At 37.2% G+C, this 288,358-nt stretch overlaps 1 long non-coding RNA gene and 1 pseudogene across 3 annotated transcripts; both read left to right on the plus strand.

Annotated features, from left to right (window-relative positions):
* Positions 1 to 218: 218 nt before the first annotated feature.
* Positions 219 to 130,533, plus strand: LOC141416880 (uncharacterized). Of its 3 annotated transcripts, none has more exons than XR_012441456.1 (3): positions 219 to 347; positions 8,978 to 9,149; positions 126,382 to 130,533. It is a non-coding gene; the product is annotated as an uncharacterized lncRNA (long non-coding RNA). The 3 variants fall into 3 exon arrangements; XR_012441455.1 differs by lacking the exon at positions 126,382 to 130,533 and adding an exon at positions 56,834 to 57,540; XR_012441457.1 differs by lacking the exon at positions 126,382 to 130,533 and adding an exon at positions 48,083 to 50,561.
* Positions 130,534 to 208,890: 78,357 nt separating this feature from the next.
* On the plus strand, positions 208,891 to 209,877 carry LOC109697234 (centromere protein N pseudogene; annotated as a pseudogene).
* The last annotated feature ends 78,481 nt before the right edge of the window (positions 209,878 to 288,358 follow it).

Below are 288,358 nucleotides of genomic sequence, written 5' to 3' on the forward strand. Positions count from 1 at the left end.
ATGTGTTCTCTCCCCTTGTCATGTGATCCAAGTCCAACCACATCGCTGCATTTGCCCTAGATCTAATGTCCACATATGAAGGAGAACATACAATTTTTTGTTCTTCTGAGCCTGGCTGACCTCACTCAGAATGATGTTCTCCAGTTCCATCCATTTACCTGCAAATGATAGGATTTCATTCTTCTTCATGGCTGAGTAAAATTCCATTGTGATATGATGTTTTATTGCTGTTTTTCCAGATTTGATGACCATATACAGAGAGATGAGGAAATGTCCAATTTCACACTGCTGGTCATCAGTGGAGCTTAGATTGGAATCAAGGCATCTCAAAGTGCATGCTCTTAATGGTGATGTACCTGCCTCTCTCACTGGGGGTTCTGTAAGAAATCCTTAATATTTGACTTCTATTAAGAAATAGTTTTTTTTTAATCAATTGGGTTTCTAATAAATGTGTTGACCAGGGGACAAATTATAGTAATTTACTTGAAAAAATAGTATAAAGTATTATGCACTAAAACTATAGGCATTTTGAAAAAAAGTCACTTAAATAGAATTATAGTGGCAATCCTAGAGGAATCTTTACTAAGGAAAAAATAATGAATAACTATGTTTTCTCTTGGGAAAAGGAGAGAATTCTTCCATACAAAAAGAAAAGATGCTTAACTAGTTAAGACTTTTTGATACCAAAACTTAGTTTAGGGTAGCTCAAAGAAATAGATAGCTGGAGCATTCATTACAAAATAAATAATTTAAGTAACATTACTAAAAATGGGGTTGAGTTATTTAAATTTAAGAAGAAAATGAAAATTTTTTTTAATCTTCTTACTTTGATTTTCCATGAGCAAATTTAACAATGACAACAGAAACACCCCAAGGTGACTACAGGGAAACAATGACTGCCTAGAAAATCTGGAAAATACTACAAGTTGTCCTGTCTCATGCTGCTATGGATATCCTCCACATCCCTATTCAATGAGTTCTTCTCTTTGTGCCTTAGTTTCTCAGCCTTGCTATCAACAAGATTGTTTCTAAAACCTACAAAATTCTTATTATGACTTTGAAACACTTTGCAAGAAAGCCTCTTGCTATATGTAAGGAATTCTACCCATTTGCACACGTAACCCCCACATATGAAAAAAAAAAAAGCAGATGTAAATTAAGAAGCCACCCAGCAGTTTTGATCTCTCATAGAGCATTAATGATAAGCCAAGAACTTATTAATATAAAGTTATTAGTTCAGGTCATTCTCATTCTCTCTCTAGAGATGACCCACTTTCGGTCTACTGAAGGTGTATTCCTTTCCTAATACACCTTACTATCACTTTCACTACAAAAAAAAAAGTTAATCACTTCAGAGATACTAAGGCTAACTACAAATATTTTGGTGAGTCATGTAATAACAACCTGGAATAGTGAAACAAGAAAGCCAAATCAGAATGGAAGCCATTTAAGCCAAATATCCCCTAGTCTCCAAGCCTTCTGCCTAGAATCTCTAAATTCCTTTAAATTCTCATCTCCATTCCATACTCTGAGATTTCTAGTGTCCTAATCTTGCTGTGAATTCTCAAAAAAGAGCAGAAGAGAAATTTGGAAGGGAAAGAAAATCTCCTCCACCCCTCCCTTTAACTTTCTTCTCCTGCTCCATTCTTACATTTTTTTAAAGAAATTTTTAGTAGTATCTAATAGTTGTGCAGGGGGGGTTGTTGTGACATTTCCATATATGCATGTAGTGTACCTCTGTTTGATTTATCCCCTCCATTTTTTCTTCCTCTTCTCCCTCCTTCTTCTTAAAATGACCTGGATAGGTTTCAATATTCCCTATTTGTATATATATAGAAAGCACCTCAACCATATTCACCTTCCTTTACTCTCTTCATTTACCCTCCCCCTCCCATGATTACCCTTCCCTTAATAAGACCTGTTTTATATTCCTGTCCTTCATTGTTTCAGTGTCTGTTCCTTATTCAGTGGAATTCTGCCTTGGTATTTTACCTGTAAATATAATGTACTTTAATCAGTCTAACCCCCTCTATTACTCTTCCTTGCCTTTTCCCCTCCTATGTAAGCTTCAACAGTTTTCAGTGCATTTTGTTGTGCCGTGTTCCTACACAGATGTGATGTATTTCAATATTATTCAATCTTCATCATTTTCCTGCTTCATTCTTGATGACTGCTCACTGTTAGCCTTCTGTGGCCACTGTCACCTGTCCTTATTGTTTTACCTCCCCACCCGTGGCCATAATTCCCTTCCCCATTATTCAAATTAAAAGCAACACAAGGATATTCAATGTAATCAACTAAACTGAAGATGTAATGACAAAAAAGTAATGATTATTACATAGAACAAGAAACAACTTCAAATTGATGTCAGACATCACTGTCCTAAAAAGTACCACCATTCATGACCAAGAGAAATTTTGTATTAATTAAGCCTTTCTTAGGCTTTTCATCCATCATGCTAGCATCCTCCTCTCACAATAACTTTGCCCTTTTGTTTCTAGTTCCACTGTCAACCAAGAAAGAGAACACATTTTTAAACTGAGGTTTTCTTTAAACTGTCAAAGATCAAATTCTTGGTCAGGACTCTACCTACCCCATTCAACCCCCATCAATTTTCACAAATAGAGTAGTTGGAGAATACAAGGTAATTAATGTGCTCACACATTAAAATTTATTTTCTTTCATGTCCAAAACAAATGCAGACTAAGTGGATTTTTTAAACATTAGATTATAAAAGTGCTTGAGAATCCCTGAGAAACTCTTCATATACATATGTTTGCATGCACACATACACAAAAGTATCCTATTGTGGAAAAAATTTTCCTCTGAAAGAAAAAGCACAGTGCATAGGAAAAATAAAAAAGTCAAATACTGACTTTGTAACTTGCTAACTACATTACCTTGTTCAAATCTCATTGAATCTCAACTCTTTCTATTGTTTTGAGGATTATAAAAGACCATGTAGTCTCAGTGACTTTCCTAAGTGTTTTGCACAGTAAATAGCTGTCTCTTCTATTCTCCTAGAGGAAAATAGTCCATAGATGCCTATAATTACTGTCACTAAAATTTTCTCAAAGGCTTTAGTAATAATATCTTAATTTTATAATATCTTAGAAATACTTGAGCTTTTAGGAGAAAAAGTATGACATGTGTGAACACATTAGTAGTATTTTTAGGATATTCCTTTCATCTTCATTTGTTTCAAAATTCCCTTCCATTAAACCCATTAGAAAATAATATCAGAAATTTTTCGATAAACTTAAACCTTGCTTTTGAAAATGTTATGCCTGAATTCACAGAATGAATGTCAATTTAAAATGAGAAGTTCAGAAATATGCATAAAGATGAATCAAAACATTTTTGAAATGTATGGTTACCCAACTAGAACCTACTTGTTGTGTTCACTTATGCCAAAGCACTAAATTCCAACAGTCAAGTATAAATTGAAGCTTTCTTCTGAAACATCTGCAAAAAGGATGATCACACTTCATGGCCCCAAAGACAATGCAGTAAAGCTGGAGAGGCCCATTGGCTTGGCTGTGGGCTGTGCTTTGCCAACACAGGCTGCTGCAAAGACTGCTTTTGAAGACTTTTCAAATCATTCACACATTATTTTAGCCAGAAACTATCATCTAACTGTGACAATTGGAATGGCCCAAAAATTCCAGGAAGTTCAGTAAATAAAATACAAACACTAATGATGTATAATATAAAAAAGTAAACTAGATGTAGCTAATATTGATATTTTAGTTACACACAGAATTCTACTAATAGGTTCAATAGAGAGTTGCTTATATACATTATAGTCCATGCACATAAAGAATATTTTGAAACAATAAAGAGAATAAAATTGAATACAGAAAAATATTCAAAATATGATAATAAAAAGCAAAATATTGGGTGTAATACTCTTACACTCATGTTCCAAAAGTTAGATGTATAAAGTGAAGAGAAAATTTTTATAATATTTGAAGTTTCACCTTGTCAACATTTTAAAATAAGAATAAAATTTGTCAGAACTGGATGTCATAGTTACAATATTATTATATTACAAATCAATTGGGTTTTCTCTTCCTGGAAATGAACAATGAAGAAGAGTTTTATATCAACACAGCAGTACTCAAAAAGAATTCATACAATTAACATAAGTCACTGTCCTTTCTGGAACTGACAACAAAAAGAAAGAAATCTCAAGAGGTTAGATTTAAATGTACATGATTCTCATAAATTTCACCAAACTATCAAAAAGCAAACTAAAATTTGTATCACAATTTACACAGTCAATATTTTTCAGAGTGAAAAAGTTTGGTATTTTCAATGACTTAATAGTGCAAACTTTGTTAACACTCCAAAAAAGTGTTAAAATGTTCTATGCACTTTTGTACAATCTAAGGAGAAAGGACTCCTCCCTTTCAAATAGAAATGGTGGACAATAAAAAACTGCAAGCTCTTTAGAAAAGAGATACTGATGATTAAAGTAAATTAAAAAACTTAAAAGAGTCATAGAAAAAGAGACCAGATTTATCATCTAATGTGAAATAAAAAAAGCAAAACAGAGAAAATATATGGTTTTCAAGGTACTGGCTATCAAGCATTGAGGAACTGTCACCCAAGAGTTAAAAAAGAAGCAAACAAGGGAAGCCACAGAACTGTTCTAGATATATTGCCTTGAGATAATTTCCAGGCCACAGGACAGAGAGAGAGAGAGAGAGAGAGAGAGAGAGAGAACTCATGCAAAACTTGGTGGACTCACTGAATAGAGTCAGAGCCAAGAATCATAGATATTAAGATGGCTAGAGTTTGCAAGAAAGAGTACAGGAGAAGAAACTGTTGAACAGTAAATCCTAAGGTCCACAGAGGGTCTTTTCTGAGTACTGACTGACACCTGAATGTGAGGAAAATGAATCCAGAGAAAGAGCCATTTAAAAGCATTAAAGGGAATCTGGCACAAAAGGTTTGGAAATTCTTGTTATCCATAGCCACATTTGAAAACTTTATAATCCATAGGGACATTGGTTAGAGTTCACAGAATTGTTTTGCCTCATTGACAAGAAACAAATAGCCCTAGACTAAATTCTAGGCTGGTCCTATTTTACACATCTTAATGACAAGATGCAAAATGACCAGACTGCTTCCAAGTAACTTAATTGCATTTAACAACAATGCTCAGGAATAGTGATAGGTGGTGGTGTTCATCTGTAATTCCAGCATTTGGGAAGTGAAGGCAGGAGGATCATGAGCTCCAGGCCAGCCTAGGCTACAAAGAAAGATCCTGCCTTAAAAAAAAGTGATAGGAATATAAAACACCAAGCACCCAACAATATAAAATCACAATGTCTATCATCCAATCAAACATTACTAGTCATGCAAGGAAATAGGCAAACATAAACCAGGGTAATAAGAAAAATCATTCAAAGTCAACCCTGATCAGACCAGATGTTAGAATTAGCAGACAAGAACATTGAAGCATGTATTATACCTGTATTTCACATGTACAAAAAGTTAAGTAGAAACATGAAAGATATAAAATAACCCCAATGAAACTTCTTGATGAAAATAGAATGTCTAAGATAAGATAAATAATGAATGGGATTCACAAAATTGACATGGCACAGGAAAAGATTAGTGAAATTAAACACATCACAGTAGCAACCATCTGAAATGAGAAACAAGAAAAACATAATTTAATAAATTAAAACAGTACTAATAAACTGTGGGAAAACATCAAATGGCCCAATATACATGTAATTGAGTTCTTCAAAAGCATAAAAAGAGACCACAAAAAATAGTGACTAATATTTTTATGATATTAATGGCAACTATAATTCCACAGATTCATGAAATTCGGTGAACAAGAAACATGGAGAAAAACTTCAGAAAGACACATAATCAAATTCCTCAAAGCCAGCAATAAAATCTTAAGGCAACAAGAGGAAAATAGTGCACTATTAATAGGAACAAAGATGATGATGACAGCAGATTTCTTGCAGCAAATAATGTAAGTGAGAGGGCAGTGGAGTAGCTGGCAATGCATTGGAAGAAAAAAAATCAAACAGTCAGAATTTGGTACACAGAATAAATAAATTTCAAAACTGAAGATGAAATGAAGATATTTTCAAAAAACAGAAAGAATTTATTGCAACAGACCCACAGTATAGAATATGCTAAAGGGAGTCCTTCAGGCAGAAGAGAAATAATCTCAGATGGAAATATGGGCCTATACCAAAGAATACTGGAAATGCTCCTGTATGGCTGATTGTATAAGATAGGTTTTCTTTAATTTAAGTTTCTTAAAAGGTAATTTACAATTTAAATAACAATAATAGCAACATATCAGGGTATCTATAATATACATATAACAAAAGGCATGAGATCAATATTACAATGTATGGGATGAAAGTAATACTATCATAAGAGTCTTGTACTATATATTAAATGGGATTACACTCCTGAAGGTAGACTTTGATTACTTAAAGATGTTAGAATTGATTACTTAAAAATGTATAAAATAAACCCTAAACTAATCCTAAAATAATAAACCCTAGGATAATAAAACAACCTCCCAAGTAATTAATCAAGTAAAATAACAAAGAATACAAAATCATAAGAAATATAAAACTAATCCAAAAGAAGGCAGAAAATGTGTAAAAGGGACATCAGAAAACAAATGGCAAGAGAGACTTAAATCTTACCATATCCATAATCATATTAAGTATAAATGGTCTAAAAAACCCCAATCAAAAGACAAAGATCATCAAATTGGATTAAAAGTATGACACAACTATATACTAACACAAATTGAAAATAAAAGATGGAAAAAGATATACTAATCAAAGAAAAGTTGAAGTGTTTTTACTAAAGAGTACATTTCAGAAAAAAGAATATTACTAATGATAGAGGAGATCATTAGATAATGTTAGTGTTCAGCATATTGTGGTGGCACAATAATAGTAAATGTTTTTACATATAATGCTTTTCAAAATACATATGGAAAAAGCTGACAGAAGTGTAAGAAGAAATAAATCTATAATTATATTTGGATATTTCACTACCCTCTTTTCAAAAATTGATAGAAAATGTAGCCAAAACACCAATAAAGATACAAAAGTCTTCAACATTATCAACCATATTGACCCAATTTAAATGTATAAGACATCCTGAGCAACAACAGAAGAATACACATTCTTCCAAAGACACATGGAATATTGCCATAACTGTCATTACCAAAATAAACTAGAACCCAATAAACTTTAAAGAATATAAATTTTATACAAGTAATGTTCTCTGACCATAAAAGAAATTAAATTTGAAATAAATAATAAAGAGAGCTTTGGAAAATCCTAAAATATTTGGTGACTGATATATTTTTAAATAACCCACAGATTAAAGAAGAAATTTTAAAAATGAAAACACTTTAATGGAATAAAAATGCAGACACATCATATAAAAGATATGGGTTAGAACTAAATAATAACTAGTTAGAACATTATAACACTACACACCTTTATTAGAAAATAGGAAAAGGCTCAAATAAACTTCAGTTTCTACTACAACAAACTAGGAAAAGAATAGAAAATTAAATAAAAAACAAATAGGAAAAAATGAAAAAAAAGCACAAATCAATGAATAAAAATTATAAAATAATAAAGAAAATCAGTGAAATCAAAGATGATTCCATGAGAAAATTAACAAAATTCTGGTCAGGTTTACCAGAAAAAGAAGAGAAAATATAAATAGCCAATATCAGGAATGGAGATGTTATTACTAGAAATTCTATGTATAGAGGGAGGATAGTATGGGAATATTATGAACAACATATGTCAGTGAATTTGATAACACTTATGAATCAAATTCCTTAAAAAGCGCCAGCTACAAAATTCAGTAAAGAAAAATAATCTAGATAGTGTGAAATTGGTCTGAAGACATACTAGCATGAGGATAACTATCCTCCTCAAATTATATCTGTGAATTCACTATAATCCTAATAAAAATTCTAGCATTTAAAAAAAGAAATCAACAAACTGTTTCTAAAATTCATATGGAAATATTAAGAAGACTGAATATCTAAAATATAATATCAAAAAAAAAGAATAAGGCTGAAATACTAACCTAACCTGATTTTCATTTAAAGGCATATTTATAATGCTATATTCAGGAAGGGCTCATGAGTCTGCAACTTGTGTAGCTGCACAAGGCCCCACTCTCAAGTGCCATCACCTGGGTTTAATGTTCTTTGTCACTACATTAAAATTCTTAAAAGTTTATAAATAAAGAGGCCCCTATTTTCATTTTACACTGTGTCTCACAAAGTATGTAACCAGTCTTAGCAACAAGAATCAGAAGAGGGTGGTGTTGATGATATAAAGATTTTTTTTTTAAGGGTGGATGAAGATGGCAGATAGCTGACAGACCCTGGATCTCTGAGCTCTCACAAGTCTGAAATAAAACTTTGGACTCATGGCTGCAAGTGTCAGTTAATGTGGCTTTTTCACCAAGTAAGATACTGCCAATATTTAGGGGCATATCATGTACAATGACTAACCTTTAAATTAGCTTTGTAAAGCACATAACAGCCTTGGAAGACCAGGTGCTGTGGAACAGCACATAGCTATTTCACCACTCTGCCCGGACAGTTTCTTTGTTTTTGTTTTTTCTTATTTATTTATTTTTTAGAAATTATTTATTTATTCACATGTGCATACATTGTTTGGGTCATTTCTCCCCCTACCTCCCTCCCCTATCCCCACCCCCCTCCCCTGTTCTGCTTTTATCACTAATTTTGTTGAAGAAAAGACACAAGCCTAATAAGGAAGACAAAGCATTTTTGCTAGTTGAGTTGAGGATAGCTGTACAGAAAGATTCCTAGCATTGCTTTCATGTACACGTGTGTTATGACCCAGGTTAATTCATCTCTAACTGATCTTTGCACTGGTTACTGATCCCCTTCTTTTTTTTTTTCCTTTTGTCCTCTCTCCAGAGAGCAAAAACTCAATGCAAAGAACTGCAAAACAAGTTCTGAAAGTGCCTGGATTGTCCCAATCCCACCAAGATTCATGGACATGGAACCTCTGACCGTGTATGCATGCTTGTCTGCATGTGACCAGGCTGCTGACTCCTGACACCACTGAGAGAAAGTGCAACCATTCCAGGTGAGCATGCTGTATCATCTGCTCTGGAGAAAACTATAGTCTAGCACAGCTTGTGGGCAGATTGCACTCCACCTGGACAAAGCTGGTGGCCTAATAAATGGAGGGAAAATTTCACCTCCACCTGGTGGGGGTGGAGGCAGGTGGGACAGCCCAGCCACAGCCTGGCGAAAATAACAATACATTTGACCACCTTGGAGAAATTAAAAGTGTGCTAAAACAGTGTTCCCAAAGAAAAGCACTCAATTTCAGCTCCCAGGTTTGCCCTGTGGGTCGAAAGGGCTGACTACTGCTCACACATCAGGTCCTCCATGGGACCTGCCTGTTCAAATCAGCAGACCCTGATAGCCCACCCTCCAATGAAGACCCTGGGCTTAAACATCCTGAGTGGACCCCCTCAAAACCTGTTGAGTAGAGAGGGGCACCTTTAATTACCACACAGCACAACATATTAAACCTTAGAAGGAACAGCACCAGGTTAAGAAAATGGGAGGGAAGTGCCAAGAGCATTTATTGAATTCGGAGGAAACCCACTCCTCTCCACCACAAGCAGAAATTTGGATAATAAAAATGTATATATTTTTTAGCTTTAGCTTTCTTTTGCTTTGTTTTTGTTTTTACTTTTTTTTTTAACCTATCTTCTTTTTCCACTCTGTTGTAATTTCAGTTTGTTTAACCTCCCCTTTCTCCATATTTTTCTCTCCCCTGATTTTTTCTTTCTCTTCTCTTTCTTCCTTACCCCTCCTTATCTTTCACTCCTCCCTCTCCTTGCCACCCCCACTCCACTGTCCCTATCTCCTCCATAATAATTACTCACTGAGTAGTCTAGTATACCAACTTTACATATTACTCCCATCCTTCCTATCCCTCTGCAATTCCTGACAACAACACCCTTTCCCACAATGACTAAACTGCACCTATGCACATAGAAGGGACCTATTTCTCCATAGTCCCCATACCTCATACCTCTTCTCCCTCTCATCCCATCCCCTTCTCCTCATCTCCTCTTCCATCCCCATCATTTTAGTACCTAAATATCAATATCTATGTGAATAACTGTTATCTTCCCAATACACACTGTTTATAGATAATATTAACAAGGGCTTTATATGCTATGTGAATAACAGGTTCAGCATTGAATCTGTGAATTCATTACTGCTAAGTTATACATCCAGGTCAGTGTACAGAAACATTACAATAACCTAGCAAACAATCATGCTAGCCCAAGCATAAAAATTAAGTCATGGGAAAGATAACAGGTGATTAAAACCTCCAACTAACTAATCATCGACACACAAGCAAACCTCAAAAGAGAAACATGGGAAGAAAAAGATGGCAGGGAATATGACTCCTCAAAAGGCTCATAATCACACAATAGAGGATTTGGTGGACAGTGAAGGGGAAGAATCCCCAGTTACTGAGGTCAGAAGAATGATGATAAGAATGTTTAATGAGCTTAAAGTTGAGCTTAAAGAGGACATACAAAAACAATTCAATGAATCCCAAGAGAACACAGGTTTAAAAAAAAAAAAACCTCAAGAAGACACAGAAACAACTAAATGAAATCAAAGAGGATGCCAACAAGCCTCCAAATGAAACCAAGGAAATTATTTTAAAAAGGAGATAAGTGAAATAAAGAAGTACAGATGTGAAAGAGGAGTTTAACAAAGATATGGAAAGTCTAAAAAAAAAAGGAATTGAACAGAAATTCTGGCAATAAAAAGTTCCTTATGTCAAATAAAAAATACAGTTGAAAGTTAGTCCAGCAGACTGGAACAAGTGGAAGACAGAATTTCAGGGCTTGAAGACAAAATAGATATCAAATTAAAAAACAGAAGAAAGCATAGAAAAAAGACTAAAGAGCTGCAAAAGGAATATGCAAGAACTCTGTAACTCTATGAAAAGACAAAACTTGAGAATCATGGGCATTGAAAAAGAACTGGTGCAAGCCAAAGGCATAAGAAATATATTCCAGAAAATAATAGCAGAAAACTTTCTAAATCTTGAGAAAAAGATGCCCATCTAGGTACAGGGAGCCTCCAGGACACCAAACAGACATGACCAAAATAGAAACCTATCCACAGCATATTATATTTAAAACAATTAGCACAGATAACAAGAAAAGAATATTGAAGACCGTAAGAGAGAAAAAAATCAAATAATATATAAAGGTAAAACCATCAAAATGACAGCAGATTTCTCAACAGAAACCTTAAAAATAAGAAGGGCATGGAGTGAAGTATTTCATGCACTAAAAGAAAATAATTTCAGTTCTTGGCTACTCTACCCAACAAAGCTTTCATTCAAAATTGAAGGAGAAATAAAAATCGTCCATTATAAACAGAAACTAAAACAATATATGACAGCTAGACCAGCAATCTAGAAAATCCTCAAAAGAATAAACACACAGATAAAAATAAAAATAGCAATGAAAGGATGGGAACTATTAAACCTCAAGAGAGGAGCAGACGAGTAATTAGAGAGTAGCATAGAATTAATTGCATACACACAAATCCTCCCAAAACAAAAACAACTTAATGACAGGAATCATCACATACCTCTCAATATTAATACCAAATGTTAATTGCCTCAACTCCCCCATCAAAGGACATCAATTGGCAAAATGGAGCAAAAAATAAATCTGACAATTTGTTGTTTACAAGAACCCCACCTTATAGACAGAAACAAACACTGTCTTAGGGTAAAATGGTGGAAAATGATTTACCGAGCTAATGGTCCCCCCAAACAGCCAGGAGTAGCTATACTTATATCAGATAAAAAAGACTTCAAACCTAAATTAGTCAGAAGAGACAAGGAAGGGCACATCATCCTAATAAAAGGAGCAATACATGAAGAGGACATAGCAATTGTTAATGTATATGCTCCCAATATCAATGCACACAATCAACCCTATGCTACTGGACTTAAAAACACAGATAGGCCCCAACACAGTGATAGTAGTAGACTTGAATATTCCTCTGTCACCAATAGATAAGTCCAGACAAAAAATCAACAAAGGAACTTTAGAATTGAATGGCATCATAGATCAAATGGACCTGACAGATGTTGTATTCCATCCTACAACAGCAAAACATACACTCTTTTTAGCAGCCCATGTGACTTGTTCCAAAATAGACTATATTTTAGGTCACAAAGCAAGCCTTAACAAATATAAGAAAATTTAAATAAACCCTTGCATACTGTCTGACAACAATGGAATAAAACTAGAACTCAACAACAAAAGAAACAGCAGAATATACTCAAATACATGGAGCCCAAACAACACGTTGCTTCATGATCAGTGGGTCATCAAAGTAATAAGGCAGGAAATCAAAATTCCTGGAATTTAATGAAAATGAAAGCACAAGCTATCAGAACCTATGGGACACAGCAAAGGCAGTGCTAAGGGAAAAGTTCATAGCCATTAGTGCATATATTAAGAACACAGAAATATCACAAACAAATGCCTAATGCTGCATCTCAAACTCCTAAAACAACAAGAATAAGCTAAATCCAAAACTAGCAGAAGGAGAGAAATAATAAAAAAAATAAGGACTAAAATCAATGCAATAAAGACCAAAAAAATCATACAAAGAATCAACAAAACAAAAAGCTATTTATTTGAAAATATAAATAAGATTGATAAACTCCTAGCAATCTGACTGACTAAAATGAGGAGAGAAAAGATCAAAGTTAATAAAATTAGAAGTGGAAAAGGAGAGATCACAACAAACATCAAGGAAATCCAGGGAATTATTGGGGATTACTTTGAACACCTATATTCAAATAAATTGGAAAATCTAGAAGAAATGGACAAATTTCTAGATACATGTGACCATCCAAAATTGAAACAAGAGGCTATAAATCCCTAAATAGATCTATAACAAACAATGGAATTGAAGCAGCTCCCAAAAAATTAAAGCCCAGGACTTGATGAGTTCCTGATCAATTCCACCAGAAAACTAATACAAACAGTCCTCAAACTTTTCTATGAAATAGAAAGGGAAAGAACACTGCCAAACTCATTCTATGAAGCCAGAATTATACTCATCCCAAAACCAGACAAGAATACAACAAAATCAATAGAGAATATTTAAAGTCTTTAATGAACATAGATGCAAAAATACTGAATAAAATATTGACAAACAGAATTCAACAGCATATCAAAAAGATGCATATATCATGATTAAGTCAGCCTCATCCCAGGGAGGCAGGGATGGTTCAGCATATGCAAATAATTAAGCGTATTACAGCATATTAACAGGAGCAAAGACAAAAACCACATCTATCACTAGATGCAGAAAAGGCCTTCAATAAAATTCAACATACTTTTATGATAAAAGCTCTGATGAAATGAGGAATAGAAGGAATGTACCTCAACATAATGAAGGTTATATATGTCAAGCCTATAGCCAACATCATACTAAATGGGGAAAAACTGAAACCATTTCCTCTAAAGTCAAGAATGAGACAAGAGTTTCCACTCTCTCCACTCTTATTTAACATTGTCTTGAAATTCCTAGCCAGAAGACAGGAAGAAGAAATAAAAGGAATACAAATAGATAAAGGAAGAGTTCAAACTATCCCAGTTTTCAGATGACATAATTTTATATCTAAAAGATCCAAAAACCTCCACCAAAAAACTCTTAGACACCATAAACAGCTTTAGCAAAGTAGCAGGATACAAAATCAATTTACAAAAACCAGTAGCCTTCCTATGCACTAGCAAGGAACAGACTGAGAAATAATATATGAAAATAATTCCATTTACAATAGCCTCAAAAAATGCTATTCTTATAAATTCTTATTTTAAGAATAAACTCAGCAAAGGATGTGACTGACCTCTACAAGAAAAACTATAAACCACTGAAGAAGGAAATCGAAGAAGACTACAGAAGATGCAAAGATCTCCTATGCTCATGGATTGTTAGAATCAACATAGTGAAAATGGCTATATTACCAAAAGCAATCTACATGTTCAATGCAATTCCCATCAAAATCCCAATGACATTCATAACAGAGATAAACTCTAAAGCTCATTTTGAAGCAAAAAAGACTGTGAATAGCCAAGACGACAATATTGAGCAAAAACAGCAATGCTGGAGGTATAACAATACCCAACTTCAAACTATATTACAGAGCCATAGCAATAAAAACAGCATGGTACTGGCACAAAAACAGATATGAAGACCAGTGGAACATAACAAAAGACTAAATATGAATCCATGCAGCTACACCCACCTGATTTTCAACAAAGTTGCCAAAAATATATGATGGAGAAAAGACAGCCTCTTCAACAAATGCTCCTCAGAAAACTGAGTATCTGCCTGCAGAAAACTGAAACTAAATCCATGTCTTTCACCCTGTACAAGTATTAACTCAAATTGGATTAAGGACCTTAATATAAGACATGAAACTTTGAAGATAACGCAGGAAAAAGCAGGAAAGACACTTGAATTAACAGGCAATGACTTTTTCAACAGAACTCAAATGACTCAGCAACTAAGAGAAAAGATGGACAAATGGGACTATATGAAGTTATAAAGCTTCTGCACTGCACAACAAAAGAAATGGTCTCTAAATTGAAGAGACCACCCACAGAATGGGAGAAAATCTTCTTCGTCAGGTATACTTCTGACAAGGGATTGATAGCCAGAATATATAGGGAGCTCAAAAACTAAACTCCTCAAAAATCAATAACCCAATGAAGAAACGGGCAAATGAACTGAACAGAGCTTTTTCAAAAGAAGAAATCCAAATGACTAAAAAACACATAAAGAAATGCTCACCATCCCTGGCCATAAATAAAATGCATATGAAAACCATGTTAAGATTCTACCTCACTCCTATTAGAATGGCTACCATCCAGAACGCAAACAACAACAAATGTTGGTGAGGATGTGAGGAAAAAAGAACCCTCATACACTGTTGGTGGGAATGTAAATTAGTACAACCACTATGGAAAACAGTATGGAGGCTCCCCAAAATACCAAAAGTAGAACTACAATAGAATCCAGCAATACCTCTCCTAGGGATATACCCAAAGGAATGTAAGTCAAATAAGTCAAGATCCTTGCATCTATGTTTATTGCGGCACTGTTTGCAAAAACCAACCTATGGAAATAACCCAGATGCCCTACAACTGATGAATGGGTTAAGAAAACGTGATGTGTATGTGTGTGTGTGTGTGTGTGTGTGTGTGTGTGTGTGTGTGTGTGTGTGTGTTGTTTTACTCAGTTATGTGGAAGAATGAAACCACGTGATTTGAACTGAATAGATGCGATTGGAGGACACCATGTTAAGTGAAGTAAGCCGGCTCAGAAAGTCAAAAGCCACATGTTTTCTCTCATATATAAGAGGTAGACACAATATAAATATAAGCAATATTATGAAAAATAGGTTACACTAAGCAGAGGTCACTAGCAAGAGAGGAAGGGTAAAAAGAAGGAAGTTAAAGTGAATATGGTTGATGTACTTTTTATACAATAATGAAAAAAGAACTTTTAAAGCTGTTGAAATCACCATAAGACGGGCACTAAGGCAGAAAGGAGAAAAATAGAGGGCATGAACCAATTCAAGTTATAATACATATATACATGGAAAAATCACAAGGAAACTCCCTGTAGAGCTATCTTAAAACAAAAATGCCTTTTTATTTTTCAAAAAGAAGAGCAGGAGGTAAAATTGGTTTTGTCTAGGGATTGGTACCAGTGGGAAGGGGTAAGAGGTAAGGAAAGTGTGAAGGAGACTGAATGTAGTGGAAATATATGTATTCTTATATTAAAGTGGAAAAATGAGACATGTTGAAACTATACCAGGAATGGGGGAAGGGGGAGTAAAAGAGAATCATAGAGGGGGTCAATCCAACTATGATATATTATAGAACTTTTGTAAATATGTACAACAATAAAAAAAATATAAAAAATAAAAATTAAAAAAAAAAACAGGTCACTAGTCTGTGGCCAAATCATCTTGAATTCACCTGATTTCAGAAGCTAAGCAGGATTAGGCCCAGTTAGTAGTGGAGTAGAGTTAAAAGGTCATTGGATCAATATGGAGTACAGAAATAAATCCACACACATGTGGACAATGTTTTTTGACAATGTGCAAAAGCAGTAGAGAAACTGTAGTCTTTTAAACAAAGGATTCTGGAAAAAATAGGATATTCAAGTACAAAATAAATGAGCTTTAATCTAATTTTATACCGTATACAAAATTAACACAAATAACCACAGGCCTAGAATAAAACCTAAAATTATAAAACTAATAGACAAAAACTTCAGTGATAATCTTTGCGATACTGCAGCAGGCAAAGATTACTTAGCAACAACACGAATGATATGAATCATAAATGAAAAACATGATGATAACATCAGAACTAAAAGCTCCTGCTCTTTGAAAAAAAATGAAAAGCAATGAATAAAAAGACATGACACAGAATGGGAAAAGTATTTTCAAGCCATATATATGATAAAGGATTTTTATCTTTATGTATAAAGAAGTCCCAAAACTCAATAAGAAAATACAACCCAGTTAAAAAAAACTTCAAAATATTTGAATGAAAACATCTCCAAAGATTTATGGAAGACAAATTTTTAGGGAAGTGCAAATTAAAACCAGTATGCGAAGAAGCAAAATGGCGAATAGCTGATGGCCCCTGGAACCTTGACCTGCACGATTTAAAAAAAAATTACTCCAGATTTTCCTGGCAGCACAGATGGGGTAATACTGCTTCTTCTGCCAACGAAGATACCACCAACCATAGAGGGGGCACATATGTTTTTGACTGACTCCTAAAGCAACTTTTTAAAGTATATAACAGCCTGGCACAGGGACAGACAGCTGCTGCTTCCCCCCTGTCTGTTCACCAGATGGGAACAGCTGGCAGCAGGGTCAAATAGCCCTGGTTGATAGCCAATTTTTCTCGGGTTTCTTTTCTTTTCTTTTTTTCTCTCTCTTAATTCCCTCCCACCTGGGTTGGTAAAGAGAAACCAAAACACAGAAAGCAGAGACCTGCAAGCATCTGGGCGTACCTGGACCCACTATAATGCATGCAGATGCAGAACCTCTGACTGTCACATGCCTGTGCAGACCTCTCTCCACCTTAGTGTGTCTCCACCCTTGCCAACAATAACGCAATGCAGAGAACCACAGAAAGGAAGCATCTGGGAAGATCGGGACCGCCAAACACAAGCAGACACAAAACCTCTGTCTGCTGCCTGCATGCACTGCCCTGTACCTGATCCATTTTCAAACAAGTAAATCTGCTAACCCACCAGATGAGCGCAACACACTGCTTGGAAAGGAATCTCAAATTCTAGCACAACTGGAGAGTTGATTGCATTCCCTCTGGACAAAACTGGTGGCCAAATACACGGAGGGAATATGTCCATATGTCCCCTCTGCTTGGGGGTGGGGGGAAGGGCAGAACGCAGAGTTGAAAAAGCGAGTGTGAGAGTGGAGTGACTCAGAAATCCCCTATGAGGAAAGCCAGGCACTTCACTGCCATGAAGAAATGGGAAACAAGCTTAAACTGACAGTTAAGCTTAGAGAAAAGCTCATCTCTAACTTACAGGCTTGCCCTGAGCAGAAGGGGCTGGTGACTGCTCATTTACCAACCCCTCACAGGACCACTTCTGAGAACCTGCCTGCTCCAGAGGCCCCACCCCACTAGGGAAGCCCAGGCTCAAATACCCAGAACTGAACACCCCCAAAACTGTCCCATAGGAAAGAGCAACACTCATTGCCATGGCCACACCATCCAACAAACCAACATTAAGAAGGGACAGTCTTAGCCAAATCCCCTATTAAAAAAAAAAAAGTATCATCACTTCAACCTGAATTCAGAGGAAAGAGTCCTGAACATTCATTGAACTGATATAGATATAATCTTTTTTAGTTTTATTTTACTTTCCTTTTATTCTAATTTTTGTATTTTTTTAATTTTTAGTTTCAACTTTTATTTTCTTCATTTTTCCCCCTTTTACTATTATCTAACTTTTTCTCCATTTCGTCCTAACACCACTCACTCAGCCCTCTACTGCTCCACTTTCCTTTCTCTACCCCAATGTTTTTCTTTTTCCTCTCTTTCCATCTTCTCCCCTTTCTTTTCCCCTCCTCTTTCTTTACACCTTCCTCTTCTCTCCCTCACTCTCCCCCCACTACCTTGACCTCCTCAAAACATAACACCAACTTTACACATTACCCCATGCTTCCTATCCCTCAGCAATCTTGACAATAGCACCCTCTTCCACAGTGACTGAACTACACCTCAACACACACTAGGGACTTAGTACCCTAGAACCCCCATGCCTCACACTGCTCCCTGTCTCACCCCATCCTTCCTGCCCTTTCCTCCAGTACCAGCTCTTTCAATATCTAAGTATCCACCTTTACCCAAACAACTGTTACCCCCCAATCTCCACAGCTTATAGGTAATATCACCAAGGGGCTCACTACATATTGTGTAAATAACGGGTCTGGCATTGAATCAGTGAATTTATTATTGCTAATTTATGCTGCCTAGGCAGGGAACAGAAATAGAACATCAACCTAGCTACTGACAAAGCCAATCATAACACAGTAATTGAGTTAAGGGGAAGATAACAGATGATTAAAATTCCCAATTAGTCACTCAACAGCATAGAAGCACAGCACATCATAGAAGCATGGGGAGAAGAAGGAGGACAGGAAATCCTACTCCCCAAAGAACCAAAAATTCAAAAGAGGATTTAGTGGGAAAGGAATAAAATGAATACCCAGTTTCTGACCCCAACAGAATAATGATAAATATCACCAATGAGCTCAGTGACACCCAGAAAAAAATACCTCAAAGAGGAAATTATGGAAGAGATCACCAAGAAACTCATGGAGAAGCTCCAAGACACAGTTAACCAGAAAGTACAAGATGCACTCAAGAACTATCAAGATGCCACAAATAAAAAACTTGAGAAGACACAGAAACAACTAAGTGAACTCAGAGAGGACTTAAACAAACTCCAAAGTGAAACAAAGGAGACTATAAAAAAGAGAGGTATGAAATAAAGAAGACAAGAGGAAATTAACAAAGATATGGAAAATCTCAGAAAAAAATCAAACAGAAACCCTGGAAATAAAAAGTTCCTTAAATCAAATAAAAAATATAGGCAAAAGCCACTCCAGCAGACTAGAACAAGCAGAAGACAGAATCTCAGCACTTGAAGACAAAACAGATATTGAAGAAAAAAAAAGAACTCTTAGACAGAACATTCAAATGCTGCAAAAAAGAATATGCAAGAACTCAGTGACTCCATCCAAAGACCAAACCTGCAAATCATGGGCATCAAAGAAAGAGAAGAGGTGCAAGCCAAAGGGATACATAATATATTCAACAAAATAATAGCAGAAAATTTCCTAAATCTCAAGAAAGATTTGTCCATTTAGGTACAGAAAGCTTCCAGGGCACCAAACAGGCTTGACCAAAATAGAACCTCTCCACAGCATATTATTGTTAAAACAACTAGCACAGAGAACAGAGAAATAATATTGAAGGCTGTAAGAAAGAAACAACAAATAACATATAAAGGTAAACCCATGAAAATAACAGCAGACTTCTCAACTGAAACTTTAAAAGCAGGAAGGGCTTTTGAACACTGAATGAAAACAATTTCAGTCCTAGGATAGTCTGCCCACCAAAACTATCATTCAAAATTGGTGGAGGAATAAAATTCTTACACAATAAACAGATTCTAAAACAATATATGACCACCAAGTCACTACAGAAGATTCTGAAAGGAATCCTATGTACAGAAGATGAAAACAAACATAACCACAAAAGGACAGGAAGTATTAAACTTCATGAGAACAGACAAGCACTCAGAAAGTAGCACTGAATCAGATGCACACACTCAAATCCTTAAACAACAAAAACAACTAAATGACAGAAATCACCACATACCTCTCAGTACTAACATTGAATGTTAATGGACTCAACTCTTCCATCAAAAGATACCACTTGGCAAACTGGATTAAAAAGGAATACTCGACAATCTGTTGTTTATAAGAGACCCACTTTATTGGCAGAAGCAAACACTGGCTTAGAGTAAAAGACTGGAAGATGATTTACCAAGCCAATAGCCCACCAAAACAGGCAAGAATAGCAATACTTATATCAGATAAAGTGGACTTCAAACTTAAATTACTCAAAAGAGATAAAGACAGTCACTTCATACTAATAAAAGGAGCAACACATCAAGAGGAAATAGCAATTATCAACTTTTATGCACCCAAGTCAGTATATCCACTTCATTAAACATACACTGAAGAACTTAAAGCCACATACACAGCCCAACACAGTAGTAGTGGGAGACTTTAATACCCTACTATCAACAATAGATAGGTCATCCAGACAAAAAGTCAACAAAGAAATCCTAGAACTAAATGTCACCATAGATCTAAAAGAACTGATGGATATTTACAGAGTATTCCATCCTGCAACAGCATAGCATACATTCTTCTCAGCAGCCCATGAAACTTTCTCTAAAATAGATATCTTAGACATAGGGTACATTGCAAGTCTCAATAAATATAAGAAAACTGAAACAACCCCCTGAATACTATCTGATCACAATGCAATAAAACTAGAACTCAGCAAAAAAAGCAGCAGAAAATACTCAAAAACAATTGGAGGCTGAACAATACATTGCTCAATGATCAGTGGGTCATAGAAGAAATAAGGGAGGAAATCAAAAATTTCCTGGAACTTAATGAAAATGAAAACACATCCTATCAGAACCTATGGCATACAGCAAAGTCAGTCCTAAGAGTAAAGTTTATAGCCATGAGTGCATACATTAAAAACACACAAAGTTCTCAAATAAACAACCTCATGTTACATCTCAAACTCCTAGAACAACAAAAACAAGCTAAACCCAAAACAAGTAGGAGAGAAATAATAAAAATAAGGACTGAAATTAATGAAATAGAGACCAAAAACCTTACAAAGAATCAATGAAGCAAAAAGCTGGTTCTTTGAAAAAATAAACAAGATTGTCAAATATCCGGCAAATCTGACTAAAATGAGGAGGGAAAAAACCCAAATTAATAAAATTAGAAATGAAAAAGGGGGGATAACAACAAACACCAAGGAAATCCAGGGAATCATTAGGGACTTCTTTAAGGATCTATATTCAAATCAATTGGAAATTCTAGAAGAAATGACTGAATTTCTAGATACATACAACCATCCAAACTTAACCAAGAGGATTTTAATAAGCAAAACAGATCTGTAACACCCAATGAAACTGAAGCAGCAATAGTCTTCCAAAAAGAAAAGTCCAGGACCTGATGGAATCTTCACTTATTTCTATCAGACCATTACAGAAGAACTAATACCAACACTCTTTAAGCTTTTCCATGAAATAGAAAGGGATGGAACACTGCCTAACTCATATTATGAAGCCAGTATTACATTCATCCCAAAACCAGACAAGGACACATCCAAAACAGAGAACTACAGGCCAATCTCCTTAATGAATATTGATGCAAAAATCCTCAATAAAATAATGGCAAACTGAATCCAACAACATATCAGAAAGATCATTCATTCACCAAGACCAAGTTGGCTTCATCCCAGGGATACAGGGATGGTTCAACATAGGCAAATAATTAAATGTAATACAGCATATTAACAGAAGCAAAGACAAAACCTCCTGATCATCTCAATAGATGCAGAGAAAGCCTTCAATAAAATTCAACATCATTTCATGACAAAAGCTCTAATGAAACTAGGAATAGAAGGAATGTACCTCAACATAATAAAGGCTATAAATGAAAAACCTATAGCCAACATCATATTTAATGGGGAAAAACTGAAACCATTTCCCCTAAAGTCAAGAATGAGACAAGGGTGCCCACTCTCTCCACTCCTATTCATCATAGACTTGTAATTTCTAGCCAGAGAAATAAGACAGGAAGAAGAAATAAAAGGAATACGAAAAGGTAAGGAAGAAGTCAGACTATCTCTATTCGCAAATGACATGATCTTATACCTAAAAGATTCCCCCACACACAAAAAAATCTCCTAGACACCATAAACACCTTTAGCAAATTAGTAGAATACAAAATCAACTTACAAAAATCAGTAGCATTTCTATATAACAATAATGAACAGAAAGAATATAGGAAAACAATTCCACTTACAATAACCTCAAAAAAAAAATCAAAGCCTAGAAAGGATGTGAATGACCTCTACATGAAAAACTATAAACCACTGAAGAAAGAACTCAAAGAAGATTACAGAAGATGGAAAGAACTCCCATGTTCATGGATCAACATAGTAAAAATGGCTATACTACCAAAAGCAATCTACATGTTCAATGCAATTCCCATCAAAATCCCAATGACATTCATAATAGAGATTGAAAAATCAACCCTAAAGTTCATTTGGAAACACAAAAGACCACAAATAGCCAAGGCAATACAGAGCAAAATGAGCAATGCTGGAGGTATCACAATACCTGACTTCAAACTATACTACAGAGCCATAGCAATAAAAACAGCATAGTACTGGTACAAAAACACATATGAAGACCAGTGGAACAGAATAGAGGCCCCAGATATGAAAATTCACACAGCTATGCCCACCTAATAGTTTACAAAGTTGCCAAAATATATGATGGAGAAAAGACAGCCTCTTTAACAAATGTTGCTGGGGAAACTGGATATCTGCCTGCAGAAAACTGAAACTAGATCTCTACCTGTCACCCTGTACTAGTATCAACTCAAAGTGGATTAAAGACCTTAATATCAGACCTGAAACCTTGAAACTGCTACAGAAAAAAGCAGGGAATACACTGGAAGCAATAGGCATAGGCTAAGACTTCCTCAGTAGAACATAAGTGGCTCAGCAGCTAATAAAAAGGATCGACAAATGGAATTAAATTAAATTAAAAGGCTTCTGCACAACAAAACAAATGGTCTCTATATTGAAGAGGCCACCCACAGAATGGAAGAAAATCATTGCTAGCTATACATCAGACAAGGGACTGAAAACCAGAATATTCAGGGAGCTCAAAAGCCTAAACTCTCCCGAAACCAATGACCTAATAAAGAAACAGGCAACTGAACTGAACAGGACTTTTTCAAAGGAAGAAATCCAAATGACTAAAAGACACATGAAAAAATGCTCACTATCCTTGGCCATAAAAGAAATGCAAATCAAAACTACATTAATATTTCATCTCAATCCTGTTAGAATAGCAACCATTAAGAACACCACCAACAACAAATGTTGACAAAGATTCGGGGAAAAAGGAACCCTCATATACTGCTGGTGGGAATGTAAGCTAGTACAACGACTATAGAAAACAATATGGAGGCTCCTTAAAAAACTAAAAGTAGATTTGCCATATGATCCAGCAATACCATTCCTAGGGATATACCTGAAGGAATGTGAATCAGAGGACTACAAAGGCACCTGCACACTCATGTTTATTGCAGCACTGTTCACAATACCTAAGCTATGGAAACAGCCAAGATGCCCCATTACTGATGAAAGGATTAAGAAAACATGATATTTATACACAATGGAATTTTACTCAGACACAAAGAAGAATGAAATTTTGTCATTCTCAGGTAAATGGATGGAATGGGAAATTATCATCTTAAGTGAAGTTAGCCAGGCTCAGAAGGTCAAAAATCACATGTTCTCCCTCAAATGTGGATTATAAACCTAAAATAAATGCAGCAATCTTGTGGGACACAGATCACACTTAGGGGAGGCTGTGCAAGGGAGGGATAGGGCAAGGGTAGCTAACCAAACACATGAATGAGGTTGATGTGCTCACTGTACAGGAATGAACATAGAAAGTTTAAAGTGGCCAGGGCCACCATGGGAAGTGGACTAGGGAGGACTGAAGAGGACTGGGAGAGGTGAATCAACTGGAGCTGTAATATACATTTGCATGGGACCCACACAAGGAAACTCCTTGTGTAGCTATCTTTATCTGAAAGTGGCAAAATGTCATGTTTCTCATTTTATCTTTATCTTTTATGTTTTTTCTTCTACAAAATTGGAGAACAGGAGGGCGGAACAGGTTTGGGGTGGGGCCTTTCGGTTGGCACCGGTGGGAGGGAGGAGGTTGCAGTAAAGGATAGAAGGATGAACAAGGTGCAAACAGTGTATACACACGTATGTAAATGCAAAAATGAGACCTGTTGAAACTGTTCTAGGAATGGGAGGGATGGGGTAAAGAAGAGAAGTGGGGGGAATTCAAGTATGATATATTTGATACATTGTAAGAATCTGTAAATGCTACAATGTACCTACACCCAGAACAACTAAAAAAATACAACATACAAAATAAAATAAAATATGAATGGCCCAAATTAAAAAGACTTACCATAGCAAGCATTGGTGAGATGTGGAAGATTTGGAATTTTGATATCCTGTTGGTATTAATGTAAGATTGCCCAACCATTTTGAAAAAAATTCAATACTATCTTTAAAAGTTAAAAAAATATGCCTCCTATTTGTAGCCATTCCACTCCAGGTATTTACTGAGCAAGAAAAGAAAATCATATGTCCATATAAAGATTTGTGCATGAATCTGCATGTCAGCTTAATTCGTATCACCCCAAAATGGAAAGAATTCAAATGTTCATCAAGCTGTGAATGTATAACCAAACTAAGATATATCCAAATAGTGGAATACCACTCTGTAATAAAAAAGAGTACATTACTAATACATCAACCTGGAAGGATCTCAAAACCATTATAAACAAATGAAGTTGGCCAGTAAAAGACTACTGTAAAATTCTAGAAAAGGTGAAATTAGAGTCACAGAAAAACAGATCAATTATATATATATATATATACTTATATATATAATAGTTTATGTAAATTATACCTAAATGGAGGTGATAATTTTTAAGAAATTACTTATTAGAATGCTTCTCCCAGGAGCTGACACTATTGGTTCATCAGAAAGATACAAATGAATGTCCCTTTAGCTGAAAAGTTTGTCTTCCCACAAACTTTAAAGCTGATGTCAGTTTTGAAAGAGCAAAATCTCACTTAGGCACAAAGTAATGCCCAGCTCCAGAATTTCATTTTTCTTTCTCACCTAGCTTTCTCATTACATATAAGCTGTGTGACACAAAACAAAAATGATATCAGCATTCTTTAACTACTGTCTTTCTTCAAGTAGTTCTGGCTTATAGGCTTGTAGAAAATGTCTTTCTGCAAAACTTTACAATGTCCCTGGAATCTTGACAAAGCCTCTGTCCTACCTTGAGAGAATTCTTCAGATCCAGAAGATGGTCTGCCACACTGCAGAGCTTAAAATTTAAACATTTAGGACCTCTCAGAGCGGTTTTGTTAATGAACTTTATGTAGCTAGAATCTGTGCATCTAGGGCAAAGTGCTTCTTAATACTATCTTATAGCACCTCCTAGTGTTTAGATACTGAAGATTTAAATCTTGGATGCCCAAGACTATTTTACCCTAAAGGAAGAGAAATTAGAATGATTCTGTATCATGAAAAGAATTTAGAATGAATAAATTCATAAATGCATGAACTGTTTACAAAGGAAAAAAATGAGGGAATCTTGGTTTGTATCTGCCACTTGTTTTTCAAAACTAATAATAATAATAATAATAATAATAATACCCACTTATAGGGTAGTCCTAATTTTAAAAAGCAATGAATAAAATGTTTTCTAACAGGAGTTACATCAGAATTTTTTCAACAGTTTATTTTTAGCCATCCAACTTCCCTTACCGCACATTGCATGTTTTCATCGAAAGAACTGACCATTATATAGAAACCAGCAAATACAGTCCTGTCATGATTACAGCCCCAAAGGGACATAAGGGATTGTCTCATTAAAATAGTCATGTGGCTAGATGACAAATTTTCAGTTCTTCATTGTCTTCAACCTGCAAGGTGACCCAAAGCACAGCCTCCTCTTGTGTCAGCTCTACCACAGATGGGTCCAAAAACAGGTTAGGACCAAGGGCAAGACACCTATCCCCATGCTTGGGTAATCAAACACCAACACATGCTGACCTATTTACACCATGCAAACTGATAGCTGGACACTTTTATCTCACAGGTATGAGCAATTATTAGGCACCAACTGAGAAGAGCTCTTCTTACCAGAAAGCAGATTATAACTAGTTGGGGCTGGAAAAAAATGGTTTGCAAGGAAAAAATGGCCAGTACAGCCATGTTTTCTTAAAGTTGGAGGATTAAAGTCAATGCCTTTTCCCTTGTGCGTACACTGACCATTCCATTATCCCTAGACTTCTGTTAAGGTCATCAACCAAAGAAAGGAATGGAAAAAAAAACCACTACATTTCCCTGTATCTCAGTGTCTCTGAGATAATTTGGAGACAGGGGAGATTGGGAAGATGAAAGCTAAAATGTCTCAAGCTTATCTGTGATTTCCATTTATCCATGCTAGCTAGCCCTTATCCCAATTCCACAGGTAATCCAGAGTCAACTGGAGTTCATGTATCCCGTATGGGTATTGAACAGACAGAGCAAGGGGGAATAGGGGAGCAGTCATCACTAAGTTACATTAAAAAACATAACAGTAGAATTGTTTTCTTGCTAATGTCATCCATCTGTAACTAATTGGTAGCATGGCTTGGTACAAACCAAATGATAAGCTGGAAATGTGAAAATTCATAAATTGGTTACTTAAAATAATCCTTCTGCTTAATCGTCTTCTTTTTCAGTTTCTGCTAATCGTGTATTATTAAAGTACTTTTTTACAATACCGGAGAAAATCAGCAGGTGCTTTTTAATTTTTCAAGCTCCTCTGGAAACCAAATTACTTAATGTAATTACATCTGATATTAAAAAGTCAGTAATAAAAACCTTTTATAGTTCTTAGGGAATTTGGCAGTTGTTTTTGCCATTTTGTAAAAAGAAAGAATTGATTTTTCATTTTGACTTCATTTTTCGTAAGAATTATAGAACAATAATCAGAAAAAACATGATGATGTTTATCTTTGAAATAAAATGCCTTGTTTTCAGCTATATAAGTTCTCTCCAGGAAAATCCATTTACTTTTGCTTATAGTTTCATCTGACTGCATTTATAATGAGAGTTTCCCATGTCATCTCTGCACATACACAAAAAAAATTCATTCTTAACAGAGTAAAAGAACATCTTATAAGTGAAACAAAGCAGATGTAGACATCAAACATAAACAGTTAAAGCAGGGCATGAAAGAATATATAACTGCCATTATGAAAGAAAGAATGGTCTGCAATTGCATGTTTAGAAACAATTTTATTTTCTTTTAAAAAGCCAGAATCTTATGAAGCTGCTTTTCCAATTATCCCCTGATTTTGAATAAAATTAGGAGGTGTTTTGGATGGAAAATTTAAGTGCAGCTGTTCTGATATGAAAGCCTCCACAATGTCATTCTCAAGCCAACCAATAAAGAACCTGTCAACCTTTTACAACTTCAGAAAAAGCCTCGAGCTAGCATTTATGCCCGCCTCAATATGTAAAGGCTGCACTTGGCTGGGATTTGGCTCTGGGGAAATTATTCTGAAAGGAGTAAGTTAGGAAGGTATAAGCATACAAACTTGTAACACAGCAAAAAATATTTGCTTTCCTGGTGCAATGAAAGAACACCTGCACATTTCTCATGGCCCTCAGTTATGATCTATGTGTACCAAAGAAGAACACAAATTCTGCTTTTTATATTAGTCTGCCTGCAACTGACAACAAAATTGTGTTTCAAGAAGCTAAAACAAGGCATAAGGTAGGACTCTCATGATTCAAACAGCCCAGAGAGATAAATATAAAGATAAACACAGGCTTCCAAACACACGCCTTAAAATCATTCAGTTACTATAAAGCTTCTACAGCTTATCATAAATTGAACCATTTGTTTTATGAAAATACTTATCCCCTTTTTTTCTAATTGAGAATTGTTACTTGTAGTTAAAAATGGACTGATTTGCTATCCTTTCTGTGACTCATTTAGGTTGAATATTTATTCTTCTCCATCACTGCTTTCACAAACACTATACTTTGGGTTTTAGCCAGCTGCTTTTCATAAATATATTTATTCCTCCAGCTGTTCCAATGCTGGCCAATTAAAGAGGCTCTTTTGGCTGCTTCCAGGTTATCTCAAAGCAATGATATACATGACTCTCCTCAGACTTCACTGAAGGCACATTTAGAAAGTCCTGGTTCTCTCACTTACAAATCTCACTTAGAGACATCAGCCCAGATGTCTCAAGTCAATGCAAGCCCATGACAAACCTCACATTGTTCTTTGCAAGATATAAATAAACAAAAAGAAAAAAATACACATTTTCATAATGCAAAATTGCGTTTAATTTGGGGAACTATTCTTGGTTCTGAGAGTATGTCTTTTAATTTTTAAGATTTGTCTTTTGCTTTTTGAAATGAAGGCAATGTATCTGGTAATTGTGTGTTAAGCACCCTACTTGGCACAGTAAAAAATGCTATATGGAGTTCCATGTTCTCTGAACTTTGAATATGAAATTCAAAACTCTGGGCTCATCTAAAAAGCAGTCCTATGACCTCCAGGATGTTCAATAACAAAGCAACAACTAATAAGTGATGTTGAGTATCTGCTATGAGCAAGTAATGAAGCTTCTCTATTGGCCTTAGGTAACAAAAATTGAAAGCACTCAGTATTTGTATGCAATTTAGTTTTCCTGTCTTAATTGTTTATCACTTTAAGTAATGTACCCATTATGTTTGTCTCCAAAATCTGTTTACTATTGGTTTACTCATCAAACTTTCATATAAAAATAACAGATATTGCAAAGGTAAATTTCATCTTGGGAACTTGTGGATCAATATCCATGAGTAGAGTTAAAAGAAATGTGTTGGGGAGAGCTGTCAGGCCACAATTCCTCAGCCTCAATTTCCTCAGAGACTCACTGGTCCTCAGGGAAGTCCTTCCATTTACTGCTGGATGATACTGGGGACTTCATGACCTTCCCTGTACCATGGATCCCCTTCCTCAAAAGGGAAACTACACAAATAATCCTAACCCTCCTAAGAGGATGTGAACAGAGATTTACTTACAAAATTACAATGATTGTTTTGATAGTGTTTTAATTCCAAGTCTTAGGTCAGCAAGTACAATTTAAATGCTAAAAAGAAAAGTAACTATAGTCAGGAATGAATTTCCACAGGTGGAAGACAGTTCAGTGTGTTGATGATTAGAGGTAGCAGAATCAGAAGGGAATATGGGAACTATTGAACAGTGATAATTAACATACTTTTCTCCATAATCTCTACATTTTTACACTGATATAATTGATAGACTTATATGTAAACCTACATGTTACCACAAAGCCAAAAACACAACAGGAAAAACTTACATCACCAGTATTTTATTACATCTGTGGACATTTCTCTTTGTTAGCTTTTTCCTCATGAGATAGCATTTTAGCTTTTGGATCCAAGTGTTACACATTCACTAGCTGAATTTCCTATGTTCTGCAATTCTCTAAGTGACCTCCATTAATCTAGAATCTCAAGGGTCTCCCAGGCTATTAGATCCTTTAAATTGAAGACTTGTTCTTTTATGTACTTCACAGAGAGTACACATTGAATTTCTATCTCATCCACAAATTGGAGAAGGATGTTGATTTAAAACACGTGTATATGTAAGTTGCTCGGGTTTTTTTTTTTTTAATACTTTAGTAGTATTATCAGCTTGTCCCTAAAGAGTAGCATCCAGAAATTTTTCTTTCCCAAAACTACCTACTTAAGAATCATAGTCTCTTTCTATACTACTAGAAAAGAGTATATATGACTGTGTTGGGGGAATATATAGCTATAGATATAGTAAGGTAAATATACCTAACATTTTCTCTGATGAAATATTCCTTTGTAAAAAGTACTTGGTGCAAGCTGACTAAAAATAAGATTTTCCTTTAATGTTTGGCATCCTTACATGTAGTCTGTGCAATCATTCTAAATTTATGTAATAATGAAATATGTTCTAAAACAGGTTGCAAAAGTAACTAAAGTCTTAATTAGCTGGGGGGTGCAAATTTTAGTTTCTCCCTCCATTCCTGAAGAATCTCAATAAAAATCATATCTTGATATGCCAATAGAACATCAAAGCAAGTACATAAGCCATCTCCCTTGCCCTACTCTCCAGTCCTCTTGCCTCTCCTAACAGAAATTCTGAAGACATCACTATTTTTAGTAGTACTCCATTTTATTTGAAAATATAAAAAATGAATTAATCATTCTTCAAAGTAAATGACAGCTAGCCTGGAAATGAAAAGAAGACTGGTCTACCATAAGAAAACTTCTTTCCAGATCTGACTGGACTCTAATAAGCTTGTGTTAAGTCCTTCTCATTCTTTGGATACCAGTTGTTTCCTTCATTTTAAGGCAGGGCAACTGCAACTGTGCATGGTAGTATGTGCCTATTGTCTCAGATACTTGGGAGGCTGAGGCCGGAGGGTCGCTTAAGCCCAGGAATCCAAGACCAGCCTGGTTGACATGACAACAACAAAAAACACAAAAAAGATATGGCAATGGAACAGGTAGAAAGACTCTAAGAATCCATTTCTGTCTATGTCTGCCAGTGGTAATTTGTGAAAATATCAGAAGAACTTTCTGAATTAGTACATGAAGGAATCCCCAAGAAGACTAACATCTTTAGTGGATGCTACTGCTTGTTTATCATTTGACCCACACTTTACTAAAGTATAAAAATATATAGAAAGAGAATGGAGGATGAGGGACAATTTAAATAAAAAGTTTGATTCTACCAAAGAAGAATATTAAAGACTGTAGAAACAAGTGGCTTTGAATTTTATGCAGCATCTTCTGATATTTGTCAAAAAAAGATATTGGAAGATGTTCACTAAGCAGACTCAAGAGCACCGCTCCAGAGTATACAACTTGCATTGGACAAATACAACCCATGGGTTTTGGCAGAATATACCATAATAGTTTTTCTAACATGAACCAAGTGTTTGTAAAATGAAAGAGGAGTTTCTGAATCTACCATCTGATGCTAAGCGAGATGGTTGGTGGTGGTGCCATATCCTGGAGGCCTGGGTAGAGAGGATGGAAAACATCTTTGAGTCAAAGCTCATGTTTATCAATAAAGAGTCTTCATAAGTGTAGAGCTTCCCACTTGGTGAGTGTAGGAAGTGTATAGGTAAAGAAAAACTTATAGAATTGTGATGGTTAAAAAGTATTTCCTAATAGAAACCATTACTTCTCAATGGGGATTTTTTTTTTTTATTTCTCAAGTTCGTTCAAATTCCACAAATCTTGCATAGCAGGAAAATGCCTTCCTGTGTTTATTCACAAGTGTCTATATTCAAGACAAAAGACTAACTTGGTTTACATTCTCATCCACTGTGGATTTAGTTAAAACCTAGAATATCTTCAGTGACCAATAGCACCTCCTGACACAGCAACCCTGTTCTTGTTGCCCTGGCAGTTCTGCACATTACTCCTTCATAGCATGCCAGTCTGTGTGAGTCCATATTCCACCACAAAGGCTCATTCTTATGCCTCCTCTCCCTGGAGGCTTCCTGACTATTCCGAGAGGAAGCAGTCTACACCCTCAGATCCTGTCATTCTTGCTCTGAACCTTCCCTTTGAAAATCCCTTGTTATTTTTCATGGAAACAGAAAAGGCAACCTTAAAATTTATACAGAGCCACAAACGAACCTGAACAAGCAAAGTAATTATGATCAAAAAAATTGTAGGCAACATACTATACTACAATGAATAGTATACTCCAACTATACTACAAAGAATAACTAAAACATCATGGTACTAGCAAATATATAGAGAGATATTGACTAATGGTATAAAATAGAAAATGGTAAAAGGACAATCTCTTCAATTAATGATTTGGGGAAAACTAAATATTCATATACAGAAGATTGAAATTGGACATTTATCACAAACCATCTACAAAACTAACTAAACATGAATTAAAGAATTAAGCGTAATGCCTGAAACCATAAAGCTACTTAGAGAAAACAGAGTAAAAACACACATAAATTGGTCATGGCAATGATTTGACTCCAATTATAGGTAACAAAAGCAAAAATAGAAAAATGGAATTATATCAAAACAAAAGTTTCTGCACAGCAAAGGAAATAATTGCCAGAGTAAAAAAGACAACCTGTGGATTGGAAGAAAATATTTGCAACCCCTTATATTTGATTAGGGGTTAATTTCCAAAATATATTAGAAATTCAAACAACTCTATGGAAAGAAAACAAATAACTGAATTAAAAATGGGCCAGGAGCCACTGGTTCATACTGATAATCTTAGCTACTTGGGAGGCTGAGGTTGGGATGATTGTGGTTTGAAGGTCAGGCTGGGCAAATAGTTTGAGAGACCTCATCTACAAAAATAACCAGAGCAAAAAGACTGGAGGTGTGAGTCAAGCAGTAGAGTACCTTCTTTGCAAGTGCAAAGCTTAGAGTTCAAACCCCAGTCTCACAAAAAAAAAAAAAAAAAAAGGGCAAGGAATCCAAGTAGACATGTCTCAAAAAAAGAAAGAAAAAAGAAATACAGTAAGTACATAAAAAACACACATCATCACTAATCATTAGGAAAATGTAAATTGAAACTGCATAGGAAGTCCCTCTTACATGTTATAATGGCTATTATTGAAAACACGAAAGGTGAGTGTTGGAAAGTATGTGAAGAAAAAGAAACTCTTGTGCACTGGGGTTGGGGATATGTAAATTAGCACAGCTATAATTGGTAAACTGTATGGAGATTCCTCAAAAAACTAAAAATAGAATTATCTTATGATTCATCAATCCCTTTTCTGGGTACTTACCAAAAGATCTGAAATCAGTATGTTGAAGCGATATCTGATCTTTCATGCTCATTGCAGCATAATTCATAATAGCCAAGTTGTGGAATCAATCAGAGTGTCCATGAACTGGTGAATGGATAAAGAATATGTAACACATTTCAGACTTTAAAAAGAAAGAAATTCTTGTCACTTGCAGCAACATGGGTGGAATCAAACATTATGCTAAGTGAAATAAGCCAGGGACAGAAAGACAAATACCATATGTTCTTATTCATATGTGATATCTAAAACTATCAAATTCATAGAAAAGAGTAGAGTGATGGTTACCAGAGGCTGGAGCATAAAGAGAATGAGGAGTTGATGGTCAAAGGATATGAAAGGCTAGAGTTAGGGGTAGGAGTAGTGCTAGACAGGTGGAATAATTTTGTTTTGTTTGAGATCTATTACACAACATGGTAAATATAGTAGATCATAGTGTATTGTACATTTCAAAAATTGATAATAGTAACAATGTAGTGAGTAATTATGGAAAATAAGTGCAATGATTGACACCATTGTCATAAGAGATGAAGGGAAGAATGGAGAATAGTTTGTTATAAGGCTATTACATTACACATGAAGTAGCATAGTATCAGATGAATGTGGATTTGTATTAATTAAAAATGTATGTTGCAAACTCCACAGCAGTTACCACATCTTTTGTAGTTTTAGCTAAGCCTTTATTCACTTGGTGCATTAAAAATATACTTCTTTTAAAGATCCTATAAATAAAGATCACTTCTCAGCATGGTATTTGTTTATTAAAAAGCAGTATTATAGGACTATTATTGATCACATGGTAATGATAAGAACCTCATATGTAATGATGTATATAATCTAAAAAAGACAGGTTGATTGAGAATTTACATAATGCAAAAATACGCATGCTAAAAGTTAGCCATGTGGACATTGATGAGGGTAGGATGGGAAGTCCCTGTTACAAGAGGCCTTATTGTTTTCCCTGCACTACAGTAGGCAACTGTCACTGAGTTACTCCACAGACACCTAAACACATAGGCTACTGTGACCTGCTGCATGTACTGTCTGAAGTGGTGTAGCTGTAATCTTTCTGTGATCCTGCCAAGGAGAGTCGGTAGTGGACCTCATGCTGGAAGCAGAAAGCACTGGTGGTTTATTCTAGGTGGATCTGGAGGGTACTTAACTATGGTCCTGAGTGTCTGTCAAGAGCAGTCTCCTTTTTCTGTTTTCTTCACAGTTGACAGGCTGTACAGTGGGAGAATCTTGACAGTATCTGATTGAACTACCCTTATAAATGTGAGCTTTTAATAACATATTTTAGAAATACACAAAACATTTAAAACAGAATGTATCATCTCTGGCTTTAAGCCCAACAGCAGAGGGTGTGCCCCTGAGCATCAATGCTCAGGTTTTACTGTTGTCTTCCCTACCTCGTCCTAAAAGACAGCATTGAGCACCTGCTGGTACCCTCACCAATGCAGACACCAGACCAGAGAAAATCTTAGCCAGAAGCACTACTTTTCTCTGGTCCCTTTTAAGGACTCAGACCCAAGATACACTTCACTCAAGATACACTTCTTTCATATTAAGCAGCACTGTTTTCCTATGGACAGAGGTCCAGAGAACAATCCAAGTGAGAGCTTTGCACTGCTTCTGTAGCCTGGACTCTCATGTGCTGCCACAAGCAAGGGCTTAAGAACTTGAAGCAAAGTGTTCACAGCAGTCTCCTACACCCCCACCCCGACCCTGTTTTAGAGGCATTGGGGGTGGGGGGGTGACTCTACTTGACAACTTGGGCTTAGAGACATCTTTAAGGAGATTACTCTAGCTCAGTAGGAGACCTTCTGTGAAAAGACAGCAGGTTCTGTGAATCTAGAAGAGACTTGGTGTCTGAACGCCTTGACCTTGCTGCTGGAATTCTAAGTGCCTACAAAGACAGAAAAAAATCATTAAAATAATTTGAAGGACTATTTTCTCTGATACTTAGGATATAAAATATTTTATTTTTAAACGTCTAAAATTTGAAAACAAAAGGATAGTTTAGATTAAATAATAAATGTTATTTAATCTAAAGTTTAATTAGATTAAATCTAATCTAATCTAATTTGTGGGGAAGAGGGAGGGGGTGGGGAGCAGGGGAGAGAAATGGCCCAAACAATGTATGCACATATGAATAAATAATTAAATTTAAAAAATAATTTCAAAGCTGAATGTGCTCATTTGGAGCTCAGTTTTTCTGCTGAAATACAAAAACAAAATTTCTAAAACTGATACAATTAAAAGCACAAATACAAAGATACACCATCATAGTGAGAGACTTTAACACCCCTCTTTCAGTAATTAGTAGGTCAAGTAGGCAGAAAATCAGTAAGGATATAGAACACCTGAATTATCAATCACTATCAATCAACTTTATCTAACTGATATGTACAGAATTTTCCTTCCTACAGGAGCAGAATACAGTTTCTTCTAAAACTTGGAACATTCACCAAGATAAACTACATTATGGACCATAAATCACAGATTAACAAATGTGAAAGACTAGACATCTTACACAGTATGTTTTCAAACCACAGTGGAATTAAATTAAAAATAAATAACAGGAAGATGCTGGAAAATCCTGCCATATAAAAAATTGAAGGGCATACTTTTGAATAACCCATGTCATCAAAGATATTTCAAGAGAAATTTAAGTATATTTTTAATAACTTATTCTAGGATACAAAGTCAATATTTAAAAGTAAGTTGCTTTCCTGTATATCATCAATGAATAGCTGAAATTCGAAATTTTGAAATAATACCATTTACCCCAACACTGAAAAAAAAAAGAAATATTGAGGCAGAAATCTAAAAAATTGGTGCAAGTGAAAAAGTACTAAACTCTGATATAGGAAATAAAATCTAAATATGTGGAGAAATATTTAATGTTCATGGATTAGAATGCAATATCATCAAAAGTCATTTCTTCCCAACTTTATCTATGGAGTCAAGATAACCCCAATCTAAATCCCAACAAACCATTCTGTAGATATTGCAAACTGATTCCAAAGTTTATGTAGGAAGGCAAAAGGCTTAAAATAGCAACAAAATAATGAAAAAGACTAACAAATTGGAAGACTAATACCACCCAATCGCAAGATTTATTATAAAACTATAGTAATCAAGGTAACATAGAATTGGCAAAAGAATAGACATACAGATCAATAGAAAAGATCAGAAAGTACAGAAATAGACCCAAGAAAATATAGTTAATGGACTTTTGTCACAAACACAAGACAATTCAATGGAGGAAGGAAAATCATTTCCAAAAATATTGGTAAAAAATTAGATGCCCATATGTGAAAAAATGAATGCACACCTTATACCTTTTATAAAAATTAACCAAAATGGATGATGGATCTAAATATAAATCCAAAATTATAAAACTTCTAGAAAGAAGAAAAATCTACACAAAATTGGGTTTAGTGATGAATTTTTAAATAACATACCAAAAATGTGATCCATAAAAGACAACATTGATAGGCTTAATTTATCAAAATTTAAAACCTAGACAGTTCAGAAGATGAGAAGCCAAGCCACAGTTAACACAATTTTTAAAAATATGGAAACATGTGAACACACATCTTACTAAAGAAGATATGGAGATAGAAAATAAGCCTATGAAAAGATGTTCAACAGCACATGTCATTGAGGAAATGCAAATTAAACAATAGTGAGTTTCATGATGCAATTATTAGTATGATTAACATCAAAAATATTAATAATTCCAGTTGCTGTCAAGCACATGGAATAGTAGAACCTCTTCGTTGCTATCAGTGGAAATGCAAAGTGGCACAGATACTTTGGAAGACACTTTGAAACATTCTTACAAAGCTGACCATAGTCTTATCATGCATTTCAGCAATTGTACAGTTAGGTATTTCCCAAAAGATTTGAAAGTTCACATCCAGGAAAAATCTGCTTGATAATGTTTATGTAAGTTACATTTATATCCCCAAACTGGAAGCAATCAAGATGTCTTCCATTAGGTGAGTGAATAAACTGTGGTATATCCATCCAATGAAATACTATTCAGAGATAAAAGAAAAAAGTTATCAGGCCACACAAAGATATGGATAAAACTTAAATAATATTGCTAAGTGAAAGAAGACAGTCTGAAAAAGCTACATATGTATGATCGATCCCATGTATCTAACATTTCAGAAAAATCAAAAATATATAGATAATGAATGTATTGGTCATTGACAGGGGCTCCAGGGAGGGAGTGTTAAGTAGGTGAAGCACAGACCAATTTTTAGGGCAGTGACACTATTCTATATGATACTATAAAGGTGGATACACAACACCATAAATTTGTTGAAAACCTTAGAACTTTACAACACAAAAAGTAAATTTAATATATGCAAATTTAAAAAAGCATTTAGTATTTCAGGGGATCCCAGAGTAGAGTGTACATTACAAGAAAAGAATCAAATTATATTACAAATGTCTGAAACAACTTTAGTGAAAGGGGAGGGAGATATGCTGACCTAAGGAACTTTGGAAATGAATGGAGTCCATAAGAGTAAATATTAGCATATATTCTAGCTTAAAGAGTTGTTTCTCATAGGGATACTCTCTGAGGATTCTGCGGATATTTATTATATGTGTATAATAGAACTGAGTGAGCAGCTAAGTAAATGTATGGCAAATGATAAAAGCTAAATTTCTTATTACTAGATTAGGAGCTTACAGGCAAACAAGAGAAAACCATCCATTTGGTGATGGATGAGAGTTGAAGACATAAGTAACTTAAATACATATGCTTCCATCTAGAAATATTTATAATTATATCTGTGTGGAAAGCCAGCAAAGATATATTTCATTGCCCTGTCAACTGAGTAAGCTTTGAAGTAAAGACATCCCACAGTAGCAATGGTCATCCTTAAAGGTCCAAGTTCTTGATTTTGAATACATTCTACAATAAATGGAGTCAGGGCTTCTTAAAGAATTATCTAGCTTTAGGGCTGGCATAGGAAATACGTGAAATGAGCCTGGAGTATTCTGTAATGGCAGAAAGTAAAGAAGTACTAAAACAAAAACTCCACATACAATGATGGAGGCACGTTAACAGACATAAGAGCCAACTGAATGAGCTCCAATAGCTAGATCTGGAACAATTTGAGCAAAAATGTAAAGCAGTGTTGAATGTTAGTCTAAAGTATATCTATGAGCCCATAAGAATTTAGTCAGTGATTGATTAAATAAAAGGGAAAGAAGGGACAAATCTCCCATCCAAAAGAGTCCCAAACAATTTATGCAAATATTCCACATTCAAGCAAGGGGAACATAACTTCCCACTCCTTTAGTGTTAGCTTTGCCTAGCAATTTATGTATGATAGGCAGGCAGGGGGAACTTATCAGTGGAGAAACCTGACCAACACTACTTCAGCAACATGATCAAGATCACTGGTGATAAGTCATGTTGATAGTTTGAGATACATCTCAAATCTGATCATGAATAAAGCATGAACAAAACTGGGGGAAGGGGGAGGAATATATCCCTTTCTGCTCACTAACATCTTTAGTAATCCTGACTTTGAACTTCAGGCTAAAATATTGTGTAGAATTCTAGAGCTCTTTCACTTGCACAGCTCATCGTACTTTGAAAAACATTTTTTTCTTATTTTGTAGAAATAACCGCATAATAAGAAGGCAGAGTAGATATTGTTAATGTCAGAAACTATATTGAATTTGGACAAGGGAGCTACAGATGGGAGAAGAAGACAGAAAATGGTCATGGAAATTATACACAGGTACACCATAAAATAAACATGCTTGTATATGACAGGAGACTATGAGGAAGATATTCTCAAAGAATAGTAACCACTGATAGTAGTAGTAACCACTATCAGTTTGAAAAAGGATTTGTTTAAGGCTTGAAAGAAGTCACATAGCGAGGCCAATAAAAATATATGGAAGCCTATTCACACAAAAAAACAACCATCAAAAATTCTCTTATGAAAATAAAATGGAGAAATGAGAAAGGAAAATAAGCTAGATTTGTTTTCCAAAGTTAAACTTTTACATTTTTTCCCAATACTCATCTGCACTGGCAGGGATAAAAAAAGCACAAGCTTCTAGGGAAGAAAGACTTGGCTTTAAGTCCCAATTCTGCCATATACTTGAGTGACCTTGGGTGATTCTAAACTTCTATGACTTAATTGCCTCATTTAAATAATGTATATTTCTGAGGCTGATGAAAGAGGTGAAATGACATAGAGTACTGTGGAACAAATGTTACTTCTAACAGAAGGTCAGCACCCAGAGCACTATGTGGGTCACCAGGATCTAATGATTAAGATCCTTGGACATATTTTCCCTCAGCATTTCAGAAACTGTTGCCAAGGAGAGAAAAAACCTTAGATTTATGCATTCTTATTAACTTCCTCAGCTAAGATAAATGCCATCCTGAAAGAGAAATCAGGAGTTTGTTGGCTTCCTTCCCATGTCATACCAAGGAGACAATGGGACAAAGGTGAATAAAATGCCACAAAATTCCCTACCATCTTGACTATGGCTTTCCCTTGCTTGGGTTTCATTAGGTCACTGTAGATCCTCTGTAGATCTAGAGTAGCCACAAGCACTGTGACTGGCAATTTGTTACTTACCCAGTGTCTCTTTCTCTGAGACAGAAAGAGAGCCTTGGCTAGCTTGCTATCTTCCACATTTCATTTCCTGAAATAAACACATAAGTTGGACACTATCCCTTTTGTAAATTGGATTAAATTATTTAATGCCTGACTATTAAAATAAAACCCAAGACAGGCACCAGTGGCTCACGCCTATAATCCTAGCTACTCAGGAGGCAAAGATCAGGTGGATCGCAGTTCGAAGCCAGCCTAGGGCAATTAGTCCATGAGACCCTATCTCGAAAAAACCCATCTCACACACACACACACACACACACACACACACACACACACACACACACACACACAATGTCTGGTGGAGTGGATCAAGGTGTAGGCACTGGGTTCAAGCCCCAGTACCATAAAAAAAATAAATTAATTAAATAAAACTGAAACTCCTTTGCCTTCAGGCATTGCATAACTTGTCCATGCCTTGGTCTCTTCTCCAGCTTTAATTGGTTCCATTCTTCTGCTTTCTCTCCGAGCTCTAAGCATAACCATTTTCTTTCTGACCCAGGAACACTCAAGCTGGTCCTGCCGGGGTGATTTCCCAAGCTCCTACTTCCATCTAAAGCACTTCCCTTCCCTCCCTGCATTGCGAATGTCTGTTCTTTTTATCCTCAAGTGTTACCTTCTGAGATTCCCCTGACATTTCAGACTAGCTTGGTCCTGTTGACATACACATCACACCACAAAGCATTTTTCCTTCCTATCACTTTTCCAACTGTAAATACATGTTTGTTTGGTTTTTTAGATAAGATTATTTACTCTCGATGGGTCACCTCTACAAGCTGGTAAACTTTAGCATAGTGAAACATTCACTGTGTATTGCTATATCCACAGTTCCTAGGACAGAGTAGGCACCCCAAAATATTGTGTACTGAGTCTTTCATTTGAAACCTTTCATTTGTTCCTGTGCCTTGTTTTACTTTCTTTCCTTTTAGTCCTATACAGATGCTGTCACCTATGGATTTGCTCTCTGCATTTAGTACTTACACACTAACCTAGGTGTCTCGTTGTCTCTGCATAGTACCTGAGGTTGATCCAGGGCAACGGTATAGAGAGAAATCTTTCCTCTTTTGGTGCACTTTGCCTGACTTAATCATCTCCTTTCCCTCTCAGGTAGCCAGTGCTCTCACCCTGTGAAGACATAACTGCATTTCTAAAAATTACCTTTAGTTCTTACTAAATTACAGACTTACTCCTTCCAAAGGCCCTTTCCGCTGCAGACAGTGCATAAGCAAACAGTGGGATTGCCTGCATCGATGACCAGCATAGAAGGGAAGCAATGATGCAGTCTTCTCTACATGGTCTCATTCCTTTTATCATCCCTCCATGTATTGCAAAGTATAGAGTACTTACTACACCAATAATCTGTACAGGACTAGTAGTAGTACCAAGATTAGTAAGATTTGATCTTCTTCTTTAAATTCGGTCTAGCAAAAGAGATAGATTCTTGTTTAAACAATTACATTATAGCACAAATTACTAATTTATCAACAAATATTTATTGAGAGATTACTGTGTGTCAGGAACTGTGCCAGATGTTAGGGAAGCAATGATGAAAAGAAATGTCCTTGCTCTCAAACAGAATACAGAATAAAGGCAAACACACTTGCAAGCAATTATTGTTACAATACATGGCCATGGCAGATATCTCAGAGAAGTGAGAAATAATTGCTTCATGTAATTCTTTCAGTGACTCAGATAATAAAGGTAATCTCCATCCTCAAGATTATTTTTCTGTTGGTCCCTTTAATAAATGGCAAGGAGACAGATCATTTTTTTCCCGAGAAGGAAACAGAGTACAATATAAAGTAAAAATTATGATGAAGGAAGACAAAGGAACCTATAAAATAAATACAAAGAAAGAAATGTCAAAAGGCTAAAAGGTTAGAGGAAAAGCACACTTAAACTTTTAATAAGGTCAAATGGGAACCAATTAAAAACAATAATGCTTTCTCAACTCAGTCTACAGCTAAAGAGCTGACTGGGACCTAGCCCTGCATTGATTCAGTTCCCTGTCTCCAGGTAGTACTTAATTTCAACTCTCTTGGAAAGTCACTGTAATGTCCCCACCTGTAACCTCTGGTTATCTGTGCAATCCACTTATTGTTGCCAATTTCACAAATTCACTTTTAAAAAAATCTTGGCAGAGGAAGTAAATGGAACCAGCACCTGTCTCTACTCCATTGCCTCTTAAGGGGGTGTCTCAGAGTATCGTATAGAATTCAGCAACAAATAGCAAGTCATTTTGGACTCTCCAGAATGCAAGAAGATTATCCCTTAATCTATGTTATGGTATGTTGGAAAAAACAGAGTGTGAGGACCTGAAACATAGGGAAGTATCTTAATCATTTTTTTAGTACTATGGTGAAATGACAATTGGTGAATATTTGAATTTCTTTGTGCTAAGTTTCTTATAAATAATAAATAATAGAATATATGACATTTAAGGTCTTTCTCATGGCTGATAGACTGATTGATAGCCTATGGATCAATATATCTTAACATTTTCTTTGACCTTACAAGAGGAAACCAAAATAGCAATTATAGTGAATGTCACGATGCTCAGGCTCAATTCTCCCTCAGAGTACATCTAGCCCTTCCTCAACTTTTTACTATCAAGGGGCTTTTGGGCATGGAGAACATGCCCAAAATAATATTCTCTATTATTCTTCTTTACTGTTTAATTTACTAAGTCATAGCCAATAAAAATTTAAGATTAATTTTTCTTAAACATTTCAAAATTATTATAAACTTATTTCTGTATTCCTAAGCAATTTAGAATATATTTTATTGATTTAGAAGACTTACTGATTCCTTTGAACACCTCAAACACCTTAATTGACAAAACATACAGAAATATAATCTTAAAATGTCTTAACTATACCTAACCTTAAGCTTATTCTAGAACCTGAACATGTGCTTCATTTATTTTCTTTATTATTTATATACCTCCTTACTTGCTAATATATGAGAATACTAACTTTAATTCCATCCCATAATTACAGTGTTGTTATCAAATCAAAAGGTCAAAATACAAAATCTCAGAAACCTAAGGTTATAGAATCTGGGTTGCCAACCAACCGATCATGATATTCAATTATCTATCTCAAGATGATTTTAAAAGGTTATACAGTCTTTTATAGTTATAATTAAAAAAATTTTAAACCATGATTCTAATTAGGTTTTTGTCCTTTATATAACTAATGTCTACTCACAAAAGGTTGTAACTTAAAGATTCACTTGGTTGGTATTTAATGACATATGTCCCATTGCAGAAACATTAAAATGTATGCATGTACACCTGGCAGAGTGGCTCAAATGGTAGTGCCTGCCTGGCAAGTGTGAGTTCAAATCCCAGCACTGTCAAAAAATACATGTATATACAATGATAACTCAATACCAATGAGCACATCCAGCACCAAATCTTGGTTACACAATACCATTTTGCAATAAAAGAATTAGGGCTTGGAGAAAAGGCAGACTGTAGAGGAGAGAAAGTACAAGATGAGCATAGAATATCTCCCTATAAGTGAGAATTTGCTCAAAATGAGGAAAGGAAATGCCAACTAAGAAATATAAAAGAAATGAAAGAAGAATTGAAATTTTTTCAATCATATTGCAGTAATTGTTTCAGACAAGAATCACTAATGGGTGCTGAAATTGTACTTGAAAATTTGTTAGGCTAGTCACACATTTTGACAGTATCTTCTCACAGTTTATTTGATTTTGAAGAGAAAATGGTATGTTTATAGTGGAGAATCCAGACAGATAACACCTTCACCTAGTGATCACATTAATGTCATCAACATTGTAACATCAATATGTTTATGTTACAAATTGATGTCTTGCACAGACACAGAGGAGACAAGGTCACACATATGAAGCACCTGCCAAGAACCTACAACCTGAGCCTGCATAAGGAAACAGGCATACCCAAACTGAGACTCTTTCTACAAGAGAAATGACTGGTACACTTCAAAATGTTAATTAGTGTTAGAGTAAAAGTGGCTGAGAACATTTTCTAAAATAAAGAATACTAGAGCAGAATGAATTAAATGTAATGTGTGATATTGGCTTCTTATAATGGAAAAATTGTTATAAAGGACATTATTGGGAGAGTGGGTGAATTTGAATATGTATTTTAGGTTAGATGATAATATTGTATCAATACAATGCTTTATGGATTTGATAATAATGCTACGGTTTAGCAAAAATATCCTAGTTTTTAGAAAATGCAGGCTGAAATATTTTTGGAAAAATGTCATTAAATCTGTACTTTCTCTCAAATGATTTAGTAATTTAACTATACTTGTGCCTGTTTTCTTGTTATTACTTCCTAAACAATATAATGTAATAACTATTTATTTAGCACCTGCTTTGTGTTAAGCATTATATTTAGTCTAGAGATAATTTTAAGTATATAAGAGGATATGCATAGGTTACATGCAATATTATGCCACTTTATACAAGGGACTTGAGCATCCACAGATTTTGGAATCACCCTCTATGGATACTGAGGGACATTTATAAACACACATAAGTATATATGTGTGTGTGTATGTATGTACATATGTGTATAAATATGTATGAAAGCAATAAAGCAAACGTGGAAAATGTAAACAATTGGTGTTTGTTTTGGTAGTGCTAGATATTGAACTCAGGGCTTATTTCTTGTGAGGCAAGCACACTCTACCACTAGAGTCACACCCCCAGCTCTAAAGGTTATTTTGTCCATATCCAATTTAATGACATTTTATCGGGCAATTTGTCCTTTTTTCTTGTCTTTTTTGCTGGTACAGGGATTTGAACTCACCAGACTCATGCTGTGCTTGCTAGGCAGGGACTCTAACCCTGAGCCACATCCCCAGCCCCTACAAAGTTTTGACATACAATATTGATACTATACTCTCTCATAATGCTGGGCAGCAGCAGTTATCTGCAGCACCCACTTAGTCCCACGATCACAAGGGGAAGCAACTAGTACTTTGCAGTGTGCTATGTGGCCATAATTTTTTTGGATTTTATGTTTTATGCTTTTGCATTCCATTATGTCTGAAAAATGCCTATCTGTCTCTTGCTTCTGACGAGAAGAGGAAGGCAATTACTCTTGAGATGAAGGAGGTAATTACTCCAGCATGAAGGAGGCAAGCCATGAATGGCCATGGCACATAAGTTAGGACTTTCACAACTGACACTCTTGACCATCAAAAGGATAAGAAGTAATTCAGTGATTTCACTGCATCAGTTCAACCCACTGTCATCATGAAGAAAAGAACTAGACTGATCGATAACACAAAAAAAATTACTTATCACATAGATGGAAGACAAGATACAGGAGTGCATATAATTTAGTAGGCTAAATTAGCTAAGTGATATGCTGAAAGAGTTTGCCAGTGACCCTATGTCTGTGCAAATGTTGGTAGCAAATCATGGGTGGTTTCAATGCTTGTAAAACATCATAATTTTCATAATGTGAAGGTCTGCAGTAAGGTGAAGAAGCCAATGCTTTTAAGGAAGAGCTGCATAGGATAATTATGATGGGAAGTATTTGTCAAAACAAGTATTTAGTGTTGATGAAACCAGCTTATTCCAGAAGCACATGCCAGCATACATATATTCATCAAAAGACCAAGACAATGCCAGGATTCAAGGCATTAAAGATCATGTAACACTGCTTTGGAATGGAAATGGTGCATCGTTCAAATTAAAGCTTTTTCTAATTTACCACTCAGAGAGGCCTAAACCATTCAAGCATTTGCTCCCTGTTTAGTATCAGAACAAGAAAGCCTGGATGACATCAGCATTGATTGAAGACTAAATTTTAAACTATTTTATTCCATAGGCAAAAATACATTGTAGGTAAAACAACATCCTGTTCAAAATTCTTCTGATCTTAGATAATACTCCAGGGTATCCACAGCAGAACTGCAGCATATACCCTTATGTAAAATTTGTGTATTTCCTGCTGAACATAACTACACTCCTTCAGTCAATAGATGAAGGTGCAATAGCTGCTCTCAAAGCCACTATTTATTATTACATGCTCTTTACCCTAAACGTTTGTGCAGACTGTCGATTCAACTGAATCTTGGCCAAAGCTCTGAGAGTTTAATATTCTAAAAGCAATACAGAACATTACTACAGCATGGGAAGTGATGCAACAATGCATGAACAGCATTTGGAAGAATTTCAAAGACATGTGAGTACATTCAAAGGCTTTAACAAAGACACTGCTAATGATGAAATAATTAAGTAGCAATATATTTGTGCTTATTAATAACGAGGATGTTCATGAGCTTTTTGGAATTGAGGCTGAACAACTTTCCAATGAGGCACTGGATCAAACTGAAGGAAAAAATAAATTAAGAAGTTGGGGCCAAGAAAGGAGTTAGACCCAAGACACCAAGAAAGTTCACAATGAAAAAACTGGTGGAGGCATTTGCTACTATCACTAATAGTATATGGATGTTAGAAGAAATGGATGCCAATTATGACAGATTCACAAGAGCTGACAGCAGATACAGGATGCTCTTGCTTGCTGTTGAAAACTGTATGATGAAAAGAACAAACTGTAGAGTCAAAACTTGACATCTTCCTGAAGAGTTTAGGCCTGCTAAACTATCAACCAGGGTTGCTGTCCCAGTGCCTTTTACCAACTACTCTTAAGTCTCATCAGAGAAGAGAGAAAATCATAAGCCTGTCACTGTAGCATCTTCATTATCCAACAGTTCATTTTAGCTTAATGCTGCAGACTTTCTTCAGACCTGGTATTCTTTCAGCTGTGTATGTTAGTGCTGAGTCCCCAATATGACATTCAGTTTTACACTTTCAATATAATATTTGATAAATTACACGAGCTATTCAACATTTTATTATAAAATGGGCTCTGTGTTAGGTGATATCATCCATCTGTAGGCTAATGTAAGTGTTCTGAGCATGTTTAAAGTAGGTGGGCTAAGCTCTGATTTTTAGTAGGTGGGGTGTCTTAAATGCATTTCAACTTTTGTTTTTTTCAACTTACAATGAGTTTGTTGGGACATAGCCCATAATAAGCTGAGGATCGTGTTTATGTACATATAGTACATATGGAATATATTGCAGCCTCTTACTTAGAGAGCAAAGTTAGGCTGACCATGATGCATTTTTAATACATTGCTTAGTTACCTTACTTACACCTTACTTCTGACAATATGCAACATTGTTGTCACTTCCTTGTGGTAAGTCTTTCTCCACTTCTAACACACAGCTAAAATAGAACCTCCTCCATAATCTTAACTTGTGTTATGGTTTAGATATGAAATGTTCCCTCACAGACTTTTAAATGCTTAGTACCTATCTGGTGGCACTAATTTGGTCAGTGGTAGAAAGTTTAAGAAGTAGGCTCTATCTGGAGGAAGTAGGTCAGTCATGGCATGCCTTTGAAAATTGCATCTAGTCCTTATTCCCTTCCTGTCTGCTTCTTGCTTACCACAATGTAAGCTGCCTCACCACACCCTCCCCGCCATGATGGTCTAAAACTGTTCAGTAAATTAAATAATTCTTCCCTTTGAGTTGATGTTCTCAGGTATTTGTCATAGTGATGCAAAAATAGCTGACACTGAAAATTGGTATCAGAGAAGTGGAGTTATTGCTGTAACTAAACCTAACCGTGTGGTTCAGAGCCTTTGAAACTGGTTTGTGGGAAGAATTTGGAAGTTTGGAGAAGTGATCTAAAGAAAATCTAGAAATCCATCCTCAGGACTTAATGTGTGATTCTAGTGGAAGCTCAGGAGACCAGAACGCTAACAAGAATTTGGACAATGAAGTTCTGGTTCCTGCAGTTTCAGATGGGAATGAGGACTCTTGGGGATTGAACTCACAACCATTCATATTACACTCTTGCAAAGAACTTGTCTATATTTTGTCTATTTCTGGGGACTTTGAGAGAGGCAAAATTTAAAAGTAATGGACTAATTAATTCAGTTCAGGAAATGTCAAGTCTGCATAGTATTCAGACTGTGGCATAGTTGTTTCTGGCTGTTTTTGGCAGGTTTACAGAGAAATTAGTAGCAAAAAAATGGAGCAGAAAGATTTGAACAATTTGTACCCTGAACAGAAAAGAAGAACACGTAAAACTGGGGCCAAGGAAAGCATGATTTCTGAAGAGACTATCACCATTAAAAATATGCCAAACACTTTGCATCAGAATAATAGGATATCAGGAATTGGCAAAATCCCACCCATCACAGACTCAAGGGTATAAAGGTTTTAACTCATTTGAAAGGCTCCTTTGAGAAAAGAGATCCTGGGCACCCTACTTTCAGTGTGGTCTAGGGAAGTGTTTTTCCATGTTCAGCCGTCCAGGCACTCACAGGCTACTGCAGCTGTGATCCAAGGGGTGCTAGCTACTGCTCAAGCTGGCCATTGTCATTATCTGTGTGATACTGGCTTTGCAGGTATGCAGAATGCAAGAGTTGTGGGAACATGAATGCCACCACCCAGATTCCAAAGGAAGTTTTGAGGGGCCTGGCAATTGTGGCAGGGTCGGGATCCCTGCAGGCAGCTCCTGGAAGGGCAACATGTGAAGCTGTGAAAGAGGAGTCAAAGATGCAATGGAGATTCTAGGATGTTGGAAATGCCTGGAATGTGGACTGTCTGCCAAGAAAAGCCACAGGCAGCAAGTGTAACCAGCTCGAGAGAGGCCATGTGGGCTGCAAGTGGTGTCATAGAAGTGGGCTGTCCAAGCCTGTTGGATATCATATCATGATGCAATGTACCCTGGATTCCAGACATAGACATATAAGATGTGATGTTTGCTCTGCTGGATTTAGGTCTTTCTTTGGATCAATTTGCCTTACTGTTCTTCTACTCCTCCCTTTTTTAATGGGAATGTTTACTCTGTGCCATTGTATATTGGATGTATGAAACTCTTTTTGATTTCACAAGGAATCATTGCTAAGAGTTTGCCTTGAGTTGTAGAAGACCTTGAATTTAGATTTTTGAACAATGTTGGAACTGTTAAGACTTTGGGGACTCTCAGAGATGGATTAAATGCATTTTTGCATTGTAAGATGACCATGAGCCTTTGGGGGCCAGGGACAGAATGTTATGGTTTGAACATGAAATGCCTCTTATAAGGCTCATATGTTGACTGCTTAGTCCCCAATTGGTGGCGTTATTTTGGGAGATGGTGGAAACTTTAGGAAGTGGTGTCTAGCTGGAGGAAGCAGGTCACTGGAGGTTTTTTTTTTTTTTTGAAGGTTATACATGACCCCCATTCTCTTCCTTCCTTTCTGCTTTCTGTTTGCCATAATATGATCTGCTCTCTGCATACTGTCCTTGCTATGATAGTCTGAACCCTCTGAAACTGTGAGCTAAAATAAATAATTCCACCCTTTAAGTTGTTTTTCTCAGGTATTGTCACAGATATACAAAAGTAACTAATACACCTTGTCCCCTCAAAAGACCAGGTCTCCTTCCTCTGCTCCCATGAACTTCCAAATTGTGCTCTGACATTGCCATTTTTCTTTCTGCCTCGTAGCTGTTACCTATTTGAACATGGTGATTATGGATTGTTCTGAAACCCCTTTCTTACTCCCCAACCACAGTTTTGAAAAAGCGTATTTTCAATTTTGAAAGAGGGATTTATTTTCCTTCAAATTATATCTCTTTCTTCTCCCTTCTTCCTTCTTGCCTCTGCCTTAGAATGTCATAGTAAAGATACAAGCTTTGGTTTAAGTCTCACCCCAGTTCAAATGCTGATTCTACAACCAGCTAGTTATGTGGCTTTTGATATGTACTTCTCTGCATCTCAGTTTTTTAGCAGACAAATGGTAAGCTGGACTTCATAAAGCCATAATGAGCCCCAAATATGTTAATGAATGCAAAACAGCACCGTGACTAGCAAAAAAAAAAATACTTGGTGAATATTACCTGCTAGCACACCATCTTTATCCTCAATGCTACACTAACATCAGCAGCAGCCATCAGAAAACACAGCAACAGAATAACTGATGAAATGTGATGTCTCTTATTACTGAAATTTAAAAATTCTTAATGATGTATTAACCATAATTAACTCTTATGACCAAAATGTTAGACTCTTATGGAGGAAAAGTTACAGTAATTTTAGTCCTGAGTTCACTAAAAGCAACCATTGACTCATCCTAATTTATGACCTTCAATTTAACAATAGTATGTTCTCCAAAAACAGATATACTTACCAAATAAAATATGACTCATCTATCCATTGGTCCAACCTTTTAACCAACAATTTATTGAGCACATACTTTGTGCCAGGCATCCTTTAAGTATTTAGCTACATTGTAATAAGCCAAGTTAAAAAAAACTCCCTGCTGTCATGAAACACATTCCAAATGGAGAAGATATAGACATTCTCAAAAAGTTGTTTGTTATATATCATATAGTGATAAATGCAAACACAAAAGAGGTAAGGAGACAGAAATGAGAAAGTGCTACTTAAATGAGAAAGGCAGAGATGGTTTCTCTAAGTTATCATTTTTGAAATTTCTGATTAAATTCATCTTTTCACATTTTTCATCATGTTGGGCATTAAGTTTAACAATACATATCAAATTCATGTCCTTAATTTCATGAATTGTCCAAGATCAAATGTTTAAGAAGAAAAACATCATTACTGATTATGAATGAATTCAATCCACAGTATACCTAGAGCTCTTGAACATGTACTGGAATGTGCTCCAACTCAATGAGTTCCATAATGTGAAGTGGCACTTGTTATCCAGTGAAACAGAGAAGCCAGCCTGGGGCAACTAGTTTATGCTCGCCTAAGCTACATGTAGGCAATTTATGAGAAGTCATTTATTCCAGACTCATTTATCAGTCTACAAATACCATCCTCTTCTGAGTTCAGTGTCTGTTCAGTATGCAAATAGTTAGTGTACTCTTCTGTAATTAAAGTATGGCAGGCCAGTTCTTTTTCTCTGATCCTGCTTTTTCTTATCCTTCACTTCAAAAACACTATATGCTCTTAAGAGTGTCTACGTTTTAACAAACATATATATATATATATATGCTTTTATATATATATGATATATTATGTAATATATTATTCTCCTTTTGAGGGGTTATATTATATTATATAAGGTAGTGGAATCTATGAAGCTTTGTCCAAATTCACCTTTAAGAATAGAAGACCTATTCTTCCAGTTGCTTTAATTGTTTGCAGCAGACAGTTCTCAGCTGTCAGCCCTCATGTGGAAGTGCCTTGGATAAAGAGAACTGCCCTGCCCACAGTTATGCACCTTCCCTGGTCATCCTGCATCCAATCGTGGTCATAAGAAGACCATAAGGTTCTTAGTCTCCTCACCTCAATTCAAGACAACTCTTAAGGGCCAACTACACCAATAGCTTCTCAGGGGATCAGCGGTGGCATCCATTGAGATAACAATCCAGTCCAACTTTTCCTTCTGAACAATCTTGCTTCTTTCTCTTCCCTTCAACAGGTACTTATTTCTAGAATATTATCTAATAAGTGAACATATTTCAAGGATAATGACAGGAAAACCTACTGGATACAGCAGTACCAATTCCCATTGTGTCTCCATTTTATTTACCACTTGTCCTTAAAAAAGATGGATCATGGAGGACAACAATGGTTATCACAAACTCAATAAGCAGTAGTAACCCAAATGTGAAATTTTTGCTAGTACAGATTTCTGTGATCTCAGGCACATGGCATGTGACCATTAATCTGTCAAACACATTCTTTTATAACCACACCAAAAAAGAAGATCAGAAAGAGCTCACATGCAGTGGAAAAAGACAATAGTATATATTCACAATCTTGCCTGTGGGGTATGTTCACTGTTCATCCTTGTCCTAATATAGTCTGAGAGCTCTAGACTATCCAGGCATACCACAGAAAATCTCATTGATTCACTAAACCTAAGGTACCATGCCAACTGGACCAGACAAAGAAGAAATGGCAAGGACATTGTAGGCCTAGGTAAAACACCTGATAGCAGAGGGTGGGAGGTAAACCTTATGCTAACTTAGGTCGTATTACATCAGTAAAAAATCACATAGTCTCAAACATTTTGACATCCAAAAGAAAGGATGCATGTTGTAATTCGCTCTTCTTACCATGAGAAAGGAATTACCTTACCTGGTAGGTATTTCCATGTTCTGGAGACAGCATAATCCATTGCCAGGAATACAGCATCAAATCATATGCCAGGTGGGTCATCCATGCCAGGTGGCATGAAAAGCTGTCAGCTTTAAGAAATACCAAAATAGAAAAAGAATGTGTAGCAATTTAGACTGTGGTATGAGTCGACCTGCCACTTGAGTAATACAGTCTACCCTATGGCATAGCATCAGAGTAGCTGTGGTGGGAAAAGATGCCATTTATTTCAAGCCCGATGCCGAGAGTGCTGTAGTTAGCCCATGCAATCTACAGCAGATATTTATACATCTTTTGAAAAATAGGTCCTAGTATGCTACTATGGTTAGGCATGCCTAACTATAAACAACCAAATAAGCATGAAGCCTGTACTGTATATTATGATCTGGCAGCTATTTGACCACAGAGATATGAGATGCAATGAGTTCATGAGCTTGAAATGATATATCAAATACCAGAAGACATAAGGAAGCGGTAGGAACAGGTAGCTTAATCCTAAAGTCATTTACTATTCATGTTCTTGATCATCAACTCCTACCTATCATCATTTAGGGGTAATCCCTTACAGCTGATTAACAAAAGAGGCGAAAAAAATCCATGTTTGGTTTATAGATGGGTTGGCTTGGTATGTAGGTGCAAGCTGGAAATGGATGCAGTCTGTATTACAGCCTGGCTTAGAGGTGACCCTCAACAATGGTTACAAAGAGAAATCCTCTCAATAGGCAGAGCTTGAGGTAGTGTATGTGGCCGTGTTCTTTGTGTGGAAAAAGAAGTGTCCTGGGGTTAGAATATGCTCGGCCAGTGGCTTCACCGGAAGGTCAAGGAGTAAGAAGAATACAAATTGGAAGGGCAGGAAAATGTTCAGGTAGAGGGATTGGATGGGTCTATGGAAATGAGAACAGAATGCAATGATCAAATATTAATGCCTAATGCCAGGGACGTAGCTCAGTGGCAGAGTGCTTGCACAGTGCATGTGAAGACATGGTTTAGATGCCCAGCACCACACACACACGCACACGCACACACATGCACACACACAATCAGAGAGCACCTACACGAAAGCACATACTAGGGAAGAGGTACTAAATAACCAGCTAATAACAATATCACTAGGCCAGCTGACATCATTCAGTTTCTGTAATCAGTCTCCCTGATGTTAGCACAATGGACACTTGAATGAAATAGCTATGTATGTACTCAGTAGTATTGCCTTTACTTACCAAAGCTGATTGAATTATTGGTCTTGTCAAATGTGCAATCTTCTAGAAAAAGAAACTGACACATTCCCAAGTATAGCACTGTGTCTACAGGAGACCAGTCACTTGTTGGCTAGTTGAATGTATCGGACCTTTCAACTTGAAAGAGGCAGTAATTCACTTTGGCAGGAATAAACACATGTTATGGGCATGGAATCAGCTTTTCTGCCCTCAGCACTGTGGCCAGCTCCAGTATTTGAGAACTTACAGTGTTAGATTTGTTGGTGTTAGATCCTACATCAAGAGATCCACTTCTAAAAAGGAGGTGGAGGAACAGATGACTGTTACCTGACCATCTGGTCACTGCTCATATCACATACCAATCTGACCAAAGACTGCTGTCCTGATGGAGCAATGGAATGGCCTATTGAAGAGGCATAGGTGAAATGCCAGCTTGGAGGCAATACTGTCATTGGGAATTCCTTCTTCCAAGGTGCACTGTGTGCTCTAAATCAGTGATATGCATCGTATCCCAGTTGGTTGAATATATAGACTCAGGAACCGAGATTTGAAAGTAAATGTGGTTGCACTTATCACAACTCCAGTGACTTGAATGATTTTTGCTTTCCATTCCAGCAACTCTGGAGCTATATGGCTAGAAATTCTGTTTCCCAAAGGGAAAATGTTTCCATTAGGGAATATAGAAAGGTTCTAGTTGTACTAAAGCTTTGGCACTTACCTAGGCATCTCATATCAAGTGACCAGCTTACAGTAAAAGGAGGTACTGTCTTGACAGTGTTATAGGCCTGACGTTGGAAGAAAAGCAGGGATGCTTACATACAATTGGAGGAAGGAAGAAATATATTTGCCACTCACATGATTTACTTGTCCAAGTTTCATGGTAAATGGATAGATGAAACTATGCCTAAAGAAGGCATGGTGACCTTAGGATGGTCATGGGCACACCACAAGGAAAGCCACCAACACCAACAGAGGGTAAGAGAAATCTAGAGTAGTTAGTGGAGGAGGGAGATAGTGAGTGTTGTTTGAGACCTTGAAACTCACTATGTCATCGGGGCAATAGTTTTATCCCACTAGCCTTATTCTTACAAGATCCCTCACTCTGCCACCCCACCCCCCAGAAAAGAAACTACTGGAATTCCTAGGAGACTTATTCCTACTATTTATGTGAAGAAGTGAATCTGAACGGTATAAGCATGTACTAGAGTATACTGCCAAGATGGCCTTTTGGTAATGAATGTCTCATTCTACCAATCTTTGGAAGAGCTGCTAGCTATCAGACCTTAGCTGGCAGCCCTCTTTGTGAAGTTCCTTGAAGGTCATCCTTCTCAAGGTTATGACTCCTCCCAAAGTGAAGCAAATGAAGAACAATCATGGAAATCATAAAGCTGGGCCCTTTCCTCTAAATCACGACAATCCCTGAGGGCCATCCGGGTCTCAGACTACCATCTGTATCACCTATGCCCTTCATTAATCTGCATCACAGCTCAATTTTCCCTTCTGTCCAATTCTTCTTCCTGTAGGCATTGTGCCCAAGAGAATTTTCTTTGAATTCTCTTGCTATCTAATATCCATGTCATCCCAGGGAACCTAACCTATGAAACCACTGATGATTTCATGTCAGGTAAACTCATGCCCCAACCAGAAATCAGGACTGTTTCTAGTCACATGTTTTCTTCTAATGTGTTGATTAACCTCAAGCAAGTCAATAAAACACATGACCTTTATATTTCTCTTCACTTTTACAGAATAGGGTGAGAAACTGCTATGATCCTAGACTAGAATCAGAATAACTTTATTTATTTAAGTTGCTGCTTGTCTCAATTGTTTTGTAACTTTGGGAATAATAGTCTAAGTCTCTGATCCCATCTCTAAAATAAAAAGTACACTAAATTATCTTTAGTGCTCTTCCTGGCTCTAGTAGCTTGTGTATCTCAATATATAAATCCCATAATCATTATTTCAGTAACTTAGCATTCAAGATGGCATTTTCTGTTTTATCAATAATCTCGTCAAGAAAAAAAACCCTAAATCCTTATGCTCGCTTCTTACTTCATTCTCTCTTACTCTTTCTCCATTTATTATTCCTATTAACACTAAAACATCCTTTTAAGATATTTACAACTTTTTCCTGTCCCTAGGAGACTAAGCAAATAATAGGTAAGCAAACTGTGTGTTAACAAACTACTCTTAAACAGCTTGGTCTCAAATACTTCATGTTTTCTTTTTCTACAACCTATGCTGTATCATATGAACTTTCTACTCTTGTCTTTTTCTTTTTATTGTGCTAGGGATTGAATCCAGGGTCCAGTGCTTGCTAGGCAAGTGCTCTCCCTCTGAGATACATCCCTAGTCCATACTTGGTCTTCTTATTTGTAAAGCACTGACAACTAAAACTTCTTTCAAGTATTTTCAAGTTTCACTAGATTCTTCCCTTTCATTGATAGCCTTTCACCACTACCTTCCTGCTCTGTCAAAATCAATTTGTACCTTTTTTGGTAACTATCAGAGAGGTTGTCTCCAACTATTCCTTTTCCTTTCCTGTCCCAGATCTCATCTACATGGCCCCACACAGGCTCATGAAGGAGACAAGAGATGTCAATACACTGAAACCAGAGCAACTAGAAATGGGATTGGAGGCTGGCTTGTGGCACTCTGGACCTCTGAGGAGGAGCCAAAAATAGAAAAGAGCTGAGTCTGGTCAGGGCTTCCAACTGCCAAAGGTGTTTCCTCAGTTAGTTCTCCAAGGCTGTATTTTCTGAGTCATCTTTCACAGCTCACAGGCCAAAACTCATAACTCATATGCAGTGTGCTCCATCAAGACACAGTTAATGTCAAAAAGTGGTTATTCTCTACAGAAAGATCTTTACTCATGTGCTGACTGACAAGTCCCCAGAATCCATGAAACAAAGGGCACATTGCTTACCTGTACCAGTGCTGTAGTGAAAATCTTCAAAATCATGTAGCTCCTCATAATAAAATTATCTCCTATTCTTATTCTCATTCAATAATGTACTCTAAATGAACCATGTTAAAAAAGAAAAACATTATTGGCCTGTTTTCAGATTCTAAGCCATGTGAGTCAGAGACTTCATGGTACAGTGAGAAAAGTGAGAAGCTGGGGTTCCTATGCCAATGTCTCCCAGGTGCTGGCTGGGAAGCAGGCTTGTGGCCTGTTACCTTCTGGAAGTTTGTTTATGCTTTATTCTTCAACAAATGTCAAAGGCAGATTTTGGATTTTGTTTGCAAATGCTGCTGTTATGTTGAAGTGAATCAGTGAGAGGTTAAAACCAAATTCCTTTAAACAAAAGTAAGTTTTTAGCATTCTTCTTTCTATGAACCTCTACAAATACCAAAGCTGCCAGACTGCCTAATTTTCTCATTCCCTATCCTCAATGCCTAGGTCTTGGTTAGCTTTCAGATAAAAGCATTTGCCTCTCCATATCTCTTAAGGTCAATATATTAATACAAAATCATTTTCTTTCTTTCTCTCTTCCTTTCTTCAGCTCTTTCTTTCTGTTTCAAAGAATAACTTAGAATTACAAAGGCTGCAATAGTGATGTTGCCAATGGAGGCCATTAGCCAATGGGTCAGAGGCTTTGGGTTAAGCCAAGGTAGGGCTGGGATCTTCTGATACAGGTCAAATCAAAATTTATTCCATCTACTCTATTGTTTAGCTGAATCAGAACACTGACATGAAGTTGGGAGTCACCATTAATGACACAGGAGGTGTTAGCAAAGAAATAAGGGTGCTGGCTATGAAATTTCTTAGAGAAAAGGAAATGTTTAATGTCTGCAAAATAAGGTCTTTTGTGCTTTAAAAGCTACTTTCCAGCCTGAACTACCTTGCAAAGAAGAAAGAGAAGATTGAAGAAGGATTGTTTTATGTTCAGGACTCTCAGAACAGCTCAAAATGGAGACAGCAGCGCCACCAAGAGACACTGGTGAGAAATAAGAAGAATTGGTATAAAATGCCTTGCACATGGCATTTTATACATTTATACATTTTGGTTAATGACTATCAACCAAAAGTTAAAATATACTGGCTGCAATGTTGATTTAAGTGACAAGGGAGGTGTTGCATTACAGCCATCTTTTTGAAATTCACACTCAACTTCTTTAATGTACCATGGCCATGGTATGCAATATTAGGTGTGAGAAAAGTTTACATTTGTTACTTATTGAAAAATTTGATCTGTGGGTCATACTGAAAATGTAATGTCTACAAGAACAAAGATGATAGATGGACCAGAATGTTCCTTAACTCTACCAGTGAACTGTGTTCTCAGCTCTGTAAGGGGAAATGGTAGCAATTCTTTCAACTACTGAAAAGAAACTATGTCTGTGGGAGCATCTCCATGGCACACCAAATGATACTGACACCAAACCCCTCACTCCCACTCCTATCCTAACTCTGTGGAAATGCCCTATACTATTAACGACTTGTGAGCTGTGTTTGAGAGGAAAGTGGCAGAAGTACATCATAGCCTGGAAAACTGAAAGCTGTAACATTTCTAAGCCCCACGTTCCCATGAGAGGAAAGTGGCAGAAGTACATCATAGCCTAGAAAACTGAAAGCTGTAACATTTCTAAGCCCCACGTTCCCATTAGAATGGTGCCCCCTCCTGCCACTGTTCAGGCTTTATGCCTTACCCAACAATGACATAGCACTTTTTAGTTGATAGACAAGAGTCTTCTTTTAAAACACTGGCATGCATGACACATCATCCATAATAGTAATTTAGAGCATTTGCCTTAGAATTTTTAAATACTCTGTAAATATGTAGTCATTATGTTAAATACATTCTATATTTCTTAAGCTCTTACAATTAGCTAGGAACATAATCCTCACACAAAAACACACAAGAACAACAAACTAGACATTATTAACATTCCACCCAGCAAAGGAGGAAAAGATGGGAGATGTAGAGTAACATTCTAAGGTCATAAAATGAGAAAAGAATAGTAAGCAACAACAGAAAGAAAGATTTGTCAAGACATCATATGTGTTGACATTATACATAAAGGAAAAATTTGAAGTCTGATAATTCAGAAACCTTGATGTTGTTAATAGCTTCAGCTTCTCTACCTTACCATATGATAATATCCCTAATTTAAGTTCTTTCCAGCTTTTCTCTCTTCTTCTTCAGTTGGAAATACAAATTAATACAGAAATTGCTAAATCTGATAACCACAGTCAGTGATTCTCTATTTTTTTGTGTGTGTCCTGAGTACTTTGGCCAATGGGTGGTGTTAGTTTTCTCAGATATCCAAAATTTTTTTATTTAGTGATATATGTGCTTATATATTGACACATTAAAACATAGGACAGGAAGGACAGGAAGGTAAAACAGGTCCTATCTGGGGGTTGGCACCAGTGGGAGGAGAAAGGATGTAGGGAGAGGGGGTAGGAAGGTTAATAGGGTGGAAATATTGTGTTCATGTATGAAAATTGAAAAATGAGTGGGGGAAGGTAATAAAGGAGAATGTTGGTGGTGAATTTAACTAAGATATATCATAAGCACTTTTGTCACAATGTACTCCCAAAACAACAATAATATGGTAATAGAAAATAAATGTATAAAACATTTTGGAGAAATAAAAACAAGTTTGAAGTAAGAGACATTTTGAAACTATTTTCGTGACTTCAAATCTTAGGAGTGGGGCTAATTTCAAAGTTAAAATAAAAATAAAATGAGGAAAAAAACTTTAAAAAGGTAACAAACTATAAGTGCAAGTCTAATTGTTTATGATTTTAAAATAGGATAAAGCATAAATGGTGTTTCAGATGTCTACAACAACTGTAATATAATAAGAGACTATCTGTGATTTCTATAGGTGACAAGGTCACAGACACTCAATACTGCTGTGGTTTGTGCCTACATACATAATTGAAGTAATTTTTGAATTTCTGTTCATGGTTAATTATTAAAAAGATGGAATTTTTACAGATCACTTACATTCTATCCAAGGACCTCTTGTGACTCCCTGTTAAAAGTTCTTTCATAGGAACATCTGACTGGGTATGTAGTATACATTAGAGCCTGAATAAGGACTAAGTTTCATCAACTCAGACAAGAACACTGCCCTATGTTTCTCTTACAGCTCCCAGCATCCTCTAGAACAAGGTTCAATAAACAGTGAGGTGATTAGGAGGACTTGTTAACTGACTTGTGGCTGATTACAGCTTTTGCTGAGTCCCACTGCAGGGTATCCCTTCCTGAGCTGACTTCCATGTCTCCAGCTAGAGATACAGAAGTTCTCCCAACAAAATGAACACATGGCCTTGGCGGGCCAAAGAATAAAAGTGAAATGGCCCCTTATCATTCTGGCAGGTGGGAAAATTAAAACAGCAAAATGAGAATCAAACAAATTAAAAACATATCAGAGAATGTTTCACTTAATATAGACTCTACTTGACAAATTGTTTCTCCTCCTAGTGGAACACTTTATTTTATATGACACTAAATGGTAATAATAAATCAGAAGGATTATTTAATTGGGTAAGGAGAGAAATAAACTTGAATGAATTTAAAATGTAAGTTGAAATGGTACACATGCCTCTGATGAATGACAGCGATTTACTCTCAATGGTTTCATTATGCAAATTATGTTATTTGTTTTCTAGTTTATTCAAAACAAACAATGATGGTAGAATAAAAGCAAATTGTATGTTTATCAAGTGTCCATCAATATGACTTAAAATATTACAAAATTTACCATGTGTTGACCATTTTCATGTTACCCATTGATCATTTAATTTCAAACATTGATGTGAAACTGTAATATCACCACCAAAGTTTTTTTCTTAATAAATATTCTGCATATAGGGAAGTATCATGGAAAATTAGAGCTTATAATAAAAAGAACAAAATGAAAGTGATTTTTCTCATTTTCCTGCAATTTAAGTAGGACATTTTTGTACCAGTATGTTTATATTTCTTATTATGCCTCCATAGCAACAATGAAAAGCCAAATATTTCTGAGTCAATGGAACAGCAAAATAAAGCACATAAAAATAAATTGTTCTCTGAGCCAGATTTCCTTCCATGGTAACTTGTCTTTTCCAGCTCACAAGTCCCCATTCCCCAATCCACCTCTTTTTCCTTGGGTTGTTCTCTAATTCTTAACATTGCTTCCCACATTTCTGTGAGACTCTTCTCAATTTAGGTACCTGAAGAATTTTCCTCCCATGCCTTCTTGCTTCTTTTCATGCCTTATTCCTAGAAAACAACATGAAATGTCCATCAACAAATTGATAAAGAAAATGTGGTACATACACACAATGTGGATAAAATATTGTCATTTGCAACAACATGAATGTACCTGGAGATGGTTTTGTTAGTTGAAATAAGACTGATGCAGAAAGACAAGGACTGCATGGCTGCACTCATATGTGGAATCTAGAAAGGTGTAGCTCAGAGAAGTTGAAACTAGAACAGTAATTACCAGAGATTGGAAAGGACAGTGGTTGGTCAACAGATACAATATTATAGTTAGATAGAAGAAATAAGATATGATGTTCTGCTGCACAATGGGAGGAACTATGGTTAAAAATAATGTATTGTGTATTTCAAAATAGCTGAAAGGATTTTGAGTGCTATCATAGCAAAGATCTGATAAATGTTTAGGGTAATACATCTGTTAATAATTCTGATTTGACAATAAAATGAGTGCATGCATAGAAATAGCACATTGTACCACATAAATATGTATAATATATATATTTTCAAAAAAAATTCAAAAATATTAAAATAATAAAAAATAGAATTTTGCAACAAAGAATCATCATTTTCTTGAATCCTAATGTTAACAAGTAAGCATCAAAAGGATAAATATATGAGAAGTAAATTCATTTGAAAAATGAAAGATAGACATATGAAAATTATATGTACAATATTTAAAATTCAACAAATCTAGTCATTAACTTTTTTCTCTAAGGATTGGGGAGTATTCTACTTGTTTTAGCAGAAAAATAGCTTAGGCCAGGCATAGTGGCTCATTCTTCTAATACCAGCTACTCAGGAAACCGAGGTCAGTAGGATGGAGGTTTGAGGTCAACCCAGGCAAAAAGTTAGTGAGACCACCATCTCAATCAATAAGCTGGGCATCATGCCACAGCTATTGGAAAGCATAAATAGGAGAATCACAGTCAAGGCCAGCCTGGGCAAAAACACAAGATCCTATTAGAAAAATAACTAAATAAAAAAGGATTGGGATATGGCTCAAGTGGTAGAGCTTCTGCCTAGCAAGCACAAGACTTTGAGGTCAAACCCCAGTAACACCAAAAAAGAAAAGAGAAAGAAAATGGCTCAGATTTCAATTATTTAAGAACCATTTTACAAGTAAACCATTTTACAAGTAAAAATCTTCCCTCTCGCTCAAATTCATACCTTGACCCACCAATAAAGTGTCTAAGAAAATAAAATTCTCTAGATATCTAAGCAATATACTTGTCAGCATAGAAGACAAAATTAGACCAGGAAGATATAGTTTTAGGACCAGCAACACTATGGGTCTGTTTACTATCCCATTCAAATAATTAATCTTTATCAAGCAATGTCAACATAAAACTATTGACATTGGCTTGAATGTAGGGCATGGGTAGAAGATTAGGAGGAAAGAAGTGAGAGTCTGCGTATTATTGGCCTTGGTAAGATTTTTGAACTGCTTAACTTTAGGAAAACTGTAATAAAGAAAGAATTTGAATAAAATGAATATGAAAGAATGGGATGCAACCTAAGAGGGTTATTTATTTTTGTTTAACATTATTGTTGCCTTTTCAGTTTTCCAGATCCTTATGACCAAGAATTAGGTCATTCAGAACACCTCAACAGACATCTACATCGTCTATTTCTATATATTTACGACTATCAAAGAATCACTTCATTGTGAGTACCAGTCCAATTAGTGCAAGTTTTAAAGTTCAAGAACAAAAAACAATGTTTATTTTGTTCATAGTCATAGCCCATGGTGTAATTGGAATTAAATTCCAGATTTGTTGACTTCATATCAAATGATCTGTCCCATATTTCATGGTCCATGGAGTTGAGCATATTGCTAGGCTAAGAGCAGATGCTTATAAATTTTTACTGTTTGTCTAATTCTAGTAACATTTGCTTAGACAAATATGCTTTGATTATTTTCTTCAATGTTTCTTAAGTCATGTTTTAAAATTTAGAACACTGAAACAAAATCTAATGAACCAATTCAAATATAATAGCCCTATTGAAGTCTTACTATATTGCCTTGACATCTAAACAAAAGGCTTATGAAATATTACAGACACATATCTACTGCGTTAGTTAGTTTTTAATTACTATAACAAATACCTGAGGTAACTTATAAAGAGAAAAGGTTTATTTTGGTTCAGTTGGACTTCTGGTGAGGAAGCATATCATGGCCAGAGGGTGTGCTGATGCAAAGTCTCTCACCTTATGACCAGGAAGCAAACAGCAAGTAAGAGAAAAAGAATGGGTTCCACAATTCCTTTTGAGTGCACACCTCCAATAATCCAAAGAGTTGCCACTCAGCCCCACCTCTTAAAATTTCCACTGCTTCCCAAGTGTGCCACCTCAGAGACTGGGTTTCTAACAAATAAGCATTTCAGGAATACTCAACTTCCAAATTACAGCATTTACTTTCTTTTTTTTAAATTAATTAATTAATTATTCATATGTGCATACAATGCTTGGGTCATTTCTCCCCCCTACCCCGCCCCCTCCCTTACCACCCACTCCTCCCCTCCTTCTCTCCCCCACCCCCTTGATACCCAGCAGAAACTATTTTGCCCTTATCTCTAATTTTATTGAAGAGAGAGTGCAAACAATAATAGGAAGGAACAAGGGTTTTTGCTGGTTGAGAAAAGGATAGCTATACAGGGAGTTTACTCACATTCATTTCCTGTGCATGTATGTGACCTTCTAGGTTAATTCTTTTTGATCTAACCTTTTCTTTAGTTCCTGGTCCCCTTTTCCTATTGACCTCAGTTGCTTTTATGGTATCTGCTTTAGTTTCTCTGCATTGAGGGCAACAAATACTAGCTAATTTTTTAGGTGTCTTACCTATCCTCACCCCTTCCTTGTATGCTCTCGCTTTTATCATGTGCTCAAAGTTCAATCCCCTTGTTGTGTTTACCCTTGATCTAATGTCTGCATATGAAGGAGAACATATGATTTTTGGTCTTTTGGGCTAGGCTAACCTCACTCAGAATGATGTTATCCAATTCCATCCATTTACCAGCAAATGATAACACTTCATTCTTCTTCATGGCTGCATAAAATTCCATTGTATATAGATACCACATTTTCTTGATCCATTTGTCAGTGTTGGGGCATCTTGGCTGTTTCCATAACTTGGCTATTGTGACTACTGCTGCAATAAACATGGGTGTGCAGGTGCCTCTGGAGTAACCTGTGTCACAGTCTTTTGGGTATATCCCCAAGAGTGGTATTGCTGGATCATATGGTAGATCGATGTTTAGCATTTTAAGTAGCCTCCAAATTTTTTTCCAGAGTGGTTGTACTAGTTTACATTCCCACCAACAGTGTAAGAGGGTTCCTTTTTCCCCGTATCCTCACCAACACCTGTTGTTCGTGGTGTTGCTAATGATGGCTATTCTAACAGGGATGAGGTGGAAACTTAGTGTGGTTTTAATTTGCATTTCCTTTATTGCTAGAGATGGTGAGCATTTTTCATGTGCTTTTTGGCCATTTGAATTTCTTCTTTTGAGAAAGTTCTGTTTAGTTCACATGCCCATTTCTTTATTGGCTCATTAGTTTTGGGAGAATTTAGTTTTTTAAGTTCCCTAAATATTCTGGTTATCAGTACTTTGTCTGATGTGTAGCTGGCAAATATTTTCTCCCACTCTGTGGGTGGTCTCTTCAGTTTAGAGACCATTTCTTTTGATGAACAGAAGCTTTTTAGTTTTATGAGGTCCCATTTATCTATGCTATCTTTTAGTGGCTGTGCTACTGGGGTTTTGTTGAGAAAGTTCTTACCTATACCTACTAACTCCAGAGTATTTCCTACTCTTTCCTGTATCAACTTTAGAGTTTGTGGTCTGATATTAAGATCCTTGATCCATTTTGAGTTAATATTGGTGTAGGGTGATATACATGGATCTAGTTTCAGTTTTTTGCAGACTGCTAACCAGTTTTCCCAGCAGTTTTTGTTGAAGAGGCTGCTGTTTCTCCATGGTGTATTTTTAGCGCCTTTGTCAAAGAGAAGTTGGTTATAGTTGTGTGGCTTCATATTTGGGTCCTGTATTAGGTTCCACTGGTCTTCATGTCTGTTTTTGTGCCAGTACCATGCTGTTTTTATTGTTATTGCTTTGTAATATAGTTTGAAGTCAGGTATTGTGATACCTCCTGCATTGTTCTTTTGACTGAGTATTGCCTTGGCTATTCGTGGCCTCTTGTGTTTCCATATAAATTTAACGGTAGATTTTTCCATCTCTTTAATGAATGTCATTGGAATTTTGATGGGAATTGCATTAAACATGTAGATTACTTTTGGGAGTATCAACATTTTTACTATGTTGATTCTACCAATCTATGAGCATGGGAGGTCTCTCCACTTTCTATAGTCTTCCTCAATCTCTTTCTTCAGAAGTGTATAGTTTTCCTTGTAGAGGTCATTCACATCTTTTGTTAGGTTTACACCTAGGTATTTAATTTTTTTTGAGGCTATTGTAAATGGTATTGTTTTCATATATTCTTTTTCAGTTTGTTCATTATTAGTGTATAGAAATGCTAATGAGTTTTCTATGTTGATTTTATATCCTGCTATCTTGCTATAGCTATTGATGGTGTCTAAGAGCTTCTGAGTAGAGTTTTTTGGATCTTTAAGGTATAGGATCATGTCATCTGCAAATAGGGATATTTTGACAGTTTCTTTACCTATTTGTATTCCTTTTATTCCTTCTTCTTGCCTAATTGCTCGGGCTAGGAATTCCAGTACTATGTTGAATAGGAGTGGAGATAGTGGGCATCCTTGTCTAGCTCCTGATTTTAGAGGGAATGGTTTCAGTTTTTCTCCATTAAGTATAATGCTGGCTGTAGGTTTTCATATACAGCTTTTATAATGTTGAGGTATTTTCCTTCTATTCCTAGTGGCCTTATGAGGCCATATGATCCAGCAATACCACTCTTGGGGAGGTCCCATTTATCTATGCTATCTCTTAGTTGCTGTGCTGCTGGGGTTTCATTGAAAAAGTTCTTACCTATACCTACTAACTCCAGAGTATTTCCTACTCTTTCCTGTATCAACTTTAGAGTTTGTGGTCTGATATTAAGATCCTTGATCCATTTTGAATTAATATTGGTATAGGGTGATATACATGGATCTAGTTTCAGTTTTTTGCAGACTGCTAACCAGTTTTCCCAGCAGTTTTTGTTGAAGAGGCTGCTTTTTCTCCATGGTGTATTTTTAGCGCCTTTGTTTGTTCCCAGTTCTTAGAGCTTTTATCATGAAATGGTGTTGGATCTTATCAAAGGATTTTTCTGCATCTATTGAGATGTTCAAGTGGTTTTTGTCTTTGCTTCTGTTTATGTGGTTTATTACATTTATTGGTTTTCGTATGTTGAAGCAGCCCTGCATTCCTGGGATTCAGCCTACTTGGTCGTGGTGAATAATCTTTTTGATGTGTTGTTGAATTTGGTTTGCCATTATTTTATTGAGGAATTTTGCATCAATGTTCATTAAGGAGATTGACCTATAGTTCTCCTTTTTGGAGGTGTCTTTGCCTGGTTTTGGGATAAGTATAATACTGGCTTCATAAAATGTATTAGGAAGTTTTCCTTCCCTTTCTATTTTGTGGAACAGTTTAAGGAGGGTTGGTATCAGTTCTTCTTTAAAGGTCTGATAGAATATAGCAGAGAATCCATCAGGTCTTGGAATTTTCTTTTTGGGGAGACTTGATCGCTGGTTCAATTTCATTTTGTGTTATAGATCTATTCAGGTGATTAATGTCCTCTTGGTTCAGTTTTGGATGATCATAAGTATCTAGAAAGCTGTCCATTTCTTTAAGATTTGCAAATATTTTTGAATATAGTTTCTCAAAGTAGTTTCTGATGATTTCCTAGACTTCCATGGTGTTTGTTGTTATCTCCCCTTTTGCATTCCTGATTCTACTAATTTGGGTTTTTTCTCTCCTCATTTTAGTCAGGTTTGTCAGGGGTCTATTGATCTTGTTTATTTTTTCAAAGAACCAACTTTTTGTTTCACTAATTCTTTATATTTTTTTTTGGTTTCTATATCATTGATTTCAGCTCTTATTTTTATTATTTCTCTCCTTCTGTTTGTTTTGGGATTTGCTTGTTCTTGTTTTTCTAGGAGTTTGAGATGTATCATTAGGTCATTGATTTGGGATCTTTCAGTCTTTTTAATATATGCACTCATGGCTATAAACTTTCCTCTCAGGAATGTCTTTGCTGTGTCCCATAGGTTCCGGTAGGTTGTGTTTTCATTTTCATTGACTTCCAGGAACTTTTTAATATCCTCTTTTGTTTCATCAATGACCCATTGTTCATTAAGTAAAGAGTTATTCAGTTTTCAGCAGTTTGCATGTTTTTTGTCTTTATTTTTGTTGTTGAGTTCTAGTTTTACTGCATTGTGATCAGATAGTATGCATGGTATAATTTCTATTTTCTTATATTTGCTGAGGCTTGCTTTGTGCCCTAGGATATGATCTATTTTGGAGAAGGTTCCATGGACTGCTGAGAAGAATGTATATTGTGTAGAATTTGGATGAAATGTTCTGTAGACATCAACTAGGTCCATTTGATCTATGGTATATTTTAGATCTTGAATTTTTTATTGATTTTTTGTTTGGATGACTTATCTATTGATGATAATGGGGTGTTAAAGTCTCCCACTGACTCCAACCACTGTGTTGGAGTAAATATATGCTTTTAGATCTTTCAGGGTATGTTTGATGAAATTGGGTGCATTGACATTGGGTGCATATAGGTTAATAATTATTATTTCCTTTGGTCTATTTCCCCTTTTATTAGTATGGAATGTCCTTCTTTATCTCATTTGATCAATGTAGGTTTGAAGTCTACTTTGTCAGAGATAAGTATTGCTACTCCTGCCTCTTTTCAGGGGTCATTGGCTTGTTAAATCTTCTTCCAGCCTTTCATCCTAAGCCTATGCTTATTTCTGTCATTGAGATGGATCTCCTGTAAGCAACAAATTGTTGGATCTTCCTTTTTAATCCATTTTGTCAAATGGTGCCTTTTGATGGATGAATTAAGTCCATTAAGTGTTAGTACTGATAGGTATGTGGTGATTCCTGTCATTTAGTTGTCTTAGTTGTTTGAAGGTTTGATTGTGTGTACTGAAGTTGAGGTTACTCTCTACTTTCTTGCTTTTTCTTTTCCTGTAGTTTGGTGCTGCCTGTCCTTTCATGGTTATGTTGGGTTTCACTTTCTGTGTGCAGAATCTCTTGAAGAATCTTTTGTTGGGGTGTCTTTGTGGTCACATATTGTTTTAGTTTCTGCTTATCATGGAAGACTTTTATTGCTCTATCTATTTTGAATGACAGTTTTGCTGGGTAGAGTATCCTGGGGTTGAAGTTATTTTCATTCAGTGCCTGGAAGATCTCACCCCAAGCTCTTCTTGCTTTTAATGTTTCTGTTGAGAAGTTTGCTGTGATTTTGGTGGGTTTACTTTTATATGTTACTTGTTTTTTCTCTCTTACAGCCTTCAGTATTCTTTCCCTAATTTCTGAACTTGTTTTAATGATGATATGTCATGGGGTAGTTTTATTTTGATCTGGTTTGTTTGGTGTTCTGGAGGCCTCTTGCATCTGTATGGGAATATCTTTCTCTAGATTTGGGAAATTTTCTGTTATTATTTTGTTGAATATATTACACATTCCCTGTGCTTGCACCTCTTCTCCTTCTTCGATGCCCATGATTCTAAAGTTTGGTCTTTTGATGGAGTAGGTGAGTTCTTGCATTTTCTTTTCACAGGTATTGAGTTGTTTAATTAATAGTTCTTCAGTTTTTTCCTTTAATTACCATTTAATCTTTGAATTCTGAGATTCTGTCTTCTGTTTGTTCTATTCTGCTGGATTTGCCTTCCATTTTGTTTTGCAATTCTGTTTCATTCTTTTTTCTGAGGTTTTCCATATCCTGGGTCGTTTCCTCTTTAATGTTGCCTATTTTTGTCCTGAGTTCATTTATCTCTTTATTAATCATGTTCTCTGTTTCACGTTGATGTTTATACAGTGCTTCTATGGTTTTCTTTATTTCTTCTTTTGCCTTTTCAAATTCTCTATTTTTGTTGTCTTGGAATTTCTTGAGTGTCTCCTGTACATTTTGGTTGACCATATCCAGTATCATCTCTATAAAATTTTCATTGAGTACCTGTAGTATTTCTTCTTTTAGATTATTCTTGTGGACTTCATTGGGTTCTTTGGCATAGTTTATCTTCATTTTGTTGGAGTCTAGATCTGAGTATCTGTTTTCTTCATTTCCCTCTATTTCCTGTACTAATTTTTTGCTGTGGGGAAACTGATTTCCCTGTTTTTTCTGTCTTCTCCTCATTGCCCTTGGTGTTGTTATTGTCCCTGTACTGTGTGCGGTTAAGTATTTTCTGGCTTGTAATAATAACACTAGTGATAATTAGAATGGAAGGTTGGGAGAAGATGGAAAGCAAAGAAGTTAAAGGAAAAGGGAAAACCAAATAAAGAAGTAGAAAAAAACATAAAACGAAGAAATAAACAAAAAAAGTTTCAAAGATAAAAACAGGGAGAGACAGTGTACTAATCAACCATAAGCTGAAAAGGCATTAGAGTGACTGAGAGATGATTGAAAATAAAAATAAGAATAAAAATAAAAAATAAGTGAAAAAAATATATATATATAAAATTAAAGTTAAAAAAAATCTCCAAGTTCAAATGCAATAAAGTTTCAGTCTTAATAATTTTGATGTTAGTCCCTCAGCCTCCAAAACCACACAAAGCAAAAGAAAAGAAAAGAAAACCCACCAAGTGTCCCAAGTTCAAATGCAATACAGTTTCAGTAAGTTTTTCAGCTTGCAGGTGTAATTTGGTTGTTTTCTCATCAAAGGTAGGGAGAGAGGAAAAAAAAAAAAAGAGTCTGGAGACAGGTCTGTGAATGGTATCTGCGGCTGTGGCTCACCTGCCTGCTGCTGTCAGCCTGCTGTTGCTGGAGGCATTATTTATACAGATGTCAAGGATGAGTTTAGCACTCACTTCACCCCGCAGGCTTTGTTTACTCAGAGTTCTCCTGTGTGCGAGCCTCTGCTACAAGCTTTCCCCTTTCCAAGCACACTGGGGGAGGTGACACTGCACCCACTTTCTCAGGCCTGTGTGTTTATTTACAGTTCACATGGGAGGTGGGTCTTCCCCCCTCCTGTGGAGTTTTCCTCCCACCGCTGCTTTTACAAGCTTTCCCACTCATGATTCCTGGGCGTGTGCTGCTGCTTCATCTGGCCAGCATGTTTGTTTACAGCTCACGTGGGAGGTGGGTCTTTCGCCATCTCCTGTGGAGTTTTCCTCCCTCCGCCACTCTCACAAGCTTTCCCGCTCCTGGTTGCTGGGTGGCATCGCCACTCCCGCCCTCTCCGGCCAGGCCTGGCTTGTTTATTTACAGTTCTGGGAGGGATTCCCCTCCCCACTCTTTGGAGCTCAGGGTGCCCCACCCTCTTTGCAATGTGTCTTTATTGTTCTTATTGCTTATTACTCAGTTTCTCTTTTTTTCCTGAGTGGGGGGGTCAGTCTGTCCAGGGGGCTATGCTGATCTGTCCCAGGGTTGTCTGTGTGAGTACCGCATACCGCTTAGCTCACCTTGTCCATGTCTTCCCAAGCTGTCTGGGCGCGGGCGACTGCCGGCCCGGGGGCCCTCCTGGTTTCTCCATTTAACATGAAGTGCAGATGCTCTGCACAGGCTGGAGGTGTGGAGGAGTCAAAGTTTTGCCTCTTCTCAGTGGCCTTGCCTACAAGGTGTGTCTCCAGCGTCTCTCCAAGATTTCACTATAGAAGGCATGCTTTCTGCTTCTTCCCTCTAGCCGCCATCTTGGACTCTTGCATCTACTTTTTTAATCATAAATTATGAGGAAAATTTATAGAGAATAAAATGTTATTCTCTTTCCATATGAGAAAATTTTACTTAATATATTAAAAAAAGATTTATAAGTAATTTGAATTAATAATTTATTATAACTTCTAGTTAAAGATACTTATAGGGTAGACTTATCTCTTCTTCCTTCCGAACTCCACTAAAGTAAAAGTAAAGAAATAAGCATAGACCCATAAAATAAAAGATATTAGCTGATGAAAGGCATTGATACAATTCTGTAAGAAGAAGTGTATGGATGAGTGGAAATTAACTTGTCAGAGAAGAGAAAAGATGAAGTCCTACTATCAGCTTCAGGAGATGTGGTAGTTGTCAAAAGGAGACAAAGTCCCCCATGATTTAGAACCCAGAGCTAGCCAGTAACTGTAAGTCTCCTGATAGGGATGGGTTGTAGTGACAATAAGAGGACTAATTTTTAAAAATCAACATAAGAATACAAAACAACTGGCTACACACCTGAATCTTCTTCCCCAGCCAATAATGCCAAAAGTTTCTCCTTCCCTAGACCAGATAAAAACAAGGCATCCAATCTCAGGAGAGACCTGAAGAGGCTCTAGACTCAGGGATTGTAGGTACAGTTGAAGGGGGAAGAAGAGTCCCCCCAGAAACAGGGAAACTGCATGTGACTTGGCACCAGTGTCCTGGCAATCAGGAACACATGCTTGAGACAGTGGAAGAAATTTCTTGGACAAAGCAGCTGGTCCAACTGAAAGGGTCCAAAGGAATAATTAAATGCCTACTTAACCCACAGCGAAGCCCAACAGTACAGAAAATAATCCCCCTACAGACATCTACCATGCTTCTGATTAGTTTTTTTTCTTACCACATCTATAAATTTACAAATATTATGGGCAAACATCACCAAACATTCTCAATGAGGCCCACCTTGTCTCTCCTCTAAAAAAGTATTGCCACCTACCTCTGGATACTTGCAATCCCCTGTCTGCCTTCACTCAGTAGAAAATGCACCTTCAGGGACAGGAATGTTACCTATCCCCAGTACCTATAAAAGTCCCTTGATTACCACAGGTGTTCAATAAAATTGTTGAATGAATGAATAAGAAAAAGCTCTTTGAAACAAAAAAAACCATAATAACAAATACAAAAAAAAAATTTTAAAAAACAGTTTGAAAGAGATTGAGAAAATTGCCCAGAAAATACAACTGAAACCCAAAAGATAAAACATTACGGAAGAAATAATATAAAAATGTTTTCCATAATGAAAGATGTGAGTTCCAGAATTATGGGGCCTAAGTAGGGTCCAAAAACAATAATTTTTAAGCCACATCATGGTGAAGCTTCAGAATATCAAAGAGAAATATTCCAAAAGCTTTGCGGAGAAAAGAAATCCTACACAAAATTAGAAGTCCAAGAGTCATTAGACTTCTCAGTAGCAATACTAGGACCAGAAAGAAATGGAAAAGTGCCTTAGAATTTCAGACAGAAAAAGATGTTTTCACCTAAATTGAATGTACAGCAAAATTGCTAATTATATATGTAATGTATTACATGGTTTCAGACATTTAAGTTTCCTCAAAATAGTATTTCCCTTGACCTCCTTCTTAGGAAGTAATTGGAGAATATACACCACTAAATGAGGTGTAATCTAAGAAATAATTCCCAAGAACTCCAGAAGTCCTGCTGGGAATCAAGGAGAAAGCTATAGGGGATTCCCAGGAAGAGCAAAAGCAACAGCAGAGGAGCAAGTTCAGAATGAAACCAGTTAATATTCCAGTTGAAAGACAAAGGTTTCCAGGAGGAATTCCCATAAAACAACAAAACTTTGCCATACTGAGATTTTTATAGCACTTGTGCAAAAATGGTTGATTTAATAATAGGTACAGAGAAATGTAAGAAAGCACATGAAAATAAGGATATTTTAATTCCAGAAAAAAAAATAAGGAAAATGCAATATCATATACTACAGGGCTGAGCTATAACCATAGTAATAATAATAATTGCAAACATTAATTTAAATATTAATTGTGATATGAATATATTAGAAGGACAAGGGAGGGCAGTAAAGTGGGGTGGGGGACAGGAATAGCATAAGAAAACAAAACCCTTAAAATAGGAAGTCAGTAATACCTAAAGTTGAAAAGCAAGAAGTCACAGTAAAAGCACTTTATTTAGAAATGTGGAAGCAAAACTGGAAGGGTGAAAGGATAACTAACAGAGCTGAAAGTTGTTGGCTCTGGGAAGCAAAAAATCAGGCACGGTACAAATTACAGAATGTTGCTTTCATTATAAGCTTCGTAGCACTATTTGACTTTCTAAATTTGTAGACTTACCATATTAACCGTCATACAATTTATTGTGAGCATTATTTGAAGTAGTAGTACTGCAAAGGTACTGGTATAAGGTCCATTGGAACTCAGATTATAATCAACCTGTAACTGATTTACAAATAACAAGAGCAGGGTTTTAAAGAACAGGAAAATTACGGTTTACTAATTTGCCAGGCAAATGAGGAGAGCAGAGCCTCATCTCACAAGCTGCTCTCCTGCCCCTGAGAGGAAATGTCTGGCTTTTAAGCGAATGCTCAGGAAGTCCGCTCTGGGGTACGTGCTGGGGAAGTTATGCTTCCAGGCCCCATGGTGGTCTTGGTTTTTCTTATCTTCTGGTTTATCGATGCCACATCTCTAAAACTGTATGTCTTATTTGACAGCTCTTTTCCTTCCTGGGGTCAGAGAGAGAGATAAGGAATGAGACTGCCAGGTTAGGCTGAGAGTGTTCATTTTGAGTTTCCCAGCCTGGGGAGGAGGAGAGAAGTCAGAGAGAGGAAAAATCATTTGAATTTCTATGTAAGTGGCACCACAGCCAGGCCGGCAATGCAAGAGGACTACAGCTGAAAGTTTTTCAGTAGCGCCCATTACGAGCACACACATACATTTCTGTAAGTAAATGTCCAGCTTATTTTATATAAACATTCTTAGCAAATGGCATTTGGACTACTGTAGGAAAAAAATCAGAATCTGTGATTCTACAGCTTCAAAACACTGAGGGGTTTTTGTGGGTACATTTTGTAAGTCAGTACATAAAAGGATATGGCAACACTCATTGAGCTATGTGGAACCAGGTGGATGGGAAGAAAAAGAAGAAAGCAGTTTTAAGTAAGCATGCTAGTCCATATGTTACAGAAGGGACACAAAAAAGACAGATCTACCCAAAAGAAGAAGTAGGTTCAGGATGTTAGAGCGAGAATTTTGGTGATGAATTTGGTTAGAAAGTGAGGTGTCAAGGAGAATGTACTTCTGTTTTACTTGAACATCACCAGCAGAAGATGGTGTTGTCCTGGAGAGAGGGAACATTGGAGAAAGAACAAATTTGGAGACTGCAGGGAGGTGCAGGACTGTGTTTTAATAATGTTTGCGAAGTCCACTAGATTGGTGGACCAATAGGTCAGAGCTCAGGACAAACATCCAGACTGTGAAAGTAGTTACTGAACTGGTGAGCATTACTTGATAGAAAAAGAGGTATCGATAAAAGAGAGTGGAGTAGAGTTAGAACAAATGAATTTTAAGGACTACAAAATTTAAAAGGTGGGGGAAAGAGAAATCAGGGAGAGAAGATCCAAATGAGAGATGCCAAAGAGTATCATGAAAGTATGATTTGTCTGACAGCAGCCAAAAGCTGAGAAAAATTCAGAAATAAGAGAGCAGTCAATTGATTTGAATGCTGTTCAGTGGCAAAGTAAGGACGAGTCTACAGAGGTAAGAAGAAGAAGGCCACTAAGGACCTCTGTGGGGTGATTTTGGTGAACCTGTAACGAGGTTGCATTGGAAAGAACATGGGAATGAGGAAATGGTAACAATGAATGCAGAGAATCACAAGACCAAGAGAGGGAAAAAGGGACCATGGCATCATGGTTGGAAGAAAAAAGGACACTAATATTAAACAAACAAAACATGGAGTCTTTGTCTGCTTGACTAGGCACCTGAATCCCTGCCTGCTCCTTCTTTAACCTCCTTTTCAGAAAAACTCATCCTGTTCTCAGAAATCCCAGATATTATGAGAAATGTCATCATCCAAACTAAAATGGCCAGCCCAAAGCAGTACTTGTCAGGTCTTAACTGCCTGTATTATTACTGCTGGAGACATCTGAAGGGGTGGCTCTCCTTTACATTAAGTCTGAGCTTACTCTACTGTGGTTGACCCTGTGACATTGCTGACTAACGAAGTCCATTACTCTGTGTCCCCACTGCCCTGAATCATACTTCCTATGTGGTAGACCTATAGTTTGAACTTAGATTCCAACTGGCTTGGAGGCCACATATGTGAGGCCAAGAATTAAAAACCGACCTTAGAGATACCTGCTACTTCCTGATGAAGCCAGGTCTACAACAAAAGAATTTGATAAGCCTTTTTTTCCTCCAGACAAACAACATGTACTAGTTCCACCTATACAAATCATTGAGTCATATAAGCACGAAATAAATAGGGCTACCCCAAAGACTTTTTAATCTTTATGAGAAGATCAGACAAATAGGTTTGAAAATGAAATGAACCATATAAAGTACACGTGATTAAGGTTCAAATGTTGGGTACATATTAGAAGTGCTGTTAGGAGGAAAGAGGACGGAGAGATGAAATCAAGCTGGGGGGGTAGGGGGTCAGAAAAAGTTTCAGAGGAGAATCCTGAGCTGGACCTTGAAAAATGGCTCCAATTTTAACAGGAAGAAAAGAGAGGAGGATATGAAACCAATCAGCAGATATGAAATGGGGACTGAAATATTCGTGATAGCAATTCAGGAAATGAGCAGGTCACCACCATCTGATCTGGACAAGGGCAGTTTTTCTCAGGGTGAAAACATCCACAACCAAACTGGGGAGGCTATCCTTCCCAAGCTCCATTAAAGACCTCTAGCCCAATGGTGGTTTCATTTTCTTCAGAGTTAATAAAAAGTTTTGTTTTCCTTTTGTGAGATACCATTAACCAAGTCCCAATCTAAGTTATTTCAGGATGTTGATCTCGTATTTTCTCATGTGACTCAAACAGTGACAGCTTGAAGGAATAGACTTAAAGCCTCTAATTGAAGTAGCAAAGCAGTGGTAAATTAGACCTTTGATATGTGTATTGCTGCCAAAACTTTATGGAAGAATGAAATACACATATCCATGTTTACATACGTTATGAGCCAGATGAGTTCATTCAATTTTCAGAGTTGAGGCAAACAATTTTTTTTTAAATTTTGACTGCTTTATTCACAAAAGCTTCCAGTTTGATAAATGAGCAGAGGATTTCAGGAAGTTGTCTTGTAAATGAAAATCTCTTTGGAAGGAAGCATTACTACTACCCCTAGCTGTAATAAGTTATAAGAGCGATAACTATTATGACGGTTTAAGAAATGATTACATGATGAGACCATTTCTTTGTTTCAGCCATTGCTATTTCCATTTAGGAAAACTAATACACAGGAAGATATTTGACGGGGCCTGAGAATGAAGGATTCAGAAACAATGTAGAATGACTGTTTTAGAATCTTTACAAGATTCTACTGTTTCCAGTCATCATCTAAATGCCTTTCTTCACACTTGCGATTAAAGTAAATGACAAGTAGTAGCATCCAGTGCTACCTGTGTGGTCCTGTGTAGAACTTGGTACATCCTTGGATTTGTAGAGAAGATGTCATTTTTGATTGGAAATCTCAATGCATAATTTGATTCAGCACTCCTCCTTTGCACACAATGTCATAACTAGCTCCATTTGTGGTTAAATGTCCACTGCTAATTGCTAGATATGGAATATTTATGTGTTTGAACATTGTAAGCAAATATTTGTGCCTAAAAAATGAGTTGGATTTTAATTTGGTTAAAAAAATAAATGACAAAATAAAAATGCCTTATAAAGTAGAAACTACTCTAAATAAAAGGCATTTTTGCCAAGCATGGTGGCACATGCCTGTAATCCCAGCTACTCAGGAGAAAGAATTAGGAGGACTGTTGTCCAGCAGTTAGCAAGGCAAGGTAGTTAGCAGGAGACTATCTGAAAAACAGAGTAAAAGCAGAATGACTGGGGTGTGGCTCAGCGATACAGCACTTGCCTAGCAAGCTCCAAGCCTAGAGTTAAATTCCCATTACCACAAAAAGATATTTTTGCTTTTAATCTATATCCATTTTAATGTCCCCACCGCACACTCTGTGAGTCTTCAGTAAATGAATTTTGGATTGATTTTTCATGTAACAAAACATAACTGACTCTACTCAATGGAGGCATTGCTATGTACCCAGGATTCCAACTAAGAGCAAATTTGTTTTATTTATAACTGGTTTTTAGGTGACCCTTGCAGGTGTCCTTTTGCATGTATTAATTTGCATGTAGTTTTAGTGTTTTGACCAGAGGGAAAAAGTAAGTTTTATTTGCTTATTTATGACATGATGGTTGGAGAAGTTCTGAAAAATAAAGAACATGAGAGAGAGGAGAGCAAGCCATTTCCTCCTCTTATCCCCATGGGATACCCATGGAGAGAAGGGAATGGAGAAGGGAAAGGAGCTGACTTCATGAAAGACAATGTAAGACTCAGAATGACCATGATGCTTCCAGGCTTAAATACAAAGACCCCCACAGGGTCACTCACCTAAAGGATTGTTCTTCAGGACCTTCAGTCACTGCATCCACTGCAGAAACACTGCTGGTGTTTTAGGGAGAGCAGCTTTGGCAAAAGCAGGACTTAGAGGTCTATGAAATAGCACTGCATGAGCAGCCTTATTCCTGGGCACACTGAGAAACCATCCAGAAAAATTCCAGCATTCACCAAGAAGGATTTCATGAAGAAGGTGGGTCCTCTACAAGCAGAAGACAGGGTGGGAGTCGATGGTGAAGGAAGGAGTCCATGAGTGTGCTCTGCTCACTTCTTGCAGCATTGGTTGGCTCTAAGATATTATATAAATATAAGATGTGTTTGTGAGTTTAATATTAAAATGTTAGCATGCATTCACCTCAAAGGAAGCCAGGCAAACAAATTCAATCCAGATAAGCTTGCTTGGTGAGTAGTCTAAGTATGAACCTTTCAGCATGAATATCAGTGAACATAAGTGATGAATATCTCAAAGATATTTGACTCTCCTCTGCACAGCTATTTTTGAGGGACATTGTGCTTATTCTATATAATATATAATTGATTATTGTATCATCACTTTGGAAAGAAGTTTCCTCTGCTTCTATCTCAAAGCTTCAAGTTCTTTTTTCAGAGCTAGGAAGTAGACAATTATTCACAATTTGTTCCAACTACTGCTGTGTGCACTATTGCCAAAGTTAAAATGATTAGAGTCCCTTGTAGCTTATGGATAGGGATATGATCTGATAAAATGCATCCTTAGATGACTTTGTCATTGTACAAACATCATACACTATATTTACGGAAACTAACACAGCTACAACATCATGAGGTGATACAACCTTATGGAACCAACATTATACACACAGTCCATCATTGAGCAAAAATGATGTTTACAGCACAAGACTATATGTGACTTTAACTAAGTGACCAACCCTGAATGCACAATTTGTTACTCATGAATTTGCTACTCCATGTTGCTACTCAAGAATTTTTAATTCACCTAATATAATTTTCTAACATAATGCTTAATAAAAGACTGAATGCTGTTCAATCAGATTAGGAACAAGGGAAGACTATCTGCTCTCAGCGCATTAGTTCCATTCCACCTTGTAGTGCAGGTCCCAGCCATTGCGATATGGCAATAAAAGTAAATATAGATTGGAAACCTAGAAATTAAACTGTCTTTCTTCATAGTCAATATGATCATGGATCATATTCCAAGGAATCTATTTAAAATATACTATTATAAATGACTTTAGCAAGGTGTCAGAATATAAAACCAACATATGAAAATCAGTAATTGTACATCTACATAATAGCAATAACTAATTTAAACTATGTCATTTAAATTTGCACAGAAAAAAATTTAAAAACCCATAGTAAATACTTCAGAAAAAATGTGTCCAAAACTCAGTGACCATGCCTTGCCCTACCAGCACAAACTGAGCTGGTCTGACTACTTTGTACACTCTCAGAGGGCCAGAGACAGTTGATGAAAACTGTCTCAGAATTTACCCACAACAAACCCAAACAAACAGTCTACTTTAGGTACATGGTGAGGGGTCATCTAGCCCGGAGTCCTTGAGATCAGCCAGCAGAAGCAGTTTGAGGGCATCTCTGCACTCCCTGTGTTGACAGGCCTGCACATGGAAGAACACTGGCAGGAACTCAGCCCATTAACCCAGCAGGAAAGGTAGGACAAGGCTTAACCTGCAAATTGCCCTTTTTGGTTTAAATCATTTGACCTTCAGAGAGAAAATGGCTGCCATCAACACCAAGTAAACTGCAGAAGGCAAAAGAAAAACCTAAACAGATCTATAATGAGTAATAGAATTTGAGGGTTGGAGTGGTAATAAAGGATCTTGCAACAAACAAAAGCCCACAACTGGACAGATTCACTCCTGAATTCTTCCAGACCTTCAAAGAACACCAACACTCTCAAACTATTCCATAAAACAAAACATGAAGAAATGTGTTCAAGCTAATTCTGTGAAGTCAATACTACCCTAATACCCAAACCAATGAAGAACACAACAACAAAAAAGTATACATTAATTTCCTTAAAGAATATAGACCCAAAAATCCTCAATAATATTTTTGCAAATCAAATTCAGCAATACATTAACAAGATCATACATCCTGATTGAGCTAGCTTCATACCAGGAATGTAAAGATGGTTCAACATACATAAATCAATAAATAAAATACAGCACACAAATAGAATCCAGGATAAAAATCACACTAGTGTCCACTCTCTCCACTCCCATTCAATATAGTACTTAAACATTTAGCCAGAGCAATAAGGCAAGTGAAAAAAAAGGAATAAAAAAGTATACATCAAATTATCATCTTCTGCAGATGCTATAATCCTAAAAGGACCCAAAAGATCCTACTAGAAAATACTTAAATTTGATTTTTAAAAAACTTTCAGCAAAGTAGCTGGATACAAAAATTAATTTATAAAAGATCAGTTGCTGTTCTATATAACAGCAACAAACTCACTGAAAAAAAATTAAGGAAAACAGTCCCATTCATTCATAATAGCCTCAAAAAATACCCAAGCATAAACCTTACCATAGATGTAAAGACCTCTACAAGTACTCAAAAGTACTGAAGAAAGAAGTTGTAGAAGATACCAGAAAATGAAAACTTTTGTGTTCAGGAACTGGCAGAGTTAATATAGTGAAAATGGTCATATAACCAAAAGCATTTTACAGATTCAAAGCAATACCCATCAAAATTCCAATGACATTCTTCACTGGAATATAAAAAAAAAATCATAAAATTCACATGGAAGCATAAAAGACCCCAAATAGCCAAAGCAATCCTGAGCAAAAAGAGCAATACTGAAGGTATCACAATATTTGATTTCAAACTATACTACATAGCTATAGTAACAAAACAGCATGGTATTGGCACAAAAATAGACCCAAGGTATCATAAAATACAGACCAGTGAATTGTAATAGGAAATCCAGAAATAATCCCACAGAACTATAGCCATGTGATTCATGACAAAGATGCCAAGATATTCTTTGGAAAAAAGATAGTTTACTTAATAAGTGGTGTTTCTACATGTAGAAAAGTAAAACTAGATCCCAGTCTCTCACCTTGAACAAAAGCCAACTCAAAATGTATCACCAACCTCAATATAAGACCTAAACTTTTAAAATTACTAGAGGGAAAACACTTCAAGATATAGGCACTGGCAATGACTTTCTGAATACAAGCTCTTGTGGCACAGGAACTACTACTGAGAATTGACAAAAGAAATTGCATTGAATTACAAAGATTCTGCATAGCAAAAGAAACAACCAATCAGGGGAAGACACAACCTACAGAATGGGAGAAAAATCATTGCCAGCTATTCGTCTGCTAAAAGATTAATAATGAAAATATATGAGGAATTCAAACACAAAAGTGCATATAATCCAAACAATATATAGGCAAATGACGTGAGCAGAAAATTTTTAAATGAAGAAATATAAATGAACAATAAATGCATGAAAAAAGTTCAACATGATTAGTCATCAGGGAAATGAAAATCAAAATTACATTGAGATTTCACCTCACCCCAGTCAGAATGGCTACAATCAAGGCAACAAACAACAATAAATGCTGGCGAAGGTACAGGAAGAGGAGAGTGGGGGGAGGGAAGGAACCCTTAGTCACTGCTAGTGAGAATGTGAATTAGTACAGACAACATGGAAATCAGTATGGAGGTAACTCTAAAAATTAAAAATAGAACTTCACTATGATATAACTGTACTACTTCTTGGTATATACCCAAAAGAATGAAAGTCAGTTGCTTACCATAGAGACACCTGTATCCCATTTTTATTGAGGTACTTTTCAGAGTAGCCAAGTTATGGAATCACCCTAGATGCCCAATAACAGATGATAAAGAAAACATTATATATATATATATATATATATATATATATATATATATATATATACACAATATAGTATTATTTGACCATAAGAAGAATGAAATTATGTCATTTGGAGAAAAATGGATGAAACTGGAGACATAATATTAAGCCAGTCTTACAAAGACAGATCTCACATGTTTTTGATCCTGTGTGAAATCTGGGGAGAAAAGAAATAGGACCTGAAGGTAAAAGGGAGATTATTAGTGGTGTGGAAAGGGGAAAGAGGGAAAGGGATTATAAAGGGAAATGTAGGTTATGAAAACTACTAAATATGCATAGCAGAAATTAAAGAATAGAATTGTGATATAGTAATGCACTGAGGATTCAATATTGCTAATATATCAATTATCTCTAAATTTATCTACAGATGAAACACAATCCCAACTAAATGTGGCAGAGATTTGAATAGAAATTTACACACTAACTCCAAATTTGTTATTGGTGGATGCTCTTATATACTGACCCTGCAGATCCCCTTTTAGAAATAAAACAATGCAACCTTTAGTTGCCTGCGAACAGCCCTAAAATGTCAGTCCCATTTGAGAGTTGCCTCCCTAGGAGAAAGCTGCTCCACCCAGGGTCATGCCCTCTCACAGGGAAGCTGCATTTGGTAACTGCATTTGGTTTAAAGGCCTATCCCTCCAAATCCCAACTCCAGACAGGTTGAAGGTCAATCCATCTTCTAAATTCCGTGTACCAGCAGTTGAGGCACTCCACTGAAATCACTGCATATTGACTTGTTTCTCTGACAAATTATGTTTAGGTTCTCTTCCTTTGCACAAGTGTTGATCCTCTAAGCATTCTCTAACAAATTTCCTGCATAGTAATTTCTATTTTAGAGCCAACATTCTGGGTACCTGAACTGTGATAGTCAAGGTATAGAAGTCACAAAAACTCAGGGACTAATTCATGATGAACAATGGCTGCCTAATCATTAAAACACTCCAGAAATGCAATTCTCTTCCCTGAAAAACAGTCAATTCTTTTGCATGAAAAGATCTGAAAATGATGGCTAGTGTGGTTGTAAAGGATTTCCAATTCCAGAAAAGATTACAATATACTCACTGAAAACTTTCTTCCAATTTGAAATTCTCCAGTTCATTACATCCCAAGGCATTTTTTTGACTTGAAACAAGTCACTTACTCACTTGAGGCCATTTCCTTTTGGGAAAATAAGAGGGTTAGCTGAACACTGTAGTCCCTTGTATTCCTGCAGTTTTACAAACTTATAATGTATTTTCAAACCAAGATTTTAAAAAGGGCAGTTAGTATGAACCTCTTTTCACAAGTATTGAAGAGCAGGCATGAAAGACTTAGTTCCATGGGTATCAGTGTAAAGTATGCAGACCACTCTGCTAAACTGCTAATTTGCTGCAAGAAGCCAACCTCCTCTGAAGGAGATTTGCTCATCACCAGCCTATTGCAATTGACTCTACTTTAGTTTCTTTTCCCATATTTATCAAACTTATCCTCAATCATTCTCTATAAAATGCTAAAACAATGCCTTATTTCCATGACATCTGGTACATGAAACTAGCAATTTGCTTGTTAAAAGTTTTCTGGCCCTTGGTTAGAAAGCTCAACAGGAATATTTTAGTTTCTGCTACAATTAGGAAGAACCATACACTTACTGAGAGAAAAAGAAAGAGACAGACAGATTTTCTCATTATTTTTTATCATCCAAAGTCCTCAAAGTCAATGATGCAGGTAATATAATGCTATGCTAATAATATTAGCTTGGATAATATTAATATTTTTGAATAGTGCTTTATAGTTTACCAATAACTTTCATATGCATTATTACTTTTATAAGTAGATAAACAAGTAGATGAAGTAATGACTCAAAAGCATATAATTTATTATGTCCACTAAGGAAAGAGGAGAAAAAATAAGTTTATCCTATGGCCACAAATAGGGATGGGACACTGGAAATAATGCCATTTACTTGGAATAGACCTTGAAATGCATATTATCTAATACTTTTTGCTAATGGATTTTTTAAAGCTGGAATAGAAAAGAGTAACATGTGAGAAGGAGGATCTAAAGTGGGAGGATGTGGAGGCAAACACCCACTGAACGATCTATTAAGGTTCCTAGAATAAAATCGTACGCCCACCAATACTTCACGGACCATTTAAATGTTGAAACAGCAGAGGACTGGCCCAGAAAAAAAGTTCCAATTTTTTTTACTAGACAGTTGAATACAATAAAAATTAACTCTTTTGTTTCAGTGATGCTTTTTGTAAAGTACATACCAATAAGGTAGCTAATACTGCAGCTTTCTTTAGCTAGCCTTCCAAATGATCATAACAGAGACTTCATATTTGAGCCTAATAAGCAAAATTCCCTGGGATTGACTAATAAATGTCACTCATTAGTTTCAATTACTTAGGATTATACTCAGAAAACAATACAAATAGAATAAATAAGCTAATTCACACTTTGAAAACACTGCTTGACTACCACCACCTTCTGTGGAAAAATATTTTTGCTGTTTTGTATCTTCATTTGGTTGAATGGCAGAAAACATTCTAGTTGGCAAACAAATAAGAAAAATTTCCCTTGTGGTCTTCAATAGTCTATGAAACTATACACAGATTCATACCTAGATTTATCTTGCATTTTCCAGAATATAAGAACATGAGATGGAAATAAAGAATATTTAAAAATAACTAAAAGCCTTATACCTAAGTTGTTGCTAGCCATTCAATGCTAATTCTGGCTGCTGTCCCTATGTGTTGCAAGTTGTTAAACAAAAGCAGAGCTAAAAACAAAATATACATATAAGAAATATAGGATGTTGAATACACAACTATATTTTGCTGTTTTTGTATAAGAAATTTTTTATCTTTTTTTTTCTTATGTTGCTGGAATCAAACCCATTCCTTTTTACATGCTATGCAAGCATTCCACAACTGAGTCAAATCCTAGCTCTAAAAATTGTCTTAAGGGTGGTCCCAGTTGGCATGGTGAACAGAGTAAATAGTGCAGCCTCTTGTTCTTGTATAAACTCCTTCACAACCAGGAAAAGAAATAAATCAATTCATCTCAACAGTAGAAAACACTATGAAGACTCTACAAAAGGCAGAAAACTTATTGGATTGGAGGTGGAAACAGCCCCAAATGTATCTAAGAGAGGGAAACAGCAAAAGATGGAAGAAGCTCATGCCCTCATGTCCTAAGGTAGCAAGTACTGGTAGCAGGATAGGGCCCAGAATAAGACTGAACTTTGGTGTCCCTCAACAGGAGTAACCCAATGGTTCAACTTCTACACATCATCTCACTCCACCCTGCATTTCTGAACCTTCCACCACCTAGGAAACAGTACCAAGAAAATTGTCCTTCAGTGAGAAAGAATGGTGAAAGACTGAGTAGTAACTCAGAAAACTGTAGGGTCCCAGGAGGAATGGTGAGGCATGGAGACAGAATTCTGTCTACTTACTTCACTACAAACTTGGCCCTGTTCCTCTTACTAAGCAGGATGTACAAGAAGACATACAGAGCTTTTTCTGAGTATAATAGGGAATTTCAGTTGCAGAGATATGCAAGAATCATCAAATATTTACAGAAAACCAACACTATGAAACAGAAATATGTAACAATAAAGAGAAGAAAGAAAATTTGCAAAGTTAATAGGAAAGGACTTTTAATGATTATAGATAATATCCCCCAAATGACACAAAAATATCATCTTGAAGTAAAATCAACAAGGGACTGAGGGGATTAAAACTTTGACTATAAAAATAAAAATTAACCAGGTTAGTTTCAGCTGATCTGGTAAATATAGAATAGCTGTATAATACAGAATTCTGGATAAATTCAAAATTACCAACATATAGAAGTAGCAAGAGGAGAGAAAAGACAGACATTTTTTTTACCATTTAAAAATGCTGTTTTCATCCTCTGGTAATTCTTTAGCATTACCAAATGGATGGGAAAATGGGAAGTGAAATGGCAAATAGAAAAAGATTAAAAATACAAGAAGAAAAAGTAGGATTCAAAAAATAATGATAAATTAAAAATTATGACCATGCAAATTGTTTAACATGTTGATAGGCTGGAACAATAAAAATAAAATAGCAATCACAGTAAAATTCCAAGTTATATAAAAAGCAGAAATTGCAGAGGTACCTGTTTAATTAGTGAGGAGGATTGGAACACTGAATAACAAATTTTAGCTAATATATGTGTAATAGAAATTTAGGGAAATTACTCAAAATAGAATTATCTTCCAAACTATTAGAAAGAGGAGAAATGACAAAAAATTATCAACCTAAGAAAAGAGTGGAAAGGACATAAATAGAAATTCACAGTAAATAAGGTAAACAGAAAGCAAAATAAAATAACAGGAAAAGCTATATGCATGAAAAACTAATTCATATGTTAGTGCTAAACACTCCATTGAAAGACAAATTTGGCTAAAAAAAAGAAGAAAATTTACTATGGACTGATTATAAGTAACATCCTCAAAACGAGAGCATACAAGAAATATAAGCATAATAATACTGGAAAAACACACATCAGAAAATTATTACAAAAGTACCAAAGGAAAATTTACAGAAAAAATATTAGATTATTTCCTTTTTTGTGGGACTGGTTGGATTGGGTTTGAACTCAGGGCTTCATGCTTACAAAGCAGGTACTCTACCACTTGTGCAACATCTCCAGTCTATTTGCTTTTGTCATTGTTGAGATAAGAGTCTCACAAAGTATTTGCCCAGGCTAGCCTGCATCCACAATGCTCCCAATCTCAGCTGCCCAAATAGCTAGGATTACATATGTGAGCCACTAGCACCTGCCATTAAATAATTTCTTAATAAAAGGAAGAGTCCTGTAAGAAGACACAGGAGTTATAAGACTTTAGATAGTAATACACCTTTGAAATTAACCTAAAGAAAAATTATACAAATTATAGAAAAAAAAAGAATGAAAAAAAATCTTATCAATGAAGTCCTCTTTTTTTATTGTTTTATTATTCATATGTGCATACAAGGCTTGGGTCATTTCTCCCCCCTGCCCCCACCCCCTCCCTTACCACCTACTCCACCCCCTCTCTCTCCCCCCACCCCCTCAATACCCGGCATAAGCTATTTTGCCCTTATCTAATTTTGTTGAAAAGAGAGTATAAGCAATAATAGGAAGGAACAAGTGTTCCTGGTTGAGATAAGGATAGCTATACAGGGAGTTGACTCACATTAATTTCCTGTGCATGTGTATTACCTTCTAGGTTAATTCTTTTTGATCTAACCTTTTCTCTAGTTCCGGGTCCCCTTTTCCTATTGGCCTCAGTTGCTTTTAAGATATCTGCTTTAGTTTCTCTGCGTTAAGGGCAACAAATACTAGCTAATTTTTTAGGTGGCTTACCTATCCTCACCCCTCCCTTGTGTGCTCTCGCTTTTATCATGTGCTCAAAGTCCAACCCCCTTGTTGTGTTTGTCCTTGATCTAATGTCCACATATGAGAGAGAACATACAATTTTTGGTCTTTTGGGCCAGGCTAACCTCACTCAGAATGATGTTCTCCAATTTCATCCATTTACCAGCGAATGATAACATTTCATTCTTCTTCATGGCTGCATAAAATTCCATTGTGTATAGATACCACATTTTCTTAATACATTCATCAGTGGTGGGGCATCTTGGTCCTCTTAAAAACCAACAAGCCAAGGAGATTAAATAACTAAAAGAATTAGAAGATATAAAATATTTTACACAATGCTCAAAGTCTTTACATGTTGTTTTCAAACACACATTGAGCATTGACAAAAATTTACCAGGTATGAAGCCAGACATAAAGTTCAACAAATTATCAAAAGTCAAAATCTTAGCCACTACCAAGGGTAGTGCTAAAAAATTAGAAATGAATAACCTTACAAAAAAATTAATACAGCTGGTTTCCAATAAAAGTAAAATACCTGAAGGTAGTTCACACTGCAAAATTACTCCTAGGCCAAGGAGGACATAAAATGAGAATTATAAACTACATAGAACTACTGAGAGTGTGAGAATAAGAAAAGAAAGATACACTATGGTGTTATACCGAGGCACTACCAAAAAGCAAGAGAGATTGAAAAGTGTTGAAATAAGTTTTCAGTTGGTTAAAAGGAAAAAAAACTAAGAAAATTAGAGCAAAATTTTTATAAATTTCTAAACCAAAGGGTGTTTTTTGAGCAATCATTTGCAAAACTTTGGCATATACAGTCTCAGAGATACAACACATGAATGTAAATGGAAAAATGAGACCTATCGAAACTATTTCAGGAATAGGGGTAGAGGGACTAAAGGAGAATGATGGAGGGGGTAAATTCAACTATGATATCTTTAATACATTGTAAGAACTTTTGTAAATGTCAAGCAACACCAGGAACTCAAGCAGTGAAAGGACTGGTGGTTGGTCACCATGGCCTCCTTGGCTGGAGCTAGTCCTAATATCTGAGTACCACTGCAGAAATAGCACCAAGCCCATGGCTGGCAGTGTGCTCAGCATCCAGGACCTATCTGGTGGTTTTGGAGCTTGTTGGCAGATGGGACTGAGACCATGAGCATAGGACCTAGGATTCACACAACATCCCCCAATCTCATCACTTCCATAGGAGGTAAAGTGCTAGGCAGGGTGTAAAAGAACTGACACCTGTAGGCAGAGTACCTGAGATCCTCAGTTCTTCACCATTGGTGCAGAGCACTGTGTGCTGTTTGTTTCTCCCCCAATCAAGCACATTTGGGGGATACCCTAATGTTGCACATATGTTGCCCCAGAGTGCACAAACAGGGGGGACCTGTACAACAAGTGGGAACTTGCTTGGTCCATAGACTAAAAATCACTATGCAGCCAGCAGCAGCTTCCAGTATACAAAGATTGGAAACTTCTAAGGTAGAAAGACACAGAAATGCACAATTGAGCCTTGATCAATCCTCACATGTAACACCAACCCATATACAAGGAAACACAAAAAATTCCAGCTAGCTCTCCTTTACCTAAGTGGTACGGAGGACCAGGCCAAGATCCTTGGGTATGAAGGCAAAATCTTGGCTATGTAGCTATCTCCCAGCCCAGTGGTTAAAAACCTCATTGCAACCTTCCCACTACACAATTCTGCCTGAACATTAAAAATATTTTGACTGCAAGACTACTGGTGATTAAAACTCCCACTTAATGAATTTGACCTCAGATGTGTAAGTTTCAATGAGAAACATAAAAAATATGAAAAAACAAGGCAACATGACAACTCTAAAAGTCAACAGCACCACAGTAAAAGACACTAAGGATAGTGAAGAAGAAGCAAGTTCACACAAAGAATTCAAAAGCATGGTTATAAGAATTTTTAACAAATGAAAGAGGACAGTATAAAAAACTGAATTAATTCAAAGAGGATACAGATAAATAGTGAAGAAACTCAAAGAGAATACAAAAACACCAGCTGAATAAAATTATCAGAATATGAAAGACAAATTAAATAAAGAATGCAAAACTCCTAAAAAATAATCAAACCAAAATTCTGGAAATGAAAAGCTCAATGGTGAAAACAAACAACTTAGTGGAAAGTCCCTCCAGTAGCATGGATGAAATTGAAGACAGAATATCAGGGCTTAAAAATAAGAGAGATGACACTCAGATGAAGAAAAAGGAAAAAGAATAAATAAAAAAGTATGAATGGAACATACAAGACCTCTAGGATATTGTTGAAAGACTACACCTATGAATCATGGGCATACAAGGAGTAAAGGTGCAAGCTAAAAGGAAAGGAAACATACTCAAAAAATTTCCCCAACTCTTAAGAAAGAGACAGCCATTCAGGTACATAAGGCTTTTAGGATGCCCAATATACAAAACCAGAAAAGAACCACTCCAAGACATATTGGTTAAAACATTAAATATACACAAGGAAAGAATATTAAACTCTCCAAGACAGAAGTGACAAGCCATGTATAAGGCAAAGCCATCAGAATAATAGCATATTTCTCAAAAGACACCTCAAAGGCAAAAAGGTCATAGAATGAAGTATTTAAAGTGCTGAAAGAAAAGAACAGCCAGTGTAGATTACTCCATCCAACAAAGCTATTATTTATAACTGAAGAAATAAAAACATTCCATGTTAAATAAAAAGTAAGGCAATTTATGACCACCAAAACAGCACTGCAGAGATACTCAAAGAAATCCTATACATAGAACAGGAAGATAAATGTAACCAAAAAATGGTAGAAAAATAAGTTCCACCAGATGAGTACATAAGTAAATAAAGAGGAGAAAAGGATCAAACACTACCAAAACAACAAAATGGCAGCAATTACTACATTCCATTCAATATTAACACTGAACGTTAATGGTCTCTATTTGCTAATGAAAAGATATAGAATGTCAGGTTGAATTAAAAACAAAGACCGACCATTTATTGCCTATAAACATACATTTCAATGACTAAAACAAAGATTGACTTAGGGTGAAAGGCCAGAAAATAAATTCCAAGCAAATGGATCCTGAAAGCAGGGGGGAGTAGCTATACCCAAATTGACAGAATAGACTTCAAATCAAAATTAATCAGTAGATATGTGGAAAGTTATTTCATATTAATAAATGGAAAAATACAGCAAGAGGAAATAACAATTGTTAACATATATGTGCCAAATGTCAGTGCACCCAACCTCATTAAACAAACATTGCTGGACTTAAAAGCACAGATTGATCAAAATACAATGGTTGTGGAAGACTTAAATACCCTGCTCCTCCACTTTTGCCAGTAGATAAGCCAGCCACAACAAACACCAAACAAACCTCAGAATTAGATGCCAATATAGACAAAATGGACTTACCAGACATCTACAGAGTATTTCATCCAGCAGCTGCACAATATGCATTCTTCTCAGTTTCCCATGGACCTCTCTCCAAAACAGATCATATCTTAAGACATAAAGCAAGTCTTAGCAAATATGAGAAAACTGAAAATAAAAACTACCTGTGTCCTATCAGACAACAATGGAATAAAACTAGAACTCAACAGCAGAAGAAAGTACAGAAAATATTAAAGCACATGGATACTGAACAACATAGTGTTGAAGGAGTAGTGTGCCATTGAGTAAGGGGGGAAGATCCAAAAGTTCTAATAATCTAATGAAAATGAAAACACAACCTACCATAACCTTTGAGATACAGCAAAGGCAGTACTAAGAGGAAAGTTTCTAGCTATTAGTGCCTTTAAAAAACTCTAAGAGCATTCAAATACATAGCCTAATAATGCATCTCAAACTCATAGAAAACCAAGAACAATACAAACTCAAAATTAGCAGATGTGAAGAAATAATAAGTATTAGAGCAGAAATTAATGAAATAGGAACAAAACAACTATACAAAGAATCAATGAAAGAAAAAGTTGGCACTTTGAAAAGATAAATAAAATTGGTAAGTTCTTAAACAAAGGGGAGGGAAAAGACCCAAATTAATAAAACTAGAGATTAAAAAGAGGATATTACAACAAATACAAATGAAATTCAGAAGAGCATGAGGGAATACTTTGAAAACCTATATTCAAACAAATGAGAAAATCTAGGAGAAATGGATACCTTTCTAGATCCATTTGACCATAAAAATTGAACCAAGAGGATAGAAACCACTTAAATAGCTCTACAACAAGCAATGATTTTGAAGCAGTAATAGTCCTCCACAAAGAAACCCTCAGGAACTAATGGATTCACTGCCAAATTCTATCAGACCTTTAAAGAAAAACTACCATCAATACTTCTCAAACTTTTCCATGAAATAAAAAGGGAAGGAACACAACCAAACTCATTCCACGAAACAAGTACTTCACTCATTCCAGAACCAGGCTAGGACACAAAAAAATTTAAAAAAAAGAAGAGGAAGAATGGTCAATTTCTTTAATGAACATAGACACAAAAATTCTGAGTAAAATACTTGTAAACTAAATTCAACAACACATTAAAAAGATCATACACCATGATCAATTTGATTTCATTCCAGGGATGCAAGCATGGTTCAATATACATAAATCAATAAATGTAATATACCACATAAACAGAATCAAAAACAAAATTTCATGATAATCTCAATTGATGAGGAAAAGTCTTTGAGAAAATTCAACATCCTTTCATGATTAAAGCTCTGAAGGAGCTTTAAGAATACAAGGAAGGTAACTCAACATAATAAAGGGCATATATGATGACATACATCCCACATCATATGAACTGAAGAAAACTTGACATTATTTACTTTAAAGTCAGGAACGAGACAAGGGTGTCCACTCTGAACTCTTATTCAATATAGTATTGGAATTTCTATCCAGGGAACTAAGGCAAGAGAAAGAAATAAAACAGATTCAAATAAGGAAAGAAGAAATCAAATCATCCCTTTTTGCATATTACATGATTGTATACCTGAAAGGCCCCAAAGATTCAGCAAAAATTTTCTAAATCTGATAAACGCTTTCAGCAATGTATCAGTATATAAGATCAACATACAAAAATCAGTTGCTTTTCTATAAACCAACAATGAACACACTGAGAAGGAAATATGGAAAACAATCACATTCAAAATAGCCTCAAAAACATACCCAGGTATAAACTTACCAAGGAGATGAAAGACCTCTACAATGAAAAACTACCAACCTTTAAGAAAGGTATTGAAGAAGACACCATAACATGGATTGTCAGAATTAATATTATGAAAATGGTTATGCTACCAAAAGTAATCTATCAATTCAATGCAATGCCCATCAAAATCCCAATGTCATTAATCACAGAAATTTTAAAAATCCTAAAATTCATATGGAAACATAAAAGACTCCAAATAGCAAAAGTAATCCTGAGCAAAAAGAGCAACACCAGAGGGATCATACACCAGCCTTCAAATTATACTACAGAGCCATAGCAACAAAAACAGCATGGTACTGGCACAAAAACAGACACAAAGACCACTGGAACATAATAGAAGACTCAGAAATAAAACCACACAACTACAGCCATCTGAAATTGACAAAGGAGTCAAACACATACACTGGAAAAAAGATAGCCTCTTCAACAAACTGTACTGGGAAAACTGGTTATCTACATGTAGATGACTGACACTTGACCCTATCTCTCTCGCTGGACAAGAAAAGAAAACTAGAAATGGAGCCAATATATTAATGTAGGACCTGAAACTTTGAATGTACTACAGGAAAATTTAGGGAAAATGCTGGAAGATAGAAAGATAGGTAATTATTTTTGAGTAGGACTCCAAATGCCTACTAAATAAGAGCAAAAATTGACAAATGATGCTGTATCAAATTAAAAGGTTTCTGCACATCAAAAGAAACAATTGCCAGTATCAAGAAACAACTCACAGAATGGGAGAAAATCTTTATCAACTTTTTAACTGATAAAGGATTAATGTCCAATATATATACAAAGAGCTGAAAAAAACTAAACAGCAAAAGAACAAATAATCTAAATGGGCAAATGGATTGAACAGATTGTTCTCAGAAGAAATATAAAAGGCTAATAAATACATGAAGAAATATTCAACAACCCTAGCCATATAGGAAGTGCAAATCAGAATTACACTCAGATTCCATCTCACCCCAATCAGATTGGCCATCATCAGAAAAACAACAAATGCTGGCAAGGATATGGGGAAAAAAGAATCCTCATACATTGTTGGTGGGAATGTAACTAGTGTAAGCACTATGGAAGTCAGTATAGAGGGTCCTCAAAAAAACTAAGAGACTTACCTTATGACCCCACCATATCACTCTTGGTCATATACCAAAGGAGTATAAATCAATACACAAGAAAGATGCTCACATACCCATGTTCATAATAGCCAAACTGAAATCAGCTAGGTGCTCAATAATCAATGAATGGATTGAGAAAATACGGTGTAAATATTAGTCAAAAACAAAAGTGAAATTATGTCATTTGCAAGAAAATGGATGCAACTGGAGATCATCATGTTGAGTGAGAGAAGCCAAGATCAAAAAGAAAAATATTACATGTTCTCACTTATTTGTGGAACCTAGATCTATGGTGATGATCATGCTGTTAGGATATAAATGTAAACAGTAGATGTCAAGGGAATCAACAGGAGAGAGGGAGGAAAGGGAGAGATACTGAGGTGTAAAGAGAATCAAAATAAGCTATTTATATATATATGTACACACATACATATGTACGTATACATATGCAGCATAATGAAACCATTAAACACTGTTTGAAAAAGGGGAGAACAGAAAGAGGGAAATGGAAATATGATGGAGGGGGTAAGTATACTGTATGCATATATGGAATTATCAAAATGAAATTACTTTATATCATTATTGTATGCAAATTCAAAAATAAAATTTAATCAAATAAATGCAATATAAATTAACAATGTTGTGAGTTAAAATAGATAATATAGAGATTAATAATTTATAGGAAATGATACTACCGTTCATTATCTAGATGAAAATGGGCAATATTTAAGCACTTAAAAAATGATAAAAAGTGCCTCAAGAAAAAAACAAAATATAAGTAGATTTAGAAGAAATTGAAATATCAAAGAAGTAGCCTAAAACTGCAAAAACTCAAATGAATTTACAGATTAATTTCATAAACCTTTAATAGACAAATAATTCCCATTTATTCAGGTTATTTCAAATCATATGAAACAATAGCCCATTCCTCAAAGCTAACAACATTAACATCAAAATCAGAAAATAAGTACCAGGAAAGACAATTATGTGTCATTTTCACTAACGAATGCATAAACAAAATTTCTAGCTTAGCTAACTGAATACCAAAATGTGCTAACATAATTACATATAATGACCAGGTAAAATTATTCTAGGACTCCAAGGATGCTTTCAATGAAACAAAAAAGTTAAAAGATGAAATTTTTATGATCATGCAAAGGATGCCAGACCCATAGATATTTCTCCTTAATATATGAATATATTTACATATATGTATATGTATAGCATGTACATAGTATACATATACAATATATATGCTTATTATATATGTGTGTGTTCTTTCATTCATTCAGTTAGGATTAGTTTAAGGAATAGAATAGAATCCAAAAGTTATTTTCACAGATATAATTTAATATAAACACTCATTAAACCCTCCCCCCACCAGGTATTAAAAAATCTGAAAGGGAAAATGGAATAGTAAAATATCATGGCATAGACAACTGCAGGGAGAAGCTACCAGCTGTATCACTGAGAGAACAACTTACAGTCTTGAGTGGGTTCTTAGAGTGGAAGCCAGAATTCTTGGGATGGGATGCTGACTGGGTCACAATGAAATTAGTTCTAGGAACCTTCTCAAACTGGACCCAGCTGTTGCTGCCACAACAAACAATTGCTGCTGGGATGTAAAACAATTGGTTGACTATAAAAAGAGAACACAAAGCTAACAGGAAGACGTGCGGTCCTCCTTCAGCCTGCCACTCTGCCTCTCACATCCTTTAACTGGCAAGTCTAATAGGAAGGCAGTTGGCAAAGAGAAATGGATCTACAGAGTCCTAGGCACCATCACAGAGTGCATAGGATGGGACTGAAGTGGAGGCAATGCTTTATTCCAGCATATGTTCATATTTAAAAACACTGAGGGCCACCCTGTACTCCCATAGTTGGATTTCCTCTTGTATCCAAATCAAATAATTATTGCTTTATTATCCTTTATTATTACACACTAAAATATTAAGAAATAAGAACAATATCCCAAAATGAGATGATTTTGGTAATTGTGGTATATATGTGATACAATTATATATACATATATAGCTGTATAAATGGAATTTTTATAAAGCTCAGAATTTGAACCATATTTCTCTTCACTTATCCTGCCTATCTTTATTTGAATATATTTATTTTAATTTCACCCTTCATCAGTTCAGTTGTCCAAATAATTCATGTCTGGTTTTTTCAAGATCTTTTTGTTTAAATAAGGAAAGTGGTTAGTTTAAACTGTATTTACACTAACACATTACTCATGAGAGGTTTTTGGTGAATTGTGTAATTTTTTTAAACTAGTGTTTGGAGGTGTTTTGGGAGGGAGGTGGGTCTGTTGTTTTTGTTATGTGGAACAGTGAAGTCTTGGTATAGAGGAAAGCCAAGGGTGACTGGAACATTGATTCACTAGGGAAAATATTTGCTCATCCAAAAAACTTGGTGCTTTCCTTCTGTTCCCATAAGGACCTATTTCCAACAATTCCTCTCCCAATTTCCTTATTATGAACCCATTTGGCAGTTATAAGTAGAGTAATCACAAAAATCCCAAAATCTTAATTTTCTTCTCCTTATCATTAGAGAACAAAACAAGAACACTATTTTTTGCATTGGAGATTCTGAAATTTATAATTTATGTACATATAAGAGAACTGTGATTTTCTTGTCATGAAAGTATATTATGTCTTAAAACTGGGTAAAATATCAAGTAACAATGTATCAACCAGGGTTTGATGAGAGATATAAAATTTATTATAGGCATTTGACTCTGCAATTACTCCAACAGTAAGGATGCCGCTTTTTGGCTTGAGTCTGAAGTTTGCAGGAGCAGCTCAGGTAGAAAGGGAGAAAGAAAGGTGAATGTAAAGTTGGGGTAGCAAGTGTAAACTTGAACCTTTAGGCTTTGGATGGTGGGAGTGCTCTGCACAAGAAGTAAGTTCTTCTCATCATGGAGCTATCACCTAATGAAAAAGCTAAAGGAGGCTGCTGTGGGAGCCAGAGGAATTGTGACTGTGAGCTCAGCTATTGCCACACACTAAGCCAGTGAGCCAGAAGATAAGTGATAAGCCACAATGCCTATTGCACTGCACACCAGTTATCCAAATATTGAAAAATAAATAAAGATGGTTCTCTCTCACTTCTATTTTCCAAATTTAATGCAAAACGTATCGTGTGGCCCAGGCTATTCCAAAACATCTCATGGGAGATGTGAATGTGTGGCATTTGGGTTATATTTTGAAAGTAATACTGATGAAATTTGCCCTAAGTGGGCAAAGATGTGAATGATAAAGAAGTATTAAGGATGATCTATAAGTTTTTTAGTTGTGCGACTAAGCGTATGTAAGGTCCCCATATTGAGAATGAAAAAAAACAGTGAATGAAAATGTTTGTGATAAAAATGAACCTGTATTGTGATTTTAAAACTATAAAATTTTAAATTTAAGAAGCCAGTGGCACATCCAAGGTGATAAAATACAGTAGATATTAATTAACAACACTTCACAGAGGAATGTTGGGAAAAAAAGATCAGGGCTAGAAAATGTATAGCATAGATGTTGGCTTATACTGACTCTTGAGGAATTTTGTTGCCCAGTTATTAAACTCAACCATTATTAATAATTAAATTAAAAAAACTTGTAATTAAATAAATTATGTTAAAAACAAGTGCGTTACTTCCTCACTGCACTTTGTTGCTATTAAGCCTTTGAGATTATTTACATACATTGAATGGGATGACAATAGCCTGCGACAGTGTGCACAGCACATCTCTTCAACTCCCCACTCGCTGTCATCACTGTGGTAGCTTGAAATTTGCGATGATATTTATACCAAAGAATTGGACTTTATTTTCCCCAGAAAATAAACATTTACCATTACCGTTTGCTGCAGATATACATTTGAGAGTCACCATGTTCCCAGAATGAGTATTGAGAAGACAAGACAGTACTACAACGTTTTGATGCTGGAAGGAGAGGAAGTATCAGAAAAAAAGAGATGGTCTTTGTAACCAAGAGGATGGGAGAGAACTCAGGCACATGTGGTACTCTAGAAAATTAGTGAAAAAATGGCACAGAAAAAAAGGAGGATGTGGTCAAGCAGATCAAGTTACTGGTCATTAAGGACTTGATACTGAGAATTGACTTCTCACTTTGGCATTAGAGGAGGTGGTTGTTGACCTGGACAGTAGTGGTTTCAATGAAAGGAGGGAAGTGAAAATCTAATTGTAGTGAAGTATGCTGTGCAAAGTGTTGAGGAGTATAAGCAACTCTTACAGTGAGTTTGTCTAAAGAGAAGCAGAAGAATGAGCTGGCTCACGTGGTAAAATGCCTACTTAGCAAACACAAGGACCTGAGTTCAAAACTGGCGTAGCTAAGTGGCAGAGTGCCTGCTTTGCAAGCATGAAGCCTTGAGTTCAAACATCAGTTCCACTAAAAAAAGAAAAGTGACTAAAGAAAGCTAGGGTTGGGGATTTAGCTCAGTGGAAGAGTGCTTTCCTGGCAAGCAAGGCCCTGAGTTCGGTCCCCAGCACCAGAAAAAAAAAAGACAGTTACTGAGGTAAATGTGGATCCACAGAGTCCACAAAATTGTTTTGTTTTGCTTTCAAAGAAAAGAGATGAAGTGTAATGCTTACATATTTATACAATAGATCCAGCAGCTGGTCTAAATTGCTACTATAGGACAGAAGATCCAATTGCAAGAACAAAGTGCTTGAAAAGGTCAGAAGACAGGTTTGTGTGCACAAGTGGAGGGTTTTGCTTATAGAAGAGCAGAAACAGAACATCAATTGCAGCAGGAGAGAAAGGAGAGTACGCAGAACAGCTGAGATACTCCACTTGTCCATCCAACATATACCCACCTGGAATTCAAGTTTCAGCTCAAGTGTAATTTCTTCTAGGAAACATTCCCTCTCCTGCCTCAGCTGTGGTCAGATGACCTCATTTGGGCTCCACTCTCTCCTGGCATAAGAAGAATATTTCACTTTTCATAATGCATTGAGGCAATCCCCATGTAGGTCCTCTCATTCACAAATTGATGCTCCTTAGCACAGTTTCTTGTGCCTTGGCCCCAGAGCAATGCTGGCACATGGGAGACTCTCAAGAAATTGGCCAAGCATGGTCTGCAATCCCAGCTACTAAGGAGGCAGAGATGAGGAGGACTTTAGTTCCAGACCACCCTGGGGGAAAAAGGTAGTGAGACCCCCCAACCAACAAGCTGGATATGGTGGCATACCTGTGATCCCAACTATGAGGAAGGCCAAAGGTAGGAGGCTCAAGGTCTGTCTAAGGCTGGTCCTTCACAAAAACATGAAAACTTACCTGAAAAATAACTAAAAACAAAAAAGGACTGAGGGTGTGGCTCAAGTGGTAGAACGCCTGTCTAGCAAGGGTGACACCCTGAGTACAAATCCTAGTACCTCCCCCCAAAAAAGAAATGTTATTAAAGAGGGCAAAACTGCAAAAAGGCAGAAGTCTTAAAGAAATAGGAAATAATAGAGGAATAGATGTCACCATTTTCTGAGGATCTATTCAGAAATTCTGTTCAATAGGGAATTTCTATCCTGAAGAGGAAGTAATCATGAAATTTAAATTTGTAAAATCTCAACAGACAAGAGACTACAATAAATCCTGGCAAAAGAGAATATGTCACACTTTGGTATTAAGCCAACTTCAAATTCAATTTCAGAACACCAGCCTTCAAAAATACAGATTTAAAATATTACTCAAAAGTAAGTGTGGTTTTCAAGTGAACAATTTTGGATCATTTTCCAATACCATGTTTATTTTGGGAGAATCAAAAACAATGTTATCTTGTCATCTGTTCGCCAGAATTTTTTTCCTTTAGTCATTCCTCTGCCTTTCCTATTTTTTTCATTTAAAAACAATCCTGTGTGCTGTCACAGGCTAGATTGTAACTTTAGATGCAATGAGAAAGTCCTTCTTTAAAAAAGACAGCACATCACCATTTTGCTGTAGGTAATATAACAAAGGAGACAGTAGAATTGGGCTAAAATTTTCTCTTAGGTACCCTTCCTTAATATGGAACTGGCTCTCCAGTCTCCAAGAAGACCCAAGTTCTGTGCTTAATAAGCAATCCCAAATCTATGCAGCTTCTCCTAAAAGGATTACTGATCCCTTATCCCTGAAAACCTTCTGCCTTTTGGTCCCTCCTGGGGCAGAAACCAGGCCTCAAACTTGGCACAAAGAAGAGAATTAAGCTCTGAGTCTGGTGTTCTTTAGAGGGCATCCAGTCATTATTGCCTTCCATTCCTCTCTCACTATCTTTTCCTGGCTCTTATCTGCAATCCCTCTGCTAAATATTTACCACTTCATACTTCGGAAGTTGGGATTCCTCTATTCCAATGTTTCCTAAACATGTCCAGTCATCTGAGTTACCAGCCATGCTCCTAAAATATAGATTCTCCCTTGGATATTATGAATCAATAGGTCTGGCTCCACTAAAATGCAAATGTTCCAAAGAAGAAACAACAGCTTAAGCTCTTGTTTTATTCATTTGATTTCTTTATACCTCCTCACTTTCAGACAGAATCTGAAGTGGTTAGCCATAAAGTGGACTAACAGAAACTTCATCAGATTCACACTGTGATGAGAGGCACCCAAGCTGGCTGTTACTGCTCTGTTGGGTAACTATAAACCTGCTGTGTGCCCCAACACACCCTCACAGTGTTAGCAGGAAGAGCTCTAGGATCCACAGTCCCAAGGGACCCTTCTCTGACCAAATGCAAAGATGAAACATTCCCTTTTGCCATTTGTCAAAAGTTTCATTGTATCCCCTCAAAAGACATGTGACTATCCTAATCCCCAGTATCTCAGAATATGACCTTATTTGGAAACAGAGTCTTGCAGAAGAACTCAGGATGAAGTGACACTGAATTATAGTGAGCCCCAATTTAATGACTGGTGTTCTTATTAGAAGAAGGAAATTGGACATAAAGACACTGGGAAGATGACACATGCAAAGACAGAGGCTGAGTTTGGAGTGATGCATGTATAAACCAAACAACATAAAGGATTTCTGCAACCTTTAGAAGCTAGAGATTGCCTAGGAAGGATTCTTCCGGAGAACCTTGAGACAGGGCATTGCCCTGCCAGCATCTTGCCTTCAGAACTGTGAGAGAGTAAGTTTTTGTTAATTTAAGCCACCAAGTTTGTTGTACATTGTTATAGCAGCCCTAGGAAATATCAGCTCCTTAATAAAACATAGCGTAGAGTCATGATAATTAGAAGCATATTTTATTTATAGCTAATACTTATCCTCTTACCCACTTTTTTTTAAACAAAGAATAAAAACAGAGGGAAATGCAGTTTAGAAGCAACATACCTTTGCTCCTGCCTTCCTCAATTATAACCTCCTCTCCTTGTGACACTAAAATAAATGTTGACATGCCTCTTCAAACGGTTTACATACAGTGGAAGATAAACAAAGCTCAGTGTGTGGGAGCTGAAAACTGAATATGCTAATCAACTAAAAAATTAGATTTATTACACGGGAATGAGAGCAGGTCTTGCTTATGTTTCTGTCAGACAAAATTATGTAATGTTCTAGGACACAGAGAAATACTATGGAGTTTATTGCAATGTTACCCATCATAATTCAGGATTTATAGTGTAAATCCATCCTGCATGTAATCAAAATGGGCCTATTTTGGAAAATCCAAGTCTCCTTTTGGGTTTTAATCTAAAACCCAAAGACAAAATTACAGCCAATTAAGTTTAAATTTTTAATTAACTTTTATTTGCAATCTTAGTATTGGCCAACACTTTATTCAATAAAATAGAATGAATATTCCAATGAACTAAGCAGAGTTTGGCCTCATAGGCAGAAAAAGGCTGAATAAAGCAAGAACACAGAACAAAAAACCCAGATTGGTCATTTCAAAGTTATTCTCCTTAGAGTCAAAACAGAGGAGAGATTTCCTTATTAAACGAACTCAGTCACTATCACAAATTCCTGAAATAATCAGCTTATACAGAGAAATGATTTATTTTGGCCCTCCAGTTTTGAAGGTTCTGATCCATGACTGATTGTTCCTGTGGTTTTCGTGCCTGTGGTGAAGTAACACTCGTGGCAGGAGCATGTAATAGAGCCAAACCGCTCACCTCATTGCCAGGAAGCGAAAGAAAGAAGAGGAGGTGAGAGCCCCACAAGCTCCCTTGAGGGCACCCCTCAATAACCTAAAGACCTCCTACTAGGTTCCATACCCCAGTAGTGTCATCCTGGGATCAGGCTTTTAACAAACGGCCTTTAGGATAATAATCAAAATCCAAACTGTAACACTCAAGTTGACTAGAAGCTGCTAGTTACTGGGGTCTCCCCACTCCCCCACAATGCTGCTTTTTTTTTTTTTTTAAAGAAAACTGGTCTGTTTTAATTCAGTTTGATTACATGGCACTTACCACAAGTGACTCCATTCTGGTTTGGTCTGGTCTACTGGAGCCTAGTTCTGGAAGCTCATCCAAAAGAGTGACCTCTCATAAACTTTAACATCGGGAGCTCAGAATAACCAGTCTTGATTCAGTCATTGTGAAAACAACTAAAAGATCAAAAATAGATCAAGAAAATTGAGAAAATGAAGTCTTCTAAAGTGAACTTGCTATGAGTCATTTTTTTCTTTCTGTAACCATTGACTACCCCACCAAATTCTCCATGGACAAAGAGAAATGAACTATTCCCTCAGTTTCTTGGACTGTTGAAAACTCACTTGCTGAGAAATAGAATGGTTCCATATATCTGATTTTCCAAATAAGATTTGAGGAGTGTGATTATAAGACTTTCTTCCAGGAAAGAAATAGACAAAGGCAGGTGTTTTAGAATTTGCCCAGGGCGGACAGCACAACTGTGAGGATCATGCTGGAAAGCTTTCAGGACATGTGATGCATCGGTTAGCCTTATGTGTGGTTCCTAAGAAAGTTCCGCCCTTTATTTGTATGCCAGTTAAGTGGTGAGTGGAATGGTTTCAATCTGCAAGGAGTTTCTTTTAATTCAATCCTTATGAAGATTTTGGAAGATAATAAAATTTGGTCCTAATACAAATCCACACTAAATCAGTCCCTTCATTTGTCATTTCCGTTTAGTAGTCATCTCTGCATAACTTAATTTGAAAGAACAAATGTCCACATCTGCTATAAAAAATACATAGCAGTCGGAGGTCAAGATTCCCATTTCCATGATTCCCAATTCATGGAACAATTATACTGGTGAATTTATTCATGGGGGCCAAAACTCAGAGACACTTACCTGACTTTAATTTCTGTTTCCAAATTTTACAACCTAACAAAATCCCTATCCCTGAAATTTGAGATTTCAGGGAAGAAAGAATTCCATCCCTTTTTTTCTTGCAAATTTTAAAAATGGGTTTCATTATGACCTTTTTATAAATGCATAAAATGTACATCTATCATATGTTCTCCTCCCCCTATGTTGACATTTAATTGCCAATGCAATGGTATTGGGAGGTCTGACCTTCAAGAAGTGTTCAGGCAATAAAGGGTTTAATACCTTAATAAAAGAGCTTTGGAGATTGAGTATTCTCACTGTACCTGCTGCTCAGTCTTTCTGACTTCTGCCATGTGAAAATACATCTAAGGATGTCGACATTTCTTCATGTATTTGTTACTCGTTTGAATTTTTTTCTGAGAACTCTTTGTTCAATTCATTTGCTTATTTATTAATTGAATTATTTTTTCTTTTGCTATTGAGTTGTTTTCTATATTCTGAATGTTAACTCCTAGCTGGTGAAAATATTCTCCACTTTATAGGTGGACTCTTGTTTCTGGGAACAGTTTCTTTTGCTGTGTAGTGTCAACTTTTGCTCTTGTTTCTTGGTCAATTGATGTCCTATTCAGACATAATTACCTAGGCCTATATCATCCAGAGTTTTCTCTGTTTTTTCCTGTAGGATTGTCAAAGTTTCAGGTCATATGTTAACATCTTTAATGCACTTGAAGTTGACTTTTTTACAGGTGAGAAATAGGGGTCTAGTTTCAATCTTTTGCATGTAGATAACCAGTTTTTTCAGAACCACTTGTGGAAGAGGTTATTTTTTCTCCAGTGTATGTTTTTCTTTTTGTTTGTTTGCTTATTTTTTGTCAAAGGTCAGTGGCTGTAGCTGTGTGGGTTTATTTCTGAGTCTTCTATTCTGTTCCACTGGTCTGCATGTCTGTTCTTAGGCCAGTACTATGCTGTTTTTGTTACTATGGCTCTGTAATATAACTCAAAGTCCAGCATTGTGGTACCTACAGCAACACTCTTTTTTCTCAGGATTACTTTTGTTATTCATAGTCTTTTATGTTTTCAAATGAACTTTAGAATTGATGCTTCTATTTCTGTGAAGAATGATATTGGAATTTTGACAGGCAGTGTAGTGAATCTGTAGATTGCTTTCAGTAGTATAGCCATTTTCATGATATTAATTCTTCCAATCCATGAGCATGGGAGATTTTTCCATCTTCTGGTGTCTTCGTAAATTTCTTTCTTTAAGGTTTTGGAGTTTTTATTGCATAGGTCTTTCACCACTTTGTTTATATTTATTCCTAGGTATTATTTTCTACTTTAATTTTTTATTGTTGCACTGGGGGTACATTGTGGCATTTACAAAAGTTCTTACAATATATTAAATATATCACACTTGAATTCACCCCCACCATCATTCTCCCTTACCGTCACCCATTCCTGGAATAGTTTTGACAGATCTCGTTTTTCCATTTACATTCATGTATACACAGTATTTGCATCCTAGGAATTTTTTGAGGTTATTGTGAATATGATTGTTTTCCAGATTTCTTTCTCAGTCTATCACTGTTGGTTTATAGAAAAGCTACTGATTTTTCTGTGTTAATTTTAAACCCTACTGCATTTTCAAAAGTACTTATCAGATCCAGGAGTTTTTTGGTACAATCTTTAGGGTCTCTTAAGTGTAGACTCATAACATGATTCTACATGTCACCTGTAAGAAAAAAATAGACTAAAACTCACAGACTGGGAGGGGTACTGGATGGAACAGGTCCAGGTCCAAGGCCATGAACTCTCAGCAGTTGCTTGCTTTTAGAAGCTTAGTTAGAGATTGGTATTTCTAGCTACTATCTATCCTTACACTCTGCCATTGTTTTTAGTATGCTAACTAGCCCGCTTCTCCTTGTAATCACTCCTCTGAGGTTTTATTTCAAATTTGTGGACACACAGAGAAGTGGTGCCTGTCAGCAATCTGTCATCTTGAAATCTCACAAATGCTAAATTTACCTATATGTACCTCTGTGTTTCTATATGTGCATGTTCACCAACCTAATTATAAGGATATTTATAATTATTAGGATGCTCCCTAATCCAATATGATCTTGTCTTAACTAATTCCAACTATTTGGAAACACTCTATTTCCAAATAAGGTCACATTCTGATGTTCTGGGTGGACATGAGTTTTGGGAGACACAATTCAACCCACCACATCATACTAGAGAGAAAAAAATGAAGGAAATTCCTAACTGTGGAAATTCTTCTAGTCCTCTCTTTAAATATAACATAAGAAAGCAGAAAACATACTTTGATAGTTTAGAATTTTCTCCTAAGTTGCTCTCAAGGCAAAAGAGGAAATGAGACCTACAACAATATGCAATTTAAAAATAATGGAAGCTTGGATTATTGCTCAATGGTAGAGCACTTGCATAGTATGTACAAGGAACTGGGTTCAATCTTCAGCATTACAAAAGATAATGAAAATAAAAATAATGACAAGCAATACTTGTAGAACTGTAGAGAATACTGTTAAATGCATTCAAAGAAAAACTTAAGTTAGTAAAATGAAATTACTAAACAAATAAGCTCAGCATTCAACTAAAGATGCTAGGAAAATAATATAAAATGAAGTAGTAAGAAAAAAAGCATAGGCAAAAGAAAATATATAAGATACAGCATTTAATAAAATTGATAAATAAATCCAAGCACCAGTATTTCAAATATACTGATAAAATAGACAAATCTCCAGCCAGAATAATGAGAGAGAGAGAAAAAGAGAAAGAGTGAGAGAAACAGGCCAAGATCACACACACACACACACACACACACACACACAATAATTGGATGATTAATGGATTATGACCATGGGGTAAAAGACAGTTACTTTAAAAGTGTCCAGTGACATTGACCAAAATCCTCTAGAAAGTTTTAAGCAACAATCCAACTATATTATGTCCTCACATAGTATAGAACTAGGGTTCCCATTCTTCCAGCAGTGTAGATGAATACAGAGCCTCTTCTCCCTCAGAATGGGAATTAACCTAGGCCCAAGGGAGTCCCTCATCAAAGTCACATTTCCTTCCTTGGTGGAAGTCCTCATGCAGTGGCAACTGGTCATCTGGGAACCACTCTGCAGGGCCATGCCAGCTCTAGAGCTCCCCACATCAGCTGAGGCCTCTCTTACACTGCATCACAGTTCTTCCCTCCCTTCATTCACAGAGTTCCTGTAGGTGTACTCCCCAGTGCACCCCAAACACAAATTTCAGAGGGTCAAGAAGTATTGTCACTTCATCTGTATCCTAGAGAATCAGAACTACAATGGGAGCTTTCTGTATAGCTCACCCCCGTCTTCCTTTGGTCTTCCTACTATCCTGTCCACAAACAGTGTCTGACACACAGTAAACATTACCAGAGCAATGCATGAAAGGGTAAAAAGAAAAACACAAATCAACAAAACCAAACCCTAAAGGTACTAAAGTCTGAACATATTCATATCTGTGGAATACACTGAAGGTGTGACAAAAAAAAAAAAATGTCTCACGATTCAGCCCCTGAACATATTTGATTGGATTTTTATGAATTAAAACTTTTAAGGGGGCCAGGGGCCAGTGGCTTATGCCTGTAATTCTAGTGATTCAGAAGGCAGAGATCAGGAGGATGGCAGTTGAAGCCTGCCCAGGCAAATAGTTCATGAGACCCTATCTCAAAAGAACCCATCACAGGAAAAAAGGGCTGGTGGAGTGGCTCAAGGAGTAGGCCCTGATTTCAAGCCCCAGTACTGAAAAAAAAATTTTTTTTTAACTTTTAAGGGATAGATAATTTTGTGGCAAATCTAATTTTAAGAATATTGAAGGAATAATGCATTGTGGTTAAGCAAGGTATAGCCTATTAATGCTGAGACACTTCAGCATAGAAAATCTAATATCTCAAATCATCACATCATTAAGTCAAAGAAAAAAGCTATGTAAGTATCTGCAAATGTGCTAGAAAGCATGAAGATCTCTGATCCTAGTAAATTTCTTTAAAAATGTAGAATAGACTAATACTTTCACTAATATAATGAAATATATCCATTCCAAACACCAAAACATCAATATCCTTCTCAAAACTCAATCAGAGTTATCTCCATTATGTTTTGGAATAAGTAAACGATATCCAACCAACATTGTTATAGAAATTATGGTTAATGGGATTAGTCACATACATACATGTACATGGACTATAGACTGTACCCTGCAGTACTGGAGAGACAAAGGAGAAAAGGCATTTTTGCATATCATATAATTGGTTACTTAGACACTTTTTAAAAATCATCTGAAAAACTGTGAAAACTAATAGATAACTGATTAGTTAGGTTAGCCATCTGTATGTATATGTGTGTGTATATATATATATGTATATATATATATATTTGTGTGTATATATATAGTGTGTACAACATGCATATATATATTTAACTGTGCCTATATTACAATGAGTAGACTTATTTACAAATTAAAAATACAACAGCAAAGAGATTCTGTTCACAGTAACAACATAAATATATACTCTCCAGAAATGAATTATAAGAGTTAAGACTCTTATGAAAAACTATAAAATGGGAGGATTCCAAGATGGCAGCTAGAGGGAGGAAGCAGAAAGCGTGCTTCCTAAAGTAAAATCTTAGAGAGATGCTGGAGATACACATTACAGGCAAAACCACCAAGAAGAGGTAAAACTTTGACTCCTCCACACCCCCAGCCCACACATAGCATCCCCACTACATGTTAAATGGAGAAACCAGGAGGGCTCCTGTGCCACCAGACACCAGCGCCCAGACCACTTGGGAAGACGTGGACCACAAGATGAGCTAAGCGGCACATGGTACTCCCACAGACAACCCTGGGCCAGATCAGCATTGCCCCCTGGACAGACTGACCCCTACCCAGGAAAAAAAAGAGAAAATGAATAATAAACAATAACAAAAAAGACATGTAGCAAAGAAAGCAGGGTGCCCTGAGTGCTGAAGATGGGGGGAGAAACAATCTCCCACAGAACTGTAAATAAATAAGCCAGCCAGAGAAGGCAGGAGCAGCAGCACCCACCCAGCAACGAGGAGTGGGAAAGCTTGTAAAAGTGGTGGTGAGGGAAAACTCCACAGGAGAATTGTGAAGGCCCACTTCCCATGTGAACTGTAAATAAACACACAGGCCTGAGAAAGCTGATGCAGTGCCACCTCCCTGGTGTGCTTGGAAAGGGGAAAGCTTGTAACAGTGGAGGTTGAGCCCAGGAGAACTCTAAGTAAACAAAGCCTGCAGAGCTAGGTGAATGTTAAGCTCACTCCTAAGATCTGCATAAATAAAGCCTCCAGCAACAGTGGGCTGACAGCAGCAGACAGGTGAGCCACAGCCTCAGATAGCCATTCACAGAACTGTCTCCAGACTCTCTCTCTCTTTTTTTTTTATCTCTTCCTTTGATGAGACAATAATCAAACTACACCTGCATGCTGAAAAACTTACTAAACTGTATTACATTTGAACTTGGGACACTTTGTGGTGTTTTGTTTGGTTTGGTTTTTTTTGTTTTTGTTTTTGTTTTTTTTCCCCTTCGATGAGACAACAACAGAACTACTTATGAGACACCATCTCTAGGATTGGAGGCTGAGGGACTAACACCAAAATTATTAAGACTGAAACTCTATTGCATTTGAACATCAATCCTCTCTCTGTCTCTCTAATGCCTGTTTAGCTTACTGTTGATTAGTACACTATCTCTCCCTGTTTATATCTTTGAAACTTTTTGTTTGTTTGTTTTGTTTTGTTTACTTGTTTGTTTCTTTGTTTTTCCCTTTTTCTTTACCTTCTTTGCTTTCCCTCTACCTTCTTTGCTTTCCCTCTCCTCTCACCCTTCCATTCTAAATATCACCATTGTTATTATTACAAGCTAGAAAATACTTAATTGCACACAGTACAGGGACAGTAACAATACCAAGGGCAATGACAGGAAGATGGAAAAAACAGGGAAACCAGTTCCCCACAGCAAGAAATTAGTAAAGGAACCAGAGGGAACTGAAAAAAACAGACTCCAACAAAATGAAGATAAATTATGCCAAAGAACACAATGAAGCCCACAAGGATAATCTAAAAGAAGAAATCCTACAGGTAATCAATGAGAATTTTATAGAGATGATACTGGATATGGTCAACCAAAATGTACAGGAGACACTCAAGAAATTCCAAGACAACAAAAATAGAGAATTTGAGAAAGCACAAGAAGAAATAAAAGAAACCATAGAAACAATGTATAAACACCAAAGTGAAACAAAAAGATAAATGAACTCAGGATGAAAATAGACAACATTAAAGAGGAAAACAGCCAGGATATGGAAAACCTCAGAAAAAAGAATGAAACAGAATTGCAAAACAAAATGGAAGGCCAATCCAGCAGAACAGAACAAACAGAAGAAAGAATCTCAGACCTCAAAGATGAAATGGTAATTAAAGGAAAAACCAAAGAACTATTAGTTAAACAACTCAAGACCTGTGAAAAGAAAATGCAAGAACTCACCAACTCCATCAAAAACCAAACCTGAGAATCATGGGCATTGAAGAAGGAGAAGACATGCAAGCAAAGGGAATGTGTAATATATTCAACAAAATAACAACAGAAAATTTCCCAAATCTAGAGAAATCTATTCCCATACAGATGCAAGAGGCCACCAGAACACCAAACAGACCTGACCAAAATAGAACTACCCTGTGACATATTATCATTAAAAAAGAAGTACAGAGACCCAAGAAAGAATATTGAAGGCCACAAGAGAGAAAAAACAAATATCATACAAAGGTAAACCCATCAAAATCACAGCAGACTTCTCAACAGAAACATTAAAAGCAAGAAAAGCTTGGGGTGAGATCTTCCAGGCACTGAATGAAAATAACATCAACCCCAGGATACTCTACCCAGCAAAACTATCATTCAAAATAGAAGGAGCAATAAAAGGCTTCCATGATAAGCAGAAACTAAAGCAATATGTGACCACAAAGCCACCACTACAAAAGATTCTTCAAGGGATTCTGCACACAGAAAGTGAAACCCAACATAACCATGAAAGGGCAGGCAGGACCAACCTACAGGAAAAGAAAAAGCAAAAAAGGAGAGAGTAACATTAATTTAGGTACACATAATCAAACCTTCAAACAACTAAAACAACTAAATGACAGGAATCACCACATACCTATCAGTACTGACACTTAATGCTAATGGACTTAATTCACCCATCAAAAGGCATTGTTTGATGAATTGGATTAAAAAGGAAGATCCAAAAACTTGTTGCTTACATAAGACCCATCTCACCGACAGAAATAAGCATAGGCTTAGGATGAAAGGCTGGAAGAAGATTTACCAAGCCAATGGCCACCCAAAACAGGCAGGAATAGCAATACTTATCTTGGACAAAGTAGACTTCAAACCTACATTGATCAAACGAGATAAAGAAGGACATTCCATACTAATAAAAGGGGAAATAGACCAAAAGGAAATAACAATTATCAACCTATATGCACCCAATGTCAACACACCCAATTTCATCAAACATACCCTGAAGGACCTAAAAGAATATATAAACGCCAACACAGTGGTAGTGGGAGACTTTAACACCCCATTATCATCATAGATAGGTCATCCAAACAAAAAATCAATAAAGAAATCCTAGATCTAAAATATACCACAGATCAAATGGACCTAGTTGATGTCTACAGAACATTTCATCCAAATTCTACACAATATACATTCTTCTCAGCAGCCCATGGAACCTTCTCCAAAATAGATCATATGCTAGGGCACAAAGCAAGCCTCAGCAAATATACAAAAACAGAAATTATACCATGCATTCTATCTGATCACAATACAATAAAACTAGAATTCAACAACAAAAGTAAAGACAAAAAACATGCAAACAGCTGGAAACTGAATAATTCATTGCTTAATGAACAATGGGTCATTGATGAAATAAAAGAAGAAATTAAAAAGTTCCTGGAAATCAATGAAGATGAAAATACAAGCTACCAGAACCTATGGGACACAGCAAAGGCATTCCTGAGAGGAAAGTTTATAGCCATGAGTGCATATATTAAAAAGACTGAAAGATCCCAAATCAAACACCTAGAAAAACAAGAACAACCAAATCCCAAAATAAATAGGAGGAGAGAAATGATAAAAATAAGAGCTGAAATCAACAAAATAGAAATTAAAAAAAACATACGAAGAATTAATGAAACAAAAAGTTGGTTCTTTGAAAAAATAATCAAGATCGATAGACCCCTGGCAAACCTGACTAAAATGAGGAGAGAAAACACTAAAATTAGCAGAATCAGCAATGCAAAAGAGGTGATAACAACAAACACTATGGAAGTCCAGGAAATCATCAGAGACTACTTTGAGAACCTATATTCAAATAAATTTGAAAATCTTAAAGAAATGGACAGATTTCTAGATACTTATAATCATCTAAAACTGAACCAAGAGGACATATATCACCTGAAAAGATGTATAACACAAAATGAAATTGAACCAGCGATCAAGTCTCCCCAAAAGGAAAATTCCAGGACCTGATGGATTCTCTGCTATATTCTATCAGACCTTTAAAGAAGAACTGATACTAACTCTCCTTAAACTGTTCCACAAAATAGAAAGGGAAGGAAAGCTTCCTAACACATTTTATGAAGCCAGTATTACACTTATCCCAAAACCAGGCAAAGACACCTCCAAAAAGGAGAACTATAGGCCAATCTCCTTAATGAACATTGATGCAAAAATCCTCAACAAAATAATGGCAAACCGAATTCAACAACACATCAAAAAGATTATACACCACGACCAAGTAGGCTTCATCCCAGGAATGCAGGGCTGGTTCAACATACGAAAATCAATACATGTAATAAACCACATTAACAGAAGCAAAGACAAAAACCACTTGATTATCTCAGTAGATGCAGAAAAAGCCTTTGATAAGATCCAACACCATTTCATGATAAAAGCTCTAAGAAAACTAGGAATAGAAGGAAAGTACCTCAACATTATAAAAGCTATATATGACAAACCTACAGCCATCATTATACGTAACGGAGAAAAACTGAAACCATTCCCTCTGAAATCAGGACTAGACAAGGATGCCCACTATCTCCACTCCTATTCAACATAGTACTGGAATTCCTAGCCAGAGCAATTAGGCAAGAAGAAGGAATAAAAGGAATACAAATAGGTAAAGAAACTGTCAAAATATCCCTATTTGCAGATGATATGGTCCTATACTTTAAAGACCCAAAAATGTCTACTCAAAAGCTCCTAGACACCATCAATAGCTATAGCAAGATAGCAGGGTATAAAAATCAACATAGAAAAATCATTAGCATTTCTATACACTAATAATGAACAAACTAAGAAAGAATATATGAAAACAATTCCATTTACAATAGCCTCAAAAAAATCAAATATCTAGTTGAAAAATTAAAGGATGTGAACAACCTCTACAAGGAAAACTATAAACTCTTGAAGAAAGAGATTGAGGAAGACTATAGAAAGTGGAGAGATCTCCCATGCTCATGGATTGGCAGAATCAACATAGTAAAAATGTCAATACTCCCAAAAGTAATCTACATGTTTAATGTAATTCCCATCAAAATTCCAATGACTGTGAAAGAGATTGAAAAATCACTGTGAAATTTATATGGAAACACAAGAGGCCACAAATAGTCAAGGCAATACTCAGTGAAAAGAACAATGCTAGAGGTATCACAATACCTGACTTCAAACGGTATTACAAAGCAGTAATAATAAAAACTGTGTGGTACTGGCACAAAAACAGACATAAAGACCAGTGGAACAGAATAGAGGACCCAGATATGAAGCCACACAACTATAACCAACTTCTCTTTGACAAAGGCGCTAAAAATATACAATGGAGAAAAGACAGCCTCTTCAACAAAAACTGCTGGGAAAACTGGTTAGCCATCTGCAAAAAACTGAAACTAGATCCATGTATATCACCCTATACCAATATTAACTCAAAATGGATCAAGAATATTAATATAAGATCCCAAACTCTAAAATTGGTACAGGAAAGAATAGGAAATACTCTGGAATTAGTAGGTATAAGTAAGAACTTTCTAAATGGAAACCCAAAAGCACAGCAAGTAAGAGAGAACACAGATAAATGGGACTTCATAAAACTAAAATGGTTTTGCTCAACAAAAGAAATGGTCTCTAAACTGAAGAGACCACCCACAGAGTGGGAGAAAATATTTGCCAGCTACACATCAGACAAAGGACTGATAACCAGAATATTTAGGGAACTTAAAAAACTAAATTCTCCCAAAACTAATGAGCCAATAAAGAAATGGGCAAGTGAACTAAACAGAACTTTCTCAAAGGAAGAAATTCAAATGGCCAAAAAACACATGAAAAAATGCTCACCATGTCTAGCAATAAAGGAAATGCAAATTAAAACCACACTAAGATTCCACCTCACCCCTGTTAGAATAGCCATCATTAGCAACACCACGAACAACAGGTGTTGGTGAGGATGTGGGGAAAAAGGAACCCTCTTACACTGTTGGTGGGAATGTAAACCAGTACAACCACTCTGGAAAAAAATTTGGAAGCTACTTAAAAAGCTAAACATTGATCTACCATATGATCCAGCAATACCACTCTAGGGGATATACCCAAAAGACTGTGACACAGGTTACTCCAGAGGCACCTGCACACTCATGTTTTTTGCAGCACTGTTCACAATAGCCAAGTTATGGAAACAGCCAAGAAGCCCCACCATTGACAAATTATTAAGAAAATGTGGTATTTATACACAATGGAATTTTATGCAGCCATGAAGAACAAAATGTTATCATTAGCAGGTAAATGGATGGAACTGGAGAACATCATTCTTAGTGAGGTTAGCCTGGTCCAAAAGACTAAAAATCATATATTCTCCCTCATATGCATACATTAGATCAAGGGCAAAAACAACAAGGGGATTGGACTTTGATCACATGATAAAGCGAGAGCACACAAGGGAGGTATGAGGATAGGTAAGACACCTAAAAAACTAGATAGCATTTGTTGCCCTCAATGCAGAGAAACTAAAGCAGATAGTTTAAAGCAACTGAGGCCAATAAGAGAAGGGGACCAGGAACTAGAGAAAAGGTTAGTTTGAGAAGAATTAATTTAGAAGGTTACACACATGTACAGGAAAGCAATGCAAGTCAACTCCCTGTATAGCTATCCGTATCTCAACTAGCAAAAACCCTTGGTCCTTCCTATTATTGTTTATACTCTGTTCAAAACTAGAGATAAGGGCAAAATAGTTTCTGCCGGGTAGCAAGGAATAAGGGGGGAGTAAGGGAGGGAGGGGGGGTAAAGGAAGGGGTAGGGGAAAGCGGGGAGAAATGACCCAAACATTGTATGCACATATGAATAAAATAACAATTTTTTTAAAAGTTATAAAATGGTATCATAAGATATAAAGTTGATAAATAGGAAACATGGACAAGAAGAGTTAATGTTTCAAAGACTTAATGTCAACCCAAATTAATGATTAAATTTAAATCAACATAAATACTAGGGCAAGTTTATTGGTGTAACTCAGTGGTAGGCATGTACATAGCATGTGTGAGGCCCTGGGTTCAATCCCCAGTACCAAAAACATAACATAAAGTTTAGAGTGAGAGAGTCATTCCTAGGAAACTTTATAAAGTGCTCCTGAAGTTTATTGGAAGGAAAAATTGTAATAAAATATGCATACACTCTCATACACAAGTAAAGGATACCAAGTGAGGCCTTTCCCTATGGAGTCTAAGATGCTCAATATTTTAAAATGTGCTTTTTATGAATTTAGAGAAAAAGATTTGATTAATAAAAAGGGCAGAAGGGAACATAGGTATAAAATTTTGGACATGGTTAAAAATGGCAAATAATATAAGCATTAATGCATCAATACTAATTAGTTATTAATTTTAATATATTACTTATCTGTATTCATAATATTGATCACAATATTAATGATATTGTTATAATAATATAAGTACATTATTAATCAATGACATTGCAATAATTGGTTAACCATTTGAAAATCAAGTTGGAGTCCTACTTTACACATTTCACCTAAATTAATCCCAGGCAGGCTACATATTTCAATATTGGACAACTCTTGGGGAAAGCAGGGCTTTCTCAGCAGCATGGCAAATACATATAATTTTTGTTTGCTCACTGGCCATTGTAGAATATATTAAAAATTCCAGAGTAATCAAGGTTGTAAAGTAAGCAACAAATCAAGAAGGTTGGTGTTGCAAGCAACTATATTATTGCTGATGTGTAAAACTTTCTTATAAAATCAGTAAGAACAAGCTTAATACCCAGTGGAAAAAAAAATGGGTCAGAGATATGACTAGGTAATTCACAAAAGAGGAAATGAAAATTGCCATTAAATATATGAAAACAGAAAACACACATTCAACTTTACAAATAATAAAGTTGTAAATTAATATACCACTGACATGCCTTGTAATGCAGACCTCCTGGAAACAGATGTTGGAGGAGTAAATCCATTGTACCTCTCTCAAGGGTGGTTTGGTAACATGTACCACGCCTTCAAAGTACTGATGCTGATTCAGTAAGATCAAGCACAGAAATCTCAATAATGTTAAAAAATGTATGTACTCAACAAGGGAACTGGACTTTGATCACATGATGAGGCAAGAACACAAAAGGGAGGTATGAGGATAGGCAAGAAACCCCAAAAAAACAAGATAGCATTTGATGTCCTCAATGCAAAGGAACTAATGCAAAAACTTTAAAGTGACAGAGGCCAATAGGAGAAGGGGGCCAGGAACTAGAGAAAAGGTTAGTTCGAGAAGAATTAATTTAGAATGTAACACACATGTACAGGAAAGCAATGTGCGTAAACTCCCTGTATAGCTATCCTTATCTCAACTAGCAAAAACCCTTGGTCCTTCCTATTGTTTCTTATACTCTCTCTTCAACAAAATTAGAGACAAGGGCAAAATAGTTTCTGCCTGGTAGCGAGGAGGTAGAGGGGGAGAGGGAGGGGGCAGGGGAAAAGAAGGGGATGGGGGAAGGAGGAAGAAATGACCCAAACATTGTATGCACATATAAATAAAAGAAATAAAAATAAAAATAAAAAATGTATGTACTGAAATACTTGTTGGCTTATTATTTATAATGTAAAAATAAAAACAATTAAATATCCAGAAGTAGAAAATGATGAAATAAGCTATGCTCCATCATGATGGAATTATTTATTACCTCTGAAAATAAAGTTTTCTGATGAATTTTAATAACTGGGAAAATGTTTATTATAATTACACACGACAAAGCAAGTTACCTAACAATTTCTACTGTATGATTCCACTTCATACACAAGGACTGGAAGGAAATACAATTTAACACAAAGAGGGTGTGGTATACAGTTGTCTTTTTGCCTTTTTGTACTGCTTTGTATTTTATAGGTTTCCTACTGCCTTTACAGTTGGAAAGAAGGCAATTGCCTTTTGGAAAGCACGTTAGAAATCATATTGGTCTTTATTTCTTCCAGTCTGATGACAGAGATCTCAGAAAGCTCTTGCTTTTCCCCTTGCACACTTTCTGTTAAAAGTAATACTAAGTGCGAATCTATTGCATACTTCCTCTGTTAGCCAGGTATTGGCATCTGGGTGATGCATCTCACTGAGCACTTCTGAGTTTTGTGGAATAGCATGTTTGATGGAAAAAACTGAAAACTCTTGAGACCACCAGGATACACAGACTGTCAATGACCCCCAGGACTCCCAGAAATCCAAGTGCACTGGTATTTTATCTGTGGAAATGAATAGAAAAGCCTACCTTGCCATTTCCTGCTCAGAATATTGGGGCAGATGAAGTTAGGTTACACTGAACCTGTAGACAATTTTGAAAGATAAAAAAATGAAAAAGGAAGGAAGGAGAGGCAGGAGGTGAGGATAGAGGGAAGAATAAAGGGAAGGAAGCATAGAAGGATGGAGAAAGAGAAGAAAGGGAGTCAAATCTAAGAACCTGAGAGGAAGTCAGACATGTGCAGTGCTTCCACTCTCTGGTTACATTTATGTATAGGACTTCACTCTGAAGAGACACCCTGTGTCCCACAGACTCAAATACACTCTTGCATTGCCCTCTATGGAAAGGAATCTTATCCTTTACTTGACCCATAATCAAAGTGGCAAGAGAAGCCAAGATTCAGATCCCCTGTCTCGTATCAATTTTAAAGCAGTGTCCCATAGCATATTAAAGTCTCTACTGCACTAAAGGGCAGGAAAATAACTAGGGTCATTCTGATCTTCGTGACTCATAAACTGAATGCTCTTTTAGCGTGGTACCACACATGAGGTTTAACTGTAATGACATTAATATCTTTGGTTTATAAATAATATGGGAACAAGAATTATCTTCTGCCTTTTTTGTAGCAGCCAACCTAACAGTTGGGATGTGATTTCTTAATGTGGTTGTAATTTGCACTTTCCTAATCAGTAATAAGGCTCAGCATTTTTTCATATACCACTTAGCCATTTGTTTCTTTTGAAAAATATTTATCAGGTCCTTGGCCCATTTTTATATCAGGCTATTAATTTGTTTTGTTTTCAAGTTGAATGAGTTCTTTATTTATTTTGAATATTAACCTCTAATCATATGTATTGTTTACACATATTTTTTCTCATTCTGTATGTTTTGTATACATTTTGATGATTGCTTCCTTTGCTGCATAGAAGTTTTTGATGAGTCACATTTGTATTCTTTAGGGAGCTTTTTGCCTGTACTTTTGGTGTCATATCCAAAAAATCATTTCCAGGAACAATGTTAAGACAGTTTTTATCTTTTTTTTTTTTTTACTAGTTTTATGTTTTCATTCCATACTAATTTTATGTCTTACATCTAAGTTATCTGTTGATTGACTGATTCATTGATTGATTGATTGGAGGTGCTGGGGTTTGAATTCAGAGCCTCACACATGCACTTGCTAAGCAGGCACTCTACCACTTGAGCTACATGCCCCAATCCCTTTCTGTTTTACCTATTTATCAAGCAGGGTCTTGCTTTTTTGCCCAAGACCAGCCTCAGACTGTGATCCTCTTACCTATACATCTCATATAGCTGGGATCACAGGCACATGCCACTACACCCAGCTTGTTAAATGAGATAGGATCATGCTATTTTGCCAGGACTGGCCTCAAAATCTGAACCTCCTGATCTTCACCTCCCAAGTAGCTAGGATTACAGACATGAGCCTCCATGCCTGGCATTTATTAGTTCTTCAACTATTTTGGGTCGATTTTTATGTAGTAGAGGATAAGGATCCAGTTTCATTCCTCTGCAGTTAAAAATCCAGTTTTCCCTACACCATTTACCAAATACTGTTCTTTCCCTATTGTGTGTTATTGACATCTTCGTTGAATCAGTTGACCATAAATGTGTGGACTTATCTCTAGGCTCTCCACTTTGTTTTATTCCTCTACATGTTTTTGTACCAATACCATACTATTTTGATTACTACAGCGTTGTAACAGATTAGGTAGCATGATGCCTCTGGCCTTACACTTTCAGCTCAAGGTTTTTTTGGCTATTTGGAGTCTTTTTTGGTTCCATGAATATTTTGGGATTATTTTTTCCTATTTCTGTGAAAAATATCACTTGAATTTTGATAGATATCACACTGAATCTGTTGATCACTTTGGTTAGTATGACCATCTTAACAATATTAATTCTTCCAATCCATGAATACAGGAAATCCCTTCATTATCTGTGTCTTCTTCAATTGTGTTCATCAACAGTTCTTAGTTTTCACCCTGTGGTTCTCTCACCTCTTTGTTTAAATTTATTCCAAAGTGTTTTTGATTCTATTGAAAATTGGGCTGTCTTTGGGATTTCTTTTACAAATAGTTTGTGGGTAGTGTATAGAAATGACTTTTTATTTTGGATCCAGAATCTTTACTGAATTTACTAGCTCTAATATGTTTTGGGAACTTTTTGTGGCATTTTTAGGGTTTTCTATATATAAGATCAATGTCATGTTTTTGAAATGTATCAATGTTTATAGATATATCTGTATTTTATTCATTCTAATAGTGGCATAGTCTTCATCCAGATGAATAAAACATAATTTGTTCTTTATCCACTTGGTGAGCACTAGATAAGCTATTGCTAAAGTCATTCTTGTTTCTCCTTTTACACATGTCAGAGTTTCTCTGGAGAGTGTGTAGAAGTTGACTCAATGAGTAAGAAATTCCTCATCAACAACTTTAGTAGATATTACCAAGTTACTACCCAGAGTGGTCATACCAACTCACAATTCCACCAGCAGTTTTAGTCTCTATTGTTCTATGTACTTTCAACATATTATATTAATCTTTGCAAAAGTTGTGAATATAAAATGATACATCATGGTTGTTTGGGACCATACTACTAAACATAAAGTGATTTTGAACATCTTAGTGCCAGAAAAACATGACATTCATGAACTGTGGCTGAATTTTCCAGCCAAATTTTACATATGTATGTAGTGTTGTACTTTGATGGGAAAAAGAATAGGAGAATTGACACTATTTGCTTCTCAAATCCAAGATGCATGTTTGCATATATATGTATCATTTTGTAAAATGTGGTCACCTAGAAGAAATCAATGAATTGATGTCTAGTAAACTCATAATATGAGTTCATCCAAGCAGAAGACCTGCTTTTAGATGTCTAAAAATGACATCTAGAAGCCTTCTCAAATTCCTTTACATTATCTGTAGACTCTTAAGGGTGATACCAGATTAAGTCAGCTCCCCTGGCATCTACCTTTCATGCATGAAGTCTAAACTCTGAGTTGTGGCTGGTTTCCTACTAGCTGAACTAAAACCATGACCCATGTAAGAAGAAAGTATTTTTCTTCCCTCATATCATTAATTAAAAAATAGTTCACACATAATTGGACACAAGGCAAGTACTTTATCTGAATTATTTCCTTTAATCGTAATGACCTTTAAAATGTACTGGCTTCCTTCCCATTTCAGAGACAAAGAAATGAAAAGTCAAAAACAAAGAAAGCAAAAAGATTAAGTAAAATAACAACACTTGCAAGTAGCAGAGAGTTCTAATATTCATTTTTTCCTGATTTAGAGATTCTAAATCTTTGTCACTGAACAACCTCATTATAATGCACACATCTACACCTGTTTTTGGAAAGTTCTACTATATATTATAAATGTAAGCTTTTTTTCTCTGTATTTCTGTCCTTATTCTGACCTTTACCAACAAAGCAATAACTTTTTATACTTGAAGGCAATTCTCATGTCTCTGAGAGTTCTCTTTTAAAGTTACACACTCTCATATCATTCCACTGATTTTCTGTATGTCTTTGTGTGCCCTCCCACTCCTTTAAACTCTGTTCCTCTTCTCTGTGTGGACTTTTGAAATGGTTCCCTTCTCAAAGTAAAATGTATTCATTAGCTTTCTCTTTGTGGACCTTATAATCTACCTTAAATCACACTGGCCTCTCCTGTTGACTCATTCTGAGATCATGCCAACAATAATTTCCCAGTTTTTTAAAAACACGTATTCTTTTTAATCCATGTCTTTCTCAGCCTGCATTTTCCTTTTTTTATTTTATCCAAATGTTAAGTATGACATTAGTATTCATTAAGTTTAGCTTATTATGGTCTGCTAACAATATTTCAGTTTTTGATTCTGCTTTTGAATTTACTGTCATTCACGCTACCTTTACATAGTCTTGTGCCATCTGTCTTCATCAAATCCATTGATTAAAATCAACCCAGTCTCCTGGGTAACAACATTTCTGCTATATTCATAGAACCAATTCTTCATATTCACACTGATCTCTTTCAAAAGTCAGAGTGAGGGCCTTTTTGATTCTGTAAATCTGCCTAAATGTATTAGTATCAACTTCACATTTCTTTATCATGACAATCTTCATCAAATGTCTTCCTGAATTTCAGATAGAAATTACCTATTTTTCTGTGACCTTGTCAAAAAAAGAAATGAAACTACTTAGTAATAGAATGTTCTCAATGATCATATATTAGATTTGTTTTACTTTGTCCCTTTATAAGAATCCATCATCATTCTTACAAAAAATAAATTCTAGAATTTTTGGTTGGTATCTAAAATAACTTACTGGTTTATATGCACCTTTGCTGTCTTGGAATTCAGCTCTCTCTTATTCTTTAACACAAAATAAACTTTGAAGTTGGCTTTGGTGGGTGTTACAGTTTGAGTATGGTTTTTAGTGTGTTTCCAAATGGTTCATGTGGCAGTACTGGAGGTGACATAGAACCTTTAAGAGGTAAAGCCTAGTGGGAGTTCCTTAGGTGAATTTGGAGTGCTGCCTTTGGAAGGAATTAAAGTAGTTCAGTGGCGCCTTGGGAACTGTCACTAGAGGGCTTATATAAATAGCCTGAGCCTGGCCTATCCAGCTCTCTGGCTTGCTATTTTGAAATGTGATTTCTTCCTCCCACACACACTACTGCTATTAGCCATGGGGCCCTCACTAGAGCCTGTAAAATTGCTATTTGGACATTTAGCATTTAAAACAGTGAGCTAAATAAACTTGGTTCTTTATAATGTTAGCCTGCCTCAGATACTTTATTGTAGTGATGAAAAATTAACTAATATAGTAGATCCATGCTCTTGCCAGCAACTAGAAAAAATATATAAATTTAAAAGATCTTACGTTTAAAGATATCAGAGAGTTGTATAATCAATGAGAATTACATGAACTAAAATTTAATGTCAAAAGTTTCTTTCTGGCAGGACTGTAAAATAGGTACAGTGGGGTTGGGGTTACTTGTGGGAGGGGGAATAAAGGAGATTAAGATGAGGGAATATGGTTGATGGACTTCATATACATTTTTTGAAATCAAACAATGAAACCTCTTGCAATTGCTTTAATTGGGCAGGGAGGGGACTTAGGGCAAGAGATGGGGAAGTGATCTAACCAATGGTCAATATAAGCCTATTTGAAATTGGCACAATGAATCCTCCTGTACAACGAATATATCCTAATGAAATTTTTTTAAAAGTTCCTTTCCTAAGAGAGTTGACAGTCGCCAGCTGTTTTCTTTCTTAAGGTCATTTAGGAATTCCAAAATAGGCATGGAGATTGAGCTTGGCTCCAGCTGAGGGAAAGCAGTGAATTAGAGGTTTTGCAGCTGCTGGCCTATACAGGAATCTAGAGGATCACAGTTTTCACCATGGATCAGATCTTGAGTTCTGAAGCAGCACAGGAGGCCAGAGGGGCTAGGATGGAAAGGTAGAGTAAAATCGTTCACAGTATCATAGATTTCAGGATATAAAATACCACATGATGTTGTTTTATGACATCTCTTGCCTTTAAGATGTTTACCAGGTTTTGAAACTGGGTAGGGTGAGAGCTGTACTCTAATCCTGCACTGCTCAGAACTGAATTCCCCCAATACGTAAGTGCCTAGGACACAGAAACCCACAAGTTTTCAATCAAAATTCCAAGGAGGTTACAACTTAACAGATGATCCATTGTCAAGCTACACTGTAGAAGACCTCTAATCCAGCCCCAACACGACTGTGTTGGAGTGATATGTACCCTTCAAACTTTCTTCCTAATAGGCTAAAGTGAGAAACTTCTTTAGCAGAAAGCAACATCACCCACAACTTCCATGGTTCTCTTATTCACATTGCTGTCATATAATTAAAAATTACTAGCTATATAAACAGTTAAGAAAATGTAACTAATAATCAAAGGAGAAAGCACTAAACAGAAGATAATTCAAATATAAGTCACAGTAGACTTTAAAATGCTTTTATGAATATGAGAAATATTATAAAGACGAGATATATAGATTTAGGAAAAGATGAATAATTTGAATTTATAGAAGATACAAGTATGTGTAGTTTTCTAGAACTAAAAACACATTTTTTTAATTTTTGAAGTAGGATCTTTCTATGTAATTTAAGCTGGCCTCGAACTCACAAACTTCCTGCCTCTACTTCATAGTACTACAATTATAGGTGTGAACCACAACATCCAGCCACAAACCACAATATTGACATTAAAAACTCATTCCATGGGCTCAACAGCAGATGAATAAGACATTGTCAAATCTGAAGACAAGTCAATAGAAAAAAATACAAACCAGCCAGGTGCAGTAGCTCATGCCTGTGATCCTAGCTACTCGGGAGGCAGAGATTAGGAGGATTGAAGTTGGAGACCAGCCCTGGGGAAGACACCATATCAACAAATAAACTAGGTATAGCAGTGTATGCCTGTGGTCCGGAGGTGGGGGAGAGAAGGTAGGAGGATTGTGGTCTGAGGCTAGATTGGGTAAAAACACAAGACCCTATCTGAAAAATAGCTAAAGTAAAAATGGTTGATGGCATGGTTGAAGGGGTGAAGCACCTGTTTAGCAAATATGAGGCCCTGAGTTCAAATCCCAGTACCATTAAAAAATGCCTGGCACAGGGCTCATGCATGTAAAATCCTAGCTACTGAGGAAGTAGAGTACCGTGCTTCAAGGCCAGCCTGGGCAAAAAGTACTCAACACCCCATCTCTACCAATAGCTGGATGGAGTGGTATGTACCTGTCATCCCAAACTTTGAGGGAGTCTGAGATCTGAAGGACTGCAGTTCCAGCTTGCCCTGGGCAAAAAAGTTTGTGAGCCTACCTCAACAGGAAAAAAAGCTGATGTGGTGGCATGCACTTGTCATCCTAGCAACATCTCAGAGAAGGCAGTGGGAAGTGTCAAAAGTATCACAGTCCAGGCCCACCTAGGCAAAAATCAAGATCCTATCTCCAAAATAACCAGAGCAAAAATAGGCTGGAGGTGTGACTTAAACGGTAGAGCACTGTCCAGAGTTTAAACCCCAGTACTGCCAAGAAAAAGAAAGTATAAGCCTAAATTTGTCCACATCTAATAATACATTTGAATATAAATAAATTTTGCTTCAAAATACTTGAAGACAAAACTTCAACAAGAATATAAATATTTAAACAGTATAATTAACCAATTTAATTTAGGATGATAGATGATAAATTGCTAGATTGGTAGATTAGATAGAGAGATAGCTAACAATTGAAGAATGAGTATTTTTCATATGAACATTTATTAAATAGATATTGGGTCATAAAATACATTGTAACAAATTATAAACAACTGAAATCATACAAAATATGTTCTATTGTTACAGTAGACTTACACTGACTTTAAGTGAAGTAAAAAGTAGTTAATGCAGTGCTTAGAAGGACACCTTTATCTTCAAGCGCATATTTTAAGGAAAAAAGAAACATCAAAAAATAGCAATCTAAGTTTCCATCTCAAGAATGTGAAGGAAGTGGAAGGAAGCAAATAGTACAAATAAGAGCAAAAATCAATGAATAGAAAGCAGAGAGTCAACAGAGAAAATCAACAACCCAAAAATTGGTTGTTCTAAAAAAATAACGAAAGTGATAAATACTTAGCAAGAATAATTAAAGAAAAAGGGAGAGAATACAAATTATTAATATTAGGAATAAAAGAAGGAATTTCACTAAAAATCTTAGACACTAAAAGGCTAAAGGAAAATTATGAATAAACTCATGCCAATATACCTGACAACATAAATAGGCAAATTCTTTGAAATAAATATTTACCAACACTTACTCAAGAACAAACAGAAAAATATGTTAATTCTATATTAACAGAATTGATTTAGTAATCAAAAACTTTCCCACAAAGAAAACTCTGACTTTAGATGACTTCACTGCTGATCCCTATTTACATCTAAAGGAAAAAATAATGTCATTCCTACACACTGTTTCTGAAAACAGAAAGCCCTCGTTTCCCAACTCATTTTATAAATCTGACACAAAAAGAAATTACAAGCTAACATCCCTCATGAATATCAATGAGAAATCCTCTATAAACTGTTAGCACATTGAAACAAAGGACTAAGTGGGCCCTCCACAAGTTCGGTCCTCTCTGCCTGCTCTGCATTGTAGCTTGCTTTGCTCCTACCTACCTGAGAGGTTGCAATTTCTAATCTCAACCTGTTTCCCAGCCTCTTTTGTGTTCCTTTAGCACTCAAACACCTGTAAAACCATTCTCTGTGCTAAGTATCCTCTGTTTAAGACTTAGTGTGGGCCTGTTTCCTGATGAACTCTGACTTACAAACAGTTAAAGAAGATGCTTTCCTTTGCCTTTGACACTTTGCATATAATTCTTTCTCTTCCCCAAATGTCATCTAATCCCTCTCTCACCTACCCTACCCACACACAGTTCACCACTGCCTTAGTCTACTATAGCTGCCTTAAAAAATACCTCAGACTGGTGATTTAACTTTTATCTTCTCACAGTTTGGGAATGTAGATGTCCAAGGTCCATGTTCCACCAAATTTGGTTTCAGGTTAGGATTCTCTTCCTGATTTACAGGCAGCCACCTTCTTGCTGTGTTTTCATGCATCCTCTTCTTTGTGCATGTGTAGAGAAAAAGAACAAACTCTCCAGTGTCCCTTTTTGGACACTAATCCTATTGGACCAGGGCTCCACTCTTAAGATTTCATTTCATCTTATAAGTTTACTTTACTTCAAAGCACATCTCCAAATTCAGCCACACCAGGAGTTAAGGAGGGGAGCTACACAAACTTATGGCACAAAAAAAAAAAAAGAAAACAGAAAATACATACATTTCCCTTTGAAATCAGTGGTATGTTCTCATGTAGCCCTTCCTTCCTATGTTCCATAATGCCCTGTAGGTGCACCTATCATCACACCACATTGAATTGCTGTTGCCTTTTAACTCTTTAGTATTGATGACAATATATATTTAGTATTACATATGATATATACATATATATATAAAATAAGACCTTGGAAAATGATGCTGAATAGATGAATGTACAATAGAATGAGGAAAGGAAGCTTTGTTCCCAACTGTAATCCTCAACCCAATGGAAATGACGCTTTCCAAGCTGCAATATTGAATGTCTGAATTTATTAGTCTTGTGTCTTGTATGGATAATTCTAGCAAAAATGTGAATGTCAGAAACAATGCTAATAGTTGAAATTTACCTATTCATTTTTTGTATCCTTGTAAAAATATAAAAAATACCTACAAATAAAAATGTTTAAACAAAAAGCCCATAGGCACTGCCATGATTCACAAGCAATAAAGTGAATGAGGTCAAAATTATTTTCTACTCACCCAGCATTAAATCGTTAATCATTCTGGACAAGTGGAAAGGTATCAGCTCTAATTCCCAGGCTGAGGCAATGCTCTGCCTTAGCACATGCACTGACCTCAACCATGAAATGTGGTTGAAGGTGTTATATCGCCATGCACCTGTCAGGAACCATCAGATGAGCTCTCAGTCAGTGACCTGCAGCCTGGCCACCATGAGCACCACATTTGCCCTCCACAGAGGAGAGAAGAGGGCATAGCTAGAGAGCCTTTGGACTTGCTGGCCTCTGACTCAGAGTATGATAGCAAGTACAGAAGAAACTCCTTAGCCTAGCCAGTCCTTTGGAGCCATGTGAACCCACTGTCCTCATGCACCTTGCTGTTTATGGCTGACCCTCTAGTTATTTTCTTGCTGTGCCTATATTTCTGATTTCCTATTCTGTCCATAACCTCAGCCTTCTTAAAGAGGGATCTATTAAATGACCAAAGACATAGACTATTGAAAGAGTTCATTATAAGGCTTCTTGTAAAGATACTCTATAGATGTGACAGCAAAGGCAGAAACAGATAACAGATGTTGGGAAAGACCCCAGCCAGGAGACATCCTCTTCCTAGTCCATCTCACACCCCATTTTTCAGATTTGGTGTTTGAATTTGAGAACTGTTCCAAAGTATTAGAAAAGAACTTCTATGAACTCACTCCAAATATCAATTACCCATTACTCTTTTTCACGGAAATCTTAGAATACTTACTGACTCCTATTATTGTACAGCTACCTGCTCCTTCTGAGCTGTATCCTTACCATTTCTGATGGTGAGTCGTACACCTACTTCTGTATTAGCCCTTCCCCCACACCAAACTCTAGGCCTCATGAAGGAAGACTTAGTCTTCACTAAATTCTTTGCATGGACTCTGGCACACACTAGGCTCTTGATATTTGTTGAGTCAGCGTAAAAGGGATTCCAAATGAGAGGACTATTTTAGCTAAGGGATTGGGTGAAGAAAAGTCATAGTGCAGTTTTCGATGGAGACTGCTGAGAAGGTTATTTAGGGTAGAGAAAGACTTAAGAGCCCATTTGGGAGAGGCATTGTTCCCACTTAGTGAAAAGCGGGACCTGGGTTAGAATCAGAGGAGATAAATCAAAGATCTAACCACTCCAAAAATTTTCCAGACTTGAGACACAAAGATTAAAAGGTAGGGAGGGATATTTACATTTCCTTTCCAGTTTCTGCACCCCAGTTCACAGCATAAGAAAGAGACAAGGACTCAGTGCAGAAGCTCAAGTCAGGAATAATTAATGTGCATTTGGTTGAAATATAGCCTGTATATTTTCGGGTTCTGCAATTTCATTATGGAGGATAGGAGACTTGGCCATAAAATAAATTCTGAGTTTCTTGAAAGTGGGAGTTCAGTTTACACTCTGTGGCAGTCTTTAAAGTATTTTCCCTCTACTAATGACTTCTTACTCAGTGCTTTACCCACTAAACAAGTAAATTTATAAATGCATACACGTATGCAAATATAAATATATGTGTATACAATTATATATGTATATAATATATAAAACATGTACGTGTATATAATGTATAATTTTCACTAACTGAAGTATTTCAACTACTTGTCTCCAAGGTGTTCCTGCAGGTGCAGAACCACTTGTGACGAAATGACCAGAGATGCTGGGGGACCTTGGCACACATTCAAACAGGAGCTTCCCCAGATTAGTAGACATGTCTGACAACTTAGCAGCTGCCCACTGCTACCGTTCCCATGGAAACAGACATTGGACTGCAGAAACCCAGAGTAGAAGAGCTTAAACTAATCACTGTGACAAAAAATAAAATATAACAGCCTATTTTCTTCTCACAGGGTAGAAATGGTGATTAGGTTAACAGACACTGATCCTTTTTCTTAGGGATATGTTTTTTTATAGAAATAGGAATAGCTGCCCAGCTATTAAAAACTTATACTGCACCTGCTCCTTCCAAGCTGCGATAATGTCATTTCTTCACCAATACTTCAAATTTCAGTAGGATACCAATCCAAGAGTTAAGTAAGAATTAGAATATTACTACATAGCTTGGGCACATACTAACTTATTTTGTATCCATCTATCATAAATATTGTCCAAAAAAGAAGCCAAATCTTTGTTTTATACTGGAAGTGTTGTTTTCAGCAAATCAGAACTCCTTTGGAATGCCCAATTTTTGAAGCATATATAATTTCTCCAAATTTGTACTTAATTCAACCAAGCCACGAAGATTCAGATAAAACTTTGATCAGGTTAAAAATTGAGAACCTCCTTGTACTTAATGTATTGCTATGATTTTAACTGCACTATTTCTTAGTTTCTTGCTCTGTGGCTTTACATACTGTATACTGGAGTTCATGGATAAACTGTGATTCACAGGCAAATTAACTTGCCAACATCTGTACTGCATAAAATGAAAAGCTAGGCGTTCCTTGTAGAGGAGTGAAACTAAGTCATACTGACCTCCTGGCTGACCCTAATTTCGTAGACTGAACAAAGAAGAAAATATTAGTGTGTGTCTCCATTAAGGGAATATAAAAACTGCAAATCTAAAAAATAAGGATGAAGAATTCTTCAATGAATGATGGTATCTTGAGTGCAGCAAGAGAAGACTGAACACAAAGTTGCCTGAATTTAAGTGAAAACTATCTCCTATATTTATTGTTGTACTCACCCCATCTCTGGTTCACTCACATGTCCCTTAACTACCACCAGTCAATCCTTCACCCCCCAAACAGTAACAGTGACTGTGACCTCCTTTTCTCTTTACCACCCAGCCACATTCAGGCAGCTATTTAATTGACAATTAGATTTCATATTTAAAAAATTACCTTGTTGATTTATCTCATTTTGCTAAGTGTTATTTGCATTACTTAACATACTTAGTGGTTTGATTTACATGATAGTATATGTTCCTTGTGACTTAGAAAACAATTTAATTCCTAACACTGTATAGCATTTTTCATAAAACATCAAATACATCCACTTATGACTTTAACAAGTGTCAAATAAGTAGTTTTAAATGCCTTAAAATTTGCAGATATTCCAGTCAATTTTTACATAAATGTTTATGAATATTTTAGTAATATTGGAGGAAACGGGGCTTTGTGGGAGTTGAAAATACATTATTCTTTTTCCACTTAAAATGATGGGTTATGGGCTTTTTATATTAAAAAAATTTACTGTATAAGCCATTTTCAGTAATGACAAATAAGCCAACAGATGCACATTGGGAATATATGGGTTGTTTGATCATAAATAATCTGGTTTTTTTATGATCTTTCTGTTTTACATCTCTTTCATATTGAATATACATTTGCTTTAGAGTTAGAGAAATAACATTTTTAAAATATATAAAATAAAAGCTATTAAATAATTTTCACTTCCATTGATATAGAACACATGATATTGTTATTCTGAAACTTTGAGACCCCCTAGTGCCCAGACTGGGGATCTTAAAATACACTCAACAAATCAGTTAGAAAAAGACAATCCACAAAAAAATTAGTTAAAATATGCGACCAGCAAATTTACAGAAGAGGAAAGCCCATCGAGCTAATACATGTGAAAAAACTCTCCACCCTAATAATCACAGAAGCACAAAAGGAAACATTGCATAACTATCAGAGAAGCAAGTGAGCATTGATGGCTGGTGGTATGACATGGTGGTGAAGATTTAGAGGAACAGAATTGCATGCTGCTGGTTGGATCAAAATTGATCACCTTTGAAAAGCAATGTTACTGAGATGTAAATCACACATGCCAGAACTCACATGTTTAGAGGGTAAAACCGAATAGTTTTTAGTGTATCCTCATATATGTGTGATTGTTACCATAGTCGATTTTAGAACATTTTTATCACATCAAAAAGAAACTCCATATCCTTTAGCTATCACTCCCCTATCCTCCATCACCCTTTCCTGAAGTAACCACTGATCTACCTGCTGTCTCTGTGTACTTCCCTTTTCTGGAATTTCATATATCTGAAATTGTATAATATGCAGACTTCTTTCACTTAACTTAAAATTTTAAAGATTATCCATGTGAAGCATGTATCAGTATTTCATTCCTTTTATGGCTTAACAATATTCCATAAGGATATGCCACATTTTATTTACCTATTCATCCCCTGGTGTACTCTTAGGCTGTTTTCACATTTCTTAGGTAGAATTGGCTACTATGAATAATGGAGCTATAAGTCTTCATGTGCGAGGTTTGTACGAAATGTCTTCATCTCTCTTGGGTATATTTCTAGAAATGGAATTGCTAATCACATGCTAACTTTAAGTCTAATCACTTGAGAAAGTGACACATTGTTTTTATAAAGCAGCTGCATAATTTTAAATTGCCACTATAAGGGTTCCCCATTATCTGTGTCTTAAGTCAATTTGTGCTGCTATAACAAAATAACCTGAGACTGGGTGGTTTCTAAGTAATGTGAATTTATTTCTTCAGAGTTTTAGAAGTTCAGAAGTCCAAGATAAAGCATCAATAGGTTTGGTGACCTGGAAAGGGTGGCTCTCTGATTCCACGAACGTGTCTTATTACTGAATGGGTCCTCACATGGCAGAAGGTAGAAGGGTGAGCGAATAAAATGTATGAAGTCTCTTACCCAAGGGGTTTGATCCCATTCATGGAGAGGGGGCCTTCATGACCCTGTAAAGGCCTATGTTTTAATATAATATTGACTAATAGATTTCAATACCTGAATGTTAGAAGGGACATATTAAAATCGTAACAGTCCTCATGCATGTGAAATGGTACCTCATTGTGGAATTTATTTGCATTTCCCTGATAACTGATGATTTTGAGTATCTTTTCATATGTTTGCTAGCCATTTGTATATTTTCTTTGGAGAAATATTTATTCAGATCCTTTAAAATTTTTCATATTGGGTTGTCTAGCAGCATTGGTGGTTCAGTGGTAGAATTCTCATATTGGGTTGTCTACTGTGTTATAAACATTCTGCATCTATTCTAGGTATAAGCCCCCTATTGCATACATAATTCTAAAATGTCTTCTCCCATTCTATGAGCTGTGTTTTTAGTTATCAGTGTTATCCTTTGAAGTATAAAAGTTTCCAATGAGGTCTTATTAATCTATTTTTTTCTGTTGTTACTTGCATTTCAGAATCTGTTATTAAGTTCAAGGGTATAAAGATTTATCCCTGTTTCTTTCTAATAGTTTTATACTTTTGATTCAATTGAATTAGTTTTTGTATGTAGTGTGAGGTAAGGGTCCAACCTCATTGTTTCACATGTGGTCATCCACTTATCCCTGCACCATTTGTTAAATAGCCTGTTCTTTCCCTGTTAAATGGTCTTGATAAACTTGTTGAAAATGAGATGACCATGGATGAATGGGTTTCTGTTTTACCTCTAAATTCAATTCCATTGATCTATATGTTTATCCTTATGCTAATACAAGGATCTATATTACTGGTGCTTTGCCATAAGTATAGAAATCTGGAAGTATTTTGTTCTTTTTTGGAACTGCTATACCTATGTACCTATTCTGAGTTCCTTACATTTCCATATGAATTTTAGAATTAACTTCTGAATTTCTATAAAATTGGTGGGATTATCACAGGAATTGTATTTGATCTGTAGATCAGATTGTTACCATCATAACAATGTTACATCCTACAGGTCATTAATATGTAATGTTTTTCTCTTTTTTTAAATCCTCTTTATTTCTTTTAATAATATGTTACAGTTTTCAGAGTATAAATTTTTCATTTCCTTTTTGTTACATTTACTCCACATATTTATTATTTTTATGCTATTGTAATTGAAATTTCATAAAACTGTTAGTGTTCCAATAAGACTTCATTTATTTCTTTTAAACTGTTTTCATTAGTTACTTTTTTGTAGCTGTAGCCAAAATGACTGAGAGAACAACTTGAAGCAGAAAAGCTTTATTTTGGCTCATTGTTTCACAGGTTCAGTTCATAGTTCTTGGTTCTGCTGATTCTGGGCTGCTGAGGCAAAACATCATGGTGGCAGGTGTATGTGGCAGAAGCTATCACCTTGTGATGGAGAAGAAGTAAAGAGTGCAGAGGAGATTGGGGAGCTGGTACCACCTTCAAAGACATGCCCCAGTGCCACACTTCCTTTGACTCCACCCACCTCCTAAAGTTTCCAGAACCTACTAGAATAGCACCACCAGTTGGGGACAAAGCATTCAACATGTTAGCCTGTGGAAGACATTCCATATTCACATCACAACAAAGTTCATAGGTATAAATCTACTTGTTGTTTGATTCATGACTCAAAGCTTCAGCAAAGTGGCAGAAACTATTGTTGAACAGAATGGGTTCTGTTCAAGTATTTCACTTGTGTAATAAATTATTACATTTAGTTTACTCATCATCTGAAATTTCACCAGAGTTTGGTAGATTTAGCTTATCTCTGTTCCACTCTGCTTTGGCTAGAGCGGCTCAAAGGCCAGGGTCAGGAGTCATCTGAAGACTTGCTCTTTTGGGTATCTGGAGGTTGATTCTGGTTATTAGCTAAGCCCTTAGCTGGGAGTGTCAACTGGAATATCTACACATGATGTCTCTATGTAGCCTAGATTTATATACAGGAAAAAAAAAACAGCTGTTCCTTCTGCATTCACACCACTCAGTACTTTACTTCAGACATCAGCTAAATAGGAGAAAACAATCATCTTTGCCTATACTGATCTCAACATTCTATGACCAGATGTGAGGATTTTTTTTTCCCAAAACCAGCCAGTTCCCCAGCACCAGCTGGGGAACCTACTATTCCTGTCAGTTTTGACACTAAGCGGAGTTAGTGTAGACCTCACAATTTAAGAGCTCAATATCATAGAACTGTTCCCCATTTCAGATACAATCATAAGTAGTAGGTCCTCAGCTTACCCATAATTCCTGTCTGAGTTGGTTACATATCAGAGGTTCCACAACCCCTGTTCAATATCCATAATTTGCTAGAGTAGCTCTCAGAACCAGGAAAACAGGTTATTTACCATGATCAACTTATTACAAAAGGTAATACAAAGTTCATTTTAAAGGACACAAATTAATATCTACAGGAAAAGAGAGAATGATCTAGGAAGGTCCCCAGCACAGGAGTTTCTGTTCCCATGCAGTTTGAGTGTACCACCTTTCCCCAGAAGGTAGACATTCACCAACTGCTATCCTGAAGATCTGGAATGCCCCTGAAAGCCAGTATGTTAAAGGCTTGATCCTAGATTAGCACAATTAGGAGGTGGTAGAAAATTTAAAAGGGGGTGGAGAGGCAAGTGGTAAGTCTTAAGTCATTGGGGGTGTGCCCTTGAAGGGGATAATAAGAATCAGTCATGAGGTGAGCAGCTTTGTTCCACAATAAGCTCCTTGCCACAGGCCCAAAGCAAGCAAGCCAATCAATCATGGACTGAAACCTCCAAAACTGTGACCCCAAATTAATCTTTCCTCTTAATAAATTGATTATCTCAGGTACTTTGTGGCAGTAACACAAATCAAACTAACACATCAACCCAAGAGCTCTATGAACTGTTCTTTAGAAATTTTCATAGAAGTTTCATCATGTACCATGATCAAGTATTAGCTCAATCTCTGCTTCTCTCCCAGAATTGTGGGGCTAAAAGTTCTGAGCTTCTCTGCATGTCTTTCTGGTGACTTGCCCCCTTGAGGACCCCCAACAAGAGTCGGCTCATGAGAACAAAAACATTCCTATCAACTCAGAAATTCCAAAGGATTTAGGAAATCTGTATTGGGTACTCCCATCACTCTGAAAATTAAGAACATGGTCAGAGGTTAGACACAATGGCTCATGCATGTAATCCTACCTACTCCACAGGCATACATCAGGAAGATCACAGTTCAAGGTCAGCCTGGGCAAAACATTAGCAAGCACCAACAAATAAGCCAGGTATGGTGGTGCCAGTCTGTAATCTCAGCTATGCAGGAGGCATAGGTAGGAGTATAGTGGGCCAAGCTCAGCTCCAAGCAAAAACATGAGACCCTACATGAAAAATAAAGAGAAAAAATAGGACTGGGCGTGACTCAAGTGGTGGAACACCTGACTGGCCTAGAGTTCAAAACTTCACTACTGAAAAAAAAAAGAACCCTATTAGGAACCAGAGTCAAAGACTAAATCTTAGAACAAAAGATTCCCCTAACACACTGTTTACAAGGATTTTAGAAGTTCTGTGTCAGGACTGGGGGTGAAATTTATGCATGTGTATATGCACACTAATGTATGTATATTTCTATATATTATTTCATAGCTTCCTACAACATGGTGACTTGATGCCAAGGGGACCTCATTCCAAGAGAAAAGGAGTCAGAAAAAGCCATTTTGTCTTTTCTACCCCATCCTTACTCCACCACATTCCACTGTGAAGGCCATCAGAAAGTCCGGCCCCAATCAGGGATGAAGGTGGGGAACAGAATCCACCTTTTTTTTTTGGCAGTACCTGGGTTTGAACTTAGGGCCTTGTGCTTGAATACTTGAGCCATGCCCTCAGCCCATTTTATTTGTTGGATAGTGTCTTGTGTTTTTGCCTGGGACTGGTCTTAAACCACAGCCCTCCTACTTACACATCTCACATAGGTAGAATTACACCACTACATCCATCTTATTTTTTTCTTGGGCTGACTCAAACCATAATCTTCCTGATCAGCTCTGGAGTAGCTGAGATTAGAGGTATGAACTTCTGTGCTCCACCCACAGTTCACTTTTTGATGGGGAGAGTGACAAGGATCTGAAAGAGCAGGTAGGACTAAAAACACTGCTTGTGACCATTTGCAGTGCTTAAATTCTGCCATAGTTTCTTCTGAAATATTTTACAGAAGTTAATTTGAGTCAAGCAAGGTAGAGAATGTCTGGAAACTACATACCAGGAGAAAACAACTTATTGCTGTACATATACCTGTGACATGGGAACCCCACCTCCTGGGTCCTGGAATCTCTCCCTTTCAGCAGTTAGCTAGGTAAAAATACAGAATGCAGACTCACACTTAGAGGAAAGCTTAATCATTGTGCTGAGTTTCTAGAACCCAAGAGTTAAGCAAGCAATTGTTTAGAACTGGGCACTGCTGGTCCAGGTAACAGCTACTAGCTCGAAAATTATTTGCACTTCTTGGTCTCAGAAAGAGATTGGACTTCCCCGTTATTAACATGTGGGTTTGTTTGGCCTACACCCTTTTCTATAAGTTTAGTGATGATCACATATTATTTAACATTTCTAGGTCCTTGGGTAAGAGATAGCTTTGAGGGCAAACCATTGTTGGAATTCATTGTTTCAGATGACTGGCCTAAACATGGCTCTCCATGGTAACAGGGATGGCAGGAATTCTGCAGTCTCCATCCACAGAACTGCTGTTTGGGCTACACTTGAGGTCTTTGAGTTAGCACCCTTATTCACAAAGTGGCTTTTTGAACAATTCGAAAAATGAAAGTAAAAGACTAAAGACAAAGACTAAAACATCAACAGCCATGTAGGGAGATGTGCTCTCTGAATTCCAGCATTAGCTCACTCTGGTCTGGTTAGAAGCAGGTGGAGAGAGGACAGGCCTGCCTGCAGGAACAGAAAGACTAGAGGGGAGAATATGTCTCCAAGGGCAGATGCTCTCTCAAGAAACAAATGAGCAGAAAAGAGTGCATCATTCACCTAATTAATAATTACAATAAGTCTAACTTGCTAATCTGATCACACACACACACACACACACACACACACACATACACACACACACCAGGACAAGGTAAGGGGCAGAATTAACTCTTTTTTTCTTTCAGGAATAATAAAACTTCAGAATTTAGATGGAAACATTTCACTATAACAATCACCAAGAGAAAAGTTGAGAAAAATCCTGTGCTACAAAAGCTGCTTCTAAGTAAATAGCAGAGAGAGAGAGAGCACTTAAATTTCCCTTGCCTGTTTGCAAACACCATCCAATATGTCTAATGTGAGAGTGAGATCACAGAGCACACATTAGGGCTGCAAGCATAAATGTGTTCCTCCTGGCACCTGCAGAGAAACTCCATTCCAGGACTTCATTATTTTCTTTCTCATGAGTTTTAAATGCTCATTAATAAAAATGAGGCTTTCTCCTGACTGTGTTCAGCAAAACTCTGAAAGCTGTTCGGTTTGTCAATCACTGCACAGCCAAATGAAGCATTGGGGGATCGCCATACATTTTCAATACATTCACAAGGGGACGTCCTATTTGCAGCTGAGTTGTGACAAATAAATCCTTTTCTAAACTTCACAAGCCTGGATTTAATGGAATAAAACACATGGAAAATGAAAAGGGAAAAAAACCCATCCTATTGCCCTCTGGACCAATACTTTTCCCCCTAAACAGTTGAAACAAACATTTGGAAACTTTGTGGTATGATAGATGTTTTCCAAAGGTTACTTGGAAGGCTTGGATATAGAGAGATAACATGTGGTTTGTGCTACAAAGTGCAATTTGCCAAACTCTTACTGCTGGGTAACACAACACTGCCAGAAGTTGTATGGTTGAATAATCCATGATTCATTCAAAAAACAGATCAAAATTTGCCCAGCCATGTAATATCCTAAATTTAACTCTTTAAAGAGCAAACAAAAATTGATATTCTTTTTTTTTTTTTTCTTTTTTTTTGGTGCTGGGATCGAACCCAGGGCCTCAGGCATGCTAGGCAAGTGCTGTACCACCGAGCTACATCCCAGCCCAAAAATTGATATTCTTAAAGAAGACAAAGGAGAAGAAATAATGAAATGAGGTCTTTTTTTTTATGACTGTAGAAGAGCCTGAGTCATCCCACTATTTTCAAGAAGAGCAAATTGTCATTGATGTTTCTGATTTTGTGATGTCAGAAAACCAAAGCCACCCAGCAATTAAATCAGCAGAAACAGATTTTACTCAGAAACTATTGCAACAAGGGAAAAGTGATCTCAGTATAGAACTGAGCTCAATTCAGAACATAAGAAGGGAAAGTAGGGATTTATAGTCAAGGAGCATAACAGAGTAAGCAGATGGAAAATTACTAAGAGGAAATGTCAGTTTTAAGGGAGGATTCTGGCTAAGTCAATTTGTCAGGATTCTTGCTGAAGGAAAGCTCAGGTGATCAAATATTGCCTTAGGGGTGTATTACCTTTGGATATATTAAACTCTGTTGATGAGGCTCAGGAATTTAATCAAATACCAAGTATTACAGACATCAAGAGTGGGGTTCATGCTAAACTGACCTTAGCAAGAGTCTTGCTATAATTAGAACCTACAAGGATGGCCACCAGGACCCAAGGTTGAGAGTTGGAGGACTAAATGGAACCTGACTTGGCTCAGGTCAAGGACAGTCTTTTTCAAAGACTCCAAGTGATATTTCACAAGGAAAACTGAGGCAGCCAAAAACCCAGGAGGGCAAGGTCCACGTCTGTTTTGTATTCCCCAAAACTGAGTACTAACCACGATACAACATAAGTAGTACCCAAGAAAGATCTTTTCAAAGGAGATTTAAACTGAAAATATTTAATTGACAAAGATTGAATATATTCAAGGATAGAACATGATGATTTGATGTATATACTTACGGTGTAATAATTATCACAATCAACTTAACACATCCTTCACCTCTCCTGCTGTACTGTTCATCTTATAATTGAAAATTTGTACCCCTAGCTTACAATCCCCTTACCTCCCCTACCTTCTCAGCCCCTTAACACCACTGCACTCTTTCCTTCTGTCTCCTTCTATGAGTTTGACTCTTTTTAGATACCACCTGTAGCAGTTGATATGCTTTAGTGTTTATTTAAAGCCCTATGATTTGTCCCCAGCCACTTCCTTGTACATCCTACTCCACCCATATTCTCCAGCCTACAACTACTTAAGCACACATTCCAAGCACTGTTCCATCTCAGGATCCTTGCACTTCCTCAGCTCACAGTGCCCACCTGGTTCACTTCTTCAGTCCACGTAGGTCTCTGCTTCTCAAAGAGGAGTCCCCCTGAACAGCTCATCTACATGACCAGCACTCTCTCCCACCCACCACACTCCTCTTATCTCTTCTTCCTGCTTCATTCTGAGTGCCCTTAGCACTCTTCAACATTATATCATATGGCTTATTTGTTTATTAGCAACACTCCACATTAAATGTGAGCCTCGTGAGGAAAAAGGCTTTCAGTTGCTCACTGAAGATTCTTCAAAAAATAAAGCAGTATTAGCTGAGCAAATTCATGAGTAAGCCTTCATGTGTCACTCTACTCTTTAAGTCACATGTAGCCAGTTTATTTTTTTATCCAACCAAAGAATATCTTCCCATAGACAGTAGGTTTAGTCACTTAATATTTATTGTATTATTGATGGATTTGGATTTATTTCTATCACATTATTTTATTTTTTAGTCAGGCTACTTGTTTGCTTTTCTTTTTCTCCTCTAACTTTTTGGATGTGTTTAACTTTAAATTTTTCTTTCCTTTCCTCCACTTATCTGGATGTTTAACATCTCTGGCTTTTTTTGTTTGTTTGTTTGTTTCTAAAATTTATTGCTTCAAAGAATTTTTCTGATTACAAAAGCAACATATGGGTATTTTATTAAATAATATTATATGATACAAATACATCATGGTAAGAAGAATTCTGAGATGTCCCCAATTTCCCAAACTCTGGTCCCCTTGAACACAGGCAGGACCTGCAACTATGATGGGATAGTCCTTCTAGTGATTATGTGACATTACATAAAAGGACATGTTGTCACTTTAGGGAAAGGTCATGGTACTGGCTTGGAAAAGTAAGCTACCACGTGGTTAGGACCTGAGAAAAGCTACTAAGAGCTAAAAGTCAATTCTGGTCCATACCCAGCAAGAAAATGGAGACTTCACTTCTACAACTAAATTCTTTGACGAAAACCTTGAGCTCTGGGCAAGAATGCAGCTGACTGACACCTTGCTTTGGGCTTTGTGAGACATAGAAGAGAGTCCAGATATGCCATGCCCAGGCTTCTGACCCACAGAACTGTAAGTCTCTTACAGGAGAGACGAGGGGGCAATTCTAAGAGAGGTGACAGTCATTATGGAACTGGAAGAGACAGTTAGCAGCAAACAAGTCTGTGTAGAATTCTACTCATAGAAGCTTTCAAAATGATACTTGTGTCAGTTTTTTCACTGCTCACTAAAAAAGTTGATTCCTTACTAAATAATGGATATGTTTTCTCAAGCAAATGTAAATGTACTTAAGTAGAATGTGGAAATGATACTGCTTCTTTCTTAATCCTTAAGCAAATATACTTCCCCAAGCACAGAATTAATTTCTCCTAATATGCACTTTGTAAGATTTTTTTCATCTTTTAGGAAATGTGAGTATGCTGCATGCTGTTGATGCTTGATGGTAACAAACCTAATATTTGCCAAAGGATAAGTGCTTCCTACCAGCACTCTCAGCAGAACTATAGACACATCCAAAAAGCAGCCATCTCATCCTTAGTAGTACACAGAGCCATACTCTTGTAAGCTTCCTAAAATGACGGATCACTCTCCTGTCCATAATATAATGAAAATATCCTCCACTAGCCGTTTACAGCCACCAAACGGGAGCTGATCAATCTGGTATTGTGTAATAAAGAATTTAACTGTGCCCAAAGATTGCTCTTACCTTTGCCCTTAGCTTCTAGAGGACAATCTCTAAGCTCTTGGAATGTCCTTCCTGATAGGAGTGTCTTAGTTTACCTGGGAGCCTGGGGCCATGCAGATCACCAAGCGGTGTGATTTATGATGGGGGTTTTGGGGCTCAGTTCTATCACCAGAAAGGCTGGAGACTAGGTTCAACCAACTATGTCTATGTGACTGGGCCCCAGTACAAACCTTGGTCACCACGGCTCCTCGTTACTTGGAAAACTGAGATTGGTAGGATAGAGGTTCAAGGTCATCCCAGGCAAAAAGTTAATGAGACCCCATCTCAACCAATAGCTAGGTATGACAGTGTACACCTGTCATCCCAGTAACAATAAGAAACATAAATAGAAAGATCATGGCCCAGGCTGACCTGGATGAAAAGCAAGACCCTATCTCCAAAATAATCCTCAATAAGTAGATCACCTGCCTAGCAACCACAAAGCCCTGAGTTCAAACCCCAGCAATGCAAAAAAAAAAAAAGGCATTTATATCAATGTTTTTAGGTAGTGAATCCTTGCAAGACTTTTTTATTTCTAAAACCTTAAATGCATACAATAATAACTGTTAGATGAATCAGCTTGGAGGTAAATGATAGTTTTTAAAGCTAGATATTTGTCAATAGTATCTCAGTTTTTAAAGTCCAACAGTTTGGGACACTAACTGAAGGCTGTATTTTAACCAACTTACTTCTAACTGTAAGAAGCAAATAACCTATTACACATCTTATCATTCAACAGATCAATATAACTGGATCTTTCCACTCTTCATTTCAATTTTCTCAATATGTTATACTTTCCTAGACATTCTATATATCAAAAAGTACATTTGTTCAGAATGTCTTCAAGAGGTAGAATAAAGCACCAGAAGAAAACATGTTTTCTGTAATTTTTTGACTCCAAGAATGAACCCAGAGCCACTCACTTACCATCCTCTAAGATTCAAGCAAGAATAAAATGTTACAGTCAGTACAGATAAATGTCAGGGACTGTTGAACTAAATTCACAGGCTCAGTATGAGGTGAGCCTTTCAATACTGCTAATTTGGACTTAGATCTAAAACTCACATGATAAAAGCCATTGATGTTCCCTTTTATGTTTCAAAACAGTGAAAGGCCGAAAGCAAGAAAGACTGCCTTGCATAAACAGGGAAAAAAGATATAAGAAATGTGAAGGAAACAATCTAAAAGACACGAATGGGAAAATCAATGTTAGCTTTGTTGATTCTTTCATTTGTGTTGGTTCTATTTCACTCTAAACCTTGCTTTCAGACTTCCAAAGATAAACATAAAAATAGTTGGGGGAAAAGCTGTTAGTTTAAGTATGATTCAACACTAAGATGATGGCTACCAGTTTTTGAACTGTTAATCGAGCCTACTTCATGCCTGGTATGAAAGAGAAGTACATACATGGTGATAAATCTATGAAAAGAAAATGAACATTAAAGAAAAACCTTAGCTTAAACCATACTACTCTCTTAACTAATAAAACAAACTAGACTAGACCTAGTAAATTATTTTCCTTTATGATCATGAGTTTAAATTTCACTTTAATGCCTAAGCCTCAAAAAATAAAAAGCAAACAGTTAATGAGATACAGTCAACTGAAGTGATTCCAACTCAAAATCTTTCTTTACTTTTAGCCACGATATCTGGGTAATTATCCTATTTCCACCCAAGTGAAATTCTTAGTGAGGTCTCCAAGTCTCAGGGAAAAGCTACAGAAAGTTCACAAACTAACCCTATAAAGCTATGGAACACATAGACTCAAAATGTATGTTAAAAATACAGAATTCTGGGTTGTTGGTTTAGCCCAATGGTAGAGTGCTTACTTAGCATGCATGAGTCCCTGGGTTCTATCCCAGCACTGAAAATAAATAAATAAATACAATCAGAATTCTGTTGTATATTATATAAGGGGGGAAAGACATAAGGGCCAATGACTTCAAGGAATTCAAGAATGATATATTTTATATATATAGTAAATGCCACAATGTACCCCCACCTAGCACAACAATTAAAAAGAGAAATAGAATGACCAAGAATAGAAAAATATGACCAAGAATAGAAAAATATGTGCTAAAAATTAGTGGACAGAATTTCTGATTTACTTGATAATGCTTCTCATATTTTGTACTAAAGAACTGAAGAAGATATACTCATGGTAGAAGTTTAAATTGATACACATTTTCTGGACAGCAACATTGAAATTTCCATCACAATTTTGAAATAGACTGGCCATTTTCTGCTTGTAGGAATTTTTCTAGAGAAAAAATTGGAATGGTTTTCTTAAAATACTTTATACAAGGATGCATATGACACTTGTCACTATTCAAATAAAAAATAGAAGCAATAAGTGTCCAAAAAGGAGATGCTAATTAAATACACTATGACATTCATCTGATTGAATATATTAGAACAAATGATAATAATGTGTTAGTGGATATTTAAATAGTGCTATATGCACAAATATATATTTGCAATATAGTAAGTATAAAAAAAGCAAGTGGTTAAAACAGTGTTGTAGTTATAGAGCTCAGACTTTAGAACCAGACAACCTAAGTGAAAATCCTGATTCTTCATTTACTGACAATATGACTTTGAGAAAGTTTACAGTTTCCTGTAATGAAGGTGGGATAATAACAGCGTTTATTGGGTCATTTTGGGGACTGAATGATACAATGCATGCACAATGGTTAGAACATACTCAATATGTAAAGGCTCAATAAATTATAACTGCCATTCTTCTCAGTCTACTCAGATATTATGCATACTTTGGAAAAGAGGTAACCAGGGAAGACTTTGGTTAAAAGAGGAATGGAGAATCGGCAGAGGTAAACTGAGCATGTGAACATAATAAATTACTCAGGATGCCTTTGTTTGCAAGTACAGAAAATGTAACTCTAAATGTCTTTAAACAAAGATGGGAAGGTGGCTGCTATAATTCAACAGTCTAATGATGGTGTACAGGTCACATCACGCTTAGTTTGTGAAGTGGTTTGATGGCATGCAAGCCATACCTGTTTTTATATCTCTAGCCTGAAGGAGAGTGTATGATATACAATATGTGCTACATAAGTATTTTTGTATAAATTAAAGTAAGGTTCCTTTCCTACTATCATTGTCTTCTTTTCACTGTCATCATAGTGTCAACTTTACTGAAGCAGTGTTAAATGTAACTTCTTCAGACTATATTCTCCAAAAAGAGTCTTACCTCATATCTCTCAAAGAAGATCAGTGAAATATCCCCCTTGAATAAGAGAAAAAAACTGATTTCAGGACATATGGGGGTCACACCAGATATATTTGCAATGTCAAAGATCTAAACTTGTGGATTGGGATATATCATGTTGTCAATCTCAGCAAAATTAGCTGAAAAATGGGTAATCACTAAGAACTTCACCAAGAATGGGGAAATTAGTTTGTTATCTTAGCTGTATACATGAAAGAAAACTTCAACCACCCTCCAAAGGATAAAGAGTGGTACACCATAAACCATTCACCTGGACACTGGGAAAATACTACATGTGACTAATTTTTTCTCATTTTAAAATAACTAATTAGAAAAAAAATGTTAAAATTCTTCTTGTAAAACTGTAATGTCTTTTGCTTAAGATTTATTCTTTATTGCTGCAATAAGTCTTTATTATTAACTCTGGTATGCCAGACTATCTTCTCACAATAAGAATCCAGAAATGTACATAAAACACACATAACAACTATTTTCAGCCATTGCATAACAGGTAACATAAGCCTGTAGTCTCCGAGGCATAGGAAATAAACAAGGTGAGCTCTAAAATTGCACCTGGAGACATTCACTGGACCCTGGAACAGGAAAAAGAAAAACAAGCAGAGAGTAACAGTCTCGCTGAGCTGAGGGGAAGATTGGAGTTCAGGAAGGTTGGGACAGCTGCTACTAGTGTAGAGCACTGAAGAGGAAGGAACTACAAGAGAAGGAGCTGTGAAAACCTGTATAGGGCCCAAGTTAGTCTTTGATCTCATAATATGCTGTGTGTTTCTTAGACAGACTCTAGGAGGCTGAGCAAAGACCAACTTCCATAGAAAAACAGCTATGAGGAAGGTGAAAGCCTGCTCTGGAAGGTAGTACAGGAGATGCTTGGGTCTGACAACCTAGTATGCAGAGATACCTCTAAATACCTAGAACATTACACAGATTCAGAAAACTCCATACCTTAGGAGTAAGGCTAAAAGAGCTGGGGAGTAAAGATTACTCTGGATCTACACTGAAACTTAAGGAAAAAAGTCTCAAAAATATAATGATCTAAAAAATAAATAGACCTCCCAACACAGAAACACTCCAAAATCTTTAGAGGGGTGGGGGTGATAAGTAATGTCTAGCACTTAAATGAAGATTGTCACACCAGTAAAACAGCAGGAAAATGTCACTGATATCCAGGAGAAAGATCAGTTAATTGAAGTAGACAAAGAATAGACAATGACAACTGAATTAGCAGGCAGAGACTTTATGATGGTTACTAAAATAAGCACAAAAATTAAACATGAACTCACAGAAGCTGAAACATGAATGCTGATAGCAATTTTGTTCATAATGGCTACAGATGAAACAACCCAAGAATCCAAATCCCAGAATTATCTTAGTCTACTCCTACTTCTATAACAAAATACCATAGATTGGTTGATTTGAACAACAGATATTAACTTCTCACAGTTCTGCAGGCTGGGAAGTCTGAGATGGTGACCTAACAGAATCAGTTTCTTGATAAGGGTCCTCCTATGAGTCCTCCCACTGTGGAGTGGGAAGAGAGAGCTCTGGTATTTTCCTCTTCTTATAAACACACTAATCCTACCATGGGGGTCCAACCCTCATGACCTCATCTAAATCCAGTTACCTACCACAGGCCCCACCTGCAAATACCATTACATTGGGGATTAGAGCCCCAGTATGTGAACTTGGGGGGACATAAATATTTAGTCCATAACAAGAATGGATAAACATACTATATTCATGCAGCGAAATGCTACTTGGTGACAAAAAGACAAAACTACTGACTTGCATAAGAATACTAATTTTTTTTTAAATGTTAAGCTGAGAAAAAGAAGCTAGAAAGAAAAATACACACCAGATGGCTCAATTTTTATTAACTTCTTGAGTAGCCAAAACTAAACTATAATGATAGAAATCCTATCAGTGGTTGCATGACACAGATATTGGGGGAAATGAGTAAAAAAGAACACAAGGAACCTTCAAGGGAAGTGGAACTATCCAGTTCTTGATTTTGGGGGTGAATATATGGATATTCAATATTTAATGGACTAAGGCCATTAAAGGGTTCACTTAAACTGAGCATATTTTAATAAATGTAAATCATACTTTACTAAAGTTGATGTTAAAAGTGCTGTTTTGAAAGTCAAAGAAAAGATCACCCTAAAAATGCATAAGGATAACAAATTTCTAAAACAATGATAAAGAAGTCTCAATCAGTTCACTGTACTTATCAGAATGGATAGCTGCTATGAAACAGCAGCAAAAAACCAAGGTAAAGAAAAAAATCTAAGAATAAAAGATTAATATGAGTAGAAGACAGAGGCACAAAGTAGAATAATTTTAAGGAAGATAAAATTACAATATTAGGAGTTAAATGCAAATCAATTCAAAGAAGCATAAGATTAAGTTTGAAAAAATCCAGTCAAACAGAAATAAAATGCTTGATTTTTCAAATGTAATACCAAAGTCCAAAATGATCAAAAAATGTTGAAGAGTTGATAGATGAAAATAAAGGAAATAGAGAGAGAGCCAGAGAGTTGAGGTATGCTGCGAAAAATGCTACCCTAACTAGAGAAGAAGCAAAACCCTAAAGCTTAATTTAAAAACACCTTAGGAGCCGAGCATGAAGGACTAATCTCAAACTCTTCAGAAAAGGTCCTACATAGGCAGATATCCTAGAAAATATATTATTTTCGCTAAAGAGATAAATAATAAGCCTTTAAGCATTCTGAGACTTCTTAAAAGCTTATCTGCAAAACGAATAAAAAAATCAGACTCTCAGTTAACTCTGGAGGCTGAGGCATGAGGACTGCAAGTTTGAGGCCAGCCTGGGCTATGTCGTGAGACACTGTCTCAAAGCCCTCTCCCCGCTAATTTTTTTAAATGGGGAATGGGGGATATATATGAGAATGGTTTTAGACAGAATTTGACAAGGAAAGAATGCATTGAATAATACTATATTTATTAATACAGATGTTATTATTGGCATTCTGAGTTTTTTTGTGTTTGTTTGTTTGTTTGGAAGTAGTAAGGATCAAACCCAGAGCCTTAAGCATACTAGGCAAGCTCTCTACCACTTGAGCTATACACTCAGCCATTTCTTTTTCTGTTTGTATGTTTTCAGTTTTGTTTTTGAGACAGGGTCTCACCACTACTTTTGGCTGGGCTGGCTTTGAAATCTCAATCCTCTTGCCTCCACTTCATGAGTAGCTTGGATTATATAAGTGTACCACCAAGCGGGTATATTCTGTATTCTTTGAACTTGAGTAGTTCTCTATGCATAGGAAGACTGATGGAACATGATGCAAGAGAAATTATTTCCTTGGTTTAAAGACAAATTAGGAGATCTGAGCATGACAGAGACCACACTGCCCATTTAAATGCCAGAAGCAAGGTAACAACATTAAGAAGCAAAATCAAAGGCAGACCCTAGTTAAGATGTCTGATACTTAGAGATTTAAAATAGACTCAAAACTTAAGCGGGTTTTAACTCTAATTTCAACATCTATTCTCCCCTCACAAAGAAAGAATATTTGGATCCAATATGAATACCTGCCACCAAGCATGCTTTTCATAAGGTAGTCAAAAATAACCCTGTCTATGTCAGCCAGTCTCCCTTTTCCCAGCTACCATGTCTCCAGTTTATTGGTGGTGTGTGACCTATGCTTGCTTTCTCATCATGGATGTCCCATTATGAATGCTGACCAAATACTGTGGTTTCAATATTTATAGGGTCCCCCAAACATGCATGTGTTAAAGATCTAATCGTCAAGGTGGCGCTATTGGGAAGGTCTGTGGCTTTCAGGAGGTAGGGCTTTATTGGGAAGTCCTTGGGGGGGCGTGCCCTTGAAGGGGAGTGTGAAACCCTATTCTCTCAGTCTCTATCTGCTTCCTGCTCATGATGTGAGTGATTTTTTACAACACATGATCTCCACCATTGGTATCTGGTGCTTTCATCAGAGGCCCAAAACAATTGGGCCACCCAATCTTGGACTGGCTTCCCCAGAACCATGAACTAAACAAATTTTTTCTAAATTAATTACCTTGGGTATTTCATTATTATGTGAAGGTGACTAATTCACCAAGCCACTACCATTGGTATTTGCTCAACTTTCTTGCTAGAAGACAAGCATGGCCTGCCAAAAATAATACTATACTATCCCTAGGAGATACTACCTAGCAACCAGCCACCTAGCAGACGGTTAACTATCTTGGAAACCTTCCTTTCTGGTAAAGGTAACAATTTATCCTCACCTGTTTGGATTTGGATTTACTTTCCCTCCTTACTATGCTTCTGTGAGTAGTAGCATTATTGAATTGCATGTGCATAAGCATGGTGTCCCAAAGGAGATTGTTCCTGACCAAGCAACTCCCTTTACAGTAAAGTAAAGAAAAAAAAGTAATAAAACAACTGCTGTTTTTATCACGTGTCCATCGTCTAAAAGCAGCTGGACTTACAGAACATTGTAATGCACTATGGAAGACTGGGTCACTCCAGCTGAGAGATGATACTTTGCCAGGGTAGACTGCAGCTCTGAAGGCTGCCCTGCATGTTCTGTTCCTTCTGTTGTCGGAATATGGGTCCAGGAACTAAAGATAAACTTATAATAAATTTGCAAAAACTCCATGCATTCTAGTAACTCTGTTATCCATAGTTTTGAAGTTCTCCTCTCAAGGAAGGAGCTCATCATCTTACTGTATTCATAGCAGGCTATTTGTACTCTTATGCTGCTGGGTATATAGATAAAAATGAGGTTTTACAGTAATTGACATGAGTTATCAAAAGGAAATAAGGTTGTTCTTTTTCCATAATGGTAGATAAGTATGATTAGAGATTTTGCTAACATGCTTAATGATGAGCTTTGAGTGGATGACTACTAAAGCCTACAGAAACAAGATAAGCTAAGTCTTGGAGTTGTCCTGAAGCTGAGCAAAGAGCTGGAGCAGGACAGCCTAATTTACTGAAATATGGCTGAAGGCAAAGAGGACAGCACCATGCTATTTAAAGCTGTGCTATACAGTAAGGTAGCTAGCAGCCATATGCAGTTGCTTCATCTAAATTTAGATTAATTAAAATTAAATACAACTAAAATACTAGTTTCTTGGTTTTACTAGCCATATTTCAAGTGGCTAGTGGCTTCTGCATTGTATGCTCCTGTTTGGGATCCTCACATGAAGTCCATGAACCCCAGAAGAAAAGATCAATCCAAAATGACTATGGCAGTGGCCACTCTGGAGTCTGGTATCCAGAGTAGTAATTGGACATGTGGCCAAGCCAATGTTTGATAACAGCTTCCAGGGTACACAGTGACCACGGAGGCAGCAGAGGCATTCAGGGAGCTACTATTGTGGATGTGGCCTGTCCTGTGACATAGCTGACAGTGGTTCTCCCTAATCATCTGCCTTCCTTCCTCCCACTTCTGTGAACATGTCCTTATCCTTCCTGGAAAATAATGCTTTCTTCTTCATTTAGCCAGATTCAGTCTTTATTATATGCAAATAAAAACTCTGACTAAAATCAAAAAAATTACTAATACATTAAATATCATTTTCCAAACCCAAAAGACTAAAATTCTAAGAGAGATATTCATCTTTCAGAACGTTGGGGAAAAAAGTAAAAGGCAAACAATGCATGATATGAAAAGCAAAAGACATAACCAAAACACAACAAGCAAGTATAAAATCTAAAAGTGAAAAACAAGGTAGCAGAGATAAGGCCAAGGATGATAAATTTAAATTCCTTCAACTCCCCATTTAATGGAAGACTTTTAAAAATCTAGATAAAAGTTGTTTAAACTTAAAGGAACACATCAACTTGACAAGAGATGCTTTGCAAGGATAAGCAAAGACTTTCCAGATATAAAGAAAAATTGTTAAATGATGACGATGTGGATCACTTTTATTTCAAACAAAATTTAATATAAGACTGAAAGTTTTCCATGAAAAACAAGGTCATTCTATATTCACAAAAGACAAAATCTACATAAAACTTACAATAGTCATGAAACTTTATGCTTCCTATACAGCATCAAATTATATAAAACAAAAATAGGATTGCTGTGAGAAATTGTAAAACATCTCTTTCCACATTTTATAGGTCTATTAGGTGGAAGACAAATGAGGAATAGAACTGGGAGATGGAATGATTTTGATAGTATGAGCATAGATGTACACATCCCTTCCTCTTCAAATGCAATGAGAGAACAAAAATAGGAAGTAATTAAAACTAAATTTGCAAACAGTGCTGAAAGTAAATACTAGTGCCAATCAATAGGCCAGAAGTTTTGAATACTCTTGAAAAATGGAACATCATTGATTGTAGAGTGATGGAGAAAGAATGGAAGGGAAGCTTTGTTCCAAACAACTAAGTAAAAATAAAAAACAGTTGAAGTAAAAGCAATTCTAGGTACACTGAGTTAAGTTCAAGAGATACAAAAGAAGGAAAAAGTATGGTGCAAACATAAAGATGAGTAATTAAAGGCTATGTCACAAAAATTACTACAGGCCGCCTCCTTTCTTTCTTATAGGTTTCTCACAGTGGGTAGCAGATAAAGATGGCTTCTGCCCTAAGACAAATTCCAGGCACTTCTGCACTTGTGAGAGATCTGCCTGAGGCCATTTCCTAGCACTGTGGTTAGCAATCTCAACAATAAATTAGAATCAGCTGGGGAACTTTAAAAAAATTCCAAACTCAAGCTGCGATTCAGATCAAATAAATCAAGATCTCTAGGGGCAGGATAAAGGCTTCAGTAGTTTCTACAGCTGTGCTGGGCTTCCAATGTGCCAACAAGGGTTGATATCTGCAGGCTTGGTAGAAATGTTAGAACTGAAACTAGAAGGGCAGAGACCAAAGTAATGCTAGACTTCCACATGAACAAAAATGAAAGAAAACAACTGAAAGGGAGCAAATGGCTCTGCCCTTCATCCCTATGTAAAAGCAGTGGGCATTGGCTCTCTAAAGCAGTAGATTTGATCCTTAGGACTCAGGGTTGGCTTTTGTATGAGAAAAGCCAATCAGAGGACACCTGATCTTCCATCATAACTCACAATCCCCAAAAGTGACTTATGCCCAGTTATCATGGCCTTACATGCCCAGTCTGGCAGGATACCCTGCTAAACCACCAGAAACAAGTTTTTGCACCTAGAATCATGAAGAGACAAGTGAAGAATCTAAATAAAAATGCAGACAAAAAAAACAAGAATCATTCATCATTTGAGAAAGATCAATATCCATTGAAAAGGAGAACCCTGACATAGGCATGGTGGTGCACACCTGTAAGTCCAGCACTTGGGAGGTTGAGGCAAGAATAGTTTGAGGTCAGCCTGGGCTACATAGTGAAACCCTGTCTGAGGGAGAGAGAGAGAGAGAGAGAGAGAGAGAGAGAGAGAGAGAGAGAGAGAGAGAAGTGGCATGGTAAAGGGTTCTGAACTCAACAAATAACCTAGAAGTAAAGGAAAGGAGAGTTTCAAAATGAAGATAGTTAATATCCTCAGAGAAATTAAAAAGTTTATGAAAATATAACAAATGGAGATCTTACAAATTAGATATATGATCATATTTTAAAACTCAATAGGATAAGCCAGGCACCAGTGGGTCACCCTATAATCCTAGCTATTCGATAGGTTGAGTTCAGGATCATGCTTCAAGGCCAGCCAGAGTAAAAAGTTTCCAAGACCTCATCTCAACCAATACCTGGTCACAGTGGCACACACCTGTCATCCCAGCTACACATTCCAGGCTGAGATCAGAAGAATCGTGATTGCTGGCCAACATGGGAAAAAAAAATTCACAACACCCCATCTCAACAGAAAAAAACTGGGCATGGCGTTGCATGAATGTCATCCAGCTACTATCAGAAATATAAAATAGGAAGATTAAGGTTCAAGGCTAGCCTAGGCAAGTAGTTCAAGAGACCCTATCTTAAAAACACCCAACACAAAAGGGCTGGTGGAGTGGCTCAAGTGGTAGAGCACCTGCCTAGCAGCCATGAGGCCCGGAGGTCAAGAACCAGTACCACAAAAAGCAAACCTCAATAAGATAAGCTAAGAATAAAACATAAAGTTAAAAAATAAAAACAACCCAAAAAAGGTATATATGAGATAAAACTTAAGTTACATAAAATATAGTTCCACAGTTCTACATTAGCAGGGAGAAAATAAATATACAAAGAGAAATTTTTATAGAGGCAGTGAGTTACACTAATCTACATAGTACTATAAACAGTTCCCAACTTGCAATGGTTCAATCTAATAATTTTTTCAACTTTATCAAGTGAAAGCATACACACTCAATAGAAATCATACTTTGAATTCTGAATCTTCTCTCTGTGTGTATGTGTGTGTGTGTGTGTGCGTGTGCGTGTGTGTGTGTGTGTGTGTGTGTGTGTGTGTGTGTCACTGAAGTTTGAACTCAGGGCCTAACACTTGAGCCACTCAACCAATACTCTTTTTTTTTTCTTTTATTATTCATATGTGCATACAAGGCTTGGGTCATTTCTCCGCCATGCCCTCTCCCCCTCCCTTACCACCCACTCCGCCCCCTCATTGTTCCCCCCACCCCCTCAATACCCAGCAGAAACTATTTTGCCCTTATTTCTAATTTTGTTGTACAGAGAGTATAAGCAATAATAGGAAGGAACAAGGGTTTTTGCTGGTTGAGATAAGGATAGCTATACAGGGCATTGACTCACATTGATTTCCTGTGCGTGGGTGTTACCTTCTAGGTTAATTCTTCTTGAACTAACCTTTTCTCTAGTACCTGTTCCCCTTTTCCTATTGGCCTCAGTTGCTTTTAAGGTATCTGCTTTAGTTTCTCTGCGTTGAGGGCAACAAATGCTAGCTAATTTTTTAGGTGTCTTACCTATCCTCACCCCTCCCTTGTGTGCTCTCGCTTTTATCATGTGCTCATAGTCCAATCCCCTTGTTGTGTTTACCCTTGATCTAATGCCCACATATGAGGGAGAACATACGATTTTTGGTCTTTTGGGCCAGGCTAACCTCACTCAGAATGATGTTCTCCAATTCCATCCATTTACCAGCGAATGATAACATTTCATTCTTCTTCATGGCTGCATAAAATTCCATTGTGTATAGATACCACATTTTCTTAATCCATTCGTCAGTAGTTTGGCATCTTGGCTGTTTCCATAGCTTGGCTATTGTGACTAGTGCCGCAATAAACATGGGTGTGCAGGTGCCTCTGACAAGAAGAAATTGAAGGCATGAGAAGATGGTACTAATATTTATTACCTGCTCCTTTCCTGCTTTGCCACAGGTTAACAGTTACTGTTTTCCTCTCCTGGAGTTAAGAAGTAGAGGCAGGAAGTGGAGACCTCAGCTTCCTGTTAGGAAGCACTTTGCTACAGTTATAACCGAACCACAGCTCTCTCTGGGTTATCATAATCATATCCCAATCATAGTCACCCAGTGGGGGTGACTACCTGTTGTTAGCCCAGGATAATTTATCATTGTTCACTCTTAATCATCTTTATATTTGCAAATACACGGGTAGAACTAGTATTGGGATCCAGGATTAACCATGGTAAGATCAGTGATCTTTCTACTGAGCCCCACTGTGTTCACAATATATTAGCTTCACATCCTTCCTGACAACCATAGCTTAACATACTTAGCTGGACATTTAGTGTTATAGTACCTTGGCGTATTCCATTTGTGAATCTCATTCCCAGCTACATTATGTGCTACATGAACTGTGTTTCAAGTGAATTCTTTATTATCTCCAATTTGCCTAGCACAATCAATATGTAGGTTTTCTTTTTAAAGATGGTTATTGAGAATTTCACTTCTGGAATAACAATATGAGGAATACATGGACTGGTTTCCCAGTGAAACTGTAACAGGCAAAAATTATATTTAAAGAATTTAAATTCTTTAAACCTGTGTCACAGTCTTTTGGGTATATCCCCAAGAGTGGTATTGCTGGATCAAATGGTAGATCAATGTCTAGCTTTTTAAGTAGCCTACAAATTTTTTTCCAGAGTGGTTGTACTAGTTTACATTCCCACCAACAGTGTAAGAGGGTTCCTTTTTCCCCCGCATCCTCGCCAACACCTGTTGTTGGTGGTGTTGCTGATGATGGCTATTCTAACAGGGGTGAGCTGGAATCTTAGTGTGGTTTTAATTTGCATTACCTTTATTGCTAGGGATGGTGAGCATTTTTTCATGTGTTTTTTGGCCATTTGAATTTCTTCTTTTGAGAAAGTTCTGTTTAGTTCACTTGCCCATTTCTTTATTGGTTCATTAGTTTTGGGAGAATTTAGTTTTTTAAGTTCCCTATATATTCTGGTTATCAGTCCTTTGTCTGATGTATAGTTGGCAAATATTTTCTCCCACTCTGTGGGTGTTCTCTTCAGTTTAGAGACCATTTCTTTTGATGAACAGAAGCTTTTTAGCTTTATGAAGTCCCATATATCTAAGTTATCTCTTAGTTGCTGTGTTGCTGGGGTTTCATTGAGGAAGTTCTTACCTATACCTACTAACTCCAGATTATTTCCTACTCTTTTCTGTATCAACTTTAGAGTTTGGGGTCTGATATTAAGATCCTTGATCCATTTTGAGTTAATCTTGGTATAGGGTGATATACATGGATCTAGTTTCAGTTTTTTGCAGATGGCTAACCAATTTTCCCAGCAGTTTTTGTTGAAGAGGCTGCTATTTCTCCATTGTATATTTTTAGCTCCTATGTCAAAGACAAGTTGGTTATAGTTGTGTGGCTTCATATCTGGGTCCTCTATTCTGTTCCACTGGTCTTCATGTCTGCTTTTATGCCAGTACCATGCTGTTTTTATTGTTATTGCTTTGTAATATAGTTTGAAGTCAGGTATTGTGATACCTCCTGCATTGTTCTTTGACTGAGTATTGCCTTGGGTATTCGTGGCCTCTTGTGTTTCCATATAAATTTAACAGTAGTTTTTTCAATCTCTTTAATGAATGTCATTGGAATTTTGATGGGAATTGCATTAAACATGTAGATTACTTTTGGGAGTATCAACATTTTTACTATGTTGATTCTACTAATCCATAAGCATGGGAGATCTCTCCACTTTCTATAGTCTTCCTCAATCTCTTTCTTCAGAAGTGTATAGTTTTCCTTATAGAGGTCTTTCACATCTTTTGTTAGGTTTACACCTAGGTATTTGATTTTTTTGAGGCTATTGTAAATGGAATTGTTTTCATACATTCTTTTTCAGTTTGCTCATTGTTAGTGTATAGAAATGCTAATGATTTTTCTATGTTGATTTTATATCCTGCTACCTTGCTATAGCTATTGATGATGTCTAGAAGCTTCTGAGTAGAGTTTTTTGGATCTTTAAGGTATAGGATCATGTCATCTGCACATAGGGATATTTTGACAGTTTCTTTAACTATTTGTATTCCTTTTATTCCTTCTTCTTGCCTAATTGCTCTGGCTAGGAATTCCAGTACTATGTTGAATAGGAGTGGAGATAATGGGCATCCTTGTCTGGTTCCTGATTTTAGAGGGAATGGTTTCAGTTTTTCTCTGTTAAGTATAATGATGGCTGTAGGTTTGTCATATATAGCTTTTATAACATTGAGGCACTTTCCTTCTATTCCTAGTTTTCTTAGAGCTTTTATCATGAAATGGTGTTGGATCTTATCAAAGGCTTTTTCTGCATCTATTGAGATGATCAAGTGGTTTTTGTCTTTGCTTCTGTTAATGTGGTTTATTACATTTATTGATTTTCATATGTTGAACCACCCTTGCATCCCTGGGATGAAGCCTACTTGGTCGTGGTGAATAATCTTTTTGATGTGTTGTTGAATTCGGTTTGCCATTATTTTCTTGAGGATTTTTGCATCAATGTTCATTAAGGAGATTGGCCTATAGTTCTCCTTTTTTGGAGGTGTCTTTGCCTGGTTTTGGGATAAGTGTAATACTGGCTTCTTAAAATGTGTTTGGCAGTTTTTCTTCCCTTTCTATTTCATGGAACAGTTTAAGGAGGGTTGGTATCAGTTCTTCTTTAAAGGTCTGATAGCGGAGAATTCCAAGATGGCGGCTAGAGGTAGGAAGCAGAAAGCGACCCTCCTATAGTGAAATCTTGGAGAGACACTGGAGACACACTTTGCAGGCATAATCACCGAGAAAAGGCATAACTTTGACTCCTTCACATCTCCAGCCGGCGCAGAGAATCTCCACTTCACGTTAAACGGAGAACCGAGGAGGCCCCCGGGCCGCCAGTGGCCGGCGCCCATACGGCTCGGGAAGACGCGGACCAGGTGAGCTTCACGGTACCGTGGTTCCCCCACAGACAAGCCTGGGCCAGAGCAGCATAGCCCCCTGGACAGACTGACCTCCACCTGGGAAAAAAAGAGAAACTGAGTACTAAGCAATAAGAACAGTTAAGACACACTGGAAAGAGGGTGGGGCGCCCTGAGCGCTGAAGATTGGGGGAAGGGACTCCTTCCCGGGACTGTAAATAAACGAGCCGGGCGGGCCGGAGAGGCTCTGGCGGGAGCGGGGCGCGCCCAGCAACCAGGAGCAGGGACGCCTGTGAGAGGAGGGAAGACCCACTTCCCACGTGAACTGTAAATAAACACGCAGGCCTGACAACGCGGGGCAGTGTCGCCTTTCCCAGTGCTTGGAAAGGGAAAAGCCTGTAGCAGAGGCCCCCCTCCCCCGCACAGGAGAACTCTGAGCAAACAAAGCCTGTGGGACCAGGTGAGTGCTAAGCTCACCCCAGAGATCTGCATAAATAACGCCGCCAGCTACAGGCTGAGAGCAGCAGGCAGGCAAGCCACAGTTGCAGATACCACTCTCAGAACTGCCTCCAGACGCTTTTTTTTTCTTTTTCTCCCTACCTTTGATGAGAGAACAACCGAATTACAACTGCAAGCCGAAAAACTTACTGAAACTGTATTGCATTTGAACTGGGGACACTTGGTGGGGCTTTTTTTTTTTTCTTCTGTGTGTGTGTGAGTGTAGTTTTGTTCTACTTTATGCATCCCCTTTGATGAGACAACTACAGAACAACATCTGAGGCACCAACTCCAGGACTGGAGATTGAGACGGACATCCAAATTATTAAGACTGAAATTGCATTGCATATAAACTTGGAAGTTTTTTGGTTTTTTGGGTTTTTTTTGTTTTTTTTAATTTTCTATTTTCCATTTTATTTTAATTCATTTTTATAAATAGATATTACTTTCATATACTTATTTTTTATTTTTTTATCTTTGATTTTCAATCCTCTCTCTGTCACTCTATTGTCTGTTCAGCTTACTGTCGATTAGTACACTAACACTCCCTGTTTATACCTTTGAAACTCTCTTGTCTGATACCTTGTTCTGCTTTCTCCCTCTTGTCTGTATATTTGTTTTCCCCTTTTCTTTAACTTCTTGCTTTCCATCTCAGCTCACTCTTCCATTCTCAATATTACCATTGTTATTATTACAAGCTAGAAAATACTTAATTACACACAGTACAGGGACAGTAACAACACCAAGGACAATGACAGGAAGACAGAAAAAACAAGGAAACCAGTTTCCCCACAGCAAAAAATTAGTACAGGAACCAGAGGGGAATGAAGAGAACAGAAACTCAGAGCCAGACTCCAACAAAATGAAGATAAACTATGCCAAAGGACCCAATGAAGCCTACAATAATTTAAAAGAAGACATACTACAAGTACTCAATGAGAATTTTATAGAGATGATACTGGATAGGGTCAACCAAAATGTACAGGAGACACTCAAGAAATTCCAAGACAATAAAAATAGAGAATTTGAAAAAGCAAAAGAAGAAATAAAGGAAACCATAGAAGCACTGTATAAACACCAAAGTGAAAGAGAGAACACAATGAATAAATGGATAAATGAACTCAGGAAAAAATAGACAACATTAAAGAGGAAAACAGCCAGGATATGGAAAACCTCAGAAAAAAGAACGAAACAGAACTGCAAAACAAAACGGAAGGCCAATCCAGCAGAATAGAACAAACAGAAGACAGAATCTCAGAACTTGAAGATGAAATGGTAATTAAAGGAAAAACTGAAGAACTACTAATTAAACAACTCAAGACCTGTGAAAAGAAAATGCAAGAACTCACCGACTCCATCAAAAGACCAAACTTGAGAATCATGGGCATCGAAGAAGGAGAAGAGGTGCAAGCAAAGGGAATGCGTAATATATTCAACAAAATAATAATGGGAAATTTCCCAAATCTAGAGAAAGATATTCCCATACAAATGCAAGAGGCCTCCAGGACACCAAACAGACCAGATCAAAATAGAACTACTCCACGACATATCATCATTAAAACAACAAGTTCAGAAACTAAGGAAAGAATATTGAAGGCTGCAAGAGAGAAAAAACAAGTAACATACAAAGGTAAACCCATCAAAATCACAGCAGACTTCTCAAGAGAAACATTAAAAGCAAGAAGAGCGTGGGGTGAGATCTTCCGGGCACTGAATGAAAATAACTTCAACCCCAGGATACTCTACCCAGCAAAGCTATCATTCAAAATAGATGGAGCAATAAAAGTCTTCCATGATAAGCAGAAACTAAAACAATATGTGACCACAAAGCCACCATTACAAAAGATTCTGCAAGGGATCCTGCACACAGAAAGTGACACCCAACTTAACCATGAAAAGGCAGGCAGCACCAAACCACAGGATAAGAAAAAGCAAGACAGTAGAGAGTAACATCAAGTTAGGTACACACAATCAAACCTTCAAACAACTAAGATAACTAAATGGCAGGAATCACCACATACCTATCAGTACTAACACTTAATGTTAATGGACTTAATTCACCCATCAAAAGACACCATTTGACAAAATGGATTAAAAAAGAAGATCCAACAATTTGTTGCTTACAGGAGACTCATCTCACCGACAGAAACAAGCATATGCTTAGGATGAAAGGCTGGAAGAAGATTTACCAAGCCAATGGCCCCCAAAAACAAGCAGGAGTAGCAATACTTATCCCTGACAAAGTAGACTTCAAACCTACATTGATCAAACGAGATAAAGAAGGACATTCCATACTAATAAAAGGGGAAATAGACCAAAAGGAAATAATAATCATCAATCTGTACGCACCCAATGTCAACGCACCCAATTTCATCAAACATACCCTGAAAGACCTAAAAGCATATATAAACGCCAACACAGTGGTTGTGGGAGACTTTAACACTCCATTATCATCAATAGATAGGTCACCCAAACAAAAACTCAATAAAGAAATCCAAGATCTAAAATATGCAATAGATCAAGTGGACCTAGTAGATGTCTACAGAACATTTCATCCAACCTCTACACAATATACATTCTTCTCAGCAGCCCATGAAACCTTCTCCAAAATAGATCATATCCTAGGGCACAAAGCAAGCCTCAGCAAATATAAGAAAATAGAAATAATACCATGCATACTATCTGACCACAATGCAGTAAAAGTAGAACTCAACAACAAAAGTAAAGACAAAAAACATGCAAACAGCTGGAAACTAAATAACTCATTACTTAATGAAGAATGGATCATCGATGCAATAAAAGAGGAAATTAAAAAGTTCCTAGAAGTCAATGAAAATGAAAACACAACCTACCAGAACCTATGGGACACAGCTAAGGCAGTCTTGAGAGGAAAGTTTATAGCCATGAGTGCATATATTAAAAAGATTGAAAGATCCCAAATCAATGACCTAATGATACATCTCAAACTCCTAGAAAAACAAGAACAAGCAAATCCCAAAACAAATAGAAGGAGAGAAATAATAAAAATAAGAGCTGAAATCAACGAAATAGAAACCAAAAAAACCATACAAAGAATTAATGAAACAAAAAGTTGGTTCTTTGAAAAAATAAACAAGATCCATAGACCCCTGGCAAACCTGACTAAAATGAGGAGAGAAAAAACCCAAATTAGTAGAATCAGGAATGCAAAAGGGGAGATAACAACAAACACCATGGAAGTCCAGGAAATCATCAGAGACTACTTTGAGAACCTACATTCAAATAAATATGAAAATCTAAAAGAAATGGACAGATTTCTAGATACATATGATCATCCAAAACTGAACCAAGAGGAAATTAATCACCTGAATAGACCTATAACACAAAATGAAATTGAAGCAGCAATCAAGAGTCTCTCCAAAAAGAAAAGTCCAGGACCTGATGGATTCTCTGCTGAATTCTATCAGACCTTTAAAGAAGAACTGATACCAACCCTCCTTAAACTGTTCCATGAAATAGAAAGGGAAGGAAAACTGCCAAACACATTTTATGAAGCCACTATTACACTTATCCCAAAACCAGGCAAAGACACCTCCAAAAAGGAGAACTATAGGCCAATCTCCTTAATGAACATTGATGCAAAAATCCTCAACAAAATAATGGCAAATCGAATTCAGCAACACATCAAAAAGATTATTCACCACGACCAGGTAGGCTTCATCCCAGGGATGCAGGGGTGGTTCAACATACGAAAATCAATAAACGTAATAAACCACATTAACAGAAGCAAAGACAAAAACCACTTGATCATCTCAATAGATGCAGAAAAAGCCTTTGATAAGATCCAACATCATTTCATGATAAAAGCTCTAAGAAAACTAGGAATAGAAGGAAAGTTCCTCAACATTATAAAAGCTATATATGACAAACCTACAGCCAGCATTATACTTAACGGAGAAAAATTAAAACCATTCCCTCTAAAATCAGGAACCAGACAAGGATGCCCACTATCTCCACTCCTATTCAACATAGTACTGGAATTCCTAGCCAGAGCAATTAGGCAAGAAGAAGGAATAAAAGGAATACAAATAGGTAAAGAAACTGTCAAAATATCCCTATTTGCAGACAACATGATCCTATACCTTAAAGACCCAAAAAACTCTACTCAGAAGCTTCTAGACATCATCAATAGCTATAGCAAGGTAGCAGGATATAAAATCAACATAGAAAAATCATTAGCATTTCTATACACTAACAATGAGCAAACGGAAAAAGAATGTATGAAAACAATTCCATTTACAATAGCCTCAAAAAAAATCAAATACCTAGGTGTAAACCTAACAAAAGATGTGAAAGACCTCTACAAGGAAAACTATACACTTCTGAAGAAAGAGATTGAGGAAGACTATAGAAAGTGGAGAGATCTCCCATGCTCATGGATTGGTAGAATCAACATAGTAAAAATGTCTATACTCCCAAAAGTAATCTACATGTTTAATGCAATTCCCATCAAAATTCCAATGACATTCATTAAAGAGATTGAAAAAACTACTGTTAAATTTATATGGAAACACAAGAGGCCACGAATAGCCAAGGCAATACTCAGTCAAAAGAACAATGCAGGAGGTATCACAATACCTGACTTCAAACTATATTACAAAGCAATAATAATAAAAACAGCATGGTACTGGCACAAAAACAGACATGAAGACCAGTGGAACAGAATAGAGGATCCAGATATGATGACACACAACTATAAGCAACTTATCTTTGACAAAGGAGCTAAAAATATACGATGGAGAAATAGCAGCCTCTTCAACAAAAACTGCTGGGAAAACTGGTTAGCAGTCTGCAAAAAACTGAAACTAGATCCATGTATATCACCCTATACCAAGATTAACTCAAAATGGATCAAGGATCTTAATATCAGACCCCAAACTCTTAAGTTGATACAAGAAAGAGTAGGAAATACTCTGGAGTTAGTAGGTATAGGTAAGAACTTTCTCAATGAAACCCCAGCAGCACAGCAACTAAGAGATAGTATAGATAAATGGGACCTCATAAAACTAAAAAGCTTCTGTTCATCAAAAGAAATGGTCTCTAAACTGAAGAGAACACCCACAGAGTGGGAGAAAATATTTGCCAACTATACATCAGACAAAGGACTGATAACCAGAATATACAGGGAACTTAAAAAACTAAATTCTCCCAAAACTAATGAACCAATAAAGAAATGGGCAGGTGAACTAAACAGAACTTTCTCAAAAGAAGAAATTCAAATGGCCAGAAAACACATGAAAAAATGCTCACCATCTCTAGCAATAAAGGAAATGCAAATTAAAACCACACTAAGATTCCAGCTCACCCCTGTTAGAATAGCCATCATCAGCAACACCACCAACAACAGGTGTTGGCGAGGATGCGGGGAAAAAGGAACCCTCTTACACTGTTGGTGGGAATGTAGACTAGTACAACCACTCTGGAAAAAAATTTGGAGGCTACTTAAAAAGCTGGACATTGATCTACCATTTGATCCAGCAATACCACTCTTGGGGATATACCCAAAAGACTGTTACTCCAGAGGCACCTGCACATCCATGTTTATTGCGGCACTATTCACAATAGCCAAGTTATGGAAACAGCCAAGATGCCCCAGCACTGACGAATGGATTAAGAAAATGTGGTATCTATACACAATGGAATTTTATGCAGCCATGAAGAAGAACGAAATGTTATCATTCACTGGTAAATGGATGGAATTGGAGAACATCATTCTGAGTGAGGTTAGCCTGGCTCAAAAGACCAAAAATCGTATGTTCTCCCTCATATGTGGACATTAGATCAAGGGCAAACACAACAAGGGGATTGGACTATGAGCACATGATAAAAGCGAGAGCACACAAGGGAGGGGTGAGGATAGGTAAGACACCTAAAAAACTAGCTAGCATTTGTTGCCCTTAATGCAGAGAAACTAAAGCAGATACCTTAAAGCAACTGAGGCCAATAGGAAAATGGGACCAGGAACTAGAGAAAAGGTTAGATTAAAAAGAATTAACCTAGAAGGTAACACCCACGCACAGGAAATCAATGTGAGTCAATGCCCTGTATAGCTATCCTTATCTCAACCAGCAAAACCCCTTGTTCCTTCCTATTATTGCTTATACTCTCTCTACAACAAAATTAGAGATAAGGGCAAAATAGTTTCGCTGGGTATTGAGGGGGGGAGCGGGAGAGGGTGGAGTGGGTGGTAAGGAAGGGGGTGGGGGCAGGGGGGAGAAATAAACCAAGCCTTGTATGCACATATGAATAATAAAAGAAAAATGAAAAAAAAAAAAAAAGGTCTGATAGCATTCAGCAGAGAATCCATCAGGTCCTGGACTTTTCTTTTAGGGGAGACTCTTGATTGCTGCTTCAATTTCATTTTGTGTATAGGTCTATTCAGGTGATTAATTTCCTCTTGGTTCAGTTTTGGATGATCATATGTATCTAGAAATCTGTCCATTTCTTTAAAATTTTCAAATTTATTTGAATATAGGTTCTCAAGTAGTCTCTGATGATTTCCTGGACTTCCATGGTGTTTGTTGTTATCTCCCCTTTTGCATTCCTGATTCTACTAATTTGGGTTTTTTCTCTCCTCATTTTAGTCAGGTTTGCCAGGGGTCTATTGATCTTGTTTATTTTTTCAAAGAACCAACTTTTTGTTTCATTAATTCTTTGTATGGTTTTTTTGGTTTCTATTTCATTAATTTCAGCTCTTATTTTTATTATTTCTCTCCTTCTATTTGTTTTGGGATTTGCTTGTTCTTGTTTTTCTAGGAGTTTGAGATGTATCATTAGGTCATTGATTTGGGATCTTTCAGTCTTTTTAATATATGCACTCATGGCTATAAACTTTCCTCTCAAGACTGCCTTAGCTGTGTCCCATAGGTTCCAGTAGGTTGTGTTGTCATTTTCATTGACTTCCAGGAACTTTTTAATTTCCTCTTTTATTTCATTGATGATCCATTCTTCATTAAGTAATGAGTTATTTAGTTTCCAGCTGTTTGCATGTTTTTGTCTTTACTTTTGTTGTTGAATTATAGTTTTACTGCATTGTGATCAGATAGTATGCACAGTATAATTTCTATTTTCTTATATTTGCTGAGACTTGCTTTGTTCCCTAGGATATGATCTATTTTGGAGAAGGTTCCATGGGCTGCTGAGAAGAATGTATATTGTGTAGAGGTTGGATGAAATGTTCTGTAGACATCTACTAGGTCCACTTGATCTATTGCATATTTTAGATCTTGGATTTCTTTATTGAGTTTTTGTTTGGATGACCTATCTATTGACGATAATGGGGTGTTAAAGTCTCCCACAACCACTGTGTTGGCGTTTATATATGCTTTTAGGTCTTTCAGGGTATGTTTGATGAAATTGGGTGCATTGACATTGGGTGCGTACAGATTGATGATTATTATTTCCTTTTGGTCTATTTCCCCTTTTATTAGTATGGAATGTCCTTCTTTATCTCATTTGATCAATGTAGGTTTGAGGTCTACTTTGTCACAGATAAGTATTGCTACTCCTGCCTGTTTTTGGGGGCCATTGGCTTGGTAAATCTTCTTCCAGCCTTTCATCCTAAGCCTATGCTTGTTTCTGTCGGTGAGATGGGTCTCTTGTAAGCAACAAATTGTTGGATCTTCCTTTTTAATCTATTTTGTCAAGCGATGCCTTTTGATGGGTGAATTAAGTCCATTAACATTAAGTGTTAGTACTGATAGGTATGTGGTGATTCCTGTCATTTAGTTGTCTTAGTTGTTTGAAGCTGTGTACCTAAGTTGAGGTTACTCTCTACTGTCTTGCTTTTTCTTTTCCTGTGATTTGGTGCTGCCTGTCTTTTCATGGTTAAGTTGGGTTTCACTTTCTGTGTGCAGAATCCCTTGCAGAATCTTTTGTAGTGGTGGCTTTGTGGTCACATATTGTTTTAGTTTCTGTTTATCATGGAAGACTTTTATTGCTCCATCTATTTTGAATGATAGTTTTGCTGGGTAGAGTATCCTGGGGTTGAAGTTATTTTCATTCAGTGCCTGGAAGATCTCACCCCATGCTCTTCTTGCTTTTAATGTTTCTGTTGAGAAGTCTGCTGTGATTTTGATGGGTTTACCTTTGTATGTTACTTGTTTTTTCTCTCTTACAGCTTTCAATATTCTTGCCTTAGTTTCTGAACTTGTTGTTTTAATGATGATATGTCGTGGGGTAGTTCTATTTTGATCTGGTCTGTTTGGTGTCCTGGAGGCCTCTTGCATCTGTATGGGAATATCTTTCTCTAGATTTGGGAAATTTCCCATTATTATTTTGTTGAATAGATTACGCATTCCCTCGTTTGCACGTCTTCTCCTTCTTCGATGCCCATGATTCTCAAGTTTGGTCTTTTGATGGAGTCAGTGAGTTCTTGCATTTCCTTTTCACAGGTCTTGAGTTGTTTAATTAATAGTTCTTCAGTTTTTCCTTTAATTACCATTTCATTTTCAAGTTCTGAGATTCTGTCTTCTGTTTGTTCTATTCTGCTGGATTGGCCTTCCGTTTTGTTTTGCAGTTCTGTTTCGTTCCTTTTTCTGAGGTTTTCCATATCCTGGCTGTTTTCCTCTTTAATGTTGTCTATTTTTGTCCTGAGTTCATTTATCTGTGTATTCATCATGTTCTCTCTTTCACTTTGGTGTTTATACAGTGCTTCTATGGTTTCCTTTATTTCTTCTTTTGCTTTTTCAAATTCTCTATTTTTGTTGTCTTGGAATTTTTTGAGTGTCTCCTGTACATTTTGGTTGACCCTATCCAGTATCATCTCTATAAAATTCTCATTGAGTACCTGTAGTATTTCTTCTTTTAAATTATTCTTGTGGGCTTCATTGGGTCTTTTGGCATAGTTTATCTTCATTTTGTTGGAGTCTGGATTTGAGTTTCTGTTTTCTTCATTCCCCTCTGGTTCCTGTACTAATTTTTTGCTGTGGGTAAACTGTTTTCCCTGTTTTTTCTGTCTTCCCGTCATTGTCTTTGGTGTTGTTACTGTCCCTGTACTGTGTGCAATTAAGTATTTTCTAGCTTGTAATAATAACAATGGTAATATTTAGAATGGAAGGGTGAGCTGAGATGGAAAGCAAGAAGTTAAAGAAAAGGGGAAAACAAATACACAGACAAGAGGGAGAAAGCAGAACAAGGTTTCAGACAAGAAAGTTTCAAAGGTATAAACAGGGAGCGTTAGTCTACTAATTGACAGTAAGCTGAGCAGACATTAGACAGAGAGAGGATTGAAAATCAAAAATAAAAAAAATTAAGATGCGAATAAAAAAATAAGTAAATGAAAGAAATATATATGTATTAAAAATGAATTAAAATAAAATGGAAAATATAAAATAAAAAAAAAACCAAAAGACCCTCCAAGTTCAAATGCAATGAAGTTTCAGTCTTAATAATTTGGGTTTCCGTCTCAGTCTCCAGTCCTGGAGATGGTGCCTCAGATATTGTTCTGTAGTTGTCTCATCAAAGGGGATGCATAAAGTAGAACAAAACTACACACACACACACACACACACACACAAAACAAAAACAAAAAACAGAAAACAAAAAAAACCCCACCTAGTGTCCCAAGTTCAAATGCAATACAGTTTCAGTAAGTTTTTCCGCTTGCAGGTGTAATTCAGTTGTTCTCTCATCAAAGGTAGGGAGAAAAAGAAAAAAAGAGTCTGGAGACAGTTCTGAGAATGATATCTGCAGCTGTGGCTTGCCTGCCCGCTGCTGTCAGCCTGCTGTTGCTGGAGGCATTATTGATGCAGATCTCTGGGGTGAGCTTAGCACTCACTTGGCCCCGCAGGCTTTGTTTGTTCAGAGTTCTCCTGTGTGGGAGCCTCTGCTACAGGCTTTCCCCTTTCCAAGCACTGGGAAAGGTGACACTGCACCCGCGTTGTCAGGCCTGCATGTTTATTTACAGTTCATGTGGGAGGTGGGTCTTCCCCCCCCCCCTGTGAAGTTTTCCTCCCACCGCCACTTTCACAAGCTTTCCTGCTCCTGCTTACTGGGTGGTGCTGCTGCTCCTGCAAGCCGCCATGTTTGTTTACAGTTCACGTGGGAAGTGGGTCTTCCCTCCTCTCCTGTGGTTTTCCTCCCTCCACCACTCTCACAAGCTTTCCCGCTCCTGGTTGCTGGGCGCACGCCCTGCCCCCACTCCCACGAGAGGCTCTCCGGCCTGCCCAGCTTGTTATTTACCATCCCAGGAAGGGTTCCCTTCCCCCAATCATCAGCGCTCAGGGCACCCCACCCTCTTTCCTGTGTGTCTTATTTGTTCTTATTGCTTATTACTCGGTTTCTCTTTTTTCCCTGGGTGGAGGTCAGTCTGTCCAGGGGGCTATGCTGCTCTGGCCCAGGCTTGTCTGTGGGAGTACCGTGGTGCCACGAAGCTCACCTGGTCCACGTCTTCCCAAGCCATTGGGTTGCCGGCGACTGGCGGCCCGGGGGCCGTCCTTGTTTCTCCATTTAACTTGAAGTGGAGATTCTCTGCGCCGGCTGGAGGTGTGGAGGGGTCAAAGTTATGCCTTTTCTCAGTGATTATGCCTGCAAAGTGTGTCTCCAGTGTCTCTCCAAGATTTCACTATAGGAGGCTCGCTTTCTGCTTCCTCCCTCTAGCCGCCATCTTGGAATCCTCCACCAATACTCTTTTGTGAAGGTCTTTTTGAGATAGTGTCTCACCAACTATTTGCCTGGGCTGGCTTCGAACTGCCATCTTCCTTATCTCTGCCTCCTGAGTAGTTAGGATTACTACTCAGCTTGAATTCTGAATCTTGATCTTTCTTGGCCCAGCTCCCAGTCATCCATGTGATCACAAGGGTGAGCACCAACATTCTGCAGTGTGCTGTGATGTGCTTTAGGTCATGTGCATTAAAAGCATTTTTGATGTGGGACCAAACTTAATATATATGTGTGTGTGATGTGTATTACATTTATATACTCCAAGAATTACATGTATATGTGTATCACACTTACCCACACTTACCCAGAGTTGTGTCTATGTATATATCTATATCCACATTTACACATATATACAATAAAGCTTCTAGAACTGGAAAAAAAATCCAACCTCCAAACTGAAATGCTTACTAAGTACCAAATAGGAAGGAAAATCAAGATTCCTACCTACTAAAATTTTATGCAGTTGGGAAATCAATGGGTAAAGAAATGAATCTAAGCCAGCTACTGATGGTCACTCTTATAATCCTAGCTAGGTAGGAGGCTGAGATTGGAAGAATTATGGTTCAATGCCAGCCTGGGCAAAAACTGCACCAGACCCCATCTCACCCAACAGGTGAGATGTCTGTCATTCCAACTACCATAGGAAACCTAAATTGGAGGTTGTAGTAAAGGTTGGCCTAGGCAAAAAGCAAGACCCTAGCTCCAAAATAATAATCAGAGCAACAAGGACTGGAGGCATGGCTCAAGCAATAGAGCAACAACCTAGTAAGTGCAAAGTCCTGAGTTCAAACTCCAGTAGCACCGACAGAGAGACCCAAAAGCTGCAAGGGAGAACCATCAACCATCAGGTTATTTACATAAGAATATTCTTGTCTTGATCTGTCATCAGCAATACTAAAAGTGATCAGATAATGAAGCAATATCTTCAAGTTCTGAAGAAATAATATTCTGATGGTGATTTCATACAATAAATGTAAATGAAAGAAGGGAACACTATGTTAGAAGGTGATAGGCCCTAGGGAAATAAGGGAAAAACAAAGCAAGATGAGGGAAAACAGCAAGAGAAGGCATCCAGAGGATAAAAGGTAGATTGCAACCTCAGAAAGGGTGGTCAGGGAAGGACTCACTGAAGTGGTTTGGACAGACATTTGAAGGAAGGATAGGAAGATTCACCTAGGAGGCATACAAGGAAAAAATATTTTTAAATATACTTTTTAAAAAATGAACACTAAGCCAGGCATAGAGGCTCACATCTGTAATATCAGCTACTTGGGAAGCAGAGATTGGAAGTGTTGTGATTCCAAGTCATCCCAGACATAAAGTTAATGAAACTATACCAATAGCATGGCATGGTGGTTCATATTTGTCATCCACCTAGGCAGGAAGTGTAAATAGGAAGACTACAAAATCCTATCTCAAAAAATAACTAAAGTACAAAAGACCTGGGGGGCATGGCACAAGTGGTAGGCAGCCTGTCTAGCAAGAATGAGGCCCTAAGTTCAAACTTTGATACTGCAAAAAAGAAAAATAATAGCAGAAAACTGTGGTGAGTTTGAAGATTTGGAGGATAATCCAGGAAAAGATAGAGGCATGACAGGACATTATTGCACCACGCTACAAGTTTTACTGGGAAGAATTATAGGAAAGGACAGTCCCCTGTAGCAGACCTTCCAGTCAGTGGGGTAGAGCCACCACCCAGAAAGGAAAGAGAACCGGGAAGGTTACAGAGAGGGCACACGTGTTCAGGCAATGTTGCTCAGCAGCAATGTGGGAATGTCCACCAGAGAGTTCCAAAGGGTAGCTGTACTTTGGGGTTTTTTGGTTTTTTAATATAGCTACCTGGCTCATCTTATGGCTAGCACAGATTGGATGCAGTTTTGCAGAGTATGCAGAGTATGTAGTATATAAGTGACTGAAGTTATGTCTGTGTTTGCTAAATTTAAGACAATTGTCTGTGTAAGAATTTGAGTTTAGCACTGCAGGTCATAAGCTGTGCTGTGAAGAAACAAACACTGTAGGGGTTAGGTACAGGGCCAGAACTGGCTCATCTCTGTAATGAGAGCAGTTATTCCTTTCAGAGTCTCATATCATGAGAATCAAAATATATTAAGAACCAAATGAAATGTAGCATACTTATTTAGGAGAAATGTAAACTGATTATCATAGAAAAGAAAAACTATACCTCAAAATCACTCTTTTTCCTTCATATTGCTATAACATTGTGTGTGTATGTGTGTGCCCCTATATCAGCTTGCATCACTCTGAATTTTAACCATAACATTTGTTCATATGTCTAGATCCTCTACTATAAGCTTTTGAAGAACAGAAAATGCTTCTGGCTCATCTTAGTAACCAAAAATTCCTAGACACCATAAACAGCTTCAGCAAAGTAGCAGTATACAAAATCAATTTTCAAAAATCAGTACCCTTTCTATACACTAACAATGAACAGATTGAAAAAGAATATAGGAAAACAATTCCATTTATTATAGCCTCAAAAAAATCAAATAACTAGGAATAAACTTAACAAAGGATGTAAATGACCTTGACAAGGAGAGCTACAAACCACTGAAGAAAGAGACCAAAGAAGACTACAAAAGGTGAAAAGATCTCCTATGCTCATGGATTGGCAGAATCAACATAGTAAAAATAGCAATATTACCAAAAGCAATCTACATGTCCAACGCAATTCCCATCAAAATCCTAATGACATTCATCACAGAGATTGAAAAATCTACCCTAAAGTTCAACTGGAAACACAAGAGACCACAAATAGCCACGGCAATACTCAGCAATGGAGGTATCACAATACCCAACTTCAAACTATATTACAAAGCAATAGCAATAAAAAGAGCATGATACTGGCACAAAAACAAATATGAAGATCAATGTTACAGAACAGAAAACCCAGATATAAATACACACAGCTACACTCACCTAATTTTTGACAAAGGTGCCAAAAATATAAAATGGAGAAATGACAGCTTCTTCTACAAATGTTCCTGAGTAAACTCGTTATCTGCCTGCAGAAAACTGAACCTAGATCCATGCCTGTCACGCTGTGTAAGTATCAAGTCAAAGTGGATTAAAGACCTTAATATCAGACCTGAAACCTTTAAGTTAGAACAGGAAAGAGCAGGGAATACTCTGGAAGAAATAGGTATAGGCAGGGACTTCCTCAGTAGAACACAAGCAGCTCAGCAACTAAGAGAAAGGATTCACAAATGACATTACATGAAACTTAAAAGCTTCTGCACAACAAAAGAAATGGTCTCTAAATTGAAGAAGCCACCCACAGAATGGAGAAAATCTTTGCTAGCTATACATCAGACAAGGCAAAGATAACCAGAATGTAAAAAACTAAATGCCCCCCAAAATCAATGACCCAATAGAGAAATGGGCAACTGAACTAAACAGAATCTTTTCAAAGAAAGAACTCCAAATGGCTAAAAGAAACACATGAAAAAATGCTCACCATCCCTGGAAGTAATGGAAATGCAAATCAAAACCACATTAAGAGTCCGTCTCCTGTTAGAACAGCTACCATCAAGAATACCACCAACAACAAATGTTGGCAAGGATTTGTCAACACTCATACACTGCTGGTGGGAATGTAAGCTAGTACAACCACTATGGAAAACAATATGGAGGCTTCTTAAATAACTAAAAATAGATCTGAGAGGATTCCAAGATAGCGAATAGAGGGAGAAAGCAGAAAGCATGCTTCCTAAAGTAAACTCTTGGAGAGACGCTGGAGATACACCTGGCAGGAAAAACCACCAAGAAGAGGCAAAACTCCAACACCTCCACACCCCCAGCCCGCACACAGCATCCCCTTGCCACGTTAAATGGAGAAACCAGGAGGGCTCCCGCATTGCCAGACACCAGCTCCTACCCTGTTTGGGAGACCACCAGCTCACTGTTGATTAGTACACTATCTCTCCCTGTTTATTTCTTTGTCTCTGTTTTTTGTTTTGTTTTGTTTTTTTCCCTTTTTCTTTACCTTCTTTCCTTTCCCTCTCCTTTCACCATTCCATTCTAGATATCATCATTGTTATTACTATAAGCTAGACAACACTGAATTACACACAGTACAGGGACAGTAACAGTAGCAAGGGCAATGATGGGAAGACAGAAAAAAGAGGGAAACCAATTTCTCCCCAACATTAAATTAGTACAGGAACCAGAGGGAAATGAAGAAAACAGATACTCAGATCCAGACTCCAACAAAACAAAGATAAACTATGACAAAGAATCCAATGAAGCCCACAAGAACAAGCTGAAAGAAGAAATCCTGCAAGTAATCAATGAGAATTTTATAGAGATGATACTGGATATGGTCAACCAAAATGTACAGGAGACACTCAAGAAATTCCAAGACAACAAAAATAAAGAATTTGGGAAAGCACAAGAACAAATAAAAGAAACTATAGAAGCACTGTATAAACACCAAAGTTAAACAAAGAACACAATTAATAAAGAGATAAATGAACTCATGATGAAATTAGACGATATTAAAGCAGAAGAAACTCAGATATGGAAAACCTCAGAAAAAAGAATGAAACAGAAATGCGAAACAAAATGGAAGGCCTATCAGCAGATTAGAACAAACAGAAGAAAGAATCTCAGAACTCGAAGATGAAATGGTAATTAAAGGAAAAACCCAAAGAAATATTAAACAACTCAAGACCTGTGAAAAGAAAATGCAAGAACTCACTGACTCCATCAAAAGACCAAACCTGAGAATCATGGACATTGAAGAAGGAGAAGAAGTACAAGCAAAAGGAATGCGTAATATATTCAACAAAATAATTACAGAAAATTTCCCAAATCTAGAGAAAACTATGCCCATACAGATATAGGAAGCCTCCAGAACTCTAAACAGACCTGACCAAAATAGAACTACCCTGTGACATATTATCATTAAAACAACAAGTACAGAGACCCGAGAAAGAATATTGAAGGCTGTAAGACAGAAAAAACAAATAACATACAAAGGTAAACCCATCAAAATCACAGCAGACTTCTCAATGGAAACATTAAAAGCAAGAAAGCTTGGGATGAGGTCTTCCAGGCACTGAATGAAAATAACTTCAACCCTAGGATACTCTACCCAGCAAAACTATCATTCAAAATAAATGGAGCAATAAAAGTCTTCCATGAGAAGCAGAAATTAAAACAATATTTGACCACAAAGCCACCACTACAAAAGATTCTTCAAGGGATTCTGCACACAGAAAGTGAAACCCAACAAAACCAGAGGACAGACAGTACCAAACTACAGGCAAATAAAAAGCAAGAAAGAAGAGTAACATCAATTTAGATACACACAATCAAACCCTCAAACAATTAAGACAACTAAATGACAGGAATCACCACACACCTATCAGTACTAACACTTAATGTTAACGGACTTAATTCCCCCAACAAAGGCACTGTTTGACAAACTGTATTAAAAATGGAGAACAACAATTTGTTGCTTACAGGAGACCCATCTCACTGACAAAAATAAACATAGGCTTAGGATGAAAGGCTGGAAGAAGATTTACCAAGCCAATGGTCCCCCAAAACAGGCAGGAATAGCAATAATTATCTTGGACAAAGTAGACTTCAAACCTACAAAGATCAAACGAGATAAAGAAGGACATTCCATACTAATAAAAGGAGAAATAGACCAGAAGGAAATAACAATTATATGTACAACCTATATGCGCCTATGTCCATGCACCCAATTTCATCAAACATACCCTAAAGGACCTAAAAGCATATATTAACTCCAACACAGTGGTCGTGGGAGACTTTAACACCCCACTATCATCAATAGATAGGTCATCCAAACAAAAAAATCAATAAAGAAATCCTAGATCTAAAATATACCATAGATCAAATGAACCAATTTGATGTCTACAGAACATTTCATCCAACTTCTATACAAGATACATTTTTCTTAGCAGCCCATGGAACCTTCTGAAAATACATCATATCCTAGGGTACAAAGCAAGCCTCAGCAAATATAAGAAAATAGAAATTATACCATGCATTCTATCTGATCACAATGCATTAAAACTAGAACTCAACAACAAAAATAAAGACAAAAAACATGCAAACAGCTGGAAACTGAACAATTCATTGCTTAATGAACAATGGGTCATTGATGAAATAAAAGAGGAAATTAAAAGGTTCCTGGAGGTCAATGAAAATGAGAATGCAACCTACTGGAACTTATGGAACACAGCACAGGCAGACTTAAGAGGAAAGTTTATAGCTATGACTGCATGTATTAAAAAGACTGAAAGATCCCAAATCAATGACCTAATGATACATCTCAAACTCCTAGAAAAACAAGAACAAGCAAATCCCAAAACAAGTAGAAAGAGAGAAATAATAAAAATAAGAGCTGAAATCAATGAAATAGAAACCAAAAAAACCACACAAAGAATTAATGAAACATAAAGTTGGTTCTTTAAAAAATAAACAAGATTGATAGACCCCGGGCAAACCTGATTAAAATGAGGAGAGAAAAAACCCAAATCAGTAAAATCAGGAATGCAAAAGAGGAGATAACAACAAACACTATAGACATCCAGGAAATCATCAGAGACTATTTTGAGAACATATATTCAAATAAATTTGAAAATCTTGAAGAAATGGACAGATTTCTAGATACATATGATCATCTAAAACTGAACCAAGAGGATATTAATCACTTGAATAGATCTATAACACAAAATGAAATTGAACCAGCAATCAAGAGTCCCCCTAAAAAGAAAAGTCCAGGACCTGATAGATTCTCTGCTGAATTCTATCAGACCTTTAAAGAAAAACTGATACCAACCCTCCTTAAACTGTTCCACAAAATAGAAAAGGAAAACTTCCTAACACATTTTATGAAGCCAGTATTACACTTATCCCCAAACCAGGCAAAGACACCTCCAAAAAGGAGAACTATAGGCCAATCTCCTTAATGAACACTGATCCTCAATAAAATAATGGCAAAAATCCTCAATAAAATAATGGCAAACCGAATTCAACAACACATCAAAAAGATCATTCACTACAACCAAGTAGGCTTCATCCCAGGAATGCAGGGGTGGTTCAACATACGAAAATCAATAAACATAATAAACCACATTAACAGAAGCAAAAACAAAAACCACTTGATCATCTCAATAGATGCAGAAAAAGCCTTTGATAAGATCCAACACCATTTCATGATAAAAGCTCTAAGAAAACTAGGAGTAGAAGGAAAGTACCTCAACATTATAAAAGCTGTATATGATAAACCTACAGCCAGCATCATACTTAACGGAGAAAAACTGAAACCATTCCCTCTAAAATCAGGAACCAGACAAAGATGCCCACTATCTCCACTCCTATTCAACATAGTGCTGGAATTCCTAGCCAGAGCAATTAGGCAAGAAGAAGGAATAAAAGGAATACAAATAGGTAAAGAAACTATCAAAATATCACTATTTGCAGATGATATGATCCTATACCTTATATACCCAAAAACTCTACTCAAAAGCTTCTAGACACCATAAATAGCTATAGCAAGGTAGCAGGATATAAAATCAACATAGAAAAATCATTAGCATTTCTATACACTAACAATGAGCAAACTGAGAAAGAATATATGAAAACAATTCCATTTACAAGAGCCTCAAAAAAAATCAAATACCTAGGTGTAAACCTAACAAAAGATATGAAAGACCTCTACAAGGAAAACTATAAACTTCTGAAGAAAGACATTGAGGAAGACTATAGAAAGTGGAGAGATCTCCCATGCTCATGGATTGGTAGAATCAACATAGTAAAAATGTCTTACTCCCAAAATCAATATACATGTTTAATGCAATTCCCATCAAAATCTTAATGATGTTCGTCAAAGAGATTGAAAAAATTTACCATTAAATTTATTTGGAAACACAAGAGACCACAAATAGCCAAGGCAATACTCAGTCAAAGAACAATGCAGGAGGTATCACAATACCTGACTTCAAACTATATTACAAAGCAATAACAATAAAAACAGCATGGTACTGGCACAAAAACAGACATGAAGACCAATGGAACAGAATAGAGGACCCAGATATGAAGCCACACAACTATAACCAACTTGTCTTTGACAAAGGAACTAAAAATATATGATGGAGAAACAGCAGCCTCTTCAACAAAAACTGCTGGGAAAACTGGTTAGCAGTCTGCAAAAAACTGAAACTAGATCCATGTATATCACCCTATGCCAATATTAACTCAAAATGGATCAAGGACCTTAATATCAGACCCCAAACTCTAAAGTTGATACAGGAAAGAGTAGGAATTACTTTGGAACTAATAAGTATAGGCAAGGACTTTCTCAGTGGAATCCCAGCAGCTTAGCAACTAAGAGACAGCATAGATAAATGGGACTTCATAAAACTAAAAAGCTTCCATTCAACAAAAGAAATGGTCTCTAAACTGAAGAGAACACCCACAGAGTGGGAGAAAATATTTGCCAGCTACACAGCAGACAAAGGACTGATAACCAGAATGTATATGGAACTCAAAAAACTAAACTCTCCCAAAACTAATGAACCAATAAAGAAATGGGCAAGTGAACTAAACAGAACTTTCTCAAAAGAAGAAATTCAAATGGCCAGAAAACACATGAAAAAATGCTCACCATCTCTAGCAATAAAGGAAATGCAAATCAAAACCACACTAAAATTCCACCCCACCCCTGTTTGAATAGCCACCAACAACAGGTGTTGGTGAGGATGCGGGGGAAAAAGGAACCCTCTTACACTGTTGGTGGGAATGTAAACTAGTACAACTACTCTGGAAAAAAATTTGGAGGCTTCTTAAACATCTAAACATAGATCTGCCATATGATCCAGTAATCCCACTCTTGGGGATATACCCAAAGGAATGTGACTCAGGTTACTAGAAAGGCAACTGCACACCCATTTTATTGCAGCACTATTCACAATAGCCAAGTTATAGGAACAGCCAAAATGCCCCACTACTGATGAAAGGATCAAGAAAATGCAGTATTTATTCACAATGGAATTTTACTCAGCCACAAAGGGGAATGAAATTTTGTCATTCGCAGGTAAAGGGATGGAAGTGGAAAACATCATTTTAAGCGAAGTTAGCCAGGCTCAGCAGGTCAAAAACGCATGTTCTCCCTCATATGAGGATTATAGACCTAAAACAAATGTGGCAATATTTATTGGACACAGATCACACTAAGATGAGATCACACACAGGAGGGATAAGGAAAGAGAAGGAAACTAAAAACTTGAATGTGGTTGATATGCTTACTATATAGGAACAAATATAGTAATCTTAAACAGACAGAGGCCACTATAGGAAGGGGACTAGGGAGTAATGAAGATGACTGGTAGAGATGAACCAACTGGGGTTGTAATACATATATGCCTGGAAACAACACGAGAAATCTCCTGTATAGCTATCTTTATCTCACAGTAGCAGAAAGCCTATGTTTTTCTTTTTATCTTTTAAGGGTTATTTTCTACAAAATTAGAGAACAGGAGGGCAGAACAGGTTCTGACTAAAGGCAGAGGGGAGGGATAAGGGGATGAATACGGTGCAAATAATGTATATACATGGATGTAAATGCAAAAATGATACCTGTTGAAACTGTTCCAGGAATGAGAGGAGGAAAAGGGAGCAGGGAGGGAGTGAATTCAAGTATGGTATATTTAATGCATTTTAAGAACCTTTGTAAAAATTCCAATGTACCCCCATCCAGCACAATAATAATTTTAAAAAATGAAAAAAAACCTTGAGTTTATTTCTTATTTTTTCTTTTACTTTCTCTCTTTTTTATATGTGAATGACAGACTGTTCCAACACCACTTGTTGAAAAGACCATACCTTTTCTATTGAATTACATTTATACTTTCACTAAAATGCAAATTATTGTATTTGTGTAGGCCTATTTCTGGGGTGTCTCTTCCATTCTACTGATCTTGCGTCTATAATCCCTTTGCTAGTATCATCTTGCCTTGATTACGGTTGCTTTATAATAAGTGTTAATATCTGATAATAAGATTCCCCTAACTTTATTCTTCTTTTTCTAAATCATCTTAGCTATTCTACCTGCATTGCCTTTGTATAAAAACTTTAAAATCAGCTTTTCTATAGTTGCAAGACCAATCTTGGGATTTTGATTGGTATTGCATTCATCTATTGGTCGTTTGAGAGAGAATTAGCATGTTTACTCTGTTGAGTCTTCTGACCCATGAACACAGTATCTTTTTCCATCTACTTAAGTCCTCTTCAATTTCTTTTATCAGAATTTTGTTGGTTTTAGCATTCAAATCTTATATGTATTTCTTAGCTATGTATCTAAGTATTTTATTTTGGGGAGAGTCACATTAAATGATATTATTTTAAATTATGGTTTCTAATTTACTGTTGCTAGTGTATAGCAATAGAATTTAATTCTGTGTGTGACCTAGTAAATTCCTTGATATTTCATAGGTAATCACATAGCCTGCAAATAGTGATATGTTTCTTTTTCCTTCAGCTCATGTCCCTTTTATATCTTTTTACTGACTTATTGCACTGGTTAAGACAAATAATACTACAAATTATAGGAGTGACGACCATTCCTGCATCATCCTTGATCTCAGAGGGTAAGAATTCAGTCTCTCATTGAGAATAGCATCTATTGCAGGTTTTTAGATGTCCTGTATCAGTTTGAGGAAGTCCCTTCTATTACCATTTGCTGAGATGTTGTTTCATGAATGGGCAGTGAATTCTGTCAAATGCTTTGTCTGCACCTATTGATGTGATCATGTGGTTTTTCTTTTTTAAATCACTAACGGGTTACATAAATTGATTTTTCAAAATTCAAATGGCATAACATACCCTCAATAAATACTGCTCTGTAATATTTTTAATATATTTCTAGATTCAATTTGCCAATATTTTGTTGAGGAAAGTTGAGTTCATTTTCATGAGGGATATTGGCATGACATTTTTATTTTCTTGTTATGTCTTTGTTGGTTAGGCATTAAAGTAGAGCAGGCATCATAAAATTACTTTTATGTGATTATTAAGATGGTTGGATTAAAATTTACCATCTTGCTAGCTGTTTTATATTTATAACATTTGTCCTTCAGTTTGTTCCCTCCTTTCCAGCCTCAACTTTTGTTAATTGAGTATATTTAATTGTTCCATTTTATCTCGGTTACTTTTAGTGATTGTTCTTTTACGATACACATCTATAAATAACGAGAGTCTTCAAATAATATTATTCACATGTTTTATAAGAATATCACAATAGTATAGTCCCAATTCCTCTTTCCCAGTATTTGTGCTATTGCTGTCTGTCATAGTCCATTTTCTCTTGTTAGAACACCAGAGACTAGGTAATTTATTAGAAGAGAGATATACTTAGCTCAGAGTTCTGGAGGCTGATCCAAGATCAGGTGATAACATTTGCTTGGGTTCTGGTGAGGGCCTCGTGTGGCTCCATGCACAGCAGAAAAGAAGAGCAAATGAGCACATGCAAAAGGGGAGAGGACAAAGGAGCTAGCCTCCAATCTAGTCTCCTAAGAAAGCCATTAATTACAGGCCCACCTCCCAACACTGCTATATCAGCAACCAAATTTCAACATGAGTTTTTTTGGGGACAGACTACATTCAAACCATAGCACTTGTCACATCCTCTCTGTTTACATATACCATAAACACACAGTACAGATTTATAATTTTCTTTTCTTTTTGACAGCAAAGGATTCTGGGGTTTAAACTCAGGGACTGTGCTTGCTAGGCAGGCACTCTACACTTGATTCAAGCCCCCAGCCCTTGCTTGCTTTCAGATAGGGTCTTGTGTTTTTGCTCTGGGTTGGCCTCCTAGTTATGCCTTCTGGTTACTTGGGATTACAGGTATGAACCACCACACATGCCTTGTGGTGTGGGGCTACCAACCAGAAAAGGAAGTGGATAAGGGAAATCCCAGGAAAGGGATCTCACTCACATTTTTGCCCATGCTGGCCTCAAACTGCAATGTGCCAGATATCCACCTCCTGAGTAGCTGGGATTAAAGGGATATGTCAGTATGCCTGACTCCTTATTTTTTGTTTAGACAGTTGTTTTTTAAAGAAGGGTTTCTGAACCTCAGTAATATTACATATGGGGTGGATATTCCATTTTGTGGTGTTTTCCTGTGCATTGTTGTATGTTTAGCACCATCCAAGACCCACTAGGTAGGGGTAGCACCATCCCAGCTGTGGTAAACAAAAATGTCTCCATATGCGGGCAATGTCCCTAAGGGAAGAATGGTAAGGAAGGATTTCCCCAGGTTGAAAATCACTGTTTTAGAGCAGTTAAAAACAAAAAATAATAACAAATTTAATTGTACCTACAAGAATTCCATTTATAGTGAGTCTCATATCTTGTCATGTATCCACATTGCAGGCTGATGTCATATTCTTTCAGCCAGAGGATCATCTATCAAGATTTCTTCTAAAGTAAGTCTGCTAAGAAATTAATGGTCTTTTTTCATTTGGGGGTATTTTTGTTTTGTTTTTGCCTAATAATGTCTGTCATTGGTTTAGTGGCCAATATTCTAGATACTCTTCTGCAATCTGTTCTCAGATGGAGCTAAGAGAATGGTGTACTACTCAAAGTTACTAATAGCCAGGTCTTTCTATAAATAAGAAAGGCTAGCCATGTGAGGAGATACCTCAGACAGTGACTAGGGACTTTAGGAGAGGAAAGGCAAGGTTTGGGAGAAGACAACAGAAGAAAAATCACCTCTCACTATGTACACAAAGAGCAAAAATGAACAATCAGAAGTCCTTGCAACTTTGCTAGTCTGGAGACATAAAGAAATAAGAAAAAAATTGAAATTAAAAAATGCAAAATCACAGTAAACATAGGAAACTGCTACTTTTACAAGAGAAGTAAACTTGTGTCCCTAAAAAGTGCCCAAAATTATTTCAAAATTAAGGATCTGAGAATACAAGGGTTAGCAGAGTCTAAAAACAGTAAATTTGGAAGCTGAAAATTTTTGAGTTGGCCAGTAAAAGAAGAAAGAGCTCCTCCAAAAAAGCTTTATGCTTATAGTTCCTCATTACAAACTCTAAGAAAGAAGGTAACATTGCTTGGTGGAAAGGTGAATATTTTCCCAAAATATGGAAATTTTGGTATCACAATCAATCTACTGATGGAGTTTAAAGGTTTTGGACCAGACAACTGGCATGGATTGACTGATATGAAAACAAAGTGAATCCATAAAACATTTTCTTTGTTTTGTTTTTCCTTTAAAGTTGGCTGTTTTCTCTCTCCAGCCCATTCTCTAGACAGTAGGAAGCCTTGGCTGGGTCTCTGGTAGGTCACAGTTGGAAGATCCCATATTAATAGTTCTTAACTTCATTATTTTTGTGGCACATTTTTTGAACACTATAATTTTTGGCACTCAAAAACACTAACAATAAATAGAAGAATAACAATGTCTCTCACTGGCTGAAAGTATCTCGTTATTGCACCATTCACATGGTCACTTCTTCAAACCACGCTACATTTTAAATAATCCCCTTTATAGCCAGGACTACACTGTCAGTAAGCAAAGCCCTCCTCTCTTGTTCCACCAAATGCCTAATTCTTATTTGACACCAGCTTGGTAGGGTGTTGTCCCAAATTCCCCTTACTTCCAGCTTGGAGCCTCTACATCCTGTTATACGACCTGCTTAGTTCAATGTTGCACCCAAAAGACAAGATCTTTTCAAGATATATTCCACAGTTGTAGCAATATTATGACAACAGCACACAGTACAACACCACCATGCAGTATACAGCATAAGAATCTATTCTATAAATTCATGCTTCTCGCTCAAGCAGAAACAAACAGAGCAAGGAGAAAAGAAACTCGGGATGGTTGTTAGGCATCAGGAGCTCTATGTATTAGGGGAGAGTGATCTTTCTTTGGTGTGTTTCTTAAAGCATGCATCTTTCTATGGTGTCAGCCTAGAATCAGAACAAAGAAGACTGGTCCAGACATAGCCATGGAACCAGGGACAAAATAGGGCTCAAACTTCCGGTGGTGTTACCTAAGACTGAGATCCTCCATGGGTGCTCGAATGTGAAGATTTTATTTAAAGAGGGCTAGTTTCTTTGAGAACCTGAAAGAACACTGGGTGCTCTTTGAGAATCCCAAACAATTCTCTGAACTTCTACCCGGTGAAAATAACTAATATAATGTAAAAAAAATGCTCTCTTAAATCTTTCACAACAAAGTGCCTGATTTATGTGTATAATAATTGTGTCTCTATATCCATTTAAAATAATAGTAATCACAGAATCTAAAAACCCTGAAAACCAAATTTTTCCATAAAGAAATGTGTAGTGAAAGGTAAGGTGTGCCAAATTCCTCATCTAACATCCACAGAACTGGAAAGATAACATTTTTTCTTGACTTACTATTTGGAAAGAATAAAATTTTTTAAATCTACTGTAAATTTAAAAGTCAAAAACTAGGAGGATTAAATCAGATATAAACCTTCAAAATAATATAAGTACAGACAAAATCCATGATATAGATAACTAAAAATATTAAAAAGTAAGGAAGTAGAACAATTTTAAGACAAAAGAAAATGCTCACTATTTAAAGCAAATAAAGAAGAAAATGGCAGTAGGGATCAAATTTTATTTTTAAAATATGTTATTTGTAGTGGTGTATATATACACATTTATGTGAACACATATTCAAAAGAAAAGAAATCCATTGTTAGCCTCTGGTGGGTTTTATTTTCTTCAAATAAACTACCAAACATGTGTATTAAATTTGTAATTCCAAAATTATTGTAGAGCTTTCAAGTTATAAAATATCTCACCTTGCAGTGAACTTGAATACTGATTTTGTATTATGGATTCAAAATTCATATGTTGAATCCCCAGACCCCATTTAGAGGTGAGCCTTTGTGAGGTGATTAAAGTTAGATGAGGTCATGAAGGTTGGGTTCCCATGAGAGAATTGGAGCCTTTATAAGAAGAGAAAATGGTCCCTTTACACAGTAAGAAGACAACCATCTGAAGCCAGGAGAAGGGCCATGCTGGCTCCCTGATCTTGAACTTTTCAGCCTCCAGAACTAAATAACTAAATATCTGTGATTTAACCCAGTCTGTGGTGTTCTGTCATAGCACCCCAAGCCAACTAAGACACATGTCATCACACAATCTGCTACACAGTTCACATTGCCAATAACCAGATAGACAGCCTTCACTTTCACTTCCATCTGAAAAATACAACAAAACACACCCTGGACACTAAAATCAATCCTACTTGATTGGCTGGACTTTAAACTATCCTGAAACAGATAGGGTAAATGGCACCCAATGCCATGCCAACATTTATCAGAACTGTGGGTCAGCTACAGCCTCTCCCTTCAGCTATATTCCTCTCCTCTTCACTACTTTGCCTACAGGTTGGTTGAGCTACTCACAGGTAGCAATCGGAGGTGCACTGATTATTGCCTAGTGTGTAGCTTATTGTCAGGTAGGAATAATTGCCCTCAGAGGAAAATGTGGCCCCATATTAACAAAAATCAAGCTATGTATTTTAATGCTAACTTAAACCAGAAATTTTACTATAAAACCACAAGCCATAGATGGATAAAATGTCCTCCAGTATGATTATAAAGTAAGAAACAGTTTGTAATTCAGCAATGGAACCTAAAGAGGCCCATCAGTGAGGGTGCTCCAGGGCTTTAATTTGCTTTAATTTGGGTTGTGGATCTTGCAAGAAAAAGCTTGAAATTTCAATAATTTATTGAGGAAAGAGTTCATGGATGAGTTCACAAACTGAACAAGATCAGAGGCCAGAGAAGGATGGACTAAAAGGAGTGTGCATCAGGGTTAGGAAAGACGAGACAGTCCTACCCTGGGAAACTTGAAGAGGAGCAGCTGGTCTAAACCACCCTGAAATGAGTGTCTGGACACTCTGTCTCCAACATAAACAAATTGCCTCCTTCCCCTTCACTCAGGAGGTGTGTCCATTCAAAGGTGCTTAAACTGTCTGGACGTCCTTAATTATAAAAAGGAGGGAAACCTGCCCCTCTCCACTCCTTGCAACATTTGACTGAGTCGGTCTCCATCCCAGGCTGGGACGCGTCCAGTCCCACCTAGATCTCACCTCCCCTGGTCTAGCAGAACCTTATAAATCCTCAGATTCACAATAGCAATCCAGTTTTGAAGTGACTCCAGAGAGATCCATGAAGAGCCCAAGGAAAGAACACGATTTGAGCCATGCAGTTGTCTTTGTTTAAAACTTTGAACTATTTAGACATATGGTACATGAGAATCCACTTACACTCTTGCAGTAGGCTCCATGAATGTTAACATAGACATGAATTCACTATAGCACATAGAAACAAATCTAGCTTCTATGTAATGTCATTATAAAGACTCTGTAGTTTGGTAATAAGACCTATAAGCTCCACCTTCAATTGCATCTCTGGGAAACTAACTGCATGCTTTCACTAATCATCAGATCCAACCACAGGATGACAGGTGTGGTTCACGCCAGGAAAGCTTGCTTCCAATACCTACGCCACTTTGGAAGAATAGCCTGCAAGAATTTCTTTCCCCCATTTTTTCTTGTAGCCTGTGACAGAGTATTTCCTGCCAACCTATCTTCATATTCATGTCATGGGTTATAAAAGACATTTTGTTAAAGCAGAATGGTTATTTCATTGATGGCAAATTTTATAAGGACTAAAATTGTGACAGTAAAATGGTTGTTTGTACATCAAATCATGCATTATCTGGGCTTCCAAGTTTGGATTGGTATGAGGGACCCTGTAGTAAGAGGCAAATGGCCCCTCTCCTAATCTGGCAGTGTGCTCTTGAACTGGCTGGGTGGCCATTACTGCCAGTCACCCAACCTATCTTGGCCCCAGTTTTCCAGGCAAAAAAGTGGAAATAATAATACAGGCTCTGTCTGTATCATACAGCAAATATGTAAGTAAAAATATCATGAAAGTGGGGAGCTAGAGGAGTGACTCATGTGCTAAGAACCCCTGCCTAGCAAGCATGAGGCCCTGAGTTCAAATCTTAGTGCCACCAAGATAAATAAATAAATAAGATAAAATAAAATAATGAAAGTGGTGTTATATTTTAAAAATAGCTCAAATAAAGTACTTGGACAATTAAAAAAAATCCATGCAAACTTATTACTAATACTAAATATTCCAGTGCAATTCAAAAGAACTTTTTCTAACAACAGAAATGGTCCACATACCTGCCATCAAATATAGAAGCCATTAGTCACATGTAACTACTAAGCAATTAACATGTGGCTGGCACAATCAAGGAACTCAGTTTTCCATGTTAAATAAAATTACTTACTGTAAAAGAACATTACTTTTTAAATTAAGAGTCACTAATACTACAAGGAGGCTTCATTAGAAAAATTCTATAGATGCTCACAGCACACCCTGAACAAGTTTTCCCCTTGATTACATTCTCTTACCTCTCTCTCACCTACCCTGTTTCAAGCAGTGTTTGGTGGGATTCATTATGGCATTGACTTTTATCCTCTTCATCCCCCCAGTACCACCATCTTACCCTCTCTCTTCTCCCCACCCCAATGGCTAATCCCCCAACAATTACCATTTTGTATTCATGTCCTATTATTTTGTTTCTTTTTTTTTCTTTTGTTTTCTTTTTTTTGTTTGTTTTTTTGCTTTGGTGGGGCTAGGGTTTGAACTTAGGGCTTTGCTTGCAAAGCAGGTGCTTGAGCCATGCCTCCAGTCCATCTTGCTCTTGTTATTCTTGGAGATGAGGGATCACTAACTATTTTCCCAGGTTGCCTCAAACTCCAGTCCTCCCAATCTCAGCCTCCCACATAGCTAAGATTACAGGCGTGAGCTTCTGTTGTCCAACTTACTATTTTTTTATTATTATTCTTAAAACCTAGATTCTGCATATGAGGAAAATCATACCATATTTGACTTTTTGAGTTTGACTTAATTTACTTAATATAATGATTTCTAGCTCCATCCATGTTCGAACAGATGAGATAAATTCATTCTTTTCATAGCTGAATAATACTCCATGGTGTATATATGCCACATTTTCTGTATCTATTCATCAGTTGTTGGGTTGATTCCACAACTTGACTGTTGTGAATAGTGCTGCAATAACCATGGGTGTGTAGACTCCTTCAGATATATACCCAAGAGTGGTATAGCAGAGTCAGAGGTAGTTCTATTGTTAGTGTTTTGAAGAACTTTCACACTGCTTTCCATAGCTGCTGCACTAGTTTATATTCCAGCCAAAGCATACGAAGCTTTCTTTCCCCACCTCCCACTACTGCCCCCTCACCGGCATCTATTGCTATTTGTGTTCTCAATGATGGCTGCTCTGACTGGGGTGAAATGGAATCTCAATGTAGTTTTTATTTGCATTTTATTTGCTAACCTTGCTGAACATTTCTTCATATATTTATTAGTCATTTGTACTTCCTCTGTGAATAATCTGTTTAATTCATTTGTCCATTTATTAATTGAATTATTTGTTCTTTGGATGGGTTGTTTAATTATTTGACATCTTTGTATATTCTATATATTAATCCTTTATCTGATGAATAGCTTGCAAAGACTTTTTTCCCATTCTGTGGATTGTGTCTTGATACTGGACAGTGTCTCCTTTGTTGTACAGAAGCTTTTGAATTTGATGCAATTCCATTTATCAATTCTTGCTTTTATTTTCTGGGCAAATGGATTCCTATGCAAAAGATAAATCCTATTCCTATATCTTTCAGAGTTTCTCTATGTTTTCCTGTAGTAGTTTCAGAGATTCAGGTCTTAAATTAAGATCCTTAAATAGGCCGTCTTTCTCCAACGTATGTTTTTAGTACCTTCTTCAAAAATCAACTGGCAGTAGCTGTGTGAGCTTATTTCTGGGTCTAACATTTCTATTTTATTGGTTTCATGTCTGTTTTTATTCTAATACCATGCTGGTTTTGTTACTGTAGCTCTATAGTATAGTTTGAAGTCAGGTATTGTGATACCCAAGTGTTACTATTTTCGCTCAGGATTGCTTTGGCTATTCAAGGTCTTTTGGGCTTGCATATGAACTTTAAGATTGATTTTTCTACTTCTGTGAAGAATGCTATTAGAATTTTTATGGTCATTGCATTAAAATATGGATTGCTTTGGGTAGTATAACTATTTTCACAATATTGATTCTGCCAATTCAGGAACATGGGGGTTTTTGCATCTTCTAGTATCTTCTTCAATTTCTTTCTTCAGTGTTTGTGGCAGAGGTCTTTCAGCAGCTTAGTCAAATTTATTCCTAAGTATTTTTAGAGGCTATTTGAATGGGAATTATTTTCCTGATTTCTTTCTCTGCCTGTTCAGTGTTATGTATAGAAAAGTTGCTGATTTTGTATCCTGCTAATTTGCAGTGTTTATGAGATCTGTGAATTTTTTAGTGGGATTTTTATGGTTTTTCAGGTATACAATCATATCATCTACAAGTAGGGGTACATCGATTTCTTTCTTTTCTATTTGGATCCCTTTTATTTTTTTCTCTTGTCTTATTTCTGTAGCTAGTAATTCCAGCACTATAATGAATAAGGTGGACATCTTTCTCTATCTCCTGAGTTTAGAGGAAATAGTTTCAGTTTTTTCCTCTTTAGTATGATATTGACTATCAGTTTGTCATATATACCCTTTATTATGTTTAGGTACGTTACTTCTATTCCTAATTTCTTCAAAGTTTTTATCATGAAAGGATGTTGGATTTGTAAAAGACTTTTTCTGTATCTATTGAGATGATCTTGTGGGTTTTGTCCTTGTTCTGTTTATGTTTTGAGAAAAGTGGATATCTACATGTAGCAGACTGAAACTAGATCCCTGTCTTTTCCCCTGTACCAAAACCCAATTCAAAAACCTTAATATAAGACCTGAAATATTTAAATTTCTATAGGAACATAGGGTTTATTCTTTCCTATATCTTGGTTATGTTTCACTTCCTTCACTGTATGTAGAATTCTTTAAGTATCTTCTATATTGCTGGTTTAATAGTCATGAATTCTTTTAGTATTTGTCTGTTGTGAAAGAATTTTACTTCTCCTTTAATTATGAATGATAGATTTTTTAGATACACTAATATATGTTAACAGTTTTTTTTTCAGGGCTTGGAGTACACCATTCCATGCCCTCCTTGCTGTTAGAGTTTCTGTTGAGAAATTTGCTGTTCTATTGAGGACTTTGCTTTTATCTGTGACTTGTCACTTTCAACATTCTTTCTTTGTTCTTTATATTTCTAACTATAATAGATATAGGGTTTTTTTTTCCCAATCTTGCCTGTTTGGTGTTCTGTGTCTGGGTAACCCTCTTTTTCTCAAGACCAGAGACGTTTTCTGCTGTTATTTTATTAAATATATTATTTATGCTTTTAGTTTGTACCTGTCATCATTCTTCTACATCCATGAGTTATAGGTTTGGTCTTCTGATGGTGTCCCAGAGTTCTTTCATGTTCTGTTCATATTTTCTTTATTTTTGTATTATTTATTTAATTCCTCCTCTTTATCTTCAATCCCTGATACTCTCTTTTTAACTTTTTCCATCATATTATCAAGGCTTTCAACTCATTTTTTATTTGGGTTATGGAGCTTTTCATTTTCGAGATTTCAATTTCATTTTTTCCAAGATTTCTATATCTTTATTGAATTCCTCTTGAATATCCTGCATTATCTTCCTTATTTTGTTCAGCTGTTTCATTGAATTCTCTTTGAGTTCAGTTAGATGTTTATTTATATCCTCTTTTAATTCATTCAGATGCTTACACAACTCTAATTTTGTTGATCATTTTTATCATTGTTCTCAAGAACACATTGCTTGAAATTTCATCTGCTTCATTATCAATCAAGTTTTTTATTGTGGAGTTGTTGACTTTTGGATGAGACATGCTTTCTTGTGTTTCATATTACTTGTGTTTCTACATTGGGATTTATGCATCTGATACCAAGTTTTTGGTTAGAAGTTTTAATCTCCTGTGTCCTTTCAGTTGGAGTTTCACAATGTTTAGGTAAGAATGGGCTGTGGCTGTGTTGAGGTTATCTTCTCTCCACTGGACTCAGAGGAGGGTGTGGCTAAGTAGTTAAACATTTTATCACAGTGCTCAAGACACTGGGCCCAGCCCCCTACTCCACTCAGAGAGAAAAAGCTTATCTGCAGAAGCTATCACAGTTGATATATGCCTGCCATGAAATTACAACAATATCTAATAAAGACTAATTACCACCACTGCTCCAGTATCTTTAGAGAAATAAATGATCAAAGATGATATCTCATGATTTAGGAAGACCTTAATTAATAAGGGTGATAGTGAGAAGGAACTATGGGGTTAGTGCTAATAAATAATACATGATATATGGTGTTATAAAGCTAGAAAGAATGGCAGCTAAGGTTATTAGAAGTATGAGAAAACTGGATGAGTAGGTAGAAAACATCCAATTAATGGTGTATTGAGGAATAAAGAGAAAGAGAAAATAAGAAAAATAAGCAACAAACAAATAAAATGATGTAGCAATCTAAATATCGCCTAAAAGTATAGTAGCATATTTGGTAAAATAGTGATAGAAGAATGTATACATTAGAGAGCTATCCTAATTGTAGATGGGAAAGTATAAATGAGGGAGGGAAATAGAGAAAAGATGATACAGATTATATTGAATGTTGAAAGGCAGGTACTATGGCTCATGTATAATGACTGCAAAGAAAATAAATGGGGAAAAGCAGATCTAAAAGCAAGAAAGAGAGAACAAAAATACCTAAATCAAATATTCAAAAAATTTAGAAAATCAGCAAAAACAAACAAATAAACAAAAAAAGAATTTTCAATTGCTCTCCAGAACAAATAGTTTTTGTTCTCAATTGCTTAGACTAGTATGCAGCAGTCTAGTTGGAGACTTAATTGAGTACAATGGTGGCTACTTATAGCCTTAGACTGGTTTCCTGGCATGGGATGGGGGAGATTTAGGAATCTGACTATAATCTCCAGAGAAGACATTGGCATCTGGGCTATCAATGTCCTAATCCCACTTACTTCACTTTTAACTTGTGGCATATTCCTTCTCCCAGGTCCCCACCAACTCAGTCTGTCCTATGTCCCAGTGCCATTTGTTTCCTGAGTCAGAGGCTGCCATGCTGTGCTCTGGATTTGCTAGCACTCTCCCTATCCTGCCACTATGTCCACACTGCTGCAATTTCCTAGATGGAGCTGTGACTGGTAGTGGTGCTCAGGGCTCTATCTTTTGTCTTGCTGGGGTTTCTGTGATACGATCAGTTTGAGTAGGCCCACTCTACAGTTTCCCTCACCAGCTCTTTCTCTACCACCTGAGAGCTCATACATGTGATTTCACCACAGCATCCACACCACAGGGTGTACGGATCTGTGCTTACCTGCAGCTACCAGCAAGCTCAAGGATTTTGATGGAATTAAATCTACTTTTCCATGAGCACTTATTACCTTAGTAGTTCAGCACGAAGTTTGGTATGAGAATAGCTGTTCCATAAGGTGTGTCCATGAGGAGAAATGACAGGTAATGTCACTTAGCTACCATCTTGCCTCCAAGATCAAGAACATAACTTTTTAATTTTAACAGCCACATGTAGCTAAAAGCTATTGTATTGGGCATAGATATAAACTAGTGGCCATCTATTATTTGTGCCTGCTAAACACCTATTTCATATTTCTCTGGGGATAGTATTCAGGCTTCCTTTGAAGTGATTATCTTTTATTCATTTCATTCATTGTGTGCAGTCTTTGAAGGACTGCCATTCATATCTTGCTCCAACCCGCTGAACATGGCCCCCATGAGACCAGAGACCTTCTGTCATGACTTTGAATTTTGAGGGAAGTTCTGTAGGTATAGGGAAAAACCAAAAGTGGTTGGAGCAGATTCAGTCCAGGAATGCTAGTGCTGGATCTCTGGTCTTCCCTGGTCCCTATCTCTTTCAAATCCCAGTCCTTCAACCATTGTTTCTCTAAGAGCACCTTACATTGTTCCAGTTAGATCAGACCGTATTGCTTAAAACTAAACAGCCTAAACAATTTCAAAACATTGTTGGTATCCAAGAAGAGGTCAAGTAAACTCCAAGAGCATGTTTCATAGATCCCCCATGATATTTTTGAGGGTAAAAAATGTCCAGATTTATTCTACTGTATCCAAATGAAAGTTTAAGGTACGTATTTCATCTTTTAATCTGAAAAATACCTCTCAAACTAAAACTGTTTAAGAGAAGATGGTGGGAGTGATGTATGCTTGGGTTCCCCCATGTCCTACAGTGGGGCAGGAAGTGATAGAAACTAAACCTGTGTATAAAGTATTCCCCCTCATGGAAGGTGAAATTGAAAAGTGATTGAAAATGTTGTGATACAAGGGACTCATAAATGCCATCGTGTTCACATCAGCACTTGCCATTACCCTGTAAGAGCCTCTGATTTCTGCTGTTTCTTTCTTCCTTTCTTTTAAAATCTCATCACATCTTTGCTGAAAACCATCCAGTGGCTTCTTGTCTCATTTAGAACTTAAAAAGTATGTCCTTAAAAAGGTGTGCAAGGACATAGGGATGACCTTTCATGTCTTATTTGTTCTGCAGTTTCCTTTCTGACTCCAGCCACTTCTACTCTCATTCTCAGTTAGGCTGCTACAGATGCTGGCCTGCCATGCCTGGCATGTTCCTTGTACCTGATGCTCCTCTGCCTGGAATTCCCTCCCTAGACACCTTCGGGGTCACTCCCTCTACCTTCTTCAGTCACCTTCAGAGTGAGTCCTCCTTACCCAGCCATTTAAAATCATAATATCTGCCTCAGCCCCACACTTCCTAATCCCCTTTTCTGCTACATCTTCCTCCTCAGCTGGCATGACCATCAAGCACACTGTAAACTTATTTGTCTCACTGATGATCTGTCTCCCTCCTGTCCTCAACAGGACACCACATGTAAGGATTTTTATTCATTGCTTTACTCCCTACAACTTAGAGCAGTACCTAGCACCTAAAAAGTGCTCAATAAATACATTCTGAATAAGCCAATCTTTTTCAACCAATAGATACTTGTTTTCTGTTCCTATTTTCCTCTTTATTTGAGCTTTTCTTTGTATTTCTTCTCTTCAGCAACTTTTGCCTGTCTCAGATGGATTGTCTAATTATAAATTGCTTTAGTCTAGATTTTAATAAAATTTTGCTTGTTACCTCTATTTCAAATGCAAGAATGTGGCAGTCACTGTTGATGCTATAGCCCATAACCTTTTGGCTCAGCTGACTTCACCTGTAGGTACAGGGAGGAAATTCCTGGCCTTCAGGCAGCTTCCTACTCTTACATAGCTTCTAGGTCTCTCTCCTCAACCAAAGGGCTTGGTCTGGCACCAAAAGACCTTGCCCCACTGCACTCAGTTATAACCAGAAGTGTAGAGTTAACACCACGTGAGACAACCTTCACCTAAAGGGAGACAGAAATGGGTAAACAAATCTCTCAGCTTCCATGGTATCTCATGAGATACCCAAATTCTACTGAGGGCTCCCGGGGTTCTAAGCCCTAACTGGCCACAGTAGTGGCCAATATTCTTTATCAGCATTTGTCTCTTCACCTCACATCAACACTCTTCCTCATACGTGTTTCTTGGGATCATCTTGCAATTCAAGTACCTACACCCAAGTCCTGCCTCAGGTTGTCAAAACAAGAGAAGGAAGAAGGTGTCATGCTGGGTGGGACTGGAACATTCATAGGTGCTGAGAAGTTCCTGGTTCCCTGTGGATGAGCAGAGATCACACATTTCCTGCCTTGGAAAGCTGTTTGTGACCTGACAGGGAGTTGAATGTCAACCCTGAGGAGGTTTCCTGAGCAGGCCTGCAACAAATTTTCCCCATACTTAGTATAGCTGTACTCTCAACTGACTAGGGATTCTGGGCCAGGAAGAGAATCTTAAATGCAGCTTTGAATTTCATGTAGCCATTTCTCTTAGTTCATTTTCTATTGCTGTAACAGAATACTTTTGATTGAGTAATTTATAAGGAAAAGAGGTTTATTGAGTTCGTGGCTCTAGGAAGCTCAAGATCAAGCGACACATGTGGTGCGGCTTTCACTCACAGTAGAAAAGCAGAACAGCAAGTGGGCACATACAGGTAATCACGTGTGTGAGAGGGTGAGGGGGTGCAAGCTCGCTTTCTAATACTAACCCACTCCCACGGAAGCCATATTTCTTCCTTCATGAGGGTAGAGCCCCCGTGACCCAAATATCATAAAAAAGTCCTATTACATCTCAATAACATCACATAGAGAATTAAATTTCAACATGAATTTTGGCAGGGGAAGCCACATCTAAATCCTAGCGTTGTCCTTCTTGAGTACAGTGACACTTGGGGGGACTTGAGAGTCCACATGGCCTCTTGCCACCTCCATATTTACACCACAAGCAGGATCTCCTCTATTCCTTTTCTTCTTCTTCCTTCCTCCTCCCACTTTTTGTTCAGACTCTAGAAAAAGTAAAATCAGGATGGATGAAGGGACTGAGAATCTCTTTAATTTTTCATGGCTGCAGAGAATGTGACTGCTAATTAGATGAGGGGCTTGATGGTGATTTCTGCCTCAGGTTCAGTGCACATTGGTTTAGCAAAGAAAAGAACAACCAGATCATTCAAAGCACATCTGAGTAGAGTTTGCCAGAGATGACATAATCACTGGATGACATCAAGCCCAGCACCATATCCACAGCTGCTACTATCTGCAAAATGCAGTTAAGGCTGATTGATTGTCATATTACAGATCATAAATCCTAATTTCAATTAACATGCAAAAGAGAAGGAGCTATCTTATTGTAATCTCTATGGAAACTTGCTTTTGCTTAGGATTTAATCTTTTATCTTTTTTGGTTCCCTGAAATTCTGAATAGATTAGCACACAGGTTTCAATTTTCTTTTTTTGTTTATTTTGGGGTTTTTGACATTCCTTTTATTTGGGTGAGATAGCGCTTATCATTTAGAGTCATCCAGTGATGGAAAAGTGAAGGAAATTTAAGTACTCAATACAACAGATTCAAAATCTGATTGAAAGGAGCTATTCTGATAGGGACTTTTCAAACAATGATTCAGAAGTCCCAGAGTTCTGACAAGCATCTCATGGCCCCTGGGAACCTGGAAGGGACAATTTTGAGCAGCAGAATTCTGCATGCCATACCTACTTCATCAGAGAATTCTATTTCATACACCTGAGTTCCAGAAAGGATTTTGTTTGAGAAAAAGATCCCATTGCTAACATTAACTTTGGAAAACAGTTATCTTCTGTTGTAATGCCACCTTCAAATAATCATTGAGTGATGCTCAGTTCAGAGAGACTTGCTCCTGTGTTAGTTATGCCAGGGAATCTGTGCTTTTCATGTTGTGTCTTTTATCCTACAAATTCCTCTGCTACATGAACCTGATTGTGTTATACCTCACAAGGATTGTGCTCTGATTTTCTAAGAGAAGTGGGGATTTGTTAGCAGGTTTTATTTGAAGGTTACTCAGCTTTGCTGCAAGATGCTTCTTCCTCTCATTTTCAGGAAATTCCCCCTCTGTCTGCAGAATTGGTAGGAAACAGTGCACTGTCTCCTTCTGTGAGAAAAAAAAGGATAGACTCCTCTTTCCCACTTCTAGCGGCCACAAGGTGGCATAGGCACATCCAACTAGGTGCAGAATTTCTGTTGCTCACAGTCAAGAACCCAGACTTTTTATCTACACAGCAAACATAAAAATTAATACACAAATGTTTAAAATGATTCATATAACAATGGTATATAATATATAAGCTAATATCTGCATGTGTTTTATGCTTCTTAAATTTAAGTTAACTACAAGTACTAAACATAAAAGTCACCCTTTATGATCAATAAGCTTTGCTTCTAAAATGCAAGAGAGAAACAAGATTTTCTTATGTAGGATTAATTCCCCAGGAATCAACTTTGTGTGGGGGTCTGGAAGCTGCTTAACTCTTTTAGCCCAACAAGATTCTATTTGGAATTTAAAATTAGAATGTGTTTAATTCCCCTGAAGCTTATAGATTAAGTTTCTAAAAGGTACTTACTATTCTACTGTAAGATATCTCAAAACACATCCCTGGATTTAAAAAAATGAAAAACAAATGTTTTTGGTTGATGTTCACTTGGCCATAGGGTCTCCAATGCTTAGCTTATGAGAAAAAAAAATAATCAGAGCAAAGACATGAGTGACTATATATAGTATATGCTACACCAATACAATAAACAACCCTAACTCTCAGTAGCCTAACACAACAAAGACTTATGTCTTTCTTATTATCTACCGATGTAGGATAGACAACTTCCCAGGACAGCTTTCCTTATCTTTCTGTCTGCCCTTCAAGAAACACCCTGCCTTTTATACCTGGCCAGTCCTTATGGTCAAGTGGCACCAAGGAATGCAAAATTCTTATATGTCTCCTTTGAGGTTTTTTCTTAATTCTCTAAATAAGAATCTGACCAGCATTGAATAGCCACTGCTGCAATGTTATTGTTTTGTGTTATTTATGATTGCTATTATTGCTGTCAGAATTTATAGCAATCATTAGCCAAGAGCCACTCTGACACTCCCAGCCAGCAATCTGTCACTCTTCCCCTTGATTGAAGGGACTAAAAAGGACATGAGCAGCTACTGGGCATCCAAAGCTCTGAATAGCCTGTGGTATGGATGATGCAATTATCCTTCCAGGAAGCTGATGAAGAGAAAGAGGAAAAGAGAGAGAGAGAAAAAGAGAGAGAGAGAGAGGGGAGAGAGACCTGGGGGTGCTCAAGAAGCTATGAAGGATTCACTTTGCCTTCCTCATTATTGCCATATTTGCCATGTGCCTGCTGGAGGGACATTGCTCAGGCTACACAGCTCAGGCAGCTGTGTGAAATCTTCTGACTGCAGGACCATAGGAAGGTCACCTGGAAGCATCAGAAGCAGGAAATGATGGAACACTGACTGATGCATGTTAAGAATTTATATATGGGAGAGATTCCAAGATGGTGACTAGAGGGAGGAAGCAGAAAGCATGTTTCCTAAAGTAAAATCTAGGAGAGATGCTGGAGATACACCTTACAGGAAAAACCACCAAGAAGAGACAAAACTCCAACTCCTCCAAACCCCCAACCCACGCATAGCATCCCCACTCCACATTAAACTGAGGAACCAAGAGGGCTCCCGTGCCACCAGATGCCAGTTCTTACCGGCTACAGAGACACAGACCACCAGGTGAGCTAAGTGGCACATGGTACTCCCACAAAAACCCTGGGACAGATCAGCATAGCCCCCTGGACAGACTGACACCCAGGGAAAAAAGAGAGAAAAAACTGAATAAACAACAACAACAACAAAAAGACATGTAGCAAAGAGGGCAGGGTGCCCTGAGTACCAAAGAGGGGCGAGGAGCAATCCCTCAGAGAACTGTAAATAAACAAGCTGCCTGGAGAAGGCAGGAACAGTGGCACATGCCCAGCAACCAGGAGCAGGAAAGCTTATAAAAGTGGCAGAGGGAGGAAAACTGCACAGGAGAGGGGGGAAGGCTCACTTCCCGCATGAACTGTATATAAACATGCTGGCCAGAGAAAGCGAGTGTAACACCACCTCCCCCAGTGTGCTTGGAAAGGAGAACGCTTGTAACAGTGGCAGTCGTGCCCAGGAGAACCCTAAATAAACAAAGCCTGCAGGGCTAGGTGAGAGTTAAGTTCATTCCTGAGATAAATAATAAATAAATATAAATATAAATAAATAAATATAAATATTTATAAATATAAATAAATAATAAATATTTATTCCTGCATAAATAAAACCTCCAGCAACAGCTGGCTGACAGCAGCAGGCAGGTGAGCTACAGCCTCAGACAGATGTTCACAGAACTGTCTCCAGACCCTTTGTTTTTTTTCCTTTTTTCTTTTTTTCTTCCTTTGATGAGACAACGACTAAACCACAACTGCATGCTGATAGACTTACTGAAACTCAATTGCATTTGAACTTGGGATATTTTGTTATTTGGGGGGTTTTCTTGTTTGTTTTGGTTTTTTGGTTTTTTTCCCTTTGATGAGACAACGACAGAACTACTTCTGAGACACCATCTCCAGGATTGGAGGCTGAGGGACTAACAACAAAATGATTAAGACTGAAACCTCATTGCATTTGAAATTGGGGATTTTTTTTATCCTCTCTCTGTCTCTATAATGCCTGTTTAGCTTACTGTTGATTGCTACACTATCTCTCCCTGTTTATTTCTTTGACACTTGTTTTTTTGTTGTTTGTTTTCTTTTCTTTTCACTTGTTTGTTTGTTTTTCCCTTTTTCTTTACCTTCTTTGCTTTCCCTCTCCTCTCACCCTTCCATTCTAGATAATACCATTGTTATTATTACAAGCTAGAAAATACTTAATTGCACACAGTATAGGGACAGTAACAATAGCAAGGGCAATGATGGGAAGACGGAAAAAAGAGGGAAACCAGTTTTCCCCCCAGCAATAAATTAGTAAAGGAACCAGAGGGAAATGAAGAAAACAGATACTCAGATCCAGACTTCAACAAAACAAAGATAAACTATGCCAAAGAACCCAATGAAGCCCACAAGAACAAGCTGAAAGAAGAAATCCTGCAAGTAATCAATGAGAATTTTATAGAGATGATACTGGATATGGTCAACCAAAATGTACAGGAGACACTCAAGAAATTCTAAGACAACAAAAAATAGAGAATTTGAGAAAGCACAAGAAGAAATAAAAGAAACCAGAGGAGCACTGTATGAATACCAAGTGAAACAAAGAACATGATTAGTAAAGAGATAAATGAACTCAGGATGAAAATAGATAATAAAAAAGAGGAAGTGACTCAGGATATGGAAAACCTCAGAAAAGAGAATGAAACAGAAATGCAAAAAAAGTGGAAGGCAAATCCAGCAAAATAGAACAAGCATAAGACAGAATCTCAGATGAAAAGGTAATTAAAGGAAAAACCAAAGAACTATTAGTTAAATAACTCAAGACCTGTGAAAAGAAAATGCAAGAACTCACCAACTCCATCAAAAGACCAAATCTGAGAATCATGGCCATTGAAGAAGGAGAAGAGGTGCAAGCAAAAGGAATGTGTAATATATTCAAAAAAATAATTACAGAAAATTTCCCAAATCTAGAGAAATCTATGCCTATACGGGTGCAAGAGGCATCCAGAACACCAAACAGACCTGACCAAAATGGAACTACCCCATGGTATATTATCATTAAAACAACAAGTACAGAGACCTGAGAAAGAATGTTGAAGGCTATAAGAAATAAAAAATAAATAACATACAAGGTAAACCAATCAAAATCACAGCAGACTTCTCAACAGAAACATTAAAAGCAAGAAGAGCTTGGGGTGAGGTCTTCCAGGCACTGAATGAAAATAACTTCAACCCTAGGATACTCTACCCAGCAAAACTATCATTCAAAATAGATGGAGCAATAAAAGTCTTCCATGATAAGCAGAAACTAAAATGATATGTAACCACAAAGCCACCACTACAAAAGATTCTTCAAGGGATTCTGCACATAGAAAGTGAGACTCAACATAACCATGAAAGGACAGACAGTACCAAACTACAGGAAAAAAAAAAAAGAACAAAAGAAGAGAGTAACATCAATTTAGGTACACATAATCAAACCTTCAAACAACTAAGACAACTAAATAACAGGAATCACCACATACCTATCAGTACTAGCATTTAATGTTAATGGACTTAATTCCCCCATCAAAAGGCTTCATTTGACAAACTGGATTAAAAAGGAAGATCCAACAATTTGTTGCTTACAGTAGACCCATCTCACAGACAGAAATAAACATAGGCTTAGGATGAAAGGCTGGAAGAAGATTTACCAAGCCAATGGCCCCCAAAAACAGGCAGGAATAGCAATACTTATCTTGGACAAAGTAGACTTCAAACCTACATTGATCAAACAAGATAAAGAAGGACATTCCATTCTAATAAAAGGGGAAATAGATCAAAAGGAAATAACAATTATCAACCTATATGCACCTAATTTCATCAAACATACCCTGAAGGACCTAAAAGCATATATTAATTCCAACACAGTGGTTGTGGGAGACTTTAACACCCCATTATCATCAATAGATAGGTCATCCAAACAAGAAATCAATAAAGAAATCCTAAATCTAAAATATACCACAGATCAAATGGACCCAGTTGAGGTCTACAGAACATGTCATCCAACTTCTACACAATATACATTCTTCTCAGCAGCCCATGGAACCTTCTCCAAAATAGATCATATCCTAGGACACAGAGCAAGCTTCAGCATATATAAGAAAATAGAAATTATACCATTCATTCTATCTGATCACAATGCAATAAAACTAGAACACAACAACAAAAATAAAGACAAAAAGCAGGCAAACAGCTGGAAACTGAATAACTCATTCCTTAATGAACAATGGGTCATTGATAAAATAAAAGAGGAAATTAAAAAGTTCCTGGAAGTCAATGAAGATGAAAACACAACCTACCAGAACCTATGGGACACAGCACAGGCAGTCCTGAGAAGAAAGTATATAGCCAGGAGTGCATATATTAAAAAGACTGAAAGGTCTCAAACCAATGACCTAATGATACATCTCAAACTCCTAGAAAAACAAGAACAAGCAAATCCCAAAACAAATGGAAGGAGAGAAATAATAAAAATAACAGCTGAAATCAATGAAATAGAAACCAAAAAAACCATACAAAGAATTAATGAAACAAAAACTTGGTTCTTTGAAAAAATAAACAAGATTGATAGAACCCTGGCAAACCTGACTAAAATGAGGAGAGAAAAAACCCAAATTAGTAAAATCAGAAATGCAAAAGAGGAGATAACAACAAACACCATGGAAGTCCAGGAAATCATCACAGACTACTTTCAGACTACTTTGAGAATCTATATTCAAATAAATTCGAAAATCTTAAAGAAATAGACAGATTTCTAGATACTTATGATCACCTAAAACTGAACCAAGAGGACATTAATCACCTGAATAGATCTATAACACAAAATGAAATTGAAGCAGCAATCAAGATTCTCCCCAAAAAGAAAAGTCCAGGACCTGATGGATTCTCTGTGTTACCTTCTAAGTTAATTCTTCTTGAACTAACCTTTTCTCTAGTTCCTGGTCCCCTTCTCCTATTGGCCTCAATTGCTTTAAAGATACTTTAAAGCAGTAGTAAATACTTTAAAGGTTAGTTCAAGAATTAACTTAGAAGGTAATACACATGTACAGGAAAGCATTGCGAGTCAACTCCCTGTATAGCTATCCTTATCTCAACTAGCAAAAACCCTTGGTCCTTCCTATTATTGCTTATACTCTCTCTTCAACAAAATTAGAGATAAGGGCAAAATAGTTTCTGCCTGGTAGCTAGGGGTTGGGGGTTAAGGGAGGGTGTGGGGAGGCTGGGGTAAGGGAGGGGGTGAGGGGGAAATGGGGAGAAATGACCCAAACATTGTATGCACATATGAATAAAATAAAATAAAAAGAAGCTATGAAGGAGATCCAGCACCTTGTCAAAAGGTATGTCTAGAAGTATACAGCTTAGAGATAAAAGGGAGCAGGTCACAGAAGACCCAAAGTCTAAGTATCTGAGAGGCTGGTTGCACTCTGAGCAGCAATAAAGAGTGCTTTTGTTCATGAAATAACAAAAATAGATATGCCAAAGTTTTTTTTTCAAGGCCAGAAGCAACTCTAAGTCTTTGATCCTGATTTAGCATTCATGGTGCAGCATCTACTCTTGCCCTGTGACTCATAAACTAATAAAAGGAAGACCTCATCTGGTCAAGAACATAACTGCACAAAGCCGAAAGCCATTTGTGTCAGACACAGCAATTAACTTCACAGGTTAATTTTAATGCTTGTCAATTTATGGACAATATTCTTTCGGAATACCAATTCTCAGATCTCACTTGTAATTTCCTCATAGCCCCAAAGCCAATGAATAAAAAAAAATGATAAGTCAGTTGCCATCTTGGGATTATGATGACTGTGATATTAATATTAGTGTAACCTTTTACATTTCAAGAATGATTTTTTTGTCTTTTTCAAAGTGCCTGCAATCCATTATCTAATTAGACTCTTATGAGAACTCCCTGCAATTGGGACATTATATTTTATTTTCAGAACTGTAAGAGAGAGAGAGGGGTATGTGTGGTGTCACGTGCCTGTTATCCCAACTATGTACATAGGAGGATCATGGTCCTAACCAGCCCAGACAAAAAACTAAAACCCTATTCAAAAAATAATTGAAGCAAAAAGGGCTGGAGGTACGGCTCAAGTAACAGAGCACCTGCCTTGCAAGTGCAAGGCCCATAAATTCAAACTCCGTACCACAAAAGAAAAAGATTGCCTGATGTCTATTGACAGATTTAACATTCATAAGTAAAATTTCAAAGTTAAGTAATATGGTTTGTACTTGCTGAAGGTTATATTCTTCTTACGAATAAAAGTTCCCCTTTGGTCAAGAAGCAATGAGTTGAAGTGACTTACCTTATATAACAAGTGAAGATGGTGTGTTAGTGTAGAGAAGACAAATGAAAGCCAAATATTTAAATATGATTCAAGCTGAATTTAATTTATACCCAGAATTCAGAATATGTATTTTAAGAGATATTTGATGCCATCCAAAAATGATAAAAATCAATCATAATGTAAATTGCTTGACCAAAAATGACTATGAAGTCCCTATTTGAAATTGTCTTATTTTCTAGTAGCATAGACCCAGTGTCACCTACATGCTCTTCACAAGGCCCTGCAGGCTCTCATTTACAGTACACCACCATGGCTACAGGTGCATCTGCTGGCCCAGAAGGGACTATGTGATCACAGGGGCACTGCCGTAGTCACTGAGTTATACTACACCTTGCAACACTTGTCAAGTGGCACAGTATGATTAATTATGTGTTCCAGAAAATTGGTGTATTCAAAACAAATTTTTCCAATTTTCTCATAAACGTATCATATATCTTTTTTTTACTAAAGTAAATTGGAAGAGGAACTAATAGCCCCTGACTATTAGAAGAAAGTGAGCACTTTCATACCTAAATGCCTTTCCAGAGTATCACTAAACCTACCCTTCTTATGGCCATAGTTGTCCCAACACTTTTCCATGTTTTAAGCTCTGAAGAATAGTATTTGGTTAAACTTGGGGTTTGAACTCAGGGCCTCAGGCTTGCTGAGCAGGTACTCTACCACTTGAACCACTCCACCAGTCCTTTCTCGTGTTAGGTATTTTTGAGATAGGGTCTTACAAATTATTTGCCTGGGTTGGTTTGAACCTCAATCCTCCTAATCTCTGCCTCCTGAGTAACAAGGATTACACACCTGAGCTGCCAGTAACCAGCAGACCTGTTTTTTTTTGTTTTTTTTTTTTTTTTTGGTAGTGGGCATCAAACCCAGGGCCTCATGCATTCTAGGCAAACAACCACTGAGCTACATGCCCAGCCCTTGGTTAAACATTTTTATCCTTGACTTTTTGACTTTGCCTCTTGCACTTCTCCAATATAATATTGTTATCCTAATATTACAATGCTATAGACAGGAAGAATGAATATCCAGGTAAGTAAGTGACTTGTTAATGATCAGTGGTTGTTTTCGATATTTCCATCACCTTCCAAATCCATGATTCTCCACCTCATTGTGCACCCAGGCAACTGCCTCTATGGACCACATAAACTTTGTCCTCTGCTTCCAACTGGATTTGTTCAATGGGAGACAAAAAGAAATTTTTTTTTTAATTCACAGATGACATGATATTTTATTTGGAAACTTATAAGGAATTCAAACATAAAATAGCAAAAATATTAAATGAATTCAGCAAACCTGAGAGACACAAGTCAGACCTAGAAAATCAGTTGTATATCTGTGCATTAGCAATAATTAACCCAAAAAGAGAAATAATCAAACAATTCAATTTACATTTACTTGTAAAAGAAAAAAAATATTGAAAAATAAATTAAATAAGGAAGGAAAAGCTTTGTATAATGAAAGGTACAAAAGACTAATGAAATTAAATGAATGTTTTTTTTCCTTTTTCTTTTATTATTCATATGTGCATACAAGGCTTGGGTCATTTCTCCCCCCTGCCCCCACCCCCTCCCTTACCACCCACTCCACCCTTTCCCTCTCCTCCCCCAATACCCAGCAGAAACTATTTTGCCCTTATTTCTAATTTTGTTGTAGAGAGAGTATAAGCAATAATAGGAAGGAACAAGGGTTTTTGCTGGTTGAGATAAGGATAGCTATACAGGGCATTGACTCACATTGATTTCCTGTGCGTGGGTGTTACCTTCTAGGTTAATTCTTCTTGAACTAACCTTTTCTCTAGTACCTGTTCCCCTTTTCCTATTGGCCTCAGTTGCTTTTAAGGTATCTGCTTTAGTTTCTCTGCGTTGAGGGCAACAAATGCTAGCTAATTTTTTAGGTCTCTTACCTATCCTCACCCCTCCCTTGTGTGCTCTCGCTTTTATCATGTGCTCATAGTCCAATCCCCTTGTTGTGTTTACCCTTGATCTAATGTCCACATATGAGGGAGAACATATGATTTTTGGTCTTTTGGGCCAGGCTAACCTCACTCAGAATGATGTTCTCCAATTCCATCCATTTACCAGCGAATGATAACATTTCATTCTTCTTCATGGCTGCATAGAATTCCATTGTGTATAGATACCACATTTTCTTAATCCATTTGTCAGTGGTGGGGCATCTTGGCTGTTTCCATAACTTGGCTATTGTGACTAGTGCCGCAATAAACATGGGTGTGCAGGTGCCTCTGACAAGAAGAAATTGAAGGCATGAGAAGATGGTACTAATATTGATTACCTGCTCCTTTCCTGCTTTGCCACAGGTTAACAGTTACTGTTTTCCTCTCCTGGAGTTAAGAAGTAGAGGCAGGAAGTGGAGACCTCAGCTTTCTGTCAGGAAGCACTTTGCTACAGTTATAACCGAACCACAGCTCTCTCTGGGTTATCATAATCATATCCCAATCATAATCACCCAGTGGGGGTGACTACCTGTTGTTAGCCCAGGATAATTTATCATTGTTCACTCTTAATCATCTTTATATTTGCAAATACACGGGTAGAACTAGTATTGGGATCCAGGATTAACCATGGTAAGATCAGTGATCTTTCTACTGAGCCCCACTGTGTTCACAATGTATTAGCTTCACAGCCTTCCTGACAACCATAGCTTAACATACTTAGCTGGACATTTAGTGTTATAGTACCTTGGCTTATTCCATTTGTGAATCTCATTCCCAGCTACATTATGTGCTACATGAACTGTGTTTCAAGTGAATTCTTTATTATCTCCAATTTGCCTAGCACAATCAATATGTAGGTTTTCTTTTTAAAGATGGTTATTGAGAATTTCACTTCTGGAATAACAATATGAGGAATACATGGACTGGTTTCCCAGTGAAACTGTAACAGGCAAAAATTATATTTAAAGAATTTAAATTCTTTAAACCTGTGTCACAGTCTTTTGGGTATATCCCCAAGAGTGGTATTGCTGGATCAAATGGTAGATCAATGTCTAGCTTTTTAAGTAGCCTACAAATTTTTTTCCAGAGTGGTTGTACTAGTTTACATTCCCACCAACAGTGTAAGAGGGTTCCTTTTTCCCCCGCATCCTCGCCAACACCTGTTGTTGGTGGTGTTGCTGATGATGGCTATTCTAACAGGGGTGAGCTGGAATCTTAGTGTGGTTTTAATTTGCATTACCTTTATTGCTAGGGATGGTGAGCATTTTTTCATGTGTTTTTTGGCCATTTGAATTTCTTCTTTTGAGAAAGTTCTGTTTAGTTCACTTGCCCATTTCTTTATTGGTTCATTAGTTTTGGGAGAATTTAGTTTTTTAAGTTCCCTATATATTCTGGTTATCAGTCCTTTGTCTGATGTATAGTTGGCAAATATTTTCTCCCACTCTGTGGGTGTTCTCTTCAGTTTAGAGACCATTTCTTTTATGAACAGAAGCTTTTTAGCTTTATGAAGTCCCATATATCTATGTTATCTCTTAGTTGCTGTGCTGCTGGGGTTTCGTTGAGGAAGTTCTTACCTATACCTACTAACTCCAGAGTATTTCCTACTCTTTTCTGTATCAACTTTAGAGTTTGGGGTCTGATATTAAGATCCTTGATCCATTTTGAGTTAATCTTGGTATAGGGTAATATACATGGATCTAGTTTCAGTTTTTTGCAGATGGATAACCAGTTTTCCCAGCAGTTTTTGTTGAAGAGGCTGCTATTTCTCCATTGTATATTTTTAGCTCCTTTGTCAAAGACAAGTTGGTTATAGTTGTGTGGCTTCATATCTGGGTCCTCTATTCTGTTCCACTGGTCTTCATGTCTGTTTTTATGCCAGTACCATGCTGTTTTTATTGTTATTGCTTTGTAATATAGTTTGAAGTCAGGTATTGTGATACCTCCTGCATTGTTCTTTGACTGAGTATTGCCTTGGGTATTCGTGGCCTCTTGTGTTTCCATATAAATTTAACAGTAGTTTTTTCAATCTCTTTAATGAACGTCATTGGAATTTTGATGGGAATTGCATTAAACATGTAGATTACTTTTGGGAGTATCAACATTTTTACTATGTTGATTCTACCAATACATGAGCATGGGAGATCTCTCCACTTTCTATAGTCTTCCTCAATCTCTTTCTTCAGAAGTGTATAGTTTTCCTTATAGAGGTCTTTCACATCTTTTGTTAGGTTTACACCTAGGTATTTGATTTTTTTGAGGCTATTGTAAATGGAATTGTTTTCATACATTCTTTTTCAGTTTGCTCATTGTTAGTGTATAGAAATGCTAATGATTTTTCTATGTTGATTTTATATCCTGCTACCTTGCTATAGCTATTGATGATGTTTAGAAGCTTCTGAGTAGAGTTTTTTGTGTCTTTAAGGTATAGAATCATGTCGTCTGCAAATAGGGATATTTTGACAGTTTCTTTACCTATTTGTATTCCTTTTATTCCTTCTTCTTGCCTAATTGCTCTGGCTAGGGATTCCAGTACTATGTTGAATAGGAGTGGAGATAGTGGGCATCCTTGTCTGGTTCCTGATTTTAGAGGGAATGGTTTCAGTTTTTCTCTGTTAAGTATAATGATGGCTGTAGGTTTGTCATATATAGCTTTTATAACATTGAGGTACTTTCCTTCTATTCCTAGTTTTCTTAGAGCTTAGAGTTTGCCCAACTCGCACTCCAAGGAAGCAGGGGTAGGAGGATGTTTTGTGTCTAAGACAAAGATGTCTTTGGGTGCACCTATTTCCCATGCAGTGCGAAGCCTCACTTGCCCCTCAGAGAGGTACACTGAGCACAGTCATTTAGGAATGACAAGTTTTGTTATTTTTAACCAGAGATCTCTTTGCTTCTTTTTCTGTTTTCTCTATTAATTTGCATGCTTCTGCTGGTATCATAGCCAGAGGTTGGGGTTTTCTAATTGATGACTGATATCTGTATTATTTTAGACAATGTCCTGGCAGCAAAAATTTTTCAGATCCAGTTGTATTTGGGTTGGGGAGGTTTATTTGGACCTCCTGATGGCTCCTCTTAGCTGTCCCTTCTGGTTCTCTCTGGCACACTAGCTAGCCTGCAGTTTCATTTGTTGCTCTCATTCCACTACAAGCCTTCTCTTAACTGCTTACTACCAAAATTGCCACTGCTTTTGAGAGCTCTCAGGCTTGAACACTATGATTGGCATAAACTCAGGTACTTTGGGGGCAGCCTTGGAGGCCTCTTTTCTTGTGGACTGTGTCTGAGCCTGAGAAAAGTCTCTGGGCTGCGAGCTCTAGAGCTGAGGTAGGGACAGTGGTCCTCTTCTCTTGGAGTGACACCCATGCCTTATAATTAGGGTGTGATCAGGGAAGTAGCTTCTGGTCTTCTTTGCTTGCCCCTGCCCTATGAATGAGCAGGGCTGAGAGGGGAGATGAGGGACACTACGTGGAAAATAGGTGCACCCAAAGATGTCTTGGTCTTAGACACAAAACAAATACATAGACAGTAACAAAAACAAGCCCCATAAATAGGGAAGGAAATCAGTATCTAGAGTTGTTACACCATAGCACATAAAATGTCCAGTTTTCTCAAAAACTTGCAACAAAGGTATGCAAAGAGTCCCAGGAAGGGCACACGACCCAAGCCTCGGCCACAGTGATGAAGGCCAGAATGTGAGTCTGTCCCACTGGAGTCAGGACTTTGCCTGGGTTTGGGGTTGGGGCAAGGGAACAGGATATGGGAACAGTCCCTTGGCCACCAAAGCTGATGCTAAAAGGCTGGGTCAGAGGCACCTGGGTCTCATAGTTGCAGAGAACTGAAAATCTTGGGAGGAGGGTGGTGTGATCCAGACCTACTGCAAGGCTGGAAATGATGGTCTAAAGCTCATCTCTGTCACCCTGCATACAGGTTTCTGCCTGATGCCAGGGGCTGGCCCTCCGTATGCGGCCTTTGGATTCTATGAGATTGAGATGTTGGGTCTCACTGGAGCAGGCCTGATACAGGGCTCTGTGACCAACCCTGTGCTGGCTTTCCTGCCTTGGTGCTTAGTGGGTTAAGTCTTGCTCTTCACTCTGCCACCCAAGGTTGGAGGAGGGGCAGTGATTGACATGAAATACCTGGCCTAATGCATTTCCATTAGCTAGACCACTGGTGTAAGGATTGTGGAGGCATTGGGCCAGCACTGGGTTACACCATGCTGGCCTGGTACTGAGTTTCAAGTCTAAGGCCTGGGCTTAATTCCCACCTCCTCCCCTATTCAATAGGGTCTCTCTCATCACTGGGCTGCTTGGAGTTGGAGGAGCGGCGATTCGGTAATTCTTCGCTCCTTGCCTTCTTCACTACATCTTTCCATTTTGTTATACCAAAGGCAAGCACTATGTGTCATCTGACTTCCTTAGCTCTCCCAAAAGTAGTTGGGTGAGTGTTCAGCTACTTAACTTGGTGTGGCTGTGAGAAAATGATTACCAGAGGATTTCAGCTTCCATCTGCTTAGCCACCTTTAAGAATCCTACATTCAGAAAAGTAGCATTCAAAAACAAAGTTGACTTTTGAAGGTTCCTTGTTGAGGTAATGGAAATGTTATAAAAGTGATTGTAGAGAAAGTTTCACAACCTTTGCTTTAAAAAATACTACAAACACATTTTTTGGGTATATTATGATAAGTGAATATCTCAGCAAAACTGTTATAAAAAACACCGAATGACTTATTGACTTGAGATACCGGAAAGTGTCTGATGCAGTACTCATATGAAGGCGTATTAAAAATACATTTAAGAAATTCCAATTCTATTCTGGTAGTATTACAGAATTATGGTGGCCTTTCTGGTGACTACAACTAAAAATTTTAGTCAATTGGATAAAATAGAAACAACTACTGGAGACTCTAAAAGTATACAAAAGTAAGTGACTGTGGAAAAAAAAAACAAAGCTAAAGGATGTGCCCCTCAGATGGTGGAATTTGCTTTTTTTGGTTTGTTTGTTTTTTCTCAAAACTTTGCTCAGAAAAATGGGCTTATTTTGCAGAGTGGTGTAGTGACAATGGTGACAGCAGCATTGTACAAGTGACTACATTGTAAGAGAAACTCTGCCTTTCTGACCCAAAGAACCAGGAAAGAAAGGCCAGATAATGTGGAATGGAATCTCAAAGAAGGACCCAGAGCACAAGATCCCCTAATTCTGTGTCTGTAGTCATACAAGTTTTAGCCTAAATCTTGTACTAGGCATGCATGGGACAGATCCAAACCAGTGTATCAAAAGCTTACAGAACTGAACTAGGATTTCATCCACCTGAAATGTCTACCTAACCCTAGAGAGCCCACTAACAATCCAAAAGATATAGATCAAAAGCCAACATATGAGTTAAAGATGTAATACTAAAAATTATGAAAATAATTCAGCTAATGCAGCATGGGAGGGGTAGAGAAAAATCTGAATAGACAAAGGGAGAATAAAAAGTAAAATGTAAAAAAGTAAAATTGATACTGTTTATTTAAACAATATCAATGATAACATTCAATATCAATATTCCAAATACTCCCCATAAAAGATAGGGATTTATAAAGTGGATGAAATATCAATACATCAGCATCTGTTCACTACAAGACACACTTTCTAAATATTAAGAAATGCAGTTGAGCATAAGTTGTTTTTTAAAAAGCACTGAAAGCACAGTGTCAGAATAAGATAGCTATTTTAATATACAATACACTTTATGACAAAGAATATATCTAGGCATATAAACATTTCATTACAATAAAAGATACACTTTATCAAGAATACATAACAAGGTATCTCTAAATAACATAAAGCAAAAAATTTGCAGAATTAAAGAAAGATACAGAAAATTCCAAAATCATAGTGGCTGGTTTTAACAATACTCTCTCAACAATTGATACAAAAACTAGTAAAAAAATTAAAGACATAAAATATCAGAACAATCTACTACCATGCTACAATTGGCAATTACAAAATACTACATTCAATCATTGCAGAATACATATTCTTCCAAAAGTTCATGGTAAATTTATCATGATATACCACATTGAGTCCTAAAACTTTCAATATAAATTAGCTACCATTTGTTGCCCTTAATGTAGAGAAACTAAAGCAGATACCTTAAAAACAACTGAGGCCAATAGGAAAAGGGGACCAGGAACTAGAGAAAAGGTTAGATCAAAAAGAATTAACCTAGAAGGTAACACCCACGCACAGGAAATTAATGTGAGTCAATGCCCTGTATAGCTATCCTTATCTCAACCAGCAAAAACCCTTGTTCCTTCCTATTATTGCTTATACTCTCTCTTCAACAAAATCAGAGATAAGGGCAAAATAGTTTCTGTCAGGTATTGTGGGGGTGGGGGGTAGAGGGAGGGGGCGGAGTGGGTGGTAAGGGGGGTTGGGAGCAGGGGGTAGAAACGACCCAAGCATTGTATGCACATATGAATAATAAAACAATAAAAAAAAAAGGGTTGATAGAGTGGCTCAAGTGGTAAACGTGCCTGGCTAGCTGCCAAAATATAAAATAAAATAAAAATCCCAGCAAAAAAAAAAAAAACTAAACTAAATTAGGAATCAACAGTCAGCTCTCCATACCTCCAGGTTCTGTGTCCACAAATTTGAACAACCACAAATCAAAAATATTTAGAAAAAAACCTTTTGTCTGTATTGAATGTATACAAACTTTCCCTTCTTATCATTTCCTTAACAATACAGTATAGCAACTACTTACAAAGCATTCACATTGTATCAGGTATTGTAAGTAATTCAGGAACAGTTTAAAGCAGATGGAAGCATGCAAGCAGCTTATATGCAAACATTTCATGGAGGGGCTTGAGCACCATCATACTTAGTATCCACTAGAGGTTCTGAAACCAATTCCCTTTGGACACCGAAACTGCCAAGACTGCCCAGCACTTCTAACACCAACTACAGTGAGTTCAACAAACTGCAAAGTCTAAGAGAACAATCCCTACAAAACTGTCCTCATTCCCAAAACACTAGCAACAAATTCAGAGGTCCTCAGGGACACCCTCACTTTAGATCATAAGGTTATAAATTTGAGCATCCCTGCAGACTCACCAAGCTTTATCATTCACAATGACTCACAGAACTCAGTATAGGACTGTGCTATTGCAGCTTTATTTCAGTAAAAGAGTATAAATTAGAATCTGTCAAAAGCAAAGACAAGCAGGTCAAAGTGTAGAAAGATTCAAATGCAAAACTTCCATCACCTCAGGGACACAACACACTCCCGGCCTCCATGTGCAGCATTGTGCATGGATTGTGCTGGGATGGTTAATCTGATTGTCAACTTGATTGAATGGAGAAGTGCCTAGGAGATTAGCAAAGCATACCTCTGGGTGCATCTGTGAAGATGTTTCCAAAGATGATTAACTAAAGGGGGAAGAGCCACCTGAAAGTGAGTGACACCATTCCAAAAGCTGAAGACCTGGATGGAATAAGAGGGGAAGAGAAAAAGCCTACTACACAGGCATCCTCCTCTTTGCTTCCTGGCTGCCATATGTGAGCTGCTCTTCTCTGCTGTGCCCTCCCCACCATGATGGACAGAAACCTCTGAAACTGTAAACTAAAACAAATTCTTCCTCCTTTTTATGGTTTTCTCATGCATTTGGTCACAACTATGATACAACTGACCAATACACAAAATGGTACTGAAAAGCAGGGTTGTTGCTCTAAATCTGATCATTTTGGAACTAAATTGTGGGAGAAATTTGAAAATATTTAGGAATGCAAGTTGTAGAAATCCAAGGATTTTGAAGTAGAGTTTAAAAGGTGATTTGGGTGGGAACTCAGAACACCAATGCCAACAGGGATATGAACAGTGAAGGTCAGGTTTTATATGGAAATGAGGACTCTAACGGGAACTGGAATACAGGCAATTCACATTACATTATGATAAAAACCTTGTCCACATTATATCTGTGTCCTGAGATTTTGTTAGAGACTGATATTAAAGGTGAAGGATTAATTCATCTGGTAAAAGAAATTTCAAGGCAGCCCAGCATTTAGGTTGTGGCATGGTTAAACTGGCTGCTTTTAGCCACGTTTTTTATGAGAATTATCAGCAAAAGCTAAGCAGAAAGGTTTGCAAACCTTGCAGTTTTCCCAGAAAAGAAGGATGGCTGTGAAGAAATTAGGACTATTAAAAAGAAGGCAGAATTGGGGACTTTGAAGGCACCTCAGTAGGAAAGGCTGCTGAAGAGATGGCTGGAGATGTGAACCATGCCAAAGAGATGGATGGGACTGTTGCTGGGTTTATCAGGAGGACCATCTTGAAAATCCCCATGTTTGAAATGATGACAGTCCTCAAAGCCTGGAATTTTTTGTCTGAAAACCAACTGCAGACCATAAACTTTAATCAGAGAAAATGTCTGGCTTAGGACTTGATTCTGCGATGTGAGGAAAAGCACGCAAGTCAATGATGTGACCCTTTTAGACATCATGTATACTCAAGTTCATTGGCACCAGAAACTTTGGGGTGTTTTTCAGATGAGTAAAGGAACAGATAAATATGTTGACCTTTTTGATATGGAGCAATTCAAAAGTTCATTTAAGAAAATTCTTCAGAGAGCATTAAACGGTGTGACGGTCAGCTTCAGAGATGCTGAGGATAAAGCAGTCTGGATTCAAGTTGACTGGGGAACACAGAACTCAAAGCCAAACCAGTACAAACCTACTTATGTGGTGCCTCATCCCCAGACAATGTATGCCTTCGTGTCTTCCTGCAGCCTGAAGAGCACTGTACCCCTTGCAGGTCAAGCACTGACAATTGCTAGCAAACACTATCAGTTTGTAAAAGTGGACTTGAGAAGCCAACACCTGGATTCTCTCAAGGCTATTGGTTTTTAAACAGTAGAACCAGATGTTTGAAAATCACAACTCCATGAGAAAGAAACCTTGGACTAGATATAATGAATTCCAGGACCATTCATGAAAACACAATAGAAAAAGAAAGAGTGCAAAGAATTACTCAACAGACTTTTGGAGACTATTGTCAACCACAACTAGAATTTGCACAATATAAGCTTGAGAAAAGTGACATGGGGGCATCTTAGCTAAGAGGGAAGAGCCCTTGTGGTGCCTGATAAAGTTCTCCAACTTACATCTTGTGGAAGCACTGAAATCCTTGGCTCTGGCTGACATAGCAGATGCAGTTTTCATCATTGCTTACTTGCGTATCCAGCAAGGGAAATAATTATTTTAAAATTAGAGATAAATAAGATACATGTGGTTTTATAATCCCAGTGGCTCCTTGGCTATCTTGCACTGCACTCCAGTTAATGGCTAGCTGGATAGCTTCTGTCTATTAACTTGTGTTTTAGGAATTAATTCTTGGTACTGAAAATTTAGAAGTGTTCACATAACTGTTGGGACTGACTTTCCTATTCTCTGGGTGGCTCCTCACCCCTTTTCCTTCTAAGTACAGCAGTTGTGGACACCCTACAAACATGCCGTGAGTATGTATGACTCCAGAGTGACCTGGAGTGCTGGAATGTTCCAAAGTTAAGCATGTGACACAGTGGTTAACCTGTTGGCATCATGTCAGGTGTCGTTTTTCCCATGCCTGCTTCTCCTCAATCCTGGGAGGTCTAATTCCAATTGCTGGTTTTTATGGATTTTCTCTTAAACCTTGAATCTTGGAAAGATGCATCAAGAAACTATCCCCAACTCAAAATTTCTAGGAGCTTCATAAAATTGGTCCTTTAAGTTGCTATTATAGGAGGTTGCATATCTCTGATGGTTCACTTATAAAATAATTTTTTCTGTGTAAATGTAGCTTCATAATCTATTTTATCATACATGTGACATTCAGATTGACCATCATTATTATACTGATTTCTGAATAAAGATAATGAAAAACTGGTACATTTTTTTAAAAGCCAGCACTTTGTATCATGACAACAGGAAAGAGGCCTAGAAGACATCTCAGGAATTAGCAGACTCAAGAATGTAAAAGTTTTAATTCATTTGAAATACTTTGCTTTGAGATGAGAGCTCCAGAATGTCCTGCTGGCCCAGGGCCACCTAGGGAAGTGTTTTCTTACATTCAGTCATCTAGTACTCAGGGGCTGCTGCAGCTGTGGTTGAAAGGAGCCTTCTGACTACTCAAGCTGGCAGCAGACCTTGTCATTATCCACATGATGCTGACTTTACAGGTATGTAGAATGCAAAAATTACAGGGTTGAGGAGGCTTCCAACCAGATTTTAGAGAAAAGCCTGGGAGGCCAGGCAATGTGTGGCAGGATCGGGATCCTTCCAGGCAGCCTCAGAAAGGGTGATGTGTGAAGCTGCAAAACTGAAGTAGAAGGTGTAATGGATGCAATGGATGTTGGCTCTGCCAAAAACAAGGAGCATCTGCTGGGGAAAGCTATAGGCAGCAAGCAGATCCACCTCAACAGAGAGGCCATGTGGGTTAGAAATGGCAAAGCCATAAGGGCCCACACACCACCAGATACCAGGCATGAAGCAATAGGATTTAATGTTTGTCCTGCTGAGGTTTGGTCTTACTTTGATCTGATCCTTCCTTGCTACGCTCCTATTCCTCCCTTTTAGAATGGGAATGTTTGTTCTGTGCTGTTGTGCATTATAAATATTAACTTGATTTTATTTTACCAGGGCTCACAGGTAAGAGTTTGTCTTGAGTCTCAGGGAAGTCTGTGGGTTTCAACTTTGAATAATGGAACTGTTAAGATTATGGAGCCTCTTGGAGATGAACGGAGTGCATTTGGCATTATGAGAGGACCATGAGGCTTTTGAGGAATGCAATGGTTTAAAGAGATGTGTTTGGGTATCAACTTGTCAAGGGGTGCACTTATGATAGTTAATCTGATTGCCAATTTGGTTGGTTGAGAAGTGCCTACAAGGTTAGTAAAGCACACCTCGGGTTACGTCTGTGAGGGGATTTTTCTGGAAATTCCAAAAGGGAGAAAGCGGATGATATTATCCCATAGGCTGGGGGCCTGGATGGAATACAGAAGACAAAAGAGGAAGCCTGCTACACAGGCATACTCCTCTCTGCTTCCTGGCTCCATGATGTGAACTGCCCTGCTCTGCCATGCCTTTCCCCCCATGATGGTCTGAAACCACGACCAAAATAAATCCTTCCTCCTTTAGGTTGATTTTTTCAAATATTTGGTTCTAGCAACAATAAAATTGACGAATACAGTTGCTGATCCAGGAAGTGCACATGAACTTTGGTATCCAGAGTTTTCGTTGGGATTTCACTTCTTATATATGAATGATTGAATCATCACCTGTGTGGTTGAATACATTCACCACTACTCTTTCCTCCCCAGAGACTGAACTGATATAACATAGCTTAAACCTTCATTCTAATCACACAGTGGGTTTTTCTGAAGTGGTTAGCCCCCACCCTCAATCTTCTTGTTGGCATAAACTGCCATCTGGGCCCAAAGGACCCACCATTAATAACGAAGGCAGACACTCCTATCAGTTGGGAAACTAAGCTTTTAGAAACTGTCTTCCAAAAGCTCAAATATTGGCCATTTTTTTCTGGTTTTTTTTGTGTGTGATTTTTAATTTAAGAGTTGTGTGCTATCAACACAGTTGCAGTAGTTAGTCTCATCTCTTTTTTAAAATTTTTCATTCATTTATTCACATGTGCATACATTATTTGAACCATTTCACCACCCACCCCGTCCCCCATCCCTTCTCTCTCCCCGCAACCCCCCTCACTTCCACACAGAATCTGTTCTGCCCTTTTCTCCAATTTTGTTGAAGAGAAGACATAAGCAATAATAAGAAAGACAAAGCGTTTTTGTTAGTTGAGATAAGGATAGCTGTACAGAGAGATTCCTAGTATTCCTTCCATGCACAAGTGTGTCCCAACCCAAATTGATTCATTTCTACCTGACCTTTTAACTAGTTCCTAATCCCCTTCTCATATTTACCTCTGTTGCTTTAAGGTTTCTGTATTAGCTCCTCTGCAGTGGGGACATAAGACACTTTCATGTTTTGGGTTTCCTACCTATCCCCATACCTCCCGTATGTGCTCTCCCCTTGTCATGTGACCCAAGTCCTACAACATTGCTGCATTTGCCCTAGATCTAAAGTCCACATATGAGGGAGAACATACAATTCTTGGTCTTCTGAGCCTGGCTAACCTTGCTCAGAATGATGTTCTCCAGTTCCATCCATTTACTTGAGAATAATAAGATTTCATTCTCCTTCATGGATGAGTAAAATTCCATTGTGTATAAATACCACATTTTCTTAATCCATTCATCTGTAGTGGGCATCTTGCCTGTTTCCATAACTTGGCTATTGTGAATAGTGCTGCAATAAACATGGGTGTGCAGATGCCTCTGGAGTAACCTGTGTCACAGTCTTTTGGGTATATCCTCAGGAGTGGGATTGCTGGATCATATGGCAAATCTATGTTTAGATTTTTAAGAAGCCTCCATATTGTTTTCCAGAGTGGTTGTACTAGATTGCATTCCCACCAGCAGTGTACGAAGGTTCCTTTTTCCCCACATCCTCACCAACACCTGTTGTTGATGGTGTTTTTGATAGTGGCTATTCTAACAGGGGTGAGGTGGAATCTTAGTGTGGTTTTGATTTGCATTTCCTTTATGGCTAGAGATGGTGAGCATTTTTTCATGTGTTTTTTTTGGCCATTTAGATTTCTTCTTTTGAAAAAGTTCTGTTCAGTTCAGTTGCCCATTTCTTTATTGGTTCATTGATTTTGGGAGAGTTTAGTTTTATGTTTCCTATATATTCTGGTTATCAGTCCTTTGTCTGATGTATAGCTGGCAAATATTTTCTCCTACTCTGTGGGTGGTGTCTTCAGTTTAGAGACCATTTCTTTTGTTGTGCGGAAGCTTTTTAATTTCATGTAATGTCATTTGTGAATCCATTCTCTTAGTTGCTGAGCTGCTGGGGTTCTATTGAGGAAGTCCTTGCTTATACCTATTACTTCCAGAGTATTCCCTGGTCTCTCCTATACTAACTTCAGAGTTTTGGGTCTGATATTAAGGTCCTTAATCCATTTTGAGTTGATACTAGTATAGGGTGATAAATATGGATCTAGTTTCAATTTTTTGCAGATGGATAACCATTTTTCCCAGCAACATTTGTTGAAGAGGCTCTTTTCTCTCTCCATCGAATGTTTTTGGTGCCTTTATCAAAAATAAGGTGGGGATACCCAGGTCCTCTATTCTGTTCCACTGGTCTTCGTGTCTGTTTTTGTGCCAGTACTATGCTGTTTTTATTGCTGTGGCTTTGTAATATAGTTTGAAGTTGGGTATTGTGATACCTCAGCTTGCTCGTTTTGCTGAGTATTGCCTTGGCTATTTGCGGTCTCTTGTGTTTCCAAATGAATTTTAGGGTAGATTTTTCAATCTCTATAATGAATGTCATTGGGATTTTCATGGGAATCACATTAAACATGTAGATTGCTTTTGGGAGTATAGCCATTTTTACTATGTTGATTCTACCAATCCATGAGCACGGGAGATCTCTCCACCTTCTACAGTCTTCCTGGATCTCTTTCTTCAGGGGGTTTGAGTTCTCCTTGTAGAGGTCGTTCACATCCTTTGTTAAGTTTACTCCTAGGTATTTGATTTTTTTTTAAGGCTATTGTAAATGGAATTGTTTCCAAATATTCTTTCTCAATTTGGTGGTGGTGGTGTATAGAAAAGCTAATGATTTTTGTAAGTTGATTTTGTATCCTGCCACCTTGCTGTAGCTCTTTATGGTGTCTAGAAGTTTTTGGGTACAGTTTTTTGGGTCTTTAAGGGATAGGATCATATCGTCTGCAAATAGGGATATTTTGACAGTTTCTTTACCTATTTGTATTCCTTTTATTCCCTCTTCTTGTCTAATTGCTCTGGATAGAAATTCCAGGACTATGTTAAATAGGAGTGGGGATAGTGGGCACCCTTGTCTTGTTCCTGATTTTAGGAGAAATGGTTTCAGTTTTTCTCCATTAAGTATGATGTTGGCTGTAGGTTTGTCTATATAGCAGTTACAATGTTGAGGTACATTCCTTCTATTCCTAGTTTTCTTAGAGCTTTTATCATGAAGTGGTGTTGGATCTCATCGAAGGCTTTTTCTGCATCTATTGAGATGATCAAGTGGTTTTTGTCTTTGCTTCTATTAATGCTCTGTATTACATTTATAGATTCACATATTTTGAATGACCCCTGCATCTCAAGATGAAACCGACTTGGTCATGGTGAGTAATATTTCTGATGTGTTGTTGGATTTGGTTTGCTATTATTTTATTGAGGATTTTTGTGCTGATGTTCATTAAAGAGATTGGTCTATAGTTCTCCTTTATGGAGATGTCTTTGTCTGGTTTTGGGATGAGTGTAATACTGTCTTCATAAAATTAATTAGGCTGCAAACTTCCTTACTAAACAAATGCATGAGAAACATTTGATGAAATTCAACATTCATTCATAATCTAAATCTTTCAGCATATATGAACTATAGGGAAATTTTCAGTTTCTCAAGGACATCAACAAAAAACCTACAACTGATTTGTATTAAAAGATTGAATTGTTTCCCTATGAGATTAAGAACAAGACAAGGATACCTGCACTATCACATTCTACTGGAGATCCTCAGCATTAAAATCAGGCAAAACAAAAAACAAAAGGAATACAAATCTTAGAGGAGGACAAAAACATTTCTCTATTTGGAGAGGATGTAATTATTTGTGCAAAAAATACCTGCGAATCTACAAAATAACTGGGCAAATAACTAGAGCAGGCAATTTATAAGAGAAAATATTCAAATGACTAACAATCATGTGAAAAGTTATTCAACATCATTGGCAAACCGGGAAATGCAAATTAAAATCACATTAACATATCACTTAACACCTATTAAATAGGCTAAAGTTAAAAAGCGGGACCACAGCAAGAATAAATGGGGCTGTGGGAAAAAAACAAAGTGGAACTCTCATATACTACTGGGAAAATAAAAGTGTAACCATTCTGGAAAACAATTTGTCCATTTCTGAAAATGTTAAACATATACTTACTAAAGTATTATATAGAGAAACAGAAACATATGTCTACAAAAAGACCTGTCCATGAATGTTCAATGTTGCTTTATTCTCATTAGCTAAAAACTGAAAACAATACAACTGTCCATCTACAAGTAAATACGTAAACAAACTATGATACATTCATATAATGATAACTCTTAAGCAATAAAAAAGAAGTATCTACTTATACACAAAATAATGTGGATGAATCTCAAATTCACTGTTCTCAGTTAAAAAAATCTGGCAAAAAGTGCATGTTTTATGGTTCTATTTATATCAAATTCTAGAAATGCAAACTTTTCTATACTGATGGAAATTAGATATGTGTTTGCTTGATAATAGGAGTGGAGGGAGAGATATATTTTATTATTAATTTTACAGAATAGCAGGTTTCATTATGACATTTTGCTTACTTGCATATTATGTATTTCGATCATACCCTAATGACCCTCTCTTTTCCCCCCTCCTCCTCCATTGACTCCCTCCCATGGACCCCTTCTGCTTTCATGTCTGTATTTTAATGAAGATTCCTCATCTGAGGGAAAACATACCATTTGTCTTTCTGACTCTGGCTTATTTCACTTAACATAATGATCTTTAATTCCACCTATTTTCCTACAAATGATATAATTTCCTTCCTAATAACTGAGTAATAGTCCATTGTGTATACGTACCACATTTTTAGTCATTCATGTATTCATGGGTATCAGTCCACCCCACAGCAACTGGGCTGATTCTATGACTTGGCTATCGTGAATTGTGCTGCTATAAACATAATATCGCTATTGTATACTGAATTATGTTGATGGTTTCTCAAGTGTATACATATGTCAAAACTGATCAAATTTTCATTTTAAATATATGCACTTTGATTTCATATACATGAAGAGGGGAGAAAAAAACAAAAGAATTTAAAGTTTACTTTGTCAGCTCTATCAATATTTCCTTCCATGTGTTATTCTTATGTATACATCTTATGCATAATCTTCATTTCTAAGCTAAATGTTTCTTTGCCATAGAGAAGTGCAATATTTATTTGTATTTTATTTTTGTTTTTTATGACTTGATTTTTCAAGTATTCAACTCTTTACTCACATTAGAATTTAAATTAGAATGTGGTAATTTTTTTTTAATACCAGCAGTGACACCTGGCCAAAAAAACCCACAAGAATTTAAGTTAGAACTTTAAAAATTGACCTTTTTATGGAGAGGGAGAGTAAATAAACTGCTAGGTACACTCATTGCTCATTCATCATTTGAAAATAAAATTCCTAGTGAGTTCAAAATTGTCAATAAAGAGCATGAACCTTTAGTTGACTAACTGAGGGTACACTCAGCGTGTTTCACCTTCAGAATGAGACAAATACATCTTAGTTGTCTCATGTCTGTGCCTCAGCTAGCTAATTATTGGGGACATCATTTCAGTGTCTGTTTAGGTGAGCAGGACTATGAAAGAAACCAGTAGCACCAAAAAAATCTATATCTTGCAATGGCACACACCTGTAATTCCAGCTATTCAGGAGGAAGAGGTCAGGAGGATTCCAGTTCAAGGGAAGTCCAGGCAAAGAGTTAGCAAGACTCTATCTCAACAAAACAAGATGATCATAGTGGTACATGCCTGCCCTCCCAGATATTCAGGGGGTGTAGGTAGGAGGATGACCATCCAAGGCCACAGACAGCAAAAAGCATAAGATCCTATCCAAAAAATAAATAAAGCAAAAAGGACTGGGGACATGGCTCAAGTTATAGAGTGCCTACCTAGCATGCACAAAGCCCTGAGTTCAAATCCCAGTATTGTCAAAGCAATCTGAAACTTCTAGAAGTTAATTTTAGATTTCATGTTTAAGTAAAGGAAAAATACTCATGAGGAGTGCAAGAGGTATATTTCCAGTTTCCAATTGTTTTAGAATTTTTTGCTTGAATTAGAAACAAAAGTCATGCATTTTGCAGTTGCCCTTATTTCAAATATTCTGTTCTATTTTATTCATGAACAGTCAGAATGTTTCCACATTTTAAATTGTCTCCCCAACTCTTTCTAGCACTCAAAGGGGCACAAAAATATAATTTAAATAATAATAAGTCTATCTACATTAAAAAAACAGGCTCTATATAAGGCAAAAAGTTCTAGATTCTGTTGAAAAATAGATAAACAGCAAGTGGTCTGTTATTTCTTGGAGTTATGCTGTCCCCATTCTTATCATTGGTCACTAACCCTGACAATACAATAATATTGGATTTTGAAATATTAAAATGAGAGGCAGCTTGTGACCTTCTTCCTGTAAGCCTGAAAATACCTCCTGGATATTAGCTGTGCTTTGCAGTAAAGAGAACCTAAGAAAGCTCACAGAATAGTGTAACAAACACTTTAGGAGGTGACATAAAACAAAACCAAATTAAGTTCAAAATTAAGCCCTTTGCTTTAAAAAAGAAACCTAATTGTTCAATTCTTAGAACTACAATGTTCTCATCTTAAAATTCATACAGTAAAGTCTGATTTACAGTGCAAGTATTCAAACTATGGTAGCCATCCATCAATGCAGGCTTACTATATCGATTTTCATGAATAAACACTGCAGTTTCCTGTGTCTCATGTCCTCCAGCATTTGAGTGTCATTGTAATATTGCTATGGAAAGACACCACATTGTTTACAAATATATTCTCATATGCAAACACCATGATTGCTAATCCCATAAACGCCATCTAAAAAGTACTATTGATTGTTACTGACCTTGATCTAGCATTTTTGTCAAAGACTCAATTACAATGGATAAACCTCACCCCATGCCTGCTCTATGACATTATACTGCCCAGCATTACTCTCTTCCTTTTTATAAAAAGGAACAAAAAATCATGAGGCATAAGCCCAAGTCATAAAAATCCACTTTGTAGCAATAGCAAAATCTGAGAATCCCTTCATTGAATGGACATCAAGGCAGTTACACTAGATAATCATGAAACACATTTTTGTTTTGTTGGTACTGGGATTGGAACTCAGAAGCTTGCACTTGCACTCTACCACTTGAGCCGCGTCCCCAGTCCTTTTTGTCTTAGTTATTTTTCAGAAAGGGTCTCATATTTTTGCCCAGGCTGACCTTGGACTATGTTCCTCCCACCTATGCTTCCCCTGTGGCTGGTATTATAGATGTGAACCACTGTGCTCAGTCTCATGAAACAAATATTTATGGATGGTTTATCAAGTGCTGAGCACAGTCCATGATGGACGTTCAGAAAAAAAATGATAAATAAAATAGTCATGGTTCCTATCCTCATGGAGTCCAGTGAATATAGTCATTGAAAACTAAACCTGAAAAAAAAAAAAAAAGAAAACTAAACTTGGAAAAGATCATGAAAATCACAACAAGGCCTCTCATTTTACCAATGAAGCCCATAAAAGTGAAAACACTTGGTAAAGCCCACACAGGGTGGTGAAAAACAGACTTGGGTCTTCATTGTGAATGATTTAATCTCATCTTTGATGTTGTGCAGTTGTGTTCCTACAACCTCCAAGTACTCTAAGTGGCAAAGAGATCTCTCTACAACTCTTTCACACTCTTAAATAAGACATGATCCAAAAAAGCCTACCTTGGTGGTGGTGGTGCTGGTGGTGGTGGTGGTGGTAATTGTGTACAGAGGAGCAGCATAGTAATAGTGGTACTAGGAACAGACAATGTCATGTATTTGAGCGTTTGCGGCTCTGAACATTTGTTATGCATTAGTTCATTCAATCATTGCTACTTTTCAAGGTAGATATTATGACTTTGCCAAGGTCCCATAAAGATAGTAGTTCTCAGAGATGGCACTCAAACCAACTCAGGGCTTTTATGAAAAAAATAATATTCCAATCTCTACACTAACATCATATAGAATATAAATTAGTGCAAGGTTTCTCATGACTTCTGACCAGTATGTAAAAAACTTAAAGTGCAATTGAAAAAAAAAGAGGTACGTAGCAGACACAGTAAAAAAGCTTTGTTGCAAGATCCCAAACTCTGGAAGGTTGAAAATCATCGCAGCTCCATAGTTATTTGAGTTCATTGGGACTTTGATGAGTTCTTTTGGCACTCACGTTGTTTAGTTATTTACCTTGTCCTTGTGTGTTTCCTCCTTGATGACCTCATTCTTTCTGAGGGCTTTCCCTACAGCAACGGTGCAGAAGATAACCATTTGCACAACTCTAGTCCTTGCCTCTTGCTTTGCCAACTGCCTGTAGCATATGCCCAGTGGATTGATTGACCAACTAGAAATTTATATTTATACTTACTCCAAAAATTTCACAATCTTCTTCTTTCCTATGTTTTTGTCTGACCCTGGCATTCTCTCAGTCAACTACAATCAAAACTTGGAGTCCTCTTTGTAGAAGGATGAGGGTTTGCATTAATTTTTGATAAAAATCTGTTAAATTCATTCAATATTGATACAAACAGTAATTACAGAGTACATAGCATATTGCAGGTGCTCTACTGGGCTACAGATGCAATGATGCATCAAATGAAGATCTGCCCTTGTGACTGCTGCATTCTCACAGAGAAGGCTCACAGTAAACAAATACACAAGCAAATATGCATGGTGGTTGGTGATAAGAGCCATAGAGAAAACTAAAGCAAGAAAAGAAGATACACCAGACATGGCAAGCTGTTCACCTGTATCCATTTTCTCTTCATTCTGAACATTCTGCAAGATCACATTTCTGAGTTTCTCTTGAACTTAGATTTAGACATGTGATTACGTTCTAACAAACGAATGTGGATAGAAGTGGAATGTGTCATTTTCAGGCCAAAACTCTTAAAAATAGGATTATCAGGCCAGGTGCAGTGGCTCATACCTATAATCCTAGCTACTCAAGAGGCAGAGATTGGAAGGATTGTGGTTCAAGGCCAGCCCAGGCAAAAAGTTCACAAGGCCCCCTCTCACCCAATAAAAGCTGGACATGGTGCCACATGCCTGTCATCTCACCTGTGCAGGAAGTATAAATAGGAGAATGCCATCCAGTCTGCCCAGACATAAATGTAAGACCCCATTCCCCTGTTTGTAAAATATATAAAGCTAAAAAGACTGAGGACACTGCTCAAGTCACAGAATGTCTGACTGGCAAGCACAGGACCCAAGTTCAAACCCCAGTACCACCAAAAAACGTTGCTTATGGCTGCTATAGGTTTTTGATAGGTAGATACTCCCTATCAATCCTTGTCCTACTTTGCTAATTGAATTTGTCACAAAACCTGTGTTAAATTTTGTCAAGTGCATTTTAAATGATTGTGTGCAATGTACAACATTCATTTATTACTTTAATGTATTTTTCTTATATTTATCTATTTTTGCAGTCTTAGAATGAACACCACTTGCTCATTAGAGCAGAAGCTCCACCAAAATTTATTTCTCTTCCCCCACAACCTTGAAAATAGTTGAAGCTAGAGATGTGGCTGCCCAGTTATAGAAATTAGAGAGCTGGCGAATGTTTAACCACTTGCCCTTGGGTTAGGGGAAACCTGATGTCGTATTTGCCAATTTCCATGCTGTGGGTGCTGACATCAAGGCCAATTCAAGTTACCACTGCATGATATCACTAAATACAGACTCGGAAGAGCTGTTCCCAGCATGCTGCTCTTCCCAGGCCACCCTACCCAAACCAATTTGCAGTAGGATGTGACTAGGTTTTTTTCCAGTAAATGAGAAGGAAATTGATTTGTGGATGTTATTTTTCTTTAAGATAATAAGAGAACATAGTCTGTACTCTCTTTCTTCTTTTTCTTCACTGGAAACAACTCTTAAGTATTATGATTTTTCTTAACCGGAATTAAACTTAGTTTTAGACTGAGACAGTAAAATATACTTGCTTTTATCTTAGAAAGTACTTGCTCTACCTGGTTCCTTATTTAGCGTACCTTTGTATGCAACAAGTTGTAAATAATTTGGGACATTTCATGCTTCATTTTAACTGAGAAAGGTAATATCTTGTTCTGGATTTTGATTTCACAAAATCCTTTAAAAATACAATGCATTCTTCCATTTCTGTTAACTATGAACATACCAATAAATCAAGGTATATACAATCTTCTTTCTGTATCCTGAGCCTATCCTCTGTCTCCCATATTCAGGAATTGTCATGATCCCACTGATTTTCTTCTGCAATACATCTGTCCCTCTTTTGCCTTCTCCCTACATATTATTATGATAATCTGCAAATGACTTCTTTCTCCATTTTATTCTCCCTCCAAATGATGGTACAGCCTGTTCCCATAGCTTTAACCATATATCTATAGTGCTGATCACATGGGACAATACTTGCATTAATGAATGTCTAAATACCACATTTTTCATGTCAAATCCACTGTCCTCAAATATTGGGCCTGTCTTTTCAGTCTTACCTACTTAATACCTATGAGCCCAAGAGGATGCTTTACTACATAGAAGCTTTAATTCTGCTTTTCTGTTCCCCTAGGATATTGTCAACCTAAACAAAACAATAGAAGCCAGAGTGTCACCAAAGAACAGTGGTATTTATTTGGAAATAAAGAAGATTGCAATAGCAATACACACGCCGCATACACAGGCATGAGGAAGTAGTTTAAGACAAAAATGAGGAGGACAACATCAGATATTTTGAAACAACAATCTTTGGTCACAGTGATTAATAACAAGAATAGCATCAGCACCAGGCTAAAAATAGTTGCTGGGCACATGGCCGTGCTGAAGTACTTTTTTTTTTTTTTTTTTGGAGTACTTTTTGAATAATGTTAGGGTAGCCTTTGTGTAGCCTTGTGATTCTGGCAGAGTCTTTTGTGATAGTTACTATCAAGCAATCATATGTAAGAATGCTTTTTTAATAAACTCCCTGGATTTATTTACATTTTTGTTAGGGTTAACACAAGTTACTCCATCTTGATTCTGACAGATTTCACATCTCTTTCACAATACCCTCACCTACCTCTGTCTACCTATCTCAAAGTCCTAGGTCAAATGCTCTCCTGGCCATGAGTCTTCCATAAATATTCTAGCTAGCAGTTATTTCAGGCTCTTCTGGAGTCTTATGATATTTTCTAATTGTGCTCTAGCAGTTTTCAATGTTTTCCTTTGTATTTTCACTCTTGGTGTATGGCTTCTGCTTTCATACAGTTGATTTCTGTCTTACTATAGTTGACACATGCTGAGATTGTTGCTCACAGATGCTCAATAACTGGGTAATGAACTCATGTATTTTTTTCATCAATCAGAGAAAACAGTCACCCTACTGCCACCCCCAGCCAACACTGTGGATTGCTATAGTTAGACTGGAGACTGCCTCAGAAATTGACCCATTATATATTTTCATAAAATTCAAATTTCATAGCTCTGGCAGTTCTTTATAACATTAAAGTTAATTCAAGGCTAATAGTCAATTTAGTTAAATTTAGTACAGCACAATAGTGAGTTTTTAGATATGCAAATGATAGCTGTTATTGAAAGAATTTTTACCTAAGGCTGAATTTTAATGTATCTTTGTCATCCAAATATTTCTGTCTTATCTTTCACTAGCAGAATAAAATTTTCCCAGCCCTCTAAGGTTTTTGATCACTGGACTTTGTCTGTTCCTTTCAATCTCTCTTTCCAGATCAGCCAAATCTTCCCTAAGCTCATCTCTTTCTTGCAATACCTTGCTAATGACAGTTGGGAACAACCGCATCACATGCTCCTTTCCGGCCTTGTACCCTGGAGCTGCAGGCTCTATAAGCATAAGATTGACTTCACATCTTCTCATAATGATGCTTTTATCAAAAATACTGTCACTGAAAAAGATGGAACTCAAGTTTTCTGTTTGTAATATCAGTTTTCTTACCACTCAACTGCTAAGCATCATATATGTTAGGCTACAATAACACACAGCTTAAATAATACAGGAATTAACACCTCAAAACCAGCACTGATTGCTTGCTATGGTTTGAACGTGCCCCACGAAAGTTCGTGTGTTGTAAACTTAATCCCCAAATTGGAGATCAGGCTTTTGGCAAGAAATTAAGATTAGACGAGATCACACCTGTGAAGCCCTCATGGTGGTATGAGTGGCTTGATAAAAAGGAGAGGGACCCAAACTACTACACCTGCTCTGTCTCACCATGTGACACCTTTCATAGCATTACAATGCAGCAAGAGGGCTCTCACCAGATGCTGGGTCAGGCTCTCGGACTTCCTCACCCTCAGAACCCTGAGCCAAATAAATTTCTATACTTTATAAATTCCTGGTCTCAGGTATTTTGTTATAGTGACAGAAAATAAGCTAAGATGCTGCTCTAACTTATAAATTCCAAAAGTCACTACAGAAAGCTTATTTTCCACCGCATTTTTTGCAAAGAGAGAATTCTATTCTATGTGGTCATTCGGACTCAAATAGACAAAGGCTGTGCCATCTTCTACATATGACTTGCATGGCCTCCAAGCTTTCCATGTCAATACCTGCCATCCTCTGGAATATGGGAAAGAAAATACAGAGAATCATGTAGAAGTGTTTGTCACTTGAGCCTGAAAATTATACATAAATTTGAATGAATTTTACACATAAAATTTCTTTCTTTATAGTCTATCAGCAAGAATTCTATTACCTGGCCATAAATAACTGCTGCTGAGGCTTAGAAATGTAGTCTGGCCATGGCTCAGAAGGAAGAGGAGCCAAACTTACATATCTATCACCTTTGTCATTGATACAGTGACTCATGGCTTGTAATGAAATTTATAACTCAGTGACTAAAGAAGCTACAATATTGTGGCCTTTGACGTCAGATCTAAGTTTAAATCTAAACTCAGCCACTTATTAGAATGTGACCTTATTGATTTTATTAACCTCTCTGAATCTTGAGTTCCTTGTCTGTAAAATGGAGTGGTTGGTCCTACTTCATAGGAGTGTGGTGATCAGTAAGTGAAGTGATATATTTAAGAGTTTAATAAAGAAACTGCCACAAAGGAAATAATCCAAAAACAGAAGTTACAGTTATATAAGTATTGAAAGGATTTTATAAGGAATCAGAAGTACAACTTAATACCAGTTTCATTGTTCTTTGCTAAGCAAAACTTTTTAACTTAATCCTGATATTTGTGAAACTTCTATTTACCAGGTAATTCCTTCCTACCATGAAGAAATGATGAGCTCCCACAAAATTTGTGGAAAAGACTTTGAAAAAAAAACTTACATAAAGATAAATGTTGCTTCACAGATGGTCAGGAAGAACAAAATAATACAAAACAAAATAAATAATAAGAAGACAAAAATAACAACTTGCAGAAGGGTCAGACTTTACAACTTTATGGTGGTGCACCCCAAAGGTAATAGAGCTAGTTTCTACTTAGGCAGGGTGGGCAGAGTTTGCTGTCTTGCCTGTCTCAAGATAAAAATCATTTTTAGGGCCTAAATTTAAAATGTTTCCTATCTTCCATTTACAAATAGAAAATTTCTGTCTGTGAACAAGAACAGATCCCAAACACAACATATCCAGCATGATCAAAACTTCAGGAGTTTTCATAAACCACAAGAAAAAGCTAAGTGCACGAAACCAGGCGATGACCACAGCCTGCCCAAGAACGTAAAGGTGAACTCCTTTGAAATGAGGCATGTTGCTGGGTGCAGGTTTTATTCACCCTGAAATTTCAGGAAGAGCATTCTCTATCATTCACTGTGTCTCTTCTCCATCTGTAGTCCAGGCCCACTCTAGTTCCTAATCTTCTCACACCAGGCCAAGATTCAGATGCACTGGAGTGAGTGTGGCTCTAGCCCACTGGACAGGGCAGAATATCTCACAGAGAAATTTCAGCCCAAGATTGGTAACCCAGAAATCTTTCTCTGTGGTACCAGTGACAGTTGCTGGGAAGCTACCTGCAGGAGGGACACAATTAAGCCCACTGGGAGGTCAGCTGGGGAACAAGTGAGACTTCCTGGTAAGTCACTTGTGGGGACAACCTCACACTGTGGCACCCACAGAACTTGCCAGGGGACTGCCTATGCTGGAGATGAGTGTCACTAGGTGTCCTGCATAAAGTCTCAGGACATAATAAAGAGAAAGAAGAAAGGACAATTACATGGGTACCAGAAAGAAAACCCCCTTCCTCCCATAGGACCCCCACCCAGCATTCTCTGCTGGCAAAGTCAGCCACAGGGAAAGTAGAAATGCTTAGTGCCTAGTTCTACCATCACAAGCAGTGTAATGGAGGGTGGGGCTGGAGCCATGAGCAATGCATTGACAACTGGTGCAATTACTCTACAGCCTGCTGACTCCTATGCTTGCCTAGCAGTCTCAGGCAGAAGGAACCCAACAAGCATAGCTTAAAGTTCTGTGAGACTTTTACTGTGTGTCCCTTAATGGAAGCATTCACCCTCCAACAACCAAGACCCCAAGACCTGAAAACACTATAATTGCAGATATAAGAAATGCAAATTTTCCAGGTGAATCACTGGGAAAGTGGGAGTGCCCACTTCCACTCCTTGATTTCCTGACCATGTATTCTGCCTATTAAAGGCACAATACAGATAATCTTTATGTTATATATATAACATATCCCAGAAAGTAGTACCCCGTTCTTTAGGATGATTATCTCCAAGCTGGCACCTCAGCTGTGTCACTAAGAAGCCTTTCACTGTTACTATCAGGTCAGCAGACTGGACTCTACAAATTTCACTCTGGAGCACATGTGACTTACCAAGAATGTGTCACTTCTTGCTTGTCTGGTTCAACTGCCGAGTCATCAATATAGTGGATGAGTGTGATGCCCAAAGAAATGTACAGATGATAGTGATCCCTGGACTAAAGCTGGAAAAGTTAAAACATAGATATGGGAGAAGCTTGGAAACATATATTCTTTTCTATTTCATGTGAATGAAATCTGCTCCTGAGCCTCCCTTCTGATATGGATGAAAAATAATACATTTGCTAGATAAATGGCTGCATGACACTTGTCAAAGGCTACATGAATTTGCTTCAACAAAAATATTACATCCAGCATGGCAGCTGCAATGGAAATGAGTGCTTGGTTAATTGCAGTAGTTGGTCATTCAGAATGAACCATCTAGTTTCAGTAGGGATCAGATTAGCGAATTAAATTTCACTAGATTTAATAGGGACAACTCTCCTTGCATTCCTTAAGTGTTTGAAGGAATGACATTTATCTTCCCCACAGGATATGGTACTGGCTTTAACTTGCTGGGTGAAGGGTAGAGAGTTGAAGGGAGGGATCAGAGTTTGAAGCTTCCACTTCGTCTTTCCTTCCATGAGATCTCTTACCCCTAAAGGTCAAGGAACCAAAGTACACATTCAGTAAGTCTTTTCCTTTCCCATCCCACAGTAGAAGGACCAAGGAATTAACACCCACATAGGTCCATGGATCAGGTGGATTCTCAATCAGTCAGTTGTGAAACAAACTCATTTTACCACCCACTGGAGCCCCCAGGTACCAAAAGTTAGGACCTGTACCCAACGGTCCTCAAAAATCTGCTGTTCTTCTTTACTCAATACACATTATCCTAGCAAGAGTCTATAGGTCTATCTGGAGAAAGACACAGAGGATTACTAGTGCTTATTACTTATGTAGAAATTACTACATGGTTTTATGAGGTCCTTGCTCATATGGCCCAGGTCTATAATCAATGGGTTCAGAGTCTAAGAACTGACTCAGATCCAAAAACTGAACGGCGGTTCATCATTTTTATTTGAGGGATTGCCTTTGGCTTCCTAATCATCCATCCTTGTTTATTTTGATTGTATAAATTAAGTAGTGTCCTTATTGGCTGTCTATTATTCCTTTTGCCTCTAGAAATACTGTATCCTATTCACAATATCTCCATAGCTTTCTGCAGTTTGAGATCATTGGATGCAACTCTGATTTTGTCCATTATTGTAAAAATTGTTTTTATCTTTCTTCTGAAGGTTAAACTGGACTCGAATATTTCAGATTTTTATTAACCTCATTGCTTTCAACAGCCCAGTTCCATAATGGCATCTCTTACTGCCAGCCTGGTTCAGAGCTTCTAGCTTCTACCTTCACCTGTATCCTCTCCACCCTCCTACAGAGTACTGTCAGTTGTTGTGTCCTCCAGTCTGAAGTGATGTAATCACTATCACACTCCCACTTTTCTGGATCTTTGGCCCATTTCTTCACCACCTGCCAGTGAATCTTAACTTTTATTATCAGTAAGGAATTCAGATGGCAGGACAGAGAAATAAAGGAAAATGCTTTGGAAGATAACTTTCTAGAATAGTAAAAATAGATAAAAGTCAAATTTTAGTTTCTACCTTGACTTATATTACTTGTCTCTAACTACAATTTAGAGAAGATGCCTATCCCCTAACAATCATGGAAATTAAATCTGATATTGGTAGAGAATTTTCAGGTACTCAGAGAGCCATAATATAACTGTCTTAGAAACTTTACCGAATGAGTTATTTTTATTGGGAAATTATGTCATTATTTATTGCTGTCACAAGGATAACTTAATAGAACTCCACCTGCCATACAGAGAATAATTACATTTCAATTATCAGAGATTTTATAAATATGCAACTAATGTTAGAAATTGTCTGTAGAAACTGAGAAAATTGTGGACCACCTTACACTCTAAAAAATTCAGTAAGATAAATGTTTGCTTTTATCCTGAAGCAAAACTGAAATAATTTACTTCCTTTTCTCTACTGGATCTGCTGCTAAAACAAACTTGATTTGATTCTTGGGACTGGCCTGCTCCATTCTGGTATCGGGCCAGATATTGCTAAGTGAATTTCATTTTTAACCTTCATAAGCTAGTGGCCTATAATGCATACAGAGTGGTTCTACCACCATCAGAGGACATATAAAATCATAAATGTTTTATTCTACTTTAACCAAGAAGAAAAACATAGGAATGTGTGGTTTGAGGTCTGAGCTTCAGCTTAGAAACTTCTTTTATTGAAAAGAAAACTTAGCTTTGTAGGATGCGGGTTAAGAGGAACACTGGCTTTCTCGTCCATGGCCAGATTTGAAAACACTTTCAGGTACTTGCCTTTATTTTATAGAATTAATGTCATAGTAAAGTAGGCCATTTGCTGATCACTTCATCATTCTCAAGGGAAAAATATCTGTGGATCTAAATTAAAGTGCTCTTTCCACCAAAAATATGAGACCATGTCTGTTTCATGTTCAAAAAATAGTAGATAAAAATGCAAATTCTGTCTATTTTGCTGATCAGTTGTGTGAATGTGAGCCAAAAGACAAAGGTATTTAATTCTTATAGATGAATTCTGGAATTATTTTGGCTTGATTTTGACAAATAATGTTGTGGACCAGACTTAGGAAAAGCACTGATAAGTCAGGTTCTTAAAGTGGTTTAAGAAAAGGAACTAGAAAAAGAGGGAGGGAATTCTTTGGGGGAAATATAGAGTAAAGTAGATTTTGGGGCGGTTGCCACACTGTTGGACACTGGAAATAAGAACCACAGGAAGGCCAAGGAGAACCTTTCAAGGTGCTCCCAAGCACCAAGTTACTTTTCCCTCCCTTTAAGCTTCAAGAAAATGACATTTCTATTTCTGGCAAGGTTCAAGGGAATTGTATCTGGAGTTAGTTTCCAACACTTAAACTACTACAGGGCTTGCTGGGAGGCTGAGATCAGGAATGTTGAAGTTTGAGGCTGGCCTGGGAGACAAAGTTTGTGAGGCCCGATCTGAACAGAAAAAAACTGGACATGGTGACACATGCCTGTCATCCCAGCTACGCAGGAGGATCATGGTGCAGGCAGACCTGGGCAAAAAGCAAGACGCCATCTCCAAAACAGTCAGAGCAAAAAGGCTAGAGGTGTACTCTGTGGTAAAGTGCCTACTTCGCAAGTGCAAAGTCCTGAGTTCAAACCCCAGTACTGCCAAGTAATAATAATAGTAATAATAAATTCAGATATAAAAAAATTGCTCCAGGGTTTGCTCATTGGAATTGTTTCATCAGTAGCATTACAATGAAGCCCCCATCCTTTAAAGTAGTAATTATCAGGTAATTAGGAGGCCAATATGATAGTGGGCTTATAGAAGGACCTTAACCCCTTCTCTTGTTTAAGGCAAGATAACTTAGGGTCTTTTGACCCCTAGAAAAAGAAGACATCATTGGAAAGTTTCTATTTTTTCTGCCATGCTGACTAGGTCTTTGGAGAGGACTTAATTAGTAACTGTGGCCTTTAGCTCCATATGTATCCTGATGACACTCAGATTTATCTTTCTCTCCCTTAAGATGATGAAAAATGAACAGCCCTTGCCAAATATGCAGTCCTTTGAGGTCTCAGAAAATGAATGCTGTATCTCCAAAACAAGAAGAACCTGAAGAAGATAAACTTGTTGCTTCCCTCCAGTTCACCTCAGTCTCTCTCCACTCCTCTTTACTCCTGCAGTCATTTTGTGTTTTGATATTTGTAGGTAGCACCTGTGAATGGGAGCTAGTAAAAGAAGTGATTTAATGTTGCCAAAGAGTAGTAAGATGCAAGTCAAAAAAAAAAGAAGTTGAGGTTCAGGCTTAAGATAACTGATTGAATAATCTAAAGTAAGGAAAGAAAATAACTCATGGTGTAAATGAGGCATAATTTTAGTTTTTTAGAAGTAAACAAACAGAGTGTTAATCTGTTTTCAGATGAGCTGACTGTTGGTTAAATTTAGGAAAGATTGAATTCCATTAAGTAAGTAATTTGACCTTTCAAAAGTATCTCCTTTAACTTGTCAATCGTGAGTGTTTGTAAAAACCAGTGTTTGCTTTTTAATCCCTTTACTTGGAGCATCCAATCTCCACTAACTGAAAATGTGATGCAGAAACAAAAGCTTAAGGACCAGTGTGCTATAAACACATACACTACCTTCCAGCCATCCTCAAAGTGGGGCCCACAGAGCCCCCAGGAGTCCCAGGAAACTCTCAGGGATTCTGCAAAAACACATTTAGGGTTTTCAAAACTTGTCAAAACAATAAGAAGACATTATTTCCTTTTATCATTGTATTGACATTTGTATTGAGACTAAAAAAGCAATGCTTGGATAAAGCTGCCAATGCCCTACAAAATCAAGGCAATGAGTGGCACCAAACTGTTCTGGTGTCATTGTATTCTTTACCAGCATGCATTTGTAGGAAAACAAAGTTCCCATTTCACTTAGGGATGTCCTTGATGAAGCAATACTTTTAATCTCATTAAATCTCAACCCTTGAGCATACTCGTAATGCTCTGTGTGCCAAAATTGGAAGCACACATAGAGCTCTTGGGCTGCATATTTAAGTGTGTGATTGTCTGGAGGGAAATCATTGTGCAACTGAGAGAGCTGCAACCTGAAGTAGCTACTTCTTCTGGGGCAGTCAAATAATAATTATTTAGATTTAAAGATTTTGCAAAATCTTTTCTCAATGATTTAAGTCTTCCCTTTTGAGGGAAACTGACTAGACTTGTTGGTAAAATTTGAGTTTTCTATACTACTAATTCAGACATTAAAAGGATTTTCAAAAATAAAACAATGCTACCCTAACTAGTATTTTTTGCTCCTAAAATACAGTATTTTATTAAATAAAATTTTATACCAACACACAATGGCAAAAAAACCACACAATTGGCTTTATAATTTTAATAAACTATTGAGAAAATATTTTAATTTCCAGTTTTAATTTTGGCAAAGAAAATATTGATGGATATAACCTCTACAAGCAAAAGCTTGTTGAAACTTCCAATAATTTTTAAGAATATGAAGAGGTTTCAAGGTTTCAAATGTGGAGAAATGCTGCTCTAGTAAAGTGTCCATAAAAGGAAAAAAAAGTGAGCAAGCAATTTCATTGAGCAATGCATGGAGCAAAAGAAAAGAATCAAACAAATTTTGCTATTTTTTCCTTTCTAATATTATTACTGACCAAAACATAATGATTCTACATACTTATATAAGGGGAGCAGGGGATACTTTGATTCATGTGTACATTGTATAGTGATCAAATCATGACAAATAACATATCCATTGCCTTAAACTTGTGTCATTTCTCTGAGACATCTTTATATGCCTTAATCTAGAGTAGGTTCTTTTGGGTGCAAACAATCTCAACAACCATGACTACCAGATGTAGCAGCTCCAGCAACCATCATCAGCCTCCCTATGGATATATTAGTTCAAATTCCTGAGAAATCAAGCTTATTTTTCTCAGCTAATAATCATCGTCTCTGGGAAGGTTCTTCCATCTAAAAGACTGCCACAGGTCACAAGTTAGCTTATGAATGGGACACCCTTAGTGGTTCAATCAGGGGCCATGCTAGAAGAAAGAACAGCCTAACACTGTTCTAGACTGCAAAAGACTTTGAGAGAAGCAGTGAAGAAAAAACCAAGTGTAAAGGAAAATGGAGTGCTATGTCCAAAAGCTCTGCCTCATAGCCAAGTACACCAGAGACACGGAGTTATTGAGACGAGACCAGGCGCATAGAATTAATGTTAGACCTAGAATGGAATCCAAGACTCAACTTGTCTTCCAGAATCCTTGCAATTAACTCACCTTTTTACAGCTTTTTCAGTGTTTGATATATGAAGGACCATCCCTGTATCACTGCCCACTCTAGCATCCACCATCCTTATCACACGTTGACACTAAACCACCCACCTTAGTTCACTTTGAATTACACCACTGTTTATATAGAACTGAGCCTGCCATTTGCATTCTTCTCTCCATCGTAAGTAACTAGAAGAAGGAGAATAAAGAAATCCAGGACATCTCAATTTACCAAGCTAGACAATGCTGAAATCGTACACAATAAAACCTAACTTCTTTTTTTCAGAGGTCTTTCAATCTGTACATCTCCGTTTTTCTCTTCCATCTTTTTCACAAATAATTTGCACTCTCCCTAAAGGATGCTGAAAGTCAGACACATGGATCCATTGACAAATCAATATTGACAAGGAAAACTGTATTGGTTGGCAAGATCATAAGTTCTTTTTTTAGATAAAAAAAATCTTATGGTATCCAAATTGCTTCCCAAGAGCATTAAAAGCATCATTGACTGGAAGTGCCCAGAAAATTACAGTCAAAGCAAACCTTTGCAAACGTTCAATAGTTGATTGTCCATACCACAGTGGTTAGGAAGGGAAAACTAAAGAATATTTGAGCTTGAAGAGTCTCCTTTCCTTTCATTCACTCCTTTCCTAAAGCATAAAATTGCTTTCAATTGGATACTATGGCTTACCAAGATAAAATCAGAAAAAAACGAAATAAAGATCATTTAAGGACCTGTGTAACATCAGAGCTTTCCAACTGCACTTCAGAGGAATACGTTGGCCCTGTTGTGATGAGTAACCCCTCTCCAGATTCTCCTTCACACTTTCTTCTCTCTGCAGCAGAAACCACTTGAATTAAGTGTAAATCCATTCTCAGTGTTTCCAATATTGTCAGACTGAAGGGCATCTCTTCTCCTGACCAGCACCTAGCCCAGTGTCTAGCAGATAACAAATATAGTTCATATGTGTAAAATAAAAGAATTCAGGGTATCATTCATTCAGATATACTCTAGATCTTACTTTCATAAAAAAATTAAGTAGTAAATGAATATAATTATAAAGAAAAAAAGCTGGGAGAATACTTAAGAAATACTTTTGTTTCTTTGGATAAAGTAGGTTCCCAAAGTAACATAAATCTAACAATATTTCAGTTGAAAACTAAACTAACTTACTCTGTTATAGCTCAGCACTGCTCTTTGGGTAGACTACCTACATTTTTGTGTACATTTTAGTTCATCATTTGTCACATCAACTTCTCTAGGACAGCACAACCATCCATCCCAGATTTTCTTGGGTTGTCCAGATTTCATAATTTCCAAATTTCCAAATCTCTACATTCTTTTCCAGAAAGTCAAAATGTGTAACACAAAACCCAGTGTTATTTAGTATTCTTCTTTCCTGGACCTTTATTTTAACTTGAAAAGAGAAAAAGAAGTATCTTCCAGACCCTGTATTATCATTTTATGCCTTTTGTCTTTTGCAGAGTACCTGGCACAAGGACTTACATAGAATAAACATCCAACATGTTTTATTGATTACTTAACCAATGATTCCATGGTTGGTTTACATGGTGGCTCATCTAAAAATAATTCCTGTCATGGAAAAAAAAACACAATAAACTCAAATTTTCTTTCATTTTAAAGTACCCTTAAGAAAGATAAAACTAAGGCTGGGGATATGGCTCAAGTGGAAGAGCGCTTGCCTAGCATGCACAAGGCTGGGGATTTGACCCCCAGTACCACGCACAAAAAAGGAAAATAATTCTGTATAATGCTGAGCAGATAATCTCTGAACTGACAATTTGAAAGTATTTCTTCCCTAGGCATCCTCCTCCCCACCTTGCAACACATACTCAACACTCATTTGCCTATACATAAGTTGACTCCCAAAGGGACTCAAGATGAAAAGAAGTGTGAGAAAAAAAAGGTGATTACAAAACTTTCCCTGAGGACTCATACCATTGTTTGTAAATTTGAGAAGGATGAGAGCAATAGAGGGAGGGAAGAAGGAAAGAATGTTGTATCAGCTTTCCATCACTATAACAGAACACTTGAGACAAAGTTATATAAGGAATAGGTTTATTTTGAATCATGGTTTCAGGGGCTACATTCTATGATCAGATGGACATATTGCTTTAGGTCTGTGGAGGCAGCATGTGATGGTGGAAGTGCATGACAAAGCAAAACCACTCACCTCATGGCCAGGAACAAAAAATAAAAAAGAGAAAGGAGCAAGGTCTTACAATCTTCTTTAAGGGTATGCTCCTGATGACCTAAAGATTTCGCACTAGACTCTATCTCTTAAAGGTTCCACCACCTCCCAATACTGCTTCCCTGAGGACTGAACCTTTAACAGATGAGCCTTTTTGAAGGATTTAACATCTAAACTACAGCAGATACCAACCATGCTCTTATTTTCTAAAATGAAATTTAACATTGCTCCATAAAGAATGACCAAATCTCCACCAAAATACATATAAAAACACAGAAAAGGATAGACCTTCCTAACATTGAATAGTAAGATTGACAGTAAACCTACTGCCAAATATAGAAGGAATTTTCACTGTCTAGAAAGTTCATGAGTCCTCTCTTATTCAAAGGAAGCCACTCTAGACCGAAACTGCATAAGCACTAGTCACATGTGGCTATTAATACTTAATTTAATAAATTAAATTAAATTAAAACTCATAGGCATGGTGGTGCATGTCTGCAATCCTAGAATTTTAGAGGCTGAAGCAGGAAGATAGTGAATTAAAGCTCAGCCTAAGCTACACAGGAACACCCTGTCTTAAAACCAAAGCAAAAAGAGCCAAAAACACTCAAGCTGCTCCATACTGGACAGCCACAGGGACTAGTGGATGCCAAAGTGGACATGAATACAGAACTTTGCAGATCACTCATAAAGCTCTGTTGGCCTGGCATAATTGGGTGAGCCATGCAATTCTAACCTGACCACTCCCTTTTATATATTCTCTATGCAAAACTCCTGCTTTGGATCTCAGTTTTGCTCTTCACTGATTCCCTTGAACTGAATAATTTATATCTTTCACTGTTCCTTGATCTGCCTCTCCCCAGGAAGGTAGCTCCAATTTTCCCCTTCCCCTCTACCCATTCCCACATAGAGGGCAGGTTTGTCCCTACCTCCTGAGGGGGGAAGGTCAGTTAATAGTTCAGAAAGACTCAGGGCTTAAGGCTTCAACTTGGCCTTGACTCAATTTTCTGCTATCCCCATGCACCTGAAACTTTTCTGTGGAGAAAATGGGCTTGAACTGTCAGAGATGGAGTTTCTTACCCCCACAAGAGGACTGGGTATCTGAAATCCTCGCATAGAAGATTCCAATAACCTGCTACTAAAAGTGGGAATTCGAAGCTGGATGTGCTGGTACATGCCCATGATCCCAGCACTTTGAAGGCTGAGCTAGGAAGGATCACAAGTTCAAGGCCAGATTGGGCTACATAGTGAGTTCAAGACCATCCTGGGCTACACAGGGGAAACCCTGTCTCAAAAACATTTAAAAAGTTAGAATTAGAGATATCAGATAGCTCTAGTGAGCCAACAAAAGGTATGAGAACCTCTGAGGAAAAATATCTACAAGAAAAATACAAAGCACATATGAAGAAAAAACCATGAGAACAGATCCACATCCAAATGGTGCATGGTTATTGATTAACAGAAAAAAAGATTCCAAGTATCTAGATTTATAAAACTAAGTAACCTAAAAAGAAATCAAAATCAAATTGGTCTCAGGCTTCTCTGGAATAAATTCTGGATTTCAACAGAACAATGTTGATACTATTTTGACAGCAAATGTTTTAATTTAAGAAAGTTTTCACTAATTTATTATTCATGGGTAATAAAAATGAAAAGACAGAAAATAAACTGCCCGTGTTTCTGTTTTAAAATAAATTTAAATATTTATATGAAGGAGTTGGAAGAACCAGGAATCTGTCCCCTCCTAGACAATAATTTCCCTGGAAGAATTTATCTGTGCAGCTATTTGGCAATTCTGAGGTCTACTGATGGTTTTCCAATTCCAGAAGGAGGTTTGGGATGTCAAATACTGTTAATTTTGATCAATTTCAGCTCTTAGAATTGTTGCAGCTACCCATCCCTCAACCCCAGCTGGGTGGCAAGCAGCTGTACCCATTCCTAGAGTAGTTTGCATGCAGCTTGTGGGATCCAGGGTGGGAAAAAAAGACCTTGTCCTCAAAATATCAGAGATCCGTGTTCTGATCATTGATTGCTGCTTCTGATCACAGAGATACAGATAAAAAGGCAGCAGCCATTATTGTTGCATCTCCTGCTGTTTCAAACTCCTCTCCCTTTGGCTAAAATGATTTCTAAGGGATTCACAAAGTCAGTGCCCCCTTTTTTTCTTCCTCCCTTCATTTTTCTTTTATCCCTTTTAGGAGTCAAACATTGGAGACTAGGATATTATTTTTTTTTAAAAAACTTTCCCTTTAGTGTCTAGGAAAGCTAGAAATTGATCACATATGTCTAGGGAAAAGTGCAAGCTCAGAAAAAAAAACCTGAAAAGACTGTAAAACAACCATGTTAAGATGCTCAAAGAACTAAGGGAAGAAGTAGAGAAAGTTAGAATGATGTATGAACAAAATGGAAATATTAATGAAGCAGTAGCAAAATCAAGAAAAAAATCAAAAAGACATTCTGCAGCTAAATAATTGAAAATAATGTTTCATTAAAGGGATTCAAAGGTAGATTTGAGCAGTCAGGGGGAAAATCAGTGAACTTGATAAGAAGTAGAAAGTACTCAGTACAAAGAACAAAGAAAAAAGATTGAAGATATGTAAAGAGAGTATAAAACACATTTGGGGCACCATAAAGAAAACCAACATGAGAAGTAAATAGAGAAGAGAAAGAAAAACGGAGACCATTTAAAAAAATAATTACTGAAAATTTTCCAAAATCAATATAAACATCCAAAGCTAAAAGAAAGGCACTCAACCATATCCAATAAAACCGACCCTCAAAAATGAAGGAGAAATTAAGTCATTTCTAGATTTTAAAAAAGCTGAGGGAATTTATTACACCTGCCCTGCAAGAAATGCACAAGACAGTCCTACAAGGTAAAATAAAAAGACACAGACAGTAGCTCAAAGACATGTTAAAAAAAAGATCTCAATAAAGGTAAATATACAGCAATTATAAAAGCTAGTATTGACAATGATTTGTAACTCTGTTTTGTGTCCTACATGATTTAAGAAACTAAAATGTTTTTAAAAATAAGTGCTAGTCTACAAGCAAATATTAGTATAGTTTGATATAGTGTAGTTTCACAATTTACCACATAATTTAAGAAACAATGCATTTAAATTTTTGCAGCACACAATATATGATGTAAATTTATGGCTTTGACAACTAAAAGAGGCATTTTTAGAGCTCTATAGGAGCAGAGTTTTTGGTATTTTATTAAATTTGAGGTGGTATGTTATTAAAATGAGGTATTATACCTTATTTTAATTCATATCACCCACGGGTAACCACAAAGAAAATAGCTGTAGAATATATACAAAAAGAAATGAGAAAGCTATTTAAGCATTTCTGTACAAAAAAAATCAAATTTAAAGACAAGACTAAAGAGAATGAGGATAAAAAGCTATAAGGCATATAGAAAACAAATAGCCAAATGATAGAAGTAGTTCCTATCAAGATTTTTTTTAATTTAAGTGGATTAAGCTATTCAATAAAAAGAGAGAGATTATAGAAACACATATCCAAAAATATGTTATATTTAAGCAACTCACTTTAGATCCAAAGACACAAATAAATGACAAGTAAAAAGATGGAAAAGATGTTCCATGCAATCAGTATCCAAAAGAAAGCCCATGTGACTGTACTAATATCTAACAAAATAGACTGCAAATCGAAAAAGGTTACAAGAGGCAAAGAAAACATTATATATTAGTAAAAGTTTCAACCATAAGATTAAAAAACTATAAAGACTTACAAACCTAATTTGTAAATCAGAATAAAAAACATGAGGAAGAAACAGACAAAATTGAGGGAGAAATAGATGGATCTACAATAATTGATGGAAACTTCATGTCCCACTCTCACTATGGAACAGAACAATCAGACAATGGAAGTTGAGAAATAAAGAACTTAGCACAATAAACCAACAACTAACAGACATTTGCAGAACAATATACCCAACAACATACACAAACATTCTCAGGTTCACATAGGGTATTTTCTAGGATTGACCATATGTTGACACACAAAAATTAAGTCTCAATAGAGATAAAAAGATAGATATCATGAAAAAAAGTCTCTGATTGCAACAGGATGAAGTTAGAAAGGAAAACTACAAAAGTCACATTTTTTAAAATATTAAACAATGCACTCTTATACAACCAATTGACCAAAGAAAGAAATTTCAATAGAAATTAGAAAATACTTATAGATGTATTCAGTGAAACACAACTTATGAAAACAGTGCTAAGGGAGAAATTAAATGCTTACATTAAAAAATGAGTTAACAAGAATCAAACCTTCCTTTCAGAACTGGAGAGTGGCTCAAAAGTGGTAGAACACCTGCATAGCAAGCATGGGGCCCAGTACTGCTCCCCCAAACAAGAAAGATCTCTAATCAAAAAAACATAACCTTTCAACTTAAGTAAATAAAAAAGAAGAAAAACTAAGCCCCAACCTAGAAGTAAGGAAATTATAGACTAGTACAGAGATAAATGAAATAAAGGAGAGAAAAACAATACAAAAAAAATCAATGAAACTGAAAGTGTCTCTTCAATCAACAAAACTGACCAATATTTTGCTAGATGGACTAAGGAAAGGGAACAAAACTCAAGTACCCTAAATCAGAAACGAAAGTGGACATTACTTCTGATTCCGCAGAAGAGACTACCATGAACTACTGTACACCAACAAATTGGCTAACCAGATGAAACAAAAAACCTACTAAGACTAAGTCATGAAGAAACAAAATCTTAGTAGAGTTCTAATTAATGAGGAGATGAAGTCAGTGATTGAAAGTTTCCCAACAATGAAAACCATGAACTGGATGATTCCCTGGTAAATTCTATCAAATATTTAAATGAGAACTAATGACAATTCTTCTCAGACTCTTACCAAAAAACAAATAAAATAAATAGGATGGAATACTTTCTAATCATTCTATGAAGCCAGTAATATCCCAATACTAATGCAACAGAAAGACACAACAATAAAACTATAGACCAACATCTCTTGCAAGCAATAATGCAAACAGCCTCAATAGAATGGCAGCAAACTGAATTCATCTCTATATAGAAAGGATTCTACACTCTGATCAAGTGGGATTTATTTCTGGAATATAAGGATGGCTCAATATACAAAAACTGATCAATGTAATACTCTATATTAACAGAATGAAGGAGAAAAACACAAAATCCTCTCTCTGGATACAGAAAAGCATATGACTAAATCCTTTCAAGATTTAAAAACAATAAGCTAATAATAGAAGGAAACCATAATAAAAGGTATATGTGAAAAACTAATAACAAATATTGTACTCAGTGGTTAAAGACTGAAAACTTTTCTTCTAAAATCAGAAATAAGACAAAAATGCCTACTTTCACCTCTGTTCCAAACAGTACTAGAAGTTCTAGCCATAGCAGTCACATTTAAAAACTGAAAATGGAAAAGAAAAGAGAAAGGAAGCATGAAAGATGGAAGGGAAGGAGGGAGGGAAAGGAGAAAGAAAAGAAGGAAGGAAAACAAAACGCATCTGTTCACAGATTATATGATCTTGTCAATAGAAAATCTTAAAACTCACATAGAACAAAAGACTGTTAGAACTAATAACTGGCTTTAGCAAAGTAACATAATTCAAAGACAACACATAAAAATCACTTGTGGGGCTGGGGCTGTGACTCAAGCAGTAGAACACCTGCTTAGCATGCATGAGGCCCTGAATTCAAACCCCAGTACCACCAAAAAAAAATCAGTTGCATCTCTGTATGTTATATTGACCTTGAAAATTTTGAAAAGGAAATTATAAGACAATTTCATCTTTAATACCATCAAAAATAACAAATACTTAGGAATTACATGAAAACTATAAGACATTGCTGAAATTAAAAAGACAAATTAATGAAAACATACATCATGTTCATGGATTGGAATACTTAATACTGTTAATATGTCAGAACTAACCAAAGTAATCTGCGGATTCAGGGAAATCCCTATTTAAATTCCAGTGATATTTTTTGCAGATATAGAAAAATGTGTCTTAAATTCCTATGGAAACACTTATATGGTAGCATGAACAACCAATCTTGAAAAAGAACACTGCTCTTACTACAAAATTACAGTAATCAGGATGGGCATGGTGGCTCATACCTGTAATCCCAGCTACTTAGGAAGCTGAGGTTGGGAGGACAGCAGTTGGAGGTCAACCCTGGGCAAAAAGTTCATGAGGCCCCATCTCAACCAATAAAGTTGGGCATGGTGCCATATACCTGTCATCCCAGATACATGGGAGGCACAAAAAAAGAAGACCTCAGTCCAAGCAAGTGTGGGCAAATACACGAGAACTTACTCAAAAAATAACCAAATGGATTATAATAAAAATAAGCACAGAAATATTTGGTTAAATATTTTTTATAAAATAAAAAATCTATGGGACAGGGTAGTCTTTTCAATAAGTTGTGCTTAGAAATCTGGGTATCCACAAGGAAAGAATGATTTGAAGCCTTACCTAACATAATAACAAAAATTAACTCAAAATGGATTAGAGCCATTGGATGAGCAGGACAGGGTGTACATGCCTGTAATCCCAGTTACTCAGGACGCAGAGGCATGAGGATCCTGAAATGAAGCCAGTTCTGACAAAGTTAATGAGACTCTATTTCAAAAATAAAATAAAAACAAAAGGGCTAGAGAGGGTGGCTCAAATGGTAGAGTATTTACATGAGGCCCTTGGTTCAATCCCCAGTACTGTTAAAAAAAAGAATCAAATTTAAGACTTAAAACTATAAAAGTCTTAGAGGAAACATAGGGCCAAAGCTTCACAGCACTGGAGTTGGCCATGAGTTCTTAGATATGACCTCAAAGGCACAGGCAACAACAGTGAAAGTGAACAGATTGGACATAAATAAAAATTTAAAATTTTTGTGTATCAAGATACTATCATTAGTAAAAAGACAATCCACGGAATGGTAAGGAAAGTTTTCAAATCATGTATCTGATGAAGAATTAATATTCAGAATAAGTAGAGAACTAAAACTCAACAACAACAAAATAATGCCATTAAAAATGGGCAAACTTTTTTTTAATTTTTAAATTTTTAATGTCTAATTTTTAGACATTTCTCTAAAGAAGATTCACAAGTGGTCAAAAAACACACGAAAAGCGCTCAACATCAGAAATCACTGAGAAATTGAAGGTCAAAACTCCAGCGAGTACCACCGACCCTCATTAGGATGGCTACTATTCAATTTAAAATAAAAACAGAAAGTAGGAAGTATTGAGGAGGATGAGGAGAAACTGGAACTCTAATTCTTGCACACCGTTGGTGGGAATACAAAATGATCCAGCCACTGTGGAAGACGGTACTGCTAGAAATTAGGGATAGAATTACATATGATCTACGTCTGAGTCCATACCCCAAAGTATTGAATCGGAACCTCAAAGAGATGTTTACACATCTATGTTCATAGCAGTATTATTCACAATAGCTAAAATATGGAAGCCACGCAAATGTGCATCGATGAATAAATTGATAAGCAAAATGTGATGTATACTCACAACGGAGTACAAGTATTAGGAAAATACACAAATAAAACAATAAATATCTAGGTTGCTAACACCCTTTATTGACAAATTTTTCTTCACTGAGTTGGAATGTGAACTTTATCATGATCAAATTTCTATACATAATAAATTTCTGCGTATATTCCTCTAGGAAGACCAAATTGTTTATATTATTGCATATTTAACAGGTATTTGAAAAGTACTTTCTCAGTAACAACATAAAAAGCTGTTTTGTAATGTCTTAAAATTAAATAAAGACAAATGTTTAACTAATCTTGACAGAGGAAAAAAGGCATGCATATAAGTGTGAGAAAATATTACAGAGGAAAAAAGTATTGACTATGAAGAAAAAAATACCCAAAATAAAAGTGGTAATCAGCTTTCTGTCACTGTGGCAAGAGCTGAGATAAACACCTTAAAAGGAGGAGAGGTTTATTTTGGCTCATGGTTTCGGAGGTCCAAGGTCACATGGCCCCGTTGCTTTCCAGCCTGCAGCAGGCAGAACATTATGGCAAGAGCACAGGCGAAGCCAAGCTGTGCCCCGCAAACCTTAGTGCAGCCTGATGGATAGAGAAAGAGAAGGGGCCAGAAGCCCTTCTAAGAACATGTGCCCAAACACCCAACTTCCTTCCATTAGGCCTTACTTCCCAAACCACCACAGGCTGAGAACCAAGCCTTTAGCATATGGGCTTTTGGGGTGCACTTAAGATTCAAGCCATAGCTGGGCACAGTGGTACTCGTCATAATCCTGGCTGTTTGGAAGGCAGAGATCGGGAGCATCACAGTTCAAGGCCAGCCCAGGCAAAAAAGTTCACAAGAACCCATCTCAGCTAATAGCTAGGGGGTGGCAAATGCCTATCATTTCAGTTTCACAGGGAGCATAAATGGGAGAATTTATTTTTATTTTTTTTAGCCAACCCGTGTATAAATGTGAGACCTATTTGAAAAATAACTAAAGCACAAAGGGCTGGGGTATAGCTCAAGTGGTAGGAGCACCTGCCTAGCAGGCTGAAGTTCCTGAGTTTAAACCCCAAAACCACAAAAATATATACGTACATACATACATACAAAAATTAAGTAAGACCACTAAAAACTGGAAAATAATAATGGCAGTACATATATCATTCAATTGATTACTGTTACAAATGTATTTCACAAATCAAAAGTTAAATCAGTACTACCTTAATATTTAAAGAGGCAAAGAAAACTAAGAAAAAAAAATAGTTTCAAAGTCATTCTGAACTAAGGAAATATCTTTAAATATTTTTACCTTTAAATATTTTTCATTTACCAAGTCACCAAGTTTAAAATAATAATTAGGCTAGGAATGGTTGTTCATGCCTGTAATCCCAGCTTCTCTGGAGGTGGGGACCAGGGAGAACTGCTATTCAAAGCCAGTCCAGGCAAAAAGTTAGCACGACGCCAACAATAAAATAAACCAGGCATAGGGACATGCATCTGTGAACCCAGCTAGGCAAGAAGCTTAGGTTAGAGGATCATGGTCCAAGGCCCCTTGCACAAGACCCTATTTGAAATATAACTGAAGCAAAAGTTATTCCTATACTTATGAAGGTGTTGAGGTGGGTTATTTTTATGTATTATACCTGATAATTATTCAGTGGAACAACTTTCTTGGAAAGTAATTTGTCTATTCATGTTATAAACCTTAAAACGACCATAGACTTCAATCTGATGAGTCACTTCCTCCTCTAGGACTCTATTCTAAAAAAATTATCTTGGCTAGGGGCGTGGCTCCAGCAGTAGGATGCCTGCCTAGCAAGGCTATTTCATGCCTATTAAAAGTATTGTTTTCCAAGAATGTAGGAAGCAATGCAGGTTAAAAACAAGCCAGATATTTTTTAAAAAAGAAAAACATGAGAAATACAGGATACATGTATTTCTACATATTAATAAAAGGTTATCTATATTTTAAAGAGGAGAAATACAGAATACATGTATTTTTTGCCTATTAATAAATGGTTATGTCTAGAATTGAGTTTTATACTCAATTTGACCAAAAACATTTCTGTTTTGCTCATATTTTCTACAATGTGTCTCTGTTGCTTTTAAAGGGAGAAAAATGTAAATGCTTTCTATCTGATGTAAAACTAAAATTATGGATTCAGCCCCAAATGGCTGCACCCTGTGACTGAGCCCATGTGAAATTCATTACCCCAATATGACAGCTAATTTTTCTTCAAGGCCACTTGTGAGTAGCCTTCATGACTTGCTCCACTGTGTTCCACACAATTTAGCACTTGATTATATGCTATTTGGTGTGCTGTTTGGGGGTTCTTTGCTATTAATGCATCTTTGTTAGTACTCCTGAATCCAGTAAAACATTTATGAAGGACCAGTTCTGTTGCAGACCCTGGGTTATGCTACTATGTCTGGCAGAAGTATAAAGAATGTTGTGAAAGTCACAACAACTATAACCTGCTTGTATTCTCAGCCAGTTTTAATGATGTTAAAAGGTTAAGTGACTTGCTCAAACTCAGAGTGGCAGAACTGAAATTCAATCATAGGTCTCATATTTCCAGTACTGCACTGAGTCCCACTAAATAGCTTTTGTACTCCAAGAGAATAAATGTTACATCTCTCACTTATTTTTCTCACCTAAGGTGACCAGCACACTTAGCACAGGTTATTTAATTTCTTAATGGAGGTTACCATATAGAAGTAGTAATCATGACCCTGCATCTCCCAATCTGTGCATGAAAATGAACGGTGCTTATCACGTCCTGGATTTGTGCTGCTTTGCTTATACACCCACTCAGAGGTGAAAATTTGCAAGCGGAAGTGTGGCATCGTAAATGAAAGCAAATGCACAGTACACGGGGCAGGCAGGAAGCTGATTATAGTAGGAAAACTTACACAGAGAGCATTACAAGATGGGGCATGCAGTTCTCCACACGGTCCTCAACCTGTGGAAAGGTAGGTGGAGGCAGGGATGTGTCATGGCTGTACCTCAGGAGAGGGTCCCTGTCACCCTAAAGCTTCAACGTTTTGTGTAGGACAAATAAGAAATCAAATATGAGGAGTAATTCTAATTTGAGCTTGCACACCACACTCAAGGGAATTACCCACCTGTGTTTATCTCACCTGGAGGCCTTGAGTGAAGATGAGGCTCTGTCTGGGCTGAGGAAGGAGGTGGAGCCACTCGGCCCATCTAGAGCTTTGCCAGGCTTTACCTGACTGAGGATCACGCAGAAGACTTAAACCTTGATGTGACATGAAATAAATAATTTGCTTAAACTTTCTTCCACTGTAAAATGAGAAGGTTCTATTAGCTGAGACCCTTGTGTGGCATTGCAGCCTAGATTAATTGGGTCCCGTTCAGTGTGCTCTTCCATCCTGATACCCTTGTCACGGCAGCATGTGTCTGGCGTACTTGTCTGAATGGGCTTTCAGGAAAACAAGTCTTCCTTAAGGTTGCTGTAAACTTTTTCACCAAAATGTTCCCAGCATCCAACACAGACAAATCATAGAGAATCAGTAACTATTTGTTTATTAAAATGACTATGTATATGGATGGCCTTTTCAGCTCTTATTTTCAAACAGATTTTCAAGACTTGTAGTGGCTATAGGCAGGCTCTCGCCCAATTTAAGAAAGTAACACTTGAGTTGGAGGTGTGGCTCAAGTGGTAAGAGAGCTTTTCTAGCAAGAGTAAGGCCTTAATCTCAAACCCCAGTATGATCAAAAAAAGAAAGTGACACTGGGCAGCTGTTCCTAATCCTACTTGCCTGCTTGTACTCTTCCCCATTCCTCAAAGTTCTTCCTACTGCACGTACAAGTGGCAACATACAAGTTAGTCCACCACAAATCTACTCATTTTGCACTTGCTATAGTTTGGGTCTAAGTGCCCTTTCAAAGGTCTATATGCCAAAGGCTTCATCCTCAGCCTGGCACTATAGGAAGGAGGTAGAAACTTTAAGAGGTAGGGTCTAGTGGTCTTTAGGTCATTGGAAATAAGCCTTTGAAAAGAATTATGGGACCCCGGCCCCCTTCTCTTCTCTCTTTTGCTCTTGGCCACAAGGTAAGTGACTTCATTCCACCACATGTAATCTGCTGTCATATACTACCTTGCCACAGGCCCAAAAGCAATGAGGACAACTGACCATGGACTGAAACCTCTAAAATTATGAGGCAAAATAACCCTTTTCAGTGTATGTTATAATGATGGAATGCTGACTAACACAGCACCCTAAGTCTTTATAGCTCCTGATCATGCCCACTGTTAGCAGGCCCCCAAACGGCCACTGTGTTCTCAAGTGTTCTCCTGGTTATTGCATTTCTGTCCCTAATGCTTCAATAGAAGTTTGATCCTGGAATCAGGTGCTCATCCTGGTCTTTTTCTATCTTGAACCCTGTCCTGTTTCCCAATATCAGCCTTCTTGATGGTGACCACTAACTACCTGCTTGCCACTCTTCTCTGTATCATTGTCCTGTGGATATCCTGACACTCCTGAGGATGTCCTGGGCTTCATCCTCACTCACCTGTTGGCACATGGCTGCCTTCTCTTAGACACTGAAGCTGACTGTTCCCTGACTCATCACTGGGCTTGGGATGAATGTTTATGACAATGATACAGGCAAGCCTGAGATGTGCCCTTGTTATCTAACTCTCGGTCCCCACTGGATGCTCATAGGCTGGCCCAACAGGCTGCCTGCCCTTGTTATCATGAAGAACTACTCTGTCTACACCCAGAATAAGCAACCAGAACAAATCTTCCTCAGACTGCCCAAATCAAGCATGTTTTTGAGGACGTAATGATAGCTTTCATCATCTTTAAAATTCTATTTCAGACATTATAATGGAAACTTAATGGACATTGCTTTGTGTATCACAATGAAACTACCCATTTACATGTCCGTGTTTGAGACTCATTTCAAGACTCAGTTTAAAAGCTATTTTTCAGTCAAATATTTTCTTAAATGACTCACGTTGTTCAAAATTTTGAAATTTGATGAGTTTTCTGGATCGAAAACGTCTACAATAAGAGGAAAGTTTTCACAAATATGGCAGTCATTTTACTTTCATCAAATCAATCTCTAGCCAGTTTGTAATTCTGCAGCGACACCAGCTTCTTTTCAACAGATTAGTTGCTAGGTGTAATGGAAACAAACTTTCTGCCATTATTTCTATAGTGAAGAAAATATTTTGTAGTTGTGTGCTTTCTCATGTAGTTCTTCCTAAGCAATCTATTTTTCCTTTCCCTGAAGCATTTTGGCCACTAAACTTAGTTGTGAAATTATCTTAGCACAGGTAGGGTGTCCAACCATTCCAGTTTGCCTAAGACAAAAGGGTTTCCTGGGACACAGGTTTTTTGGAACACAGAACATTCAGTTCTACAGTGAGGAGGATTTAGGGCCCTACCCAGCAAGTAGACATAGGAGTCCTTTCAGGAAGAGAGATTTAAAGATAGGCATGATGATAGCACTTTGCCAAGCTCTCAGTATCTTGCATTCCCAATTTTAGTGACCTTGATCTAAGACTTGGATGGAGAATGACTTTAAGAATATAAAAGCTCCAAGAAGTTTGTGGGAAGAAAAATAGAGGAGCTATTGTGCTCACTTGACCAACTTTCAGGGTAACCCTGGGCCAATGTGAATGCATTGGAATAGGAATATAAGCATAGTGTACATAACCAATCCCATGTTGAGGCTGGGTGGCAAGAGCCTAAGTTGGGGACTGAGGAGAGAACTTTGGCACAAAGGTTGTCTCTGACTAAACAGAGAACACAGAGCTCAGGTAAAAATAGGCACAGCCACTTCAGTGCATGAGAAGCAAAGACAAACACCAAATCCAGAGACCAGAGATGAACCAGGGGCCAACAGGTGCTTCAGAAAAGGATATTTGCACCAAGAAGCCCTGTCCCCACAGGACATGAGGCTTCTCCTCTACCAACTGCCAAACCAAAAGGGCAGAGAAGAGGGGAGACTTTTTTAGAAAGGAGAAACAGCCCTGCTAAAGAAATTAGCAATTAAGTTGTCTTGTAACAGTCTGAAGACCTTGTTATCTTTAGGGACAGGTTTGGGAGGGGTTTTTCCCACTAGCAGTAAAAATAGGTGTCCTGGTGACCTTTCTCTGCCACTCTCAATTGTACAGAAAAAAAGGACATTATTTGTGTACACATCTGAGTAATATAAGGAATTGAATCTTGCCATATTTCCATGGTGTTCAGTTCCATCTCCTTTCCTATTTGCTGTTCTCCGCATTTGTTCCAAATGTATCCTTCACTTCAAATCAGAGTGATTTCTATTTCGTGACTATGAATTATTGAGACTGGAAAGATCATACCATAAAAACAGCAACACCAAAGACCTTGACTATCAACTCATCACAGAATTGGATGTCTTCCCCTTTCAAAGAGTCTTGGCACCTTTCTCACAACTGACATGCCTCACTTGTAACCATATTTTTATTCCTGTTCTTTTTCAGCTAAAACTAGAAAATTTTTCCTATAGCTTTTGCATATTTGCAATATAGTACTTTAAAGACATTCTAATTATGTAAATCCCAAGCCTTTTAATAGACTGTAGAGGAAGACATTTTTCAATAGGTGGGCCTGTATTGCACAAATCTTGTAACATAGAAGCGTATCAGCTTGGCTCCAAAATATATGATTGTCTTGGCAAAAAACTAGAATTTCCTTTTAACCAGGGATTGGATTAAAGTTTCCTATCAAGAAGCATACTCATGATGGCACTCTGTTCAGAGTCAGGCTTGTGCAGGTGTGACTTGGCAGGATTAAGCAGACATAATAGAAGATATTGTTGTAATTGGAATCATTTCATCCTAAGTGTACAGGATGACTTTCTAGTCTATTCAGGCAATAAAGACTGAATAAAATACCTGTCAAGATGCACAGATTCCATGGACTGTATTGTATTGTTGATGCCCATAAGTCATCCCAGTGCTAATTTCTTTCATCCTGCCACCTCAGTTTAGCTATACCTTACTTTCTTTCTGAACTACATGTTATTTTATGCTCTGACAATTTCCCAAGAATTTTCTTCCAACGTAGGACTGTACATGTACGTTTCTGGCTAAATACTTCCCTTAACAAAGCATCAGGTTTTACTCTGCCATGACTTCTTCCTTTTGTAGAGTTTCCCCTGGGAAAGTGTATTAAAAAGTCTCAGTTTAAAAAAAGATTCTATATAGTATGAAGTGTCTACAGAAAAATGAGAGTGAAAAGAAAGCACTATTATTTTCTCTGCATTAGCAGGAAGTCAGTCAACACAAGGTTATGAGGATTTGGTTAATAGTCTGCAGAACAGAGCTCAGCATACTAGGGCCAATGGACTTAACCCAGTCTGCTGACTGCTTTTATAAATAAAGCTTCATTGGAACACTGCCACTCTCATTTTGTTTTCCAAAAAGAGTAGTTTCCTATTGTCTTTGGCTGCTGTCACACTACAACAACAGTGTTGAATTGTTCCCTGAAATATTTACTCTATACCTGTTATAGAAAAAGTTTGCCAATCCCTGGTCCAGAAACTTCATGGTGGACCCACCACACACTGCCATTATTCTTTCCTCCGACATTTTTAATCAACCAGACCTTCCTTTCCAGTGAGATTTATATGACATCAAGATCCTTTCCAATATGGACAGGCACCAATGTCATTCCAAGTCACCATCTTTGGCCTGGAACAACAATAACAAAAATTAAAACCTCAGGGTAACTTAGGGCAACAGAAAGAGATCTAATTCCTCATAAGCTAGATAACCTAAAGATTAAATCTAAGTTGTCTGACTATCCATTTTTGTATATAAAAGTAGGTATATTATCTGTATGTGTCTAGTTTTCTACACTAGATATCCAGGTTGGGAGAAAGCACAGGGATTATTTCATTCTCCCTTTATGAATCCCCTCAGGCTGCCAAAACAAAATACCATAGACTGGATGGCTTATAAACAACAGAAATGTATTGCTCACAGATACAGAGGCTAGGAAGTCCATGATTAAGGCTCTGGCAGATTTGGTGTCTGGCAAAGACTGGTTCAAAGACAGCACCTTTTTTGCTTTGCCCTCTCATGACAAAAGAAGCAAGGTGCTTTTCTCTGTACTCTTTTATAAAAGTATAATTCCATTCACAAGGGCTCTGTTCCCATGACCTGATCACCACCCGATGACCCCACCACTTATCTTCATGTCGGAGATTAGGTTATAACATCAGCATTTTGAGGAGATACAAACATTTAGTCTGCAGCCCCTCCATCTTCAAAATTCCCTAGAACTTGATAACCATTCCACTAATAACTGAACTAAACTATTTCCGGAATTCTTAAAAAACTTTAGCTGGGAGTGTGGCTCATACCTGTAATCCTACCTACTCAAGAGGCTGAGATCGGAAGGATGGTGATTTGAGATCAGACCAGTCAAAAAAGTTAGCAAGACTCTATCTCAATCAATAAAAAGCTGAGCATGGTGCTGCATGCCTATCATCCCAGCTACACAGAAGCATAGGTAAGAGGATCTCAGTCCAGGCCAGCCCAGGCATAAATGCAAGACCCTATTCAAAAAAAAAGGAAGAAGAGAAAAGTCACTTTCCATAGCAACTTTAGACTGTCTAATGAATCTTTTTTTTTTTAAACTGTAAACCAATTTCATCTTTCTCTGTCTTTGTAGAAAGGTCATCATCCTTAGTACTCTCCCTCTTAATTGATAGCCTTGCCACAAAGACTTCTTGTTTTCAAGAATCAGGCCTGCAAGAAGATTTTCATACTGGTGCTTCCTAGCCAAGGAAAAAAGAATAGCATTGCATTTTCCTTCAGTCACTTCCCTTCCTCTGAGCCTAAGCCCCCAAAAAAACTACAGAAGAAAATCAATTTACAGTCAAGTCTTAAAATGAGGCTTCTTCAACAGCTACTTTACTTCTCTCTAAATGAGAAAGCACTTAACAAAAGCCCTTAAAAGTACTGTAGAATACCCAGGATACAAAAAGAATTATTTATCCTCTACTTAAGTACCACATAATGAGATATTATTAATAAATGAAAATTGATCTACCTTAGAAACAACAAAGCTCACATCTCTTTCCTACCAATGATGAAGTCTCTCTCTCAGTGCCAGCCCACAAGGGGAAAGAAATTTCACTTCAGATAACCCCAATAGTGTAAATCAGAGGTTTTATGGCTTAGCTGCTGGGTTCTCTGGTGATGCATTTTGCTGGTATCAAATTGTAAGCATCTGAATCAGTAAGAGTTGAAGGTTATTAAAGGTCCCCTGTAGTTCCCAGCATACCTGCATGCTAAAATAACCACTAGGGAATAGATATTGCTTCATTAAACCTGTTTTCACAAAAATAATGTTAGCAATAGTTAAATTAACATGAGTTATTCTTATTTCTTTATTCTGTAATCAGCACTTCCAAACCTCAAGCTTAAGAATGAAAGACTTACTCCAAAAAGACAGTAACTGCTACCAGGTACCAGTTCTGAGACTGAGACTCTGAGACTGAGATGTTTAAGCTTAAAACAATATGAAAAATTGGGATATATTTTTATTTTTGGTATTGGAGTTTGAACTCAGGGCCTTAACACTTGCTAGGCAGGTGCTCTACCACTGGAGTCACTCCAACAGCCCTTTTCTGTGTTGGGTACTTTTGAGATAGGATCTCGTGAATTATTTGCTCAGACTGAATTTAAACCACCATCTTTCTGATCTCTGCCTTCTGAGTAGCTAGGATTATAGGTGTGAGCCACCAGTGCCCAGCCAGGATATGTTTTTTTAAGCTCCAAAATATCTCTCTCTAAGGCATGTCCTACAGATATGGCCACTGAGTAATCGCTCTTCCATATCGTCCACTTGAAGGTAGTTTTTGCTTTCCTCATAAGGAAACGAACAAAAAAAGACAGGAAATTCCCATACAAAAGCAACAATGCTCTTAAAGTATCTGTGAGGATTTTTGTTTTACATTTCATCAGATGATACAAATACTAGAAATCCTGTACCTAAAATCCTGCCATTATTACAAAGCAATGGTGTCCCAAACAGAACAAAGAGATCGTCTGAGCATCGTTCATATGAGAAGGCAAACCACAAAATTGTGCACTCCTATCTAAGAGTAACCTTGATGACTGTCCAAGTCAAAGTTAAATGACTTATCAAACAGGGACTATGCTAGAATTCTTTAGACATTTCTGCATTTACACTTAGAGAGTCGATGCTATGTCTAATGTCTGGTTATCAATGGCCACAGAATCCACAAACACTGGCAAGTGAATTCTACACAACAGCAGATTACTGTTTGATCATTTGACCCAAGAAGGGCAAGCCTCCTTAGAACATCATATGAGAAATCAACCTTGTCATTTCCATTCTTTCTTTCTAGAATTGTACTGTAAAGCACACACATTTTTTTATTTTTTGTGTATACTATTTGAGTAAAATAATGGGGTTTCATTATGACATTTTCATGCATGTTTCCAATGTACTTTGATCATATTCACTCTCACATTGTCCTCTGTTAAACCTCAAAAAAAACAAAACTAGGCCTTGCTGTTTAATCTAAGTTTGAGTATTGAGTTCTGAAGTGCTTGGTCCTTTACCATTCATCTCTTTTCCACAAATTTTTCTTTTTACATTTCAAATCATTTTCATTCTATTAATAAATGAGATGCTGATTGATGAAGTTCCAAAGTCTGTGACAGCCAGTTATGCCAACAAACAAATCAGTGTGAGGAGAAATGGCCTGAAGAAGCAGAAAGTGACATCCATGGTCATCGAAAACTCTCCTTCCTGAGTTATAAATTTTCCTATGGATTATTCCTTCTACCTGTCCTTATTTCTCTCTTCTTGATAACAATCAAACAGAAAAACAGAGCAAAATCCTTTTCTCTCTATGGCAACAACTGTATTTATCAGCAAAGCTCTTCAACTAGTTGTCTGTTCTTTCTAATTCACCATCTGATTCTGTTCCTTCCTTCTGTCTTCAACCCTCTTCCTTCAAGATTTCTCCCATCAGGCTGATGAAACTGCTTTTGTTTGCATAGGTCACCAGAAACCCCCACTTCTAAATTCAAAGGCCAATTCTCAGTCTCTCTTGGACTTGATTTCTCAGCAGCTTTTAACAGAGTTGAGTTTTCCCTCCTCCTTGGTACAACTTGACTCCCAGATCCCCACAGTCTCCTGGGTCTGTCCTACCTCCTTGGCCTGTCACTCTCCATCTCTTTTGCTCCTTGCCCTCTCCTAACTCTGCATGCCCCAGGAATTCCAAAGCCTCTTTTCTATCGTTAGTCACTTTAGCCATCTCAATCAGACCCACACTTCAAATGCAATCAATATATGTCAGCTCTTATAACTCCAACAGCACACTTTTCCAGCTTCATATAAATTTCTAATATCACAAGTTTAAAATATCCAAAAACAAATTCTGAGTCTTCCCTTGTCCTCTACATGTGCTCTGTGTGCAGTCATCACCTTGTCTGCCCATAGCAAAATTTCTTCACTGCTAATCCCTAAACCCTTGGAGTCATTCTTGACTTGTATCCTTTTCTTACACCCCTAAACCCAGTCTGTCAGGAAAAGCCACCTTCATTCCTCCTGCAGTCAGCACCGTGCCCAAGTCAGTAACATTGCCCACCTCTGCAGCACAATAGCATCCTACCTGGTCTCTCTTGCTCACTTGCTCCCTACCAATCTTTTCTCACCAGAGGCACCAGGTTAACTTGGAGCAAAATGCTGGTGTTATTTGGATGGTCCACAAAGTTCAAACAACCTGTCATCCCCACTACTTAACCCTCCCCCTGCTCTCTGCTGCTAACTCACAATGTATCTCCTCTTTCTTTCATCTGTGCTACCACACTGCAGCCACTCTGGTCCTCTGCTGTCCTTCAAGCATACTAGGAATGCTCCTATCCTGGGGCTTTTGCACTGGCTATGCCCCCTGTCTAGAACCCTCTTTCCAGGGATAAGCCTGGCATACTCTACTCCCTCACCTCCTCCAATTTCTGCTCAGATGTCACCTAAATAGAGGCTTTCCCTAAAAACTACATTCAAGATTATGACTCCAACACAACCCAGTGTCCCTTATTCTGTTCTATTCCTCTTTTCCAAGATTCCATTTGATTCACTTCTTCATTATATTTGTTGTCTATTGTCAGTCTTTTCCCGCTAGAAAGCAAGCCTCATGAGACAGGGATTTTTGTTCACTCGTGTGACCGAATACCCAGAAGAAATGTATGCAATTAGTGCCCAATAAATGTGTTGAAAATGAGTCAATGGTAAGCCAGAAAAAAAGTCAGAACACAGAATTTGTGCATGGCAGAAATCATATATTAAATTTTTAAAAGCCTAGCCTTCGTCTGATTTTGCCTGTGAAATCTTACAGTCAAAAGACAAACCAGTTGTCTTCCAGTTAGAAATCAAGATTCTCCATGACCACATTGCCCTTTCCCCTTAAAGATAACCAAACATTAGGAGCATTCGTCCTGCATGTAGGTAAAACAGTCACATATTTTCTGGGGCTGATGAATCTCTCCTAGAGGCAGAGGATCTTCTCTGTTCCAAGCTTTGAGCCAAGATACTCTGCAGTGACCTTGAAATCTTTGAGTAAGCAAATATAAAACATTATTTCTTCTCATTGCTATGTCAGAATTTTTTACCCTGGATGATAAAACCTAAGTGGCTCCAGGGTGTCAGGTTTGTGTCAAAACTTCAAGTATTTGACAAGTGAACTGATCATTCACATAGAGAAAATGGCAAATGGTAGCTCAGGAAACTATTTTCCTGGAATAATACTATAGCTGTGTGTAATAAAGGCCAGAGGCACAAATCAATAGACTAAGCCAAATCATTCTTTTAACCTAAGCCACTCTTCCTATTGTTAAAAACCAGATAGCTTGAGATGTGCAATTAAACTTGATGATTTTTAAACAAAGGAAATGGATCAATTTCCGCTTTTTGTCCCTCCATCAAACTGACAAGTATGACTCATTCAATTAAGATAAAGGCAAAAACTAAGAAATTGACCCAAATGGTGTCTGAAACAGCACTGTACCCTAGGAAAGGAAGCAGCCCCATCTGAGACTTACTCATTTACCAGCTCTCTTACCAAGAAGTGGATGAGAAAAATGGAGATGGCTAATGAAGAAGAATGAAAGGATGGTGTGCAGCAGTGAAAAAAAAGTATTTATAAAAAGAAAGCTAAAGCTGCTGATATAAATATCTACTAAGATTAAAATGTTTCCATATGTCTATATTTACTCTTCTGGCAATGCCTTAATGGACTTGTGCCCATCTTTCTATCAGATCATTATCTTTTCTTATATAATCACTCATAATATTAAGAAATAGTTATGCGTGCAGAAAGTTTCTTCTTCCAATTTATCACTTGTGTTTTCATCTCCATTAAGTATCTTTTGATGAAAAGAAACTCTTCATTTCGATGTTAATTTCACATAACTTAGATTAACATTTTATTCTTTTCCTTTATTGTTTTACTACATCCTTTCCTACTCAGACCATGGACATATACTCCTGCATTTTCTCTTAAATATTTTAAATATTTGACTTTCACAATTGTGTCTTTGATATGTCTGGGATTGGTCATTTTATGTGGCAGTGAAGAGCAACCCACATCATGTTTTTTCTCAAGGGTAACTCTCCCAATGCCATGTATTGAATAGCTCATCTTTGCCAAGTGATATGTAGTACCAGCTTTGTCATAAATCAGGCTTCCAAATACACTTGGATCTGTTTCTGGACTTCAATTCTGTTCCATCAATCTGTTGTGTGCTCTGTGCCAATATTACACTATTTTCATCAGTGTAGCTTTTTGCTCATTCTTGCTTTCTGGTAAGTCAGTCCTCCACCATCCCCACCAATGACAACACCTGAATACCTTGATCATTCTTCATTCTTTGGTCTTTCATACAAATTTTAGAGTCAGTTTGTCAAATTCTGCAAAAATCCCAATGGGAAATTTTTTATTCAACTGCTATAAGTCTATGGATCAATTTGGGGAGAACTGACTCTTTTGAAAACATAATATATCTTTCCATTTGTAAGTCTTCCAAGAAAAGTATACATCTTTTGTTAAAATTATTCTCCTGGCACTTCACATTCTCATTGCCATTGTAAATGATACCATCATTTTGATTAAATTTCCTAATTTTTAATGCTCTACATATAAACAAAATTGACTTTTTAAAAAGTTGATCTTATATAGGCTTATATTTCTATGGCTTTCTTGCAGTTAGGCATAGCTATATGCTTCAGCTCCAGCAAATGAATATGGATGGAAGTGAAATAAATCTCTTTCAACCTCTCATATAAACTCTGCATGAGATCTTCCATGCTTTCTTCCCTTGTCTACTGGCTACAGTTTGGTACTCAGTGTGATCTTGGAAGTTATGTGTTCAGACCATCTGTTATGCTGGTCCCCTGTATGACCATATTAAACAGAGTTTCCCCAGTTTCTTTTCCACCAATTAGAAAACCTATGTGTAAACTAATTATTTAAACAAGATATAGATTGTTTAAAGTTATTGAGATTTTAAAGGCTGTAACAATGATGACATTCAAATGTATAGACTCACTAATTGTCTTATCTTAATATTTACAAAGAGAGATGTATTAAAACACATTGATAATAGATCTTTCTATTTCTCTTCATAATATGTGAATTTTTGTGTTATAGATTTTGAAACTATTTTTAGGAGCACTCAAGCTTAGATTATTGCATCTTCTTAATGATTATAAACCTTATTAATGGTGATTAATGGTCATTGCCTTGGTCTCTTGAAATGTTTTATGCCTTTAAAAACATTACTGTGTCAGAGATTAATATAATTTGACATCTTTTGGGGGAAGGTAGCATTTTAACGATATCGTCTGTTCCTATCTTTGATCTCCAACTTGTGTCTTCATGTTTTAAGCTATATTTTTCTTTAAAATCCTATCTCTCAGTTTTCATCAGGTCTAAGAGTTTTTATCTCCTAAGTGTAGAGTTTCATTTATATTCATTTTAATTACAAATAACTCATGTTATTTTTTGCTTTTTATTTGCCAGGCTTACCTTACTTCTTCTTATCTTCTTTTGGATAGACTGGGGATCTTAATACTGTTTGTTTTTCCTTGTTTTATTTTCCTCCTCTACTTCTTTCAAAATTATTCCACCACATTTCTTTTTTTTCAACTGGTTGCTCTAAAAATTTAATATACTTCATTAAATTTTCAAAGACCAAGGTTAATCAATCAATATTAAATGAGACTAGAATTTTAGAATTTTTTTACTCTGACCATTGCCTTTTCAATTATTGTCCAGGGTTTTATTTTTTAGCCCTATAAATTATAATTTTTGCAATAACTATTATTATTTTATGCAATCTTTGCATAGATTTATCATTTCATTGCTTATGTATTAGTATTGTTTCTTTAGTAAACATTTTGTAAACCAAGGATAAACAAAAATGAAATTAAGAAAGAATTTAAAAATGTAATGTGATGTATTATCACATTGGCTCCCACTTCACAAAGGGCTGCAAGAGGCAGCCATCCCTTGGAGTATTACATGTAAAAGGGGAAGAAGAGAAAATGTATCTACTTGGCTGCTTTATGTCTCCTGTTTACGTATAGTAAAGCTCACCATGTTAGAAATCAACTCCCTACATTTTCAGGTTTCTCATCTGGCCCCTGAGTGGTACCTTAGGATATAAATCCCAAATCCTGTCATGTAGTTTCATACCATCCAAGTTCGAAAGTGAGAGAAATAGCCACAGACACCAGGCATAGCTGTTATCCCAGAGGCACATCTATATCCAAGGAGGATAAGACATTAGCTGTCCCCACGCAGAGACAAGGCCACAGGATGTGGCAGCTGTTGAAGTGGAGCATGTGACTGAGGGTTTAGAAAACAAGTAGAGCTAGAGGAACCTGAGGAAGCAAGTAAGGTTTGTGTGACACACACACAAATGTGTGCCTTTATGTCTCAGGACTTTCTTCTGGAATCATTGATCTTTTTTCTGAAACATGTCCTCTAGAAGTTCTTTGAGTAAGAGTCTCTTGTGAGTGTTATTTCTCCCTCCTTCTAGAAAAACATTTTAGGCTATAAAGTGCTAGGTTGACAGTTCATTTTCTCAATACTTTTAAATTGTAATTCAGTGATTTCAGTCTACCCATTCTTCCTTTGAAAGCAACTATTACTTCTTATAAACTACTTTCTTATTATTTTATTCTTATATTTGGAGATATAATTCAAATTTACTATAATGTAACCAAATATGAATTTCTTTATACTGATTAAATTTTTAGGGCTCTGTAAATATAAGGATCTAAATCCTTTAATTCTAGAAAACTCTATCACCAATAATCATTTTTTATATTTCCAGTCTCCTATTCTCTCACTTTTCTTGTGAAACTAATTCTATTTCATGTTACAACTTTCCTTTCTACACTTCGTTTCTCTTACTGAAAGAAATGGAATATTTGACTCAGACAGACCCAGTATAAAATCCTGGCTGTAACACTAATCTGTGTAATATATTAGTTTCTGTCTCTTATAAAAAATTACCACACTTAATGGCTTAAAACAACAAATATATTTAGGTCAGAAACTTAACACAAGTCTAATCTACCTGGAGTCTCACCTAAAATCAAGGTGTCCACAACTCTACACTAATTTCTAGAAGCTCTGGTGGAGAATCTGTCCTGGCTGTTTCTAGTCCCTGGAAGCCTCCACATTCACTAGCCTGTGGCCCTCTTTCTCCACTTTCAAAGCCAGCAATGGTGCACCTCTCTGACTTTTCTTCTGTCTCTGAAAATTCTCTCTAAGAGCAGCTGGAAAAAAGCTATTTGTTTTGGCTTTGTTTCTTTCTTGGGTTTTGGTTGTGTTTTTTTTGGGGGGGGCTGCTTTTAAGGGCTTGTAATTAGATTGGAGCCACCTGGACAATCCAGGATCATCTCCCCATCTCAAGATCCTTAACCTTAATGACATATGCAAAGTCCCTTTTGTCATGTAAGTAACATATTTAGAGATTCTGGGTATTAGGATATGGAATAGTTGAGAGACCACGTTACCTTAGCAAAATTAAATAAAAATTTCTGAGTCTCAGTTTTCTCATCTATAAAACAGAAATAAATATCCCAGTGTCCAACACAATGCCAGGCAAATAAAAGGCATTTCATAAATAGTCACTAAATGAAAGAATAAATGTTTATGGTTGCTAGAAGGATTATATTTATATTAAATAGTATTCGTAAATTTTCTAATATAGTGCTTAGAACATAGACTTACTCAGAAACTAGCTGCTCCTGTTTTGTATATGGCACCATTCTAGATGATTTAAAGAATTAACCAAAACATGATTCCATTAAGCTTTAGATTTGAAGAAAGATGGCATAAACATGAGAAGTCATTGAATAGAGTCTGCAATAGTAAAAGAAAAACTGTTTTTTAAAAGCACCCAAGTACAGAAAAATAGGTATTAGACCAATGGAACAGAAGAGAAATAAATCTGCATATTTGCTGTCAACTAATCTTGGACAAGAATCCCAAGAATACATAATGAAGAAAACATAGCATCTTCAGTAAATAGGAGTGGGAAAACTATATCTACATGCAGAAGAATGGAATTGTACACCTGTCTTACACCACACACAAAAACGAACACAAAATGGATTAGGGACATAAAGGTAAGTACTGAAACTATAAAACTACTAGAAGAAAACATAGGGAAAAGCTTCTTAACATAGACTTTGGAAAAGATTTTTTTAATCATGACAGGTAACAAAGCAGAAATAGACAAGTGGGATTTTATCAAACTAAAAAGTTTCTGCCCAACAAAGGAAATAGTTAACAGAATAAAAAAAAAAACTGTGGCATGGAAGAAAATGTTTTCAAACTCCATATATGACAAAGGGTTGATATCCAAAATATACATGGAGCTCATACAACTCAACAGCAAATAAATAAGTAAACCTATTTTTTAAATGGCAAAGCACCTATATTGACATTTTTCCAAAGGAAACATACAAGTTGCTAACAGTCACAGGAAAAGGTACTCAACATCACTAATCATCAGGAAAGGCAAGCAAAAATGACAATGAGATATACTTTACACCTGTTAAAATGACTACTATCAAAAAACAAAAGATAACAAATATCCGTGAGGGTGTGGAGAAAATGGAACAGTTGCACAGCATGGATAGGAATGTAATTTAATAAGCTACTATGGAGAACAGTATGGAGTTTCCTCAAAAAATTAAAAATAGAGCTACCATATCATCTATCAACCCTACTTCTGGGTATATGTCCAAAGGACACATGCAATGTCATGTTCACTGCAGAGTTACACACAATAGCCAAGACATGGAAACAACCTAAATGCCAGCTGATGAATGAATGACAATGACAATGTGATTCACACACACCCCTTCACAAAGAAGGAAATCCTGCCATTTACAATGACATGGATGAAATTGGAGGACATTATATTAAGTGAAACAATCCAGGCACAGAAAAAAAAATACTGCTTGATTTCACTTATGTTTAGAATCTAACATAGACAAACTCGTAGAAGCAGAGAGTAGAACAGTAGTTACCAGCAGTGGGGGAATGGGGAGATGTTGATGACAGGATATAAAATTTCAGCTATGTAAGATGGTCATAGCTGAAAATACTATATTGCTCACTTGAAATTTTCTGAGTGTAGCTCTTAATGTACTCACACACACACTCACACACAATGGTAACTAACTGAGATGATGGATATGTTAATTAGCCTAATTATGATGATCATTTGCAATGTATGCATGTATCAAAAACCAAGTTGTGCACGTTAAATATATAGAATTCCTGTTTGTCAATTATGACTCAATAAAACTGGAAAAATGAAAACTAAAATAAATAAAGCACCCAATTCTAGCCTAAACTAAACTGATGCTATCTATTCAGGAGTAAACATATTAGCACAGAATTCACTTTGGCTCCTCTCATCAGGCAAAATTACTAACTCTGGGCATTTCTTGCAGGCTCACCATCTGTCCGATGTTGATGTTAGTGACATGAAGGCTCTAGTTCTACACTGAGCACTCTTTCTTTTCCTTTGAGTTAAGCAACTGCCACAACTAAAAGACAATTATCCTGGTAGGTTCCATTCTGACACTCCTCCAGCCCTCTTGGCTACTGTTATGCTTCTCTTAGGAGATCACAGTATTAAATAAAATTGAGTTCTCAAATGAGCTTCCAACAGAAGCTATCTCTCTAAGTGATATGTATGATACGTACATTTTGTAAATAAATAATAAGGGTATAATTGACTATGCTAAGCAATTATTAATATAATTTTCTAGCAGAACAGCTTATAAAAACAATTCCATCTCTATTTTTATTCAACTGAATCAGTTAAAGGCATCACGTATAGAATCACAACTCTGTGATATGTGATCATGTATTCTCTCATAATTCTCCCCAACGCCTCCAAAAAATAGGATGGTACTCACTCCAGAGAGTGAGTCAGAGATAACCTGACATCCTGAACTTTTTTCATTCTGAGTAAGGTAACAATGGCCTACTCAATCGGTGAGATTGTCTTGTTTATGCTATTATAACAAATAATCCCCAAATCACAGGACTGAAAAGGAAAGAGGCACATTTCAACACACCTTCATCATCTTCGATGAGGGATAGGGGCTGATGGAGCCTCCACCACCTGAAACATCCCCAGTCAGTGGTGCATGGAAAATGGCACTTGGATAATCCCACTTTGGTTCTAAAAGCCTTCTTCCTAGAAAAGATCCTTATCATTCCTGCTCTCTTTGTATTGAGAAAATCAAATAACATATCTATTTCTAACTCCAGTACCTGGAATGTGCCTGGAAGATGAGCAGAATTATCAGTGAACATCCTAATGATGAGTGCAATAGTTATCTTCCAGCCAAAATGAGCTTCCATAGATAGAGTCTCTGATGCTGCATCTTTTACCTCTCAAAGACTGGCAGCTTTCAGCATCCTCAGGTAAGATGCATCTCTCTAACACATAAAATATTTACTTCTTAAACTACTAACCTCTAGAATGCTTCTGCACCTATTTAGACACCATAACTTATCTATACAGCCTAATGTCTTATGCATAATGCAGACTTTCTGTTCAAATAAAATAAAATTCAAACAGGGTTGGCATTTAGTCATAAACCTATTCTTATATTTAAGGAAAGCATTCACTGACAGTTTGACATATTAGCATATTTTACTCCCTAATAGTATCAGCTAAAAATTCAGAGGACTTATGGTGCAAGGGCACAGCCCTGTTGGAAACCAGAATTCAAACTGAGCCAAAATGGACTTCCTGATATCACAGGGTGAGTAGGCAACACAGCCCAACCATAAAAATGTTGAAATGATTTGTACGTTTTTTTCTTATAAAGAGAAGGTCACAGCATTATCCTAAGGAAAAAAGTTATATTTCACCTCTGAAAAGTTAGTTTTAAGATGATACAGAAATAATTCATTTGGAGATGATAACAGCATAAATAGCCTTATTAAACCATGGGATCTGGTACCACACATAGAAAAAGATTAACCCTACATTACTTTAAGACAATTTTGGAGGGCAGTCGAGCATATCATGTGGAATGTTCAGGGAGTTTGAATTCTGTTCTAGACTCTGCCTTCCCAGTAATGCATTCTTCTGTTTTCATTTCTTACTGATTTTGCTTTACTGTTATTGTTTGTAGAGACCCCCTTCAGGTGTAAACTAGAATAATTGTGCTATGGAAAATCTAAACTGTTAATGAAGGTCTCCTGTGACCAGCATACTGCATCCTGCCCCAAAACCAATATAAATGTAACACAATACTTACAAGTGAAAAGAAAAATACTTATAACTACACTTCTAATTGTTTTGTGTGGGGGAAGGGAGGTTTTATTTGAAAACTTAAATGAGCCTCACTGAAACACCTGGGAATTTAGCACTGAAAACAAAATACACATACCAAAGCTAAAAAAAAAAGTTAGCTGAGTAAGAGGGATAGAGAAGTCTGTCAGGAAAGTCAGAGATGATGGTGGGAGGGAATGTTCCAGACAGAGAAGATAGCATGTGCAAGGATCTGAAAGAATTTCAGGAAGGCCAAATTGTTGAGAGGTAAGAGGTAGTAGACAGAGGCAGATGTTGGACTTTGTATAGCTGTTTAAGCTTACTCAAGAATTTGGATTTGGGGACTACAGGTGTATTTCAGTGGTAGACTATAAACTCAACATGTGGGAAGCCCCGAGTCAATACCAACCACACAGAAGAAAAGTAGGATTTAATCTAAATGGCAAAGAAAACCACTGAAGGATGTCAAGCAGAGACATAGCACGATTAGGTTTATTGTTAGCTTAATATAAAAATGGCATAAATTTAATACAGTCATGCCCTAAGTATATCCATTTTGATTAGGAGAAAGGACTACATCTGGAGTTCCATCTGAAATCTCCCTCAGCCTCAAAGCATTTTTCTCCATCTATTGGGTTTTTCAGAGCAGGTCATCTCACCAGGAGAGGATAGCTGATTCAGCTAACTTCACAGTTCTACAATTTGCCATGTTTTTTTTTTAATGACCCTTTTAGAATATCTGTGTTGAGCTGGTTTTAGCAGCACAGCTTATAACAGTGATTATCTCATTTAGAAATGACATAGAAACAACTGGGGCATGGCTCAAGTGGAGGGGCACTTGCCTAACAAAGCCCTAGCAAGTTCAAACCCCAGTACTGCCAAAAAGTAACATAGAAATAATTTACTTGAAGCAATAGCAGCATAAATTCCATTTGGTACTTCCTCCATGAGGTCTATTTGTTTGGTGAATGTGATACATCGTTTGTGTTGTATTTGCATTGTTTTCTTTTCATCTTTTTTAGGTATTTTCATTAGCATATGAGAGTTGTACAGGGGGGATTCATTATGACATTTATATATGTGCTTACAATGTATCTAAATTAGATTCACCCACTCCATCGTTCTCCCTCACTTCTTCTCGTTCCTTCTTAGAACAATTTCAACAAGTTTCTTTGTTCTACTTTCATACACCAATACAAAATATATCTATTGTATTCGCCCTCCTTCACTCTCTGCTTTTGCACTCCCCCTTCCCTCTGGTACCCACTCCCAGACAGGACCCATTTTACCTTCCTGTCCTTCATCTTTTTCAGTGTATATTGATTATTCAAAGGGATTTCACCTTGCTATTTTATACACGTATACATCGTGCTTTAATCAAACCAACCCCCTCGATCAATTACTCTTTATCTCCCTGCTCCCCTATTGTTCACCAGTTTAGAGTGCATTGCATTATATTTTCTGTTTGCATTGTTTTTATTTCCTAGATATTTACTGTTTTGTCGGGACTTTGAATTACTAAAGAGTGAAAATCATATGTGAGTTCTAGTAGCAAGCATATTCTTAAATGAAATTAACAAGAGCAGAAGCATAATCATATTGCAGAGATTTCTTGTCCTTATGACAAATACCTGAGAAAAACAACTTAGCAGGAGGTATTACTTATTTTGGCTCACAGTTGCAGAGGTTTTAGTCCATCATGGCCAGGAGGGCATGGCTGACCACAGCAGCACACCTCACATCATGGCATCCAGGAAGCAGAGTTTGAAAAAGAATGCTTGCACCAGCTGACTTTCTCTTTCTTCTCCCTTTAACTCCGTCTTGCCCTCTAGCTTGTTGAAAGGTGTCATCCACATTCAGGGCAGGTCTTCCTCCCTGAAGAGGGGGAAGAAAGTTAATCCTCTCTGTAAATGCCCTCACAGACACATCAAAGGTGTGCCTTATTAATCTCCTTGGTGTTTCTCAATTCCATTAAGTTGACAATCAAAATTCATCATCACAGGTATTTTTTCCTAAAATTTATGACAACTTTAGTTAACATAAAATTTTCACAATATCATACATTATGTGAAGAGATTCCATTTAAGATGCCCAATCCACAAAACCCAATTACTAAATTTAGGACACATCTTTATTCCTTTCCTATAGCAAGGAAAAAAGAGGTATTTGGGGACCCTGGCTTATAGGTTTAACTTGAAAGCATTTTCTTATATAAATATGTGTATTTAATCTCAAATGTGGCCAAACATTCCTTTTCATCTCTACTTTGGTTAAACTATAATCTCTGTTCTCTGTCAATGCTGGCTCTTTCTCCCTGCTTGCTGTGATTTCCAAAATTTTTCTAGAACCCACTGAATGGACAGTACCTTTGTGTTATCTGCCCTGCTTTCTTCTGCAGCACTCATGTTATAGAAGCAGGAGCTATTACAGAGGGTTGGAAAATGGGGGACTTAGGGGAAGGAGGGGTCTTTTTTTCTTTTTTGGATCATTTTTTATTCTTTACTCCATTGCTTTTTGTATATGTATCAGACAGGAAGTTCCCATTCCAGTGACCAAACTTCCAACATTTTTTTTGAGAAAGCAACCCTAAATAATGGTCTCATCACATGTTGGTTTATTCTGAAATCCATACCTGTATCCTGACTTCTCTCCTACACTCAGTCCTTAACTTTCAAATCCCTACCCCTTGCCTCAGCCTTACTTCACCAGAGTTCTCCTTGCTTCCCATTACTTTACAACCTCTCAATATAGGGTGCCACTTCCCTGAGTTGTTTATGCCCCAGACATTTCATTCATCTCAACCATGATCATCTGCCCAATCCACCCACTAGTCCAAATGGCTTTACAGTGAAAATATCCCTAGAACTTGACCACTGCCTACCACCTCCAACACCACCTCCTTAACACAAGCCACCATCATTATTTACAAGAACATGAGTATTAAGAACAAAGTCTTCTATATAAATACATAAAAACATGTATTAGTTCTAATTAATGGCTCACATTGTTAGGAAAAGCACTGCTCACAAAGAAAGCTCACAAGAAAAGTCTCACGTCCAAGAGCAAAGTTTAATGGCAGTCTCAAACCACCAGGCTGGCTGGGGAAAGATGGCGCAGCACAGACTCTGGGCCAGGTGTGGCTTTTATAGAAGGGGGAGGTTAAGGAAGCTAGCAGATGCCCAGTGGTCTCTGGTGGGGTGGGGCTGTCTTAGAGCATGGGACTTTCTGTTAAGGGGAGGGGCTGCCATTTTGGCCAGATCACAAAATGGCAAATTATTACTCTACCATTCCCCCATTTTTTCTTTAGTAACGATGAGGGTAAAGGCTGAGGATCGGGAATTGGGGAGAAGCGTCGGCCTCTTAGCTGCTTCCTGCTGGCCGGGAGCATTGTATTAGGTGAGATCCTCAGATTCCTGCGTCCTGGTGGAAGCCCTCATAGCAGTTCTCTGGATGGTTTTGGAGAGGTTGATATCCCTGGAGGTACAAGTGGTTATGATACAAGGGAGGAAGCTTAAGAACAGAAGAGCAAGAAACATGGGCATTACAGTGGGGATTAGCCAGGAGAACCACTGTGAAATGTTGTTCCCTAGAGGATTCCAAGAGTCCTCCACTTTCCTTCTCCTTTTTTCTGTTTTTTGAGAGGTGTTGCCACTGGGGGATCCCATTGAGCTTGACAGCAGTGGGTGTTGTGTGAATGACCAGATGAGGGCTGGTCCACCAAAGTCCCAATGGAGAGGGTAGAAGATCCTTTAGGAGAACAAGATCCCCTGGTTTAACAGAAATTGCTATAGGATGGGGCAGGATCTGGTCTGCATGCTCTCTGAGAAGTTCCCTGAGAAGATTAAGATAAGGTAGATAGTCAGCCAGAGGAACAGGATCTTTTGGAGGCAAGTTTATTAGAAGGAGCATAAAAGGTGTCTGCTAAAGGCTGCATATCTAGGGATCCAGATTCTGCAAAATCCTGTAACTCCCAAGCAAGCTCTAAGATGCCTTATGGTGTGGGGGAGAGGGAAATGGAAGATTGGGTTGATGCACTCACGACTCAGGGAGTGAGTCTGTCTCTTTAAGGCCACACCTATGTAGGTGACCTGTGGGAGGCAAGGGCTATCAGGATTTAAATGTAACACTCTTGGATAAAAGAGAGCTCTAGCTCATTTGTAATATAACTTTACATTTTTAACTTTGTCAATGTTTGAACCATATTTGGATAAAGTATAGACACAACACTGTTATTAGGTGGTGATTTAAGACACATAAGCAAATATGTAAATGAACTCTGATTTAGTATACTTAAAGCTTGACAAGATCAGCAGAAAACACAAGTAATTTCTTTGGTAAAAATCTTTCTCTGTAATGGTTTTTGTAGATGTTACTCAGAGCAGAACAATATTAAGATAACCTTGTTATTTTATAGACATAGAGAATTTGATTTTAGTTTGACATGACCCTAAAAATCTTTTAGGGAACTCTTAGATTATTATCAACTTTAACTGTATCACACACCAAAGCTTTTTATTATACACTTTTAAAACTTACTCAGACCTTTATATAACATACTAAACCCTTTGATGGTTTGTCTTTATCCCTCCTACTTGAAACAATCTTTAGGACAAACCCTTCTCTTCAAAATCCTTTCTCACCCAAAAAACATTCCTTTTTCCTTTAAATTCTCAAAAAATACATTCACTACTTATCTATATCCTTTCCAGTTGCTTACTTTGTAACTTGTATTTTAAAATTAACTTTTATAAGAATTTTGAATTTATTATAGGGGCTGGAGCAACTAATTAGTAGCCCTTGTTGTTTTAAGGAATTTATGATAGGCATAAGACCTCATCATCCCTCAGGCTTGAGGGGATATTGTTTTGGGTGTGGAAACTGTGAGGGATTTTTGAGTTTTATTTGAATAGTAGGGCCAGCCTGGCTCAAACAATAACCACTTTGTCATTGGACTGGGGACCAGGAGAGAAAGGTAAAACAGAGAAATGAGCTCCACTGTCTAGGAGGAAAATGATCTTTTGTTTTTCTGCCATCATAGCTACCCAGAAGCTCCTCAACATCGATGCCAACAAGTGGAGCATGGACAGAAAGCCAGGATCCACCAATCCATAGGAGGTGGCACCCCGCCTTCCATATGGAGACGGGGGCACTTATACCTCCACTGGTTACCTTTGCAGAGAGGGCAGGGTCCTGGTTAGGGGAAGGGCTGTCTCCCTGGCTGAACCCCTTAAGCATTCTCTGCAGAAGTGCCCCTCCTTTCCACCATGGTAGCAAGTCCAAGATGCAGGCCCCAGTCAGGTGGGGCCCTCTCTGAGAGCAGCAATGAGGCCATGGTGTCCCTTACCATTTTCTCTCCTGTTAGTAAGGTCCTGGACATACAGACATAGCCATAAATACAGACATGCTAGCTGTATTAGTTGATCCAATGACTTTTCTCCTTCAGCCACAGACTGAGTTTTCTACAAATATCTGGGGCTGACTGTTAGAAATTTATCTTTGAGGAGAACCTCTCTCACCTGTGACTCTGGGTCCACCATGGTATGCTTTCTGATAGCATCCTTAAGATGCTGCAGAAAGGTAAGGGGGTTTTCTTCAGGACATTGCTCTAAAGCAAAGTTGTTATTTTACATTGACACCTGACACTCTGGAGAGCAGGTCTCTGAACTGTTCTGGGCCTTAGTTTCCTCACTTGAATAATGAGGGATCTGGTCTAGGTTAAACTACTTTTTTCCTGTATAAGATGGCTGAAGTGACATTAACACCACTTATATTCCTTACCTTTTTTTTTTTTTGATTTAGCAATTTTAGAGAATTGAACCCAGGGCCTTGCACATGCTAGGCAGACACTCTCCCACTGAGCTACATCCTTATCTCCAAATATTTTTTTTCTCTTTCCTTTGGCTATACTGGGGCTTGAACTCAGGACTTTATGCCTGCAAAGCGGCACTCTACTGCTCAAGCCATATCACCAGCCCCTTTTGGTGTGGATCTGTCAAAGGGACTGCCTGTGCCCCTGTAGGTAGGCACATTTATTCCCTCATTTCCAGGTGCCACTAGTATTGGGGCTCATTGTAAATGGTAATCATTTTTAACCTGAATGGCCTGGGCCAGAACCCATTGCTTTTCTAATGAGGAAAGAGTCTGGTCTAGTAGAAGCATAATATCCTTCCATGTCAATTGAAAGGTTTGGATTACAGAGATAAAGCTTGAATTTATTTGTCTGGGCATCAGTATAGCTGTCCAGATGCTTTTTAATTTCCCTTAGATCTGAGAGCTGGAAGGGGACATAGACTCGCCCTCTTGGGACCTCAGTTCACTTTTTTCCCTTTTATAGAAAAGGTCTAATTGGAGTTTGGTATTGTAATTTAAGGAACCCTGTGAAGGCCACTTCTCTTAGTCACCCAAGGCACACTGAGGCCAGGCCTCAGTACAAAGCTTCCAACATCTACAAGCCAGAAGACTGGAAGGTGCAGATCCCATCTAGAAAGAACAAGATGTTAGGATCCTGTCTTTTAGTTAACAGCAGGCAGCCTCTTTAATAAAGGCTACTTTTTTAACAAAGGAAAAAAATCATCTACAAAGTTAGAGAAGGGCATTCAGAGGGCATCCCAGAACAATAACAGTACCATACTGTCCATTTCGCGATTTCTGGGACTATAACCTTGAGCTAACAATTGGCTTACAAGGGCTGGATCTGGTGCCCCAAGGTGTGAGGTGGAGCTGGGAGCAGGGTATGCACAAGGCATCAATACCCTCCACACACACCTGGGACAAGCAAGCCTGACTGCCTAGGCCTGATCCTGTGGCCTGTCGCCCCTCCCCCCTTCCTGTGTACTCTGCGTGTTTATTCTAGGGGAAGTGGCGGCAGGCCACAGCCACCACCATGTGCAGCTGGCAGCCTAGGCTGTTAGGTTGGCCTATGGATTCTCTTAGCTATGGCAGGCGTTCCCACTGTGCATGTGCGCCTATTTGCTTTCTCTCCTCCCCTTGTGGGGACGGAGTTAGGTTGTTAGTGTGGCAGTCAGTTTTTTGTAAGCGCTTTTGCCTAGCAGCTGATTTAATGTTACTTTAGACTGAGAGGCCTGGCAAACTAGTTGGAATAACTTAAGTCATAAGGTACCATGCTACAAGTTTTTCATGGGAGGCAGGGTCCCAGTAAGCCCAGGGAGGGGAAGGCAGACAGAGACAAAGGACATGTGGTGAGACCATGGAGGAAGCAGAAAAGGTGTCCTGACATCTTAGGTAAAGGAGAGGAAGGCAGAGCCTGGAGGCATGACACACACCTGAGGGATTAGCTATCACCTGTGCCTCTAGGTTGCTTCCATTGACTGGTACTGGAACATTTTCAGCAACATGAAACCTCCATTCTCTGGTCACTGAATAAATCCTGGGCTTGGTCTCAGCCCACGGAGAGGGAGCATGAGCTCCCCCAGAGCTGGAATCGCCTCGAGGCCAGGGTTAGCAAGGAGGGGCTGGCTTAACTCCATGATGGGAAAGTCCCTCAGGAAGATAGGAAGAGACAGGCATGGTAAGCACCACAAAGATGTCTGCTTACATGGGAAGGAGGAGGTTCAGGAGAGGATTTGGTTCATTTAGAAGCTGGTTTAGAGGCTAATAGAACCCACGCAGGGGAACAGGAAGTACAGATGGAGGGTTTGGTGCGGAGATAGGAAAAGGATTGGGCATAGGGTATTTCCTTCCATTTACCAGCACACTCACAGAAATTGTATAAATCCCTTAAAATACTGAGATCAAAAGTGCCATTAAGTGGCCATTTGGAGGCATTGTCTAATGGATATTGGGCCCAGGCCTGATTACAGAGAAAAATGAGCTTTCATGGTTAAAGATTAGGCGTTAGGTGGAGGGGCCCAAGGTTGGCCAGGAGACATCCCAATGGGGAGTCTGAAGGAATTTGGGATGGTCCAATATCCATGGTGAGGCCTGATCTGAGGGCATCCCCAAAATATCAGTTCCCCAGGAGAGAGTAGATGTGGAACACCTGGGAGGAACATCTTCATCACAGGGGCCCACAGTCCTAGGGAACCCGGTCCCCAGGAATGGGAGTGAGCCCAGACCTAGTGCTAGGATTTTGAGGAAATGAGAAAGAGACCCCGGCTCTGCGTCTGAAGAGGACTCACTGAGAGAGGACCTTGAGGAAAGATTGGCCAGTAATGGATGGCAATTGGAGAGGTGGTGGGGTGGAGGAAATTCCCTGTGAGCAAGTGAGGGAGCAGCTCAGATCCCAGAGGAAGGGAATGGGAGTTGAGAGGAAAGAGAGAGCGGGATGGGGTGGGGGAGGCCGGGAGAGCAAGGTCAGTGCCGGGAGCACACTCTGATCCAAGTCATGGCACCAAAATGTTAGGAAAAACACTGCTCACAAAGAAAGCTCATGAGAAAAGTCTCAAGTCTAAGAGCAAAGTTTAATGGCAGGCACAGACTCTGGGCCAGGCATGAAAGAAAAGGGAGGTTAAGGAAGTCAGCACATGCATGGTAGTCTCTGGTAGGGGTGGGGCTGTCTTAGAGCATGGGAATTTCTGTTAAGGGGCGGGGCTGCCATTTTGGCCAACTCACAAAATGGCAAATTATTACTCTATCACACATTAGTAATAATTTTCCTCCAGAAATTTGAAGCTCTAAAAAGAACTCTATACAGTTTAAGTTACAAGAAAATAAATAATTTCCATCAGATAAAATTTTCTAATGCTTACCTTTACTGATAATAGTCAGAAATTCAGAGAAAATGAAAAGAGATGAGCAAGTACAGATGGTTTGAAATACCCACAAAAGCCAAGAAGTAAATTCTACACTGAAATGGAAATCATCACATTTCAAGACATGCCCTTCAGAAGGTCAAATCAATCCATTTGAAGAACTCACCACACATCCCTACTTACAATGATCCCCTGCTCACCGTTCACCTGGCTTCTGACCATCAAAGACAACAGAAATGGCAGATACATGCCAAAAGACCCTTTTCCTACACCAAAGATGCTATGAAGAAAGAAAAGAAAGTAAACTAGATGGAGTGAACTTGATCAAAGTACATTATATGCATGTTGTAAATAGCACAATGAAAGCCCTTTGTACACTTAGTTGATGCTAATAAAATTTTTTAAGATTTAAAAAAGAAGTAACTGTGTATATTTCTCAAAAGCTAACCAGCTAGTAAGAAAGGCACAAGGCACCTGGTAAACACTATGCTTACCGTGTCGCATGGAATTATCTCAAAATATCACCTATGAAATAGTTACAATTACTCTTTATATTTCATGATGAAGAAACTGAGGCAAACATGAGGCGAGTACTTTACTGAAGATCACACAGTAAGTGGCAATGAACAAAGTCAAGTACAAATCTAATTGCATAGCCCACTTGTTAACAACAATACTACATTGCCTAAATGTGATGGGTTCCAATGTAGAGAGTTATGATCTGGGTCTCGACTGCCTAATTCAGGGTACTTATACATCACCGTTTATAGAATAGTGTAGAAAAGTGTAAATCTATGAAAACCTCTGATTTTGAAATGTCTGTGTCAAGGAAAATGTTTATTCCAAATATAAACTGACTACTGTTATAATAGCACTACTTATATATTAAAATATTTAGCTATGATTTAAATTCATGAACAATATCCAGTTCTAATTAGCAAATTCTAAACAGTGCCATAGTAAGAGTCTTGCTAAATATTTGCACTGTTTTCTCTATGTAATTTTTAAAAACATTACCTTAATTTAGAGTTTGAGTCTCAACTGGAATTTAGGAAGCTAGATGGCCCTTTTCAAATCCTTTACTAAACTCCTCCTAAAACATGGAGTCATTCAATTTGAATGTCCTGAACACTGAGCAATATAACTGGCAAAATAAGTAGACTCCATTATGTGTCTAATTAAAGTTTTAATAAGATTTTATTGTTAATTTAAAAACCTATATGACTAATAACTTTTCAGATAAAAATAACTTTGCCTAAATAATTGTTCCATTGAAAAAAGCCATTTATTTATATACTTTGATTCTTACACAACTGATTCCTTATGTACTTTGAGCTTTTCCTCAAGTTCTAAAATCCTCCTCTTATGACAGCATGAGGCAAATTCCAGGGCTTTTCTGTGCTGGCCATTAAATATAAGTAGCAAGAGCATTTTGCCCATGCAGAGAGTTTGGTCTTAATAATAGATGTAATCATGAGTCGCTTTAATTCCAATAGCCATAGTCTTCAAGATAATTACGACATTGCCCATCATGGCCTGCCTATTCCATAACTGTAGTAGTTCACCTCAGCAAGAAGGTTCTCTACAAAACCTTTATTTTAGAATTCCAGAACTGTAAAAAATCATAGTGATCCTCTCTATATACCAATTTGTTCATTTTATAAACAAATAACAGAGATTGGGGGATATAATTTGACAAATTACTCTGTTTATAACCTTGACTTTTGATGCTAAGATTGGTGGGATAACATGAGAACCAAGCAGAGCCAAAGAAGATCAGTATAGCTGTCTAAAGCAGCTCAAATTTGGGGAATTCTATATTAATAAGATCAGCTGGGTGAATTTTAATTCTAGTCCCATTAGTCTCTAACCTTAGGCAATCCACTCAAATTTGTGGACCTCAGTTTTCTATTCTGTACACAAGCAGTTACTCAAAAATTTCTAATCACCTTGGTGAACAGAGGACAAAATTTGGGATTATCACTAGATGAAGGCATGAGTTAGAACATAGTATCTTTATTAATAGCTTGCTATATTGCAGATAGTGATATAAATACATGCTTTTTATTCATTCATCACATTAAGATATATTTTACTATTATGTTGATGATGCTGATGAGGAATTGAGGTTAAATAAGTTATCCAAGTTTCTACCAATTAAGTGAGATAAGGATTTTACTCCAAATCCTCTAATTCTATAGCAATACTGCACTGCCATTTGGATAGTTCATTTTGCTGTCGTATTTCTTATTGAGTCACTCTTCTGAACTTTTTTTTTTCCCTGAGAACAAACATGCTTCTCCATGACTCCTGATAAAATCCAATTCCTAGCTCTGTGGGCAGTCATTCACTCCACTTCCGTTCCCGCTGGCATCTGTAAATTAGCCTCTGGTAATTATCCGTGTAGGAAGCAGCAGGCAGTGTACAGAACAATGTAACTGTTGGTCAGATTCCAATGTGGGAATTTAGCATTCCTGAGTCATCAATCAACCGACCATGCCCAACTTGATAATGTATTTGCTCAAGTTTTAAAAATAGGCCTAATATCCACAGCTGTGGGCAAATGTACCTTCTTGCAACTCAAACAGTAAAACTTACATCTGCAGAAAAGAACAGGTGTTCACACCTTGACCTCAAAGACAATTGATTCCCACTCTGTTTGACCAGATGGTGAGTGCAATTTGAGGGCATCTGTCCTTCCTTGAAAATATCTTGTCTCCAGTTTGAGCACTCATATTCAGAAACTAGAAATGCGGCCCTAGAAATGCCTTAACTAATTTAAAAGCTAAGATTTAGATTCAATCAAAGAAGAATAAATTCCTAAAAGGCTTAAAACTTCACAGAGTTCTATTTTGTTCCATCTCTACATGGTGGAATATCTATTATTCAGCATATTGTTTCATAGAACAATGAACATATTGTTGTTTATAGTGTGTTATTTTAAGAACTTAAAGCACATGAAAGAGATGAAACAAGAATGACCCAAAAAAATAGGTCATCTGGGATTATGCTGAAAAACCACAGCCTGTGGGCCAATCTGCCTGCCACTTATCTTTGTAAATAAAATTTTGCTGGAACTCAACCACACCCATTCACTGACATATGCTCTATGACAGCTTTTGTGCTACTACAGTAGAATTGAGAAGTTACAACAGATAATATATAAGACATAAAGCCTAAAATACTTATTATCTGGTCCCTCATGAAAAAATCTTCTTGCCACTAGTTCAAGTTGTGGTAACCTGGAATTACATTCTTATAAGACTATATCCTTAAATGCAAAAGCAGAAGTGCCAAGAACAGGTCACCCATTTGGTCTCATTGAAGAAACTGCTCTAGAAATCTCAAACCCACAGGTTAGACCAGGTCAGCAGGAGGAAAGGGAAGCATATAAGGTCTTCTAAATAACATCGGTTCTATTAGCAGATTGGTTACAGGTCCACTCATATGGAGCACAAAAGTTAAAACTCTACCATCAAAATGGCTCAGTTCTCCTGGCAGGGGTATTCCCTAATAATACATTGTACTTACGAAAATAAGAAGGGAGGAGAAAAAAAGGAAGGGTGCCAAGCACAACGGAAGATGTATATGGAGTCACTGAAAACATATTTCTCTTCCTAGGTCTGGTCATACTATTCGCTAAAAAAGTGTATGGAAAATAGGTGACCATGGAAATCAAGCCTCCTCTGAGGTCCAAGACCAGACCCTAAACACAACAATCAAAAAGCATGACTACTTATGCTTTGGTCTAAGTACAAATGAAAGACAGACTTCAAAGAAACAACACTTGAGGGAACCAGAGCCTGAGAGCAATAATGGTTATAATTTTCTATTGAGAATCTAGTCTTTTCTTGGATGCCTGTGTTTCAAAATACCTTCCCTGCTATTCCTGAATGATCTTGGAATTCTACCGAGAAAGTACCAACTTGAATTAGATTGACAGATGATTAAGAAAAACCTGAATTAATATTTTATGTTAAAAATTCAAAATAATACTCTTGAAATTTCCAAATTTTACTGAAGTATGAGTTGGTGTTGCATACTTTGCAAATCTGGTGAAGTGAAATGAGTCATTTAAGCAATGAGCACAATTGACAGTCCAGCACTCTTATCTCAAAATAATTTTTTACTTCTGTACACCTTCGACATTTAACAACATTGAAAAGGTGATTATAAAAACTGTGCCCCCAAGGAAAGCCACCTGCTAGGGCTACTAGTAAAAGAAAAAAGGGAGGGGGGGATTAGAAAATGATAGCCCTCTAAAGCCACAAAATAAAAGGTATAAACTGTAAGATTAAATGCACTGTGACAGTACTGGATGTGGATTTTTCAATATTCTACGAGTTATATCCTGTGCACATGTCAAGGGAGGGAGCAGAGCAGGATAAATATAGAGACAGAAAATCCAGCCATTGTGCAGCTCATTCTAGGATCTGCAGCATCAAAGAGTTTAACAGTGAGTTTTGAATGCCTCATTGGTAAAGAACTATATACATGAATCTGTTAGGTTCTAGGGGGAATTTAACCATAAGCCAAGGGCAGACAATCAGGGCAAGTGCAATCTCCATGTACTGTTACGTTGTCATACAGTGAACTGGAAAGGACTCAGCACATTTGACAGTCAAAAAAGAAAACATAGCGAGGAGGCTGTGGGAAGGAATAAAACAAGACTGTGAAAGAGATTTTCCCTATGAAAGGTCAATGAAGAGCAAATATCTGGAGTTATCCATTCCAGGATTCAGCAGGAATTCTGATAACTGTTTGGCATTCTCAGGAATTTTTTTTTAATTTCCACTATAAAATGAAAAAGTGCTGCTATCTGGAAATAACAGATCAGAATGAGAAATTATTATTATTATTATTATTATTATTATTCATTTATTCACATGTGCATACATTGTTTGGGTCATTTCTCCCCCCGTCCCCCTCCTCCACCTCTCCCCCCTTCTCCCCTCCCTTCCAGGCAGGTCCTGTTCTGCCTTTATCACTAATTTTGTTGAAGAAAAGAGGCAAGCATAATAAGGAAGACCAAGTGGTTTTGCTAGTTGAGATAAGGATAGCTATACAGAGAGATTCCTAGTATCGCTTCCATGCACATGTATATTACAACCCGAATTGATTCATCTCTACCAGACCTCTTCACTACTTCCTGGTCACCTTCCCATATTGACCTCTGTTATTTTAAGGTTACTATATTAGCTCCCTCTACAGTTGTCACATCAAACACTTTCAAGTTTTGGGTTTCCTTGCATTCTGATATGTGTATAGGTTTATGTACTAGTATGATTTGTGATTTTAATTTGCGTGTCTCTGATGGTTAGTGCTATGGTTTGAATACTGGTAGTGTCTCCCCAAGACCCATGTAATAAAGGCTAAGTCCCCAGGATGGCAGTATTAGGAGGTGGGACCTAGTGGAAGGTCCTTAAGTTATCGAGGACGTGCCATTAAAGTGGCTGTGGGACCCAAGTCTCTCAGTTGCTTTCTGTTTCCTGGATCAGGATGTGAATAGTTTGTTCTGACACATTCACTGCCTTTGGCATCCATCGCCCTTATCAGAGACCCAAAGTAATGTGGCTATCTGACCTAAGTCTACCTCATGATCCATCCAATGGGATACTGAGCCTATTCCAGAAATGTAGATGGTTTGAATAAACTCAGAAACTGACAAATCATCCGTATTGATTTCTTGACACACTCAGTAAGAATTATTATGGAAGGGTTGGGGACATGGCTTAAGTGGCAGAACACCTGCTTAGCAAATGTGAGGCCCTAAGTTCAAACCCCAGCACCATCAAAAAAAAAAAAAGAATTATTATGGAAAGAAGGACCAGCTAGAAGCCTCTAGGTCTCCTGCTCCCTATCAAAATATTAAACTAAAAGTAAATTCTGAGTTAAATATTGTCATGAAAAACTTGAGAGATACAGTATTGGTGGTTCCTATTTTATAGCCATTTGAATCACCATTTGGTCTATGCTAGAAGAAAATGGAAGCATGGAAAACAACATCAAATCATTGATAACTCAATCAGGTGATGAATTTAATTGGAGATGCTATCCCAGATGTGGCCTTTTTATTATGAACAAATCACAGTTAAAAAGCAACCAAAGCTCCTATTATCTACTGGCAGATTTTGTTCTGTGAAATGTTATTTTTTTTTATATCTCACAAAACAAAAAATAACAGAAGCATTGTGTTTTCATTTGGCAGGGTCAAAAGGACAACTTTTCAAAATTTGACAAAATGATATTTCACTTCTCTAAAACCAGCTATTTCACCATCCCACGTGACATTGCACTGGTCTACTACATTGACAACATCAGGCTAATTGGACCTGGTAAGCAGACAGTAGCAGGTGCCCAGATACATGCATGTAAGCAGATAAGAAATGAATCAGGAGCTAGTTCAGAATGGTTTTGAGGGGTATAGTGTTCTGAGCCATGCTAGAATATCTCTTACAATATGAAAGACAAGTTCCTGCACAGCATTATCTCCAATGCAGCATTGATCAATTTCTATGGCCTACTTAGATTTTTAGAAAATGTAAATAATATTTGGCTGTGCTGGCTTATTTATTAAGTGACCCAGAAGGCTTTCAAACATGATCAAGTTCAAATTAAGTCAAGGCAACCTTGACTTACAAAGTAGGCAACTCTGCCATTCAGCACCAAGCAATTCAATAGTCAAAAACCTGCATAGTCAATTAGGATACTGTTCAAGGATTAAAGCAAGACCCACTAGAAGAACTAAAGCAAAATCTTACAGGTTTTTTAGCAGTTACTTACTATTTTGGTTAAAACTTTTGAGTGGCTACTGGACCTTGTAGATAGTCAGTACTTGACCATAGGACACCAAATGAACATGCAACTGAAGTTACCATCCTGAATTGGATATGAGTTGATCCACCAAACCATGAACTCTGCAGTATCTGGCAGGACTCCATAATCAAATGGAGGAAATATGTATGAATTGAATTCAGAGATTAAGGCAAAAACTTCATGAGTTTGGTTTCAATTGCCAGCATGCACATTCATACTGCAATGTAACTAATCATCATAACCCCAACAAAGAGGCCCCCAAATTAAGTTGATTGAGAAGGGAAATGTTAGTTCTTAGATTCTGGGTAGCTCTGGATTATGTAAGAGTAAATCGGAACTTCCAAGAACATGTTGTCGCCTACTTTGTTGAGAAGAAAAGATGGCCTGAGGTGACTTTCTCAATTCTTGGGAAAAAACTAACATTCTCTCTCTCTCTCTCTCTCTCTCTCTCTCTCTCTCTCTCTCTCTCTCTCTCTCTCTCTCTCTCTCTCTCTCTTTCTCTCCCCCTCTGTCTTTCCCTTCTCTCTTCTTCTCTCCCTCTCTCTCTGTCTTACCCTTCTCTCTTCTTCTCTCCCTCCCTCCCCAACCTCATAGTCTTGTCCTTTTCTATCTACCTTTATATCTACACAATGCTAAGTACACAGATGATAAGGAGGCTGAGGAAGTGGTCCAGAGAAAACTCATCCATAATTCCATCTTCTCTTTTCCTTTTTTCTAAGCCCAGTTTTTAAAAATTTTCATCACTGTTTCCAATTTTTTATTGTTATCAAAACAACGCATGAACAGAGTTAAAGAAATCAAACTGTAACAGAAAGTTTATCCTGCAAACAGCCATCTTTGCTCCCCAATCCTAGCACAGTTCTAGCACAGCTCTCCATTAAATCAGGAGTTAGCGTTGCCATGTTTCAGCAGTACAGAAAGCATGTATTATGATGGCATTTCTTTCTTGGGCATTTCTCTGGATTTTCATGAAATTATTAATGCTTTTTCCTTCTTTTCTAATCAGAAAGTCTCAGCATCTCCTGCACATTTGCAAATCCTCTTCAAAACTATTTTCTATGTGGTTGAAGCCAGCCCCTCTCCATTTCTAATTCTGTGGACTTTGTAGAAGAGCTTTCTGACTCCTGAGGGAATCTGGGATGGTGTCTAACTTCTCGGATAAAGGAAATGGAGTTTGTATAACAAAGAAATGTTCAGGTAACCCCCCCACAACCCCTTCAGTTTTAGTTCCATAACTAAACCTCATCCTCCAAGGAATGTGATGCTCCCAAATCCTGAGCAATTCTTATCAGCACCTCTCCGTTTCCATCTTCTTCTGTTCTGCCTTTAATCATCCAAAACAATGCTGACATTCCCTGTCCATTGGTGTTCCTTTCCCATTCTATAAATACAATGATTTTTTTATATTGCCATTAAAACTAATGGGAATTGGAAAGGGAAGAAAGACAAATTAATGTCGTCAATATGTCATTTAATCATACTCCTATCCTTATCTTTTATATACCTCTTTCTCCCTAAGTTACCTTTCTTCTCCACAGGTCTTTTCCTGGCTACCCCTGTGCCTGATTGTGCACTGACTAGCCCAGGCAGCCAACTCCCCACTTCTATTCTTCCTTTGGCTGCCTATCTTGAACTCCTATTGGCCTTTTTGGGTGAAGAATGTCCTGAACATCAGATTCACAGAAGAAGAGACAAAACAGAGACAAAAGTGAAGGCACCAAGCATTCGCCTGGTTTTGAGTACTGAACTGCACAAGACTGAGTTACAGACTTGGAGCTGCTTGACTCCCTGCTAAGAAGTTGCATTGTCTTGGGCCCCTCTTTCACAACAGGAGAAAAGTAGTAGACTGGGGAGGATCCAAGATGGCGACCAGGGTACGGAAGCAGAAAGCTTAACCTCCATGACTACAAAACCTCCCTGAGAAGTTGGAGCCACACCTGGGTAACTCTGACTGCCTCTAGCCAAAATAATAACTGCCATCACACTAAATGCAGGAAAAAATTCAAAGACTGACCCACAAATCAGCCTTTAATTGCATCTAACAACTGTGACCCACTGTACAGCCAGCAAGGCAGGTCCAGCCTTGGGGAAACCCTCCTTCTCCATAGCGATTTTTTTTTCTTTCCTCTTTTCTTTTTTCTTTCCTTCTTTTCTCCTCCTCCATCAAGTGGAAATAAAGCACCAACCAGAATCAAACCTTTGACACCCTGAAAGCCTAGACTGGGGAAAGTTTCCCCACAACACATTACACTGAAAATATTTGGGGGCTGCCACCACCACTTGCCACCACAGCAGCTGCCACTGGCTCCAAACCTGCTTGCAAGACATTCAACAGAACAAACAGGTGAGCGCCATTCATCATGTGAAATTCCTCCAGCCACCCCCAGGATAAACCAGCACAGCCCCTGGGCAGACTGACACTCCCAAAAAACTGAAAAAGAAACAGCAAACTGTAGTCTAGCACAACAGCAGAGGGGGCAGGAACACTGAAAGTGCACCAGAGAAAAGGAGAGGGTCAAGGAGCTAATCTCAGCATGAACTATCAGTAAACAAACTAGAAAGGCAAGACAGCAGAGAGTGGGCAAGTGATAAGCCACTCCCTGAAGCAAGGCAAGTAGTGGATCACAGAGCTCATCTCCTAAGCCAGTAAGCAGCACCCAAAGCCAAACTGCCCCTCAAAACTGAAAAACAAACAGCAAACCATCATAAGACACTGACAGCAGAGGGGGCTGATGGAACACTGAACCTGCCCCAGAGAAAGGGAGCAGGGCAAAGAAATAAAGCCCCAACATGGAAATCCCAGTATACAAGCACAGTGAAAAGCCACCTCCAAAGCAGGACAACTACTGAACTACAGAGCTGATCTCCTGAACCTGAGGGCAGCATTCAAACTTGACCTGCCCACATCACTGGGGGAGGAGCTGACCAAACAGCTGTAGCTGAATGGTAACACAGCTATCAGTTGGGGAAATCAATATCTCTGACCACCCTGCATGATCTGGCAAATCTACCTCATCTCTCAATTTCAATTTAACTGGTGAGACAGAAGAACAGAACACTACTCACAAGCCAGTCAACTGAAAAGACCACATCAGAGCTTCTGCTTATACACCAATACCAGGACTGGATGCCAGAGGAGTAACTCCAGAACTTAAACTAAGACTGAAATTCTATTGTTCCTGAACCTGGTGTTTTTCTTTTTTATTTATTTTTTGTTTATTTTGTTTGTTTGTTCATTTTTTCCTGTTGTCTTTTTTGTTTTGTGTCTGTTTTGTTATTGTGTGTTTTTTATTTTTATTTCTATTCCCATTATTTTTTTTCTTTCTATACTATCAACTTTTCCATCATCTTCACATCCCTACTCTCACCCCCTTCACTCTCCCTCCTTCTCCTGTGCTAACATCAATTACTCTCCTCCTCAACAATTCATTCTGCCCCTTCTCACCCACTCTCTCCTCCACCCTCACCTTCCCCTTGCATTCTCTCCCAATCTGTCACCAGACTACCCCTCCCTCCTACACACTCATTATCCACTGACCAACCTACTGTACCAACTTTACACTACCCCAAACCCCTGCAATCCCTGACACAAGCACTCTTCACTACAACAACAGAAATACACCCAAACACACACAAGGACCACAAAAACCAGCAGCCCTGGCATTGCTTCCCCCACTGACTCACCCCACTTCTTGCCTCCTGCTTTAGTGTTGTGCTATCCAAGTCCCCAAATTTCTATGGCTGGCCTTACAAAAGTTAACCCCCCCCAACTCCCCCTGCTTATAGATATTACTACTAAGGGGTCCTCTATATAACATACAAACTACTAGTTGGGTATTGAACCTGTGAATTAGTTATTACTAAATTACACCCACACCAGGGACAGAAATAGCACATCAACTTAGCTAAAAACCCAAGATAGCCACAAAACAAAAATTAAATCAAGGGAAAGAAAACAGGTGACTTAAACCACCAACTAGCCTATCAAGAACATAGTTGCACAGTACCAAGTGGAGTGACTGGAAGAAGAAAAAAGGGTGGAAAGCACTCTCCCCCCCAAAAATAATTTAGTACAGGATTCAGAAAGAAATGAAGAAAAAGGATACCCAGTTCCTGACTCCAACAAAACAAAGATAAATGACACCAAGGAACACAGAATGCCCACAAAAACATCTTCAAAGAAGAAATCCTGCAAGTAATCACTGAGAATTTCATGGAGATGATACTAGACACAGTTAACCAAAGTGTACAAGAGGCACTCAAGAAATTTCAAGACACCAAAAATAAAGAATACGAGAAGACACAAAAACAAATAAATGAACTCAAAGGAACCCTAAATAAACACCAAGGTGAAACAGAGAACACTATAATTAGAGAGATAAATGAATTAAAGACAAAAATAGAAAATATTAAAAAGAAAGTGACCCATGTTATGGAAAACCTCAGAAAAAAGAATGAAACAGAAACAAAAGATAGTGGAAGGGTACTCCAGCAGAAAAGAACAAGTGGAAGACAGAATCTCAGAACTCAAAGATAAAATAGAAATTAAAGGAAAAACTGTTAGCCAAACAACTCAAGACTTGTGAAAGGAATATACAAGAACTCACTGACTCCATCAAAAAACCAAACCAGAGAATCATGGGTATTAAAGAAGGAGAAAAGGTTGAAGCAAAAGGGATCCATAATACGTTCAACAAAATAATAACAGAAAATTCCCCAAATCTAAAGAAAGTTATGCCCATTCAGGTACAGGAAGCCTCCAGGACACCAAACAGACCCATGACATATTATCATTAAAACAACACGCACAGAAAATAGAGAAAGAATATTGAAGGCAGTAAGAGAGAAAAAACAAATAACATATAAAGGTAAACCCATGAAAATCACAGCAGATTTCTTAATGAAACAAAAAGCTGGTTCTTTGAAAAAAATAAACAAGAATCTGACTAAAATAAGGAGGAAAAAACCCAAATCAGTAAAATCAGAAATGCAAAAGGGAAGATAACAACAAATACCATGAAAATCCAGGAAATCATCACAGACTACCCTGAGAACCTATATTCCAATAAATTTGAAAATCTTGAAGAAATGGGCAAATTTCTAGATACTTATGACCATCCAAAACTGAGCCAAGAGGATATTAACCACTTAAATAGATCTATAACACAAAATGAAATTGAAGCAGCAATAAAGAGTCTCCCAAAAAAGAAAAGTCCAGGACCTGATGGATTCTCAGCTGAATTCTATCAGACCTTTAAAGAAGAACTAATACCAACTCTCCTTAAACTTTTCCAAGAAATATAAAGGGAAGGAACACTGTCTAACTCATTCTATGAAGCCAGTATTACACTCATCCCAAAACCAAACAAGGACACATCGAAAAAGGAGAACTATAGGCCAATCTCCTTAATGAACATCGATGCAAAAATCCTCAATAAAATAATGGCAAACCAAATCCAACAACATATCAGAAAGATCATTCATCACTACCAAATCAGCTTCATCCCAGGGATGCAGGGGTGGTTCAACATATGCAAATCATTAAATGTAACACAGCACATTAATAGAAGCAAAGAAAAAACCACTTGCTCATCTCAAAGATACAGAAAAAGCCTTTGATAAGATTCATGATAAAATCTCTAAGACCAATGTATGTACATATGAATAAATGAATTTAAAAAATTAAATATTAATAATGAAAGCAATGCAAAAAAAAAAGCTCTAAGAAAACTAGGACTAGAAGGAATGTATCTCAACATTATAAAAGCTATTTATGACAAACCTAGAGCCAACATCATACTTAATGGAGAAAACTGAAACCATTTCCCCTAAAATCAAGAATGAGACAAGGATGTCCATTCTCCCACTCCTATTCAACATAGACCTGGAATTCCTAGCCAGAGCAATAAGGCAAGAAGGAGAAATAAAAGAATACAAATAGGTAAAGAAACTATCAAAATATCCCTATTTGCAGACAACATGATCCTATACCTCAAAGACCAAAAAACCTCTACCCAAAAACTCCTAGACACCATAAACAGCTTCAGCAATGTGGCAGGATACAAAATCAACTTACAAAAATCATTAGCATTTCTATACACCAACAATAAATGAAAACAATTCCATTTATAGTAGCCTCAAAAAAAATCAAATACCTAGGAGTAAATTTAACAAAGGATGTGAATGACCACTACAAGGAGAACTACAAACCTTTGAAGAAAAAGATTGAGGAAGACTACAGAAGGTGGAAAGATCTTCTGTGCTCATGGATTGGTAGAATCAACATAGTAAAAATGTCTATACTACCAAAAGCAATCTACATGTTCAATGCAATTCCCATCAAAATCCCAATGTCATTCATCACAGAGATTTAGAAATCTATCGTAAAGTTCATTTGGAAACACAAGAGAACGCAAATAGCCAAGGCAATACTCAGCAAAAAGAGCAATGCTGGAGGTATCACAATACCCAACTTTAAACTATATTACAAAACAATAGCAATAAAAATAACATGGTACTGGCACAAAAACAGACATGAAGACCAGTGGAACAGAATAGAGGACCTGGATATGAATACTCACAGCTATGCCCACCTTATTTTTGACAAAGTTACCAAAAACATATGATGGAGAATAGACAGCCTCTTCCACAAATGTTGCTGGGAAAAGTGGTTATCTGCCTGCAAAAAAACTGAAACTAGATCCATGTTTATCACCCTGTACTATTATCAACTCAAAATGGATCAAGGACCTTAATATCAGACCTGAAACTCTGAAGCTAATACAGAAAAGAGCAGGGAATATTCTGGAAGCAATAGGTATAGGCAAGGGCTTCCTCAGTAGAACTCAAGCAGCTCAGCAACTAAGAGATAGCATAGACAAATGGGACTTCATGAAATTAAAAAGCTTCTGCACAACAAAAGAAATGGTCTCTAAACTGAAGAGACCACCCACAGAGTGGGAGAAAATATTTGCCAGCTATACATCAGACAAAGGACTGATAACCAGAATATACAGGGAACTTAAGAAACTAAACTCTCCCAAAATCAATGAACCAATAAAGAAATGAGCAACTGAACTAAACAGAACTTTTTCAAAAGAAGAAATCCAAATGGCCAAAAAACACATGATAAAATGCTCACCATCTCTAGCCATAAAAGAAATGCAAATCAAAACCACACTAAGATTCCACCTCACCTCTGTTAGGGTAGCTATCATCAAAAACACCACGAACAACAAATGTTGGTGAGGATGTAAGGGAAAAGGAACCCTCATACACTGCTGGTGGGAGTGTAAGATAGTGAAACCACTCTGGAAAACAATATGGAGACTTCTTAAAAACTAAACATAGATCTGCCACATGATCCAGCAATCCCACTCCTAGGGATATACCCAAAGGAATGCGACTCAGGTTACTCCAGAGGCACCAGCACACCCATGTTTATTGCGGCACTATTCACAATAGCCAAGTTATGGAAACAGCCAAGATGCCCCACTACTGATGAACAGATTAAGAAAATGTGGTATTTATACACAATGGAATTTTACTCAGCCATGAAGAAGAATGAAATCTTGTCATTCGCAAGTAAATGGATGGAACTGGAGAACATCATCTTAAGCAAAGTTAGCCAGGCTCAGAAGACCAAAGATCGTATGTTCTCCCTCATATGCAGACTTTACACCTAAAACAAATGCAGTAATATTATTGGGCATGGGTCATACGCTAAGGGGAGAACAGACAAGAGGAATAGGGAAAGGTAGGAAACCCAAAACTTGAAAGTGTTTGATGTGCCCACTGTAGAGGAGCTAATATAGTAACCTTAAACTGACAGAGGTCACTATGGGAAGGTGACCAAGGAGTAGCGAAGAGGTCTGGTAGAGATAAACTAATTTGGGTTGTAATACACATGTACATGGAAGCAATGCCAGGAATCTCTGTATAACTATCCTTATCTCAAACTAGCAAAAACTCTATGTCATTCTTATTATTGCTTATGCCTTCTCTTGAACAAAATTGGAGAAGACAGCAGAATAGGTTCTGCCTAGAAGTGAAGGGTGTGGGGGGAGAGGGAAGAAGTGGGTAGCAGTGGGGGAGAGATGGCACAGACAATGTATGCACATATGAATAAATTAATAAATAAAGCAAAAAAAGAATAGACAAAACAAAGTTGGGTATACACTTTGAAATTAGTGACTGTTTTCTGAGAAGTCACCTGTTTCTTTTCCTTGGGGTGAGGCATTAAAGGGAAAAGTCTGTTTTGATTGCTGGTCCATCCTGTATACATGGCTCCTATGTCACATTTAGAATCAGTCAACTAATCTACAATTCAGTTCATTCCTGAAGTGCTATTTCCATGGGTTCCCACTTTGTTTGTGTGTATGTGTGTGTGTGTGTGTACTTGTGGTTTGTTTGTATGTGTATGTGTGGTATGTGTGTATGTGTGGCGCTGGGGATGGAACCCAGGGTCTTAAGTGCTCTACCACTGAGCTATATCCCCGTCTCTCACTTTGGAGTATTTCTTTTCAGCAGCGCTGGGTTTTGAACTCAGGGCTTTGCACTTGCTAAACAAGTACTCTACCACTTGAGCCATGCCCTGAGTCTTTTTGCTTTAGTTTTTTTTTTTTTTAAGAGAGGATCTCATGTTTTTGCCCAGGCCAGTCTCTAACCTCAATCCTCTTACTTCCACTTCCCAAATAGCTCAGATTGCAGGCATGCCCCACCACGCCCCTTCCAAGGAGTACTGAAAACTGAAAGTTTTATGCAACCCTCATTGAAATTTCTATCTTCTTGGAACAACATACTGGTCCCATAATATATCAAGCTTAGATTTCTGAAAGCTTCTTTGGACACAATACTACACAATACTTGCATGTGTATAGAACTTCCCATCTACTGTCACTCCTAGCTTCTCTCATCTAGTTCATGGCCCTACATACCACTTCTGTGCTGGTTGCTCTCAAATCATTTCTGAAGCTCTGGCCTCAAGATGTCTATCTACAACTGTCTATTCTGCATCTCAACTTAGTTGTTTAATAGATACCTCTTAACACAATCAAAACCAAGCCCCCAGAGCACCAAACGTTAGTCCTCAAAATCTTTTCAATATTGGCTTAGGAATGATTTTTAAAATTCTTTGTCTGTATATACCATGAGCATCTAATGGAAAAAGTGACTGTGTTTTGTTTTCTCAGCTATAGATTCATTGGGGTACCTATCTTATGGAGATAGGAGAGCATTCTGTTTTTGAAGTCGGGGATTTTATGGCCTCTGGTAGACTTAGAGAACATTGGTTTAAAAACAAACACTACCAACAAGTCATGGTTGAAAATGGAGCAGGCTTGAAGAACTGGCATGCATGTGGAGATGAGAAGGGGATGCCAGACTTGAGAGAAGAAGTGAAGGGGGTGGGAGAAAGAGTGACAAGTTCTTCAAGTGCTACACCCTCATGCTACAGAGAAATAGAACATATTTAAATGTCCACATTAATTCTAAATATATAGAATATTTAAATGTTAATATTAATTGCAACATAACCAATAAAATACTTTAGGAATAATTGACATTTTCACATTAATCATTCTTCTTTTCAGAAATGTTTTAGGTATCTGACATTGCTCAAATTCTTACATATCTCTCAGTTGAATTTTGTGAGTTTTCTCCTCAGAGATTCATATGTTTCATTGTTGTGTTAGTCATAGACACTTTCCCTTTTCTGTTGCTGTTATAAATAGAATCTTTTTTTCATTGTAACTGTTAACTGGATGCTGCCATAGAGATTGGCCACAATAATTTTAACCCAGAAAACTTTTAAAGAAAGTATTGCCAAGTGCACACTTATGTAAGAGAAAGGGAGGTCTGTAGAATATTCATAATACATTTCACTTAAATAGCTGTGTTTTCCTGGTGAACCCTCTAGCAGAAAATTCATATACCAGTAGGTGATTAAATAAGAAGATGTGTTCAATAGTTTAAGCTATAAATTTTCAGATATAGGATAATAGTTACTAAAATAACCATTATTACTTGGAGTGGTTGAACAAATATCATAATGTTTGCCAATAATTAGATAACAAAGGCAAATGTCTACTGA

This window comes from Castor canadensis, chromosome 14, assembly GCF_047511655.1.
Source record: "Castor canadensis chromosome 14, mCasCan1.hap1v2, whole genome shotgun sequence".
NCBI lineage: Eukaryota > Metazoa > Chordata > Mammalia > Rodentia > Castoridae > Castor > Castor canadensis.